This window comes from Phaethon aethereus, assembly GCF_964289735.1.
Source record: "Phaethon aethereus genome assembly, chromosome: 3".
Taxonomy (NCBI): domain Eukaryota; kingdom Metazoa; phylum Chordata; class Aves; order Phaethontiformes; family Phaethontidae; genus Phaethon; species Phaethon aethereus.
The window spans coordinates 66,733,170-66,976,962 of NC_138576.1; the positions used below are offsets into that span (position 1 = coordinate 66,733,170).

General features: G+C 42.3%; 5 protein-coding genes across 6 annotated transcripts in view; 3 read left to right on the forward strand and 2 right to left on the reverse strand.

Annotated features, from left to right (window-relative positions):
- TNFAIP3 (TNF alpha induced protein 3) overlaps window positions 1–5,288 on the forward strand; it is a gene marked incomplete at both ends in the record, with an annotated part of 11,415 nt that extends 6,127 nt beyond the window's left edge. Inside the window, 4 exons of one of the 2 annotated variants that reach the window (XM_081998345.1) lie at window positions 190–370; window positions 1,804–2,714; window positions 4,086–4,318; window positions 5,007–5,288. In XM_081998345.1, coding sequence (XP_081854471.1) covers window positions 190–370; window positions 1,804–2,714; window positions 4,086–4,318; window positions 5,007–5,288 — 1,607 coding nt within the window. Of the gene's footprint in view, window positions 1–189; window positions 371–1,803; window positions 2,719–4,085; window positions 4,319–5,006 lie in introns of both variants that reach the window. The other variant, XM_081998346.1, reaches the window with a different exon arrangement.
- A 51,860-nt stretch (window positions 5,289–57,148) lies between these two features.
- On the reverse strand, window positions 57,149–71,422 carry LOC309403433 (p53 apoptosis effector related to PMP-22-like; the record flags this gene model as incomplete). The annotated part of the gene is made up of 3 exons (XM_081997555.1): window positions 57,149–57,363; window positions 57,599–57,742; window positions 71,212–71,422. The coding sequence occupies 3 exons, from the start codon at window positions 71,420–71,422 to the stop codon at window positions 57,149–57,151; spliced, it is 570 nt and encodes a 189-aa protein (XP_081853681.1).
- A 10,352-nt stretch (window positions 71,423–81,774) lies between these two features.
- On the reverse strand, window positions 81,775–90,559 carry LOC309403654 (p53 apoptosis effector related to PMP-22-like; the record flags this gene model as incomplete). The annotated part of the gene is made up of 3 exons (XM_081997884.1): window positions 90,260–90,559; window positions 82,658–82,801; window positions 81,775–82,010 (listed from the first exon to the last, which is right to left on the reverse strand). The coding sequence occupies exons 1-3, from the start codon at window positions 90,468–90,470 to the stop codon at window positions 81,775–81,777; spliced, it is 591 nt and encodes a 196-aa protein (XP_081854010.1). The 5' UTR covers window positions 90,471–90,559.
- Window positions 90,560–112,843: 22,284 nt separating this feature from the next.
- ARFGEF3 (ARFGEF family member 3) lies at window positions 112,844–206,769 on the forward strand (the record flags this gene model as incomplete). The annotated part of the gene is made up of 36 exons (XM_081998395.1): window positions 112,844–112,928; window positions 114,068–114,119; window positions 131,653–131,734; window positions 134,774–134,905; window positions 152,398–152,466; window positions 155,148–155,279; window positions 157,082–157,204; window positions 158,803–158,845; window positions 159,855–159,933; window positions 163,289–163,393; window positions 166,113–166,437; window positions 167,831–167,943; window positions 170,651–171,561; window positions 175,156–175,239; window positions 176,441–176,607; window positions 177,817–177,982; window positions 179,427–179,534; window positions 179,782–179,997; window positions 180,251–180,361; window positions 181,745–181,895; window positions 182,517–182,831; window positions 184,394–184,527; window positions 186,071–186,216; window positions 187,766–187,945; window positions 188,326–188,470; window positions 189,613–189,735; window positions 191,965–192,068; window positions 193,619–193,763; window positions 196,389–196,517; window positions 197,062–197,238; window positions 197,801–197,915; window positions 198,547–198,649; window positions 199,278–199,409; window positions 200,896–201,026; window positions 204,595–205,825; window positions 206,578–206,769. 36 exons carry the CDS (start codon window positions 112,844–112,846, stop codon window positions 206,767–206,769), a joined length of 6,756 nt encoding a protein of 2,251 aa, XP_081854521.1.
- A 21,967-nt stretch (window positions 206,770–228,736) lies between these two features.
- Window positions 228,737–235,598, forward strand: SMIM28 (small integral membrane protein 28; the record flags this gene model as incomplete). The annotated part of the gene is made up of 2 exons (XM_081997644.1): window positions 228,737–228,847; window positions 235,218–235,598. The coding sequence occupies 2 exons, from the start codon at window positions 228,737–228,739 to the stop codon at window positions 235,596–235,598; spliced, it is 492 nt and encodes a 163-aa protein (XP_081853770.1).
- Window positions 235,599–243,793: the final 8,195 nt, after the last annotated feature.

The following is a 243,793-nucleotide window of genomic DNA, read 5'->3' on the forward strand; positions in this document are numbered from 1 at the left end:
ATGGGGCTAGGTTTGTGGTGCAAACATGTCCTCCCCCAGTGTTACTGTTTAGAAACTGGTTGCTCTTGCCAGCCATTCTCCTCTCTCCAAAATTCAGCAGCAGTGGTGACATCTCCATGTGTTGCATCTTGTGGTTACTCCTGCTTGGTAAAATACATATATATGCTAACCCATCTTGTTTCCCCACAGAAATCCGAGCTGTCCCTCTGGTCACCAGTGAACGAGGCAGATTTGAGGATTTGAGTGTGCACTTTCTGACAGATGCAGAAGAGAGGGAGAAAGAGCAGCTGCTAAAAGACTACTTGATAGTGATAGAAATTCCAGTGCAAGGCTGGGATCATGGTACAACCCATCTAATCAATGCTGCAAAGTGAGTGTCATTCCTGTTTCCTCAAAGTTATCTTGTTTACAGAGGTGGGAGGAGCTGGGCAGCCCAGTGTGTTCCTTCGGTCTTTCCTTCCTTCCACAGTAGCACGTGTGTTTACTGTCTGAAACATGAAATACTGGCGTTACTGTTGACAGGCTTTGAAATGGTATAAGCTCAGACCAGTATCAAATATAAAGGCAAAAATGTCTTCAGACTTAGCAGACTGAAACTAGTATTTTAGAAGAGTAAACCCAGTGGATTAGTTTCACTGACTTTTAGATTACACAGGAGGGTGGCTGAAGAGTAGTTAAACCCAGGAACGAGTTAGACCAAACTCTTGCACTTTATTTAAGGGCACATTGCATAAAGAGTGGCTGGTGTGATTTTGGCTGCCCTAGGGAAAGTACGTGGCGGTATGTTCTTCGCGCAGATGCCTTGACACCCTGGGTTGTTGCGGTGCGGCAGTAGCAGGAAGCTGTGGCCAGTGGAGGAACCGGCGTCTACACTCGTCCCCATGACAGTTAAGCGTCGGCAACATGCAGGGGGAAGCTGGTGGCACCCATCAGCTTCTCGCATTTAGGGAACGCTGGCACCAGTGTCTGCCCAGCCCCTTCACGAGTGTGGGAGGGAAGCGACTCGCTGTGTCCTCTGTCTCTACTTCCATTACCACTCGGGGAGTGGTGGTTTGGGAGCCTTGAAAATTGAAGTCCTCCTGCCCAAAGGGTTTATGCATACTTAAAGAACAGCAATCCATATTCCCTAGTCCCACTGCATGGATGTGTTCTTGAGTGTTACCAGTAACGCTAGCTCCTCATCCTCCCAACTGTGGCATGGTGAAGCCCCCGTGTGGGGTTTTCCCTGCAGGCAGGGGCAGAGTAGGGATGGTGTGATGGATACTAGCGTTTTACACAATGCACTGAAGCCCTGTAGTTTGTCTGAAGAATTCCGCTGGTAGATACAGACCCAACAGGGCAAAACCAAGAGTAGATATCATGATAAACTGTATCATGAAACGCTGAGCCTACTGGGGAAAGGCTTGTTCTTAGTGTGGGCTGGTGAAGAAGAGGGGTCTTCCATTATAAGCTCAGCTAAGCACGGGTCTTCAGAGGAATTCAGGATTGAGAGGGATTTTTCTTTTAGCTTCTGAGAGATTATCCATATTCTTCCTGCAAACAGCTATCAGTCAGAAAACCCGCACCTAGAAAATCTTTTTAAGAATACTTCTTTACATGCGAAAGTCTCAATTTGACATCACTGAACACCTGCTTTTAAAATTATTTCCATTTACAGCAACAGTTTAACATCCTGGATCTTCTAGCTAAGTAATATGGATGGGCATTATATCCACATTTCCTCCCCACATTGCTTGTATTTGCCTCGACCTCCACCATCTGCCCTTTTCAACACTGATGCAATCTTCCTTTTTTGGCTGTCAGGTTAGATGAAGGCAACATACCCAAAGAGATAAACCTTGTGGAAGATTACTTTCAACTGGTACAGCACGAGTACAAGAAGTGGCAGGAGAACACCGAACCTGTTAGGAGAGAAACCTGCTCCAAGAACAGACAGGAACTGTCTTTTTCCCAGCTCTCCCTCTTGCAGGTGAAATGTGAAACACCAAACTGCCCTTTCTACATGTCTGTGAACACCCAGCCCTACTGCCATGAGTGCTTTGAGCGGAGGTCCCAGGGAAGCAAAGGAAGAAAGCAGAGCTCCAAAGCAGCACCTGAGAAACTGAAGGCAGCTGGGTCGGGCTCCTCCCGTGGGGACATTTGTGAACCTGGGGGATGGGTGCCCGAAGAGCCTGTAACAGGGCCTCGCTCCGCACCTCCGACTGCTCCGAGCCTTTTCCTGTACAGCGAGACCACAGCCATGAAATGCAGGACGCCAGACTGCCCCTTTACGTTGAACGTGCAACACAATGGGCTTTGCGAACGCTGCTACAACTCCAGACAGCTCGGTCCTTGCAACAACTCGGATGACCGGGGACATTTAGACTGTGCCACGTGCAAGGTGTGCCATCAGAAGGCCAACAGGACCTTCAATGGCATATGCAGCACTTGCTTCAAAAGGACTACAGAGCTCTCCTCAAATGGCAGCCCTGCCTTCCTGCCCATGTGCCATCAGAGATCAACGTCTGACCCGTCCCAGATCTCGCAGAACCTCCTTCAGCACTCCTGCCATCAGGGTCCCAACAGCCGTGGTGAGGAGCCCCTGCCGCCGGTGCTGCCTCCTGAGGAGAAGAGGGGAGGTAACCGCTGCAGGAAACCTGGCTGCAAGTTTTTTGGGACATCGCAGAATGAGGGCTTTTGCACGCTGTGTTTCTTTGAGTACAGGGAAAACCACGGTAAGTGGAGACGCAATGAGCTCTGGCACACTTTGGCTGCAGATCGGCCTCCTCGATCTATGAAGCTCTGTGTGCACTGGGTGCTGAAAGGGCAGGGAGTGATGGAAACGGTGTGCAGCAGAAGCAGCAGTGTGAGGAGAAGGTGCTCTTTTGGCCGTTATTATCCCATAAAGGGGCATGTGGTAACAGTGTGGGACACCTGTGAAATCTCTTGTAAAACTTCCCGTTGGCTTTCATGGAAGCAAAACTAGCTCAAACGGGGTGGGTTTTGATCCCTCCCCACCATCCATGGCAGTCATGGTTTGGTCACAGCTAGACAAGTTGTAGGAGTTGGTGAGGGAAATGCTATTGTATCGGTGCTACTGAAAACCAGTTATGTTAGCAAGGCTTTTAAAAAGCTTGGGATGAATTTGAAGAGCCATATCCATTCTGGATGTAATAGGTATAATGCTCTGGAGTAACTACTGCAGTCACCTTGATAAGCAGTGCAAGTAGAAGTTGACTGTAAATAATGTGCTTGCATTTTGGAGACACTTAGGAGTGTATTGTTATAATCTACCTTGATAGATATTATATAGGTAGATAGATAGTACCTTTCTTGGTAGTATCATGTGCATGCATGCACAAGTGTGTTTAAAGGCAGGCCTTCAAAAAGATGATAGTCTGTGAATAAATCACAGCATAAAGTCTACATCTTTCATGCTACTGCCCTGTTACACAGGCAACAAGGCCTTGGGTATAGAGAGTGGAAGAATTACTGCATCTCTCTTAAGACTGTTTCATCGCTGACAAGCATGCCAATGCTGTGCTTCCCACATACTTTCAAATTAGGAAACTTCTGTGCCAGCTTGCAATAGCTTATTTTCCAGCGTTGTTCACAATGAAAATATTTTCCTTTTGATTGTGGAGTATATAAGACTGCTTCACGACACTAAAAAGCATACGGCACTTTTTCCCATCAGGCTCTCTGCCCCTGTGCTTCCATTACCCCATGCACGTGAAATGGGGGAGGCCGAAAGGGAAGCGTCAGGGTAGGTCACAGACGACATGCTGAAGCCAAAGGTGAAATTCCTCTTGACTTCAATGGGATCTAATTTTCCCACTGAGGGTAAGATTTTCCCAAATCAGCTGTTTCAACAACAACTGATATGAAAATCAGGCTGTATTAGCTCCCTTATTTATGTAACATGGAGGAAAGTGGATCAACTGAGAGGTCTTGGGATTGTCCAAAACCCATGTTTGAGGCTAGTAGGTTTTTGGGTGGTTTTTTTTATTTTTTATTTTTAAATTGGGGGGCTTTTTGTAGTTGCTTTGGGTCATCAGATCTATTGGGCACATTCAGACTTCTCATGTCCTTACTTTGCATTACAGACAGCACTTTGCTACGCCACCAGAGGAGATCTCAGAGGAAGTCCTCGGCAGCGAGTCAGCCTGGGACCTCCGCTGCCGCCTTCCGTAACACCGTGTCCTGCCAGCGGCGTGAATGTGGCACCCTGGGCAGCATGATGCTCGAAGGGTACTGCCAGAACTGCTTCATTAAAGCCCAGAACCAAAGATTTCAGGAAGCCAGGAGGACGGAAGAACAGCTGGTGAGACAGCCAGAAGTAAGTGTGAACTTCCCAAAATCTTCATCTTGTTTAGCGCGGCATATTTTGCTCTTGTGAGAACAACTCTGGATGCGTACTAGAAAATCCTCAAATGACTGCATCCTAAGTATCATGGAAGGACAAGCATAGAGTGTCTTTTTTTTTTTTTTTTGTTTACTGCTGCAACTGAGCAGCACTCCTAAAAGTCATTCTTAGTTTAGGGTGATCAAGGCCATGTTCAGTTTCACCTCAGCTGGGATTTCACCAGCAATTTCAGTGGAAGCAATTGGACCAACACCTGGTTTCTTTGCTGACCAGGGAGAGATTTTCATTCTTACTCTTAGAGCTATGCAACTCCATCAAGGGATCTCATTCGCTTCATGTTGCCTTTTTCATAGAGCCCATCACAGATTTTCTTTGTTACAGATTTTTTTTCTTTTGGTTAGTTTTGGACCTTTTAGAATTGAGACATTACTTTAGAATTACTAAAGACAAAAAAAAGTTTTTTCTAAGAAATGACAGAATTTGTCATTTTCTTTGGTAAGGCACAACTTGGCTCTTAGTATTGTACTTTTCAGAAGAAGCATGTGTCTGCAACAGCCCCCAGTGGTTACCTATACAAACCATGAGCAGAGTTGAAAGTAAACGAAAAGCCGCTTATGCTGCCAGCACAGCAACTGACAATGTGTTTTAACATTTTTTCAAGAGAACGGGACAGCACAGAGATTTGCAGCGAGCGACGTTGAGCAGCCAGAAGAGACAGTGTGCTGTGGCTTCATGTAGAAACAACCTGGTCTGCAGAAGCGATGACTTGTGCCAGGATTGCCAGCGCCTCGGTCAGCTCGCGCCGTCGGGGTGCGCCAGGGACCCGGCCGCAGAGGAGCCCCCGAAGCAACGCTGCCGAGCCCCTGCTTGTGATCACTATGGCAATGCCAAATGCAATGGCTACTGCAATGAATGCTACCAGTTCAAACAGATCTATGGCTAGCAGAGGGGAGGAGTTGGTAAAGAAGAAGAAAGCGATACCAGCTACTTCCTTCACTGAAACGGTGCTATATCCAAAACACTTAACAGTTCTGGGAGTGGGAGGGCAGGAGGAAATATAAGCTGTCTGCTCGTGTTCATGTTTATTCCCAAGAATGGGAATAAATGTCTACTTCCTCTAAACACTGCATACAAGGACTACTGAGAAGGGCAGGCTGCCTTCTGCACAGAGCTGTCGTTCATGACTAAGCTCCTACAATGCTGTATTTAATTCTTGGACTTCCCAGGAGGAAGTGTGAAGCATTTGACTCCAGAGAACTTCCCAGTTCTGCCTCTTTCTCAATACCTCCCCTGCTCCCGGGCAAGGAGCCGCGGCTACTGTCGGAGATGCAGGAGCTGTTTGTGTTTGTGTACATCAGTCAGAGGCAAGTCTTTCCTGAGAGGGATCCCCAGGATAGGCTGATGCAACTTGCAGTTGATGTCTGAAGAAGCTTGCTTTGGGTTGCCCGTGTCCCTGCTGGCGTTCTTACAGAGCTTGTCAAGGCAGGAGCTCCAGCAGGCGTCCAGGGTGTTAATGGCGAGCGGCTCTGTGTTTCCAGAGCCCTCAGCAAACCGCAACCAGAAACAAGACCAGCAGTGGTCTGCTCCTTTAACATGCTTAACCTAACCAGCGTTTAGATCCTTTCCCAAATCCCAAGACAGCTGGAAAGACAGCTGATTACAGAAACAACTTTCATGAGCATATGCATGTGATGGGAAAACTGAATCCTGCCGTTCCCCACTCGGATGGAAGGAATTGCCTCCAACAGGCAAAAAAACCACGCAAAGCCCTTTGTCTTTGGCTTCAGTTCTGAAACCAGAGCCATTCTCTTCTCTTGCATTGTAACTGTCGGGGATATGTGTGCTGCTGTCCCTACCCTCCCTCCCCATTTCTGTCACACTTCTGTCTGTTATCCTTAATGTGATTCTGTTATCGTGCGAACAGCTTGGAGCTCGGCGATGTAGTGCTTTAGGGTCGAGATTTTACTCCTGGAGTTCATGCATCCACTTCTCAATCTGCAATACTTTCTTTAGCGACTTTGCCTTTACTGTTGTGCCTGGTATCTGCTCTCTTCTCCTTTCACACCTTTTAAGTTTTCGGCATCTGTTTTGCTGCTATGGTTTTGGAGGTGATACCTCTTCTAAGTTGCTTCTCAAGTTTAGAATCTTTTTCTAGTTATCAGAAAACAGTTTTCAAAAAGAAAAAAAGATTAAATAACTCATGACTTATTTCTGTTAAATTTTATATATTTTGTGAACCTTAATGTGAACATATGTTTTATGAAAATATTTATACTATTTGAAACAATGCAACTTGAAATTTGCACAGCTATGATTTTTTTATGTATATTTACTCTTGTGTTGAAAGTTACAGACTTAAATGTATAATTGAAAAACATTTTCTGATATAAAGAAATAAATTATTGAAGGATTAAATTTGTTATTTCATATTGATGAGAGAGAGCACAGTTGAGCATGGGACACCCACTGCCGAAAGCATTTCTTCAGGACAACCACTCAGCATGTTACAAAGTGCTCCCTGGTTCAGATGATGTAGCCAAGTGCTTTGAGGAGGTGATAACTTGCTGTAAGGCTCTGGATACTCTCACCTTACGTTATCATCTTTTCAGGAAGAGCTCTTGGTACCGTGGGAGACCCATGCAGTCAGTGTGCATAAGGACTTGGCTCCTGTGAGTGCAGAGTATCTTCAGTCCCCAGAACTATGGGTGTGGGAAAGTAAGGGTGGTCAGGACCAGGCTGCAAGAGAAGCTAAGCTTAGACTGACTCAACTTTGCTTTCTTCATTCATCCATCAGTTATGCCAGGGATTCCCAACTGATGCTGCTTGAGTGCCACCTCGGGAGGTGGTGATGGCGGCACGTGATCCCCACCTCTGCCCAGCCATGTGTGCAGCCCCAAAGGCAGAAGCCAGCCCTACCACCTCCCCTCACCAGGGGCAGCAAGGAAGCCCCTCACTTTTTGGATCTTGGCATCTGGGTTGCTCGATAGCTCCTGAAAAGCAAGTTGCCAACTGCTACTTGAAAAAGTACTTGAAAGCTGTGTTTTCTTCTCATCCTAAGCTCAGCCTAACCCAGCCCTGCTGCCAGGACATTTCTGCACTGTAGTGCTCCCTCGGTGTGGCGTGAGTATGCCCGTACAGGCGCTCAGGTGTTCCAGACCTCTGCCTAGGCAGGCAATACTGTACGCTACCGTGGCTTCTCAGTGTTGCCCATGACCCGAAGGAAAAGAGTGAGTCGGGGCTGCAAACATTCCTGTGCAGTCAGGAAAGAGGACCCTTTCCTTAGAGTCTGACCTCTCTGGATCAGCTGCTCTCTATCCTGGTTAACTCTAGTTCTTTCCAGCTGTTCAGGAGCACACCTCAGCATATGCTTCAGTGCTATCACAATTGAAACCATGTAGATGTCAAGTTCCTGAGTACTCTTCCCTCACGTCAACTAGTCCTTGTAGTCACTCAGCTCTCTAGCCCATGCTCTTGGATGCCTGTCCACCTTCCTCATGCCCACTGCTTTCCTTACAGTTTAACCCAGCTTCCTCTGGACCCATGTACCCCTCTGTTCAGAGCACACAACCTAGAAGCCAGCTTATACCCCCCAGAGCAGAGCCTTCTGGATCTACCAACCCCATCCACACAGCATACACTTCTTTTTTGAAATCTGACTCTCTGTTTATCTGTACTCTCCTTCCCCTTTCTTTACAACTAATGCAACTCACGTACCCGCCCGGTTCATCGAACTTGTGCTCCAGGTGGACACCTCGGTGCTGAAAGCGTGGGCAAAGACTGGGAGGGACGTCTCCACCAGGAGATGGAGGCAGCTCACGGCATGCAGCCTCCGCAGCCATCAGCCCTGGTGAGCTGAAAAGGCAGCGCCTCCGTCATGACACCTTCAGTGTCGGGAGGCTGGTTAACTCCAATTACTGTTAACTGCGACTTCTGCACAGAGGAAGGATTTCAGATTAAATGCCCCAGATCCCACTGACTTTTCTCTGCTGCTTTCTGGGCCCATTACTCATAACCCTGAAGTCACATGAGGCTTGTCTCATTCTGAAGCTCCTATGTAAATGAGTGCCCAACCCGTCTCTCGTGATTTACTTGTGTGGGAACATTAAAGCTAGTAGGGCCTTCTTTTTTTAAATACTTTGGTATTTCCCTAATGTCCTCAGGGGATTTTGACCCTCTGATGCTTTCTGCTCTTTGCCCAGACACCTCTTCAAGTTCATGTATTTTTTTCCTTCCTGTTCTGCAAGAGAGAACTTTTATTTGGATTCGCCCTTTTTGTGACCACTTCTGGAAGTCTCTTTGCTAAGATGCAAATCATTCATAGCCAGAGATTCTTTTCTTAGTAGAAAGGCAAAACTAATATGAAACAATTGGCTTAATGACTATTTGCATTGTGCTGGAATTCCTTATAATACAGTGCAGAAAGGGATTGCTGCGCAGGCTGCGCTCACACATTCATTTTGTTCGGGGAAGGGACACTTTTATATGATTACAGTAATTCCTGACTGGGAAGACGGATGATCTGAATATTATCCCTATTTCTGGATTTCGCGGGCATCTAACCACTATATTAATAGCTAACATGATACAGAAAAGAAGAAAGCACTTCCTAAATTTTTAATGTAGAGAGAACATCAATTTGTCTTTTGATACTGCAGTGCTCTGCTCAGCGTGCCACTTAACAGGGCTGGGAGCACCAAGCAGCACATACTCTGTTAGATCAAACCACTTACACCAAGCTACTGACCTAAGCGTGTACCCCGGGAGCCCCAGGCAGGACTCAGTGTGGTCGTCGGTTTGCAGGGAAAGCAAGAACGGAGAGTCCCTGCTGTTACAGTCGCAGGCGCAGGCTGCGACGTTCTTCATTTACAGAGAAGGCAAGGCCTGCGAGCCGCCCACCCATCCTTTCTTCCCGTCCTTCTTCCATGAGCTGCTTGCCGTGCAATTTGGTGTGCAGATTCCAGTTGATCTGCCGATGGCCTGGAGCAAGTAGGAGTGCAATAGATGGCAACGAAAAATATTTGTCTGAGTTAGTCTAAATGTAGGAGTGGCTTCAAATCTACTTTTTAGGCGCTTGATTGAATCGCAAGTGATAGCCATTTTGCCAGCTGTCTTTCATCCTGATGACCCTGCACATGCTACAGACTGTCCTGATCTATACCACCCCATTCCTCAGAAGTGTCTAAAGTCAGTTAAATCATCCGTATCTGGCAGCTATGACCTTTACACTGACAGAGATAGGCATAGGAGAAAAGGTGGTTCAGTGATTAGGATACACACAAAAAAAAGACCCCCAAAAAAGACCAAAGCTCTTGGGATATGCTAAGCTGTCTTTCCCACCTGGGACTGGGACTCTAAGCTCCTCTTCTGAACAGGCACAGCAGGGACTTTAAAGCTGCTATGTCAAGGAGGTAGTCCACCCACTGAAAAAAAATCATCTTAACCTGCTCACCCCTAGCTGTGTTTAGGAGGCAATGAGTAGTTCAGACACCCAGGACGATGCTTTGTTTGAGAGTCCTGCTGAGACTTTGGCACCAGGAAGGCCTCTGAGCACCTCCGCAGCATGGGAATGGGGACACAGACCCACCAGAGAGATCCTCAGTACCTGGCAATTTTACTGACAGAGGGGCTGAAGGACCTCAGGCAGTACTTGAGGGGGACTGTGAAGATTTCAGCAGTGTCTAGATGTTGGACATAAGTGTTTTGGATATAAATCTCCAAAAACTCATGCTGAGCATAGGTTTGTGCACTTGGGGCCATGAGGCCACAATGAATGACATTAGCTTATGCCTTCAATTTGTGCAAAAGAAGTGGTTCAGCACAGTGGTATGATGCATATTTTGTTCAGGTGAGAGCCACAGGGGAGCAGCGACTGCATAATTTTGTCCTGCATACTTGAGTAGGACACTGTAGTGCAATATCTACAGCACCGAAATAGGAAAAACAACGCTTAAGAGTTACAATTTCAGTTTATATTAAACTGCCAAGGCAGTTTAAAGGCAGTTAATTCCTTTAAAATCTGGAATTAGAAGTTCAGGTGCCTTTACACTGGAGTGCCCCGTTTCTCAGGTGCCTGCGTTTAACAGGCAGTGCAGCAAACCTGCCGCCGATGGGAGCAGACTCGCTGCGCTAACGTAAACCTGTTCAGTCATTTCTGTGCTGGTGCTTTCTCCGCGTGGGTGATAAACACTGATAGCGTCAACCCCTGCCTGGTTCAGAAGGGTTGTCCCAGCTGCATAAGAAGAAAGACAAAATGCTTGGAAGTGGTTTAATTGAGCTGCTACTTTGTTAACTCTCCTTGCCTTGGCCATCCATGGTTATTTTGGAGAAGACTGCCATTAGCTCTTCCAAGGGTTATTCCTCTAGCTCTTATATTTAGGAGGACATAGCCTAGCTCTTACATTTACTAGGACACATTCTAGCTCTTACATTTATTAGGACAGCCACGGCTCCTGTATGAGCATTATCATTCTCAACCAGTGGCCGAGCCGACTCGGTCAGTTCCCCCGCGGTCTGGCAGCCGACCGCCGCTGCCGGCTGGCCGGAGCCGAGGCTGCCCTCCCGCTGCCGCCCGGGCAGCCCGGCACCCCCTGCAAAGGGCTCTCGCAGCCCTTTTACACCAAACGGCTGTTGTTGGAAACGTAGTGAGCCCAGTGTGATTGCATCTCCATTTGTCAAGATAAATGTCTCTTGAAAAAAACCCTAAATATATATATTTTAAAAAACCCACGTATTTAATGTCTGTCAAATAGAAACCTAAAATAAGAGCAGGTAATTTTGCTTGGGAGTTTTATGATGACTTCTTTTTGTACTAATGTTAATTTTCAAAAAACTCCCTGTGTCTAATATTGAAAGACAGCTTACGGCATGCTATCCAGACTACCCCCTCCTCCAGCCTCACTAAAGTGAATAATACTGCGTATGTAACCTCTCCCGACTCCCACCACCCCAGAGCTCTGACAGCAATGATTCTTTTTGTTATTGATTTGGCTTTTTTTTTTTCTCCCACCCCCCTTTTTTTTGGTTAAGCACTAGTACACATCCGTGGTGCTGGGCAGGAAGTCAGATTTCCCCTGGTGAATTACTGAGGGGGGAAACTTAGGTTTTATTCTCTGGTTATGGCTCCATGTCAAGGGATTCATATGAGCTCATATGAATGCACATCATGAGTTAGTCCAATTCCCAGCCGGTACTGTTTTTTTTTTAAAAGCGACTGTTCGGTGGCACATCACAAGAAGGGGTCAAAATCCCCTTCTCGTTTACAATGCAAAGCAAAAGTGGGTGAGCTGGGGATCTGCGCCGAGGAACGCGGCTCTGTGCTGTGGTTTGTGCTTTGAAACCAATGCTTTTCTTACTGGCCGCTGCGAGATACGCTTCTGAGTACCATGGGGCAGAATTTGGTCACGGCATGCAGCGTTATGTACTGTGAGGTCACCCGGCCAGAATTCCCACTTACGAACATCACTTGTTGCAGGACCCTTTCCCTTCCCTTCCCTTCCCTTCCCTTCCCTTCCCTTCCCTTCCCTTCCCTTTCCTTTCCGCCTGACATTGGCGACAGAAGAGTGCGGGCTGCAGTGACACCTGGTAAACATCTTACTGCCAGCTGCGGCAGTGCTTATGTTGGTGTAAACCTTTAATAATCTGATTGGCTTCAGCAGCTTCACTCCAGGTATGCTGCAGGATAACTAGGATGGGGATTTGGCCAGCTAGCTTATAAAAACCATCTCTTACTTCCTTTTATACGTTCTGGAATGAAAAGATGCACCTTAAATTGCTTCCGTTGCAATCCTCATGCCACGAAGTCATGCTTATCTAAGCAGACCTCGTTGTTAAGACCTCAATTAAATATATGCGTGTCTTGCACTGCTTGCCCATTACAGCTCAATGGGTATTAGGTGTCTCAGCCTTTGCTGTGGTCCTTAACACACAACCACTTAAAAGGCAAGAAAAGTAGCCAAACTGATATGTCAGCATGATAGGTTATAGCTTATTTAGCCTGGAACTTATTACCTGCAATGAGGACAAGACTTATACCTACTGGAGGGAAGAGATCACATTATTTTTCATTTACATATAATTAATGCACAGTCTAACAGAAAAGGATGATGTTGCACGGCTTTTTCACAATCATGTGCATGTCTAGACCAGCCTACATTTGCCTAAAAGAAAAAAGTCATCATTTCCAGAGACTTTTTTGAAAATGGGAAGTTCGTGTGGTGGTGATAGAGCAATGAATGATGACCCCTGGCAGAGCTGTTATCTTTGAAGGGTGGTGCCACATCAGGTGCTTGGAGGCAGGAAAGCCTCTGGTGCTTGCCGGCGCTCCTCTGCGTTTGAGTCATTTCAGTAGTGTGCACCATTAAAGTTCAAAATGCATTACTCAGACCAGACGTGTAGCTCAGGCCCTGTCAGGCCCAGCCAAACCTGAGTCTACATGAATGTCAAATTTAACATATTCATCACCAGAATTTTCCTCCTCTGACTTTTTCTTTTGGGTGTTCAACAGGGAAGACAGAATTTCGTATCATCAGGGTTTCATTATTTAATTAACTGACTTCCAGTTCAGACAGTTTGCGCTTACATCATACCATTAAGATTTGCCCATCTCCCCTGCACCCCGGCTACATCAGATTTCCATTCTGAGCTCCACTATGCACTCAGTCCTCCTCAGAGTGGTAAGATTTTTTCTGAGGATTTGGGTTTTTCATGTGTCTGCACATAGTAAATTGACCACAACCACAACAACATCTACAACGTTGAGTTACCTCACTGTCACGCATCCGTTCTCTGATCCAGGGTCACTCTCCTCTCCCAGAAGAGAAACCTGCCAACAGCTGTGACCAAGAACAAGCTGGTCTTTAACGTGCAGAGCTTTGTTATACTTCTCATTGCGTACCTATATGTTCACTTATAGAAGTGTCACATGTGCTGTAGATGGCACAGCATTTCCAGCTTCAACCAACTCCCCAGGGTACCTGTGGTTTCATTTTGCATTTCAACAAGGCTTCTGCCTCGCTATTCCCCCACCCTCGTGCCGGCTCCTGCGTTGGGCATGTTCCTCCTCTCCCCAAGGCTTTGCAGAAGGCAAGGGTCACAAGCATGACTTGCTGAAAATTTCCAGTGCCTAATACTCCTCTTTTATGCTTGCCGCCTTCATCTTGTAGATGGTTTCACCTGTAGAAAGTCCAGCCATGCCTACAAAGGGCTGGCCTTCCAAATTTCACAGTATTTACTCTTTTGAGTTAGCAACACTTTCTATTTGGAAATAACTTTTAATTAAGCTCTCATCAAAGTCCATCAGGAAATATAGCAGTCGTGGGTAGGTTTTATCTCTTTTTTTCTTCTCTACAATGAAGGTTCAGCCTGTAATAATATCTGCAGTACAGCTGTGGGAGCTGTCTTTGTGCCTAACCTCTTTTTATTAACATGATCTTTCTGTTGTGTTCCAGGGTGTAACTAAATGTTTTCAGTTCTAGGGAATGTGTATCTAGATCATATCAATCGTGACTTATGTTTGCCCAGTTAAAAAGCAATAAGCTATTCAATAATACTTGCTGATATATAAAAGATTGAATAAATGTCTTCTTTAATACTGCAATGATGAAAATATCAACAGCAGGTAAAATTAACCCAGGAAAGCCTAAATGGAAAATAATCACAGGCCATTACAGAGGTCAGCAAAATCAGGAGATGATAACTTTATAGGCATGTGGAGCCAGTACGTGTTTAATCTATAAACTCTGTTGTTCTGAGCTAGGTGAAGCAGAGACAAGTAGACACAAGAAAAAGTACAAACAAGTTCTTTATTCCGAAACTGCATTAGAGCACTCTAAAGATAGCATCAAGGGCTGCGTGGAAATCCCCTGGAAAAGTTTTGTAATTTTTTCCGGTGAATCTCAGGATAGCAAATACGAGAGGCAAGGGTAAGTGGATGACCACAGCTGGTGTAGGCTGCATTTTGGTATTCCGCTTTTGTGGTGCAGACACCCAAGGTGGAATTCATCTCTGTTGTCTTTCCCGCCCTTGACTACAAGGAGTGTCCAGATGACTAGACCAGATGTAGATGTTTACACTGTAAAGGTCACACATTTGATGAGACACCCATTTCTAAGGTGATGTTTCCTCTTGGAGAAAGTTAGAAAACCAGGGCAATACGCAGATTGCCTTTTACTTCATAGCTTACTGACTCATCAGTTTGATGCTGGGCAAACCACAGAGACACTCAAATCTTATGGCAACTAGTGCCTCCTGAAATCAATGGGTGTTAGGCATTCAAATGCCTTGCATATCTGGGGTAATTAACCTCTCATTTGTTCCATTTATATATTCATTCTGCATGAAGCTGGAGAAATAACACTGGCTTAGGTCTCCTCTAGTTATGAGATTAAATTCACTGATGATTACAGTAGGCACCGACATCCTGAGGTGAAAGGTCCGATACGTAAATAACAATACTTAATATTCCCATTTGCATTGAGGACGTACTCACTCCCCGCTAACAGCATAACTTTGGGATCAAGTGAGTCTCACCTTTTGAGGATCCTCTTTCATTTTTCTGAAGTTATTTTGTCTTGTTTTCTTTCAGGTACTCCATGGGATATAAAGGAATCAAAATGAAACTTGGCCAAAGGGAGCATGTGGAACAAGACGCATGTCTCTCCACTAAAGAACAGCTAAATACTAAGCCCACTTCATTACCATTTCCTTGGTTATTTTACCAGTGTTCTAGAAATGTGTTTCAATTCTCCAGTAACTCTCAGTTCAGGCCAAATATGTTCCCAAGTGTAGAAAAACAGAGCAAATGCCGTTATATCAGGACAGGGGTGTTTGGAATAAGTGTTAATGGCATGATACTCGGCATTGTTGCCAAAGACAATATATCCTCCACTTGCATTAATAATGCATTCGAGAAAACAGGGTTTTCCTTTGTAGTCAAGGGAATTGCATCAAAGAACTACCTGGCTCCATCATCGATTTCTCTTTCTAACAAAGCAAAAGATCTGAAATGTTGTCAAACAACAAGGAAAAGTACTGGGCCACAGTTCTCTGTACACCGCTTGCAGTTGGCTGCAGATCAGTATGTTTAGCTTCTTTGAATCACAACACAGTTGTGATGTACCAGGGAATTTGTATCCGGCTTACACAATGATTAATGTTATAAACTGAGGGAAATACATGACACACTTCTTTACTCTGAGGTTTTCAAGGTTATTAAGGGAGATGAGAATAAACCACTGTGGCATGAAGAGGGAAGTTAAGTGAGAAGTTCATCTAGCCGGCTGTTATCTATTTCTGCCATAACCAAGGGATAAACACCCTCTTTGCAGTGGAAAAACATTCATAATAAAGATAAAATTGTGATCTTGGTAAGACCTGGGAAGTACCAGCAAAAAGACTTAGAATTACTAGCACGGAAAAAAATCTCAGCAATGAGAAATACAGAGGCAAGAATCACCTCTTCTCCTAGCTTGCTTATACATCCATGAATTGCAGCATTCCCTTTTACCCCTGTAATGAAACGTGAACTCATATTCTATGAGCTACTTGCCAACTGTGCCCCCCACCCTCTTTGTTGTTCTCAGGATATAACACCCCACCTTGTATTTTCCTGTATTAAAGTGCTTTTCTTTCAGTGGGTCTAGTTTGCTAATCCATCTGTTTTACAGTGTCTGACTACTTTGCATTCCCCATTTTTACTGTTTTGCCAGACTTCCTCTCATCTTTGGTTTTTATCAGTAATGACTGAATATTTTCTTCCTGGCCACAGATGAAAATGTAGAATGAGATCAAATCTGGCACTGATCTCTGCAGAGAATAGCTAGAGAAGTCATGTGCTGAAGATTTCTTATTGCCAACCTATTAGTAACTCTCCCCGGGCATCAGTTCTCAGTTTAATGGGCATGGATTTTTTGCCAGCAAGAGTTGCTGGATTTTTCTGTCCAAATATTGTATAGTACCGAAACAAACAGCTCACAAAAGTCTATGTAATTGCTTTTATCAACCAGGCTAGAAATTCGCATCAGTAGAGCATGGGATGAGGTTTATTTAAGAAGCTTTGTTTCCTAATAATGAACATAGAATGACACTGGTTGTTTTCCTTCAAGCAACTGTTGTAGGATTTGTGGGTGTAAGTTGCATTCAGGAAGAAGTGATGTTATTTACTTGCATCACATAAGAACAATACTTTCCATTACATTAATATTTAAGGGAAATGTTAGATACAGAACCATGATGTTTACTGAACACTTTTTCCCCTTTTTGCTTAGAATTTTATTATCTCCAGAGGAGGTATTTACTACAGCTGAGATTAATTTTATGATAAAAAATACTTTATTGCCTGTAGATTTGGCAACCAAAATCAAAAGATTTTGCCAATCAAAATCAAAGGATTTTCCCTCAATGTGGGTGCAACTCGGACTTGGGATGATGTCCAAAATGTTCCTAAATTTCCTTCTACAGCTGTTTATGTTCTGTTTTGATAAAGTGGAATTCCTTTGAAAAGATCTAATTATTTTACCCACCCCATCAACTGTCCGTTCTGAACTGCAAGAAAATTTTTACTTGAGACAAAAATTGACCTAGGGAGATAACTTACACGATAAAGGCTATGATAAAGGCTCTCCAGTGTCATTAACCCTTAGTAGCCCCTGTGTACCGATCTAATCCACACGAAAAATAAGCAAAGTCAAACACTTGAAAAAGTTTCATACCAGGTAAAATTTTTTACCTACCCTCTGTTCAAAACATGTAAATCACCCTATCTTCTGGCATCTGGTGCTAGACCTTGGGGACTTTCGATCCTTGTATGTGGGAGAGAAGTGTTGTTCATGCTGTAAACACGTCTGATGTCAAAAGAACAAATGGATGACACACCGGGTGCTGGGTTAGAGTTCAGCTGTCAAGTTTTGGCATTATGTGGCAATGCAGAAAGTTCCCTACTCCTACGTGTCTGCACCATCCAGCCAGCTCCACTGCCATATTCTGGCTACTGAGCTGCCCCAGCACAGCTGAGGAAAGGACCTTTTGGTCCCTCAGTCTGGAAAATGTGATGTTCTTTATTCTTAATTCTACTCCATTGCTGTGTTGTACAAGGGCTGAACAAACTGCAAATGCAACCAAAACAAATTTACTTTTTCCTATATTAAATAAGAGAAAACAATGTGCTATTGGTTTCCTCCATCAGGTCACCAAAAACTTTCAAGAGGAAAGTGTTAATTTAAGAAACCGTAATTCACATATTTGTGCCAAGATTTACATAGGGACACAAGTAAAAGAACTTAGAATTATATTTGTTGTCAGAATAAAAAGTGCGATGTAATTGAGAATTAAATAGCTCTCAGATTGGTTTATACTCAGGAAAAAAAAAGATTATGAAGAATTGAGATGTTTTTATTTTTCTAACTAAAAGAAATTAAAAATTACAAACTTACAGTAGACCAACTATCATCAGCATCTACGCTATGGGGTGCTTCATTATGACTAAAGGTCAGCATGACCACACCTACACTTGTCTATGCTCACCAGCTGCTGGGGCAGCTCCAAGCCTCTTTGCAAGCCAGCTCAGCCTGGATTCAGGCTGTGTTCAGCGTCCCATCAGCAGTCCTTCCTGGTGGGACCCCAGGCGTGGTGTTGCCACAGGGCAGGTGAGATACGTGGCAGCTCATCCGGACAAAGCACAGGGTAGCCCATCCCCGAAGGAGAAATGAAAAACCTTGTTGTACAGGGGGTATTTCTTTCTCTGGGGGTCCTGGCCCCAGTCAGTGGTGGGCTGGTGTTGCAGGCGGCTTTGGAGATAACCCAAAGGAGCTTGTTAAGGCCTTTTCTCAAGAGAAAGAAACATCCTTTACCTCAGATTTCCCTGTCCCTCCCAGCTCTAAAGACTCCAGGTTGCAACTTGCAGGACTGAGGACATCTCAGGACCATTTTTCTCCAACAGATTCAAGCCTGGTAGATCTGAAGAGGAAGTGTTCTCTCTGGAGGCTCCGTCTGGGGGAGAGTCTAAACGGCCCTTTTACAAGGCCGTTTGCAAAGAGGGGCTTTCCCATTTGTGACTACAGGAGATTATCCTGTTGCTTCTTTAAAAAGAGTTAATTAGCAAGAAGAATGGCACCAGCTGACGCAGGTGCAGGCTGGTGGGTGCAGTTGGGGTGAACTAGCCGAGGGTTCACACCAATGTCCAGGTGCTTGGGTGGTTTAGGTCATGCTGGGAGAGCGGCAGCACTCGGCTGTGCACCGGCCACCCGGCTGCCCCACCTTTGGCAGAATTTCTATTCCCTTCCTCCTCTCCATGTATTTTGTACGGCAGCAAGCACCAGCGCTGCCGCTTTACCCTGAGGTCCGCGTGTTTGTGAACTGAGGCGGTTCCCGGCAGGGCACTCGTGCGGGTCAGGGCATCCATCCCTGCCCAGCAATAGCCTGCGCGGTCCCCGGGTGCAGGAGCCAGAGCGCTCCCCTTGGGCTCTCCGGCATGACCGAGGCAATGGGGACAGTGGGGGAAGTTGGCTCGCAACAGCTTGTTTTCACCCCAAGCTCAGGGCAGCCTCCACCAGTTCCCCCCGCACCACACAAAATATGGCCCGGGGTCTTTAGGATGTGTGGCAAAACCCCTTGAAATCTGTCTGCTGCTTCCATAAATACAGACTAGCAGAATCTGTTTTTTCAGGTTTTGTCACATCTTCTGTGAATTTTCAAAGCAAAGGTCTCAGAAAGTCCCCAGACAAGCGTTTCCAGCATGGGAGGAAGGAACACCTCAGCCGTGTGTCTCCTGCCCGGCCCGGCCATTCACCCCTACCCAAACTGTGCAGTGAAGCGTGAGCTAGGTGTGAGTTTCTAACCGCTGACACCACCCCAGTCACCCACAAGGACACCACTTTTTTTTGGTTCGTCATCTCAGCTTTTCTTAGAACGATTCTGTAGGGAGCTGGAGACGCGAGCGTGGACGGACGCGTTTATAGCGCAGCAGTCGCTGGGGACAGACCGATGTGCAGAGCGGTGCTTAGCCTTGCTCACAGCAAATGAACCAGGGTATCTGTGCTCTAAACATTTCCAGGCTTTGAAATTTCAAGGGAACTGTAATGACAAATTTAAGAGGAAAAATTTTGTGTAACTAATCTTTCCTGAAAAATTGTGATCAGGGTGAAGAAAGAAAAAGCAGTTTTGTTGCTTTGTGGTTTCTTTTTTTCAAATACTGTAGCTCCTCACTGTACAATTCTCTCTGTCAAAACAACATAAGCTTTTTGCGATATCATTGTACATAACGTCAAAGGCTTAATATTAAGTCCTTACCTGGCACAATACAATATTACTAAAAGGCTGGATAGAAAGGACAGGGTATATTTACACTGTACCTTGCTTTCCTCCATAACTAACGTTAAGTTACTTAACCAAAGAAACCAGTGAGAGGAAAATGAGGTCGTTTACAAAACTATTTATCTTGTCACCAGAACTGTTTATCATGTAAAGATAACAACTGCAATTAAAAAGCCATCTCACAATAACAGTGAGAAACAGGAAAAGATAAGTCACACCACACCCAGAAACTTCTCTTGCACAGTCACAGAATAACCTGAGTTTCCTGAACAAATGACAGGTGATTTTTTCCAATCTTCAAATACTCATTTTTGTCCTCCTACTTCTAGCTTAATCAAAGACCACATGTGAAAATCTTAACAAAAAAAATCAACCTTAGATACTCACCCAGACCGGACAAGTCTGTCCCCTAAGGCCACCGGCAGTGAGGTGCATGGGCTCATCTCAGCAGAGGGTCTCCCCCTGTCCCACCTCCTCCACCCCTCCAGGCATGCAGCGGTGGGTGGGATGCTGTACCACCAGGCCGCCTAGCAGCTCCTCTACTTCTTCTGCTTGGACCATCTCCAGATTCTGCTCTCCAAAGGAATGTGAGTACAAAAGCATATTTGATTTCATTTGATCAATACCCACTTGAGAGTAATTTGAAGGATTACTTCAACAGATGTCCTCTACTTTTTCCCCTGGGTATTAATTACGCATACTCCTCCCCACCCCTTGTCAGTGAGACACAGGGGAAACTAGCCACTGATGATGACTTAGCTGCACAGATTTCATGTGGCTTGTCATCCCAAGACAGGGTTTAGTAGATCGTGCAGCTATTTTGATAAACAAAGTGGTTTATTCTGACTTCTGTCACTTACTTTTTTTTTCTTTGTTCAAAGTATAGGATTTCCAGAGATACGTGTTTTAAAAAAAAAAAATCTGCCAAGTTTTAGATGGTATCTGTCCTCCCTAAAACCTCACTACTGTAAAATCTAAGTTGGACGTATATCATGATTCATGCAACCTCTTCCTTTCCCACGTGAAAATAGTTCTTGTTCCTCAGACACTGTACCTAGGTGATTTTCACACATGTTTATTGTACCCTAGGTGCAAATGCTTGTATATAAGTCTCGGCTTTTCTTTATTGCGGTTCAGGATTAGTTGTTTTAGACACAGCTCTCATCTCCAGCCGCATCTCTCCAAGCGCAATGAAAATATTGTCATAATTTTCCCAAAATGTCACAGGTACTTCCACCCATTTCAGAAGTGATAGCTGCCAGAAGAGGTCGGATGGGACACAGGCCTTTGGCAGGAGCAGCACATCATGCATGCTCGTCTGATGTCCTCAAACCATGCCTTCAGTTCCCACCACTCCACCATCTTCCAGTGGCTGGCGGATCTCCACAGCTCTGCTGCATGCAGGGTCTCCCACCTGCTCTGGCATCCCCGTGTCTCCACCTCCACGGCGGCTCGTCGCTGCCTGCCGGTGCCGGGACGGGGCTGGGTGTGCTGGGGACCCCGCGCCAGCCGGGGCATCGGGGCAGCGCCTGTGGTCGGCACAGCTGCCGTCGTGCAGTGAGAGTGCTGTCGCACTGCCGGCCGAGACAAGTTTCCTTGCGGGTAGATTCTCCTTCCCAGTTCCTCTTTTAGCTATTTTTTGCCTCCCCCTTTCTTGTCACAGCCTCCCTCTGCCTGCTTGGCCAGCGGCTGCCTGCCTGCTGCATTTTGTCTTCCTCTCTGCAAACAAGCATGTCGCTCCACGACCAGAAACCATCCCGGTCCGCCCCAAATGCCTGGCTTTCCCGCATACGATTCCTGTTGCCCCCGCCCCAGCTGCTCTGTGAAGCCCACAGGACTTCGGGGTGGCTGCCGGTCTCTGCTGCCTCTCGGCGCTTCTCTGCCTCTTTAAGAAGGTATCGCATCAAGAGGGAAGAAGTGTTTGTTTTTTTTCTAGGAGGTTATTTAAGGCTGCCTGTTGCATAATTAAGAAATGTTTCCATCAAGTGATTAGCAGCCTACCCAGCTGTGAGTATCTTTTATTCACCCTGCGCTTGGGAGCACATCCAGGCTTTGCGCTCTGTGCTGAGCATTGCGCTTTTTCACTGCAGCGGTTTTCCATGGAAAGGGATAAAGATGCGCTCATCTTCTGGGGAGATCCATGGGAAGGCCTCAGGAATGGCTGGCCCCAGGCGAGCTGCATCCATCCCCTCGCCCCGCACGGGGCAGACCGAAGGGGCTCCACCTCGGCTGGGTAAGGCAGGGCTGGCTCCTGCACCGTCCGACTGCACCGTCTATGTTTCAGAGAACGCGACGTGGGTGTACAACCTCCCCTCGCCTCTTGCTAGCCAGAACAACCAGCACTGCAGCCGCCCTGGCGCGGTGGGGTTTATTTCTAACCATAACATTGGGACAATGCTACCTAATGGGCAATGAAAGAAAAAATGTTCTCTAGACTTCCCAGAGAAACAACCTAGTCATCCGTAATTCCTTACAGACGTCCTCTATACCTACCTTTTCTGAGACATCACCTCCCCAGAGGCATGAAGGTGCCCCCTCTCCCTCCTCACTCAGACCGGCTGGCAGCGTGCCTGCATGTGTCTCATGGAGCCAGAAGCCTGCACATGTCCTTCAAGAGCTGCTGTGCTCTTCTTAGGAGATCAAGGCTAAAAATGGCACAAGAGCTTGGGAGAATTGTTCCCTGAAGAATCATTTCCTGCCGTTAAACTATGGCGGGGGGTGTTTCTTTTCTGTTTTGGTTTGGTTTTTTTTTTGGCTTGAGAAGTCACACAGCTACTATTTGTAAATGTTTCCTCCCCCTTCAATAATCTTCTCCATGTCCCCTCCATTTTATAAAAGGGAATCCAGATGCCTCCTGGTGTTTCCAGTGTCTGTTGAAGATAGATAGATAGGTAGGTAGGTAGGTAGGTAGGTAGGTAGGTAGGTAGATAGATAGATAGATAGATAGATTAAATAAAACACCACAAGCTTCAGTAGCTGACAGTCATGCATTACAGAGTCCAATAAAATATTCAAATACCACAGCAATGAGCAAGATATAGCTATGTGGGCTATGTCACCACTCTCCAGAGCTTCATGAGAAATTCGACCCATGTTTCTTTCTAAAAGCAAAGAGGGGTGATGCAGTTTAGATTAATCAGACAAACAACCTGTACTTGCTTGAGCACTTTTAAGGACTTTTAAGGACTGCCTTGTTGTCAGCTTGAAGGCGGCAGACAGTTGATGACAGCTTTCCCAATGACTGCTGTCACTTGGAGGTTCTCAGGTTCAAACCTATCACTCTGTGGGCTGGGTTACCAGCACAGCAGAGGAAGGTCTGTCTACCTAAGCATACTCATTCATTGATTAAAATTGCAAAAGGAGAAGACCAGAGGAGAATCTCTTTTCTTCTTAAACTTCATGCAAATTTCAATGTTGAGACTGAAAGTGACCCAGACTTCCATAAATACTCTTACCGTCCCCAAGGGGCACCACTGTGATGGATGCACTCCACCCCTTAACCAAACTAGTGGTAGTTTGGTACAGGCTCCAAAGGAGGTCAAGGCTTGAGCTGTAACCAGGCAAAGAACTCCTCTAGTTTTGACCTGTTCTCTGAAAACCCACAAAGGAACAGAGTGACACAGTAAACATCTATACATACGAGTTTGGAACAATGGTTGTGCGATTAACATATAAATAACAGGTGGCTTTTCCAAAACTCATTTATCAAAAACCAAAAAGTTAGTTGTGGGTACAAGGAGTCTCATGCCTATCTTTCCATTGCATGTACTTTGACTATGAGCCAACCACTTTATCCCATAAATATGACGGCCCATGTGAGCCGCCTTTGAGCTCCTGCTGTAAGGCAGAGTGACTGCATGGCGGTGATCCCTCCTTGAGATGGGACACCTCTCAAGGTTGCTTCTCGAGGCAGAGAGACCTCTTATCAACAGCAGATCACTGGACGAGCCCAGTTTGAGCTCCCCCTGAACTGCAGCTTCCTTGCACAAGGTGGAGAGATTCCTTACTCCTCGACCTTGTGAGATCCCTTATTCCTCGAGGCTGAGATTCCTTGCTGCAACACATCCTTGGTAAGTGACTAACAGCTTGTTAAACTTTGTAAGTTTTGCTAACTCTATTTTCCTTTTTATGTTACTTCCATGCAGTAATTAGTAAGGTGAACCTTGCCATCAAACTTATTGAACCTTAGTAAACCACTGCCAAACTTTGTTAAATTCCATCAAATTATTATTTTACCTCAATAAAACATACTGTTACTTCTCTCTTTTGAGTGAGGTGCATTCCCACTCTTCTGTGACAACCACCAGCCAGGCAAGAAGCTGCTCATCAACACACTTCAGGTTTCCCATAAAGAAGGCCCTAGAAAATCCCACTGCTACATGCTGCCTCTCTACCTGTATTTTTACTACTTGATATTGTTTTCCTGAGGAAGGTGCCACCTCCACCTGCTTGGAGAAAACCATACAGAACTGACAAGGCTTTGCTTGAGGCTTGAAATATCCCATTTGAGCCAAAGCTTTCCAGCAAAGCTTCCTGGCAGCTCTTCACTTCAAAATTTTTCTTGTACCTTGACTGTTGGTGGAACAATCTGATACCAAAGATAGAAAATGCTTGAAACTAAAAATACAGAGCAGCCAGGGGTATTGTGTGTGGTTGAATAAGGGGAAGTACTTGACCTTGTGGTGCCCTGGGTTCCAGATGAGCAGTCCTGAGCCTTTTGAATCAGTATCTGGCAGCTTGCTTTTTTGTCAGTGCTCATCCTTGATGTTACGTGTCACATCTTTAACTAATTAATAATAAAAACCTCATATAAACACTTGCTGATGAGCACTCATGACAGCTGCTAAAGGCATGCAGAACAAACAGCACGTACCCGCAAGGAGCAAGGTACAGCTGCTGCAGCACATTTAACATGCACTACTTTCAGCCACGAAGAGAAAGAAGGGAAAGTGAACAAAGTACTCATTGCATGGAGAAAGGCAACAAGAGCATTGGAGTTCAATTTCCACTGCCTAACATTTAGATGAATCCTTTCTAGAGGCCTGTCCGTGAACAAGATAATTTTGTGGGTTTGGGGGGATTCGAGGCAGTTCTCGAGTCTCCTACAATTTTCCTATATACCCTAGACAAATTGTTTAACCTATCAGTGCTTCAGTCTCTGGGGTTTTTTAATAGCATTCCTAGTAATGCTGCTTGGCATAACATTTTCACATACTAGATTAGGTGTTTGAGATATTTTATAAATATGTTTATTATATATACGTACCTAATCCTGCCTCCTACTGCTGGTACAGCAAACAAAAGACACAATCATCTCTTGAAGGTATGATGTTTCTGTAAGCGAAGATGATGGTCAGAGCTAGGTTCATAGCTGGCAAGCTCTAAAGAGAGGTTCATAATCACAACTGACTTTCTGTTTGGCATCACAATGGGCATTTTCATTAAGGACTGACTAAACAGGGATGCAAGATTAGCTTGATGGTCTGTTAAGAAATCCCTCATTTCCTCATTTCAGAAAACTGCAACCATATATTTTCTCCAGATTTGCATGAGTCCTGCTCCTGTTATTAGAAGCAACAGACAGAACTCCGGAGACTTACTGGCAATCGACATAAGTGGACAGAAAGTTAGTGAAGTAAACCACTGCTTGGCATAAGAAAAGTCTCTAGAGTACACTTGTGCTACTCCTTATTTGCATCATCTGACATTTATACTGATTTTTATTGCCATAACATTAATAAAAATTAAAAAAAAATTTGCACAATTTTTATGAAGTCTTGTAGATAAATTTGCAGTTACCAGTTTCATGTGATATACCCTGGAGAAAGAGCCTTCCTGTATCCGCAAGACTAAGATGAAGGTAAAAGTTTTATTAAACTACTTCAACTTCAGCTAAATTTCATCTCAGCTCTCAGCTGACCCCAGTAGTTTCATTCCGAATATAGCAGCTAACAATCTAAATTCCAATCTCACTGCTGGAGCAGTGGAAAAGTGTAGAAAAAACACCTATGCTCTTTGCCTGGGAATTTGCATCAAGATTTTGAAGACAATTGTCATGGTCAACAAGATACACCAATCCCTCCTTGTGGGCCAGTTATCTCGGTAGCTATTGCCTGACCTGCCTGCCATTCCCCATCGCTGCTGCTTCTTAAGCCCTGGCAGTGCATATCAGAGTCCCCACGAGTGACAGTGACCAGGAACTCGGCCTTGTTGGGCAGAGAAGTTTTTTGGTGCCATAGTACTCTTCCTGGCTACCCCAGTGATTAACCCAGTGCTTTATAAAGAGCTTACATTTCACTGGTTGATGTCAAGAAATAGGAATCTATTTAAAAGATTTCATCAGGTACGGACACAGAAGCAAAGATTTCCTATCTCTTGGCACTCACCATAATGCTTGGCTACTGGGATGCCGCCTCGCTTCAGATCAGGCAGAACTGCCTTGAACTTCTGCTCCTTTCTTAAGATGAACCCACAATTTTCACATTTTAAATCTACAAGAAACTGTTAAAACTTTTCTATTTTTAAAAATTACTCTTTCTAATCTGTGTAGAAAGAAAAAAGCTGCTCCACAGGGAAAAAAATTTCCTCAAAACGAGTAATTTAATTGCTTGGCCAAGAATGAGATAGCTCCAGGAACCGCAGGTGGAAAAAACGTGCTGTACTGAAGACAGTGACCAATTTTCCTCTTGCCCATCTGTGAGGCCAGGTTTCCGCATTCTGCCTGTGAAATCAGCCTGGATATCATAATGATTATAAAAAGCAGGTAGTCAGGAAGAAAATGCATTATAAAAATTAGTCACATCCAAAGTGGTTGGAAAAAACCTGACAGAACACCTAAATTTAAAAAAAGCAGTGTTATCAAAGTGATATTTTACAATATCACGTCAGTTCTGCCAAAATACTATTTCAGAGGAAATGAGAAATTCCTGACATAATCAGATGATCTGCTTAAATTTCTCATTTAAAAAACCCCACACTGAAGCTACAGGTCTTCGCTAAAGTGAAATTCCTGTGCAAGTCCAAGTTAGACTAATTGCAGATCAATTTGCTGAATTGTTATCACTTGTCTAGTGTTCTTTGGTGACAAGTTCAACACCCAGGTTTCAAAAATTTCAAAATCCTTTATGAAAGAAAATATTCAGCCCCTTTTAACGATTTTTAATTTGCTTTCTTAAAGATTTTTGACATAGCAGTTTGATTTCTAAATGGTAAAAGAAACAAAAGAACGTTTAATATACAATGTTTCTTACTCCATGAGTGTTATATTTCCTTTACAGATTGGATCAACATTTTCAAATATGGCAGACTAAAGCTAAATACTGATATCCACGCATACACCACCTCTGAAAATGCAAAATTAGCATCGATTTCCCTCAAGGAAGATGACTGCATTTATATAAAAGGGTAAAAGTGGATGTTACAGGGCATGGAAATCCACGTTGGTTAAGACATTGGCACCTCTGCTTTCACACACCCCAGTAGGTATCAGGAGCTGGAAAAGCACTTAAAAGAGAGGAGTACTTTTTCTGTTAATTCCTGACAACGAAAGGGCAGAAGAAAAAACTTTCAGAGGATGCTAGACGGCAGCACCTTGCTGCAGTCGAGTAGAATATTGGGGGCTTTATCCTCACCCTGTTGTCCAGGGCCATTGCGTTACTATTCTGCCTGGTCAGCTGAACGGGACGGTTCTTCCTTAGCGGAGTAAGAACGTATGTGTGGCCTTTTGTTACTGAATACAGCCATCTAGTGGTTAATTCTTGTTTACTCCCTACGGTTTTCAAAACACCGTACCGACAGAATGAGGGTGCACAAGCAAGAAAATTCCTCCCTCCTTGCACAGCACATAAGGATTACCCTTGAGGTCTGACCTGAAGAGGCCACTTGGTCATCTCAACCTGTGGCCATGGGTAGACTTTCTAAAAAGGAAAGGGTACTGAATGCTTACCAGTAACAGATAGGTAATTCCTGACAGAAATGGCAACAGTTCTATCGCTCCTTGTATTAATTCGGTGTTTATGTGATCACAGATTGTGCTGGTTTTGGCTGGGATAGAGTTAGTTTTCTTCACAGTAGCTAGTATGGGGCTATGTTTTGGATTTGGGATGAAAACAGTGTTGAAAATACAGGGATGTTTTCACTATTGCTGAGCAGTGCTTACACAGAGTCAAGGCCTTCTCTGCTTCTCACCCCACCCCACCAGTGAGAAGGCTGGGGGTGCACAAGAAGCTGGGAGGGGACACAGCCGGGACAGTTGACCCCAACTGACCAAAAGGATATCCACACCACATGATGTCATGCTTAGCATACAAAGCTGGGGAAAGAAGAAGAAAGGGGGGTGCATTCGGAGTTACGGCGTCTGTCTTCCCAAGTGACCGTTAGGCATGATGGAGCCCTGCTTTCCTGGGGGTGGCTGAACATCTGCCTGTTGATGGGAAGTGGTGAATGGATTCCTTGTTTTGCTTTGCTTGTGCACACAGCTTTTGCTTTCCCTACTAAAATGTCTTTATCTTAACCCATGAGTTCTGTCACTTTTAACCCTTCCGATTCTCACCCCTGTCCCACTGCAGGTGAGTGAGTGAGCAGCTGTGTGGTGCTCAGTTGCCAGCTGGGACTAAACCATAACAGTCCTTTTTGGTGCCCAACATGGAGATCAAAGGGTTTGAGATAATGACATGCTTGATTGGAATGTGCTAGATAGAATTTATAGCTGTCATTGCTGTTTAGCTATTAATTGGCAGGCTCCTGTGCTTGCCATGGGGCTTGCTTACTTTACTGTATATTAGAGTCTAGTACTCATTAGTGGATGGTTTTTGCTTTTGCTGCTTGCTGTACTGCTGTACTGCTTATCGTCTGACTCTGCTGTGCCTGGGAGGATTTTGATAACAGCAACAGCAATGCACCTGCGCTGGCAGATGGCCGGGGCATCGCTGCTGTTTCTGTGCTGCTGTACTGGACAGGTTGGACCTCCAGTGTGAACTCGAGTCGAAGGGACTGTGACCTGTGGATGAGTCCACCCGGGAGCAAGACAACCCAAAGCATCTGTGGCCAAGGATAAGCCCATGCCAGAGCAGGTACATCTCAAAGCGTCTGTGGCCGTGGCTATGTCTGTGCCACAGCAGGTATACCTCTGAAGGGATTGTGGCACAAGGATAAGGCCATGCTGGAGAAGGTACACCTTGAAGCATCAATGGCTGTGCATAAGGTCATGCTGGAGCACCTCAAAGCATGTGGCCATGGATAAACCCATGACAGAGCAGGTACACCCCTGGAGGGACTGTGGCTGTGGGTAAGGCCATGCTGGAGCAGGTACATCTCTGAAGGCATTGTGGCCCATAGAGAAGTCCACGCTGGAACAGGTGCACCTCTAAGTGACTGTGGCTGTGGATAAGTCTATGCCGCAACAGGTATACCCCTGGAGAGACTGTGGCTCATAGATAAGGCTCCATTTGGAGCAGGTACACCCCTAAGGGACTGCAGGCTGTGGATAAGTCCAAGCTGGAGCAGGGGCATGGGGGAGCTCATTGCAATGTTAAAACTTATGGTCTGGTCCAACAGGGCCAGGGATGGAGATTGTAATGGAAATACCTTTAAATTGTTGTAATGATTTGAGTTGCGTTATAGGAATTGCTATAGCAGGAACCACCTGAACCAATGGAGGACAAGCCTTATAAGGAGCAGTGCAAGTGCAGCAGCGACCCAACACGAGCTGACTTTGGTGCTCAATAATTCCATGCAACACACCACGTCTCCTGTCCTGAGTAACCACCATAACAGACAGAGCCCAAAGTCATGGACTAAATTAACTTAACAGATATTTGTGGACCTTAGTACACTTCCACTGGTGTACTTTTGGTTCTTTTCCTTTACACAAAACAGGTCCATTTTCTAAATAAAATATTTTGTTACTTATTTTCTAAAAATATCCTAGGCTATTTTAGCATTTCTACTTTGGGTCAGAGAAATGCTGATTCAAGAGTCTTAAAGAAATGCATGAAAACTGAAATAAAAGAGAAGAGCACAAGTATGTAACAGGTTTATTTCATATAAATTGGCTCACACATCCTAAACAGGTTGTGTGGGAGTATTTGCTATTTAGCTAATAGTCAAAATAATAAAAAGGAATTGCAGAAGAAACTGCAGAAATGTCTAACGATTGATCTAATTCATATCACAAGCTGAATACTAGAAAAGCTTGCTGGTAGGCCTGAGCTTCTATTTCCTGTTAAATTACTGTCACAAGGTAGCAGAATTCAACTAGTTTCCCATTTCTATTGTATCTTCTCCCTTCTCCTTCCAAGACAATGCCAGCTGATCCCTGGTCTGGGACAGGTACCACCACACACACCTCCCTCTCTCCCCTGCACTCAGGAAGCAGTTGCCCATGGACCATGCAGAGGACGGCAGCACAAGGAATAGGTCTCTTGCAGCAGGAAGAAAGAAAAAACAAGTTTGGGTCATTTAGACCCCGACGTAGGTCCCCAGTGCTATGCTGCCTATGTTCTGCGTGAGTTATTTAGGGGCTCCCTGTAGCTGTACCACCTCATAGCATTGCATGAAAGGAGGCAGGACTTGCCCCTCCATCTCTTGATGGTGCTTGCTTTAACCGGGGACACACTCGCAGTCTAGCCCTTCAACTGTCAAAAATAAAATGAAACAGTATAACCCTCAGCGTCTATGTTTGTATTCTCATACCAATACAGCTTGCTCTACCTTGTGAGGCAACCTGCCTAAGAGAAGCAAAGCAGCATTTTAACACGAAACGCGTAAAAATGAGCCAAATCCTATTTTAGTAGCTTATAGCCACATCATGAAGACAAGTCCTTTCAGGCACACGTTATTAACATAAGAGAACATCTGAATTTATACGTGGTTTTGAGAAAAACATAGAAATCTAGGGCCAGAGGAAGCATTCCAGTTCCCTGGTTTTACCTTCTGTATCACATCAGCAATATATTTCACTGGTAGCCTTTGCTTTGATTGCATTTGAGTGTGTCAGGAAGGCAATGGGGTGCCTGCAAGCCAAGGCCCAGGTTTGCAAGGTACGGGTTGGATGACCCTGGTGCAGCTTTAGTGAGGACACCATGATGAGCTGTGAAGGAGTACTTAAGCTAAAGTCATACAGCATAAGAGAAGTAAAAGCAAAGACAGGAGTAAATTTGTTCAGGCAGGATTAGTTTCTAACAACAGGATTTGGGTGACAAATGCCAATGTGAAACAGTATAAACCCCTAAGAAATAAAGCAGAGAGTCAAAATGGCTCAACAAGACCAAGCACCAGCCTGTTGCGAGGACTGATAGAGGCTGCTGCTTCCCCTCGGCACCGAGAGCTGCCGGGCCAGGAGGGACTCATCGCTGCCTGCATGCCAAAATGCAGTCCAGCAGCACATTAGCCCCAGCTATCTTCTGTGCATTTTAGTCAGTAGATTACTGCTGTATACTCATAAAGTCAAAAGCATATCCTGCTTGCACAACCTTCATGCACAACAAGGGATGCCTGAGCAAAAGCAAACCAGTGAAGGGGATGGTTACAGATCATACTGTGCTGGGAACATCTTACCATCCTACTAAGAACGTAAAATACTGATACAACATGATGTTAACATCATAATTTCCACAGAGAAGAAAGGGTTTCGGGCCCTCCTGTTGCACATTCTTTCATTTTAGTGCTATTTAGTGTCAGTGAGCTTTGTCAGCGAGTGTCAGTCAGCACCCAAAAATAGCTACACCCTAAAGCAGCCAGCTGTGGGTCACAGCCCACAGCTCCTCTGGGGACGAGGTTCAGCTGGAGTGGGCCTGCTGGGTTTCCATTGATCAGGCCGAGCTCTTCCCATGCAGCCAGCCTGTGGCACCTTCCTCCTCTTGGACAGAGGTCACTGATCCGCCTGTCTGTCCCTGTCTGAGGAAGTCCTAGCTTTAAATCCAAGGTACTTCTGGGAGCCTGTGCCAGGTTTCATACGAGTTCTTTTAGCTGTGTGGCACGTTGCAATTGGAGAAGGCAGTTTCCGAGCTGCGTGAGGCAAGAAGGCAGCCTAAGCTGTTGCCTGGCTGCTGCTAATTCCTGCTCTTAGGAAGATGAAGAGTGTGACGCTGGGCTCGCCGACAGTCATTCCAGGGCACCGTGGATGCCACGGAAGAGGACTGCTCCACCTGCGCGCGTTGTACCGCAGGCACAAGAGCTCCTTCTGCACCAGGCGCAGGGAGGCTGACCGCTACCAGGCGCCCCAGCTGCCACAAGGTTCTGCAACAGCAGTTTCCTGGCCTGTACCCTCTTGCGGTTTAACACTTCATGGAAAAATTAAAAGCTCTGCTGACTTGGCCATGAGAAATCCCCAGCCTGGGACAGGTTCTTAAACGACTGATCGCCCAAGGCGAAAAGGTACCTGCCAGCCTTTGTTCTGTGTTTGCCTGCCTTCTGAGACGGCCCCGGCTGGCGCGGCCCTGCCCTGCCCTGCCCTGCCCTGCCCGACCGCGGGGAGCGCCTGGCCCGGCTCCGGTGCCGGCTTCCCTCCGCCTCCCCGGCGCCTGCGGCCCGGCAGCGCCGCCGGACGCCGCCAGGGGGCGGGCGCGGGCAGCGCCGACGCGGCGGCGGCACGTCCCGGCGGGGGGGGGGCAGTCCCGGCCGGGGGGTGGGGAGGGCAGTCCCGGCCGGGGGCGCAGCAGCAGCCCGAGAAGCCGTTTCGGTCTGCCCTGGGTGCCGGTAGGAAAATGCTGCTCCGTCCTCATTGCAGAGAGGGGCAGACACTCTTCTCCCCAGTAAAAACCCCTGGATGGGGCTGCGGTGGCGAGTTAAGCAGGGAGGTGACAGCTCGCAGTTTTTGGGGAGTGGTAACCGTGCACCTCAGATGGACTCCCACTGGGAAAGTCAACGTTTACCAATTTTATTTCACACAGAGAAGGAGGTGGAGCTCCCAGCTGCAGCTGGGTGCAAAGAGCAAGGATGAGCTCCAGGCCTGCCAGTGTCTCCGCGGATCGATAAACCCCGCTCTCCAGAGACACGACAGCACCGCCAGGACCCATGGAATCAGGCTCCTTCCCCTTGGCCACTGAAACATTTTCCCCCAGGCCCTGCCCAGCCCAGCCCTCCTTTCTGGATGGCAGCTTTCCTGTATCTGGAAGTAAACGTTTGCCGTCTGGCTGTCGTGCTTTAGCCCCAGCCGGCAGCTAAGCCCCACGCAGCCGCTCGCTCACTCCCCCACGGTGGGACGGGGGAGAGAATCGGAAGAGTAGAAGTGAGGAAACCCATGGTTTGAGATAAAGACAGTTTAATAGGTAAAGCAAAAGCCGCACACACAAGGAAAGCAAAACAAGGAATTCATTCACTGCTCCCCACGGGCAGGCAGGAGTTCAGCCATCCCAAGGGAAACAGGGCTGCATCACATGTAATGGTTTCTTGGGAAGACAGACGCCATCACTCCGAACATCCCCTCACCCCTTCCTTCTTCTTCGTCCCAACTTTATATATTGAGCATGACGTCATATGGTATGGACTATCCCTTTGGCCAGCCTGGGTCAGCTGTCCTGGCTGTGTCCCCTCCCAGCTCCCCATGCACCCCCAGCCTGCTCGCTGGCAGCCCAGCAGGAGAAGCTGGACTGTCCTTGACTACTTAACAACAACCCAAAACATCAGCACGTTATCAACGGTTTCTCATCCCAAATCCAAAACACATCCTCACGCTAGCTTCTGTGAAGAAAATTAACTCTATCCTGGCTGAAACCAGGACACTGTCATGGCGCTGGCCAGAGTGAAGCAGTCAAATCCTAGGTCTTGAGACAGGAAAAAATTTTACGTCTCTTTGCTATGGCACCATTTAGTATCAAAGACCTCTGGCCAGCTCGGGCATCTTCTGATTTTTGTGCCCAGTCGCTCCTGACTTTTTTGTCCCTAGGGTCTCACTCTTTCAAGAGAAGCACCCTGTCTTTATCACCTAAAAAGAAGCAGGCACAAAACGAGAGTAATTCTCTCACATCAAAAAAAGCGTGTCATTTTGCATGGCAAATCTCCACACTCAGAATTCAGTAACTACTTCAGCAAAGACTGGAAGTGGCACTTGCAGCCTGTGACACCTTCAAAGAGCAGCTCACCACGTAAGTGCCTCACTACGACGGCTTGGGGTCACCATCTGCGTGCCAGCGTGCACATTAAGTTCGCAGCTTTTCAGTACATTTATGCCTGCAGTTTGCTCATAAATATTCTCTGTACTTTTGCGTGAGAACTAACGTCAAGGACTCTGAGCTGGGACCCCAAAGTAGTTATTTCTCTAGCAAACATAACCATCAGAATTAAGGCTGGCAAAGACATTCTCCTAAAGTAGACAAGACCTTGCATGGGGAAAAGTAATTCAGATTACTTTGGTGAACGACTGATTTTACCATATTAGGGACACCATGCTTTTTCATGCAGTGTAAGCCCTTAGGGTCTCCATCATATGCTTCTTAAGGTAAAGGAAATAAAGCAGATGTTTTGCCAAACACCAATCTGGGTGGCTCCATCCAGCCTACTGGAGGTTCCCCGGCAGGTTGACCCGAATGTTGCTATTACCGCCAGTGCACCATATAGGCTCTTTCCCAGTAGTTGTCCGCTGCTGTAGTATGCTGTTAATCAGCTCCTTTATTAGGACCTGGGCAGGATGGAGAGGTGAGAAATAACTTAACTGTACAAAGTGGTGGTATCAGATTCTTTTTGAAAGAAAGCTGCTGCAGTGGACACATTTCTGCAAGTCTTTTTCCAAAAGATGTGGAGGTACAAAATTACCCCCCAGTGCCAAATGCAGGCCGCCCTGTCTGGTCTAACTCCAGAATTAGGGCAGTGGAGTGTGACTGACAGAAAAGCAGGTAAGGAAGCAGTATTTCAGTGCAGAGTTGCAACTTTTTGTAATAATCCCTTTGATCCCGTTCTCCCTCCTGCCCGGGCCGGATGCCGTGCGCCATGAATATGGCTCCAACAAAAGGAGGCAGAAACTGATCTCAAATGGTTCAGCCGCTTTATCTTTTCTTCAGTGCGTGAATGTGCCTCACCAATTTGAGGAGACAGCAGCTTCCATCAAGGATATAACCACAGGCCATTCCCTCGGTGCAGAGGAGCTTGGGAGTTGGAGAGTTGTGCCTGACTTCTGCTTTCCCGTGCACGTGGGGAGGCAGGACGGGCAGATGGGCAGGCGCTTTCTGGTTGAAACCACCCCAGTTTGGGTGGAGCAGGCTTCACACAGCCCCAGCTGATGGTTTCACTCTGTCACTAGGCCAAGGGAAGCAAATTAAACTGCCTGGAATTGCTACAATTAGACAATAATCTCTGCCTCGCTGCTGATTAACTCCTTAATGCCACACTGCCTACCCAGCCGTTTGCTACTCAGCCGTAAACGTGGATCTCTAACAGCTTACAGCCCCTCCTGCAAGCACGCAAGCAGTGACTCTTCCTCCCAAATCGACGGCTTTTGGTGTGGACTCGGCAGAAATGGTACCATCTCCTCGTCCCAAGACTAGCACAGAGCTGGCCACGGCAGAGGCAGCAGCTGGAGAAGACGCCTGCTCCGGGAGAAAGGATGCATCCAAGAGAGATGGAGATCTCTGCCGTGGTTCTTAAAGTGCTTTTTGGAAGAAAGGTGGTGCCTGCCAGGACACTGACAGTGTTCGTTCATGTTTCCTTAGTGCCTTCGGGAGGCCTGAAGCTGGTTCCCTAACCAACAGATAATCAAAATGCAGTTATAACGCGGTTAAGCTTTTCAGTAGCTGGACGGGAGCCAGAATGTATCTGTTCAAGCTAAAATTATATGGTTAGACATGATTAATGTTGGTCTTGCATCGGTTGGAAAGGAATCATTTAGGTAATTACTTTATCCCTAACTCAGAAGGCATGACTTGTCAAGTATTTTTGCTCATTATTCTAATGTCTATGATTTTGCAACTTTTCAGTATATTTATGTCTGCAGTTTGCTCATAAATATTGTCCTCTCGCTCTTCAATATTGGGCAGAAAGATGGAGATCTTGAAAAGGCATAGGTAATGAAATGTTGCACTGTCAGAATGAAGTGTGCAGATTCAGATCAGCAAACTCCTGTTTGGCTGCTGTCTATTCCTGAAGGTTTCTAAATATCACAGGTGCCTGGCTTTTTGACAGGCACCCGCAGGTAGAGTAGTCACAAGGCCATGGGAGCTGAGGGTTCAGCTGCTTCCCATAAAAACATGGCTATAGCCCCTTCTCTCACGTCGAGTCTCATGGCTTCACATCCCACCTACAGAGGTAGCTACAGAGGTAGCACAGTTCTGCAGCGCAGTGATGAAGATGCTCATGTGGCAGAGAGCAGAGAAGGTGTGGGAACTGGATTATAGCCACCTCTGTCCATGAGCATAAACATACGTGCATATTCATGACTATATAACAGTTCTTAAATGTATAACTAGTACTTTGAGAAAAGGCAGCATCTTAGTTCTGATCTCAGGGCAGTCATCCCTTCCAGTTTTGCTTTGCTTTCATTTACTTTTTCCTCGGCCATGTCCCCACCTCAGGAGGGAGCACGAGTGCCATGTGGTGGGGGGAACAGTGGGTTTGAGCTGCCCCGGGCAACAGGGGCAATTGCGCGTGACTTCCCACCTTGGGAGCCAGGAGCACTTCTCCCTGCTGAACCAGTAAATGTAAGGGGGTTACCAGCTCCTTCAGTGTCAGAATGACCACTACTTAGCTTGGAAGCTCTTCGTGCCTTTGTCAATGGAAATGCTAAATTATAGGTCTCACATGGAGAAAAACACATTTCTCAGCCCTGAAGAGTGTCTAACTCCAACTAAGGTGGTTTTTAAGAACTGCTCTTGCCTTCAAACATTTCCTGTCTTGCATCCTTAAAAGCATAGCTGTCGTTTACTGATTTACCCGAAGTGACTTTCCAAAGTGACACAGGGCATGAATGGCAGGCAAAACAATGAACTTTTCTTTGTTGAGGTCTCCTGAGGCCTAGGCTGCCTGACGGACTACATTTCTCTTCTCATAATTTTCTGAGGAGAGGGAGAGGAGAGGAGAGGAGAGGAGAGGAGAGGAGAGGAGAGGAGAGGAGAGGAGAGGAGAGGAGAGGAGAGGAGAGGAGAGGAGAGGAGAGGAGAGGAGAGGAGAGGAGAGGAGAGGAGAGGAGAGGAGAGGAGAGGAGAGGAGAGGAGAGGAGAGGAGAGGAGAGGAGAGGAGAGGAGAGGAGAGGAGAGGAGAGGAGAGGAGAGGAGAGGAGAGGAGAGGAGAGGAGAGGAGAGGAGAGGAGAGGAGAGGAGAGGAGAGGAGAGGAGAGGAGAGGAGAGGAGAGGAGAGGAGAGGAGAGGAGAGGAGAGGAGAGGAGAGGAGAGGAGAGGAGAGGAGAGTTGAGTTCAGCTGCAAGGGACCTGCAATGATCAGCTGGTCCAACTCTCTGACCACTGCAGGGCTGACCTGAAGTTAAAGGCTACTACTAAGGGCATTGTCCAAATGCCTCTCACACAATACTGTCTAAGACAATAAGTATTTCAAGACCAGGAGACTTCTTGCTCAGGGCATTGCTGCAGGTTTGGGATGGTGCTGCGCTGCAGTCAGGAAGCATCAGGCGCTAAAGAGCAAGTACAGGGAGCACCTTGTTGTCCACGTGCCTGGCAAGGAGCTCGGCTGCGCCGGGAAGCTTGTTCTCTTTGGATTGTGCTCTCTTCTAGACTAAGTATTTTGATTTTTACTTTAGTGACACTGAGTCACATAAGCCACTTTTCTTCCTCTGCTAATTAGTGCAGCCTATTAGTCCTATCGAGCACGACACCCTGCCAGCACCTAATGCCACCCTGCTCATTAGCAGCAGCAGTCTGGCTCCATCACTATTTGTGTGTTTGTTCCCATACGAGTCACTCTGTGCCACACACTCACATGCAGCATGCTCTGCATCAGCAAGTTTGGAAAATTGAAGCTTCCCTTTTCTAATCTGCTGAATAAAAGTGGGTTGTTGAATGGCTCCGTAGCTTCCCCTAACCCCAAGAGCTTAATAGCTCTAAATGTGCAGCTCTTAGTTTAATAGCTCTGAATGTCATTGTAATGTGACATGAAAGAGGGAAACAATGCTCTCACCTGTTGCAGACGTGCAAACTTTGTAAGTGCCATGGACACATGCCCACCAAGTGGCATATGATGACGGGACTTGGCGAGTCCATTAAATGATTCACTGTCAACAACCGGAAACCAGAATTGAGAAACTGAGCTTTGGTTTCAATCTGAGGGTCTAGCACTTTTGAGCAGGACACTGGAAAATGTGTCAGAGAAGAGGGAAATTTCTGTACATTTCTCTGTCTAAATGGTCAGCCTACATATCAAGGCTCTGTATGTGTGGTCTGCTTCTGGCTGAATTAGCTGAGGTTTTGCCTTGGGGTTGACTGTGGACAACATGAGACTTAATTTAGACATATTACTCACAATAGCTCTGTTTGCAGTTTTTAGCCCTCTGGGAACTTTCAGCCTTCTCGCTCACCATGTTCACATTCAAAAAATCCTCAGGTCATGGGACCTGCAACCTGGGCACGGAGAGCAAAAACCACCTGCAACTGCAGGAGGCAGAGAAGCCAATACTATGGCTGCAATATTTTCTCCCTCTCTTCCTATATAGGGGAAGAAGTGATTTTGTTTACATACAAGGAATCAGTTCTGCCTTATAGAGCTATGAAATCTGAACTATTTACCACACTTACTTCTTAAGTTCAAATTCATCGTACCATTGAGTCTTCTAGGTCCCTTATTAAAATCTCAGTGTAAGCTGTTTTGGGCATATGTCCATGGGAAAAGCATAAAACTTTCTACTAGAGTAGATGAATGTAGTATTTAGAGCTTCCGAGACCATAAAAGTGCGGTTGGCCCTTATTTTATATATACAAGGTCTACATAGATTGTAACAATGGAGCTGGGTTTCTCAGAAGATCTGAAGGGAACCGGGTGCTCAGTTGTCATAAAAATGAATAAGAATGGAGATCCTTACAAATATCTGCTTTAAAAATCCACCTTTTCTCTCTTATTATCAAATAAACAACTTGTTAATATTATGCGAAGTGGTAAATTAGATCGGTGCCAAAATAAACAAATGAACAAGAGACATACAAATATCTGTGAGACTGAATTTCAGCATTATCCATGTGAAATGCTGTGCCTCCACTTCAAATTCTTGAGCCAACATTGCTTTGATTTAATGCCAAAAGGGAGATGGGACAGTTTGATAATGACTGGCTACTGGAAACTTCTCAGACATTTCCCAGATTTTCAACCAAATTTAGTAATTACTGGGGCAGGGGGGTGTTAAAAGGCTCCCTGAGACCATCTGTACTGATGTTGACAGCTATTCCTTCTGAACACACCTTTATAGCCACAAGGTTCATTCAGCTCTGCCCACTGAGGAAACTAACTGAGGGCATGTGCTTATAATTTGCCAGGTAATCCCTAGCAGGGATTACAAACTTCTTACTCCAAGAACTAAGTCTCTGGAAATGAAATAAAGAGACATCAATGTAGCTACTAATAATACAGAAAGCTAAGCTGCTTTCTAAGTCAAACAACTGAGAAAAGCATAGCTTCAAAAACTAACCAGACACCACATCAAAAACTAGGTTGTGGTCAGCAACTAGGTTTTACGTGGGAGGACTCACTGATCAATTTTTAAATTAGTTATTATAGCCTTACATATCAAATTATTATTTTTCCTACATGATAACTTCTTACTTGCAAAAAGCTGTTAAAACAGTGAAGTCCTCCCTCCTCACCACAGACACAGACAGGCTCGAGCTCCTCCCATGATTAGAACGAGCAAATCAAGATGTAAAAAAACCTGAGTGAAATGCCCAAAGCAGATCATCAATACCTAAAGGTTTACGTTAGAAGCTACTATTCTGGCTGTTGTATTCAATCTGAGAAAGCAGACGGCCTTTTCTAGAGTACTTTGAAAGGGGTAACATACTTGAGATTCTTGTGAGTTATTTTTAATAGAGCCATTGAAGGTCCTAACACTTTTCTGCCTGGGAGATAAACTTGCCTGGTACAAGAGGATTAATAAATATGAATCCTTTGTGCCTTCTGATTAAGACTTACACCCATCCACAGCTAATTATTGTTTACTTGGATTTGCTTAGGATAAACTTCAAAGAACTCCAGGGCATGACAAGCTGCCGCTGAACTTGTGACAGTCTTCCTGGTGAAAAGGCATTGCTCCTAAAGACCAGCTTTTGGCTATTATTCTGCGCATAAAAGGAAAATCCACACAAAGGGGAATAGGCATGTAGATACTCCATTAGAGCTGCAGCAGGTTCGCTTGTAAGCCTGTTTAATAACAAATTTGCACATGAAGGTTGTTTATACAGATATCGGGCAGCAACAGTGGCAATATGTACCGGTAGCCTTTCTGAATGCTGCAGTTAATTCTTCCTCCCGTGTCCACTGTCCCCTACTTACTGCAATCTGCGTAGCAGATTGGACTGAGGGTTTTTTTCTTTTCTGGGAGGTGGATGGAAAACTCCAGCCATATGACTAGATTGAATCTTTTCTCTAAGAGATCTGCATGGTAAAGGTCAAGCTCGGTGGGGTGTAAAGCAAAGAACTGAGATAAAAACTCCTGTGCTCCAGCCTGCACTGAGACTGTGGCTGTAGGTTTAACCTCACTTAAATTATGGGTCTTTGACTGCAGAAGGCAGGATCTCATCATCTCTGGAGAGGGAGATGTTAATGAACCTCTTCACAGACTCATTGGGCTAGCAAAGCAGATACAAACCCAGCACTTGAATTGCCTTCCGTAAAATGTAGTCGGAGGGGATTTTGCCATTCACTTTCACAAGGAGCAGTCTTACAGGAAGCTGCAGGAGCCACAAATATAGAAAAAATTTGCATGCTATCACACAGTAGTTAGCACCCCTGTGCTTCCTGGCAGCCTGGTTGAAGTAGGTTTCCTCAGACCGGCTGATGGGGAGCACTGTAGAGGTGGCTCTGCTGGCTTCCAGCAACATCACCAGCTCCGAGTGATTCAAACTTAGGGCTTCAAGCAGGGAGACTAATCTCACCTAATTGTAATGGGCAGGGAAAAAAAAAAGCAAGGAACATAGGTAACTAGGGTGTAATTAAAGTTGGTAGTTTCTCAATATAATTTGATTTATTTATTTTATAGCAACCCCTTCTTTTTTTTTTTTTTTTTTTTAAATTAAGTCAGTTAGGATATTTTATATCAGTAATTCCAGAAAACATTATCTGGGAAGACTGGGAAAGGAAGAGACCAAAAGGAATTATCAAAGTTTAGAGCCTGATTTGCCCCTGCTTTATGCCTAGTGTCCTGAGTTGACCAAGAGCAAAATGAGTGTTAAATGTATACTTGAATTACAATAGAAAATGTCAATACTACCAGTGTCAGTATCAGTAAAGCCTCATATTTTAACTCACAAAGCACTTGTGACTTTGAGTAATCCAGGACAGGTCTGTGACTTGTAAAAATTCTCCCAACCAGGCCACAAAAAACAAATCTTTTGAGTTCTTGCTTTATTTTACAGACCTTCTGTGCCTGAGACCTGCCAGAGGCTAATGACAAGAGGCCTCTGGCCCCTTCCCCACAGAGTGAGTGGAAAGTCGTCCCTCCTTCCTGGCAGTCCCATGTCCCCAGAAGGTGACCCCCAGCTTGTTCCAGGAGAGCAGATCCTTGGCCCACGCAGGCTTCTCTGGGTCAGGAGGTCTCTCACAGGTGCCCAGTCACAATGGCAAAGTATTGGGTCCTACAGGCCCAGATTTATATGACAGCTTAGTCTCATGCTGACCACAACTCTGTAGTATGGAAAATATGCACAAAAACTGTCAGTTCTGAGCAGTGTTTTCTTCCCACCTTAAGGTGATCCAGGGATTAGAACAGGAAACGGGGGTTTGCTTAGATGTTTGGGTTTTTTTCTATTAATCCATTAAAAGAGCAAGCATTAAAAAGCTGGAAAAGTGACCTCACTATTCTGGCAGATAAACTGTAAAGGCTGAGTTTGGCAGTATTGACATTTTATTCAGTAGAAAGTAACACTTATGGTTGTGTCATGCAAGAGGCAAGACTGTAGTGACAAGTCCCTCACAGCCTTAAAAACTGAGATTATTGAAATTGATACATAAAGCAAGACAAAGTGAGATAGACGTATAGGTAGGTTAACCACTCTTAGATGTCTACACCAAAGTTGCTCAGGCTGGGCTCACCCTCTCCTCAGCAGAGGAGTGCATGAGAGGACTTTCCTCATAGACTCTGCTGGCTATAGAAGTATTGACTGTCAAAGGATGCTGCCCTGCAGCTGTCTAAATTTTTGTCTCAGATCCATTTCAAAGTTCTGTTTTTATCTTTCCTTATTTTCATGTTTTCTGCACACTTATTCCACATGAAATGCCCCCAGTTGTCATTTGTGGTGGAAGATGCAATCCTGCCTTCATTTACCAACAGCTGCAGCTTAAGAAGCAGCAGTGCAAGCTTCCCCAACACTGCCTTATTAATGTGTTTCAACTCTTGATTTAAGAAAGGAGAAAGGGTAGTTCAGTTCAATCAATCCTTCCTGCTGATGGTGCCAATCAGCTAACTCCATTTGCTTTCTGAAACTAGTAGAAAATAATTTTAACTTTGGCTCTCTGCTTCAAGGGATAATTTTTATTAAAATGTTAGAATTCCAAAACCAAATACAGATTTGTTGCACTCAACGTATGACTCGGAATATTAATGTACACAAATGGTCTTAGTTTTGCTTGATTAGTTTGGGTTATCTGTTGTGCGTGCTGAGAAAGCCAGAAGATCATGAGCTCCTGTAGAAATTTTACATGTCCACTTGAAAATATCTTGACCTTTTATGTGCTGTTGTATCTTTATTTTTCCCCAGGGTGCAATGGATATTTCCTTTGAAACCAGAGAAAACATTGATAGAGAATTAGCTGTACATTTGGGTTACACCGAAGTGCTTCATATTGTTGCTTTATATGGATGTTTCTAAAGGAGGTCTGTAGGATTTTGAAGGAAGCAAACAGAGAATTAAGCATAGTTTGAAAAAATAATTCGCATCCACATACTTCTAAAGAAGGGCCTGCTAAAGACCTTGATGAAAACATGGTTGGACCCCGCTAGAAAAGCTGTCAGAGATGCACTTCATATTGCAATGACAGAGGCTCTTTTCTGGGTCCTGTGAGAGCAGAAAAAGTGATTCCCAGCTACTTATTTCTTCCACAGCTCTTCCGTCGACACTACAATTGCAGAGGCATTTTCTAATTCATGTCAGTGTTAATCAACAAGGCTAAATAAGGTAAATCAGAGGAAAGTAGAGCCTTGGTCTAAAAAGGGTTTGAAATAATCCAACTGACTGTGCCTGAAACAAGTTAGGGAGCATTAACACAAGTCACTCTGCAGGTAGATCAGCAAGGTATAACCTATAGCAGGAGGCTGTACAACTAACAAAGGGAGTGGTAAGAAATCAAGATGGAAGAGGATCCTTCTCCGCATCTTTGAAAAACTGGCACAGCCACTGACACGTCTTGGGAAAGCAAGAGCTCTAGTTACATCTCATTTTTATGAGACACAATTGATCTTTCCAATATTGACAAATGAGAAGACTTGAGAATCAGACAGCTTCTCATATGGACAAAAATCCTTATGGCTCAAACAAGCTCAGTTTAGAACAGGGATTTCTAAACGTCCGGGCTGAAACTCAATCAAGGTTGATTTATGTTTAAAAATAAACAACAGAAAATTAGCGGCTCAAGATATAGCCCCATGCTACCTGGCAAAAAAGGACAATCTTCCAGTTGGTTACCTTTATATTCCCACCTGGAGGCTCCCTGATGAGGGCGTTTGCCTTCTGAGGTAAAGACTAATCTGTGCCATAGCTCACACACAACCTAAACCAAATATAACACATTAATGAAATTATAGATTTACACACATACTAACTCAAGAACTGCATTTCATGGGTTGTTTTGCTTGTTTATTTACCAGCCTTATCAAACCGTGTAATCGATACAGCCCCACCATCCATTATTTCCTGTTTTAATAGCAGGAAATAGGAAAATTTGCATAATGCTCGCTATGGGATATTAAACTCTCATAAATCTGTTCAAAGTTAAAAGAAAAATTGATTAAGAGAATCCATTCCTTAAGTCTGCATATGTTTCTAAAATTGGTACCAAATTTCAAGGCTTCTAATTCTGCCAGAAGCCCTAAAATCCGTTAAAGCCACTGTTCTTCCAAAAGCTGTTGCCTGGATGCTGTTAATCTCTGTTTTCACCTTCACACACACACAAACATCAGAGTTAAATGCAGAGCAATCCCTGAGGGGAGAAAACCCAGGGTAAATATAATTTGTTTTCTGGTCACTTGACGAGGCTGCCTCTGCTACCCGGCACTTCTGGCTGCGAAGCCGGCGATGTTTTCTGTGCGCACCCGGCTACCTGTCGCACCGGCCAGTCCCTCTCCTGGACAAGGACAGCCCGAGTGTTTTCCTGGCTTTGTACAAGATTTGTTGGGCTCCTTTGTTTAGCTCTTTCTCCAAGCCGAACCCTGCCGAGCCTGAACCAACACCCTCGTGATTCACCGTCCCCCCGCCCCGTGCAACAGCGACCTGCTGCTCAGTTACGAGAACAAACCAACTTCCAAGGCGCCCGCGGCAATCACGGCCGTGCCGCCCAACGGCAGCGCTCGCGCAGCTCGTGCAACGACGACAGTCGCCCGGGTGTCCCCGGTGCACCGCGGGAAGCCCAGCGCCGCTGCCGTTCACAGCCGGGTGGGCTTCAGCCTCTCTAGCCTGCAAAGCTTGAGCTGTCAGCCCGGCCTGCGAAAACAAACAAAAAAAAAAACCCAAACAGGCAAAAGACAGGCTGATTTCTGCTAGAACATACACAACTCCCAAACAGTTTGCGGGCCGCTCTGAATCAGCAACAGCGGTTACTGAAAATATCCTGAGTGTTTTGCACGTGCTTCTAATGAAGCTATTTTGTGCTGCCACGGTTGCCCTCTCTCTGAAATGTGGGAAAGGACAGAGCGGGCAGTATTGCTTCACCTGCTTCAATCACCACGGCCTCTGACGTGAGCAAATCGGGATTTTGGGACACAGAGGAGTAAGAGGAAGGACAGCAGCTTCTTCATTTCTTTTCAGGTCGGGGGGGTGGTGGTGTTGCTTTGGGTGTTGCCTTTGAGGAGTGGCTGCACTGGCATCCTGAGGAACAACAGGCCCAGATTGTTTGCCAGCTTTAGCAATCAGTTACAGCTAAATGCAAAAACATCCACAGTTTCAGTGTACTTCCAAATATGCGTGCTCCCAACAACTCTGCAAGACGCTGTTACGCCTATTTTACATGGAAACAGAGGCTCAGGGGATGAGCGGCACTGGAGGATTACAGCGCTCTAGTTCCTGCTCGCACTGGATTATTTGCCGTGCTTTTCTGTTCATCCTTCGTATCCACACCTGTAGGCAAATGCAAGTTTCCACTCCATAAACCACAGCTAAGCTACAGCTACACAGCTAAAAACCCCCTGTAGGATCCCTTTCCTCCCAAACCCTCACACACAAGAAACTGCTGAAAGATGACGACTTTCCTGAAGCAAATTATCACACTGAAAGCCCAGTTTGTACATGCAGCTCACTAAAATCTTTCCCCACAGTGCTCCCATATGGATCGCTAGCTGCAGCAGTAACAAGATGTAATTGGAAAATAACATTGAGAGCAATCCGCTGCGGTACTTGGAAAAGCTGGTGTTTCACATCAGGATTAGCAGCCATTTCAACCTCTCCTTGAGCTGCTTCCTCATTGTCACACCTTCTTTAAGAAAGGCTTTCAGCATGGCCCCCTCCTCCTCCACACCACTCGCTCCTTCTGTAGTTCACTTACTGCCCCGGCCAGTCATGTCACTCTGCATTTCCTGAGAAAAAAGGAAAAAAAAAAGGTAACCTCCAATCCTTCCTATCATTTCGTGGATTCAGGGTTTTCCTTCCCTAGGGTACTTAGGGAAGCCTTCCTTGGGCTATGGAAAGACAAGCTGTCCGGAATTTCTGTTATCAGAAAGTCTCCAACTGTAATAGACAAGAGTAGATAAAAATGTGGGATGATATTAACTCATTGACCTGAAATGCAGATTCTTGTCTTGAACATGTGCATTTGTCCTTTGCCCCTGCCTCGTCCTTGATTGATGGCTGAAAGATTTCCAGTTCCTGCAGCTGCTGATCACTCAGTCAACCTTTTAGTCCAGGCTAGCTTGGAAAAGCTTTAACACTAATAACTCCTGAAGAGGTATGAGAAAAAGCTTTGTGTATTTTATGTGAGACGTGGCTGCTTGTTTGTGCTGCAATAAAAGCTCTTACTAAATCAGCAACATTTAATTTGCTAATTATACAATTAATACTCTTCCCTTTGCTTGTAATCCATCTTGTACTACACAGGGAGCAAAGGAAATGTCACGGATGCCACCTTGGACTGAAGCAGAAGCCAATACTTTACAACACATTACCCTCAGCAATAACAACCACATTGGTCATAAGCTGGTCGTGTTACAACTTCTCCCGACGTGAAGAAAGAGGCGAGCTCTTATTCAGCTCTGTCTCCGGGTCTGGCTGTGCTTCCCCTGCAGCCTTGTCCCAAGATTTTTCCTTGGGTAAGTCTAAGGAGACCGATGTGCCAGTCGCTCGATGGCTCGAGGCGAGCAGTGTGGCCAGCACTGGGGTGTCAGTTTGAACGTGGCTTCGCTTTGAGGCAGCATCTGACCTGGCCAAATAGGCTGAAGCCTCAGTTACAGAGTTTGAGGTTTGGGACTCACTCTTCAAGTGGGCAAGGCACTCACCATTCCCACCAGAACAGACATTTCTTCTACCTTTTCATTTCATGACATCTAACTGCAGGAGTATTTCTCTTTTCCACATTTATTCACATTTCTTTTTTCCTGTAAAGAAGCTCCTTAATGAAAAATAACTCCTGGTTGATACCACCTGTCCCAATCATTTCACCAGAATCAAAACTTTCATAAAACTATCCCCAAAAACTCCATTTATTGACAGAGGTCAATGAAGAAATTTCTTTTCTGCAATTTATGTTTTAATACTTTGGTATTTCCACAGGTTGTGAGATAGATTTTAAAAATCTAAAGGAAAAGTTATTTAAAAACATAAACTAAGGATTTCCTAAGGTTATTTTCATAAAGTCAAAGTACTTTTGTTTTAATAAGATTAAAAAATGCATCTCGTTAAGCACTGGTTTCGTTGTTTCACATGAATAAAAATATCAAAAATAAAGTGCCTAAGTCTGCAAATGAAGTGTTATAGTCTGTTCTAATAATTTTTGGGTGAAATCTGTATTGATCCAAACTGGCTCATAAAAGTTGCTTTGATTTTTTTACCCAAATCTGCTTTTTTCCAGCGGGAAAGGTTTCTACATGAAAATTTTTCACAATTTCCATTTTAATGGCCACCCAGGCTCTTACCAGGTGCAAAAACAAAGAAGAAAACTGTGATGTGTAGAAACAGAAACAGGCTGGTAAAAGGTTCAATGTAAGTCCATAAATCTCTAATTATTTAAATTATATTTGTTGCTAATAATACATTCTGCTAGTCACAGATGATAGAACAAGGACTATTAAAGTTAAAAAGAAACTCTTTGTTACGCAGATGAAGGGAGAAACATCCTTTTAACATCCTATTGGAGATACTCAATTATTACCATTACGATGGGCAAAGTTGCTGCTTTAAATTACAGACCCTCGTGGGGTTATGGTCTTTCTTTAATTTATACCCACATGAAAAGAGTGGACGGCTGCAGAGTTGTGAAACCCTCCTCCTCCCACCAGCGAACGAGGAGAAGGAAAGAGCGTCAGAGGAGGGTCTCTGTGATGGCCAAGCGGTGTTGCCTTCACGGATGCAACCTACTGACCAAGTAACGTAACCCAGCAGGGCAGGACTACCTGTTCAGGTGTGGTAAACCAGAGCATTTTCAGCAGTTACCTACACCTTTCTTCCTCGTTAAAGTCGGTGCTGCTGGCCTCCGTCAGAAATCAAATATCCTGGTTTCGTCAGTGCTGTTTGGCATTCAGAGCGCTTTACCGGCCATGTAAAGGCCACCAGGAAATTTCAATTTGCGAACTTTTGGAGGTGAAAACGTGGGTCTTACACATTTTGAATTTGCATCGGCAGTTGCAAACACCTTAAAAATCTGGCCATTTTTCCCTGTGCCTTTACATATACCGTCAGCGAGTCCACAAGGGCCAATTAATCAGGCAACAGGACTGAGAAGCTGCTGGCGGTGACATGAAGTAATTTCTCCAGATTGCAGCCTGCTGCTGACCTACGCAGAGCGGTCCTTCCTGGCCCCTCTTTGCAATCGCTCTTGGGAAGGGTACGACTGTTAATTGGAAATTAAGGCAAGAGGGCGGAGGCTCCTAAAGCATAATTACAAAGCACCGTGCTGTGTCCCAGCACTGCCATGGGAAAGCAGCTTGTAACTTTAATTTCGGTGCGGGGATGGCTTCTCTGCCAACTGTCTCACCGCCCTCGGGCGAGTGCCGAGGAGCTGCTGCTCCCCAGCACCAAGGGTGAGATGCCGGCACCGCCTGTGCCTCCTGCCTCTGCCGAGGAGGTTTGGAGCAGCCCAGCCCTGCCCCAGGGGCATTTTCTGCCCAAGAACTGATACCGAGTGTCTCATCACCCAATGTCTCAGCCCAGGGTTTTCTGCCGATTCAGCTCCTCGGGACTGCACAGTGGATTTCTTCATCTGTTGTGACAGTAGAAATACGCTGGGTGCCCCAAAGCTGGGACAGAGGCTTTCTTTTTCGTGTCCAGATCAACTGATTCATGCTGAGCTTAATTTTCATATGAGTAGATATTCTAGATCCCTAGTATTTGCACCCATACGGTATTTTAGCAGTCCCAAAGCCTGATGGCACTTGGTATTTGAGAGATATCGATTCATATTTTTTTGCTTACAAGAGGTGGATTATCGCACTACTTAGAGCCATGAGGGAAGAAGGAAACACGATGGTAAAGCTCTGCAAGGAGGACACAAGCACTCCCTTTTCAAGCAGCCCCTGCACATTAGTTCATTAATTTTTTTTATCGCCACATCAGCCGACATCTTCACTTTATTAACACAGACTAAATGAAGCTTCCTAATGTAAAGAAATGAAAACATCTGTAGAGCTGCAGCGAGGCAGAGATCACATTTTTAGCGGCAAGTGCGTACAGCAGCAGGACTGTAATTATTTGGCATTTGTCTGCAGTGCCTCCCTGCCTTCAAAATGCTTTTCACAGGCTGTCAACACGTCTTTATGTTTGTGTTTGGCTTGGCAGGGACTTTCAAAACTGGGCGAGTAAGTGAGGAGGAGCCCACGTACAAGCCCAGTCATCTGTTCCTTGGCTTAGTCGTCTGCGATCTCCCACCCGATAGCCAGCGAAGCTGTGCCTTTCTCTGCATTGCACTCACTGTTTGTATGTTATCGCTAGCGACTTGAAAGAAAGAGTCTCTTTAGATGACTTTAGCTTTACAGTAGCTATACTACTGTTTTTACTAGCAAAACAGCTACTGTATTTACAACAGCAGAACCAGGCCAGTTCTGGCACAAATAGATTGTTCACTGAAAAGCAAATCAGATCTCAGCTTGACTTCAAACTCTCAGATCTGTCATTTGTGAATATTTTCATGCACTATAAAATAGAAATGAAACAACTAAAATGTCATACCTGCATACTTTTAAAATACAGTTTAAATATTTCATTTCAAATTTTTATTATTATAAAATCTGGAAAAAAATATACTGGGAAAAGGAAGCTGAAATAAATATTTTGTCTTGGACTGAAGTTCATGGAAGTAGCCAAATAAAAAGAAACCAAAAAATGCCCTAAAGAATCAATCATTTAGACAAACTTAATACCAAACTTCTGGATATTTTTGCACAGTAAGATACAAATAAACACAGCTCAGATTGAAGCTGTTTTGACGACATGAGGTTGCTGAATATCAATCTCCATTTCCAATATTAATCCAAGCTAGTACCCCACCTATAGCAATGTTCAATACATTAGAACAAAGCGTAATTTCCCAAAACAAGCAATGTATATGATCTGTGTAATGTTCTACGTAAACTAATATCATATATAGGAGGTGATAACCCACTACAATGCCTGAAGCCATCTTTCCTCCTCGGAGGTATTTTGGTTTGATGCTTCGTGTTAGTTACACTCCCAATGCAGGTTCCAGAGCGATCTTTGAGTTTTACCACTAGGAGGAGGTGGAAATGTATGTGGAGAAGAAACCCTCCCGCTTTCTTTGAAGCTTTAGAGGACTCGTTCCCATGAGCACCACGGTTCCCAAGTGTACTCAGGAGCTCGGGAGGTGAAGGCAGAACATGTCATTTCAAGTCCACCGCTGCGAAAAGTGTTTTAGCAAACAGTTCTTGTGTCTGTATTTGTCTTAACTGTGCAGATGGAGAACTGAAGTTTGCTGAAGTTTGCTAAAGTTTGCTTTTAACTTAGTTCTTCACTTTTTTTTTGCAATGCTGGCCTAGATGCCATTTAAGCATGCAGTGCCACAGGGATGAGCAAGGCTCTGCTCCAGCCTGCTCACACGGAGTGAGGTGTGACCCCCATCTGGCTGCTGTGTGGCCAGCTCAGAATAAATGTGCTCTAGGCTGGGCAAGGGAAGGGACCTGAAGGATGCCCAGGGCACTACTGGGGGTGACAGTAGTTATCCAGAGTGATAGTCATGGGAAGTGAGACAGCAGTCGGGACAGGAGCACGGATTTGGAAGGCAGTGTGCTGCTTGGGGGAGGATGTGTTCAAGGGGATGGAGCAGACAGAATGCAAGTTCTTGCGGCTGAAGCAAGTAGTTGTGTTGAAGGAAAGCTCAGAGGCAGCGAAGCTGCCCTAAAGTGAGGTCTGGGTATCACCATAGGCATCGACGGAGGGAGAGGTACTCTTGTCATCTGGCTAGTGATACGTGTTGGATGGAATTCAAAGGCCAACCCTCAGATGATATTTCAGATCAGCCTCCTATGGAAGATGGATGGCAAAGCAGATCTGGGATCAGATAATAAACAAGATGATAAGAAATATTCTCTGATAGCCACGGACAGCATTCAGTGACTCAGGAGGCCCTTACCTGTGCTGTGACTCAGGGCAAAGTGTAAAGTTTCAACTCTTTGTGCTCATCCTCCTGTTACTAATCCAAAGAGTATTTCTCAGTGTCAAAGCACCAGGCATAACAATGATGAAGATAGATAGGTGTGTCTGTTCCCTCCCTTTTTCTGTGTATTATACATGGGAGTATCTTAAGGACGGTTGTAAATCTTGACACAGTGAATTTTTTATTTTACAAGAATACTTTTCTGTCTTGGGCTAACCAAGGGTCGCCAAGTCTCTAACCTCCATCTGCCCACACACACACAACCCTCTCAGCTGAATAAAATCGCAATTCCAACTTGCTAGTAACTTGTTTGGGACTGTAGGTTAAAACCGAGGGAAACTTTCTGCCCAGGTGGGTCACCATCCCACCCTGCCACGAAGGCGCCAGCCACATCACACAAGGGCCACGTGAGTCCTTCGGGCTTTCCCCAAACACCCTTCGCTGGGCACTGTAGGAGGCAGAGGTGATGGGCAGCTCCTCCTCCTGCGTAATGGAGGACTCAAACCAGTGCCCGGAAGATTTGGTGGTGTTAATGAGCAACTGCAAGACAGCAGCACGTACAAGTTCATGTGTAGGGGAGGAGCTGCAAAGGTTAATTTGGCTGCTAATCACCCCAAACCATTTTACCATCAGGGCTGCAAGCAGATTTTGGGATACCGTTTTTGCACTAGCCTGAGTTTTTCTCTTGAACCTCTGTTCTTGCTTCTTTCTTCGAGGGTTAATTCTAAAGCAGCCTGAGAAAATCTTCCATTCTTCCGATTTACCTAATATCAGCAAGTTTTTATTACTTCAAACACTTTTTATTTAAGAAGCAAAGAGGGAGGGTTAAGGGATAAAAAGCTTAGTTGTATTAATACTCTGTATAAGCTTCAGATGAGTGTGGCAAGCATGGGTATGCTTGTCAGGACAGGGTGTGGTAAAATTGGGACAGCTTACCAAGGAGCAGTAATGCTTTACAGAAGTGAGGTGAGAAAATTTCCATATGGGAGAAAAAAAGAATGAAAATCTGGAAATAACAGTGCAAACCCAAGTGTGTTTTACATAACTTTGGCCCATCCTCATTCACACTGGGATCAACTATATACTAATTGGTGGTACAAAGTGTGTGTATGCCTTTGTGTAACATTTTCCTTTAATTGTTTTTCTGCTTTGCATTTTACTTATTTGTTTGATGTTTTGCTAAGGACAAGGCTCTAGGGCACTAGTTCCTTTGTAAGAAATGGGGAGCTGGGCATGTGACCCAGACCTACAGTCAATAGTTGAGTGAATCTGCTTCTCCTGGGTTTACACTACTCTGTGGAAAAATCCTGCAGGAAACACCTTGCTCTCTTTGAACTGCATGTGAACAATCAAGGGCTATTCAAAGTGCCTTATGATGGGTTGTCCATGGATAACTAATATAATTTCTTTTCCGTATGATACGATCGTTAGAGTAGGTTTTCACAAAACTATTTTTACAGAAAAGCAGATGGCTTAGGCAAACAGTGGCACAAGTAAAAAGATGTGTCATAAAAGCTATCCAAGAGAGGGCAGCTTGGTCTACTCTCACCACATTTATCATAAACAGTAAAACTATTTTGAAAGTTGTTCCTGTAAATTCTCCTTGCACCCAACAGTTACATGCAAAATTCCATGATGCATCCACATTTTCACTCTGATCATAAAAAAATGAAAAGCAAAATTGAAAAAATTTACTACATCACTTCATATGTAGGAAATCTGTGGAACTAACCAGTGTGTGTAGATGGGCATATGAGCCATAATGTATTAGGTCACTTAAGCAACCATCTATGTAACAGCTCTGATGACCCCATCAGAACCATATGCAACCTTAAGGTTACCCAGGTGCTGTTCTAGATTTTGGCACTTAGCACTGAGAAACTTTGCAGGTAAAATTGAGGCCTAGACATCATTATGCAGCTGCACCAGAGTAACAATTTTTTCTTGAAACCAAAATTTCTAGCAAAAGCAATATTTTGACAGTGAGGAAAAAGGTAATGGAAGATCCATGTGACTTCATCTCTCTTTCCCCATTATTAACTATATAGCAAGCAGTCTTTCAGTTCTCAGTTTTGAATTTCCAATATGACTCCGAAGTAACTCTTTGGTTGTTCAGTTCACTACCCTTCTAGGAAGACAGTTTGATTCCCGCGTTCCGACAGAGTGTACAAATGGGCCAATGCTGTTCTCCCTTATCACAAACTTGATGTTTCATTCTTTTCTTAAATCTACTCATCTTCAGAGCACACAGAAATCCACAGAATATAGAAATGTGCAAGGAATTCTTCCAAGAAACTGAATTATAAGTAATAACTGTGGCACAACTGAGATGTGTCAGAAGCAAAAATGAATCTTTTTACAGTGACCATGTTGTGTATCTAACAAAATGTGATTTAATTATGACCCAGATTCTGCTAATCTTATACACATCGAATTGCCCTTTATTCTGGGAATGATCTTGTCTGATTGAATTCTTGTTCCTTATCTCGTATGGACAAGTGTCCTGCTCCAGAAGCAAACAGAGCTGCTGAAATCAATGGAGCATCCCATAGAGATGCTATTGATTCTGAGCACGTGTAAAAAAGGGGTTTGTGCTTCAAGGATGAAATGTCAGCCTCAAGAAAATCAATAAATGTTTTGCAAGTTATGTCAATGGGGTCAAAACTTCCCTCATAGCATTAGTTCATACAACAAAATATGCACAACTTTAACACAGTTGCGAACTAGATTACATTTGAATTATTGATTAAGCAGGCTGTATTTTAAGATGAAATGGCAGGTGCCTGGAAATTGTATAGTGAAATATGGACATATTTGCAGAGAAAATTGAAAAGACCAAGATGCCCACAGGTTATATAAGCTCTGACAGAAACACCAGAAATTAAATTGAACATACTGAACCAGTAGAAAGTTCTAATTATTTCTTTTGCTTCAGTTTGTACCTGTAGGGCTGCTTGACATTCCACTTGTTTTCAGCACAATTTTTCCTTTCCTTTTCAGTAGTATAGTTGAATTAGATAAAATGGTTGTTGGAGGATGTTTCCCTAATTCTTAATCTGACAGGTACAGCAGCAATGCCTTTGGCAGTCAAGTCTTTAGTTCTGTTGTTGTAGCGGACCTAATGTTCTGGAAAGCCAAATCTTGCAGACATCTGTTCTTTCCTGATTGGGCACAATGAAACTTTTAAGTCTTTCGTTGTGCTGCTCTTAGTGGTTAAGTGCCCTTTTCTCTTACAGGCAAGACTTCCAGCAAGAACCCTGCCAAACGGGGATGCAGAACTAAAGGGGTGTCTTCTCTTCCTCTAATTCCTCCTTTGCTTGAAAATCCAAACTTTCTGATGCTGACTTAGCTCAAATTAATCTAACAATTTGGTTAGTTAATAATCTACTTGACCTGGCTGTAGACTAATTTAACAATGTAGCTGATAACCTAACTAGTTAGTTAATAATCTAGTTAAGGCACATCCTTGGCTTCTGGATTCAGCTTGCTTGTCTGTCAGAACTGACTTCATTTTGCACACTGCTTTTGCTGTGCTCCCCTTGTCGCAGCAATCGCAGGCAACAGCACCGGGACCTGTACAACAGTTTTGTACCTTTTCTCACTGTTCTTCTGCTGTGGGGTTTAGGATGTGTTTTTCTAGGGATCTGTGGTGAACTGGCCTGGCATGACTGCAAGCAAACTACCCTAAAGGCAGGCACTTGAGCTCTAGCCCCTGTGATGCTTCTGTTTGTTGGATACCCACCTGACCCCCTCCTTTTTTTGGAGAAAGCCTTCCCTGTGGGGGCCTGGGGCAGCGAGCCAGGCTGAGGGTGCCTGCTGCTGTGCGGGGGTCAGCAAAGGTGCTCCACTCCCCCCCTCTCCCAGGAAGGGGAAAGTGGCAGTGGGGAATGGAGACAGGGGCTGCGTCCTGCAGAGCCACAGCCACCAGCTCTGACACTGCTCTGTCACCCTTAGGGAGGAGGAAGAGGAGGAGGATGAGGAGAGAGAGGCGGAGGCGGTGGTGAAGCTGCTGAGAGCAGCAAGAGGAGGGGAGGGGAGGGAGAATGGAGGATGATCTGTCACTGGAGATTTTCTTTGCCTTTTAATTATGCTCTGCTCTCTCATCCAGGTTGGAGTCACACTCCTAAACCTTGATTTGGGCACCTTCCCCCACCTCCAGGTGTTGGGTCAATGTCCAGCTAATGTTAAAGAAACTGTAAGTTGTGTTTGCCAACCAACAATCAGTGGTTGCTCAAGTTCCCTTTTGCTTCCTCACGGGATTGCCACATCTGTTGGAGGAAAAACATCGCGTGGGACCACACTGGCTTCCTATTCGGTGAACAGGAGCGTGTTGCCCCCCATGCCAAAACAAGCTGTAGCACACCATAGCACCAAATTGTGCGTATAGCTACTTGACTCCACATAGCCCATAATCAAACTGAGCAAGTCCAGTCTTCTCACGCACTTGTGAACAAGGCCTTAGAGACAGCCAGAATAGGATTGAAGAATAATAGAAGCTGTTGTGATGCTAGATTTGGAAGTTACTCTCCCCTCTCAAATCCAGGCAGCGTAGCCAGGTGCTCCAAGGTGATGCCTGAGAAGAGGCTTTGGGGGCTTCCACACTCCTCGCTCTTAGTAGAGAACAAAAGCTAAGACTCACTTTTGAAACAATACATAGATACCATCATTTATTAGGTATAATAAGCATAATGAAAAGATTTATGAAAATTTTTTCCTGAACAGATAGCTTTACAAAAAGAATTGCAAGTCATTTTATACAAACTGCTTTCTCAATTCTATTTCATTTTAATTTCTGTCCAGCTAGGAAACATCTTCTTAATGTATTTGCAAGTTCTTGTCTAGCTATTCCCTGTTGCATATACTCTCCCCATTGGTCTGATACACCTCTCATGTTTATTGATCAAAATTAAAAGTCACTCCATAAAAGTGAATGGAGTTAATTGCTTAAAAAAAAAAAAGGTTAAGTCCTTTATTAATGTTAGCTACCCAGAGGTTTTACTAAAAAATATTTCTACCTCTCATTCTTTGCAGTAAAGAACATTTAGCAGGGCACTTTTCATAAAGCATAGATAGTTACAAAACTGCAGATGTGTTACAAGCTGATAATCCTCTAGCTAAGGATTTTGATGAGATGTCTTTTTCCACATAGCAGAAGTATCCATTTTTTCACTTAGGAGAAGAAATGGAACATTATAAAGTTAGGATTAATAAGGCAGAAACCAGCAGTGTCTTGAGTACACTTCACTGCTTGCAGTATATCCGGGTTTGCAGCACTGTGGAGTATAAGATACTGAAAGGTGGATTATGATGTCATTTTCTCTATGAGAGCCTAACTATGAGATGGTAAGGGCCATTTATGCATTTTACACTATGTATGACAGTATACACTTTCCACTTTTAAAATACTTAGGAACAGCAAACCAGTGCAAAAGGGGCCTTTTAACAAATGTTTGATACCTACATTCACACTACTCCAGATCCGTTCCTGATGTGTAGGGGAATCATACCTCTGCTTAAGTCCTTCCTGACCCTTTTACGCTGGATAAAAGAGCTGGACCAGTATAACAGAACTCCTTAAAGCCATAGATTTTGATACAGCAGATAAAAGAGGCAGATGCCCATGAAGAAAGCCACACCAGCAGCCTCTTCAAACCAGGTCTGTAGGTTGCAGGAGTGGCTCGAAATCTCCTCCACCTCTGCCTGCTCTGTGCTGGCCCAGCAACGGCGTGCCAGGATTTTTAAGCATTTACTGATGGCTTTTGATTACTCTTACAAATATTCAGAAATAAATATTTACATTCCACATGGATGGGTAAAAGTCAAGGTGCTGGCTTTGGCAGGGGGCTTTCTCTTGTCCTTTTCTTACCCTGTCCCTATGGCTTAAGTGAATGAATGAAAAATGGGAGCAAAGCTATGGAGTGCTGGCTGACTAATTTACTACTTTGGCAGTCAGTGGATAAAGGCATTTGGCTTCTTGAAAAATGTGGAAAATCTTCAGGTTAAAAATGATACGTACAAAATGGGATTGTTGTGAGCTGCTTTCCTTCAGGAAGATGATATATGTTGTTTTGTTTACTGGAAAAAGCTTTTCTGAATTTAGTTAGAAATATGAATGCATTTCAGATGCAATGGAATCCACATACACCCCACTCATGGGAACGAATGAGGAAAACCAAGGTTTTTTAATGTTTAGACTTTATCTAACCAACCCACATCAGATATGGAGGTTCAAAATAGAGTAGATGATAACTTTATTGCAGAATGCCAGTACCATTTTTCTACACACATTTGAAGAGTTTCCAGCCTTTTCTACCAACATCTGATGACGATATTTTGGAAAACGTAGCTAGTCTGTCAGATATCTCTGGAATACGAACGCATTTTTCCTGGTGCTTACGGGGAAGAGTAAAAATATGTGGGCTTCACATTACCCAAGATCTGATCTTCATAGTTAGGAAGGCAGCAGAAGAAGAATCCCAAGCATATTTCCATAATGGCGGTGGTCCAGCCAAAGCCGTAGGCCCAGCTGAACATATTGATCCCTGTCATTTCAATTTCAGTTGAGAACTTTACTGGATAAATGACCAGGCCCATGATGGAGAACACAGCTGAAGAAACAGGAGAAAACAAAAAATGTTTACGCAAACACCCGTCACATTGCCTGCCTCCATAACACCTGTAGCTAAACCCACCCATGTTTAGGAGGATTTGAAAGTCGATCCACTGCCTTGACAGACTTTATGTTGTTTTTCATTGAGAGTTCAAGTGCACTCAGGCACAGACCTGGGTGTAGAATCAGCGGATACCCGCACAAGCTAAACTTGACTTCATATACTGCCTTACCAGCGACAAAAAGCAAGCCTCCAATCCCTCGTATGAAATTGAACCGAAGCGTGTCAATGGCAAATGCTATGATGGCCAGAGCAAAACAGATGACTAGAAGTATAAAGCCGACCAGGTATGTGGCAGCAGCAGCTCTTCCCCAAGCTGAAATCAGAAGGAAGATACATTAGAATTGAACAAAAAAATCCCTTGCAGTATTTTTCTCTGGTCTATAATGAAATACTTGTTTTAAACAAATGTGAAAAGAAAGTCAGCTCCCAAGAAGGAAAGCTTTCTGTCCTCCCGGAGGTGAGCGTTTTAGTTCCACAAGGAATCATTCACTAAGTGCAGATTGCATAAAAACACCAGCTTTGACCTCTTGTAGAAAATGCAACAGGGCTTGCGGGCAAGCTTCCTCTTTAGATTTAACAATTAAGAATTGAGATAAAAATTACTGTAAAGATGGAATGTAAAGAATGGACACTCTCCTTCAGTAACAAATGTCGTTGCCTCAGCAGCTGCTATAAAACCAGCAGCATTTTGCCTGGACAAGCAGAATTAGACCGTCCCTGAAACTAATTCAATTCTTCCTTTAAAAAAAAGTGTTTATAGAAGCACTACCACTCTGGCATGCAAATTTAAAGGTATGGCAATAATCCATAAATGTCAAAATCTGGTGGTTTCTGCCTTTTCAGCTCTGTGTCCTAAATGAAGCTAAAGATTTGGAACCTGTTTTGTAGGGAAATTGGACTTCTGCTTTTAATTCAAACTCAGAAGCATTTATCTTTGAAAAACTTGTTCAGGATATTAATACTTTCATTTTCAAATTATATAACTTTATGTTATAACATGTCAGATCTTAGCATATTGTGTTGGCGTAACAACTGAAAAAAAGGTATTATTTATTCAATATTTTAAGTCTTGAGGGGCAACTACTGCTCAAAGAGCTCGAAGTGTCTCCTCTTCTGCATGTAGAAAGCCCACTTTGACACATTTAAAATTGCATTATGTAGATGTAGTAGGCAGTTAAAGTCTGCTGGGCATCTACAGACTTCACCCCCTCACCTACACCATGTGTTTGTAAGGTGTCGGCTTCTAACCAAATATATACAGCAGCAGTGCTGAAAAGTTATCACAGCCCAAACAACCCTGATAATTACAACTCAACTGAAACGTAGAGCATGCTGTTGAGTAAAAGTTCCCAATGGAACTGTGTAAGTTAAGATTTTTGATATCCAATACCCTGACAATTTGTTTGCTTCAAGCATGCAAGTAATAAAATGCAAAGTACCTTCCCTCTGGCCAATGTCGGGCAGGCACGAAAGCCACCATCCTGTCCCTGGTGAGTGACACCTTGGTGCTCAACCTCTCTTCCCCCAGGCCCCAAACGGCCTCTGCTAGTAGACTAGAAAAATGGATCAGGATTTTCCAGCTCTACTTTTCCTCCTATCAGCCCATCAAAAACAATTTCCCTTTTTGTTTGCTTTTCACCAACTCCCCCGCTTTATGATTCCTGGTCTGTTCTAGCTATTGGACTACGTTTTCAGTTTTATGTCATGTCTTTTTTCTCCCATATACCAAAAAGCTTCTGTCTGCTCAAAGGGCTTTTCAGCTGTATTATTTTTCCTTTAAATAGGCAGCTGCCTGAGAAGACTCAAAGGGATAGCAAAGACATGTCTACATCTCAGCTTCTCAGCCCAGCATTTTAGCCCAAAGTCTTCTCTTGGGGAGTTTACAGGAGGCTTGGAGGTAGAGCATGCAACGCAGAGACACGGGTGGGAGGGCAGCACCTCAGGCAGAGTATGAAAGGAAACAGCCAGGAACAGGAATTTCTTGTACTGCCACAGCTCAGTTTACCCTGTTGAGGATGCTCCTGCCACCCCTCTAAAACGGCAAAAAAAGGGGCACCTGACCATAAAAGAAGTTGCTCAGCATCAGTGACCTCACTGCTCTTGGATATGAGTGTTTTAACTTCCGGCAGAAGAGTGAAATGACAAGAACATCTAGATGTGATGTTTTTTGTTAGGTTCACAACCAGTTGTGGTTAGGTGCAAAACTCCTGGGCAAAAGGGTGTCGCTGCCCAGAGCAGACTCAGAGCGCAGCCGCCCACCCCGAGAGTGCTGAAGCACCACAAGTCCTGGGGGTTTCATCTCACCCACTGCCACCGCCGCTGCTGCGAGCAGCAGACAGTCTGCCAAAGCTCAGCCTTGCTTCCCAAAATGAGCTGATGGCACAGCACTGTCCCCAAGGTGGGAGCATCGCCTGGGCTGGGGTCTCAGGGGGCAGTGCCTGGTGGCCACAGCCATGTGTGGTGGCACCTTGCCCATGCCACCACCTCCCTCCTCCGTCAGGCTCGCCCAGGTGTTTTTCCTGAAGTGGTGTTACAAACGCTGTGGCTGTATGAAAGCAGTTTGGGTGCACACCCAGCCCGCCGGGCACTGGCTACATGGCAAGAAGAGACATGCGTGTTGCAGGGTGCTTACAACTTTAGGAGGCATTGCTTAATCACCTAACAGCCAACTTTGTGTCTCCTGCTTTCGCAAAAGAGAAAAAAAATTAACTCAACATTGTAAGAAAAGCAATACGCAGCTCCAGGTAAGGCAACAGCATTGCATGGAAGAGTCACTGCGGGGTTATTTTGAGGAACGGTACCCTGACTTTATCTGTCATTTACAAAAAGTAGCAGTTAGCAGCAGCCTAAGACCACACTGTGCAAACACCTTACCTTTCTAGGGTAGAAGGTAGGAAAAGCTATGTGTAGGAATAATTGCAACTGTTTCTATATCTGAGATAATTATTTCTCCTTGTGTCAGACAGGAGGACATAAACATAAACCAAAAGCATAATTAAATTATTCTAACTGCAAAGCTTTTTCCTAAAAATGTGAATCTAGGCTGAAGAATGATCACAGGTGGAACACTAACTCAAAATACGCTTGACTCTAGAGAGAAGACAGTTGAAAGCTGGCAGGATCTAGCCCACTTGTCAAAAAATCAATAGAAACAGAGGGAGCAGCGGATTACAGGACATCAGTCTGAGTCTGTGAAAATATTCAGCAATTTGTGAGACCTGTTTTCTCAGCCCCCCAAAATGGGAGTGATGTTTTGGCTGCTTACGGGTTAAAATGTGCTTACGAGAAAAAAACCACATGTATTGACGTGAGAGTGTCCTTGAATACCAGCAGGACCCTGTAACACACTAGTGTCAGTCCTATTTCTTCCTTTTTCAGCTCCTCTAGCAGTTGAAAGAACACCAATGAACACTATGAAAGGGTTTGTAGGAAGATACACACCGTCCGTTCTTGAAAAGTCCTTCTAGCTGGCAATTTTCTGAGCAATTTTGTCTTAAAACAAGACCTTGCTACCCTAAAGAGGCAAAAGGAACCCACGTTTTCATGCCTATCTAAAGCAGAGCAAGGACAGTGCTTCTAGTTACAGGGTTTTGTACATCAATTTGTGAGAGTCCAGACTTCCCACAGTGAATGCAGTAATATGTGACTACTGGAAAGTGAAAATAAGTGCCTGCCTTCTAAGATTCCCTGCTGTGCCAGGAGAACCTTGAGCTACTTTAGAGACCAAAAAGAGTCTACCCGTGCTAGTACAGAGCTCACTGTAGCTTATGAGCAAAATAATTAGCTGAGACAGTGTACAATAACAACGCAGCTTTATTACCCTGCTATTAAAGCTAACACAGTTTAGAGGTTGCATGACTACCTCTTGTATTGCACCATCTGAACACACTCTGAATATCCTATTGCTAACTGCAGCCATAGGGAAGCTGACGGACTTCATTAGAGATCCAGTATCAGGAATGTCTCCAGTTTCCTGCCTTCCTGATTTTATTCCCTCATGCATTTTCCAGTTTGCAAAAGTGTAAACACTGTTTGTACTCCACACATAAGGCAATAAGCTTCCTCGCTCAGCAGTAAGTTGAGCCAAGATCGAGTCTTTCCTTATTTCCTTGCCATATTTCATGCTCCACACAGTGCCTTCAAAAAAGAGCTGTCATGCCTTGAAGATAGCATGTGAAGTCTACTTCCCTATGATAAATACAAATTTCTGTGTTTCTCGTGTATGTGGTTCAAAACATGGTAAAACATTCACAATGACGTTCTCACACCTTGCTTGATCTGGTACTCTCAAAGAACACAAACTACTGAATCTCTCTCTTTGGGTGACATTTTCTGAAAGAAACCCCAGAGAGTTCAGAAGGACTTCTCCTGATCTGATCAATAAGAACATGCTTCTCCAGATTTTCCTCCTGGCTCGAAGCTAAATACACAGCTAGCACTGGAAAGAAAAATAAATGTTTATTGCCACCTCACAGACACCAACAATTATCTACAGGTTCTTGCTGACTGATCGTTTTAACACATCAGGCACTGCAACGAATTGTGCAGCGATTTTAGGAAGGATAGTTTTAATTCAAAAGAAACAGGGAGGCAGGGGAAGAAAGTGTAACAGACTAATATTTTGCTCTCTTATCCTTCATACCACCAAGGGAAAGAAACACAAACCCTGCAGTTCTAGTTCCAGTCTTACAAAGCGATTTTTACAAGAACAAAAATCTGCCGTGGTGGTGATTCATCCCTGAGTTGTACATAATGAGAATGTTTCTAGGCTGAGTTTGCAGAGCTCAACCTGTTTTACGTCTTTCTGATTAAAGGGAAAGAGCATTATTTTGGAAACAAAGCTGAACTCAGGTTTCTCAACCTGACGTTCTTCATCAGGGTGTGGTGAACTCTGCAGAGGACATATTTCACTTTGAAAAGGAACAGTTTGGCCTGGTTTTATCCATTTCATTTTGGTTTGTTCCCCTTGAGAAAGTTTCCATGTGAAAGTGAGCATGTCTGCAGAAGAACATGTGTCCTCCTTAGCTTGAATCCTAAAATGGCCCATCAAACTCAGTAATCCACATCTCAATTTACCAGCTGAAGGGTTATGAGCTGTTGCTGTATACTCAAGCCACTGTCGTCCAGGACTCTGAATTCCCCATGTTACCTGTGCGACACTGGACAGTGCAAAATCCTGTCTGCTGGAAATCAGGACTCTGTATCATACCAACTATTTTTTGAAAAAAAATAAGTGAACATTGAAATCTTTGCAAGTGTTTGCTGATCACGTGAGCTGACATTGAATTACCAGTGTGCATGTGTTTGTACACAGCCAAGATAAATTAGAAACTATTAAAAGCAGCTTCTTATGAATAAATTGTATGTGCAGACTGAAAGCTATTGACTGAAAATAATTTCAAAGGAAGGCTATACAAATGAAGAAAATCACATGCTAGTCATAGATAATTTATGAACAGAATAAAATGAGGAAAAAAAATCAAAGGCATGATTGGGTGTGTATTATTCTCTGAGCTTCTACATTGCATCTGGATCATACTTAAAACAAAGCAACTGCATTCTCTGAATATCTTTCCCTTGGGAAGTCAATACTGGATGTTTTTCTCTGGGGTTTCTTTGTGTGATGAGTTTATATCATTTGAAGTCTTTCACCATTTTGGTCCTTCTCTTTGGCATCCATTTTGGTAACTCCATTCTTTTTCCCCTAGTATTACTCCTTTAGAATTCATTGGCAGTTAATACGTATTTCTCATTTAATAACAGAGTATTATCTCATAACATGCAAGCTGTTTTTCTGTGATCAGGAACCAACTTTTAGCTTGCCACTACTTAAGAGACAACCATGGAAGCAGAGAATGACCTATTTAGGTTCAAAGTAAGACAATGTCATTGCAAAAGTTTCTTGGTGATTAGTAGTGGGTCCCACATAAATGAGAAAGAATTAGGACTTCCAATTAGCCCATAATAATGATTTTAGATTACAGCAGTAGGGGAAAGAACCTTTTCATAGGTCATAGGCCGTCTATCAGGAAAACACAGTATGTATTAACAGAAAGCAGTCTGGTCTTGACCAGGATATGGTCTTGGCCATAGCTTAGTGTTAAGGTGATAGCTTAGCTTGGCTTGGTGGACTTTAACTCCTTTAACGCAAAAACCTGTTAATTCCCCACCACTGACCTCACTCACAAACACATACAGGCAAAGTCTGCATCCAGGGCGTTACATACGTCTGCAAACCTCTTCTCTTACTGAGGTAAGCAATTCAACTTAGAAGCTATTCCAACTTGAATTTGAGGGGAGGAGCAGTTACATCTTGAGGGAGTGGTTCAAATTCATCTCATCATAAGCCCAGGCATGTACAAGCTTGACTTAGAAACTGGCTTCTGCAAATCTTGTATTAATGAGGGCTGCTCCCTGATGCTTACTTAGCGCTAGGGAGGTAGAAGTGGCAGAGGGCGTAGAGCCATCATCAAAGGCAGTACCAAGGGAGTAAGTTAGCTATTAAAATAACGTGCACACAGTGCCTCAAAATTAAAGGTTTGCTCATGAGAGAGTACCCCTATCTCGCATTATCTTCAGAAGCAGTTGCATACATTGAGAACATCTCGGGATTAAAGCTCAGTCTTATACACTTTCATGCTATAACATTTTTTCCTCCTATTTTTTCCTATTTATTTTAAATTAAAGCAGGATTACTTACACTTGGATGTGTATATGGGGGTTGCGAAGGTCAGGTAAATAAAACACGTAAGTTATTGAGGAATTAGTTCATGTACATAAGCTCAGTTAATCAGAGCAGTAAGATGTACCTGTTCCCTAAACTACCTCTGAGTTAAAGGTAGGTTAAAATATTTAACGTGAATTAAACAGAATCAACTTCCATGATAACACAGGTTATGAACTAGGGCTTTTAATCAAACCGGAGGAGTGGAACCTTTCCAAAAAGCTTGTTTAAATTTTTATTTTCCCAGGGCCATTTGAGGCTGAAGAACACTGAATTTATAACCCATTTCCATATGCACCAAGTATTGTTCTCACCCTTGATCCAAAGTTTTCATGCTGTGAGCAAACTTTGTTCTGAAACCTTGGTGAAAGTTGCCTTTGCACTAGGGAGTTTCTTTCTGATAGAGAGCAGCTGTGAATCTAGATCTAATTTTCTGCTAGAAGCAAATTTTACCGTTTGCAAAAATACCCAACCACCCAACATATAAGCAGAAATGGTACTGATTTGGGCACAGTGTGCATATTCAACATAATAGGTGACATTAGAGGTATCCAGTTGCAGATCAGTACTTCAGCAGGACTGTGTGTGATCTGAAGTGTTATTTAGTACCAGTAGAAGGAAGCCAGAAACCTCTGAGACATAGGCTACCATCGTCACTTCACAACCAGCTTGAGTTCCTGGGAATTTTTGACCGATGAGAGATCTTGTAATGGTGCTTGACAAAGAAGAAACACAGCATTACAATACTCACTGACTCAAACTTTTCAATGTTGCTCAGAACAATACAAGCTGTCAGTGAGAAGTGATACGGAAATGTAAAAAATCCAGTGTTTTGAGAGTTTTGGTTCTTTTCCTGCATAACTGCTTTCCTGCTTAAGTAACCTGACTGTTTAACCCTACAGTGGAATTCAAAATCCGTCTTGCAGTCCTTATCACCGTTCAGACTATGGAGAGGCTATTATAGCCCTGCTGTATCAGATTACCTCAATAAGCTAGAGGAAGAGATGAGGTGAAGAGAAATGAGAGTTTAGCCACAAGTTTCCATACATTTCCAGCAGAGATGCCTCCTGTGTGTGAGTGAACGGTATCCGCTCAAGGACTTAAGGTCCTGATGACACAAAGTGTTGAGGATCTTCACGAAGTCCTCAACACCAGCAGATAATATCTCCTGATGGGGAGATGAGAGCCCTCTACACGATTGCTATTTTTCCATCCAATTTAATTGTAATTCTTAAAGGGAGGTTGGATAATAAACAGTGGGATGCCATCTGCAATTGCTCTCTGTAGAGTTAATTGCTGAAGAGCATAACTATTATTTAGAAAATATCCTGATTAAATGAATCTGCCACTAAACATATAAAAGGACAAATGCTAAAATTACAACGGAAAGCATGTTAGCGATTGCAGATGAGGAATGGAAATTGCCATGGCAATTAAATGCTCTGGGCTTGATTCCCTTCTCTTATACCTCTTTAGTAACAAGGGAATGTCTCCCACAAGCTGGGGGAAAATCAAATTCGTTCTTTCTTTCTTGCATCAGAGTTCCTTAAATATACTGTTGTGATATTTTCATTACTATATACATTAAATTGAGCCTGTATTTTCTAGCATTCTGAATTTTGAATAATGATTGAATATTCCATGTTATTAGGTAACTGATGTTGTAATCCCATTTCTCACTGGTTAGTCTCAGGTAACATTACACTTTCAGGAGACTGATGACTTCGGAAATTATGTCCTTCTCTTTACACTGTCATTAAAACTACCAGCAATCACTGTATATAAATATAATTGTTTCATGCTACAAAGCAGCAGGAACAGCAACAAGCTTTCATTTTCAGTTCATCCTGTGTCAATGGAGTCAAGGTTTACCCTCTAATCCAGGCAATGCACAGAGCATAGAGCTGGGCTCCATCCTGGACTCTGCCATGGGCTGCCTTGGGCTGGTCAGAGACCTCCCCAGCCTTTGTTTCCCAGCTGCAAGGACACTTTTCCAAACCTACTTGAATTTCACCAAATTCTGAAAGCCTTTAGGTGCAGAACCTTGACTTCAGAGGAAGTCTGCAATAAAAGCCCCATGACTTGAGCTGGTCCCTGCTCCAAAAGCACAGTTACTTGTTCGCTTCATTTCTATTCCTAGGTGCAGACACCCTGGGAAGCCACAGAGCCGCCAGGACAGCCTGCTTCTCCTCCCAGGCCCCGCTGAGAGGGGCTGTCTCCCAGCCCGTCCCTCTGGACATCCCATCTCACTCTGCTCAGGGCACTTGCTTCGACTTGAGGCAAGTGAGGGCTTCCCCACGCCTGGGATTAGGTGCCGGCTGTCAGATGCGATGGGAACGCAGGGGAAGGCAAAACAGCTTTACGTAGGCAGCGCGGCAATGGGGAAACTTGGTGTCTGGTCTGTCCTGTGCCCCAGGAGTGCTGAGTCACCGGTCTGCTGGAGAAGTTAGTTTTCCAGAGGGAGAAAATTAGCTGTGGGGCCAGCAGTGCGAAGGCAGCGGTAGGTGTAGTACCAAGAGGAGTCCTTTGCTGCGAGGAGACTGATCCTGACCACACCGTGTACCTTGCCATGGTATCATTAGCTGGGGATTTTTAGCAAGTGATTTCTGTTTTGTTATTCCTCCAGAATAATAAACAATACTTCATCATAGCAAAAGATTCCCTGGATCCCAGAGCCTGATATAGGCAAAACAGGGAAGAAAATCTGCTCATCAAGAGAGTTCTTATGAGACTAAAGCAGAATATTTATTTTCTCAAGAGGATATTACCTTTTGCAGCTTTCACTTATCCTGTAGACATACTATCTGCTGCCGTATTTGAAGTAATTTTTGTTCGTTATAATCATACTATATTAACCATCCTATCTTTCAGTATTGCATTAATATTCATGGACCAAAATAAAACTGGAATGAGCTAGAACATAGTTACCCATTATTTGCTTGGAAGACAAGATGCAGGAAGGTGTCCTTTCCAGATGGCAAAATTATTCATCCCTGCACTGATCTCCACAGCCACTAAACCCTCCACACATCCTAGGAAAAAGCTGTAATTCGATACTATGGTGTGAAAATAACTGAAGATCTGGATTCCACTTGTCAGGTGGAAATGCTTTTTCCTGATTTTTTTTTCACCCAAGATCCCTGTTTGCACCATGCAAACGAGCCGACCACTTCAACCTAAATTTGGAGCTTTAAGCTTGCAGTTATTTTGATGGCAGCATCTGCACGTGGAAGAGCTGCAGGGCTGGGTGGAACACAAGGTGGGACAAGCGTAGCCACGAATTTTTCATCTTATTGTACATCATGTTGGGACTAATAAAATAAAATCTGTTATTTTCCCCCAACCAATGTCACACATGTTTAAACACCTTCGAAGCCTGCAGTGGAATAAATTACATACTGAAAAAGTGTCTCAGGTCCGCGAGGCACACCTTCTTCAAGCGAGGTTATATATCCAAAATTCAAGAAAAACAAAGGAGTGCTGTGCTAGCTTCATGAAGGGATTTAACCGCTCCATTTTCTTTACAAGCTCAGCCATGTCGCAGCCAGATACATTCCACACTGTGCTCATTATCTATCCAAAAAGTTGTTGTCTCTGTCTTTGTAAAGGTTTAAGCACATTATAAGCCTGAGACCCTTATTTATGCCAAGTGCCAGGACTTTGCAGAGCTACAGTTTGCATCTCTCAATCCATCATCTTAAACTCCATTTGTTTCTAGTAAGCATCCTAATGCATGAGATATTTTTCCCTAGAAAACACTATTTATTTGAGCTAAATATGCTTGAAAAGCAAAAGACTTCTGATAAAGTCTAGATCACTGTCATATGGTTAAAGCAGAAGATCTGAACTCTTGGAGAAGATAGAGTGAATTAACTCTGCATATTCTTACTCTACAGAGTTCATAAACTTTGCAGAAGGCCTAGAGTGTGTAGATGCTTTCACAGGAGATAACTGCACCAGTGGATTTATTCTCCTGGCTTTCAAAAAAAAAATTGTGCAGGCATCTTGTCTTCCCTGTGAGGTTTTGAATTCTGCCAGCTTAAGCAACTATTCAGAGACACCAAACTCCACTGGTGCGACCAACAAAACATTCAACCTGCTTCCCTTTCAAACTGACTGACGTCAATGATGTTGGCTTTTTGTCTTCTGTATGTGTATATACATATGTTAAGCCAAACAGCAGAGATTCAAGGGGAATTACAAATAATGCAGGTGGACAATTTAATTTTAATTTGCACATTATATTGAACAACTTGCAAGAACATTACAATTATATCTAATTATGATAGGATGAAGATGTCTGTAGTGGATTAAGATAGCTACACTGTCCAAGTCGTGTTGAGAATATTTGCTGGCAGCTGCTGGGGTACACATGCGTATCAGGTATGTCAATGAAACCATCCCTGCAGGAAGACTGAATTTCAGAAACTACCGAGCCTGCGGCAGATTAGGCAGGGAAACTGGGAGTAAAGCCCAGAGGAAAGGAGATGGGAACTGTGGAATAGAAAGGGAAGAGAAAGAGTTCATCTCCAGAAAGATGTAAAACACTTCTGTCCTTTCTGTTTACATCACATCTTTTGTCTCTCTGCTCAGGAAGGCGTGTAACTACGCTTTGTTTACCCAGCACTGTTTAGCTTGGCACAAGACAAAGTCAAACATCCCACAGAACATGATGCTGAATTCTTGTTTTCTATGACCTTTCTGGAGCAGTGTGGTTAAATGTAATTCCAGAATTATTAAAATCCTGCGTTTCAGCACTGGGGCAGGTAGAATCAGGCTCAACACGAGACCTGGATGCTCACAAGTGAGATGCTGTCTCATGGTCTGGTCTTTTGGGAGGAATCCAAGACCATCATCAGGCACCTGCGCCCTGTGTGAGGAAAGGCAGGAGCCCCAGAAGAAAAATCCCAATGCCACACCAACTAAGCAAAGACAGAATGATAGGAAAACCAAAGGACAGTATTGGATCTGAACACATCCCACCTCTGGAGAGGTGTCTGAAGGAAGGAGCTGGAAAGGATCAGGACAGTGACATGAGTTTGAATCCTTAATGGTCAGACCTACAGCTCTCCTATGGGTCAGGGGTAACCCACCTCTGTAATGGCCAGGATCTACATTGTAGTGGCATAATCTTGTAGACGCAGAAGCCTGGCAGCGTAATCCACTGTCACTTGGCCTATGTACACATTTTTTACATACAGGCTTTACATATTCTCCCACTGGCTAAATGACTCCATTGTCCCAGATGGATCTTCCTTTTCCATCTGGAAATTTTGTCCAGGAGGATTTTGAGAATTTGCTTAGGTTTTCTGGGTATTTAGTAAGCTTGAAAAGGTCAAATGATAGAAGTGTGTCCATTGAGAGCGTAATGCAACCATGCAGCACATGAAGAGCGTTTCTAATGCTTTCAGCAGCATCAGCTGACTCTCCAATGTACGCGCTGGAGAATATTCTTCATGTCTGTACTAAGTCCAACATTTCTAACATGTTAGAAGTGCTGGACTTATTGTGGATGTGATTCATGGTAACCCCAAACATTGCAGGATAGTCCACATAGAGGATGACCTCTCTGGTTTGTCTGTAGATGCAGTCCTGTGGGAAACTGCATACAACTGCAAAATTTAAGCATTTAAGAGTGAGGCAGGGTAAGGAAGGAAGTGAAATGCCAACCAACCATGTAGGACCTGGAAGCAAGGTGATACTTCTCTTGCATTATCAAGAGAAGCAAGGTGAAACTTCTAAATATTTTCTGTCCAGTTAAAGCTGGCATTCATGACACGGGTAGTGCCTAACCTGGCGATCAAGACGAGGGCTCACTTTTCATGGAAACTTCTCTAAAGAAGCCCCTTGCTAAGCATCACGGTCTCTCTCCTGCTCTCCAGCACCATGTACCAGCGGCAGCAAACTGGCTTGGTCTATGCCCAGCCACACAGCTGACGCAGGAGCTCTGAGGGCAGGACTGGGCGTGATGCTGGATGGAGCCAGTCTTGTCCTGGAGCCCTGCACTCAGAGAGGCCTGAATTTTGTGCATAGAAGGTAGAGTTTGGCCATAGATAATAAACTTTCAGGAACAATTTGGAAAAGTTTTAATAAATGATCCCTGAGACTGCTTCTGCAAGTGTTTTTACGCTCATTTTCAACAAGAGCAGCTGAGATTCTGAGCCTTAGAGAAAATGCTCTTACTTTTCATTTTAATTAGCATAAACTGTAAGAACACTTGAACTTTCCTCCTGGCTCAGGCTAACAGCTCATCACTCACAATAATTTGTTTCAGACTGTGGCCAATAGCAGATACACAGGAGAAAAAAAAAAAAGAAAAAGAAAAAGGGCACATCTAGAGTGAACCTTCTGTTGGCCTATTCTCCCAGACTCCGTGGTTTACATCTTTTGAAGCTGAAGGTTGCACCTGGGTCAACATGTTTAATAGCATACTTAACAAAAAACTCAGTACAAACAAGAAATCCTTTCATCTTTTAAAGCTTTCTTTCAGAATCACAAGGAGAGTCTTTCACATGACCCACCTACCGGAGCAGTTTCAGGGCAGCATTCTGCAGCCTGACACTCCCTGGGAATATCTTCCTACCATCTTACATTTTGACCTCCCCATGTCTTGCTGGCACTCAGGGCTGGCTTATCACACCAATGCTGGGCTTACCCATGCAACTTGCTGTTTGGACATTAGATCAGCAGTAGCTCTTAAGTTTTGGAAAGCAGCGATTAGTGAGAAGAGGTTACTAGCTTCTTCTAAGAGAGGAAGAAAACCTTAAATACTGTAATATTTTCTGCACTGGTACATTACCATGTGTGGTTTTTTGCACTGTGCAACCCACCATCTAAAGCAACCAGGTTTCTTTCTGCATAGGGGTGAGGACATTTTTCTTCTTCATCCTGTTAGTCAAAAGCCTTGATGTATTTCACTGGCAGTCCCTACTGCCCATAACTTCATATAAAAATGCCAGATATTAGGCGATATGGTTAGGAAGGCTGATGGAAGATGAGCTCGGAGGTTTGACCCACTGCTTCAGAGACTGCTCCCCACCACCCTTGCAGGCGCTTACCGTAACCCATGAGGGACTCGCAGGTCCATTCCCCACCCTGCTCAGACCTCTTGCAGCTCTCCCATAACGACGCTTGGTGCACGTAGGGCAAGGTCTGCGACTCCAGCCAGCCCCTGCCTGCCAGCGCAATGATACCAAAGATGACGCCTATGCCCAGGAGCAGGGGCAGGATCCATCTGCACCGCGTGTAGTCCAGGCCGTACTTCACCATCTTCCAGGGCAGGGGGAGGCTGACGGGACGAGGGTGGCCGTCTCTGCCACGGACTCAAGGACGCGAAGCGAAGGGTGCTTCTGCAAAGCCCCTGGAAAGCGAGCGCCGGGACCTGCGAGCGCGTGTGCAGATGGTTGAGAAAAGCTTTTTAATGAGGAGGGACACGGCAGGGAGGGAGGGGTGGAGGGAGGGAGGGAGCTCCACCTAGATTCAGGTGAGTAAGAGCTGCCGCCGAGCAATAACCAGTTGAGCTGGGGAAAAGCTTCGAGGCTGGGTTTATCTGTGGGATCCTCTCTGCCCTGCTGACTAGGTAACAAATCGGGTGCTGTTCACCCTCAGCGTTTAACGCTTTCCTTCCTGCCTCTCCCCAGCAGCTGGAGCATCTCACAGCTGTGTTTACACCTTTCTGCCTCCTAAGGGATTTGCATTACGGCAGGCGAATCCAGGAGACAAGCCAGGAAACCATTTGCATTAGAGAGTGGTTGCTTCTGAAACTTGCCACCCGGAGGTTGTAAGTCTCTTTTCTTGACTCCATTTAAAAATAAAATTATGCCTTATTTTTTACAATTAAAAAAAAATTCCTCTAGCTGCTATAAAGCTAAGGCAGTACAGAGCGTGTGACTGCCCTGCCTCCCCCTTTTGGGACACAGCTGCAGGGGAAAATAAACAACATTTACCCTTAAAAATATGGTACGGCCTGTGTATAGCCTTAGAGGGAGAACAAAAACTAAGCTCTGATCTGACCGTGCCTTACGAACGCTCCCTGCGCGCGGCTCTGTCTGCCCGGGGCCTGTCAGGGCCTGTCTGCAACATGCTGTGAGAGCAACGTCGAGATGAACCACCATCTTGCCGTGCCGTCTGAGCCCACCCAGCCGAGGGCGGGCAGAGTTTTCTGCCTGTCAGCTCAGGAGTGGTATAGCCGCGTTTGGAGCCCTCTCGCTTTGAACCCACACGTGCTACCACCTAGTATTTTGGTAGGGCTCGGATGTGTTTACATGGGGAAGCAGCTGCATCCCTTGCAGATCGAAGCTGGTTTCTGTGAAACAGGGTTAAGCACAGAGGAGGCAAAGTGTCGCTCAGTCCCGTGGTGGATTTTGTCGGGGGGGAGGGGGTCTGCACCCAAGTACAGACCTCATTTACTCACAGACACATGCTACTATATTGCACCTTTCACGGCGAAAAGTGACATCCATGCTGAACTACAAACTCCACAGCATTTTGCTGAATTCATATTCATAAGTCAGTAACGGACTAAATAAAATAAATTAATAATCTGCGTGCGATTTGCACACTGTGCAGGGGATGGCACGAGAAGGCGCTGAGCGTGCACAGACCCAGGCTGGAACACCCACCGCGATGAGATGCAGCACTGCGAAGAGGTAGTGGCTCCATCATGGAAGAAATTTGAACGGGCTAACGTGACACCGTGCCTTACCTATAATCCGAGATTGCTCATTAGCCTGCTGGTAGATTAGCAGTGGCGTGGCTGCTTTGCCTCTCATGCTCCAGCCGGTGCAATTCTGGCTGGCTGAAGCATCCTGCCAGCGGCTCCCCGTGGTACCGACACGGCCCAATATCCCTGCCATCGCGAGAGGTCCCATCAGGGACCCGATCGTCCCCCCCAACATTGAGTTGCTGTTCGAGCAGGAGACATTTTTACAGATTTGGCCTTGGAATTTGAATGTCACTTAAAGGAAAAGTCGACTCTGAAGACACCACGGCTGCTATTTTCAGTTGGAAATAAAAGACAAGCCAAGTATTTTTTGTAAAGGACACCTTAGGTAACGACCATTTCCTTAGGATATTATATATCTTCCTGTGTAGTCCACATTTATACTACCCACAAATTCAGCTATCGTTCAGCTAAATATAATGTTTAAAATGCCATTTACCAGTCTTATAACACTGCAATATGTAATTTTTATGCATGATTTTTTTAAAATATTCACATTAAAACAAATATCGTTTGAAGCTCACCCTTAGTGCAATATGCTGGTACCTGCAAGCTGTCAAGGTCTGTTTACACATGTTCTTTCTGCTGCCACACCTGGGGTAGAAATGGGCATAATAAGCTCCAAATGACTGGAAGGACATGGATTTGGATATTGAATGTTTTTTAAAAGATGGCTTCAGAAACACTCATGCATGTGGCAGTAGACTGTAGCTGAGACCTCACTCAGCTATCTACACCCAGTTTCTTGCCAGGTTTCAATACATCAAGAACAGTTACAGTTTTCTAAAAACTCAGCCTTTTTTTTTTCCTCAGAGAAAATAGCCAAATCACGTTAAAGCAATTTTGTAGCTGAAATCCAGTATGAAGTCAGGCACTGTGAAGTATTTGAGAGCCAGGGCTTGTTGAGGAATAAAATCCTCTCCCCTGCTTTTTGAATGCTCAGCCATGTTTCAGGTAGGCATTTATGACTGAAGGGTTTGTCATCAGTTTTTATTATAACTCACCTATGGATGAATGCATATTGTCACAAATGTTAACATTTGCGAGATGATACCACAGAACGCGTTATCATCCTGTGACAGAAAAATGAGTAGTGTTCAGTCATCGCGGGTGTTTCTGCATCTTGTCCGTCTTTGTCATCCTTAAACTTAAAACTACAAGCAATCATCGCATTCAGTACAAGGGTAATTTGTGATATCTGGAAGAGCAGAGAGGTAGATGTATTCAAAAGTGACAAAATGAAGTATCTCGTGTAATTCTGATACTCCTATGGCAAATAGGGAAAAGTGATTGAAAACTTCTGTTAAGGAGTGATTTGAAGTGATGACTCACATGCAACATGCTTTGTATTTTGCAGCATATAAGCTGGGTGTTTATGTGAAAGCAAATGCTTTTTCTTTTCTACTACCTGTGGATAGTCCCCCTGGTTAACACCAGCATCATCTGTTGAAAATTAAGATACACTATCAATGTTTAATCTGTTAGACTGTAGTGTACTTTCTGCATCTGAAAATATTCCTAATGAATCTTCATTGCTACTTGAAGTAATCAAATAAGAAGTAGAATATTGATAAAACAAACAATTCTACATTAGAGCTAAAAATAAAAATATGTCCTTTTCAGCCAAGACACAAATAGTATTCTTAGTGGAAGTTGAAGCTAACAAATGATTGGCAGCACATTTTCATCCACCTTTCATCTGCCGACCTGGTCAGCTGATCTATATGAATGACTACATTGACATGGGCTGACCAGCTATAGTGCATGTTCATGACACCTGCAGCAAGCACACTTTCATTCTCTAATATTTGCACCGCTTACAAACAAGAAGTCCCCAGAGTTTGGTTTTTAAAAGTTTTTGATTTTTAAAAGCTTTGCTAAAATTAGTTCTCTTGTGTGCTATCTTATATCTAACAAGTCACCCCGAGTAACTGAGAAACATTTTCTGCAAGAGCTATCATAAATTTATTACTATTATTATTTTTATTAATCCATTTACAACCATTCATCCTTTTTTGCCAATAATGCCGATCTACCGTTTCCCGTTTCCCTTTGGAGAGGCCCGCACCTTGCCTTGTGTCGTGGTTTAGATGGAATATTGCACTGCATATATATGAATATTATAACAAAAATATTATTATAACCACAGCCTATAGAGCGATGCAGCTCAGTCAGCTAAATCCTACTCGGGCTAAATTGTACCATCTGGTCAGTCTCTGCACCCTGCATCACCTGGGCACCAAGGCAATAGTGTTCTCAATATGGCCAATATTACATCCATAGTAAGCACATGTAGAAAAATATCTTTAGACACCAAAAGTGTTCACAGCGTAATCCAAGCTGCAATTCCTTTACGTTCATTAGAAGGATACTAGAAATGCATTTTGAGCAGGACTTGACTTTACTTCATTGTAAAGTAAGAACACCCTCCTAAAAAAAATTAACCCAGTTGAGATCTTGTCGTTTCCCACACACTGGGCCTCTCTGAGGGACTCTCCCACAGCAGCGTGTGGAGACCTGGGAGCGCTCGGCGCTCAGTCCTGCAGCCGCCCAGCTGGGAACGCCTTCCACTGCTGCCTCGTGCCGCGCAGGAAAGCTCTGCAGAGGTTTGAGACCTCCTCTGGTCGCTGGCCGCTGAGCGTGGAGGAGAATTTCCACGGGGTCTTGGCAAGCCCATTTAGCTAGAGCCGTCCAGGACCAGGCTGCTGTCGGTCCTCCAGAGCCTGCCCCACAACGCAGCACCCGCTGATTCTTGTCAGGAAAGCAGGCCTGCCGCGACGAGACCAATGCTTCAGCTTAAAAGGCGCTTTCTTCCTTTCCTGAGTGAGGTTACATGTGCAAAACCAGGTTATCACAAGAGCAGGTTTCAACAACCAAGTCACAAACATGAGGCTGCATCCAGATTGCTGTTTCTGTGATCAGTTCAGGGCTGTATCAGGAACACACAAATCAGGAGAACACAAAATTAGGAGAACACAAAATTAGGAAAACACAAGTGTCTTTGTGTGCCTGAGCGTGGATTTCATTTTCAGCTTGTTTTCGCGAAAGAACATGGCTTCTTCAGGGTGGACTTCAGGCAAATGGCTGACGCCAAGGGTGGCCCGTAAACCCACTACGCTGCTACCAGCTGAGATGGCTCCTGGCCGTTTGTAACCATTATGGGGGTCCGCATCTTCCTCGGCGGCTCTCAGGAGCACAAGCTCTCTGATGGGCGTACATGAAGCACGTTCCAAACAGGGTTTCTATGAAATTGTGTATAAGCCGTTAGAGTGGCACGGTGCAGCCCATATATTCTACATATATTCTACACATGGGATAATTTTACGTAAGCTACTTGCTTTGGGCCCCACAACCTCTCTGTGGCCTAGTTAGGCTAACTAAATAGTTGTCCCATTGTAGCGGATGATAACAGTAACTCCTTTGAAAACATATAGCTCAGCTGCCTTAGGAGAGGCATAAAACCAGCCGTATGTAGGTAATTCCTGGGTGCCACACCTTTGCTGCTTATATTTCTCTGTCAAAGAAATCGCTTTCATTTATTGTGCCTTATGGGTCAGTTGGGAACAACACCAGCTACTTCTTTAAGCACTTTGCGATTTACAGATAAGATGCATACCAAGCATACCTTTAAGAGTTTCGACCATGAATTTTCACTTTGAGATTCTCCAGCCAAAAGTAGGGTTTCACTGAAATCAAAATGTTCTATGGAAACAACTGCTCCAGTTTTAAATATTTGATATGGAATTGACTTTGGAAGTGGGGTGAAATTAAAGCAGTGGTCTCCTATCAACATTTTTAACTTCTATTGTCTTGATACAAAATGTCAGCGTCGATTTTCCCAGGTTTTGTTTTGCAAGTTTTTTTGTCTTTCCATTGCAAATCAGAACAGAAATTAATTTTCAACTATCATGATTCATCTAAATTCTTTTTTCGCAACAAGCTCTGCTTATTTCTTGTTCTATGGGGTCGCTCACGCAAAGAGAGTTTAAAAATAGGCTGTCTACTGAAAAGGGATCCTAATGGCCACGCTCAGCTCCTGCCCCAATTATATGCCTCCCTGTGTATTCAAGACCATGACAGCCAACTAATGTACTTTAACCCCTGATCATTTCCCAGGGCAGCACAGCAGAGAACAGGAGTTAGCTGGCTTTTAGGCTCACAGTTTCGCACGTGAGTGCTCACTCCGAACCTTTCTGGGCCCTCCCAGACTCGGTGGACTCTGATTTCTGATGTGTCCCCTTGATGCTTAGCAGTTTTTAATACTTATAAAATATTTCCATATTCACAAAGATACCTGTGGAAAATAGTATGTGTTGCCCACAATCCCATAAACAAATAAAAAGCAACAGTCATGCCAATACTTCTAGTAAATATTATCCAATCCTGCAAAGATATACCCATGAGGAATATAATTCATGGAAACATTTATATTTATTATTTATATTATACAATGCATATTGCTTATCATACATTATTATTTATTTATATTATTTATAGTTACAATATTTGCATTATAAAACTCTAGATATGCCTGCGTGTTTTCTACTACAGTCTTTATTATAAATTCCGTTCATTAAATTTAGGTATTCAAAAATCATCATTAAAAAAAACCCTTTGGATTATTCTGACAACTCCCAACAATTTTATAGAAGCAAAATTTGAGGGCACTGGAATTTCTGGATGCTGAGCTCCATAGCTGGAGTAGCTTGTCCCACACCTCTGGATGCCAGGAAAGCCCTGACAAAAGGCTGCCTACTGTACCAGCGCCGTGGGTGCATCGGACCTCTCCACATGCACAGCAAAAGTGACACATTCTTGGTCAATGGGTTCTACACAGATAAACTGCTGTGCCTGTGCAGTAATGCTGACATATCCCAGGTGGTGCGGAGTCATTGCAGATGGATTTCACTACTGTGCATGTGCTTGTTACAGGAATCGCATTCAGAAACTCAGCATCCCTACTTTTGGCAAACATATCCTCCTGATTTGATCAGACTTCATTCTGGTTTTGAGTATCACCTCCAAAGTCAGTTTTAAAATCTGTGCAGCTTCACCTACAAGCACTGAAAACCCTGGTTTTTGAAGGTGCTGTTCCGTATTGCCAGTAACCTCCATTGCTCTACGTTGTGGGAGCGGTACCTCCGCTCCCTCGGCTGTTGTGCATCTCCTAAAGCATTTTGGTTTCCATTGATGTATGTGCTTGGTTCATTGTTAATAAGTGCTCAATGATCTCAGCAACTGTTTTTTGTGTGTGTGTGTAACCTTTCCTTTATGTGGGTGTTTTTGTTTCTATAGCGCTTATCACCATAACAATACCCACCCCCCCCAAAATTGCCTTGAATGATCTGTTACTACACTGTCTTGATTTTTGTATGTATTCTAGGTCCAAAAGTCCTTAGATGCAGGATGTAAAGCTCAGGTGAATACTTCTTAAGAATTCTACCCTGTCAAGGAATTGTCTAGAAAATGAGTAATTTGTTACATCAACTAAAAATACAAAATCCCAGTGGAGTGTGGCAGCCATTTCCCATATCCATGAAATTTAATAATTAATCATCCCATTCAGGTCATTTAGCCTTCCCCAGCACCCTGTCATATACGTTTTTGATTCCTTATAATTCCCCCTGAGACAAGAGCCAAGTGTGCTCCAATTCTCCCAAACTGCTCTCACCTCTCCAGGGCTGGGTTAGAAAGAGCTACCCTGCAGCTGAAGCTCACAGGAGCTGTGCAGGGGATTTTAGTGAGCACAGAATTAGGCTGCAGCCGAATACAGACTAGTAGGTAAACAACAGTACAAATGTTCTTCATGTCAAAAAAATGGGCATTATACAAACCCTCTAATTATCTTCGAAACATTTAGGAAAATCTAAAAGGAACAAAAATATTTTTCCTAATTGTGTATTTAAAATTAAGAGTAATTAAAGGGGGAAGGGGGGAGGAAAAAACAAAAGAAACTCATGGAAGCCACCAGAATCCAGGGTGGTAAACGTGTTTTAAAACTAAGGCATTTAAGGAAGAGGACAGCTAAAAAAATCAGGAGAATGGTGAACCTGTCTTTCCAGAAATCAGAAGCCGCAGGCTGGTTTAAGACAGCAGTGGCTGACAGGAGATTTGCTCTCTGTGAAAACAGAGAGGGAGAAAGAGTTGTTCAGGATACAGAATGCCACTAGCACCGGGCTGTATGGGGGCCATGCATAATCTGAGGTTACAAATGGGAAGATTTCTAATCACAGGAGAAGTGCACTCTTCCACTGAAAATAGCAAGTACTTCATCTTTTTCTCCATATTTTAAGTTCTTGATCAGTATATGAAAGCTATTTGGAACAGTCTTGATAAAAAAAGAACAGGCTTCCCAGATCTGAGACCTCCTGTAGACCGCAATGTTCTTACAACGTTTAGGTTTCCCCCTGAAGTTGTGATGCATTTAAGAGTTTTTGGCTTAGCAAAGAGTTTTCTGTGCCTGGCACTTCTGATGAAAGCACACAGCCCTGTTTTGCAGTGTATACCCAAGCTTATTTGACTAGAAAATGAAGTTGTTGCTTCCCAGACATATGACACCTTTAACTTCATTTTATTAACCTGACACTTCATGGATACTGATACTCACGTTAAGAGAAGTAAAGAATGGCTATTTGCTTGAGTTTATGAAATGAATCAGTGAACCACAAACACCACCAAGTTTCTACAACCGTCAGTTAAAACAATTTTAATTAAGCCACCACATTTGAAAGGAGTGCCACATACATTAGTATCACTTGAGAGTAATTAATGACTATTTGCAATAGCTTTCTCCCGAACATCTTAATTGTGTAACATGCTGGTTATGCTTCCACCCCTCCCAGTATATTCAGAGCCAAGTTTACATGTATGCTTTTTTGACAAGTTATGACAATGCTTATAAAAAACATACAAAAGACTTAAGTTATGCTAAATCCTATTACCATACCATCCTCCCTCTCATGAGGAAGGGCATCCATTTTCTTACACCTTTTCTCCTTCTCATCTTTAGCTGTGCAAGGATTTTCCAGACCTGGGATTCTCTGCTGTGTTTTAAATTCACTAGAAAGTTAGGTACTAACATCACTCACAATACAGAGAAGTCTACACAGTATTCCCCACCCACCAGTACTGTACAGAAAAGGAAAAAAAGAAAAAGAGTAAAGACACATTTGTCACAGGATTCTCTTCTTCAGCAAGAGTCATAAATACAGTTGATTGTATATGTCACAACTGAGTTTGTAACACAGTTCTCAAGTCTGCAGATGTTTACCCTCTATAAAGTTATAAAATACAGGCCTGGAAGGGACCTTCAGAAGTCACCTGGACTTTCCAAAATAGGATCACATGCAGTACACAGAATTACCAAATTAAAAAAGGTGTTACAACAGAAAGCTATACAATATATAATACAAGAAATATGGGGCATTGGAAAAGCTTAGTTCTAAATGGCTTTAGCTTTACAGTATGCTGGTTAATGCTTTATAAGTCCTATTCTGTACACATGCATCAATACATGTACCCGCTCCTAAGTACTGGGTTCATGATAGTAAGAAATAAGTCCCCAGCTCGTTACACAGAATAACGCACGGCATTTGCTTTCCACCCTACCTGTACCCCTCTACAGAAATCTGTCTCTGCTAGAGCTACTTCCCCCCTAGCTGGAAGAGGAGCTACACAATTGAGCCTCTTCCTTCTTCTTCTCCAGCTGCAGAAAACTCTGATGAAGATTATAGACCATAATTAAATCTGCTGTAAGCTGCTGCAGGTCCGTGACCAACACAGACATGGTTCTGCCTCACTTGAATACTTATTTGGAATCACTGGCTCCAGAAACAGAAGCTAGGAGCCAGCCAGATTACTCCCTGTGACGGGTGTCTGTATGAAGTTTGCATACGTAAATCGCTCACAGAACTGCTTTTCTATTTTTACCTGTTATCCCTAGTGACTCACAAAGCATCCCCAAGTTTACTAAACTCTGGAGTACCTATGGTATGCTTTAGAATCTTTTGGAGGTTTTCAACACCTTATGCTAAGATTTCCCTCCAAAGCACAGCTGATAATTAAAACACTGCAGTTTCAAATAGGTAAACATAAAGAACGGTGTATATTTCTACCCAACCTAAAATACCATGTAAAAATGTATGTAGTTCAACATCTGAAGGTTTATTGATTCTTTCTGTGACAATCTATATTAAGTTATATGTGGCTCCATCACAAGTCCAGCAGTGGCCACAAAAACACCAATAAGTGTTATATTAGCCACTGTTATACACACTAGCTCCGTGCTTTAGAGGAAATCTCCATCCAACAGCACCAATTGGTGGAAAATAAATTTTAATTTTATTTTCCCCTTAATTCAAATAGCTAATAGTAAACAATAGTCCAGTAACAGGAATGGGAAGAGATTCTTAGGCAGCAGGTGATTGCAATAGTCTCAGGGAAGTTCCTTCCTTGGGACTTTGGTGGAAGAAAAAGCATTCTTTGGAAGGTCATTTTTTTTCTAGTTCCATTTAAGGCAATTTTTTCAGAGGTGAAAACAAAATAACTTGCAGGTCCCTCTAATGGGTTGTTTAAAATCCTTCCTCTTCCTTTCTACACTTAAAACACTACATCTTTATTCATAAGCAAATGTTTGAATAAAATAAGGATGACTCAGTTGGGAGGGGAAGGAGCAAGTAAACCACCCAAACAGAATCGACATGAGAATATGTAAATAATACTTTAGGTAAAAGCTATTTGCTTATATATGCCAATGTTTTTACTAATTTATTGCCAGGGCTACTAGGAAATACTCTGGAAAAATAAGGTGGTTTTTTTCAGTCTCCTATAATTGCACCAAATTTACAGCAGACGTGCTCCTCTGTTATTTTGACAGTTGATTGTACTTGCATTTAATCTTTCAATTTAAGTATGGTGCTCTCTCTGGGGAGGAGTAATAATAGGTAGGCTTGATGTTTCCCAGGACTTCATCTTCCCAGTTGGGGAGGCAGCAGAAGAAGAAGGCACAGCCTATTACAACAACAGTGCTGGCCCAACCAAAGCCATAGGCCCAGCTGAACATATTATCTCCCGTCAGTGGAATTTCTTCTGTGAATTTCACTGGGTAGATGACCAAGCCTATGATCTGGAATGCAGCTAGAGAGAGAAAGAAAGAAAGAAAAGCAGGAGTAAATAATAATGAATGATACTACTTTTCCCACTAAAAATAAGGTACCTGGAGATAACTGTATATCCTTTTAAGATATGTAAGGATTAGCTTCAGTCCTGATCCGATTGAGATCTGCATTCTTACAGACGTACATGACTCCTGGCCAAGGCAGACCCCCACGCCAGCTGGCTGCAGCAGCTACAGCTGACACTGCCAAGTTGCTAAGGCACTCACCTGCATGCCACGACCAGCCCTGTCCTACAGCCAGGCACTGTGATCTCTACGAAGCCAGTTACCTCTTGCTTGTACCATAGCGCCATTGCTCCTCCTCCCATCGGGAATGTAGGAAGCACCTGGGGCTCTCAGCTCCTAAGTCTTAGCATGTGGCATTGCAGGGTCAAAGGTGCTGGTTGCGCCCGTACGCTGCTTTTGGGAAAGGGCTGATGAAGGCCTTTGGAGCTTCCCTAACCATTATCATCTCAGAGCATAAATCAACCTTCCCTTGTTCCCCATGAAAATGAGTCATGAACCAGACAAAGACAGCTTATTTCATCAGGGAGGCTCCATCTAGCATGTTTTTCTGCTGATGCCTGTTTTACACCTAAAATAACCTTGTCTTTGTGCCCAGCCTTACCAACAACAAAGAGCAAGCCTCCAATTCCTCGCACAAAGTTGAAGCGGAGTATCTCAATCGAGAACGCAATGACTGCAAGGGCAAAACAGATGACCAGGATCACAAAGCCAACGAGGTATGTGGCAGCAGCTGCTCTCCCCCATCCTTGAAGAGAAAACAAGAAAGATGTTACATACAGCAGTGCACTGAAGTGTGGGTCATTGCAGGTCTTTGGTTTACCTTAATCATTTTTTGTTGAAATCCTTTACTGTAAGAAGCCTGCCCGATGTCAAAGCAATACTGGGTGCCTCCAAAGCACACAGCTGCAGAGCAGAGAGGCACCAATCGTTGGTGGAGCAGCACAGAACTCCCTGCCTGCTAGCTTGTCCTGCTGAAAAGAAGGATGTAGTGCAGCATGGTAATGGAGATAAGACCTCCAAACTCTGTATCTGTAAGAGACCCACAGACATCTAAGCAGATAGGGCACACAACCGCTGGGAATGTGCTTTATCATTACCGTTCCTGTTTGACATGCAAGTTTACAAAACCACTTCCACGCACAGGGAAGTATAAGAGCAGACAAGAGGGTATCACCGCAGGAGATAACTGCTGGGAAATAATAGAGCTGTCAGCATACAGCTTCTTGCCTGTTTATTTATGGCAAGAATAATGCATGTGGAGCAAAATGAGCATGACCAAAAAGAAATCGATTTGGAATAGCTGAAGTGAGAGATGACAAAGAGAAACCTCTCCAAGGTAAACATCTATTGCAGCTGAAAAACTTAGAAACAGCTACAATGTAGCAGGTGGAGGAGAAACAGCAGAATTTGAGATAAAGTGGAAGAGTCCTCTTTGAATCATTACTTCGACATTTGGTGGGACGGAGTAGTGCAGATTCTTATGATCAAGCAGCTGCAGGCTGGAGAAGCTCAAGCACAAAGCAAGTGGCCTTATCCCAGCAGAGCAGCACCAGCACCCAGAACTCACCCACCACAGGCCAGGACGGGGCAACAAAGGTAAGAAAACCTCCCAGAAAAACAGCCGGCAATTCCCCTTTTGCAGTAACAAGAGCTTGTGAAAAGGTCCATGTTACGGCCAGACCCTGTCTTCTTTAGAAATCAAGCAGGAATTCAGGTGAGCCCAATGCAAACAACAACATGCAAAGGTGTTCCTGCCCTGGAGGCAGAATAGCTGCCCACATGGGCTAAACCATACTGGCTAGCGGCTAGCGTTTGCTTTCCAGTGAGCTGTCACCACAGCTCACTTCCCCACACCTGCATAACGTTGGTTTCTACTTTCACACGTTCAGACAGAGGTAGGGCCAGATCCCCAGCACCCTCTAACGTAGGAATAGAGTGGTGAGATCTATGTCAGAACATTTTTCAAAAAAAATCTCTCTTTCAGAGCTGTCTGTTCCAACACAGCTGAAGCGACTCTGGAGATGCCCTGCTTTCAACATAGCCTCCATTTTTTCTGTGCAAAAACTGAGAGGAAAGAGACAGTGAGACAGAGAACCTGTTCCTAAAGGGTTAAAATCCTCCACCTTAACTCACGTAGTCTACTAGTTGCATAAAATGAGGAAAAACTAGTAATTTGAGACAGAGAATGCAGTAAAACTATCTCAGACACCTCTACTACGCACATCAATTTATTCTCTGAAAGCAAAGCATTGTTTTACAGATATTTCATCAGCTCAGTCTGAACTAGTTTCTTTCCCCCCATTCCAATAGCAAAAGTGCAGAGCTATCTGTCAGGCAGATGTCAGCCCAAAACCCCGAGCCACCACTGCTGTCACCTGAAGACAGTCATGCTGGCATAGAAAGGGTAAGGAAAAGGGGTTTCTTTCCCCTCTCCCTTCTTGGAGCCACTCAAGACAGCAAAAACTTTTCAAATTAGTTCTCCTTCAGCAGTTGTGCATGTTTCATACCCTTTCCCTAAGGGAGTGCTGCGGGGTGAGGAGGGAGGGAGGACACCCGATGAGTGTCTGGAGATTAAGCTACGTCAGTGGTCTGATAAAATCTTTTCATACAAAATATTCTCTGACGTACTTAACACAGGTACTGGATATTGTCTCCACAATAGGATTTATTTAGGGATAACTAATACAGATATTTAACCATTACACACAGCCAGCCCAGGAAAAGTAGTTCAGACTAAATGACCTAGGAATGCTATTTATCGCTATTTGCCCTATTAAGAAAAAAGAGCACAACAAGAAGAAGGAACACTTAGTCATCAAAGCACATTCCCTTTCAGATGCATTACATATGCTGGCACAGTGTGGGAAGCCAAGTCTAGCATCTGCGTGATAACATTTAAGTTGCAAATTCAAACAGACCTGCAGGTTAGACACCTTGAGGTTTGATGCAACACAAACATGACTGGAGGAGATACGAGCCAGAAAGCCCCCAGTGCTCATTCTGCTATTTCCATATTGTCTGTGCTTACTTTACAAGCGTAACGAGCTTTTGGATGCAGGTCAGTCCCGGCTCCACTCACAGTGATTTATTTTCTCATCTCTGGCGATATGAAAACGACAACACATATAGCTGTAGGAGATGTCCCGCCAGGGAGATTAATATCAAGCCTAGCTTTGTCTCAGGTCTTCAGAAACAGGGCAGTAGTAGGTACCACCATTATGAAATTCAGTGGGTTTTGTGTTCATGTGTGACAGAGCTCGGTGCTGGTGATCCCATACCTTCCTCTCCTTCTCCTGAGGGATTATCTTCTCCAGCAGCAGTTATCAGTGGGTTGATACTGATAAGACTGAGTCATAAGTGCTGGCCACAGAGCTGGATGGGTCTACTGTGGGCAGGACTAGACAGTATCCATCAAACAGCCAGCCTGCCACGTGAGCACCGGTGGGAGTCACAGGAAGAGCAGTGAAAAGCTCTGGACTTGTATATATACATGGTTTAAGAGAAACCTCAAAAAATTAACTGGAAGTCTTTCAAGAAGTGACTTATTAATAAAAGAGATTGGGGTAGGAAACTGCACCCTTACTGAGCGTAGGATGCAGCCCTGGCACACTCCTTTCCCCCACAAACCATTGCTACCCCCACCAACAGGGAGAGCTTTCAGCAGAGGGGTTGCTGCAGGGGTCTGACTGAAACTGATATTTCTCTGTGAAGGAACCCCCTCATCCCCATACCTATCAAGTCAGGCTTTCCTGGCTCCTGTTCCTCACAGAGGCTCCTGAGAGCTGACTGAGCCCCTGCAGGCACCCAGCTCTCCATCTCTGCCTGCAAGATCCTCTGCCTACGGCTCCTGGCTGCCAGGAGGGGAGAGGTGCAGGTTTATACTCTCACTGCTGCCTTAAGAGCTGGAGAGACCTGCTCACACTCGGAGAAAGACAGATCAGTCCCAGTTTCTAGTTGGTTTGTGCTCAGAAAAACCTTGTAATCATGAAACATTTAGAATTTAAGTTTTTCATAAAAATAGAAAATTCTCAGGTCTCTTCATTTGGCAGAAAGAGTATTTCTTACTCAGAATAGGCATAAATATGGTGTGTGTTTATGAAATCCAACAATAATGCCACAGTAATTTGGGGCTGCATAAATAGGACAGCAGAAGAACAGTTGGAGGTATTAGCATTCTCCAGGTCAGCTTTGCCTCAAAGAAGAGTCAAGTTCTTTGCATTTAATCAGCAGACAAGTATTTATCAATTAGGTGATGTTGAAGGAACATTAAAAAAAAAACAAAAACCTGTTTGGGGGCTGAAGTTCTATAATTATTAAGGAGGATTAAGTTTCATTATATAGCTTGATTAATGATGACTATGGAAAGGAACTAAGCTGCAAATGTTATCGTGCAAATAACTAGCAGGGGTCAGGATTATTTAAAGTTAGTGATGAGCACAAGTAATATGATGAAATTAAAAAAAAAAAACAAACCACAGAGCCTTAGTGTTAGGTGTATTTCCTGATTCTATTCAGCCATGCCTCAGCCTCACCAAGGAGGATATGGAAGCTCTACAGGGTAGGATACTTAAATCTAGATTTCCCTTTAGAAATGAATAAAAGGACTTGGAAAATAGTCTAGCAGGAAGATGAACTGCTATAGCATTTGAAGTAACAAGCCCTTCTCATCTTTGTTCACTTATTTACAAAAGCAGAAGTTAGTTTGTTAGCTTGTGAATAACTAGAATCTTAGGGGTAGAAGTTTTTACCATGACATGCATAGATGGGTTTTCACACTGTAATTATAATACTTTTCTGTAGATAAATGACAATAGCAATTCTTGTTTGGCCTTGAGACCCCATTGCATAGAATGCCCCCAGATATCTGCTTTTGTTGATGAAACAAAAGACTAGTGAACCGCAAGCAAGAGAGCACTGTCAATAATACTTTCTTGCTCACATAATGTGCAAACTTCCATGGTAGTGTTACTGGTGAAGGGAAGGTGTGTGCATAGCCAGCACGAGCACAGGACAGCCCAGAATCGAAGGGTTGCCAGGCGGGCTGGTTGGGAATTAATATTGGGAATCACAGCTCTGTTCTGTTTTTAGGAGTGCAGGAAAAGCAATTGCTATACTACCAAACTATTAAATAAAAGCCTACTAGCATAAACTTGGCTCCAGCCACTTGGCTCTGCCAGGAGCTCAGGAGAGGCACAATCCTACAGATTTCTAGCTTTTAATGTCTCCAGGTTGCCAGCAGTGGAAGTGTGCCTGCCTGGGGCCAGCAAACCCCACTGGCAGGGTCGCCAGCTTCACCTGCTCACTGGGATCTTTTACTGGGGAGTTTCAGTAAATGTTTTCTGGGTACAGACAGGGACGCCAACTGCTACAACCTCTTCCATTAGCATTTTCCGAGTGCCTGCACTCGACTGACACTATAAACTACGTTAGTTTGTCTCGAATACATGCTGGCATCGTAAATCAGACAGAAGCATGCTTGAAAAGAGGCTTACTGTAAAGATAAGCATAGCTGTAACATTCCTCCTTTATTTACCCTGCCCCTCAGTGAAGTGGCCACATGCACTCAGCTTCACCAATAATCTCTGGTATCAAAGTCCATGCCTCTAGGGACACAGGTACAGTGGCACAGCCGCAGTGAAACATGATTCACAAAGGCTGGGCTCCTACTTCTGGGTTCCACCTTTTTTTTTTTTTTTAACTTAGTAAGGATCCACATGAATGCTTCCCTTTTTCTAGGTCAGCTGTTGTGTACTTAATGAGCACCAACTGGCTGTTAGGAATATAAGAAAGAGCTAACCTCCATGGGATCACCTTTACCACACACATACACGCCCATCTTTTACAGTGATAATTCAAAGCAAAGTTGCTGGGAGCAGCCGTTCAGAACCAGGACACAGCCACCCACAAATATTGCTCCTTAAACTTAACAGCCTCATCACTATAAAGACAACCACTCTCTCCAAGTAACCACGTTACAAAGAAGCCTTGCCATATCTGACGCTTACTGGTATGTTTTAAACACACAGTCAACAGTTTAATCCTGCAATGGTCCAGACTAAGTCACCTTGAGTCATATTATAGTGCAGTACAGCAGCTCTGCATTGCAACATTTTGATAATACACAGACGCTGCCAGCCAGGTACTTCTCAGACGCAAACCAGTATAGAGCTCTAAACAAAATCCTTCCCTGCTTCCCTACCAAATGACATCCCACTCTTTTTCCCTTTCCACTCTTCCCTCTTTTGTGGCATTTGCAAATGTGCATTAAGCAGCTATGCAGTTTAGGAGACATTCCTATTTGCAAATCTTTGTTTGTCTGTTCCTGCCCCTTTTTTCCCCATTTAAAATAAGTGACTTGCCTGCTTTTTCTCTTCCTCTTCTCAGCACACATGCCGCAGCTCAATTAAGAAACTGTATAATGGAGCTTTCTATTAGTGGGGATCCACTCTGAAGTTTTCATTTCATCAGGAGAGGCACAGGATGGTTAGTGCATAGTAGTTATTGTATGCAAAACACAAGTTATGCATCTCAATTAATTAACTTTTCTTTTCCTGCAGCAGTGCTGTAAATGCCTGCTAGGCATTTTTTCCTTTGTAAATGCCCTCACCTATTTTGAGACTAATTGGATTAGCATAGAAAAAAGGAAACAAAATAAATCAAACCTGAACTCAAATGTTACATCCTGTCTCTAGATGTAAATAGTATTTGAGTAGACAGTAGCATTGATGTCATGAAAATTAGAGAAGACGCAAAGTCAATCCTTGGTCTAAATAAGTCAAGAATTTAAATAAATTTTGGTTTAAATAAGCCGAGGCTTAAATAAGTGAAGCCAAGGATACTATTCCTCTTTGACAGCTTGTTAACTACAAAAAAACAGCAGAAAGTTGGCCTTTTGCCGCACAACGCTCAGGACGGACACAAAGCACACACCCATCGGTACTCAGGGATGTGAGAAGCAGCGTCATTACAGGAGAAAGCAAATTTCAGTAGCTCTACTGTATTAGCTCTTCTTCCCTGTGCAATGCAAATTTCAGAAACTCTACTGCACTAGCTTTTCTCCTCTGTCTAATGGGGGAGAAGGGCATTTTTGTCACAGTCAGATTTCTTCCACCTACAGTAAGACCTGCAGTCATCACCTAGCTGAGAAATGAAGCTACTGCTCTTGCAATATATTCAAGATATGTTGCTTATGCATGAGTGTTACAATGGAAAGCTTCTGGCAGTCAGTCCGCTGTGCTTGGGCGGCAGTGGATCTGCACGGGGCAGCAGTCCCGGCTCTCCCGGCTGAAAAACGCCCTTCCAGCTTCCCAGTCCCCAAAGTATCCTCGTCCAGGATCTTAAGGCGGGTCTGCTTATTTGTCCAGAAGTATTTTGTTTGAAGCAAAAGCAGATGTAATCAGCCTCACATGTTCTAGGAAAAAAAAAACAAAGTCCCCCGAAAACCCAGAAACTGGGAGTGTGCAGTAAGAATACAATGCTGGCAATGCCAGATATAAAAGCAGCTCAACAAGTTAAAACAGAGACACAATTATCCCCTGATTTAGGCCCCAGTGCAATAGAGAGGTATATTCAGGAAACCATCTGCAAACCCATCAGGCCATTTTAAGTTCAGGAGGCACCTGAATATCTGAGTTTGCTTGGCCAGGCAGGGTTAAATTAAGGTGCTCTCTCCTTCTGGAGGGCTGGGGGAAGGCAGGCAGCTTTGCTATCATCCAGGTGTGGCTCTGCGTAGGACACCCTGCATGAAGGATTCCATGCCCACCACCCGAGCAGTGAGGCCGGCGCGGGGAGCAGGAGCTGGCCAGGGCTTGGCCAGGTTGCCGGGACCACAGCCTGCGGGTTGCTGTCAGGAAGCGAACTGGAGAGCCAAGGGGACTGGTGGCCAGTTGGCTCTCTTTCTTTGGTTGTAAAATAACTTTAAAAAAAAACCCCAAACTCTAAACACCCTGGTTTCTCAGTGTTGTCCTGATAGAAAAAACTGCTGTGAAGCAGTCCAGACCTGTATTTCTTTGCTGGTTTCAGCCCTGAAAGAGCGTTAGTACCGGTTCTGCAAGGGAAACCCCATCCCGGAAAGCAGCTGCTCCACAACAGAGGCGAGGAGACCCTTCATGGCGCTGCCCCCCACGGCTGCCCAACCGCTGCCCCCGGGTGCGGCTGGGGGCCAGGGTCCCACGGAGGGGAGGGCAGGGGGCTCCCCGCTTACCGTAGTCCATGAGGGATTCGCAGCTCCAGTTGAGGTCCTCCTGGCCCCGCGTGCAGCTCTCCCACAGCGACGCTTGCTGCACGTAGGGCTCGGACTCCGACTCCAGCCATCCCCGGCCCGCCAAGGCTATGATGCCCATGATGATGGCCAGGCCCAGCAGCAGGGGCAGGAGCCACCTGCACCTCCAGCAGGCCAGGCCGCAGACCACCATCCTGCCCGGCCGGCGGGGGCACCCAAGTGAGCCCGAGTGTCGTGGGTGGGGTGTGGCGTGGACGCTCCGCCGGGACGGGAGACTGCGTGTGTGTCGGTCCGAGCGGGTTTTTAAGGCGCCGAGGGAGGAGGGAGTCCCACCCACATTCCTCTGACTAAGCCTGGCTGCGTCCGCGACTGGCGGGGCCGGCGGAGAGGAGAGGCGGGAGCGCAGGGCTGGGCCCCGCTCCGCGCTCTGGCCCGGCTGCCCCCCTGTCCCGCGAACCCTCGTCCCTTCATGCGTCCTCCCCGGACTCGGCCTTGCGTTTTACCCCTTGCTGGCTGCCCCCCTCCCGCCCCTGGAGCCGCTTCGCCACCGCAAAATGTAACCGCAGCGAGAACTTCAGGTTCTTCCCAAGCGCTGAAGCTCATCTTCCTCCTCTCTGTCCACTAGACAGACAGACAGACAGAGCAGCACTACCCAGCACAGCCAATGCTAGTGACGCTAGCTGCTTCAGGTACCAAAGGCTTGTCGGAAGTAGCTTTGCAGTTGAAACGGTCAACTTCTCGCCCAGTTTTTAGACAATTCTAATGCAAATGAGAAGAAGAAAGAAAGGTATTATTTGAGGATGGGAGTGTGACCTTATTAACAAGCAAGCCATCACTCGTCTGGCATCAAGCTCAGCATTAAACAAGTGTATGCTTCCTAATGGCCGTCTAATGAGTGCTTGATTGCAATGGTGCTGTGGCTTCCAAACCAGGCTGTGCCGGGCACAGTCCAGGAGTAGAACTCAGGACCCATATGCCCTGATCTTTCCCCACCCCGTGTCCAGAAATGCACCCCCAAGGTGACAAAAATGAAGGCTGCCCCATCACATGGCATGAATGAATACCCAAAATATCGGTCAGGGAGAAACGCTTCTCCACAACAAGATCTACACACATCCCATCACATCATCCCATTGCCCAGCACGAATGCAAACTCTCATCATATGAGCAGACACATGCCTATCACAGGACTAGGGGTGCATGCATTTTGGGCATGTAATTCACATGAATTTGGTCGAGTTTTGGAGCAGCTTCAAGGCCTCAGCAAAGAGGTCAGTAGGAAGACAAATCTTTGAGGTCTGAAGGGCTGAAAAAGAATTCATGGGGGGGATTACATGGGTTTCATGGAGGATGGGGGCATATGAGTTCTTACTGGACTGCATCAAATGGGATTTTGTCACAGCCAAGTCAAACATGATCAAACTGTGCTCAATGTCAACTCCTCAAAAGATGCTCGGGGAGGTATCTTGTGAGGAGGGATGGTCAGCCTCATTTGAGTACCGATTGCTGGCAAATGCCGGGGAATGGATTGTGGTGCTACAATCAGAATGGTAAGTTGATGTCACCATAGGCAAGTTGCAAAAATCTCAGGCAGGTTACCTCAAACCAATGTAGAGTTTCACCAGCCCTCTCAATATCCTCCTCAAAGTTCCCTACAGAAAAATCTAGAAAGATGCTATAAGTATCTTGAACATATGTACTTCTATGTACTTGTTAATACAATGTGAGTGAAAAATGGGATTGTGAGAAGTATTAATTCTGTTAATAATAATTAAAGTATATAATATCTGTTAAAAAGTAGCTTTAAAAGATTATTTGCATTTTTGTTGCATAGCATGTGGCTTTTCAAAGACTGCAAATGAAAAGCTATAGCTAGGAATTATTGTAACATTTCTTGAAAACTGAAAAAAAGGGTAGTTTTAAGTTGATGCTTTTAAGAATTTCCATTTTTGAATACTGTTGAGGGACTACTTGCCATTTAACTGTCTCAAGGGCTTTTGCCGGCAAGTGCATATTGACTGGCAAAATAATGAATGAAGAGCTGGGTTTAAGACCTAATCTAGCTTTAAATCACCTATCCGGAAAAACTAATGGCCTGCATGTTCCTGCCCAGTAAGTTGTATTGTGACAAGGTATCAATTTACTGTTTAATTATACACACACAAACACACACATGTTTTACACACAAATACTTTTTATTCATAACTCCTCTTCTACTCTTTACTTCCTGCCACTGTTTCCTTACAATATCAGTTCAAATCATATCTATGTTTGTATTATTCCTGAAGCCTTGATTACCACAACTTTGTCCTTCTCAAATACAACAAATCATAAATACCACACTACAACCAAAATAATCTTCCTCCTTCACGCCTGATGGTCATTCCTACCGTTCAGATTTCATTCCAAATTCATAATAAATTAGAGCTGTAAATAAATTTTGCCTGAACTACTTGCAAGCATAATTCATCAGCACACAATTTTTGCATAGAGGTGAACTAAGGGCAGAATTTGGCACCATGGTCACCTCCTTTTGTCTCTGTAGCAGAACTTCATTTGTGCAGTGCCGAGAGGTGATTGTCCAGCAGTATCACTGTCAGCACCCACATTACCTCAGAAGGAGATGCAGAAGGTTGTTTTCTTCAGCACAAAAAGTGAGAGCTGTTGGGAGAGAAGGGAGGTTAAATTTAATCCATTTTGTGAGAAATAGAGTAGGAAGGCACTGTTCAGGAAAGTGCTTGCTTCATTACAAAGGTCAAAAGCTATAGAGTTCCCCCAGTTCAGACAAGAGGGTAGAGCTGGCTGCCATTTTTAGTCATTGCAATCCCTCCAAGACCACTTCTGGCATTAGTGGCTCTCGTGGCCTACCCTACTGCTCTCAGTGACCCCATGAAGAGAGAAATGTTGTCTTCCCCTTTCCTTTTAAACATCTGGCTTTTAAACAACTGGGAAATCATGCTGATGTTAAACGATAATATACCAAAGATTTCATTCTGCGTGACCAAGGGCCTACAACACAGTCAATGAAGTTATCTGCCTTCAGTCCCAATGTTGCTTGGATTTAGTAGTGTGGACATCTAGCAAACTAATAAACCAGTGCCTCCTGCAGCAAAATAGGCAGCTCCAGCAGCATATGTAGTTTTTCTCACCTCTAGGCTGTGTAGCTCCCATCTTCACAGAGACCAGATGGTAGGAGTCAGCTCTGTGGGGCTGCAACGATACACGCGTGAAAAACATGTAGTGCTATGATCATGAGGAAGAGATGCCCTAATACGTAACAAAGTAAACTGGAGGTTTGCTTTACCAAATAACCAAAAACGCCTGAATCATTCTGAGCATTCTGGATCAAGCTGCTCTATCAAAAGTACATTATCTTCAGCTATGAACACAGCTATGTGTTCTGCAGTTGTTATGAAAATCTAGAGCCTTTTCCCAAATTTTTCTTTTACCATGGAAAAAAGTAATCATAAGCTTCTTTCACCACCACTACCTTTACCTTAATTTCTTTATTATGTAAGTAATCAGACCATTTCATAATCTTTGGGGCTCTATGGCAGTATTTTTTCTCTGCAACGTAACAAGGGATATGTCCCTTGAGTAGAGGGTGATTTACGTGGAGTAAATAATTTATCACTGCTGGCAATCATTCACCCAACTATCAGAGAAAACCAAGCGGCACTGAGTGAAGGTCAGGGATCAGCCCCAGCCCAGACAGGCACAGCTGGGCTCTCACGGGGACGGCTTTGAGATGGGCCAGTGGGAATCTGCAGGCTGGTTCCCAAGAGCGCATTTTGGTGGGGGACATGGTGGGCAGCATAGTGCCAAGGGCACCCCTCCACCCTGCAGCCAGCAGCCATCGGGCAGGGTGGGGGTCCCCTTAGGGCTGGGGTTCCTTTCCTTTTTCCATTTGATCTGAATATATTTTTCTAGCCTCAATTTATCTTTTCTAGCCTTATTTACCTCTCAGCTAAAACCATTAAGAAACAAGCAATGTCCACAAACTGAATACCTATTGTAAATCCAATTATTTCATAATTCATGGGTGTTGTCCTTCAGCAGCGTCTTATGCTCACTTTCCTCCATGTCCAAGTGCCCTAATTCTACTTAATCTCTCTTCAGGCATCACAGCCATATTACCTAATTAGCATCACCAAAACAAGGTAGTCATTCAACCCATAAAACAGGATGGGGATGGGAGGCACTTGGAATAACCCGCAACAACCGCTCCAGCAGTATTTCCCAATCAAACTTCAATTTCCTCAAGTGTGCCGAAAAGCTGCCATTATCTGAGTTTAAAACAAAGAAATTTTTCTGACCAGCTCTTGTCAGTAGCCCTTGGTTGAACTCAGCTTACATTAGAGACTCATATGGGGCTGGCACAGCTGAAATAAGCTGGCTCTGTGCAATTGATGTGCTGTTGAGCCTTCTTCAAACGCCTTGTGAAAATACTAGGACATCAGCATGGCCCGCAGAGGGGTGACTAACCCTTTCTCATTCCAGCAAGAGACACCTTATGTGACTCCATCAGCCTGAGATGACCTAAAATCTTAGAAATAAAAGGATGGTAAGGAGCCCTTCTCCTTCTGTGGACACTGTGCCTATGATTGCCACATAGGTAGTCATCAAGGTGCATATCAGCTCACTAACTCAGCAACTCCAGTCTCCTACACTTGGGTTGTGCAGAGGCCTCTGTATTGTCCCAGAGTTGCACTGGATGAAAACCCGTCTCTATTGAAGGAAATGGCACAATTGCTGGTGGCTGGGGTTTTACCCCACAGCTCCCAGAGACCTCAGGCTCACTTAGATCATGCCCACACAATATCCAGGGTCTTCAGACAATTAAGGTCTACAGACCTGTTGCTGCAACTTTTCCTCTTTTACCTTATTCTCTTTGTGTTTTCAAAATGTAAAGAAAGGAAAGCATCAAATAAAGAACTGTGTCATCCTTGACCTCTGTATTAATTTTGGTTTTGTCCATAAGTCCCTTTCCAAGGCTGCAAACTGACAATCTTTGTACATGATGTTAAAGAGTGGTACCAAAGTGCTAGCAGTTGCCTAGCTAACCCTGAAACTATTCCTGCAGGAATGGGAGCTTGGTGCAGCATGTGAACATTATCTCCTAGACTCACTAATATTTCTTTTTGAACCACCCCTCCAAGAAAACCCAAGGTATAGTGTATACTTATGCAGGAGGGTCTGGAGGTTTTCACTGTTTTTTTGGCCTTGATTTCTTTTAAACATCAACTTGTATTTACTCAGAAGTACGAGGAAGACTTACTAATTCTTGCAGAGCTGCGTGCTTATATTTATTCCAAATTGTGTATTCACATGGAGTAAGTTGAGAGAAGGTGTGTTTTTGAAAATATCCTATTTGTGCATTTCAGATACAAAGCTGGAAGTGCAATTGTTGTAACTCTAACCTGCAGGAATGCTGTTAGCTTTTCATACCATTCTGAGCATGGGCATCAGATTTGAAACTCTTCTTGAGAGCTGAGATTTCTCCTAGGATGACAACATTTTTAAGAGAGCATGGGATGCGTAACATAGAATCACAGAATCATTAAGGTTGGGAAAGACCTTTAGGATCATCAAGTCCAACCACCAACCCAACACCACCATGCCCAATAAACCATGTCCTGAAGTGCCACGTCTACACGTTTTTTGAACACCTCCAGTGATGGTTACTCCACCACCTCCATGGGCAGCGTGTTCCAATGTTTGACCACTCTCTCCATAAAGAAATTTTTCCGAATATCCAATCTAAACCTCCCCTGGCGCAATTTGAGGCCATTTCCTCTTGTCCTATTGCTAGTTACTTGGGAGAAGAGACCAACACGCACCTCACTACAACCTCCTTTCAGGTAGTTGTAGAGAGCGATGAGGTCTCCCCTCAGCCTCCTCTTCTCCAGACTGAACAACCCCAGTTCCCTCAGCTACACCTCATAAGACTTGTGCTCCAGACCCCTCACCAGCTTCGTTGCCCTTCTCTGGACATGCTCCAGCACCTCAACTTCCTTCTTGTAGTGAGGGGCCCAAAACTGAACACAGGATTCAAGGTGCGGCCTCACCAGTGCCGAGTACAGGGGCACGATCACTTCCCTACTCCTGCTGGCCACACTATTCCTGATACAGGCCAGGACGCTGTTGGCCTTCTTGGCTACCTGGGCACACTGCCGGCTCATGTTCAGCCGGCTGTTGACCAGCACCCCCAAGTCCTTTTCCGCCGGGCAGCTCTCCAGCCACAATACATACTCCGTACCGGCTGCTTACGCAGCGAGTAGCCTGGAGGTTTGGGGGTCGACGCTGCAGGTGTCCGGGCGCGGGGGCGCGGGGGGCGCGGGGGCGCGCCGCGGGGGCGGGCCGCGGCCAGCGGCAAGGCCTTACCAGCAGGGGGCAGGAAACACCGCTAAACCGGGGGACGTGACCCGCGAGGGCAGCGGGGGCCCCCCCGCCAAAATCGCCTCCCCGCGAAGGGGCTTGTCGCGCCCCGGGACCCTCGGCCTGGCACGGCGGAGCCTCCCGAGCAGCTCGGGAAGCTCGGCGGGGCCCTTTCGTGGGCAGAGAGTCAGCTCTCCCGGGTTCTGCTCCCGCAGCGGCCGGCGCTTCAGCGCTTGGCTCCCCGAAACGGCAGGCCAGGATCCCAAAGTGGAATCCCTCTCACTCAGCTGTTTTAGACTGAGGGCTGAGGTGAAGAGAAATGTCTGGTTTCCTCCCCACTGATGATGGAGGGTCACCCAGTCTATGGGGTCAGCCCCCACCCAGAGACCCGCACCACAGACGTGCGTAAGGTAGAGACGCACGGGTTTATGCCTTCCAGTGGGAGTTTGGCACTTCCTTCCATCTGTGGGTACGAGTTCTTTTAGGGAGCTGGAAGCTGCTGTCCTGCTGTCCCTTCTTAGCACTGAGATTTTTTTAAATTATTTTTTTTTACTCAGTATTTTTGAGGAAAGAGTAAAATCTAGGAGTTTTTCATTCAAATATCCTGAGGAAAAACTGGCTTGACAGATATACAGAAGCTTTCCTGTCCACCAATATTTGCCTCAGTTCGTGCTTCCCATCTCAGTTCCTCCTTCCCCTCTGTAAAGCTATGCACATCTCAAACCTGCCCACACAGCGCTGCAGAAGACCATCACCTTATTTGTCCTTTCCAGCCTCAGCACAGGTAGCTCTTGTAAAACAATGTCTTGGTTCCCAGCAACGGCATCAGGAGCTTTTGGGATAAATTTAATCTCCACCTGCACATCCAGAAGCAGGCAGGGTACATTCCATTGCACAGCTCCACATTAAAGACCCCGTTTAGCTTTTATAAATGACTCAATAGCTCATTCCGCCGAGGCCTGATTTCTAAGAGATAGTCTGGTCTCGAATGAGGGATCATAACACCAAATTAGCAGCGTATGTGGACGTGACACTGGACTCATGCAGCGTGCATGAACGTCAATGGTTTGAGTCATTATTTTCAGGGGCAAATCGGGGGTGCTGATTCTTACACAATCTCTCCCAAGCCTTGTTACAGCAGGAGCTGCTTCCATGTTCCTCCCCAGCAATGACCCACTTTGCTCTATTATTATGAAAAGCAATAGTTATAAATAGTTTTAATGCTGAGTCTTCTCTCCCACAGTGCTGGACAGATAGGAGAAATTTCCATCCTTCTTCAAATCAGCTTGATCACACTTACGGGGTTAGCTTCCCCTTGCAGAAACAGTACTGTGCCTCTCATTTTAAAAGCATGTTTTCTTGAGCACCTTGCTGTGATAGACAGAGCTGCGTGCAGGAAGATGAAAGAGGACTTTGCAGTGTCCGTAAATGCATTAAAAAATGGGAGAAAAAGTCATTTTAAAACTACACACACAGGCAGAGTTAACACAGCCATGCATGACCAAGAGTAAGTGTTGAGAGGAGTAGGAAGAGGCTGGGAGATGGAGGAGGTAGAACAGGGAAACACTGTGCTTGGGGGGAGAAGTTTCCATTTTGGCAAGGGTGCTGCAGGGAAGTGTTGCTTCAGCTCATGAAGTGTGACAGTACCTATCCATTTCCCTCAAGTGTTGGTGAGCTTATTCTGTATATACTTTTGTGCTTTAAAGTAGTAATCACTGAGATGGAAGCATCAGATTCGTGTAGAAGAGTGGAGATGAGGGATTTAGTTTAAACACTATCACTGAAGATATGTGCTTACACAGAAAGACAGGAATGATAGGCAGGGGAAAAATATCCTCATCTTTTTGCTGCCCTCTTTCTAGTTTACACATCATACAGTAGATAGCAATTAAATTGAAATATAACCTGTGGTACAGTGTGATCAGTTAGAAAAGTGAGATCACGAGAGACTTCAATTGATCACACAATAACAGATGGGGTAATAAAACCTGGGACAATAAGGAATATTTGCGGAACAAATGAAAGATCAACTTCCCTTCTGTTGCAGAAGCAAGAAAATAGGCAAGTGTTAAAGAACAATCTAAAAGGCAAATTGATGAGGGAAAGAACATATGGCAAAGATGGAAACTGTTAAATACACACAGAGGAAAATGTATGTTTTTAAGCTGTCTTTACAGCACGCCTGCTTCTAGCCTTTGCGTGCTTTTATTTGCTACCATTTCTGACGAAGTAATTCCTTGGATCTCTGTAGTACAAAGCATGAAGGGACTAGGTACAAAATATAGGATCAGCAAAAGTTTAAAGAAAAGCACTATAGGCAGAGGAAAGAGGAGGCTTTATCACAGGTGATCTGAACAAAAATGCTACCAAGATTTTTGTTCCCACACATATTAAAGGAGATTATGCCATGTTTGGAAAGTGAATGCAGTTAGAAATGGGATAGGAACCAGCTCTGTCCAGGCATTGATGTTATATTTTTCGGTGCAGTATCTAAACAGCAACATCCAGTGTACCCCATACTCCATTCTGCTGGGAAAAGAAGAAACACAATAAATATGGGAAGCATCAATAAACTACTCAAATACTGGCATTTCTTGCAACTACTCAGAGTCTGTTGGCACAGTCTGCTGTAGGGCTGGAGGAGCCCGATGGGTGATATGCAGTGCCCGTGCAGAGATTCAGCCTACAAGGGCAGCTCCAGGCAGAGACAGAGCTTGCCCGCTCTCTGTGGGACATGCAGGACCTCATATGCCTGGCACCTCAGCAGCCTCAAATGGTCTTCAGCTTCCAGGTGAGGCAGATGTGAGGAGGAGAGGTACCCAGATCAGTGCTCGCTGCCAGCGCCAGTGTGGATGCGGCCAGTGGTCCTCATCCAGCAGGGACTGCTCCAGGGCCCTTCTGTGAGAAGTTCATGGCAGACTCAGCACCGAGCAGCCTCGCCCCTAATGTGGGCAGGAAGGCTGCCTTTAAACACGTGCTTGAACCGCAGATTTCAGTGAGAACACCAGGCCCTCTGGTTCTCTCACTCTATGCCCAGCTCCTAGGTAGGAAGGTCCCACAGACTTCACTGGGACTGTCCTATATTTAAAAGAAAGATCTGCCAGCTATCTGCCAGTTGCAGGGGTGACAGAGGGTGACAGGGCTGTGGCTCACACATGGGCACTGTCCACTCGTGTAGTGGGATAAGCAGCAGAGATGTATAAACCCGCCCTGGGCCCTATAGCTGGATCTAGCCTTGTGCAATTCTTTGCAAGATCAAAAGTACAGTTGAACAGAATTGAGGTCAAACCCCTGGATTTAGAAGTAACACCTTTTTTTCTATATTTCTATGTTTGTTCTAAACAAGTAGCTATTTTCCTTTATGCTGCATTTTCTCTTTCTGTCGGTAGTATGAAAAAGACAAATATAAGAAAATGAAATTAGGAAGTCGCCACCTATCCCTACCTACAGCCCCATTTGAATACATCATAGTGAATCTTGTAATTCATAGTAATATGAGACCGACAACATGGAGACAACAGCAACACTGATGCTTATCACCCAGGCTACGCTGCAGAGCAGTGTGAGCTGTATTCTCTCAGCAGAGCTTTTTCTGGCTTATGACTCATGCAGAGCCCTGCTTTGTGCTCCTCTCCCACCTACTTTGATAAACAAGAGAGTTACAGGTAAACAAATAAATAACCAGCTATTATTATCAACCAGAAGTCAATATAGAAATTCAATAAACCACATGCAGGTACATCTGGATCCAGAATCCAACATCACACTTGTGCAATGACCTGTGCTTTGCCCTTTCCCACCCTGAAGCCTCAGCTGAAGATCTCCTGTTTCAGGCCTTCTTCTCATTTACTGTCATTTACCTATAGCAGCAAAAAAGGGAGGTTTCTGAGGACTCTACAGCCAGGGAAGAGTAGGTGGAGAGGTTGGGAGGAAGAGATGAAAAGGCTAGAGGATGCAAGCAGTAGGGTGATGCAGAAGCAAGTCTAGGTGGTGGGTGAGAGCTTACTGACAGCATCTGTCACCCTGTTTAAGATCTTTCCAATGGTGTTGGTAGGGTTTGGGGTTGTAAAGGTTTAATTTTCTCTTTTTTAAGGATGCGTATGTCTATGTGTCTCAGCACAGTTAAGGGTAACCAGATGGAAGTTACAAGAGTGAGCCAGTGTTTATCTGAGGTTGGTGGAGAGTCCTCTTCACCCTGCCCACAGTAGCAAAGTTGAGCCTGCAGAGATTTCACAAGCTGAACTTGTGGGCCCAGCAATCTTGTACCACCTGGTTAACTTTGGCAGTGACTTAACCTGGGAGGCATCCGCACATCTGGATGGAAGAGGGTATGAGCCTGGTTTGCCTGTGCTGCGTTTCTTCTTTTTGCCAACTTAATGAAAGGGCAAAATCTTGACATAATCTTGACTACCTGAAAATAGGGACTGCCTTTATAAGGCCGACCAAAGAAAAGGACCTCAGTGTCTGTTTCAGATAGCTAGGCACAACCAGAATTTAAACAGTAATAATACCACGAGTGTTCATGTATGACACATTAGGACACAATCAGGATGCACAGCCAAGCGACTTAATCTTCTATGAAGATACTTTTATTGGGAGCCCATTAAAAAGCTGCTATAAATTCATTCTTTTGGCTGAACGGGCATAAGCACTTCAAAACATAGCAACAGCTTTCCAGTTCCTCGAGTGTTAGGCTTTTGGGCTCATCTTTTTGAAACACTTAGTGGTTTCCTCTCCTCCAGTCATTTTAAGTTATTTTCTTTGGCGGTGGGGGGAGGAGATTATTTTTTTGTGTGCTCATACTGCAGCCGTGAAGCTGTTCCCTCAGGCTGGTTTTATTTTGTGGACATCTGAAACATTTGGGATCAGATTACATACTGGCAAATAGGACAATGGCATTGCCATAATGAGCTGGAGGCTAATTTATAGGCTTTGCAGATGCGAATGCATTAGCATGCAGATCATGAGCAGCCCCTGCCTATAAATAAAAGAATGTACCTTGCCAAGAGATGGCTGTCCCAAAAATATAATGAGTATTATAAATTACAGGCAGGTGTCAGACTTCAGCTTGCTTTGTGTTCTTGTTTGTGCTTCTCTAAGGGAGCATTTAAAGATAAAATGTATAATACAATGCATGGCACAGGCAGTTATAATCTTTGCTGCCCAGTGCTATTATTACCTTTTGCCAACAGCCACTCCTTCATTTGTTAGAAAAAGAGCTATTCAGACTTGTCAGCAACTTTGAATAATATGCTGCTGCATGGAAGTACTCTGAAAAGGAAGGATGAACTGTGCTTGATGCGCTGAACTGTGGCTCAGGAGAAATTTTCTGTTCACAGCTCTGCCTCAGACATAGCTCACTTTGTGCATGGCCTTGGGTAAATCATTTAAGCAGTCCATGTCATCCTTTCTTTAGCTAAGAAATCAGCAAAATTAAAGCTCGTTTTACCTGTGTTTTCTGTTTAGATAGCGTTTTGGGGTAAAGCCTGTTTTTACTGTCTATCTGTAGAGGGTTGTATATGTTGGCACACGCTGGGCACTCCTGGCAGCAGAAATAACAGCAGAAACAGCTTCTGAAGCTACAACTTCAGAATATATTTAGGAATTAACTCAAACCCTATGGGAGCAAAAGTCTAAGTTTTTTTTTTCTTTTGGAACTTGATGAGAAGAACTTAATGAGACTGCACTTACTGATGTGAATGGCTCTATCAAGCTATGAACACATACAGTGCTGATGGCTCTATGACTTTGCCAGCTTCCTTGACACTCCCTTCTTCCCCCAAACACCTTTTAATGACAGAAGAGCGGAAGTAGCAAAACTGAGGAATTCCTATGAGTTTCATCAAAACACATTGCCTTTTTGAAGAGAGAATCCCAAACAACCACCTTCCTCCCCTAAGGGAGAAGCTCTACAGTGAGCTCACAGAGAACCACAGAACCATTAATTTTTGCTGTTCATAGAGCTACTGGCTCCTTCCTAAAGTCATATTTTTTTGAGGCTCATTCCAGTAGAAGAAAAATCCTTCTGAAAGTGGAATAGGCCTGCTAGAGAGAAGGCTCACTGACAGCTTTGCTTATTTTGTGGACATGTTACATCAAGCTAAGCCTTTGCCATCTGCTCTGCCCCCGATTGTAAATGGAAAACAACTCCAACCAAACAAAAAGAACAAATCACAAGAGCATCAAGGAGATAAAAGTGATTTAACTGCCTGTATAGGCTCCGCCAGCAATGCAGCTTGCACTGAAGATGTTCTTTCTCATGATTCAGACACAAATTACAAGGAAAACAGTTCACACACGATGCAGTAAATTTCCTGCTGAGCTGGAGTTTTCTTGAAGTAAATCTGACTCCACAAGAGGGTTCAACTGTACTTACATAAAATTATGTGAACTTTATGTAAAGACTGTCCTTACATATTTTTTGTACTGTTTGCAGCTCAGGCAGTAAGTCACAAAGGGGTGTAAATTATTTAAATTTAAATTTAATGCCCATAGTGGAGGAATGCGTGAGGCAATAAATGGCTTTTGTAGGTAACTGAACACCATAGTAAGGCTGTGAGATATCTGAGAAGCACAGAAGGCATTCACTGAAAATATGTCCCAGTGCCATGTTCAACAAGGAAAAAGTTAAACAAACAGAAATGTGAAGATTGTGGTTTTCTGGCCATGTGAGAATTTGGGAAATCTGTGCAGCTAGTTTGCTAGAGAACAACCTTCAGAAAGCATTGAGGGAAATAGATTAATGGGGCAAATAATTAGGAAAGGGGAAAAATGATGAGATTCAGCACACACAGGTGTCAGTAAAGATGCATCATCCGTGAGAAGCTTACATTTTGCACTCAGTGATAAATCCTCGTATTGACGTGCAGCTTGTTGTATGGTATTCTTGCTGCGTTGTTAAGCACAAAGACAAAAGACCTGAACCATCCATACAACATATCATAAATCACTGTAATGCCCATTTAAGGGTTTTCCCTTAAGAAATGAAATTATAATCTAATGTGTTGTATTCATCTGTGGAATGCAAATTCCTGTAGAACTGGATTCATTGTGAACATAACAGGGAAAGATCATTCACGAAAAGATTAACAAGCGGTATATCTATTCTTTGAATTTCTCTTTTAAGTTAATTAAGTTAATAAAATTTAATTAGCATTCAGACATTTGATTTTCTGTTTGGATTATTAAACTAGAGACTCTAAATTGTGGTGTGTATATATATGCTTCAGCATAAAAAACTACAGGCCTACCTCTTCTGCTGGTGTAACTCCACTGGGCCATCTTCTGTGACTTTGAAGGACCTCTGTCAGTTCACAGTCTTCCAAATACCTACAGTGGCTAACCTCTGTTTACAGCAACAGTCTTTGTGAATGAAGGCAGAGACCACAGGAATTGCTGCTGCCCTCCACAGAGGGTAGAGTGCATGCACATACACTGAAGCATCTGGCAACTGCATGAAATATGTGAGGTATGTTAACTTGTGTTGTTGGGAGGACTGTGGTAGCTACAGGACTTGCTCCTACTTCTGAAGGGAAATCCTATAGCAATGATTGACCCTTGCTGCAGGAAGGTGTGTCTTTGTTCAGTGGTCAGTAATAGTAAACTAGTTTACAACATTTTGCACAAGGCTAACCAGAAACAAATGGAACTTCAGAGCTTAATTTAAAAAAGAGACAATTATTTATATTTCATATACGTTGTATTTATATATCTTTAGGCAACACAACTGACTCCTCTTGTCCTGTTATCTACATCGCTATTTGTTGGTGAGTCAATGATGCTCTGTTCTTCTGCACCATAAAGAGCAGCTTACCCTTGACATGAGCAGCTTTTGAACTAACTTGTTCCCAGATGAAGAATTTATTTAAGTTAGACCCTTGGTATTTAAGGAGATGATGTTTTCATTTTCCACACAGATCAGAAAAGGCACAGTAAATTAAATGATCAGTATTCTCATTACTAATGACATATGACTGCATGAAATAAATATTGCATCTGTAATATATATGTAATTTACAAAGTTGGCTGGCATTATAGCTGAGACTACCTTAAGGTTACCTGGCAACTGCCACAGTACAATCTCATTTTCACTCATTTTGCCAAATACTAACTGGGGCTGAAATCTTCCATCTGGCTCAGAGCAGGGGTCATTGCTTTGCATTTTGATCAGATTAGTTTCTCTATTTCCAGACAAAAGAGAGAAAATAATGTTTTGCCAATGTTAATACAATCTGATAACCTTTCTTTGAGAAGATGTACTGTCCTTATGTGCTGTCATGAAGAATTAAATCAAAATGTATGAGTGTCTTATGTATCAGGGTTATGCTTTTTGCTGCATTGTTGAAAACTTGTCCAAATCTGTCCAAATTTCAGAAAATCAGTCTACACATGTTCTGTAAGGTCACTAGTTTTTATCAGCTAAAATCTCTGAAGAGTGTTTTTATAATTATATGCTAATACTCTATACTGCAAGGCACTCAAACCAAGCTTTCCTGTATTTGTAGACCCACACACCTGTAGGCAGTCATTAGCGTGGGACGCAGGAGCTGAGAGCAAGCAGACTTGCTTGTCTTGTATCATAATGGTGTCCCTGTAACTTAGCAGTGCCCAACCTAGACATAAACTGGTTACTCATGTCCTAAACAGAGTACTGCAGTAACACATTGCTCATTCCAAGTTACTCTAAGTTAATTCAGACTAGAACTGTCCTACATACAGGAATATGTCATCTAACTCTAAAGATCTACGAAGGGATAGATTTCATTTTTTTTAAAAAGAAAATAGCCATAGACAGAAGGGCTGACTGAGGTTAGGCGTTGGCAACGGGCAAGGCAGGCTGATGCTCGTACAAGGCTAGCTGGCCTGGCAAGAAGTACGGGACAGGAAGGCAATGAGAATAGCTGAAAGCACCTGCAGAAAGAGGGGAGATGTGGTGACAGACAGAGGAGCTAGGGCAGAACTGGCAGCGTGCACAAGGAGCCTGGGACTGTGAGGAGGCATGAAGCTGGATGAGCATCTAGACTTTACCACAATGCACAGGCTGCACCTTCATGTTCTTCTAATAGTTGTGCTTTTGTATGTACATTCCAACTAAACATGAGAATGTATGAGACAGAATAGCAGAGACAGATGAAAAAGAAATGACAACAGAGTCATCACCTCTTGTAAACTAGCTGTCAGGAAATCATAGCAATATTAATTTAGAAAATCTTTAATTTAAGCTAAATGTCAAATGTTATTGTATATGTCTGAACATTCATTGGTGTTTAAATTTTACACAGAACTTCTGTGTTAAGTTCTAATGTCTTTTCGTAAAATATGCCATATACACAAAATTATTCAGAGAAATTAAGTACCTCAAAAGGTAAAAAGATACCCTATCCTCCAATAAAAGAACAACCCTCTTCAGTCCAGTGGTCTGGCTTCTTATTATTCCTATTTCCCTATTCCTTACAGGCCCAGAAAACAACAAAAAAAAAAAGCAAACCATTGCAGCTACAGTGCAGCAACCTAAGCTCTTAAAAATCAAAGGAGAGAGAGCACATTGAAAAGTAAAGGGCTACAGTAGAAAAGCCCCTCTCTTTTCATATCAGTGAGACCTGAAATCAGACAGTTCTGCTGGTTGCAATTGTGGCAATAAAACGCGAGGGAAAACAGTTGCATAGGTCCAATCATGTACCGCTGAAATCAGTGAGGCTTACAGTAATACTGAAAGCAAGGCTTCTGCTGGGTATGTTTAAGATCAAGCCAACGAAATACATTCACACTGTATCCCTATAAATAGCCATTGTTCTTTAAAGAACCATCATTCTAATAATCTCCCAAACATTTTCATCTTTTTTTCTTTCTGCTTACCCTACAGTATACTGCAGATAGCAAGGAATACAGTTTGACTACTAGAAACCAGATGAACCTCTAGCGTTGGTTATTAGATACCCTTTTCCCCAAGTTTTTTCATTTATAGACTGAGTATATTTGATCCGGAAGCTACTGAAAGCCAAACGCAGAACTCCGTAATGACATTCTTTGAAATCCCTTTTCAAAATACGTGTTGGGAAACACTGTGTCTTTCTGCTAGATTTTCCATTTAATGTAAGAGCAATTTCCAAAAGCCTTAAAAAAAGATTTGGATAACAGTGCCCTCCCTGAAGCCTGCAAGGCTATTGCTGTAGTAAGGGCTTTTGTGTGGTTCAATATCCACTTAGCATTGGATTTTCAGATCATGACTTACAGGCAATTACTGTCTACTCTTAGCAAGTTGGAAGCTGAATGCTGTATTTCCTCTGATTATACCTCCAGAAAGCATATGCCAATAACATTCTGAGCATTGATTTCACATTGATTAATACTGGTAATGAAATACAAAAGGGCATCACTCAATGTGCAAGTTCATTGGTTAGTTTATAGCAACCTGCTCTCTTGAAGAACATTCCAAGAAAGCCTCCAAGCATGTGACTATACCACAGGTCTACTTACAGGTCAACTTTACTGTTAATTTGCAATTTAAGTGTCAAATTCAGGAACTCGGTCCTGTGCCCAGTCAGACGGCAGAGAGAGATGTGTAAGTAATTTATAGTCTCCTAATTCATGTTGGAAGTATTGAACATGCTCTGCCTTTGAGATGATGAGAAGTAGTGTCTGCAGGAACAAGATCATATGGCGAGTAACAGATCCTTATACCCTTTGGAAGAGCTTTTGAAATCTGGGTCTTACTGTCCTTGAAATAAGCTCTCACTTATTATTGTGGAGAAAAAAGCATACTAAACAAGAACAAAACTGTGTTCTGGAGCTAACTTGCTCCCTTAATTCAGAACATTTTATCTTCTGAATTTTCTAAGTTGGTTTTAAAGTTGGCTAAATAAGCACCATTGACTAACAGAGTCAAACCGCATCTTGGAGAGTTTGAGGGCAGCATAGAGAAGAAAAGGAAGAAATTTTCTCATGTTTAGTCTTTATATGTGAATATTATATGAATGCATAAAAAGAAGGCTCTGACTTTAATTTTGCCACTACTGCATTGTAAGACTGACAATATTCCCCTGAAACCAGGGAATTAATTTCAGATTCATCTATCTGTGGCAGAACAGAATCTGCTAATCAACACTATTAAATAAACTTCTGCTTAACCTGTCCCTTTGCACTATACTTAACAAATGTAGGGATCTGTCACAGAGGAGCCATACATTAAAATTTGAAATAGTGGCATGAAAATCTATTTATCTGTTTTAAAAAGAGCATATAACTTACACAATTTCAGCTTTTCTAGGAACACTTCTAGTACTTCAACTGATTTATTTACATGCTTAACACCAAACAGGGTATGTAAATCACAACCCATTTCCCAGCCAGCAGAGATGTAGTTAGGTCTTGCTGACCTTTCCTGACTTTGCATCACAAGCATATGACAGCTGTAGATGCCATGATGTCCTTGTTTCCTCATAATGAGAGACATCTTTTTCTCAGTCAAAGGCCACAACAGATTTCAAAGCAGTTTATGGCCCCAAATATGTATAATGCATTTGTAAACTTGAGTGACCTCCATTTCATACAGCTATATGACATGTTGTAAGTTCAGTCTTGTTCTAGACACAGCTTGATAGAGTTTGGTTTTGCCCTTTTTGCATATTCCAAATATATGATGGCCAGGTGGTACAACCCTGACTCTTGTATTCAAGCCTTTGAATGTACTGCTGTTACACTTTGAAACTCTCTTTCTATGGAGTAAGACTATGGGAATCCTCTGGATTACAGGAAGAAAGGTGGGACACGAGTCCTCTGAAGTTTAGCTGTCTGGCCAACTTGGAACTCTTGTGATATCAAGTTTAACTCCACAGTTACTTGTAATTTCCTTTCCCCTTGAAAGTCTGATGGAAGAAAGATAGCTTTTATAGTTCAAATCTTCATGTTGCCTTTTCCTATTTATTCACTCTTCTTACCAAACTCTCCTATTTCAGGATACAGCAGAACTGGAAATGGTACAGAGAAGGACAATCAGTATGACCAAAGTTCATATGTGAAGATTAAATAGAATAGTCCACTGTAGACTGGAATAAAAGCAGCTGTGGGAAGACACACTCAGTGCATAAGGAATCACGAATGGTGGGGAGAAGGTGAATAGGGAAAACTTATGCAGTGTTTCTCACAGTACAAAAGCTTAGGTGGTATCAAAAACCTAAGCAAAAAGAAGCTAAAACTGTATGAAAAAGTATTTTCTTAAGTTTGTGTGCAACTCAGCTGTGGGACTTCTGCCAGAGGATGGCTTTGAAGATCCAAATAAAAAAGTTCAAAAGGAGTTAGATACATTCACAGAAGAAAAATCTGTCAGGTACTACAGAATACATAAAGACAAAACCACTGTCTCAGGAAGTACGTAGTCTGCAAATTAACAGAAACTGGGAGAGTTTACCACAGGAAGGGTCACTATACTCTTTCTACCCTTTTTTTAAGAATCTCCAACTAATTTTTGTCACAAATAAACTACCTGGTGAAAAGGGCCTTGATCTGACCCAGAATAGCTGTTCTGTGTTCCTGATACCCTCTTCAATTGCATTTGCAATTCCACTGGGATGTAAAAAGATTATGGTAGACTGAAGACAGTTAAGGGGATTTTTGCTTTTCCTCTGTCTTTGCAGAAAGTAGAACGTGTCAATAGGGCCAGAGAGTCTTGTGTCTTATTTCTGTCTTGGCATGGATCTCAAGACTTTACTTTTGCTTCAACTGCTCTTTACAGAATAAACAATGTAAGGTTATGTTGAACAGACAGCACTTAATATATGCTAGTTTTATTCACAGCTCCTGCTTCCTGAGGAAAACTGAGCCCAAGCTTCTTTGGCAAGTCTGGTCAGTCCAGTCATGGGGGTACTTCCAGGAAAAGAGTAATTTTGAAAAATCTGGCTAAGCACCATCTTCGAACTATGGAATCAGGTGTTTTTCCTGTCATTAGAGGGCATTTCTTAGTTTGTTGTTATTAAAAAAGCCCATCTCTTTGGTCCACACTATCCAGGATCTGCAGTGTACAAGGAGATGCTGACCAAGCGTATTGTTAAAATGACCAAAACACAGGTAACACATGAGTAATATGACCAATAGCAAATATATGTGATTATCTCACATTCTAACATGCCTTTGTCTCATATTTTTCCACTGTGCATTTAGTTCTTTTTTAGGATCTCAAAGACTAGAGGGACAGGCAGGTGTGTGCATGGGCAATATGGCAATATGCTATGGGAAAAGACTTAAACTAGCACCGTGTTGCCTTCCTTGGCTACTGGAAAGACCAGAGCCATAGAAGCATGGAGATCTCTGAAGGCAAGCACATGCTGCTCCTTACCTCTGCTTACTAGCCAAGACAGAGAATTGTACTAACACAAGTCTATTACTCGGGGTATCTTGAGTAGCTTGGCTTTGCTTTACACACTTCTTGGCAGTGTTCATAGCCGTGGATATATCCTGGGATATAATCTGCATTCACGTAATGCAAAAGATCAGTAGTACTGCCAGGTGAGAGTCACAAAAGCACGCTGCGTATCTGCCACTGCATCTTAGTGATATATAACCACTGCATCCGATACCAGATCTGCATAGGATCCTTCTGACTTCCAGCTGGACAAGGCTTGAGCTGTTCATTTGGAGATGGAGTGCCTCACATGAAAAATATGAGCAAGGTGACTCATGGTAGTCTGACATACATTTGCTCAGGAAGATTCATCATGGCTTACTTCTTTTTCCAGCCGCATAATCTTATAGGCAGACCTTAAGATGATCTAGAGAGCCTGAACATGACCTCTGTTTCACTCTGCTGACTAACTACTGGGAAAAAGTGTTTAGCAGCACAGAATCCATTTTGCCTGAAGACATAGGACAGTGAGTGAAACACAAATAAATGCAAGTCTTGATTCAGTGACATCAGCAGCTATGAAAACACTGTAACTCTGGTGAAGATTACAGTTGCAAAGGGCTTCCTGTAGAGACCGCAGAGAAATTAACTAGTGAGTTTATGATACATATAGCTAGAAAATAATCTAAAATTCAAAATTAATTCAGTTTCATCAGTGAAAATAAGCAATTAATTTTTTACTATGAATAGATACATATTTATCTTCTGGCGTTCCACAGGTCCAAATGATTGTTTCTATAATAAAAATACCTCAAACACCAACACAGTTCTTTTTCTTGTTCCCCCCAGGAAAAATAATCAAAGACTTGAAAAGACAAAAACTGACCCCCATGCTCATTTCCACTGAGCACATCACAGAATAAAGAGGAAGCACATAGGTGGGGAACAATTCATCATCACTTCAACTTGAGCCTTGACTTACAGCATCATGGTTCACTGACAACCCTGGCCACTAGCTATTACCAGGTTTTCATTCCAAGGAAGGTGGTAGAGCATGGTCAGAAATAAGAAACTTTGGGGAACTGCTTCCAGTTTCTTAGAGGTTGGTTTTACACACTGGAATCTGAAGCTTAATGATATTTTCTTTAGAGGTTTGTTGTGGTTTTTTTTTTAAATCCTTAGTATTGTAGCTCTAGGCATTCCCTATCCACCTCCAAACCTTTCTGGCATCATTCTAAATCCTTTTCTTCAGACATGAGTTTTACACACTGGCCTTAAAATGCAACTATGGATTATGCATTCATTATACTTCCGAACAGAAGCAGGATCAGCCCTTGTAAGTATTTGGATAAGGGACAGCCTTTGAAAGCCCAATATCCTATGGGAAATGCTATCGCTGATTCACCAGGTGCCAATATTCTGTCTGGTAATTCACTATTGGTACTCTTCCAATTAGCAGTAGGAGACATAACCGCTAATACTGCCAGCTGGTACCTGGACTGCCTTTCTTATCTGTTGCCTTTTTCTTTTGGTATGGTGTTTGTCCTCTTGTATCTTTTGAGAGATATTCTGTAACAAGACAATGATGTTGAACTATTCAATTAACATTAACTGAAGCAGTCGCAAAGGGCAAGTAGCCTATGCTAGAGATAAGGTAGGGAAACAACAAACTGAAGAAGGCAGGAGTTTTGCCGGGTAGAAAGCCTTTGGGGTGTGAGGAGGAAGGCCTAAGCTAGTGGAGTGGCTGTTCTCTCTCCTGGGGGCTGGCTTGCTGGGAACACAGAGGGATGTGCATGCTTCTCAAGGCACAGGCAAATAGGTTGGGCCTTGACCTTCAGCACACACTAGCTGGGAAGGGTGTAGATCCTGCAGGGCACACTGCCGTTTATCTGATCCCACTGATTTCAGAAGATGACCAGCACCTGCACACACGTTGGTGTGCAGGCCTGACTCCCTGTGTGGCTCTGCAGGACGCGGAGAGAAGGGCTGTCCTGCGGCAGGGCTGCCGGGAGAGGAGCGCCGGGATGGTGGGGCTGGGGGACAGGAACCCATCCCTGCACGCCCAGGCCGCGCTCAGCAGCGGGGCGGTGGGGAGGCTGGACGGACCCCGGAGCAGGCTCCCACCTGAGCCCCGCAAAGCCCAGAAAGCGTCTCCCGGCCGCGGGCACGCCGCCCGACCCCGCGAGTTCACCGGCTGGAACCGCTGAACCTCAGCCGCAGGCAGGCACCAAGCCTACCCTTCCCGCTTTCTGGGGCCAGGCGGGGGCTGCCGGCACTCGCCGCCCAGGCCGCCGGTCGCCATGGCAACCGGCCAGGCCGCAGCCCGCCCGCCCGCCGCCTGCCCGCGCCGTGTTCCTCCCCCGGGGGCGGCTGCCGCCGCGGGGTCCGGGTCCGGTGGCGCCGTCCTCGCTCCGCTTCCCCGGAGAGCGGGGGGGAGAGCTCCGCTTCCCCCGGAGAGCTGCCGCCGCCTCTCCCCCCAGCGCCGGGAGGGGACTCCCCCGCGTTCCCGGAGCAGGAGGAAGCCGCAGCCTCGGGGCTGTGCCTGCGGCGGGCGGGGCCAGGCCCGGCCCCAGCCCGGCTGCGCCACCGGGGCCTGCCCGGGGTGGGAGAGGAGGGGGAGGAGGAGGGACTCTGCAGCGGCAACAACTGACGTGTCCCTGCCATGGAGCTCGGCGTGATTCATCAGCGGCGGCGGGGCGGCAGCGGGGTGCCGCGCACCGTCCCCGCGTAGGTACGGCCGCGGCGGGGGCAGCCCCGGCACCGCTTTGCGGCCCGCAACGCCCTACCCTCCTCCTCCTCCTCGCCTCCTGCTCTCTGCCCTGCGGCCACGCGAGGATCCCGGGGGCGGCAAGATGGAAGAAATCCTGCGAAAGCTGCAGAAGGAGGCGTCAGGGAGCAAGCACAGGGCCATCAAGGAGAGCTGCACCTGGGCCATCGGTAAGGGGCGTCGGGCACGGGCAGCGGCGCCGGGCTGACCCCGCCGCGGCCGCGGCTGCCCGCGGGGGAACGGAGCGGAGCCCGGCCCTGCCCATCGCTGTGCCGGGCAGGAGCGTCCGATGGAGAGGTTTTGTGGCGGTGCGGGCAAGGAGACCTCAACAAACTTGTGTCCGCGCTGGCCGATGAGCCTCCGGCGGGCTGGGAGGGCGCGGAGCGCCTCGGGCGGTTCAAAATGCCCGGGAGCTCCGCGCTTCTGGAAGGGGCTGTGGCACCTGCCGGCAGTCCCGGGGAGCATCCGAGTCCCGCGCCACCCGGGTCTGCTTCGGAGGTCTTGCAAGGCAGATACGGGTATCGGTAGCTATCAGTGTCTGTGTATGCTGGGGGGTGTGTCTGTTCTCTAAAAGCCCCCTCCCACCCCAAATCATCGTAAAAAACCTTCCAGTACAGTTTTCACTGCTGGCTTCTGTTTGGGCATCTATTTTAAAAGCTGTATTTTTTGGACTGGATTCCATGTCCTTGCTGTATAATGGAAATAATGATCAATAAAATGAGTTCCTCTTTTAAAAGAGTATGAGCTTACGTGCATTTCAGCATGCACCCATTTTCAGAGATTGGCTGTGACTTCCAGTGCTTTTGACGCTAACTACCTGGAGTACTAGTCATCAGGACCCTTAACTTACATCAGCGTAACTGTGATACTTAAAATTACTTTACATTTTTATTCTTCATCCATGTGTAGTTACAGCAATCTGTGGTAGTTCATACCTGTTGCTGTCTTATTACTGGCCTTTCAGCTTCCATGTGTTGCTTCATTAATTGTGTGTTATCCTTGCACAGCAGCCATGCTAATATCCTCTACACTGTTACAGTTTCAGTATATGTGCTGCTGAAGTGCTGATACGTGAAAGGGAGTTCACAGAGGAAAAGATGGTACTCAGTGCCTTTGCATTGGGCACCCAGTGTCCTGATAAGTTGATGCAAATCTTGTGACACTTGGAGCAGCAGTGATTGTTGTTCTGTTAGCTGGAGTGGCTACAAAACTTTGGATCATTGGATCAGAGATTATAGCCAGATGTATCACTGTGGTTGAATTCAAAAGTTTCTTTTAAAAGCCCTATTTGTTTCCTTTGGTTATACAGAAACCTTGGATTCTCCTGATGCTGCTATCAAGATACTTCCATATCAGCTAAGGTAAGAACATTTAATATTGAATCCTGTGGAGTTGTGAGTATTTGTACAATTGAAGTAAAAATTTGGATTCGAAGTGAAGTAGACAGAGGAGGGGGATGAATCTACGTGATTTCTTTAGTTTGTAGATACACATCTCTAGGCTTGCAGTAGTGGATGATTTTGCTGATGAGCCCTTGGCGTCTAGCCATGAATGAAATGTAAGGAAACATGTAAAAATGGGCAGGGGTATGTATAATGGTGATACTTGGTTAGAAAGAAGGGCTGTCTCATGATCTAAAGAGTGTTTCTTCTAAAATTACAGCCTTCAGTACAAGTGGTGATGGTTCTCAGTCTTCTCAGTGTGCTTGTTTGCTTTTAAATCTAGATCAGTTTTTGTTTACTGAAAATAAATATTCTAGAAACTGAAAAGTTATATCATCCTATAGCTAGGACAGTGGGTAGGAACTAAAATAATACAGTCTTTATGCCTACTTCCTCCTTTTGCCTGCTAGATTATCTTGAGTAAGCCTTCTCCCTTCTTCCTGCCTCACTTTATACACCTATAAAACGGACGGATAGCAGTGCCCTATTTGTAGAGCTATTGAAGATCTCATTTTGGAAATTCTGATTGCTATGGAGAAAGTATTTACTTTCAAATTATTCACAAATTATTCACTGTCCCTTCTGACAGAACCACTAGGAAGCATCAAAACAAACTAGCAAGTGCGCTGTTCAAAACAGGAGGATACTACTTCACACAGTTTATAGTTAAGATGTGAAATGAAATGCCTTGTTATAGAATGTAATGGATGCTAAAAGCTTCCATGGATTCAAAAAGCAGCTCAGCAAATCCACGCAAGAAATTGATTGATGTCTATCAGGTGCAAAGGTACCACTTCTTATTCAGAAGTACTTTAGTCAGACGTGATTGAGTTTATAAAAGAGTATGGAGGAATGTTACTATGAATTTGGCCTGTCTGTAGTCCTGGATACCCACTGTTAGCTGCTGACAGAAGTGACACTTGTCTACCACAACATTACTCTCCTGAGAGTGTTTTTACCGCCTCATTACTCCTCACTGCTCCTTTCAGATATGCTTGGTGCAGCTTTGTGCAAGGAAAATTAGGGGTTGAAGAGCTAGTTATTCCAGAGCAGTCACCAAATAGGAAAGGAATAAGAGCAGTTCTTTTGCTGCTCTAAACTCGCATCAGCTACAGTCCACGAGGGACCTCAAGTCAATGGGGAATGGATGTAGCACAGGTCTGACATGACCAGTGCCAGACACATGCATTTCCAACACACGTTGGGCAGCTGAGGACAGCTGGATGAATAATTCCCAGTAGCTCCATTAAAATTAGATTGTGTTTACTTGGCACTTTAGTTGGAGAAAACTTGGCTTTTCATCTTCCCATTTGTCACCCTTCATCTTCAATACAGTGTATGGTATCCCTGTTTCTAAGTACTATTCTCATTCCTTATGAATTAGTTAGCCGGCTGTTACCATGTTTTTTCCTTTTCCACTTGCCTACTGCCTCTTTATGGATATGCCTACCTTTTTTTCTTCTTCCCCCAAGGTTCTTAGTGTTGTATTTGTTTAGTTGGTTTTTTTTCCCCACTGTAAATCCTAATCTTTTTAAATAAAGCTAATACCTTCACAAGTGTTGCTATGATGAAATAAGCTCTTAATGTTAGACTTGTCAGTAACAATGCACTCAATATTTTTGGATGTTTTACAAAATGAAGGCTGCACTAGAGAATTTGAATAAAAGCTTTGGTCTGGGGTCCTTGGTATGGTTCTGTCACATCACACAACCTCAGACAGTGTGGGAGATGTTGCTGTCAGCAGTACTCTGAGCTTACTCTTCATTCTCTGCTAACAAGCTACTGCCAGGCTCCAGCTCAGCATACTGGGCCACATCTTGGGCTGGAGTTCACCTGCGTGATGTACCAGTGCAAATTAGACAAAGGTTCATCTTTGCTTGCTATTTGTTAAACAGCAGCACTGTGACGGCTTGGTTCCCAAGACTGTAAAAGAACAGCCTTGATAATAGAGCAGTGGCAATGACCAGAAATACAGCCAAGATGCATGCAGTGTGGAAAATCCTGACCATGCCCCTTTCCTGCTTTCATCTTGATCAGGTGCAGGTTGCATCATCTGCTGTAACACAGATCAGCCCCTGGCTGCTCATCCACTTTGAATCTGCCATTCACCCTTTCTGGAGCAATGTTTTGGGGTATAGTAGCAGAGCCTGGGGATATGGTCTGGAATATTCCGTAATAGTAGAGTTAGAGTGAAGGTATGTATCATCTTTCCACCAAGTGACCCTAGTCCACAACTCGGATCTGAGATCCATAGTGGTAACATATTGGAAGTGTTAAAGGCAGTGTGCCAAATAGTTCAGGAGAAAAACATGTATTAGTGAGGCCCCTTACAAGAGCAGCAGCTGAATGAGTATTTAGAGTACTGCATGACAGGGAAAATGTTCCAGCTTGCTTAGTAGGAAAGTTTGGTGTGTGCTTAGAACATACTGAATACAAGGGAAGTATATCAGCAGTTCTCTACAGTATATTTGGGGAAGTTTGTGATGTAGGGCACATCTGTACTACATAAGAATGGAGGACAGAGATTCATAATCTGCCATGTCCAGTTGAGATAGATGCCGGCTCGGTTTCAGAAATAGTGAATCTAGTAAGTATCCCAATCAGTATTGTTTCGGTTTCTCCACACAGCAGGCTCTGGCTTCCATTAGCAAGTTGAGGTGATATTACTACTGTTTAACAGGATGGCCATGCCCTTACTTAAATCCTTCTGGAACTGAGAATGAAGTCTGCTAACAAGAAAGAGAAGGTGTAAACTGTATACTCCCTTTTTTTCCCCTTAATAAGTAGAAGGCCATTTGCTGGTTTTGAAACCACAGTCCTAGATGAATAGAGGTTCTTCATAATGTTTCCTTCTAAGACAGGGATCCTAGCATGAGAATGGGGAGGACAAGTTATCTCTCTGCATTTCCTCGGACCATGACTAGTTGAGTTCAGGGTTTTTTACAGTGTTATATCAGCTATGTATTTCTCTCCACCATACTGTTGGGGTAGATTACTTCTATAACATAGTTCTGGCTTGCTCCTGACCTTTCCATAACTTCCTCTCTTATGTTGGCCTTCTGTTGCTGGACACTGGGCAAGCCACATGATAATTTCCTGAAGTCTGTGCAATTAGTTAGGGCGTTCAACTGTAGCATTTGTATGGGAGCTGTTTCCGGCACTTGTCTGGTAGCAGTTTAGATAGTACATGTCTGCTGTGTTTGGGAGCATCTGGGGTACTTTTGCCTCAAGGGAGTGCAGTGACTGGACATTCAGCCTGGAATGTCATTCTTTAATTAGTTTGATAGAGATCTGTTGTGTATATCTTCAGGGAGCTAAATGAGACTATTTTGCTGTTCAGCTTCCTTTGATGGTAATTGGACTTATGAATCCAAATCCCAGTTAATGACTTTGCATATTAATTCTAGTGAGGGGCATTAGTTAAATGCCTCACTTCCTAAAGAAATACAAATCTCCAATAAATATGGAGTTCCCCACAGAATCCTGTCAGCTCTGCCTTGAGATAGAAATATGTGTGTGCTTTTTCAGTACTTTAAGTTGTGATCAGAGTATGAAATAGTAAAGAAGATTAAAGTGGACTGTGATGGAAATGACCTTAAGTGAGTTCAAGGCTTTGCCATAGATGTCCTGTGAATTCTTGAGAAGGGGAAGTCATGGAACCCATTGGTAAGTCATCCGTTGGTGGCTGCCTGTTATGATGTTTGTCTCTGATGAACAGGTGTTGTGAAGATTAGATATATACTAAGTGCTTGAGGAAGCTGGATGGATGACTTATAAATAATTAATTAGATAACAGGAATTGATGCATTGATGTTTTAATTGGTGAATTGATCACATGGAAATTAGCTTAAGAGAGCTTAATGTTGTCTGCCAGCAAACAATTGTTTGCTACTAAGTTGGGCTGCATTCACCAGTATTTTCAAGATGACAAATTCTGCCCTAAGGTAAACCACCTACACTGAGCAAGTCTCTCTTCTTGGCTAATTCCTGGCCCGTTTCTCCATTGTGATTTCAGAGGCTGAAACATGGTCCATTAAAGGTAACTGAAGAGACACGAGAAAATAAGCCTTGAAAGAGAATGTTTGATCAGAGCAGTTAAATACTCATGAGGATTATATACATACCAGAGAATAAAATAAGAGGCTAGACAGTGCTTGCCAGTCACATAGTGCTTTGAAAAAACTTGTATACTAGAGTTTCTTGGAATGCTTTATGCACGTGTGGATGTGGTGCTTCAGGACATGGTTTAGAGGACATGGTGGCGCTGGATTAATGGTTGGACTTGATGATCTTGAAGGTCCTTTCCAACCTAGTGATTCTGTGATTCTGTGAATTAAGTCACACCTTACAGGCTATATAAAACTTAGTGACTTTCTGTCAGCACGGACTTGGTGCTGTAAAGAGGAGGTTGATTGGGACTTTTGAGGGAGACTGTGGCTTGGTGGGTAGTTTAGCTGTTGTGTTTTGGTGTTTCTGTCCTTATTGGAACCTGGAATCTTATATACAGAATTTCTTACTACATCCCTGCCATTCTTCATTAGGAAATTTTTTTTTATTATCCTAAACAGACTTTCTCATAGTTCTAAGACATTTCCTGTAATTTCCAGGTCTTTCTACTATCCTGTCCCTACTTATCTTTTCTTCTGACCAGAAGAATGGCAAAATATTTTTTTGCCCTTTTGTCAGTGTAGCAAAAGCATCACTGCAGACTTGAGTTTGAGTTCTTCCGACCTTGTGTGGCTATTGTCTCTTTACTCCCAGAGAAATGTGGCTGAGTGCAAAAGATGTGTAGGCAAGACTCTCGATAGTATAAATTGTTCTTCATGCCGTCTTACAGCTTCCTCTGTGGACTTGAAAGTAATGGCTGTGAGATATGTTGATGAGTGAAACATTCTGGTATAGTAACTGATGTAATTACATTTCTTCTTCAAAGAAGAACCAGAAATGCTTTCTAGATGCTTACTTACCTCTTCAGCATATCTGTACATTGCACATCTCTGTGCCTAGTAGTTGAAATCAAATGGAGCTACAGGCTCAAGCCTTCAAGGCACCAATTCTAGGTGCCTAATCAGAAAGATACCGGTCTTGGTTTTCAGAGATGCTAAGCATTTCCAAATTCTCTTTGTGTTGGTAGCAGTTCTTATGTTCATTACTGCAAAAGCTTGCATCCCTCTGGTATTTCACATTGGCCTTTCAAAAATAGCCAGTATTTCTGGGGATTAGAGCTGGAAAGTCAGCAGTCAGTGGTGAGCAGGATCCTTTGTAATAACCTCCTTGTGTCCAGTTCTGTCTTCCCTCTTTGTGTTCCAGTGCTATTTGTCTTGGTGCTTATTTTTGAGGGCAGTTTGTGAACTTTGTGAAGGCAGTGCAATGAAGAGCAGTCAGGAAAAGAATTAAGCCTTAAACTTAGCTGAACTCTGAAATATCTATCCTCCTTGCATATTTTTTTTTTTCCCCTCTATGGTCATGGGAATTTGGGGATGAAATTGGTAGTTCTACTCTGCCATTTATTTTTGCACCTCTAGCTTTGCATCTGGCATGCTTCTTGAGAAGTAGATGCAGCTTACAAACTCTTAAATAGAACATGCTCACACGTTTTAGCTTGCATGTGCTCAACAACTAAGAAAAGCAGTGTGGTGTGATCATCACCAAACATCCAATGCCGTGGAGACTTCCAATCCTCTTAGCTTTGCAGGTAATTAATCCACTGAGAGAATCTTGAGGCATGGAATGTGTTTTGGCTTCTCCATTGTGAAGAAATGAGGTGGGTGTTGGTCTCTTCTCCCAAGTAACTAGCGATAGAATGAGAGGAAATGGTCTCAAATCACACCAGGGGAGGTTTAGATTAGATATTAGGAAAAATTTCTTTACTGAGTGATCAAACATTGGAACGGGCTGCCCAGGGAGGTGGTGGAGTCACCATCACTGGAAGTGTTCAAAAAACGTGTAGACATGGCACTTCAAGACATGGTTTAGTGGGCACGGTGGTGTTGGGTTGATGGTTGGACTTGATGATCTTAAAGGTCTTTCCCAACCTTAATAATTCTGTGATTCTGTGAAATATTTGTGATTTCATCATTTCATTCTTCTCCCACGTACTTGATTTTGTTCATAATTTCTGCTAGTTTCTTTCTACTGGGAGGGAGTGGATAGAGAAGCTGATTGATCAATGGATGGATGGATCTGTCTGTCTCTCTCAGATCCTCTGACCAGAAAAAAGGAGCAGGGAGGGAGGAATGATGGTCTTTGAGGTTTTTTTGGGTGGTATTTTTAGCATACCTCTCTTTATTTTACTCTTTCTTATTTTTAAAACACTTTGCTTCCTGCTTTTGCTGCCACAGCCACCTGGCATTAAGGCTTCTGTGCTTTCCTCCTGAATCTGACTGCTGGATATGTGACTCATGCTGCTCAACCATTACACATTACACAGTCACTATCTGGCATTCAGCAAGTGGGTGATGAGTTCTCTGGCAGGCATCTGTCCAAGAAGAGATTCTAGTGGCAGTGTGGATTGCTGAGCTCTATCTTCTGTGCTGGCAGTTCACAGGCTGGATCCAGATTTTTGGAAGATTTATGTAACCCATTTGGTGTTTTGAATGTTGTATATGCTTTGGTCTTGATTTAAAATGTTGCATTCCTAGTTCTAATGTTGGGGAGGTGGGTAGGGGGAGGAGATCAGTGTTTAGAAAGGCATTGTGGCACTGTCATATTAGTCATTGGGTCAATCTGCATATTTAATCTGGTATATATAACTGGCCCTATTTCTTGTCTGATGAGCAGGTATTTTTATCTCAGCAGAACTTTGCATCTGTTCTGGGACCCCAAAAGACAGCAGTGTTGGAGCGGAAAGGGGTGTATAGGGTCAGTTTCCATCATGTCTGAACTCTTGCTGTCAAGACAAGATTCCAAAAGTGTTGGAAGGCCTCTAGATCTAGGAGACCCTAAAAACCTGTCAGCCAGGGTTATGGCTCTTAAAGGTATCACAGAAGGTTTGGTATTGTCATGGGAAAAGGTGCATGGTTTCTGAAAGATTATTTCTATCACTTTTACTTGTGGGTTTGTGTTACTCTTTTTTTTTTAAAAAGGGCAGTGCTTGCTGTTTCTGAAACTAACTTTCTGCCCTTCCTGACATTCTTTATAGTAGTGAACCTTAATATTCACCAACTGCTTTGGGTCTTTGTTCCTTTTATGGATTCTTCTGAAAGTCCTTTCAAGATTTGTGACAAAAGTCCACAGTGTACTGCTTTTGGCTGGGCTGGAGTTGATTTTCTTCATAGGAGGTGGGAGTGCAGAGCAGCTGGGTGCGGCAGAGCTGCCTGTTGGGGTGAATCCCCAACATCACAGAATCACTAAGGTTGGAAAGGACCTTCAAGATCATCAAGTCCAACCATTAATCCAGCGCCACCATGTTCCCTAAACCATGTCTTGAAGTGCCACATCCACACGTTTTTTGAACACTTCCAGAGATGATGACTCCACCACCTCCCTGGGCAGCCTGTTCCAATGCCTGACCACCCTCTCAGTGAAGAAATCTTTCCTAATATCCAATCTAAACCTCCCCTGGCGCAACTTGAGGCCATTTCCTCTTGTCCTATCGCTGGTTACGTGGGAGAAGAGACCAGCGCCCTCGTTGCCACAACTCCCTTTCAGGTAGTTTTAGAGAGCGATAAGGTCTCCCCTCAGCCTCCTCTTCTTCAGACTAAACAACCCCAGTTCCCTCAGCCGCTCCCCATAAGACTTGTGCTCCAGACCCCTCACCAGCTTCATTGCCCTTCTCTGGACATGCTCCAGCACCTCAGCATCCTTCTTGTAGTGAGGGGCCCAAAACTGAACACAGTATTCAAGGTGCGGCCTCACCAGTGCCGAGTACAGGGGCACGATCACTTCCCTACTCCTGCTGGCCACACTATTCCTGATACAGGCCAGGATGCTGTTGGCCTTCTTGGCCACCTGGGCACACTGCCGGCTCATATTTGGCCGGCTGTCGATCAGCACCCCCAGGTCCCTTTCCACTGGGCAGCTCTCCAGCCACTCCTCCCCAAGCCATACAGGTACTGTGGGATGTACATAGTTCATTCAGTACAGGAATAGCACCAACAGAAGATGAGAGCAGACATAGTTGTGTTTGTCTAATTTCTAACTACAAATACAACTGAAATATTGCCCTAAGGGTCTAAGGATGATAATGGGATAGCAGTGTGTGTGTTTCTTTTAGACGTCTGATCACTTTTAGTGCTTGCAAAGATGAGAACAGCAGCCTTCCAGTACTTACAGGGGGCTTATAAGAAAGATGGGGACAGACTTTTTAGCAGGGCCTATAGTGATAGGACAAGGGGTAATGGTTTTAAACTAAAAGAAGGTAGATTAAGACTAGATAGAAGGAAGAAGTTTTTCACAGTGGGGGTGGTGAAACCCTGGAACAGGTTGCCTAGGGAGGTGGTAGGTGCCCCATCCCTGGAAGCATTCAAGGTCAGGTTGGACGGGGCTCTGAGCAACCTGATCAAGTTGAAGATGTCCCTGCTCACTGCAGAGGCATTGGACTAGATGACCTTTAACAATCCGTTCCAACCCAGACTATTTTATATTCTAACATCAGGAGGTTGTTGATAATTGCCTTAGCGAATGAAATATGGTTGGGTGGGGGAACCGGGGAATAGAAGAAGAGGCACTAAAACTGAGAACTGTTTCCCGACTAAATGAGGCTTGACTCTGCTGTGGTCTTTGTTTGATGCTGTGCAAGTCATTACTTTTCTTTGTTTTGAAAATGAAGGGGTGAGTGGGAATAATAAAAGTCTTTTCTCACAGTTCTTTTATTTACATTCCATGAAAAGTAACAAAGCTGCAGGAAATACTCTACCTTTGGTTTCCTTGGATGTTTGTTTGCTTAAGAAATTGAATATATTAAGGTGCAGTGGGTATAAAATTACATAATGCACTGCAAATATGAGGATATTTTTAACAATGATCCCTTAGGTCTGTCAAGATTTAGCATTGCACTGCTGTGAAAGTTGAATGGAGTTGCAGATTGCAGCATTAATCTGCAAAATGTAACTAGTAATGACCAGAAATATACCTCATCCTCCCACTTCTTTGTCAAAGTGTTTTGTAACTAACTGTAGGCCATCCAGCTGTAATGGCAAAAATAAGGTCATTTGCAGGATGTCTGTGCTATGCTCAGTGTCTTTTTCTGTCCCCTCAATCCTATCCTGTCCAAGAATTGTAGAACTTCTGATGGAAGTTTACTTCTCATGAGATGCTTTATTTATTGTTTTCAGTGTACTGAAATTTTGAAACAAAAATGTTTTCACTGGAAAAATCCTCAGCTTCCCTTCCAGTTTTACCAAATATAGGGAAGAGAGGTTTCATGGAACAGCTTGATAAGCTTTCAAAATTGTAGGCTGAGCAAGTCCAACATGTGCTCTACCTCTGGCCAGGAGGCGTACACTAAGGATGGATACTCTGCTCCTCATCTCATCTTCATACTGTGCTTCAAATGATAATCGATAAAATCACCTAAAGGATACAGATTGCTTTATAATGAAGACCTTGTGAGGTTTACGTGTGTCGTCAGATTCCGTAAGAGCAGGGTTAGTAAGTGACTGTCGTACCTTGTTCATAAAGGGCAAAAATGTAGTGGGGTGGGTGTTCTAGGGAGAGTGATAATAACACATCACAGAGAGATTACACTACAGCTTTGGAGACTGGAAGTATCCTGATTATTGTCATAGAATCATAGAATAGTTTGGGTTGGAAGGGAACTTTAAAGGCCTTGCCCACTTAAATATTTAATTTTGGCCTTGTTCACTTTAATATTGTGTAGAATCTTTTGTTGTCTCTCATCTTCTCCTATCAAGCAAAGGTACATGGTGTGCTTATGTTTTTTGTTTTGTTCTGTCTGGGTTTCATCTTGACAACAGTAGCAGGCTCCTATCTAGGAACTTTGTGTTTGTGTTGAAATCAAGATGTTATTAGTGAGTATAGCAAGGAAGCAAATGACCTTAGAAGTGCTTTCTAGCTGAGTGACTGTGCTGAGCTATTTAATTATGATTTTATGAATTCTGTGGTCTCGGCTGCATTAGACTGGATGGAAGATTAGATTATTCACATTTGCCTTTCCCATGAGTAGAGCTATACTTCTGCCACTATGGCAAATCCATATTTGGATTATTAAATTGCAATCTCATTCAACATTCCACTATCAAATTGCAATCTCATTCAGCATTCCAGGTTGGAAAATTGTTAAAGTTCTAGCTAACATACTGTATGAAGTTGCATTTAGACATTATTCCTCACTTCCTTTTCCCTATGTCATTAAGTGTCCTCTGATAAGCAACTCATATACTTCCCTTCAGAGGCAGGTTCATTTAAGTGTTGGGTGAAGTGATTACTTTGTGTCTTGGTTTGAAAAGCAAAAGGATTGAAGGGAAGAGGGAATACATGAAACAGAGAGGGAGGAAAAATGAAATGCTGAGCTGGAGGAGGGACCCAGAGGGAACTCTGAGAGAGCAGAGTTCTGTCAGCAGCTGAGGCAAGAGAGAATCAGATACAGAAAGAAAAGGAGCGTTAAACCTCCAGTCAGATGAAAAGAAGCCTTTCTGCTGTAACTGGAGAAGAGTGAAGAGTTTTGTACTGTGTGGGGAGAAAAAGAATTTTTTTTTTTTTTTTTAAGAAGCTGGAAGTGATGAGGAAGAAAAATTAAAATGCTTTCAGCCAGAAATTATAAAGTTATTAGTAAAGGTGGAACCTCACCTGGTTATGTGAGAGGCAAATCTCTTGACATGTGAAACATGCTCTATGCTTGTGAGTAACTGTCATAAAATCCTGGCCCTTTTGAAGCAAGTCAGAAATTATATTAACACAGTACGACAGCAGTCTCTCAACTGTTTGGTTTTTTTTCAGGACATGTCAACTGCAGCACTAACTGCTTGTTCGTTCTTAAGTAGCACTGTAATACCAAAGTTGTCTAACACTGCATGATCATCTTGTAGTGGTACAGCATCATAAAGATAATTTATTGTTGGTTTTTTGTTGTTGGTGGTTTTTTTTTTCTTGAAAAGGAGTGTTCTAACCGGAAGGCTTCCAATTTTGTCTTTTATCCTATTGCTCTAAGAAGTCTATAAGTACTATCAATAAATTTGTATTTGCATAAGGGTACAAACTTTAGTGCTGGAGGGGTCTGTTGTAGTCGTATGGTCTGACTTCCTGCATTGGTGGGGTGGGCATGAGAACTTGCCCTATGTTTATAAGCTGCAAGCTCCAAACTTCTGTCTGAGCTCGACTGTAATGTTTTTTGGAAGTGGGACAGTCATATTTCTGCTGTAGATAAAATGGGTTGTTTCTCTAGAATGTGAGCAAGGACTTAAAATCTCCTTTCTTCTTGAAGAGATGTTGCTTGAAAAAGGATGTATTAATTTTCTGTTCCTCCTCCAGGTTTTAAATGCTTCCATTATGAACCATAAAGTTGTTGATGGAGTCTTATCAATTCTCTCCAAGCTAGCACAGGAAAAGAGGCATTATGGGTGTTTCTACTTTTATATGTACGTGTGTACGTATATACGCTGCTAGAATTTGTTTTACACAAACTAAATAATCCCCATTTGTGTAGGGATAATTTCTTCTGTTTTGTTTATTTAAGGGTAACAGCTCCAGAATTTTGAGAATGCATCCTTACCATTTTCTCATGGTGGGCCAACCTTCTGCTTGAGGAAGTGAGGCTAATGGAGTTAGACACTGTGATACTTTGTTCATTTTAAGCAGCCAAGACTGAGACATTCTTCTCAATTGTCAGTGTTACTCTGACTGAAAAATGTCAGACTCTAGCTATGACCGTTACCCTTCCTAACAAACAGTGTTTCAGAAAATGGCAACAGCCACGAATCAAATTCCTATCTGTTTTTTGACTGGGCTGTGAGTTATGCTATGGAATGCAAATTACATGCTGATAAGGCCCTGAGGTTCTGAGTTTTGCTTCTGCTGTGCAGTTTTAAGGGTGAAGATAATGATGAGAGATGTCTTATTTTTAATCTCTCTTTATTTTTAATCCCACTTCTGAAAATTAATATGGTTATCACCATATGAAGGGAAATTACCTTTACAGTGGTGACAAATATTTCATTTATAATACCCTCTTCCCTAAGTCAGTGTCGTGGAGGTGAAGGTGGGCCATGACACTGTGTTCCAGGCACTAACAAAGAGTTAAGATTGGGCCATTTACTATCTTCATTAGAATTTTTATCATGAGAGTGAATTAATGAACCCTTATTCTCCTCTCACTAAAGGCTTTTTCCACTACAATGAGGACAGAAAGGTTTTTATGATCTCTTACTTACAGTAGTAATCTGTCTTGCTCTGACCTTTTTGGCAGTCTGTTTTGACTGGTCTGTCACAGCATCCTGTGTGACAGACCTGCAGGTTGATGAGCCATGGCAAACTTGGACGACTAGAAAGGTCGTCGTAACCCAGTGCGCTGAATATAAAGGCTATTTACGTTCTCATGACTCATTCTGCAGTTTACAAAGCTGACAGTCATGGAATGGGGTAACTCAGGAAGGACAACCTGTGCTCCTGGAGGTACTGGTCCCAGATTACGCACTTAGTTCTGTCTCTGACCTTTTTGCTTGACCTTGGGCAGGTCACTTGGGATTCAGTCCAGATACCATGGTCGTCCAGTGACAAAACTCCAGGTAGCCTCAGCAGGAACAGGACTGAATCTTTATCCTTGGCATTTTCTCATTGCTCTGTTTTGTATGTAACAAGGTCCACACTTACCAAATGCTGTTTTCTCTAAGGGAGTGCCCATTAGTGCAAGTGGATACTGGTTTCTAGTGACCTTAGAGTTTTCGTTGTTTTTTTTCAATTGGTCTTCTGAGTGAGGACAGGAGGGTGGTTGGCGCTCTTTGTTTTGAAGGGAGGGGGCTGCTGTCATGTTACACTCATTTGTTCAGTATTTATGTGTTATACCAGATTTGAATAGAAACACTGTGATTAAGAAAGCTGTTTCATGTCTCTGCAATTACTTTCTGTGCTGCAAAATCATTCTTCCAGACCTTTGTTCTGCAGTGACTCTCACCATATCCTTTGCACAGGTGACCTTAGACAACAGCAGCAGGTAAAGAGTGATCCCTGTCTTCTCTTCCGCTATCAGGGAAAGAACACTTCAGCCAGGATCTGTTATTGGTGCCTCTCTTCATTCTTTTTTTTTTCTCTTTTTTTGTTTTTTCTCCTTTCCCCTCTTTGTCTTTTTTTGGGTGGGGGAGGGTGTGTTTGTTTTCTTTTGTTTTTTAAAGGGAGCTGTCTTTTGAGAGCACCGCTGTGTGGACACATGCAAACAATGCAATTAGTGTGGATTTCAGCATAGTACACCACTAACATCTGAGCACATCCTTTTTCTTTACTGTCGTTCCTTTACACCATCTTGACTTCTTCCCTCTACTTTCTGTTTTCATTTCTTTATTTCATCTGTCAATGCCCAGGATACCTTACCCTGAAGCTTTTGGTAGCTTCCCCTCCTCTGAGTCAAAGGTGCTCCCTTCCTTTCATGCTCCCTCTATGTTGTGTTTGACTCATGTCATTGAAGGTTAAGTTGTCTTTGTGCCTAAAACTCCATGTATATATATGCCCACACCTGCATGCATCAGTATGGAAACTTAGGAGTTCCAGTGTGAAACTAGTTTCTGTACAGCAATGTAAATGGAAAACATTCTTAAATGTGTTCTGAAATATATTGATGTGCACCACCTTATTCTGAGAACTTAATATATGTAAAATGTCTTACATGTGGAACACCAGAAAACCTGAATGAATTGTCACTTGACAGTGTAGAATTGTAGACAAGTGGAGTAAGCAATGAGATCCCATAGCATGGGGTCGCTCAAACCAGGGTGGAATTATAAAAGGACTGTAAGGTATAAGAGGAAACCTCAATCCCTTTCTTCATTGCACCCTTATCTCTTGTGCAGCCTTATTGAACCCAGTTCTTAAGTGGTAGACCTTAGTAGGGACCAACAGTGTTAATTTACATCATCCTCTCCCATTCTGCCTGAGGATTATCTGCTGTGTCCTTCTACGTTCTCATCCTAGCTGATGATGCATTTAAATGGCAGATCGAACTAAGTGTGGAAGATGCTCAAGCTAATCAAACATTGTGAGGTATCTCTGCAGGTGTTTTATAGCTGTAGCATGGAAATGCTAAAGATTTAATTGACCGAGTGTGTGACAAGAACAGGAAATGACACAATGGCAGTTCATTTTCTCTGAGAATACAGTGGGGATACAGGCTGCAGCAACCTTAATTAGATTTTCAGTTAAACATTTTTAGCAAGGATGGGAAGTTCAGCTAATTGAATCTGTTCTAATTTCCATCCTCCTGTTTGTCATTTTTTGCTCTTCATTTTGGGAGGTATCTCAAGAAACAGCTCACATTGTTCTCTGCTCGTTGCAGTATGTGATGACAGATGGTAGGCAACATGCTGATGTGCAGGGTAGCTACACAGAAGCCATAGGAGCTCCCACCTGTCTTCATTTTAATGAAACTGAACTGGATCCACTCCAGTGACTTATGACTGCTTTCTCTTTCCCCTCTCCTCCCAGTCTCCATCCATTTTAATGTGAGAATAAGTTTGTTCCGTATTAATAATGCCTTAAACATTTATAAGCTGTTGTAGTGAACTGTAGAAAGTCTAAAAGAAATGTGGTGTTCTGCTCTGAGAGATATGCAAGTCTAAATAATCATCAGTTTTTAGCATCCTGCAGTTAGTACTATACACTACTGTGATTTCCGCGCCCCCCCCCCCCCCCCCCCCCCCGTGTGTGTGTGTCTGGCTGATTTGAGTACCAGTTAATGCACAGGTACCTTGTTTTGGCACCTGTTTATCTACTCATTTCAAAGTGAGTTCTCCCCCAGAGGGTGATAGTGACAACTTCTTTTAAAAGATAGAGTATGTTGAAGTCACAATTTAGAAGTACTTACAGGTGCTTTGTGGGCTAGAGATGTATTGCTGTGGCACATCTCTAAACTAGAAAGTCCTGTTACAATTTACGTTCATGCTACATGTGTTCCCAGATCCAGGCAAAGCTGACAGTGGGTACATAGGCTGTAGCCAGTTCTGTACTGGCTAGAGGATTACTGTTTGAACCATGGAGTAGATGTTTTGGCAGTTTCTGTAGATCTGGATGATACGACGCTCTGTGAGGAAATATCTCCTAGATGTTCTGTAGTTCAAGCTGTTTTGGGTGCTAAACTCACAGGTTTTAAGAATCCATCTAGTTAAATTGATTCCAGAAACATTCAAGAAAGGAGCTTCTGAGAAAATAAGGCTTGGTGCTTACCTGTTTCTCAGAATATCCTAAATGAAGCAAATGGTTTACTTAGAAACCTATTTTAAGATACACATGTAGTCTGCTTCAAGTTCTTTAGAAATCTGTGTAATTCATGTTTCATTAAAAAACTTCTTGTGGTGTTATGCCAAATGGCCTTTACAGATTCCCATAACCTGGGAAGAAGGTACAAATCTGCAGGTTCTTAAGAGGTCTTTGCGAAGTACAGAAGCCTGCTAGATTGCTGAGCCATGCTTGTGACTTTCAAGTCTTTAATTTATCATTAAAGGAACAGGTTGTATTTCAAAGGGCAAACAGCAGATTTGTGCCCCTTGGGGTAGCTTGTGATTTGTGCTTTTTTGGGAAAGGTGGAGAGAAAGGAATACCAACTGAACACAAGCAAAATAGAGTTGACTTTTCAGAGTGGACGTTCAGTCCCGTCTGCAAGCAGGATCCCCTGAAGGAGTTACAAGCTAGGTTCCCCAAAGCTGAGATGGCCAGTGTTTGGTAACCTCCATTTAAATTTTTTAACAAGCAAGTTCAGGTTGTAGACTGCCAGTTTTGGAGGCAGGTTAGTAGGTTATGGGCAGACTGTGGCAAAGCATGATTTTAGGTAGCTTTGACAATATGTCTGAAACTGCAGTAATCACTATTGCTCTAACCTAGGGCTTCTCCTTAGCTATTTATGAAAGGATGATTTGCAAGAGGAGCAGGTATGCATGCTAGTCTACTGCATGTGTTTCATTCATGTCAGAACTTGAACCTTTAGATTTGTAGGAGTTAGTCAATACTTTTATATACTTTTGAGCAAATAAACTATTTATTATTGGGTCAGCTGAAACTAAGCAAATTCAGGTCAAAGGCAGCTCACAGGAGCAAAAGAGGAAAACCTCTTCATTTTGGTATTTTTAGAAATTAAACGTCTTTGCTTTGAAAAGACAGGGATTTGGGGTGTGTGTTTGAATGCATTGAGACTTGACAAAGAAGAGTACTTTAAATGGAATGAATCAGGGCTTTTTGGTTTCCAATTGGGTAAGAAAAGACTCAACTAGTTGTTTTCTGTTCCATCTTACCTTGCACACGCTTGTCTCCATGGGGAGGAAATTAATGCAAAAGGGCTCCTTGGGGTGCAATGCAGACAGTTGGAGAACTAAGACTCTTAAGGGCTGGCACAGAATGGTTTGCCATAAGCAAGTATGTCTAAACAAATGGAAAAATAGACTGTATGTACAGATAAGTGCCTCTTACGATATGTGACCTAATGAAGTCTTGCAAACCTTCAAGGAGACTGCAGTTGGACATTGGCTGAGTATCTCTGGTAAGGAATGAGTTTCCTGCCAACTAACAGGATTTCCTTAAAGGGCTTGTAGTTACTAGGTGTTCTTCAGATGCTGCAGCCCAATCTCTGATAAAGGAGCAAGGAGTAAAGGGAGAAGTCACAGCTCCAGGCACTGTTTGGTTTGGTCACCAAATACAAAAACCCATCAGTACTGAGCACTGAGTCAAAAGCATCTAAAATACTGTCCTAATTAGTGATTTATTTTAATATTCAAAAAAAAGGTGTTATAGTGTAATCAAAGTACAGCTTAGTTGTAGTTCTAGCACATGCTAATTCAAGTGTAAACCAAACTTGTTAGTGTACATTTGCTTTTGTCTACACCATTTATAGCTGAAGGGAGCTAACATAACAGGGCACACTGGACTGTAGAGGAGGCCATAGACCAAAACCTGACTGATAGAAAGTGGATTACAAAACCACTTTTCTAGCAACCTGAATATTAAACAGAAGGTAAGTAACTGAAGTGTAACGTTTATCATGCTGAGTTGAATGACTGCTAGTGATCTGTGAATTCCTTCTTTATGCTTTGCAAATTGATGCATGCACACAGAGGGCTAACAGTTGGGAAGTATTTTGTGAAATTTCAATTAAAAGGCTGTTCTTGACAGTATATGAAGAAATAAGCCAGCTTTCTTTAGAGGGTAAAAGTGCTTCAGAGAGTTGCAAAATTCTTCTTGATTACTGTATGCAAGTGTTATCTTACTGAAAGCGATACAGCCCTTCTGGAACATTACTCCTTTGAATACCAATTTTAGTTCCATTGTTCTCTCTTTTTTTTTTTTTTTAAATTTTCCTCAGGGAGAAGTGTCTCCTTCCTCTCCAACTTGCTCTGGAATCAAAGAGCATGAAGCTGGCCCAACAGGCTCTAGCAGGGATGCAGGTATGGCTTTGGAGTGGGAGTGTGTTAGCAGGCAGTGGGTGTTAAGGAAATCTAGGCTTTTCTTTTGAAAAATACTAGAGAAAAAGTGTCTGTCCTTAGGTGGACCTAATAATAACGTTGATGTTTCTGTGACAGTGTTCAGAAGTTAGAATGCAAGTAAAGGCTGGTGATTCTATAGAAACTAAAAATGTTCTGCAGCTGGGTGGGAGTTCCTGACTTTCAATGTTGAAATGGAGATGGACCTTGTGGCCCTCTGCTACTCTCACTAAGCCTTGCCACTGCTAAATGTCTAAAAAACTAAACTGAGTCAACTTTTTCTATTTTCTTTGATTAGAAAAGAGGACTGCAGTGCTCGAAAGATGGAGAGGTTAATAAAGGATCTGGGAACTGCATTCTATATGTGTGGGCACTTTCCAGGATTTTTTGTACGCTGAAAACAGTAGGAGTAGCATCTGATTTGGTAGTTTATGAAATTGCAAAAGAAAACAGCAGTACAGCACAAGCAACAAAAACACTCAGGTTTGACAGTATAAAAACTAAAGCAGTTTACCTTTCTTTTATGTGGACAAATGAGTACATGTCAGTAAATACTTATCACCAGGGGGGTGGTAGTTGTGAAAAAGGCTGGTACACTACTGGGATGTAAAATGCATGCCACTATTTTCCAGAAAGATATTTCTCCCTCAAAGGGCAAGCATGAAGTTGTTTTGGGAGTATAAGGATGTGAGTACATCATTCAAATTTACTTAATTCAGCATGAGAGGTGTCAGGCATTTGGTTAGAGGATGCCTCATATTGGGGCACAACATGGTTGTAGGAGGCTCTAGTTAAGGAAAAAAGGGTTACTGTAATTATTGGGCTCTGCTAGAAGACATGTATCACCTTCTTGTGGTGTAGTACTCTGGTCCCACCCCAAGATCCTGTTCCCTGTGTTTCAGATATATGAGAGGTGCAGGGGGTGTGTGTGTGTGTGCTTTTAAAGTGAAAACAACAGTAGACTAGTGGGACTTGAACATATATCTGCTCTTGTACCAGTGCAAGTATGCCTGTTACAAGAACATTATAGGGTGATGATCAACCAAAAATAGTGGAGGAATTATGAATGATCCACTGTCCAGTGTAGTATAACTTCCTTGGGAACACTCAGTAGATAAAATTTATCTTTTTACTTTCTAACTTGCTGCACATACACTTGAGTTCTGTAAGAACTGGAATTGCAAAGTTGTGGATTTACAGCATGGTACCTTAGAGTGTTACTTCCTATCTAGAAGCTTGAAAAAGTAATGCAGGCAAGAATACAGTCCTTCATCTGCATTTACAATATGTGAAGTTTTATGAAGGACAAAAAAACAAACTACACAGCTGATGCTAAGGAGATAGGTTAAAAAAATAGGATAGAAGACAAAAATGACGTGAAGTACAACTTGGGGGGGGGATAATTGGGACAGTAAAAGTGAGAAAACTCATGGGCTAAGACAAAGTTTAATAAGGGGAGCAAAGCTGCATGCACAAGCAAAAGAATAGAAGGAATTCATTCACTACTTCCCGTTGGCAGGCAAGTGTTCAGCCATCTCCAGGAAAGCAGGTCTCCATCACGTGTAACCATTACTTCAGAAGACAAATGCCTTAACTATGAATGTCCCTGTCCCTCTGCTTCCTCCTGCTTTCCCCAGCATTTGTTGCTGAGCATGGTGTCATGTGGTGTGGGATATCCCTTTGGGCAGTTGGGGTCTGCTGTCCCAGCTGTGCCCCCTCCCAGCCTCTTGCGCACCCCCTGCTACTTGCTGGAGGGGCCAGTATGAGAAACAGAAGGCCTTGATGCTGTGTAAGCTCTGCTCAGCAACAGCCAAAGTGCTGGTGCAGTATCAACACTGTTTTGGTCACAAATCTGAAACATAGCACTCTGTGAGCACCTATCAAGAAAATTAACTCTATTCTAGCCAAAACTAGCACAAGCATAGAAAATAAGAAGTAGGAATGAACACAGTGAAATGTACTACAGAGTTGAAGCTAGGAAAAAGCATCAGTACAAAAATGATGCAGAACACACAGGGTGAAGTGGGCTGCTCAAAGTCTGCACTGGGGCAGAACATCATTGTGTTCCTGGCAACTAAAACAAGGTAGTTTTGCTCTGTCATGGGAGCTTCTAAGAAGATTGGAGCTGGGAAAAGACTTGAGTGGGTACATCTGTTGCAGGATGCCTGCCACTAATAAGAGACACCCATGAAGGTGATTATAGACTAAATGGAAGAGGCATTTATAATAGAACTCTGAGGAAATAGTGCCACTGGCCATGTTGGGAGATACCGGCTTTTTCCAGGCAAAGGAAATCTGATCAGTCTAAAACACTCAGTCTGAAGTTCAGTCAATCTCTATTGAATGCAGTCCTATGTGTGTTTGTGGTCCTCATGCCAGCCAGATGCTAACAGTACTCTTTCTCCTGAGGACTTGATTGCATCCATTATTAGTCAACTCCTGAATGACACAAAACACATCTGTCAGTGGTCAGAAGTGCCTCCTCCACAGTGCTTGTTCTCTGTGCCCTGTCAGACTGGGTGGAATGATAGCTGACACTCAGCTGCTGGACAGGGTATCTGCTAGCACTAGTTTGAGGCCAGGATCTTAGCCTGAGTGGGGGTTTTTCTGTTGTTGTTTTTTGGGTTGGGGGGCTGAGGGTTCCATCCTCTCCCTGCTTCTAAAATGTTGAGAGATTTTGCTGAGGGCATTACTTTGAGTGACTTGTGGTCTCTCGCATCAATTACTGATGTCTGCTTTCTTCTGGACGCTGGAGAAGTGGGATGGGGAAAGATGATACTGAAATGGCAGCTGTTACAGATGTTAAATGTCCCTTCATCATGGCACAGAACTCCCTGTTTTGCTGTACTTTCTATTATATTATTGGAGCAATTTGAAATTTGTACATAGAAAACATAGCCACCATAGTACCAAACACTACTAGGTTTAGGTGTGGTGGTTTATGGCAGAATTGGGCAGAGGCAGTTTTGTCTCAACCTGTACATTGCCATTTTCTCTCTGCAGAAGCTGCTGTCTGATGAGAGGTTTGTATCCGTGGAAACAGACTCAGATGAGAAACAGTTGCTTAATCAGATGCTGAATGCCGTCAAAGTGACTCCTTCGCTCAACGAAGACCTGCAGGTTGAAGTGATGAAGGTTAGTGTTTCACACACATCAGTGCTTGCAACAGAGGCTGCATAACTGAATGCTGGGGTTAGCAAACAAATTAGCTGTTGCCTTGGAAATCTTCACCTTAGGACAGTATTTGATTCCCTGCTTCCTGCTGGCAGATGTCAGTTGTTTTCATTTGTACTTGGTTTGTGTTTCCCTGGGTTAAAATAGGAGATAGTTTATATTAAGAGTCAGTGCACTGGTGGTCCCAGTTTTAGCAAACTGAAACAGGACCATCAATTCACTCATGGGAGTTCACTACTAAATAACGTGTAGATTTGGAAGTTTGTGTTTGGTATTGAGCTTTAGTGCTCATGAGGTGGGCTGTGCAGATTTGTAATTTTGAATTGTGTGTGCACAGGTGCTTTCTAGTTAGCTGTATGTTCTTTTTGCTAGTGATGGAGCATGATTTGTTTAGGCACCAAAATTAGTCCCTGGACTAGGGAAATTACTGTTTTTTATCTCAGTGAGAACTTCAATTTCTAGAAATGCTTTAGCATTCCTTTATGTGTGTGTTGGGAAGCTCAGCTGTGAAGAGGTACTGTTTTGAGGGGAGGTGCTGTCAAATGTCATTGCACTGTTGTTGGGTTAGGTGTATGACGTGCCAGTACTGACATAAAAAAGTGACTTCCAATACCTGTATTATTTGTGTGAAAGCAATACAGTGGTGGATAGTTCTCAGATGTTTGGGTGTAAACTTCGTACTACAGAGTTTGTTGTGCTACAGCTGATCATTGGTTGAAACCATTTTGGAACAAACCTGGTGGTTCTTTTTGCATGTGCACTATGCCTAGTGCTGGTTGATACATTTGGATCTACTTACTTGACTGTCTTTTGCTTCTAAGTGCATAGGTTAGGTATTTTCTTTCTCTCTTACATGTGACATCTGTGTTCTATGTTACCCACTCTGAAACAGCTCTGTAGCAGCTGTACTCTTTGCCACTGAAGATGTCTGCCTGGGTGCAATATGCAGTCAGCGTCGGAACATGCAGAAGGGGGAGCCTAGCAGCACTAAAAAAGAGAGCAGTGTTTGTGTGGACTGTTACCCGGTTTATGGGAGCAGGCTTCTGCCCACGTACAGGGTTAACTGGTGACACCCAGCTCTGCAGTGCTAACCCAGCATGCCTCTTTCGTGTCTCTCTTGTCTCTACAGAGGGAGAAGGGAAGAGTTAGGAAGTAGCACTACTGAACCAGCAGGTCTCTCTTGGAATGCAGTAATTTTTTGCAAGTTGCTTTGTTACCTTCTTGAGTGTTGCAGATTCTGAATCTGCATGCATACTGTTTCTTTGAAAACCATGACACGCCTCTGTGATGCATTGCTTGCACACTGAGAAGAATGGGAGCACTGTATTTTACTACAGTTATGAGTATCTTCTCAAGTTGTCTTGGTATGCGAGAAGGAGGAAAAAAACCCCCAAACAAACCCCCAAAAACCCAAACCAAAACACCAAACAACATAAAACCCAAGCTAAAACCTAAGATTATACCTATGTACACTTTTTTTGTTTGTTGGGTTTTTTTAAAAAACAAACATTCAATTCCAGTTTAAGTGCAAAAGAGAAAGGGGAACATCATTCATGCCACTGAGAGAAATTTTGATGTACAAATCCTTTTCTGGCTAAAGCACAGCGAAATGCATGTATGGTGAAGATCAGACTACATCTTTATGTCCTGAGAACAAAGCAAAACTTCTATTTTGATTTAAATATTTCAAGAGACCGGAGAGCCAACACATAATGTAATCAGGGCAGTTAAAACTCAGGGGCATTAAGTCTAAGCCTTGCCTAAAAGTCAAATGAAGTAGAGAACTTTTTACATTGTAACCTGAAGGTTACAGATGCTATTGCAACACTTGAAAAATGTTGTAGCTAACCCAGGTATGAGGGAACTGCTAAAGCCTTCAGGGGTTTTTCAAGCAGCTGTTCTCAGCAATGCATTTATATCCCTGGGTCTGCTGAAATGTGTCCTCAAGGCAGCATATGATTGTACATTAGACAGTGTTATTCCATCCAGAGGAGATTAAATACATCTTTACCAGTGCAGATATTAGGCACTGCTGAGTGTGAGCTGGTTTGCGTGAAACTGGATCAGCAGTGATACTGGCCTGGTTCTTTGTGACTTGCTGCACAGTTGCACCAGTCTTGCAGGTGTTAAAAATGCAACCATCAAAGATTCAACAAAAGCTTTTGGTCATGCAAAATAGATGTGAAAATAGAAGTGCGGGAGTACAGACTTCACTGTAAGCTGCTGGCATGTAAGCTCCTAAATCACTTAAATGTTTTTCTTTTTTAATTCCTATCCAGAATATCTCCTGTTGTTCCCAATAAGTGAACACCAGAAATTCACACTCAGCATGTTATCAAACAAATGTTTTGAATAGCTATTTTAATGGTTTGTTATCATCCACCTGTATTGCAGATGTGAGTGTGAAGGGATTTGATCAGCTGAGGAGAGCATTCTGTAAAGCTTTTTACATTCAGGTGACTGCAAGTTGGAATTAGCAGCAAAAGGAAGAACACAGGAGAGAGGCGTAAGTGCAGTTAGTTGCCTTGCTTGATAGGCTTTTGGAACCTGTCAAATATTATTGTAAAGGGGCAGCATTAGACAGGAAAGGAATAGAGTAACTGTAACGGTTGCTGTAAATACATGGAGAGGAGTGCTAGCTGAACCTCTTCTGGCACTGAAAAAACAAGAAGTTGGGGGTACTGTTGTAATAGTGGAACAGCACTCACTAATTTATGGCTAGGTACCAAATTCTCCTTATTTTTAAGAGTGTCATGGCATGCTCTACAGACTCCCAGACTGGAGGATCACAAAACCAGCATGCTGGCAGCATTCAGGCTTAAGGGACAGGGCTGGAGACTGTACTGGAGTGCATCCTGGGCAGCCAGGGAAGATTTATATGGCCCAAATGGAGCTGTGAAGATTAATTCAAAGCCTTCATTTCTCACAATACCTCCGTCCTCAGTGCGAGGTGAGGTACCTCTTATGCTTTTTATAAGCTCTTATTTAAAGTGGAATTTTACTTTTTGTAACAAGCAAATATTAAACTAAACTCCATGTTCAGTAATGCTGCCGGTATCTCTGGTTCTTCTGAATACCAGTTGTGGATTGCACCTTTCTCTTGATGTTTCATATAGAGTGATTATGGAGGGAAATTCCCCCCTTGAGTTTCCAGACCAGAAGCAATACTCTGAAGTCTTTGTTTGTCTTTTTGCAGGACACCCTTAGTAATTATAAGGACTGGGTAATTCTTACATCAACAGCAGCTTTGTGCCCAAAAGGCGGCAGTAGTCTTTTCAGTGAGGAAGGGGAAAAGAGTATGATTTCTCTGTGATGTGAATGGGTATCTATAACAAACACAGGTGTGCTAACTGCATTTGATTTTCCACACAGTAAAGCAAGTTTTCTGGGGTGTATAAATTTTGCATTGACTTGCATGTTATTTAACTGCTGAACCTAATATTTCTTTATAATATCTCAATGACCGTGCTGTCTGTGTATTTTCTGTACTTCTGATACAGTTTATAACAGAGATTTATTAGTTATTTTCACTAATAACTGAGGGACTAAACTGAGGTTATTTAGGTGCTTTAAATCGTATTAAATGATACTGAGAAACCAGGTAATCCAGAAAGTGTGACCAGAGGGAGCAGCATATCTGACACAAGGCCACTTTAGCATTCACCTTTGCTGTTGCCAAGATACTTCACTATCACACTGAAAAATGTTCTAATATATGTAATATCAGTTTGTATTTTTACTCTGCTCAGCTGACTGTATCAAGGGAATGGAAGATCATACAATCATACAGTGCTGTGTTGTTGATCTTGTAATAATACATCAATAGCTTAATTGCAGTTTCAAATGGAATAATTTAAATATTTTACCTGTGTATTTTTTTTACAATATTGATGTGAGTTGGGAAGGAATAGATCTATTGATCACTAATCAAATTCAGTGTTTTATCAGTGAGACACCAAAGTAACTCACTACTCTATCTATACTGTTGCAGATGTATAGAAGCAATAGGGGAAGCAGTAAGTCAACACTTAGCTTAGACGAACATGGTCATGCAATATGGCTGGCCCAGAAGTGGGAAGAATACTGCGGCCATGTTATGATTGAGTGAAATGCAAGGGTGTGTCTCATGTTGAGGATTAGGCTCATTTTGTTGACCAGAAGCACTAGGCTAACAAGCAAATAGTCTGCAGCAAGAAAGAGGACATGTTCTGGATTGAAGAAGGATATCATGGGTTTGGGTTTAGTTGTGGAGTACGGGGATCCTGATCTCTTTCCTGGTCTGATGCTTTTCAATTCTGGCTTCAGATGTTTTTAAAATGGCTGAAGTACTTCTGCTTCATGCAGTTAGGCCTTTGCTTGCAGGAGCACATATACTATTGACAAAAGCACTGTCAGGTATGGTTAGATCAACAGTGGAAAAGGAAACTAATCTACACCTGAGCCTCTGGATTGAGATCCCTTCCAGCCTCAACAATTCGGCGATTTTTACTTTCTCTCTTTTTTTTTTGTTGGTAATTTTTCATCTGTAACCCTGACCCTAAAATCTAGTTCCTCCAGTAAAGGCTCCTGGAAGAGCTGAAATTCATCTTTGCACATAACTGTGATGTCAAAGCAGGTGAAACCAAATACAAAGGAGGTTGGTAGGGTGAAAAGAACCCAAAACAGTAAGGACTTCTTTCTTTTTTTCCTTTCTTTTTTTTCCCCTTTTCCCCCCTTTTTCCCCCTTTTTTCCTTCTTTTTATTTTGCTGGTTTTTCTTATTTTCCTGCTTTTTTCATTTTTCTTTTTTCTCTTTTTTCTCTTTTTTTTTTCTTCTCACTAATGTTACTTTCATTTATAAGTTGACAACCTTCTTAATAATGCAGTACCTCTCTTTATAACTGTGATATCGTTATTCTCAAACAGAGTTTAAAGAATAATTGCAAATTAGTAGATGAGTCCTGACCCAGAAGTAAGCTCTCTGGATAAACTGAGTACACTGTAATGTAATGGGTACTGACTATAAACAAGTCATTTTTAAAAAGAAAGGCATGACTGATCATTTAAAATTTCCCTTTCTCCTGCCTCCTCTTGTTTTCTTCAGTCACAGACAAAGTTGTGTCATGTAATCCAGTTTATGTCAGTTCAGTTTGTGCCTGGATTTCCCAAGAAATTTACAGCAGGCAAGACAGAAATTTTCAAGCAAGAATGAGAATAATTACCTTTTATGAAAGAAACTTTTCTGGTTTGATGTCTTTTTAAATATTTAGTCTTTATTTCACTATTCTAATTAATGCTGTTGTGATATGCTGGACATGTTACGAATATGTATTACATTTCTGTCAGTGGAGCTTCCAAGCTTTCTTTCTTATTACCTCTGAGAAGACTTCACACAGTATTTGTGGCTACTTTACTTGTGGTGTTTTTTGAAATAGACTTGAGGATTTTCTGGAACCAAAAAATATTTTTCCAAAGTGGCTTGAGAGAGAGAAGACTCTTCTAATTCTCATTATTTACCTATCGTCCATGGGGAACAGCTGTTCCATTTAGGAAAGATTAATTTATGTCCAATGACTCCAACTTGCATTTGTTAGTTGATAAGGTGTACTGCTTGCTGATGGGCAAAATTTTTATGGTTTTCTTCTGTAGGCTTTCAGTAAGGAGTCAGCAAGCAGTCTTTTTAATCTGTGAATAAGGTTTAATGAACCCTTGCTAAATCAGCTGTGTTAAGGCAATCTTTTCTCTTTGTCTCTTTGCTGATCCATTAATACAGCATTTGGGAACTCTTTAGTAATAATACTATACAGCTCTTTCTGTGATCTCAGTTTTCATTTTGGACGTGTTCAGAACTGAAATGTGAATTAGAGTTCTGTGGTAAAACTTAGCTTGTGTAAAGGACAGGCAGAATGGAGCAAATAGCTCTGACTCCAAAATGCTGTCTTTAGGTTGGGTATTTGTATTTGTTCTTTCCCAGATTGCTACCATAATGCTTTAAAGATGCAAAGTGATTCTTTGAGTACTAAGAGCCATCTCCTAGACTTCATTAATTTTTTCTGGAATAGCTAATTTAATTAATAGGGCTCCATTTACGGTGTCAAATTAGTCAGCACTTGAGAAGGTCACTATTGAAAATCTACCAGGAGTAGTAGAAAGTTTGGGGACAATTTTTTGTTTGTTCTTAGGTTTTTAACATTCATAGTTGACCTGGTTTAGGTTCTGCACAACCATGTTGTTACAAGTTCAGGGACATAGTCCTGATCTAATGCAAATATTGGATTAAGCTGGACTGTGCTCAAGCAACTGACCAAAAGTTATTGTTAATTTTTTCAGGAAACTTGTCAGGAACTTTGTCACCGTTGAACAGGAAGCCTAACTTTTTTCTTTTTCCAACATGTGGAGGGTTTGATATGGGGCTAGTTAATTTTTTCTTTGGCCCTCCATGACAGAGAACAAATTATATTACATATTTGAAAAGTGGTTCTAAACTATTTGATGAAAAATGTGGACAGAACACAACTGTAAAATCCCAGCCTCCATAAATGATTATATTCTGTACCTCTTTCTTGGATACTGGTAAATGAGCTGATCACTGCAATAAACTCTCATGTATATCTTCTCATCATTTTAAGGTTAATGTTTATGAAATGCATCTTTCCACATACAATTTGGTTATGCTTGATAGAATATCATTTGCAACTGTTCTGCTTTGTCTTGAACTGTAAAATTAAATGGAGGAGGAAGCTGGGCTGAAACCATTTGGATGTAAAGGTATATGTAAACTATGTTATTCCCTATGCTGCCTCTTTGAGGCAATGCATATGTAATAGTTCTACATAGGAGTGAAAAGAGTGATTTCACTGCCATTAAAAATAAGATTTCATTGCTGCAACAGTGAAAATGTGACTGGTAAATGGAGATAGAGAAGAGATGTTGTCGTCAGGATAAGAATTGGCAACCCAATTGCTGATACTTGCTGTTAATCTACGTATTTTAATTAATACATAATTTTGGAGTAACAGAACTTTTTTTTTGCCCTCAATATATTTTATGCACTAAATTATTACAGACATTTTTCAACATCACTTGCAATATAAATTGCAGTCTAGTCTCTTTCAGAGCAGAGAAGGACTACGTTTCAAATAAAGTAAAAAATAAAAATCATTATCCAACTTTATTTGTATGCTTTAATCCAGAACTGGTTTAAAATTTGTATTAACAAGAAAAAACATCAATAAAATGCTGAAAATTTGTAGAAGAAAGTTTCACCTGAATGTGTTCCTTAGTTCTTGTAACAGCGGTGCCTGATGTGAGCTGTCATAAGCAATAAATAATTTTTATGCAGTCTATAATCCAGAGATTTATTAGCAGTCTGCACTGTCAAAACAGGAGTCTGTAAAGACTTGCATATCATGCAAATAACTTTCTTTTCTAAGATCAGTCCTGCCCAGGAGTGCTAGCTAGCCATTTCCTAAGTTAAATTGCTGTAATATAGGCCAACTAAAAATCCAGACTCTCTTGGGTTTACTTTTTTTTTTTCCCTGGTTACTTTTTAAAGTCATTGTATGTGTGTTCTTAGTTATAAGTAACCAGGTTAATTCCAATGGATTGAGTGACCTACCTTGCATATTTCAAGATAAGATCATCCTTTCCCAAATTAATTAGAACTATGGTAAATGCCTAGTACTCATAATTAAGATTGTGATTAAAGAACTCCCCTGCTCTTAGGCTGTTGTACCAGAAACTGCGGTCTTGAATTAAATTCCTAAGCTTACTTTTTAATGAGTGCAAAAGAATGGGAATGGTAGTGGCTTGAATATGGCCAAATGGATGCTGCTTGGGAGCTGCCTAAGCCAGCAAGTAATGAATACAGTATCTCAAAAATCCATCCTCTTTCCAGGATCTGTGACTCTTCCTCAGCACCTTTCTGCGCTTGAATTCATAGCCCTGAACAACCTCTGTGGGTCTGGGCAGCTGTGTGGCTTTAAAAATATAAGCAGAGGGTTGGTCCTGTCTCTTAAAAGGTTTGCAGGATAGAAAAGTAGGCTTGGTTTCTTGCCTGGAGAAATTCTAATGCAAAAATTTTAGCTTTCTCAGTGCTCCTTCAGCTGAGAGGTTATGAAGTGTTTTGGGACAGAGAACATGCTCATTCTGTTGTGTTGGAACTGTCTCACTCAGTGTGGCATAATCAAAATCGTTGGGGTTGGGCACAAAAAGTAATTAGAGGAATGCTCTACCCTGGAGCTGAGGCAATCATGGGAAAGGTAAGAAGGTAGGATTCCTGTCTTCTGTCCTCTGTGGTCATCCCTCCTGCAATCATGGATGCATGGATGGATGGCAGAAGGGTCCCTTACTCCCATGTACTTCAGCAGTGGGCTTTTTTCCAGGTTCCCTGACGCATGACTTGTCTGTGAGGAGAAAAAAAAAATAATTGCTTGTGATACGCTGTGATCAAATACTGTATTACAGTATACATGCTCAGGAGTAGAGTTAACAGTGCACAGATTTTGCTGTTGATGTAGGGTTTTTTATTATTTTGGAGTGCTTGTGGCTGGCATTCTTTGCAACAGTGCAGATTTTGCATAAAGAAAGAAGCTTAAGCAGTGTTGGAGTTTTATCACTGAGCTGTTCCGTGCTGTGCGGCATATGCAAGCAGTGAGTCATTGGGTCATACCTGCAGGTTTCCCAGTGCCAACGTGGAAAGCAGGAAGCTCTGAAAAGTGTAATTTAACACCTCTTGGATGTGGAAGTACAAGTTCCTACAGACTTTCTTTATTCTTAAATACATACCAAGAACATGGAGGTTGCTTAACCATTAAGAAAGTCAACTGGAAAGACATCGTATGATCACAAAAAAAAATATAGAAACCCTTTAACTTTCATATATTGCCATTTAATCTTTTCCTTGCTGCCAGACGTTATTGCTTACTGGAGGTGACAGTGCCAAGTTCTGCTGGCCATGCTGGACATAGAACAGTGGCATGGAAGGGTCACTTACCATAGCTTTTACATGCAGTTATACACATAATCCAGATATACCACATACACCCAGCTTAGACCTTCTTTGCTTATGAGCTTCCTATGGTGAGGGCTGCTGTCACCATAGCTGTTAACACCATTTGGTTCTGGGGGCAGCTGAGGCAAGAATATGTCCCAGTAGCCTGTTCTCACACTGCCAGACAGCTCCTGGGGGTCCTCTTCTCTAGAGGTCCTCACGTATATGTCCTGTGAGAGAGAAAGAGATGGTAACTTCAGGTGACATAGTGGATGATGTTGCAATCACAAAAACAGCTTATCTGGCTTTTTAGTATCCCTTTCCTGGATTCAGGTCAGGAGACAGAGTGAAATTCTTTGGCAGGGCGGACAGCTTGTGGGATGCTACTACTTAGGTTGTCTTTAGGCTATCCTGACAATTAATCTAGTGACTTTAAACATTAATCTTAAATTAGCTGTTGTAAAGTATATTGCCACACATAAAGTTCCCCTGATGTAGTTTTGGTAGAACCTTGCATGTATCTGAGGGTATGGAAGTTGTCTTTCCTCTCCACTGTCAAAAAAAATTCCCTTGGTGTCAAGAATAAACATCAACATTTTCCATCCAGGCGATACACTAGTTCGTGTTTCCTTGACAACTCTGGGTTTACTCACACCCATGTGTTGACATCCTTTCTGATAATTTTGGTAGTGAATGCATGTAACTTCAGTTTTATTTGAGAATTGAGTTCAAAGGGAAGGGGCTGCAGATTAGAAGCAGGTGCTTTAATATATTTATTTTATTTGCCCAAGTAACACTTTGGGCAATTGGTGTAATTTACTGAGTGGTTGAACAAACTAATCTGGTGCAGAAAGAAAAGATTCAGCATGTGTCAAGAAAAATACTAAAAACCTATCATGTATGCATGCTGTTTGAGTTAGTAAGTATGAATGAGTGGGTGTTCAATTCCTTCCTTACCTGGCCTTTCCCCTCTTTTATAGTTTCTTCTCTGTTATACTGTCTTTTTTCCCCCCTTTTTAAACCAGCATAATTTGTAGCATGGAAAAAAAAAAGAATTACTAATGTTTATCGGTATGTAAAATGATTGTCTTCAAAATACTTTTTATTATTTTTGCATGCTCATTAAGTAGATCAAGGGGTTTTAGTTTGTGTTTATTTTAAAGATGCCCCACTTAAAATTTCCTTTGTATAATTTTCTTTCCTTCGTGTTTTACTACTTTCCTACTGAAGTTTATTTTGTGATGGTCTTTCTCTTCTCTGCATTTTTGTTTCTTTGCCTCATACATCATTCTACTTTAGTACTATATAAATACATCAGTCCTATTTTAGGGGAGGTTCCAAGCGCTCTGAGCAGACCAAATAGCACTTTATTTCATGATTGATCTACTTGAATCTCTCATTGAAAAATGTAATTTTTCTTTAATGAGAAAAGGAGTATTAGCCATTTAATCGTTATTTTAAACTCTTTAATCTTTTTGTTGGTATTTTTCAGTTTTGTGTTTCTCCTTTTTCAGTTTTGTTTTGCTCGCATATACATCTTCTAACTTGTAAAGTAATACAGTATACCTAAATAGCCTGTAACCTATGAAGTGGGAAATGCCATCCTAGCAGTGCTAGTCAACCTTTTTTTTTAATCTTCCCTGCCTTTAAGTGTTGCAATTCTAAAGATAAAAGCCCCTGTCAGAGCTGTTAAGAAAACCTGTTAAATACCTCTTAAGCAATTGCTTTAAATCATTTCTTTCCCTGCTACAACTATACTACATAAGCAGAAGTTTTACTTGGTTTCATACCACCATAAATAGTGTTCAGCGATAGTTCTGTTTTAGTCTAGCAAACTAATGAGCATGGTCTTCTGGGAGCATCCAGCATGTCAGCGCTGATACTGTGTGAGGCTCTTCCATACCAGATACAGGTCTTTTGTTTGAAGCCCTGGTGCATTCATAATGCTGAGCCTCAGTTGCTGGTGATAGCAAGGCATCTTATAGGTTTACCGATTCATGGAAGACACTGTCTCCTCTCTCTCCATAATTAAAATCTGCTGGTTTGTATGGTGATACATGGTGACACAATGCACATGAGTTCATTAATGCACTTTGTTTCTTTTGCTCTTGTTTTCCTTCAAGGCCAAGGAATGGGACATGAGCAGATTACTAGTTATTCTACCAAATAGGAGGACAACTCCTGTCCAAACTATTTTGCAGAAATACTGGATGACTGCTTTAAATGTCAAATTACTGAATGAGGTAAAGGGTTGTCCTGCCTTGTATTCTGTCCCTTGCCTGGTGGGGAGGATTTGAGAATCATCTGAGCATACATTATATCCAAGTTTACAAGCCTGCAAGTAAAGTCAGTCAGGAAAGGCTTCTTTTATGAATCCCACAAAGGAATTAGAGGTGGCTGCAAAATGCAGCACTCTAAGGACTAAAGTGGCTATGTGCATCCCAACTAGGAGAAATATGAACGTTCAGAGGATTTTGTCAATGGGACTTTGAGGGCTGGAATAGAAAAAGGGTAGCAGTAGCATATGGATGTTGAACTTGGCATTTAAATGCATTGAAGTGCTGAAGCATCCTCAGGTGATGAAAGATTACAGTTGCTTTTAAGTTTTGTACCTTTTCCCTTTTTGTCCATCTTGGGGATACTACTTGCTTACTTACACACCTTGTTTATTTGATGTGACTTCACCATACACTCTTCAATGTGAGAATTGTCTTTTACTACAAATATGTGCTAAGCACTTGAGGAACTTGGCTAGGAACACTTAGCAGTCTTACAATCTAAAAATTTTCCGTCTTTTTTCCCCTCTTTAAGAGACCTCTCTTAAAATATGGGATAGACATTGTAATGTCAGTTTAATTACATTGAAGTTCAAATATTGTACATTTTCTGTCAATTGACCTTCATTATATCAGCAGAAGCAAGTTTTGTTGGTTTGTTTTGTTTCTACTTATTGTGAAAACTATCCATGCCTGCACTCTTACACTACAGTTGGTACCCTGGGACCCCAGGGAGTAGGAATTTTATTTCTTGTTCCATGGCAGTTCAGGGCTTCAACAGTAAAATTAATACTTTCATTATGCATAAGCCATTTATGGAAATGCAATCTCATCCAAGCATTTGCAAGATAATGCAAGCCAATTAAAACATCGTGGAGGTTCTGTGACTTTGAAACTCTCTACAGTCATGTAAATTCCTTCTTTTAAAAAATAATTTTAAAAAAAAGGTGTTTTAGAGTCCATACCAATTAAGATCTCATCACAGTAACACACAGTAAAAGCTGATTTTCAATTTTGTTTTGTACTGAAGGTGTTGCTAGGAATTGTTTTGTAATTTTGTTTCTTCTTCCACTACCAGTGGTTGTGAAAACAAAATGTCATTGCACAAGAAAACGTATCTTTCTTTTCTTCTTTAATTTTTTAAAATACAGTCTACTTCAGTTAGTGTCATGGGTAGTTAGGCAGCCTATGGGATATACTGTCTGGAGACTCAGTGTTTTTAGTGGATCTGAATGATTACATTTTTGTTTGTTTGTTTTTAATCCCGTTTTTAATCCAGTAATCTCAAAGAGAAGCCTGCTGTCTTCCTGTTTGTTCTGCACAAATGGGAAGACACACAAGTTGAGTGTCTGGAGCATTGCCAAGACTGTAAATGAGCCCTGCAGTGGCACTGATGGAAATCATAGCTGAGAGCAATCTTGTGCGTTGGTCAGAGCCCATCTTTCAGATCTCATAAATGATTTGTGAGGGAAGATGGTAGTGAGTGGAGTAAACCAAGAATATGCTGGCTGATAACTTCTTATGCTTCTGTGATTTGACCACATCCAGTCATATGCCCTTTCTCTAGCTAGTAGGTTCACAGATCTCATTTTATAAAAGGAGTAGCAGTCAAAATTTAGCAGTCTTTTTGCTGAAATTCCTTGCTTCATAGCAAGGTTTTGATCATCCCTTCCTTATTGTGCTCAATGTCTGACTTTTCTGTCATTCACCTGTTACAAGCAGGTTATTAGCACTTGTGACAGAAAAGATTAGGCATATAATAGCTAACTTTTCATGGTTCAGCCCTATAAAGGTAGGAAATTTAGAAAAACGGAGAAGAGGAGAATTCAAAGAGCAAGGGCTTATAAGAATGCCTAAACTGGTGAACTGGTGTGTACTTCCATGTATTGTAGTATATGGCTTCCAGTTTTTGATCGGTAGAAAGCATTAGGTATTAACAAATGGTACAAAGCCAAGATGGTACAAGAGAGCAGAAAGTGACATGAAGGAAATGAGATTTTACAAGTAGGAAAAATCACAGAATCACAGAATCACTAGGTTGGAAAGGACCTTTAAGATCATCAAGTCCAACCATTAATCCAGAACCACCATGTCCCCTAAACCATGTCCTGAAGCGCCACATCCACATGTTTTTTGAACACTTCCAGGGATGGCGACTCCACCACCTCCCTGGGCAGCCTGTTCCAATGCCTGACCACCCTCTCAGTGAAGAAATTTTTCCTAATATCCAATCTAAACCTCCCCTGGCGCAACTTGAGGCCATTTCCTCTTGTCCTATCACTAGTTACTTGGGAGAAGAGACCAACACCCTCATCGCCACAACCCCCTTTCAGGTAGTTGTAGAGAGCGATAAGGTCTCCCCTCAGCCTCCTCTTCTCCAGACTAAACAACCCCAGTTCCCTCAGCCGCTCCTCATAAGACATGTGCTCCAGACCCCTCACCAGCTTCGTTGCCCTTCTCTGGACACGCTCCAGCACCTCAACGTCCTTCTTGTAGTGAGGGGCCCAAAACTGAACACAGTATTCAAGGTGCGGCCTCACCAGTGCCAAGTACAGGGGCACAATCACTTCCCTACTCCTGCTGGCCACACTATTCCTGATACAGGCCAGGATGCTGTTGGCCTTCTTGGCCACCTGGGCACACTGCCGGCTCATATTCAGCCGGCTGTCAACCAGCACCCCCAGGTCCCTTTCCGCCGGGCTGCTCTCCAGCCACTCCTCCCCAAGCCTGTAGCATTGCATGGGGTTGTTGTGGCCAAAGTGCAGGACCCGGCACTTGGCCTTATTAAACCTCATACAGTTGGCCTCTGCCCATCGATCCAGCCTGTCCAGATCCCTCTGCAGAGCCCTCCTACCCTCCAGCAGATCAACACTCCCACCCAGCTTGGTGTCATCTGCAAACTTACTGAGGGAGCACTCAATTCCCTCATCCAGATCATCTATAAAGATATTGAACAAGACTGGTCCCAGAACCGAGCCCTGGGGAACACCACTCGTGACCGGCCGCCAGCCGGATTTAACGCCATTCACCACAACTCTCTGGGCTCGGCCATCCAGCCGGTTCCTCACCCAGCGAAGAGTAAACCCGTCTAAGCCACGAGCCGCCAGTTTCTCCAGGAGAATGCTGTGGGAGACGCTGTCAAAGGCTTTACTAAAGTCCAGGTAGACAACGTCCACAGCCTTTCCCTCATCCACTAGGCGGGTCACCTGGTCATAGAAGGAGATCAGGTTGGTCAAATCAGGACACATAAACTGCTGAACAAGATTAATCATGTGCCTGGCTGTCCATCTTGGCTCTTAGCACGATAAGAAGAGATTTATCAGTGGGAGGTGACAGGAGTCTGTCTCTGGGTTTATGAACTGCACTACTCTGTGTTTTGCACAGCAGTGTATGGAGACTACAAATCACAGTTTTTCCTTAAATACTGAATATATTTTTTTAGCCAGCTGCTGAACTCTCACAACTGTTAGAAATGTCAATAAAATTTCAGAGTAGTTAACAACTGAGAAGGTGAGGCCTCAGCTGTGAGGCTGGCCAGTAGTTTAGAATTCACTTGGTGACAAACAAATTTGGTTGGTTTTGAAGTTTTAAATTTTGCAGGTATTGACTGAGCAGTAGACGGAAATTGCAGCCCTTATAAACTTATGTACTTATAAATCAAATGAGATTATTGAGAGTCTTTATAAGTGATGACTTACTTTTCAGCTATTCTGTAGGATTTGCTCTGGGGTCAGGAAAAAAGGTATCACTGGTCCTCATCACTGACCCTTGTCTATGTGCCAGCAAATGTGACGGATTGCAGAGAAATTTGCAGAGTTCATATCAAGAAATACAAAGTACAGCATTCTTAATAATTTGTAATTAGAAGCATATTTCCTTCTCTGGCAAGTTCAAGTGCTCTGTAGCTTGTGTCCCTCCTTGTAATACTGAGGTAGGCTGTGTAACACTTTTAAGATGAGACAATCCATTTTGCCCATTTTACAGAAAGGGGAAACTATGAAGAAGAAACTTGGCTAGAAACTTTGCTGTGCTGTAAAGGTAAATGCTAAGTATCGAAGAAGGAGATTATAGTCCAAGACTATTGTACTTCAGAAGAGTAGCATGTCCTTTTCTGTTCTCATTACCTCTAGTATTTATCCCCATTACTCAGCTTCTATTTATGTAGGACTGAGTGAGAGTCAAGGTAAGGTAACATATATAGACAAATGTAAAATTGCCATTACATAATGATTTTCTTGGAACACCTTTTTGTAGTAAAATCATCTTCTGTAAGAATAGGATTGAACTCCTGACTGGTATTTTATATAGAAAACAAAGCAGCAAACAAAAAACCCCCAACCTTGGAGTAAGGTGTGACATCCCGTAGTGAAATATAGCTTTTCTGCTGAGAAGAATGTGTGTAAAGGTGCAGTGCATTTCAGTGCATAGAAACTTTTCAGTCTGACTCTCAAAATGCAAAGAAAGTTATTTATGTCCTTCTGTAGAAAAATGGCACACTCGTCCATGGACAGGCTCTTCTGTCTGTACCTGTAAGCGCAAGTAGCTAACGCTCAAAGCTTCTATTGTACAAAGAATTCAAATTCCCCTACAGTTATTAAATGCCTGCTTTCCAGTAATGGATTTTTTTCCCCCTCCATGGCACAAAATAACTGCGGAGAGGAGTATTGTCCCAAGCAGCAACTCAGTAGTAATGATGGGTGTTCAGTGGCTCCAGCATGCTAAGCGATGCTATATTAGAGCTGCCTGCTTCTCTTTAACCCACAGATCAGCATTTTTTTTGTTCTTTATGAAAGCTCTGAGGTGGTTCTAGAGATCATCACTACCTAGAGAGAAGATACAGCTTGCACCTGAGGTGATCTGGTTTCCTGCTTCAAGTTGTTACATTATAAGTTTTTTGCTGTTCCAACATAATGTGGAAACTGCGCAGCACAATAAAAGGTCAGAAAAATGATGCTTTACAGGAACCACGGGGCAATAACCTTTCCAAACATGCATCCCTTTGTCTCCTTTTTTAGTTTAACTTGCAAGCTCTGATCAGACACACTGTGGCAAAGTTGTTTGTTTGTTCTGCATTCTAGGCTAAGGAGGTCACCCCAGGGTGTTCTGCATTAGTAGCTTTCGCAGAACCTATCCATAAAATAAAAACCTAGTACCACTGAAAAGCATGTAATAAATAAAAAAAATGGCTAACGGTCACTAATGCTAACATATCTGGTGCCCTGAATTTCCTTGTGAAGCAGAGAACAGTAGTTCTTAGGGGCTGAGAAGTTGTATGGACCAATACGTTAGTGTTAAGGTGATTGATATTTGCTGATACACTTATCCCAAGAAACTCATGCTATTTCAGGCCAAGCAAAGCATAAATTCTTGCACTGCGGGAATTTTATGCTTTGAAGGAGAAGACAGTAGCTCAGACTCTCTCAGTCTTCTGTGGGGCAGGAGGGATTGAAAAGGAAGATGGGGAGTGAGGGAGGACATCTCCAGACAGTAAAGGCATCACCACCACGTTGCCTCTCACCACGTTCCCCCAGTCACCCACCACGCTATCTCTGGCAGATCACATCACGTTCCCACTCCCCTTCTCTTCAAAGTAAGGTGTTGGATGGGGCTTATTCCTTCTGCTCAGTTCAAGACAGGACAAGCCTTCCCTCATGAATTGGGGCTTTTGATTTGGTTTTTTGATAACGAGCAGCTAAAATGACTATAATACATTTACTGGAAATAGCCTAGGCTGGGAAATCCTTATGTCAAGCAGTAATTAATGGTTTGTTTCACATAATACATGTGTATCCGGGTCACCTAAGTAATAACTTGTGTTGTATGTGGTTTTTTCCTTCCTCCTTTGTTATACTGATAGAAATAAATGGAAGGACTGATTAGAAATCTTGCAAAGCTTGTGGTTAAAATGTGAATGGATTCTGGCTATTGAGTCCAAGGCCAGAGTTGATCACTGGATTGTCTTTCCTTCCATGGTCAGACATAGGAGACAGCGATAAGTAATCCATTGAGCGGTACCTCTGGGGCCAACAGTTGCAACTTCTCAGGAAGAAGCAACTTGATTGTGCCCATTAACACATGGTGCTAAGCAGCTTCTGTTGTCTGCTCTAAAAATGGATGGAGCTGCTGCTAAAAGCACATGGGTGGGGAGGGGAGACAATAACAGATGCAACTCAATTTTTTTCCTTCCTCTCTCTCTTTTGATTCAAGGTTTTGCTCTGTATAACATACACCTCCACATTTGAGCTGAATGGGAGTTCAGTGTTGAAGATTGCTGAAGTAAGTGCCTCTGTCATACTACTGCTTGTGTCACTTAATGTTCCTTTACTGCCTAGAGTGTGTCTTCTGTACATACCCTGAAACTGAACTAGTCCAAATCACAGTTACCATCTTAAGGACTGGTATTACCTTATGTTTAGTGTGAAGAAATAGTTGCAAGTTGGCAGGATTGATGGGCTTGCATGGGAAGGCACTTCTGGAAATTGATTGACAATTTTATATTACAGCATTGCACATTTACTACTCCTGGTACTTACTCTGCCTTTTGCAGTGGAAAAATTTCCTTGAGTTCTTTATAACACAGCACTGTGCTGATTCCTTACCTGGTGCAAGTCTAAAACTAATGAAGTTTTCTCAAGAGAGGTGTGCAGGCCATAATGTGCCATGTTGGCACAAGTACCCCAATGTGCCTTGTTAGTCTTGGGTGTATTTTTTTTTCCTAATACATCTGAGTAACAGATACATGGTGTTGTCCTGGTGCTATTAGTCACTCTCCTCCCTTTATTCCATTAGGTTTTAGTCTGAATTAAATTGTAAAGGAGCTTTGGCATAGAAAAACATACCTGCTGGTCTATTAAGCGAGCCTTTGTAGATGGGTGATATTTTTAGTACAGTGTGTAGCAAGCCACAGAGCTGTTTGTTCAGGTTAGAGAAGATGCACAGGAACACTTAATCCTCCTGCACAGCACACGCTGTTGTGTGCAGAACATATTATAAAATCATATTGTTAATGTGATATGGGGAAAGCTAACGTCCGTGAAGTAATGTAAAGGTTATATACATGTCCTACACTCCCAAGTGTATGTAAACATTTAGAGATGCATTCCTTCTCAGGTTTTGGTATTTTGGGTGGTTTTTTTGTTGTTTTTTTTAAAAGAAAAATCTCATGTGAAAATATCTCACTTTACCTGGAAGTTACAGTACTTTCTAAGTTTAGGAATAAAATTGACCTTGCACTGTCCTATTGGAAGCTGAGAATGGGGTTGTAGGGATAACAGGGAGACAAAGAAAAGAGCTGCAAGTTTGTATTCCTGTCTTTAAAAGGCAGGGATACAACGTGAACAGTTAGTGTATATAATATACACAGGATAAAAAATAGTAATCATTCCGGATGTCCTGCACAGCTTAGACTTTGGTTTCTCTTGTGCTATATGAGACCATAAGGTATGGCTATTTTTGGAGGTCTTTGTAAGCCCCACCTGTAGATGTTGCAGCAAGGATGAACTGAATTGATATTCAGAGCAAGCCACAACTTTTAGAGTTTTACTAAACCCTCTTTATGTCAGTGTCCCAAACTGAAGAAAATACAGATAGTTTCCCTTGATGTTTTTCTCAGCAGACTTTCTAACATGCAAGGCAAAAGCTGATGAATTCAGCTTAAGTGCACCTCTTTGCTGTAGGTAAAGAGCGCTAGCTTAAACAAAATATTTGCTGGGAAAAGTGTTTAATGGCTCTAAACCCTTCAGATTTCAATCTTCAAGAGCACTACCTAAGACTGGGGGGAAAACGGTCAATTAGTCATGCTCTGTGTGCTATAAGCTGTATCAGAACACATATTTTCTGTTCTGTCCATAAATTTGGATAACAGCATTGTTATTCATTTAAAGCATCCTGAAAAATGGCAGTTTTCGTTCAGAGATTGGAGTTAAACTCTGCTGGTTTTGGTAGTTGCACTTCACTTTCATTCCCAAAAGGCTAGCCTGGCTCTTAAAAACTTTGCTAGTATAGTGGTACAAATTAGCACAATGATAGTTTGTCCTTTTTCTGTTAAAGTGAACAGCAGCTCTGATGCAGGCAGATGAGATGTGCCAGCAAAGCAAACAAAACTTTTATTTCCTTCAGGGAATTGGAACAAGCTGTAATACAGAGCACACATGTTTCTATTTGGAGTGTTTGGAGGTATAGCAATTTTCCCCACACTCCTTGAGAAAATACTGCCTCAGTGAATGCCCTAGTCTTTCTAATTAGCAAGTCCCGCCAGGCACGTACATGCTTCCTCAGGTTCCTCCTGGCTAGGTTTTAGGTAAGGCAGAAACTTTAACAGTTGGACTCGATATGCCTTTGTATCTGAATTCTACAATGTATAAGCAGTAGGAAACAGAAGATTATTTCCGAGTTCAGCGTTTGCTTAGCCTCAGCATTTGTAGTTCTGACTTGCTCTAAGGGAAAGATGGCAGAGAGGAGCTTTCTGCTCCAGTGCCCTTGCTATTTGGCATTTCTTTCCAAGTCACTCCCTTAGTTTTCATAGCCTGCCCTCTGTAGCACAGTGGAGCCACTGCAGAATTGGAAAGGTGCTGCCTGTGTTACTGGTAGAACTCTGAGGGCGCTCTCTGACAAACAAGGCTACAGTCTGGCCATTTTGCACTACCCGATTGTTCTCAATTCATGTGTACAAGATAATGGCACCCCAAATCTTTCTGAATATTATCAGCTTCAAATTAAGGAAGCATCCAACGTGAAGGGTACTGTATTTTGTGGCTTAAGTATTAATAGTATTGAAAACAGACTAAAACTTGCTGTTTGCACCTTCCCATGCTTGCCTACACCCCTTCAAGAAAGTTTTGTTCATACTGTTGCTTGTTTTTATGTGTGTGTCTGTTACTCCCATCTACCTTTTGGAGGTTTGTTTTGTTTTAACCTGTTGTGTTTCACTGGCTAACCCTTCTGTGTTTTGCTCTTAGTTGTGTTTTGCATGCCATAGAGCTGGAAGTCCCCGAATGCATGAAATGATCAAAATGTCCATTGCACAGCTCCTTGGGGCCCTGAGCTCTCGCATTTTTACCGATGCTTCTTCATCAATGGCTTTTCAAAAGGTACCTTGCCCAGCCATTTTAGAACACAGGCCTTACGTAAGATTGGAGCTCAGGTGGACAATACTGTTGCTCATTAGCTGACATGGGGAGGGAAGAAGGAGATATCAACCATGCTCTTTCCAGATAGTCAGCCTACCTCTAAGAATGGTATTTCATTCATAATTAATATTTCATATTAATTCAGGTGTCTAGAAAAAGACTTACAGCCCAAGAGAATGGTTTCAGCAGCACTGGAATGGTTTGGCCTCTGCGAGGAGTTGTACATGATTAACAGGCTTTAGGATTTTTTTTGTCCACTGGAGTTCAAGTGATAGCTGAATGATGGGCAGAGTTGGTCCAGGCCTTCTTTTAACTTACAAGACCATCTTCATCACTGACTGCTTGATCTCAAGCTAAATAAAATCCCTTATTTGTTTGGGGGGATCTTGGAGCCTTGAAAAAGGGCAACAAGAATGAGATATGCTGTCAATTTGGTCCCTTATACCCTTGCAGATGCATAAACTGTAACCTGTTCTAGTGTATTGTCAAAGGAGATAATCAGTCTCAGCTTGTCATTTGCATAGTGTTTCTAGCATGAAATAATGAGCGAGATATATATATATACACACACACGCACACACACACTTGAAAGGCTCTGGAATGCTATCTCTCAGTGTAGTTGGGGAAATAAGGGAAAATAAGACAAGAGCCATAATTAAGTAGCTTCCATGTGTGATGTCTTAGACCACTCACTTAAAATACAGTTTGTATCCAAGAAACTCAGCTATATTTTCTTCTGCTTGTGGCTTTATTGAAATGCTGAGATGTGAGGTCGCCCAAAGTGAGGAGATCAAAAGGGTCTTAGGAACATATCTGTATTGTTTTCCACTCCACTCTAACAAATCCAGAAGTGTGCCAGCAACATCTTCGTCTTAAATTTTATAGCCTTGAGCCCTCAGTGATAACTGCACAGGAGTTACAGTTATAGCAGCTTTTACAGGGACCAAGACCCCCAACAGAAAATCTGATCAAGGATAGAAACTGGATTTTGCAGAGTTCTGTCCCCAGGATCCTAGCTGCATTATGCTTTGGCAACTGATTGTATCACATCGACTAGAGGCAAAAGTCAAGCACAACTCGTCACAGCAGAGTGTCAAAAAACAGCGAGCAGCTGGGCATGGAGCTGGGAACTGAGTGATCCATCAGTGTTCTTTCATTGCTACCTGGGCTCCCGTGGGATCTCTGAGCTGAGGAGCCCTTTGGTTGACTGTCAGGGCTTAAAAGGCAATCATTTGTGTTATTTATGGTAAAACACTATTGTATTTTCTGTATTAGGCAAGGTCTTCAAAGGCTTTCAGATGTACTGCAGCATATGATAATGAATAGTGGAAGAAGTGGCGGATACCTATAGAACAGAAGCAACAACCTTAAAGAATTGGAGAGTACTTACATTGCAGATACAGACTTGCAGAGTCATAGTTACAAATAAGTGTCTAGAAATGAACAATCAAAGCAGCATTTAGGGAATTATCTACAGAGCAAGGCAAGTGCCAAAATCACCTGGCTTTGACACAAAGGAAAGGCTTGACCAATTTTGCCTTGCCATTCCTGCAGCTGTGAGGCTAACTGATGAATTGCAGGCTGCTCCTAGATGCTTACTGAGTTTTCCATATTGCCAAAAACTTCTAATGTGCTAATAAAGCAATATGGACTAGTAAGGACAGCTGACTATCTGTATGGAAGAGACCTTGGTATCCTCCTAAAATGTATTACTGGGAACTTAAAGTTCATATCTATGTACTGCTATCTTGTTTCCTCATCAGGTTTGCATTGAGACATATATATCTAGCTGTCACCAGCGGAGCATTAACACCGCTGTGCGGGCAACTCTCAGCCAAATGTTGAGTGACTTGACTTTACAGTTACGACAAAAGCAAGAAAATATGGTGAGCCTTCTGGCATCAACAAATGGTTCCATGTCCATGACTGCGTACCTTTTTGTTTCTCTGAATGCAATGTATTGTATGGCTTGTTGTGCCTTATGGCTTTTATTTGATACTTCCACAATTAATCCTGTTTAAAAGCTTTTCTGGGCTCTGACTCTGTGCCTGCCTCAGAGCAGTCTATTGGAAATGCAGCTCTCACATTGTCAGCTCTACTTGACTGATTATTTTTTTTTCCTCCTTCCATTAAACAAAAGAGGCTTTGTTCTGATGTCAGACTGCCTTGGCCTTTTCCTTTTCCGTTCTTTGTTTTGTTTGCTTGTTTTCCTAAGGTTCGTTGAAATCCTTTTGCCAAAAGTTTTTGCATGACAAATACATACATAAACAAAACAAATTCTCAACTAAGGTTAAGAATTGAGGTTTTTCTTTTACTTTTTTTGTAGAAGATAGTTTAAGCTTATGAAATTCTTTGCTTGGTTGTTATCAAAAAAATAAATTATATTTATTGCATTATTAAAATCTATGAGAGCTGTTTGGGTGAAATCCGAGCACATTGTCATCAAAACTGTAAATGTTCTGGGCACATGTGATATTACACTGACTTCTTACATTCATTCATGCTTCTTTGTATATTATCATATTATTGAAAAAGTACTATTTGTAAAAGTCAGATTCTATTTATTAGAAAATTTTAAGGACTGTAGTTGTACAGATTATTTTCCTAACATCTGTTTTGGGTTAAGATTATAAATTCTATTTTGGATTATTAGACTAGATTACGTTTATCATAATGAGCAACTGCAGGACAGAAATAATCGGTTTATTTAAACTTACCTTCTGTCTGTGCTAAGTAGGTTCATTTTACTAGCCAAAACACTTACTAAAAAAACTCCCCAAAAAACCCACCACCAAAAAAAACCCCACAACCCAAACTAAAAACAGTAGTTTTGACATTTCAGCTTGGGTCTGAAAGTTGAATTTTATTAGTTCTGTTCCTAGCTGAGGAGAAAGTATACGTGAAAGTATGAGAGCTGTATTTAGTTCCTGGCAGTTTGTTGTTGCTGCCTGAGAGGAGAATTTGGCTTGACCCCTTTGTGCACTGATAAGAAGAATCCCATACTACAGCTGAACCGAATGATGTAAAAGGCCGTTTCCATTTCCTGACGGACATTAATTGTGGTGGCACTGTAACATTAATGATGACGATGTGATAAACGCTCTAATACTCAATTGATTTTTGGTTTCTAAGCGATTTGTGAAATCTAGACTATGCTTTCTTCTCATTTATTTTCAATGTGACTTACATGCCTAGTTAGTATTGAGATTTTTTAGGTGTAGGAAATCCCTTAAGGACTTAGAAATCCTAGTTGAGCTCAATGAAATGTGAGTTCCTTCAATCTAAATGACTGTTAAAACAGATCTTAAGGATTTTTTGAAAATGTTATGCAAAAGCTTGACTTAAAAAAACCCCTAAGAAACAAAAAAACGAAAACAGATAGCAGACATGGATTTGTTTAGAAAGCTCTGCTGTTAAAGTATTGCTTTTACAGTGTTTTTCTACCACTTCCACTGATTACACCACCTTTGTCTTTCCTCAACAGACAATTGAAAACCATGACGCCTTGCAGAAATCCAAGACTCAAGGTATTTGTACCGCTTTTTTAGTGAGTTCTTCCAATCCAGCTTTTTTATTCTTCGCTTTCATCAGCACAGTACTGTTTGATGTCACAAGAATTGCATCTTCAGGATTTCTTACCTTCTCCGTAGCTTGACGTTACCTGTGGTAAGAACTGAGACAGCCCTGTTAGTTCCTGGTGTTTTCAGTTGTGTCTTCATTTGGACCATGGTAACAGCATTGCACTCAACATAGTAATAAATTATAATTTCCAGGTTTTAACTTCTGTAATTAAGGAGTGTGCTCTGGAGAAAGTTTTAGTAAGTGGCTTTACTTCCTAAATTGAAACAGATTCATAGAGTAGGACATGGAATCTGGAAATGACCATGTTATTGTATTTCAGGACAGAGATGTGGTTTGTATAGCAGCACCTTTTGAAAGTGCATCACTAGCAAAGGTGTGTTCACACTTGCCAAATGATTATTTTACAAGAGAATTCTTTCTACTCCTATTCTGGGTTAATTTCCACCATCTTCCCTGATTGGTAAAAATAATCCCTGCTTTTGATCTTCTCATTGGATTTCGGCAGAACTTGTGTTGATGGAAGCTAAAATCTTTGAAGTGCAGAAGCATCTCCTTGTAAGATCAGGACCTGATCAGACATCAGAAGCTGTGTAGCAGAGACAAACTACAGGGAGAGATGCAGAAATTTTAGCTGCCATGTAGAAGTACTGAAGCCAGTCCCTTTTTTTTTTTGTTATTTATGTACTTATTTCATTATCTGAATTGGAGTTCAGCTAATGTTCTGTAAATGCATGTAAGCAATCAATGGTCTCTCAGGGTCTAATGCTACTGCTTTTTCACTGTATGGACGTCACTTTCCAATCTAGGACTTTTCCTACTGCATCTTCTCTATGAATTTTGGCAACCCTGCTCATTGTTTAGAAGCTCCGACCAACTCTGCAAGTCTATGCGGTGAATTGAGGTTGTAATCCAGATGCACATATGTAATGCCTCTGATCTTTGTCCTTTTTGGAGGTACTTCAGCTGAGTCTCTTTGTGATGATGTTGTATCTGTCCTCACTGTGCTCTGTGAGAAGCTCCAGGCTGTCATAAAGTGAGTTATTTCAGTTTATAATTTGAATTCGTTACCTGGAGGTTGAGAGTGTCACTGATACATGTGATTGTACTGTTGTAGTTCTGGGATTATGGAGCAAAACTGTGCTTAATTTAAGTGTTTGTTAGAAGAAGTGTTGTTCATGATGCATTAACTTAATCATCACTTCAGATGAGAAGCTAATTCACCTATTCTGCGCACTGTTCATCTTTAAAGAGCTTCCAGTAAATCTAATCTATAAGTAACTCCCATACAGCAGCAGAATACTTGTCAAAGGAGAAGTTTTATTTTCTGGTTTGGAAGCAAGCATTGTAGAGAGAACAACAATTACAGGAGACCTGGAAAAACCTAACAGAAACGTTTAATATGCAGAATGAATTAATATGTCCTTCTTAGAAAGGCAGCATTTACCCAATTGAAAAAAATTGCGTTACCCAAAGCATTCCTTAAATTTAGGAATACCTACTTGAAATGCATGAGCGTGACTTTTAAAATGCATTTACTATGGGCAGTAATAGGTTGTTACACTGCATTAAAATACTAGAGTCTCTTGTTGGCCAGTACTGTAGCAATAAATACTCATTAGTTAAAAATTACTTCCTGTGGCATTCTAGCATAGCTTGACTAACGGTCTATTAAGAAATGAACCAAAAAATGCTTTAAGTGTTGTAGAGGTGACAAACCAACCAAAAGCAATGCAAACATTATACAGCAGTTATTTAAAAAATAGAAGTGTAGCAAGCTGGAAATGCTTCAAAGGTTTAAAGGAAAAACAAGTTCTTACTTGATGACATTGTTTCTGTATCAGTAAAATAATATTTAACTTGCTACTACTGCCAGTTGCAAATCACCTGAGTGGTAGCGAAAAAGCCAGTCTGAAACTATTTTAGTGTGTTATGTAGTAGTAGTTCTGTAGCATAATGTTGTCCCTTTGGTTGGACTGTATGGCTCTGAAAGTAACCTGTGATGAACTTGGGGAAACGGGAGAAATGCAAAAAAAGCCTCCATCGGTACTTCCTTTTATATACTCTACCATTTTCAGCAAGACTATGGCTTAGGAGCTACCAGAGCTGAAGACAGCACAGACATCTTTGTGTGCAGTTCTTCTATAGACTTTCCTCCTGTGCGTGTCTCTAATTACAGCAAGATTTGAATGGGAAGAGTGCCTTACGTAGCATTATTTAATTGGCGTCACCATTTGGGAAAACAAAAGCATGTTTCTGAATCTTCTAAAGAAACATTTATTTTTTTGTTGTGTGCATAGTTACAGGACAATAAGAAGAGATTTTCAAAAGTGTGTATTTAACAACAGCAAACCAGCTGAAAGATTAATTCTTTGTATCACACTTTGCCCACATGTGAAGCTATAAACCGCTATCATCTGATAAGTATTGTCCATCAAATGAGAATTACTTTGAATTACTGGTTATGAAATATGAAAACTAAACTACCTGACAGGATCTCCCAAAATCACTGAAAGTCTTAAAAAATTATCTGGAATCCCAGCTCCTGGTAGAACTGTGCTGAATTAGAAGAGATCGAGGCATGCTGTAGATAAAGTACAATAAGAAATTCAGAGGACTTAAATTATGGCTCAGTGAGTATTTTTACTTCATGCTTGTAATTATGTACCTAGACTGTTAGGGTCTCTAATTATGAGCAAAGCATAGTAAAGAATTCATACTGAATCTGAGGAAAACAAATTTAATTAGGATGACTTGTTAAAGAACTAACTCAATGAATGAAAAGCCATCATTTCTTTCAAGGCCAATTTTGGTGTCTCCTTCAAAACGCTTTGCTGGCAGCAACTTAAATTTCTTGCCTCCAGGTCAGAGAACTGAGGTTTCAGTATGCTATACTGCCTGTTCTAATTTCTTAGTGTGAAGATTACTTTAATTCCTCCTTCTAAATTTCAAGCTTATTAGAATTTGGTTTTGAGGGATGCACAGCTATGACTGATGAGGAAGAGTTTGGGGAGGTGAATTTTTTTCTTGGGACCACTGGTGACTTTGGTGACTTTGGGATTTGTTGCAGCAGTAATATGTACTACGCTGAGGCATCCACGATTGCAATATTTGTTTCTTACCTGCAGGAAAACAAATTGGTAGCGAGAGGCATCAGAGCAATCGAGTGAAGGGATGCCCTGTGCATGCCCATGCAAATGTCAACTGCAAGATGTTGATGATGTGCATTAAGACGCGTTGTAAGAAAAGCTGTCAGGAAAGAAGGCAATTGTATCTGGAATGTGTGCAGGTTTCTGGATAGGTGTGGACTGTTGTGAGGAAAAGGCTATCACCTCTAAAATACATAACCAGCCAGCAGTTTTAAACCCTCTATAGCACAGAGTTAGAAACCTAGCTTCAAGCCTCAGGATTCACAATTTTCTGCATGGCATGTGAAACAGGTACTATTGTACTTGGATAAAAATTCATCTATGTGAACAAAAAGAATTAAGGCAGTGGCAGAAGAGCAGACATTTCTTATTCCTTAATTTCAGTTAAGATAAATCCATTCTTTACAGATTCCTTTACCTACCATCATACATCAGAAAATACATTCCTCCAGCTCTCATCTGGACCAAAAAAGAATGATTAAATCCTAGTCTTACGAATGAAAACCCAAATGTGAGTGCAGCTGGAATAGGGAGCTCCTTTCATAAGGCAGACCTCAGCCTTGCTTCTCTCCTGAATCCTGCAGCTAATTCTGAGAGTAGGTACAAGCACATTGTACATTACAAGTGAATCAATTCCAGGTGTCTACAGGATCTTTCACATTCTTTTTCATGAAGTTCACTTTGTGTTTATGGTTTTGACAGAGTAACTGGCAAGGCCCTGAAAGGTAGCCATGTCATCAAGTTACTTTCAGCCTGTAGACATTGACTTTTGACCATTGTGGCTGTCACAAAGAAAAGAGGAAAAAACAACCAGAGAGCAGCCTAAATGCCCTTCAAATTGCCTGAAGAAACTATCCAATAGTCAAAAATCTTCTGGTTGTCTCCTTTCCTCTGTTTAAGGGTTCCTTCCTCCTCAAGTTTTTAGATAGAGTTTGAATAACTATTTGTTTTCATTTTCTTCTTTTTTCACATAATTTTTTTTTTTAATTCCTCACTCTGAGATTTGATGAATTAAATCTACTTTCTATTACTTACATGAAGTAGCAGATCACCACGTGTGATCAGTACAAAATAAATGGGGTGATAAACGCGATCACACCGTTGTAAATCCATAGGACGAAGCAAAATAAATCACTGCTGTAAATTGTGGTATAGTTTTCAAGTGAACTAATGTAGTTATTTTAGAAAATAAAATAATCTTTCTTTTAATGTGACACAAATGGCATCTTTTCTCTTTGCCAGTGACAATCGGCAGCTTCAGCTGCTTTACTTGGAGTGCATCCTCTCCATGTTAAACAGCTTCTCTCCCAGCATGCACCAGCACAAAGGATTCACTGATCTAATATGGTGAGTACATCTGAAGACTAATGCAAATATTCGGTTTGTAAGTATAAAAGGACCTTCTAGCCCCAGCCATGCAAACAAACCTGCAATAAATCTCCACATGGGAGCAGAGCTTGCTGTTAGCCTACTATCAGTTCATTCTGTGCCTCATACAACATTGGTTAGGACCTCATGTCCAGCTAGCACATTAAAACCCTGTAGTGAATTGTCACTGTAATGAAGTCTAATGTATTTAGCCAGAACAGAAAATCTCTTACACTTTCTGCAATAGTTTGGATTTTTGTGTGGCATTAAATACACAAATATTCTGCTTACCATAGAAGAGTGCTGTAGAGATTCTTAATGGTCTGATGCAGTAGTGCAGGAAGATAAGCAAAATTAATGTCAGATGGTGTGCTGGTGACCAGAAATGCTTATGACCTACACTGTATAAGAGCTGAGGCTAAATCCTCTTCACGGTGCTTCCACTTTATCAAGAAATCCTCTCTTTAATACACTTCACCAGAAAGCTTTGATGTCTTTAGTGTTCATATCTACCTCTAAATTGTTTGATACCATCACCTCGGAGCACCTGAAATAACCGTTTTCCCTCCTTTTGTTTGCAATAGTGGGTTTTTTTTAATAGCATATGGATAATTGAGTCATAGTGATAAAGCAAGAATGTAACTAATATGCAGTTCCTTGCAGTCCATGCCAATCCTGTGACCTTGGTGAGTATTTGTGTTAAGAAAAGATGCATGGGACTGTTAATGGCAAATGTGTTTCTTGTGCTTTTACCCTATATTTTTGAAACGGAAGTGTTTGACTTGGGCCCAATTCTAAGGATGCAACATGTAGAGGCACCCATGACTTCCCTTGTTGTCCCAGGAAAATCAGTGGCTGCTGGACTGAGAGGTCTTCAGGTTCATAACACTTGGCAGTGTTGCACAGAGACCCTATGCTGAGGCCTCTGGGATCTCTAATGTAAGAGCAGAATTCTCTCTTTCATGGCAAACCCATTTCAGAAGTTTCTGCCCTTGAATTTCACCCAATCCTTTCTTCATGCTTATGTGACTGACTGTGGGGCCATTCTATAAGCAAGGTCCCTGAAATTATCTCAGTTAAAAGAAAACACTTCCTGTTTTATTTAAATTTTACATAATTTTGATGATCCAGTTTACACTGCAAATCTACAGGTGTTTGTATTTGTAGCTGTGTATCGTGAGGGCAAGCCATCAGGTGCAGGACTTCTTAACCTGGATTGCTGCTAAAGAATACGCATGCTCCAGCTACATGCTTAAGCTGAAGTGGGAAAAAAAACCCCACAACTCGGAAGACATGAAACAGTTTAAACTGCAAACATAATTTTGAATATATAGCAGTATAAGTGCACATTAATCCATTAGCTCTTTAGTGAAGTTTTGAACCAAACTGATAGTTGTCTTTGTTCTTTAAGGACCTGTTTGCTACATGCATACAACTTTCTCTCTGGCTGGCACTTTTTAGTCAGTTCTCAACAGAAGATAAAGAAGGGACCAGACAGGGAAGATTTAGCTCTGTGTTCTTCTGACAGTGTTATCTGTAGTTTGATATTTTGATGGGACTAAGATGTGTGGGGAATATGTTGCTGTTGCAACCTGTGGTTATGCCTGCTTCGAGGCAGGCACATTTCGTAAGCAATATGCCTGATTGGAGAACGAAATGGAATAAGCAGACTCAAAGGCATTATCTGATGTCTGATTAAAAGCTGTTTTTCATTCTGTGACTTCAGGAAGCCGAGCTGTTTTAGTAAGCACATTAAGAAAAACAATGTTCTGGACTGCATAAAAATCTTGAGAAAATAAGATGCACTTACCTATGAGGATGTGTTACTCTATGCTGAATCATTATTTGTCATTGAGTGCTTGCTCTATGTGCCAGCTTGACCTTCTGAGGCATGTAGGTGAAAATCAAGTTTGGGACTGTATTCTCATGCAGCACTTGGCTTTTTAAATTAGGGTCTTGCAGACTGAAGTAAAATGTCGAGTGCATGGGTGCAAAGCTGAAATAACAGCTAATGGAGGAAAGTGCTGAGTTGGTTTTGGCTCTGGTTCCACAGAAGAGTGATCTACTGGTGTGAAATCACTTAACTTGAATGTTCATGCAGAAAGACAGTTGAAAGAAGGATGGTGGTTTTAGTGTATAGTGGCATATGAGGAGTAACTGCACACTTTGAGTTACTAATAGAGGGCTTTAATTATGTTCTCAAAAGCCAGCAAAATGGAAGCTCACAACTAGGGGTGCTTACTAAAATAGATGCATGTGCAGTTCAATGATGGAAAATCAGACCTTCTAGTTAACATAGATTGGGTTTTGTCTGGTCAGGTTTTTTTAAAGGTCCCAAGCTGGATTGAAGAAGAAACAGTTGGCAATAGAAACCTAGAATTTCTACCTTGCGACAGGTTGCAGCCAATGAAAGAGGCAGGCAAGCTATCCTGTAAAGGGTAGCACTGTGCAACAACATGAACTTGCAAAATCAGTACCATGTTTATAAAGCACACAAAATTATTTCCATATGTACTAGCATGCCTGATGCTTGGGAGACGAAAAAAGCCTGGCGTAATTTGTTATTCTATCTAACCACTGCTGTCGACTGATCATTAAAACAAGAGTGTGTATCTCATTTAACTGTGGGCTATTTTCAATCTGTTCCTCTGAGATTATTTTTTTTCATTTACCATCTGCTGCTTTCTCTTTTTCTCAGGAAGCAACTGTGCCCAGCCCTAGTAGTAATCCTGGGAAATCCAATCCATGACAAAACTATCACCTCTGCCCACAGCAGCATCTGCCTTGAGGCTGACTCACCTTCCTCAGGGGTCTCTGATCATGGCCGGGGTTCAGGTTGTTCCTCCACAGCACCTGCCCTTAGTGGGCCCGTTGCACGGACCATATATTATATTGCAGCAGAACTGGTTCGACTGGTGGGGTCAGTGGAATCCATGAAGCCTGTGCTGCAGTCTCTCTATCACCGGATATTGCTTTACCCACCACCTCAGCACCGAGTGGAAGCCATCAAAATTATGAAAGAGGTAGGATAATCACATGTGCAAATCCAGGCATGTAAAGCAAAATGTTTATTTGACAGTAAATATTGCTGATAGGTGCATACCAGTTCATTCCATACTATAGCACTAGGGATGTTGAAATTGCCCTTTCTGAGCACAGCTGTTACATCAAAGCCATTCTGACAAATATTTTTAGTTTTACGAAGTCGTAGTAGCTATATTTGTCTCCATAAGGCAAGCTGCTATGGCAACTCATCAGTGTTCATGCTGTGGTACTGCGTGGAACAGATCTTATCACTGAGTCATGACTGCTCTTTTGGGTGAGATACAGGATAGCAATCCAGTTCTGAACTTCTTTGGCATCTTTCCCCACTCTTTCCTCTTGCTAGAAGGAGACATTCATTCTCACAGTGTAGTAGTATTCTAGGCATTAACGTGAGTATATACTTTGATTACCTGCCAGTTTTTTGAAATACAGTTTCCTTGAGCTTTATTAGAGTAGCCACAAGGAAGCTGCCAATGGCTTAAGTGGCCATGTCAAGACCAGTCCATTCTGGCCTCTTGCCCAGTGCCTCTGACAGCACTAGAACTGGAGCATTATTAGACTTCTTTGAGCAGCAGCTGAAATCATGGGCTCTTCCATTTTGCATGTGCAGCTTTCTTCTTGTGTTGTGAAACACAAGGCAACTTACATAATTTGTAGGAACAGTGGTATCCTTTAGATGATTTTTGTTCTAGCTTGTGCATACCTCAGCTGTTCTGTGCCTGAAGGTCTGTCCTAACACCACACAGCCACCCACTGGGTTGTTGTCTGAACTGACAGTCACCCGGGTACCTGTCTTCCTCTTATTTTAAACAATAGCAAGACGACAATTGAAGTTTTAGGAAAAGCTCAGTCTAATGTTGTTTCCTGCAGGACATATATGTTGCCTCTTTCTGCTTATCAATATGTGCTTGTTTGTAAAGCCTTCTCCTTGCATTTCCTGGTGGGCATTAACAGGACACCACCCAGCAGGTTGAGTCAGGAGGAATCATTTTGTCTATCTTCGCATGACTCTCTAATTTTGTAACTGGGTGACTGAAGAGAAAGGCCCACTTTGGTATATAATATAGTGCAAGATACTTGCTCTATATTTAGGCATAAAGATTGTCTTGTGTGCAGTATCAGTTGAAACATGTTCAGTGAAAAATGTAAAGCACTGGGGAACATCCTATATGTGATACACGTTGAATATTCTGCTCTTCTTTATCTGCTTTTCTGCTTTTAAAAAGAGGAAAGCTAGCTTTAATAAGAACATCAGCATGCTATTTTCCGTTGCTGTGAGAAATCAGGGCTTTGATAGAACTATGACTCATTTACTTCATTTAAATAATGCTTAGATAATCCTCTAGTAACTTCTGTTTCCTTTCCTTTCAGATACTTGGCAGTCCTCGGCGGCTTTGTGATTTGGCAGGGCCCTGCTCTTCTGAGTCAGAATCCAGGAAGAGGTCTATTTCTAAAAGGAAGTCCCACCTGGATCTTCTCAAGCTGTACGCTTTGTTTCTTCCTTCAGCCTCTGGTCTCTTAAACCTGTGCACCCAGAACACTTAAACAGTCCTGTCTTCAGAAGTATACCCAAATATCAGCCATTGTATCTCCCTGGTTGAATAATCTGTGAAAATGGAAGAGCGGTAAAAGCTTGTACTAGTTTGTCATCAGTCTGGGCCTGTTTGTAAAGGCATAGATAATTACCTTGTGGAGTTTGCCAAAATACACAAATATGTTGGTTTACAGATGGAAATTCTTGGGTTTGGGTCCCTAACCTTGCAATGAAATAACCGTGTCCTTAGTTAGAGGTACATTTCCAAGGTGAAGTCAAAGGAGGTAAACAAAAATTCAAACATTGTCAGATTGAGCAAGAAGGGTTCTCAGTTCTTATAAAGATCATATAGAATCATAAAGTCATTTAGGTTGGAGAAGACCTTTAAAATTGAGTCCAGCCATTAACCTAGCACTGCCAAGTCCACCACTAAACTGTGACCCTGAGCACCACATCTACACATCTTTTAAATACGTTCAGGGATGGTGACTTAACCACATTCCTGGGCAGGCTGTTCCAATGCTTGACAACCCTTTTGGTGAAGAAATTTTTCCTAATATCCAATCTAAACCTCCCCTGATGCAACTTGAGGCCGTTTCCTCTTGTCTTACCACTTGTTACTTGGGAGAAGAGACCAACACCCACTCACTACAACCTCCTTTCAGGTAGTTGTAGAGCGTGATAAGGTCTCCCCTCAGCCTCCTTTTCTCCAGACTGAACAACCCCAGTTACCTCAGCTGCTCCTCGTAAGACTTGTTCTCTACACCCTTCACCAGCTTCATTGCCCTTCTTTGGACATGTTCAAGCATCTCAGTGTCTTTCTTTTAGTGAGGGGCCCAAAACTGAACACAGTATTTGAGGTGCGGCCTCACCAGTGCTGAGTGCAGGGGAAAGATACCTTCCCTACTCCTGTTGGCCACACTATTTCTGATACAGGACAGGATGCTGTTGGCCTTCTTGGCTACCTGGGCACACTGCTGGCTCATGTTCAGCCATCTGTCAACCAACAATGGCTTTCCAGCCATTCTTCCCCAAGCCTGTAGTGTTGCTTGTTGTGACCCAAGTCGCTTGTTGTGACCGAAGTGCAGGACCCAGCCTTGTTGAACCTCATACAGTTGGCCTTGGCACATCAATCCAGTCTGCCAGATCCTTGGTGATGACACCACTTCCTTGGTGTCATCTGCAAACTTATTGAGGGAGCACTCGATCCCCTCGTCGAGATCACTGATAAAGATATTAAACAGAACTGGCCTTAATACTGAGCCCTGGGGAGCACCACTTGTGACCAGCCACCAACTGGATTTAACTCCATTCACCACTGCTCTTTGGGCCTGGCCAGCCAGGCAGTTTTTTACACAGCGAAGTGTACACCTATCCAAGTCATGAGCAGCCAGTTTCTCCAGGAGAATGCTGTGGGAAATAGTATCAAAGGCTTTACTAAAGGCTAGGTAGACAATATCCACAGCCTTTCTCTCATCCACTAGGCAGGTCACCTTGTCATAGAATGAGATCAGGTTAGTCAAGCAGGACCTGCCTTTCATAAACCCATGCTGACTGGGTCTGATCACCTGGTTGTCCTGTATGTGCTGTGTGAGACTCAAGACAATCTGCTCCATAACCTTCCCTGGCACCAAGGTCGGACTGTCAGGCCTGTAATTCCCCATATCCTCCTTCTGGCCCTTCCTGTAGATGGGTGTCACATTTGCTAACCTCCAGTCAACAGGGACCTCCCTGGTTAGCCAGGACTGCCGATAGATGATGGGAAGTGGCTTGCTGAGCACTTCTGTCAGCTCCCTCAGTACCCTTGGGTGGATCCCATCCAGCCTCATAGACTTGTGTGTAGCAGGTTGCTAATCACTTCCCCTTGGATAATGGGGGCTTCATTCTGCTCCCTGTTTTCCACCTCAGGAGCCTGGCTACCTGGAGAACAACTGGTCTTACTATTAAAGACTGAGGCAAAGAAGGCTTTAAGGACCTCAGCCTTTTCCTCATCCTTTGTCACTATGTTTCCGTCCTGCATCCAGTAAAGGATGGAGATTCTCCTTAGCCCTCATTTTGTTGCTAATGCATTTATAGAAATATTTTTAATTTTCTTTCTGGCAGTAGCCAGATTAAGTTCTAGCTGAGCTTTGGCCCTTCTAATTTTCTCCCTGCATAACTTCACGACATCCTTGTAGTCTTCCTGAGTTGCCTGCCCCTTCTTCTAAAGGTCATAAACTCTCCTTTTTTTCCTGAGTTCCAGCCAAAGCTCTCTGTTCAGCCACGCTGGTCATCTTCCCTGCCAGCTCATCTTTTGGCACATTGTGTCATATAAAAAAGATAATTTTCAGGACACAGATGGCTTTAAATTTAGCTTCAATTGGGTGTTGAGGGGTTTTTTTTTTTCAGTGTAAGTGTTTGTCTGTAAGGGAAAACATGTTGTGCATGCTGGTACAAATGCACAGTAACTGTTTCCTTTGTTGGCACTCCCTTTACAGAATAGCCATGTCCACATGGAAGAGTTAATAATATGTTCTAATTCTAGTTATCTTTTTCACAAGAATTTTTACAGGATAATTTCACTTTTTTTTCCTGCTTATGGAGGGATGGTGTTGGATTATAGTGACATATGCTCACTATATGTGCTGCATCACTTAAATAAACTCTTTTTATTGTAGTATCATGGATGGGATGACAGAAGCGTGCATCAAAGGTGGTATTGAAGCATGTTATGCTTCAGTGTCCTGCGTCTTTGCCCTGCTTGGATCATTAGATGAGCTGAGCCAAGGGAGGGGTCTTAGTGAAGAGCAGATCCAGCTGCTGCTCCGGCGCTTAGAAGAACTGAAGGATGGGACCGAGACGAGCAGGGACTCCATGGAGATCAATGATGCCGACTTTAGATGGCAGAGGCGCATCCTGTCCTCAGAAAATCCTGCTTGGGAATCAGGAAATGAGAAGAGTCCTGATATTAGCATTAGTGTTACCACAGACACTGGTCAGACCACTTTGGAAGGGGATATGGGACAGACAACTCCAGAGGATAATCCAGAAAGTCAAAAAAACTCATTGCCATCTCCAGCTGGACACGAAAGCAAAGAGATTCATTATAGAGAACCAGAGTCAGAAACCATCGACCAGCCAGATGTTGTTCAGAGAAGCCACACCATAGTCTATCCAGATATAACTAACTTCTTATCAGTTGATTGCAAGACCCGGTCCTATGGATCTAGATACAGTGAAAGCAACTTCAGTGTAGATGACCAGGACCTTTCTAGGACTGAATTTGATTCATGTGATCAGTATTCCATGGCAGCAGAGAAGGACTCGGGCAGGTCAGATGTCTCAGACATAGGCTCTGACAACTGCTCCCTGGCTGATGAGGAGCAGACACCACGGGATTGTCCAGGTCACAGGTCCTTACGTACTGCTGCTCTCTCTCTGAAGTTGCTGAAAAACCAAGAAGCAGACCAGCACAGTGCACGGCTGTTTATCCAGTCACTTGAAGCTCTTCTACCTCGGCTTATAGCTCTTCCCAGCATAGAGGAGGTGGATGGAGCACTGCAGAGCTTTTCTTCAACCTTCTGCTCAGGTTTGCAAGCAAATAGTTATTGTCTAACCAGGCACATTGTGACAGCACTGTACACAGATTCTCTTGTAGGATTTCGTCTTCAGAGAACATACCCAGAATAAGGAGGTTTCTGCTTTGTAAAGCACATTCCTCCACAGCAGCACACTTCATTTAGGGCACAGCAAATTGAATATGCAGGCACTGATTGAAAGGGAGGTCAATCCATTGACTCTTAACAGGTTCTGGATTACATCCTCAATTAAGAAATCGAATTTTCTGTAGTAAGATACCTCTTCACAGGTTTGTGAAGATGTGTTGAGAAGATTTGCACATGCTGTCATTAAAGTGAGGCTGGGGTTGCTCCTTAGCATGAAAGGGGTGTGGGGAGGACCATCACCTGTTTTGAAAGAGATTTAAGTAGCTTAGTACATCACTGCATTACTATTAGTAATGTCAGCCTTGCAAAGAAGGTGATAAAAATTCCACAGCAGTAAGCTCTTGAAAGGATAAGAAAAGAGGAACAATTCTCTTCACTTTTGTTTTTCTTAATACTGCTGTCTATCATGACAGGAAATGGAAAGATCACAGCCCAGACCAAATGAAAAATAGTTAAAGTTTTATCTCACCTTTTAAGAGATTAAATACCCACAGTTCTTTCAGGGTTAGAACCTCTGGGATCTTGGCTTGGTCAATCAAACAAAAAACCACCATGCAAAGGCTAGTTTGTTCTGTTGATAGTATATTTAAAATGTGTATAAATATATATATATTTTTAGAAGGGTTTCTTTTTCCTGACAGTGTCCAAAGTGAAAATGTTTGTAAAATGTATTTCTCTGTTTCTTTAATTTAATTCACCACAATTGCCTTTCCTATTGCTCCTCTCCTAATCATTGCTTCATTCATTTGTGCTCTGTCACACACATTAAACTCAGAGAGAGTCAAAAGGCATGCCTTCCATCATCACAGAAGATATGAAGCTGGGTGAATAAGATGATATTCCTGATATCCTGTTTAAATGCTGCCCAAATAAGCCCTAACTCAGGAAGATGGTAGATGACATTTTTAAGAAACGTTGGCCATGTTATATCACAGAAAGGAGATATTTTAAGGGGGACATTAATAATAATCACATTCCTAATTGAGGTGCTCAAAAGCATCCTTTCTGGCACAAGGGATTTCTTTTTCCTGAAAACGAGTGATCATGAGGTTATACCAAATACCAAGACTAGACCTCTAGCTCAGACTTCTGTGTACCTCTTCTCTCGTGCTTGAATGAGTATATCACTTTTCTCTTTTGTCTGTCAAATCACTTTAGAACATTTTAAAGCATTGGAAGAGGTAGACCTAGCAGACTTATGGATTTTAAGGCTAAACATGACTTTTGTTGTCATTCCTTATGACTAATACAGTGAGAAAGATGGAAGAATATCTCTCGATTTCTGCATTAAGTCTGTAATTTCTGGTTTGTACATCTCACCTAGACTTGGACTTAGACTGTTGAGTTGAGAAAGATCTTTCACTTTCCTAAGAAAGCCACCCCCCCATGTCTAAATCTATACTTAAATATGTACACCATGGTTCCAGTCTGATTTAGTGAAGTATTTTTAGAAGATGCCACTCAGTAAGGAACCATGGAAAAATAGAGTAGCAAGTTACTGTACTAAAATAGCTTGGAAGAGGTATTCTGGCATTTTCACAGAGCTGTGGCTGTTAAGAGTTGTAATTTTTTGCTGTCACAAGATATGTGCAGTTCATGTTTCACTTGGACACCTTGAATGAGACTCAATCCAGCTGAAACAGTCCCTTAACTTGTACCTCAGATCTTAAGCAAAAGTCCATAAATCCTTCTGAGGTGAGGACTTGCGTTCCTGTATAAGTGAGAGAGGCATGAGTTTGAAGACCTGTACAGAGAGAGACTTACTAAAGTTGAAACATGTCTGTGCATAGGAACTCCCCCTGGAGCTCTTCCAAGACACCCACCATCTGATCCACCTCTATAGGCAATGTTGGAGTCCTTACTTCAGGACTCCTTCCTTAGCACCAACAATTCAAGGCAAATTAGGTGATTAAGAGGAACTGGTCGTACTCCTTGTATGTACAACATCTATTCATGTATAATTCCTGAAGAATACGTTAGGAAATTTGAGTATTGGTTGAGATTCGAGTTGAAAAGAGACAGGTGCAGTTCTGAGACCAGCCAGTACAGAAGCAGTATTTTTATATTTCTGAGAGACCTTATTTAACTGCTTTCTTTCATTTTTCAAATTTTTTTACACTTTTGGGGAAAAATACATTAGCTACAATTTAATAGTCTTTCGTACAAGCTAGGTCTTTACATAGTATTGTAATATTATGTTTTCATAGGATTAAAAAGCAATGAAAGGAGGTAGGAATTTGAGGCACTAGCATGGGAGTATAAGCATGGAAAAAGTGAAGTCAGCTAAGCAGAGTTATAGTGAAATTAAGATTTGGAAGTCAGTTGGTTAAAAGCCTTCTTAATCTACAGTTGTCATCTTTCCTCAGAGAGTTCCTCCTTGTCGCTAGATAAAACCAATGCCAAAAAAATCCTTAATGACACTGGAGTGTGATATCTGTCTTAAAAAATATGGAATTATCTAAAAATTCTCAACATTATCTTGACTTGCACAAAACATTAAATTTGCATTTTTTCAGGACCTCCTTTTACCTGACCAACTTAAATGAACTGTTGTCTCTGTTAAGATGGTGTGCTAACCTCATTGTTTATTATAGCTGGCAGATTTTTATAATGAAAGTTGATGATCGGTATTCTCTTAATTCGGATGTAACTATTCTCATGAAGTGCAGTGTGAAGGCATTCGTTCTAAAGATTGTGTGCCACTGTGAGAATAATCATAGCAAACATTTTTAGCATCTCTTTTCAGTTTTGATTCCATATCTTTTAGCAGCAACATTGTTATGTTGTTAAGCATCATTGCAAGTTTATGCATCAGCTAATCTTCTGCTTTTGAGATCTCAGCATTTCTCAAATGCAGTTGTTTATTTTCCCATATTTTGGAAAAAATTCAGGACATATTTTTTCCAAACACCTTTGGGTGCTCAAATCTATAACCACTATCTAGTAGCTATTTTTATGTGCAGTTAATACACCTTCTTTTTTAATGGTAGTCTTTTGTAGGAGGTTGCACATTTAAAAAATATTTTAATGTAAAATAAAGTGGGCTTTTTTCTTTTACATACCACTCTGCCTTGAGGTTTTTATTACTCTAGCAGATTCTAGTCCCCGAGGTACATATTTAAGAGAGATAAGGTATCAACTCAATGTATTCTAGCTACATCAATATCATGATCCTCCATCCAACAAAGTGTTAATATGCATCTTTGCCTTCAGTGATGGAGTCACTGGAGCTAACTCACAGGCGACTTTCAAGCACATAGTTTTCATGCTAGGTAAAGATTCTTTGTTAACGTTCGCCAGGAGAAATCTACCCCAAGCACACGGCAACCCATGTGGATATGGTGGGTGGCCAGCCCTCTCACCCCTTTCTTCCACAAAGGTTGCTCCCTTGAACAGCTATTCATTTTTTAGACCCACCCTGGAACAGTTACTCTCTTTCTAAATCCGCCCTCAAACAGTTACCCACCTTATCCACGCCCCCAAAGTGACGACAGTGGAAAGTCCGAGAAGGCAGCAGCACAGAGCTTGCAAACCCTCACGAGGCAAGAAAAACATTTGCTTCTTTTCTGTGTGTGGATTTTTTTTTTTTTATGTTAATGGTTTGTTGTATTTTGTCTAAGAGGAGTCATGAGCTTTATGGTGGGAGGAATATATCCACAATAAACCACTGCAACAGTTAACGAATGACACAGATTTGCTTCATCATGTAACTAACGTTGGAAGCTGGTTTTTTTGTTTCATTTCAAATGTTCCTCTAGGATAAAGCTTACTCCTTAATATTCCTTAATTGACATTATATGGATGGATTTCACACCTGATGTGAAAAACATGAAATATTGTGGGTCATGTGGGGAGGGTCTAATATTTCTGGTTTTTTTCATGGCTCAAACTACAGATCACGGGGTATTCAATTAGGTATTGCTCATACTTGACTTATGCTTTTCTACCAGTAGGTCACCTAACTCAGAGGAAAATGTATGTGCTATCCATCCTACATGGGAGGAAGGGATTGTGCCACTGGGCATGGTTGTAGGCTATTGTTTCATAAAAATAGTGTTTTCAGGAGTACTGAGCGCTTACAGGTGGCTTATGCATCTGACAGAGCTGCAAGTGCTCGGCTACCTAGAAAGCAGGTCTTGTGTGAACTAAACAGGGCTTGGAGTTGTAATGAGTTCCAGCCAGCTTGGCCCCAGATATTTGTCCACATACCTCTAGGCCATGGAGAGAATGATAATTAGAGCCTCATCCTGCAAGGTGCCAAACACTCCAGTCCCCATCCAACAACTCACTCACCCAGAGCAGATTTACTCGGGGATTAAAAGGGCTGTCACCCTCATCAGCACCATTTGGTGCAATGTATGCTCAGTTAAGTACACAGGCTTTGCCTCTGCCCTCTCCCACCTCACCTTTCCAGTTAGCGTTGTAGATGTATGCTGCCTTTTGCTCTGTACCTGGCAGTCATCCCAGTGAATGCTCGTGCTCCCCGTGTACTTTAAATTTAGCATGTTGCTTTGCTGGACTGTGACTGGAGTGGTCAGTTTGCCTTGCAGCACTGCATTCTAGATGGACTACTTATTTTTCTATTCCCTATTCTAGTACATTTAGTAGAGTAATTTCTACTGATGATTCATTAACTATTCTAGCAATCTGTTGCTGCTGAAATGCTAGGGTTAGTTTCTGATTTTTTTTTTTTCCAGGCAAAAACTGTGTAAAATGTGAGAGCTCACATGGTGTTTTTGTTAGGTATGATGCACTCACCAGGATTTGAGGGAAACCTAAATTTCAGCTTCCAAACTCTGATGAATGCAGACAGTCTCTACATGGTCTCACATTACACTCTGCTGCTCAACCTAAAATTGGCCAACTCTGATTTCTACAGGAAGAAGCCTGCCCAAGCCCCTGTGTTGCTGGTGAGTTGGGGAATATGGGAAAACTGTTAAAAAAAAAAAAATTTGTTTTGCTTCCTTTCACATAAAACAGCTCACACATAAAGCCTTCAGGCAGCTTGCTAAGTGGAGAAATAATAATTGCAAATGAAGCGTTCTCCAAGTTGCTTATGAATCTTGCATGATAAATGTCATGCATCTGAATTACGCAGCTTCTCTAATTCGGGGAGGAATGAATGCTGCTTACTGATTATCATTAAAGTAGCAATCATTTTGATGGACGCTTTATCTTCAGAACAGATCTTCATTAACATCATGTGATGCAGCAAGCATTGTTTGTGTATGTTATCAAGGAACATACCTTCATCTTGCAACTACTTTTGAGCATAATGACAAATTTCTTGCTTAATACTTGATTTGTATTTATGCAGGTGAAGACATGAGAAGCTAGAGTGAAAAATAATTAGGTTTTAGTAATATGAACTGATGATTTTTTTGGCACCTGGGATTCCTCAGCTTCTTGGGCTTTTTAAAAATTGTTTTGAAGGCTGCAGGAGTTACAAAACTTGAATGTGTTTTTCAACTGAGTTGCCCAAGAAAAGTAATTTCAGAGTTTTTCTGAAAAAAAAAAATCAGTGACATATGGAACAAAAAAATCAAAAACAAATCTGTCAAAATGTGCTATTATTGCTCAGCTCCCCATGTAAGAGAATTTATATTCTTGAAGACCTCAAAACCAAGTGGGTTTTAACATCATCATCAGTTCTGGTATGTTCTTCAGCAAGCTGTGAGAGCAAATCTGTGACTCAGAACCTTCTCTAGGGGCAGTACTGTGCACAGCAGGCCTGAGCATGACCGAAATACTGTTGAAAATAGTTCAGATATCTAATTGGTTCTCAGTTCATCTGTGGTGACTGTTCAGTGCAGAAGGGCCTGATTGCTGGGCAGGCAGCATTAGATGCCACAACTTCTTGCGGAAATAGTGAGAGATCAGCATGTCCCATTGTCACTGTACAAGAGCTGCCATTATGATTTGCATCTTGCATGAGCTACAATAATGCTCCTTGTTCATGTCATTCTCCACCATAGGGATACATTGTGATCCTTGGCTAATTCTTATTTTTGCATAACTTCATTTCTAGTCCTGCATTCTTCAGGAGTATATCTAGGAGCTGAGGGTCATGCTGTAGGGCTTATTGTTGTCTTACGTCTGTCTTTTATGGTTCTCTGCAGAAGGAGTTCATGAAGCAGGTCCAATCCAGTGGAGTGTTGATGGTATTTTCCCAGGCCTGGGTTGAAGAACTGTACCACCAGGTACTAGAAAGGAACATGCTGGGGGAAGCTGGATACTGGGGAAGCCCTGAAGAGCACAGCCTTCCGCTTATCACCATGCTGACCGGTCAGTACTATGTTAATGGTGGCAAGGCTAACTTCCAAACCCATGTCTAAAACAGGCTACAATAACATGCTGCTTCATTGCATTACATACAAAACAGCATATCGTCATGCAACATGTGGTGTTTCACAAAATTACCAGTAGAGAAGGAATCAGACTTAAGTGTGGTAAGTACTTAAGGGTTTGTTTTGGATCAGACAGAAAGCTTTTGAAGCATCGCTTTAAAAACAAACTGTCCCTGGGAGACAGGGAGAGTAGGTTTGTTCACCGAACCAAAACATCTCTTAATTCTGTCAGCTTCAGTTCTGGTAGACTTTGTACTTGTTAATGCTAAGTGGTAAGGCTGCTGTTTTCTTGATGTCATAGCAAAACCATTTCAGTGTGCCTCTGGTGCAGTACAAATATCAATAGTGGTGTCTGATCCTGGGAGCCTTCCACAGATTGGGCTCCTCTTGGTTGAGATTTGTGCTGTGCCAGGGATATGCCAAATGGCACTAGAGAGAAGCTGAAAACCTGGAGCACCTCTAACAAATGTTTAAAAAAAACCCTTTAGCTTCCTTTGAAGGAACAAAAATCAAATGGTATCAGCTGAAAGGCAGCAGGATGTCTATGATATCATATTGATATTAAATGCACTGTCTGCTGGAATGTGTATGCTGTATGATTACAAAGGGGTAATAAAAACAGTGTATGCAGGGAGAATGCTGGCTTCAGCAGAGCCATTAGCTGGTAATCAAAGGGCACTGCTCTGAAAGTTTTTTGCTGATTGTATTGAGCTCAGTGTTGCTTTTAGCTATTGAGCTAGGAAGCTGAAAGAAACACTTTGGAAAAACAACAGCCATGAATTATGTGGAGAAGAGACAGAGAGAGGCTGCTAGAAAGGAAATCAACCTGACATGCCTAATGTTAAACTCTCTGTGAGAAACCGGTCTGTTGTGTTCGAGAAAGGGTTGTATTTCTTTTGTTGAGATTGAACCTACATGGGTCTACTAAAAATCACATTTAAGATGTAGGATCCCAGTGCATCTTGAGGACTCAGACTAAGGTCTGGGAACATCTAGATACAGGATTTAGCAAGATTTGAAAGGTTATACTAAGAAATGTGGAGATTTAATGGTGTGAGAAGGTCTGAACTGTAAGAAATACCATTAAAACTTTGCCAAGAGTTCTGTTGACTGTGTAATGTCGGGGGGGTGGGGTGTGTGCTTTTGAGAGTGCGATATTTTCCCTCTTCAAGAAAACATTTGTTATACGGGGCAAAGTGTAAGATGCCATAGCTCATGTTTATGTCAAGACTTCACAAGGCTGCCAGAAAAGAGCAACTAAAAAGCATACCTGAGAAGTCAGGAGTGCTGGTATGTACTTGAACAAAGAGCCAGTAGGAGATGCTTTTCTTATACCATCTGTGTGTCAAATAGTAATCTTCTGTTTTTTAATGTTCTGGCAGACATCGATGGCTTGGGAAGTAGTGCAATTGGTGGCCAATTGATGGCATCTGCTTCAGCTCAGTCTCCTCTTTCCCAAAACCGGAAGACAGATGATTCTGTTGTTGCAGGTATTAAGACTGTATTTATAAGCACAAGTGTAGCTACCAGCAGTGGGTTGTTATAAACCATAAACGTATTCAGATAAATTGTGGTTTAGAACAATTTAAGAGTTGAAAGAAGTATATCAGTATGTCCTACATGTGAATTGGTAGTCCAGCATGCAGAGGACTAGTATGACTTAGTTTTTTACCGCTGATGATAAAGCTGCTGTTGTGTCATGTTCCAGTAGTAGTAGTAATGCATTTCTCACTCCAGGAGTTGCTTTTGCCCGATACCTTTTAATTGGCTGTTGGAAGAACTTGATTGACACTTTGTCCACACCACTGACTGGCCGCATGGCAGGCAGCTCCAAGGGGCTGGCCTTCATCTTGGGAGCAGAAGGAGCCAAGGAGCAGAACCAAAAGGAAAAGGACTCCATCTGCGTGAGCCTGGATGGACTGAGGAGGGCAGCCCGGCTGAGCTGTGCTCTAGGTACTGCTGCATGTGGGATATTATGACAAACTCATAAAACAGGATGGTAACTTTCCACAAAGGAATTTGGGAGAGAGAAAAGCAGCATCCCGTTCCAGTCTTGGATAGAACCTGGACTGTAGGACTCCCCATAGAGCCCACCTGCCCTACAGCATAGACATGTCCGGCCAACTTCCCTTGGCACAGCCTGTTGTTGAGATTGCATTGGATTGGGGAGGAAATGCTGGTTAAACAGTGTGTTATTGCTTTCCAGGAGTTGCTGCTAACTGTGCATCTGCTCTTGCCCAAATGGCTGCTGCCTCCTGTGTCCAAGAAGAGAAAGAGGAAAAAGAAATCCAAGAGCCCAGTGATACTATAGCTCAAGGTAACTATGTGATTAATATGTCTACCTTACCTCATATTGCCTGCTAAGATGCAACTGGAAAGTACTTTGCTACACATAGAAGAAGGACAGAGGGGAATGCTGCTGCTGTGCACCACTCAATTGTAGGCATATGGGATGTATGTCTAGAGGCTTCAGTACATGTCTTGCTGTCTTAGGTTCTTAACATTATATCACACTAATTATGTTTTATGTGGAACTGAAATCAGTGGAGCAACAGATAAGCCGACAGTATTTTTGAAATTTGCACTTCTTAAGCCTTGTGATACTACTACAACCAGCAGGAATCAGAGAAACAATATTTTTTTTAATGTGTCGGGTGGTAATATAAGGTGAGTTTTCATCCCTTTCCTTGTCTTTTGTATGTATCCTTGGTTGTCTTTTGTCATCATCAGATATTTAAAACTGTTTCTGAATCATGTTAAATGAAGCTGTAATAAAAAAAATTACATACATATAATAGGTAAAAAGTTCAGCAACTTCATACCACTACTCCAAACCCAGCGGAAGTCAGTAAAGTCAATTGCTGTCTCCAGTGGTTGGTTGGAGAAGCACGTAAAATGTGTTTATGACATCTGATTTCTAATGGCAAGAAGTTCATAACAAAACACAGCATTGCACAAATGACTTAAATTTGATGTCTCAGTAGAGAAAACAAAACTGAATAGGCCTGAGCACAAACTAGCTTTTGACCACTCTGCTAGATATGACTGAGGCAAGTTGGACAGGCCACAATGAAGTGAAGAAGAGGCAGTAGCGGTGGCCAGAGGCCAACAGATCTGTTCTATGAAAGCTTGCAAAGCTTCAACATTTGTTTCCATTCCTATGCAGCACGAAAACTAAGCTTTTCAGAGATTCTCAGGAAAAAGAATGAGGTTCAAATGCTTATAGTTCAGATCAGGATTAGTTATGCTTTGACAACAGTATCCATTAACAAAAGCTCTTTGATGAAACTTTTGTATGGAAATAGGTGTGAAATCCAAACACTCTTTTTTTTCCATAGCAAAGGAGATTTTGGTAATAATAAACAAATATCCAGCCAGCTCCAAAGAGAAACATGTAGTATCACTGACAATCTACATCTGTTCTGTGGGCAACAAGATGTGAGTTTGAGGGTGGAGGGTGTCAATCTGGCACTGATTTTTTTTCATGCATATAAGACTAACCAAAAGGGATTTTAATTTTAAAACTACCTCATGTTTATTAGGAAGAAATGGGTTTCTCTGATTTGTTTTTTTGTCTAAAATCCACATTCTTTCATAGCTTTCAGACTGCTTACCTTTGCCATCAGCCTATATACAAACCAGTGTTTGCTTAAAAGCTAGAGAAGCTAATGGGGTTTTTTTATTATTTTTCATGCTGCAGTGAAACAGAAAGTGGAGCAGAAACTGGAGCAGATGGGAAAAGTGCAGGGAGTCTGCCTGCACACTGCTCATGTTCTGTGTATGGATGCAGTCCTTAATGTGGGCCTGGAGATGGGAAGTCACAATCAGGACTGTTGGCCTCATGTGTTCAGGTACTCACCAGCTTTCCCAAAAAAACCAGAATTTATACCATGTTGCCTGACAGTAACAGACTGAGAAAAAGGACTTTACACGCTCTGGGAGTGTTCTGTATAAACAGTGTCAGAGTGACTTAACTGCCAGTATCTGTAAGAGAAAAGATGGTGCCGTTTCCCACCACTATTCAGGGACAAAAATCAACGCTTAGAAACGTCAAAGTTACCAGAAGACTGTGGCAGACCCAGGAACCTAAATGGGCTTTTTGGGCACCTCCACTAAACTATTTGCTATCTAGGCACATGGGAGGCCAAAGGATGTAAGAAGACAAGTTATATCTACATGCAGTCTGAGAGATAGTGATCGTCTGTTTACGTTTTGAGGAGGATGTCCTGTGCGTTGTATCTGGTTCAGATGTAGAAATCGGTGCCTGCGAATTGGCAGCAGGTTTCCATGTAAGCTGGCTTCTCACAGTGATGGGGCTGTGAGGCAGCCGAGAGCTGTACTTGCACTGTCCTTCTGACTCACCTCTGGAGTACAGACCCAAGCATTTCTTCATTGACCCTGGTGATTAGCAGGGGGAGGAGTTGTGGTTTTGGGGGTTTTATTCATCTTTTGCTTCTCCTGTTTGTTCTCAGGGTGTGTGAGTACATCAGCACACTGGAGCACACCCACTTCAGCGATGGTGCTTCCCAGCCCTCCCTTACCATCACCCAGTCACAGCAGACACCTGGAGGGCTGCACCCAGACTCCAAGCCTGGGGAATCTCCCCAGGCAGTGATCCCCGAGCAGGAGACCACCCTCAGCAGCAATCCTGTCATTCAGCCGGTTTCTATCCAGGAACTCATCAAGGAGAGCAGTAAGGGCAGAGCTTTTGACTTCCGTGGAGGCAGCCTGCTGTGTGGGACCAGTGCTGCCAAGGCGGTTCTCACACTCTCCACGCAAGCTGACAGGTAAAAGCAGCACTGTCAGGAACCATAATCCCTGTTCCCAAAATAGGACCAGAACGGATCTCTCTGTGGTGCAGTGGGGCCTGATCTTTGTTGCAGCCACTTGCTTCAGTTGAGTGTCACAAGAGAGCTGCGTGTGCATCACAACCAGCAGTTCCTAAAAGACCTGGTTTTCTGCATCTCTGCAGTACCTGCACTGCAGGCTGAGTATATCTGCACAGCAGTGAATATGCCAAGTAAATCAAATGCATCCTGAGACTGGTGGATTTATTGCTTGCATGTAAATTAATCTGTTGTGTTCATTAAAGTAGGCAAAATAAGTGGGTGTCTTGTCCTGACAGGAAGGGACTGAGTGACAAGATCAGTGTCAGTTAGAAAGCAGCTGCTTCTGTCACGACTGTGTGGACAGCTTGTCAGCCTGCCCCAATGGGTCCGGACGAGGAAGGGCCACCCAGCATGGTCACAGAATGGCTAGGTTAAGTGTTCCTACAACACAGTCTGCAGACTGGTATGTCGCAGACTTTTTCACTATTTCTGTGATTCTTTTGGCAGCCCAGGCTAGAGTTGAAAATTTCCTGGGTTTGCATGCTTCTAATGCCCTTTTTTTTTCCTCCAGCTGACATTTTGCATTTGTAATCTCTGCCCATAGGACGGCATTATTTGTAAATTCAGAGGAGAAAGTAGTGCATACTGACGTTGCTTGTAGGAGTTTGACTCTGTGCATGGAAAGTACCTTTTATTCAGGAAGCTCACAATCCAACTTGGTTTCAAGGATTAGAAAATAGCAGTACTGCAATTTTAACAATGCAGGTTTGATTTCCACACTGTTACTTCAGTGCGGACATTATTAGGACTCAGGCCCCAGTTTCCCAGGACTATGAACAGTTTTTCATGAAAAGCAATGTCAGAAAATCGTATTTGTGTCAACTTGTGGCTGCACCATGTGAAATTTCATTGTGATCTCTGTGGAACCCACCTCCTATGTAAGCATAATTTTACTGCTTTAACGGTACAGATTTAACTCTTAAATCTTAAGAGCTCATTGCAGCTGAAAATAACAACTCTTGTTTATATTCCTAAATAGCAATTTGGGTACAGCAACTTTAGGTCTAAGACTTGAATAAATTTAGTTTTCATGTAAGGGGCTGTAACTTCAGATGGAGCAAACCGGTGTAACTAAAGTCAGTGAAGCTATGATGATCTGTGTTGTGAGGACTGGGCATATTCTCACTGGTTTTTTGATTACTGGTTCATGAACTGCTTATAGCATTAAGATCAAATAATGGGGAACTGTTGATTCCTTGAAAAAGTGACTTTTTGTTACAGTACTGCAGTTGAATCTTGGAAGGGTTCTGGTTGGTCCTACAGTATTCAACTTTCTACCCACCAATTAATAAAGATTCTGGATCTAAGTCTTCCTGTAGCACTGTATAAATGAAAAAGTCCTCAGTAACCCAATGTGTCACCAAAGGCAACACATACAGATAAGGGTTTTCCACTTACATTACACATTTAAGTCTGCATCTCAGGAATTTTTCAGCTAGGTTCTGTTCTTTTACTCACAGGCTCTTTGAAGATGCTGCTGACAAGTTAAACTTGATGGCACTGGCAGGCTTCCTTTACCAGCTCAAGAAGGCTTCTCAGGCCCAGCTTTTCCATTCAGTCACAGATACAGTTGATTACTCCCTAGCAATGCCAGGTAAATCACCTGAAGATCCCTTACAGAGTTCTGTGTTTCCTATACAACTGTATTGCTTACAAGAATTGCTTTGTATTCTTACAGTTTTAATTTTTCCAATTGAATTTCCACACATAAATAAAACACAGTATTTAATCTAATAAGATCTTTCTGTAGATGAAATTCAAAGTCTTTGGAAAAGGTTAAGCACTTTTTTTGGACAGGGACCACATCCACACCTGCAATGAGACACTTCAAAGGACATTCATTTGATTTTTGGACTTTGGGGGTGTTATTTAGCCACAGATACTTAATCACAGCTCCGTTTTGAAGCCTGATCCAGTAAGGAGACTCAGATGAACATAGACCTAAGACAGTGGATTTAGGTTAGATATTTAGTGGGATAACCTCAGAAGTGTTCAGAAAATGGGCGATAGCAAACAAAGCACACAACTGAAGAATGTTAAATAAAGCTGTGTCCTGCATGCTTTTCCCCAGCAGAGTGGAGCATCTACCTTATACAAAGCCTGTAAATTGTCCTTTCCATCACTGTCTCAAATCCAGTAGAAGGATTGGACCCAAAGGAAGATATTTCACTTAAATTTGTACTGTGCCTTTAGAAGTTACATTAGTCATATGGGTTTTGTTCTGTCCTGTGGCAGACGTGGATTTTATCTGGCATATGTCACAAATTTAATCTGTTTCACCTCTCCCTGAAGTCACATTGAGAAAATGACAAGTGGCACACTTCAAGTTGTTCAGTTTTTGCTCTTGCTTGTCTCAAGGCCTCAACATTCATCACTTTATTTTTAATACATGGTGACCCTCTTATCCTGTATTTAGCAGTCAATCAGCAGTAGTTAGTAATAATGAAATTAAACTTAGTATAGAGCAATTGCCTTTTTTTTAATATTAAAAGTGGTATGCCCGTGATTACGTCTTTCGTTAAAGATAAAAGCACCAGTGTAATTTAAATGAGAGAATGAAGTGTCTTTCCAAATGTAAGAGCAACAGAAGATTAATCCCTTTCAATAGGAAATAAGCAGTATTACTGGCTGGGGAACAGAAAAGCATTTTCTCACATTCTTTGCTCCACATCCTTTGCCTGATAAGAAATACAAGAGGACAAACCAAAACTAAATAATTTTGAGTTTATTTTCTTTCCTATAGATGTCACCAAAGGTTTCTGCAAGTACTATTTTGCGTCTTTACATGAATTATTTAACTGTTTGCTTAATATTTATGACCTACTTCTCCAAGCCTTTGTCTTTAAAATGTCTCAAAAAAAAAAATTGATCACTTAAATCAAAATAAAGTGTGTTTAATAAGTTGGTCTTAAAACTTGGGTCCATCTCTTGTTCTTTTACCTACACAGGCATAGGCTGTGTTTTACATTGATTTTTTTTTCTTTTTTTTTCCTTTTTTTCCTGCACCACCCCCCCTTTCCACCTCCCCAACTTAATACTAATAATTTCTAACATGATTTAAATTCCAATTTAGACATCTAGAAATGGAAGAGCTGCTGTTGCTTAGCTTCCTTTTCTTTTCTTATACTTTCTTGTAGGTGAAGTAAAATCTACCCAGGACAGGAGAAGTGCACTTCACTTGTTCCGACTTGGTGATGTCATGCTCAGAATTGTAAGGAGTAAATCTCGCCCGTTGCTCCACCTCATGCGTTGCTGGAGCCTGGTGGCACCTCACCTTGTAGAGGTAGGAGTGGGAGAGAAAATGGGAATGTGTGCAAGAGATGGCAAAGCTGAAAAAGGTGATGGCTTGATAGCTCTTAAAATGTATTGTTGACCCTCAACATTGCCAAATCTGGTTACATTCCTGTTGGAGTATTATATATACCATGTCATATATTGTGATACTGCCACTGAGTGTGCTCTTTCATTAAATAACTGGAATGGGCAGGTCCAGGGACAGTGTGTTGGATTTTTGCAATATGATATTTCCTGTGTGCCTGTAGTGAAAAAACTGAAACCACTCTAAGAGATTACAAGTAACTTCTCCATCTAGGACTGCATCCTTGCAAGCCTTCCCATAAAAGGATGCAGGCTTTCTTTTCTGGGAAGATGGTGACATTCTTCCCTTTCCTTCTCCTTACTTGTGAATGCTCGTCAGTGACATGCCAGTAGCAGCCACATAATGGATGTCAATCATAACAAATGACCTTTCCCCAACCAAACTTCAGTCTTATATGGTGAAATGCTGGTGTCTTGACTTCTCAGAGCTTTTTGATTTGTATCACTGATATGAATAAACATGCAGTAGTTCCTTCCTTTCTGTTGGTGAGGTATGTGGTGTTATGTGCCCAGGTCTAATTGGGAGCATGCTTCTGCAGAGTTTTAAGATGAGCTGTTCAGTAAATTGCCACAGCGCTTCACTTCATTGACTCAAGAAAATGTGTGGACTGTCTTACAGCAGAGTTCAGACATGGGGGAGTCTCAGCGGAATACCTCTAAGTGAAGTAAAATAGCAGAGAATACTTCTGTTGTATGTTTTGACAGCCCTTTATCTTGAAAACTAGTGTCTTGCTTGCCTTTGGATGCCAGTCTGAGACAGCTTTAAATACTTTTCATGTTTTGAACACTTTTAAGCCTTTTAAGATCCCAAGCCAGTTTAAACTCAAGTACTTTCCATGTTTTTAGAATGCAGGTTTGGTTAAGTGGTTTTGGTTAACTTCAGTGCAGTTGAGGGCATTACTGAGAAGGAGCAACATCAGGGAAAGGAGAGAATTCAGCATAACAGGCATAGTTGCTCAAAACAGTAACTTCATATCCAGATTCACTGGTGCTTAATTTTTTAACAGCTCTTCCAAAGTGAGAAAGTTCTCATCACTTTTAAGTTCCATAAATAGCCAAATAAAGAGTGATATTTGGTCATACATAGATAGGTATGGTGAATATACGCAGAAACTTTTTTGAAGGGGAAAATGGTCACGCGATAGAAACAGAAGACATTTCACACGAGTTCTGTTCTGTAGGGTTTATTATTTAATTAATTTATTTTTAGCTCTGTGCTTTTTGAATTGTCAGCAAACCTTCATGCATCTGTGGGACTTCAAGCAGCTCAGAGTCTGTCATCTGTTTCCATGGCAGTACTCCCCCATTTTCATTGCAGTGGGGTCCCTAGTCACATTAGTGGTGAAGCCATTTTTAGGGTTCAGCAACATGAAGTGCTTACCTCCCTTAAAATTGTCTCACTAAAAGCAAATTTTTTGCTTGGACAAACTTTAATACTTCTCCTTTCCTTGCAGGCTGCCTGTCATAAGGAGAGACATGTGTCTCGGAAGGCTGTCTCCTTCATCCATGACATCCTTACTGAAGTGCTGACTGACTGGAATGAGCCTTCTCATTTTCATTTTAATGAGGCGCTTTTCCGCCCCTTTGAGCGTATCATGCAGCTAGAGCTGTGTGATGAGGATGTCCAAGACCAGGCAAGTCATCCCGGATCAGGGTATCTGTATCTGGCCTACCATGCCCATAAGAAGGATGGTCTCCAGTGTGCACTTGGTCCACTTGAGGGTGTTTCCCAGATTCCCTTCAAATGGTGCCCCTTAATCATCTTCAAGGAATCAGGAGGCCTCTGCCTACTTAAGCCAGCATTGTGGTAGAGCACAAAGACAGTACACCTAGCTTTAAAGCAATTAAATAAACTTTACTGTTATCTAAAAAAACCCATAATAAATTAGTCTGGACTGACATAGTGAAATCTAGGAATGTGTTTAAAGCCATCCTCATTCCTTCTGAAGGTCCATCTATGTATCAGTTATGGTTTTTTGTTTTATTATTTTAACCTCTCCTACACTGTATGCAGGTGGTCACCTCTATAGGAGAGTTGGTGGAAATGTGTTCTATCCAGATCCAGTCAGGATGGAGACCGCTGTTCAGTGCCCTGGAAACAGTTCACAGCAGCAGCAAGTCAGAGGTTAAAGAGTACCTTGTAGGAGAATACTCTATGGGTAAGAACTTATTGCACTGGCTGTTTCATATATGCTTTTGTTTCCCTGTCTTACTCCTTGGGGATGCAATAACTAACTCAATATTAAATGCTCTACCTGAACAGTGGCACATAGCAGTGGCACTGCAATACTCTGTGACTGTACTGAAATATCTAGTTTATTAGTTGGGGTGGGAGGGAAAGCAGAGGTACTGTTTTGACTTTTTATCCTCTAGAGTCTGGTAGATGAGTAGAATGAGACAGAAATGCTTCAAAAGATGAGTAGAATGAGACAGAAAAACTTACTTGAATGTTTTGAGCAAAACAGTAGTGCAAGAGTACTGAGCTTGGCTGTGCCCTTGTCACTGCCTGCTAGAGGAAGGAAAGCATACTGCATACAACCACCACGACTCATGTTGACTGTTGGGTTTTTTTTTTTTATTACGTGAAACCTATTGCTCTTATGCATCAGGGTAAGCTGGTGTGATAATCTAGGCGAGTGCTTGTCCAGGCACTTAATCACAATGCTTCAAATTGCTATCACTATTACAAATCATGTTTGCTGTAGGAATGATTCTACATCCCTCCCAAAGTTTGCTTGTATGGAAGTGGGGTAATACAGGACAATCACTTGAATCTGTCCTTTTGCCCCATTAGAAGGTTTTTTGAAATGTTACAAATCATGTGTAAGGGTTTTCCTCCTAAATTTTGTCTTGCAGATCTGTTATGATCGATGGCAAAATGCAAGCTTTTGAAGACTGATAATCTATTTAGGAAAAGCAAGGCAATTTTGTTACTCTGTAGTCTGAATGGTTTTCCGCATGACTGCTGTCATCTTGACAGTTATCAAGAACTAAACCAGAAACCACCAAACAGAAGCGTTATCTACTGAGCTGAGTTCAAGAGCTCAAACCTGCTCTTACCATTTTGGCAGGCAAAAGCTGGTATTTTTCATAGATAAGGCAAAGGAGGGAGTCTGTATTACTTCCTATGAAGGGCTACACGAGTTGCCTCAGGAGCAAGAGAATGTTTTGCTTCTAAGATAATTTCTGTTACTGCACAGAATAGAAGAGATTCTATAGATTCAGTTAAATTGTTGAAAAACTGTTGGAAAACCACCTTTATGGGGAATGGGGAAGAGTGCTTATCTTGTTATTTTGACAGGGAAACGCCAGGCTCCGGTGTTTGATGTCTTTGAAGCATTTCTAAACACAGACAACATCCAGGTCTTTGCCAATGCTGCCACCAGTTATATTATGTGCCTTATGAAGTTTGTCAAAGGACTGGGTAAATATTTTTATTTTCCTTTTATCCTATTAAGTCATGATATGTCAGAGTTGATTGTGCGGAAGAGAATTCAGTTATGTAATACATAGCGCGGTAGGGAAGAGAGAGGCGGTGAAGAAATTGAGTCCAGAATGCTTTAAAAAACTAAAATTAAGACCAATGGATTATTTCAGAAACATCTTAATGCTAGAAATTTTTCAAGTTGTTATAGCAGCAAAGATGCATCTCACAATTAAATGTCTGCTTCATTTGATCTTAATTTGCATCAGAACTTGCTTGTATTCATTTAAATAAAAAAAAAAAATAAACAACCAACCAACAGAATATTGCAGAAATGGTGTGACATTGTGCAGTGACACCACACATTGTCTGCAACAGAACAGGGTATGTTTTACATTCAGTGGTCAAAACCACAAGGCTGCTTTCTACCCTCGCCCACCTCAGCAGCAGCAGTTTGGCATATGCAGTGCTGAAAACCGGCTGAACCTTCAGTGAGATCATGAGCATTGTAACTAACAACTCTGTCCCCATGATTAGTTTTTTCCTTGTGTTACTGAAGGCAGTGGAGACCAGGCGTGTCAAGTCAAGGTGACCCTGCAGAGTAATTGTGGTACTTCAGCAAACTTCAGAACAAAGGCAAATGGTGTTGGGTCATTCTGCCCCCATGTTTGTGTTCCCTGGCTTGCCTTGATCATTAGAATTTGATACTTTTCATTGAACTGTGGCAATCATTTTTTTTTTTCTTATGTAAATTGCAAGATTTATAATAAGTGGCAAAATGGGGCTTTTTTAATAGATGTATATTAGTTCAGAAAGGTATCGAGGTCTGTAAGCAAATCCCTTTGATTTAAATGAAGTGCCTAACTGCAGCAGATCTAGTCTTTTAATGTTACTCTCGCCTTATTAAGCCATTTCACCACAGATTTCAACGAGGGCAGAATTCAGCTTGTGATGCATCTGCAGTACCAGCAGAGGGAACTGATGTTCCTTCTGGAGAACTTAAAAATCTGCCTTCTATTTCTTTAGATTTCCTTCTTTCATGAGATAAGTTTGTCCCCTTTATGGCTGCATGTCAAAAAGCAAGATCCCTTTTTGTCTTAAAGGTAGTAGGACTATGGGACACCTTAGTACTGACCAATAGCAAATATACTACCATTTATGTGCATTTTAACATAGAACTAAAGGATTCACATTTCACTGGCTGACTTGGCTGATCTCAATAGTAGGCAAGACTTTAAAATACATTATGAAGGGAATAGTTAAGGGCATAGAAAAAGCAAATAAATATAGTGAAAGGAGAATAAAGGAAGATTTAATAAAAAGGATTTCATATTTATCTTGTGTTTTTTATGAAAGGAGTAGCTTTTAAGGCAATAAAATGTTAATGTATATAAGCGTTTAGTAAAGCTTCAGTTATGGCACTGAATGGGAAGTATTTGGCAAAACGGGAAAAATGGTTATGAGCCAAGTATTCTAGGATGGGCAGAACATTGGCTGAGAGCGGAGGAAAACAGACCGTGCGGACAGGGAAAATGCTGGAGTGAACGGAGTTACTGAGGGAGGAGCTCTGCAACAGGACGCCCTGGAGCTGATCTGCTTATTTAATGCACTTGGTGAAGCGGAACTAAAAGTAGGAGTCTGCTGATGCCACAGAGTTAGTAATACCTGTGAATTGAGACACTAGGGCCTGAGGATATCATATAGTTGAAACTGTGAGACCTTAACACCTGAATTAAACAGCCGAAGGAAATATTGTAGCACAAAATACAAAACTGTGTATTTAAGGAGTTAATAAACTAAAAGGAAGAACTTGTGGTAGAAGAATGTTCCAGGGCAGTGGGGTGCAATGAACAGGAAAAAAAATAGTATATTAATTGAGCAAAGGGTGAATAGGAGGAAGAAATTTATACACCCATGGAAAAAAGTGGAGTGGAGTCAATATGACAGGTGACTATATGGTATGATTATAAGAACTTCCAAAGGCTCTACTAAAGAGTTATTAAATAGGCTTGTATTTATTAAAGCATTTATTCATACAAAAGTCTGTGTATACACTGTGACCAATATTACTGTATTGTTTGTATGAGAATCATCTGGTTGTCTGTAAGATGAAACAAAGGATGTTTTCTGGATTCTATTCAGACATTAGGGTACAACTGAATGAAAAAGGAAAACTAATGCTATGTTTGTTTCTCCTGTCGTTCCTGATGCTGCCTTTCCTATCCCCAGGGGAAATAGATTGTAAGGAGATGGGTGACTGTTTGCCAGGATCAGGATCTGCATCAACAGACTTGTGCCTTCCCGCGCTTGATTACCTCAGGAGATGTTCTCAGGTATTATGTATAATCTTAGACAGGTACTAACCTGGACTAGGAAATGGTTCTAAGCTCCAAGCTTTGCATCAATGGTTAAATGGTTTGCATGAACACAACAGAATCTGTGGTAATCCTGATGGTAATAATCTGCACTGCCAGATGGAGAGTGGCGATCTGAAGGAATCTCATACCTTCTAGGCCAGCTAACAGTGGGAAAACTGAGGAGATGAAAACTCAGACCCAAGGAGCATGTGGGAAAATGTGAATGTTCAAAACCTAGTAATAACATATTCATAGCTACATTCATTCTTATTTAAACAGTTAATGTAAACAGTGTTGGGAATGGAGGAGAAAAAAAACAAAACACAAACCAAACCCCCTGAGAATTCTCAGATCTTAAGAAGAGCAACAGGTTACGCCCTCTAAAACGCAGCAGCATCTTATCTCTACCATGAAAGTGTATCTGAAGCTCAGGGCAAATCTCTAACAATTAGAATGCTGGCATCTTTCCTGTAATCTCCTTGCACACGGCACAGATTATTACCCAGGGTTATTAGGATGGATTTTGTCCAATTTTACAATGTTGTTTGTATTTCTGTAGTACCTGCAGGTCTTTTTGTTGGACCCAGGCCATGTTTTTTTCTGGGTACAATACAAATGCACAACAAAGGATATTACCATAGCTAAAAGGACTTAATGTCTAAATTGAGAGATAATAGGTGGATTCAGTACACAGACTGAGGTGAGAAGGAAAGAATAAGGCAGCTCAGAGTAATAAACAGCAGACATTATCAAACTGTACTTGCTATCTCGTTTGCCTCAAAAAAATTAGTGAATATCTGTGTGTATATCTAATATATGTTCTGTCTATCCACTATGTGCATCACATCACTCTTCCTCATCCTTACAAACACCAGCCCACCATGAGGCAGAAATACTTTCTCCTCTTTAAAAGAAGCAGCCATTTTTATCTTGTTATACCCTTTAACTTGCCAATAGAAGAAGAACAGGAATGACTAAAAAGAAATCCCATCTGTATCTTGCAAATACATGGTTTACTTTAGAAAGGTTTGGTAAAATACTGGTAGCATGCCAGCTATAGCACAATTCTCCAAAGTTTGTATTTGTTGTGTAATGGACAGCTCAGGCAATGAAGCTCTGAAGTAGATATGTACAGGTTTTTTTATCAGTATTTACTTAGCCCTTCAGAGCTCCAAATTATTCTGTGTACAGCTAATGGAGCTTCTTAGGCCAGAGGTGCAATCAGTAACATTTGTCTTTCACCAATGAGGAGGGAGCACAGTCTCTTCCAAAAAATGTGTTCTTTAAATTGCTTTTCTCCCTCTTTTTCTCCCCTCTACTTTGTCAATTTATAGAATACTTCTGGCCTCTAGTTGTGTTTTTCATTTACACTATTGCTGGATGAACAGAACAGATGCTGTCATTATGCTGCTTTCATAGTTTTTATTTTATTTTATATTCTGTGTTGTATGTGATGGCTTTTAGAAACATTCCCATATATATTTATCTTTTCCTTCTCTTTTTCTTTCTCTCTCCCCCTCCCCCAGTTGTTAGCCAAAATCTATAAAATGCCCTTGAAACCCATCTTCCTCAGCAGCCGGCTGGTCAACTTGCCCCGAAGAGTGCAGGAACAGTCAGCCAGCAGTGAGGATGGTATTGAGTGCATCCTTTCTGACTTCGATGACGACACTGGTAAGTGCATCGAAAGCAGTCAATTAATCAATTGCTTCTTCCGCATGTCACTGTAAATGCCAACTGCTGAAAGCAAGAAGGAGGAGAAAAACTTCATAGTTTATTGTGTCCTTGTTGTCTACACACGCATGTGTGCACACAGAGCTTGGAAGTTCAGGTCATGTCACTTTCTTTATGTTAAAAGATACAGCTCACATATGAAAAAAATATAACCCCTCTCTTGGGACAAGATAATACTATTTTAATTGTCCTCATATTCATTATACGACCAGTATATGTTTCTAAGGGCTAACAGAAAATTACTTTCTAGACCACAGCTGAAGTAAAGGAGTGAAAACCTTTTAAGGTTAGTATTGGTAGGCCTGCCTTTAACAGAAAAAATACTACAGTTAAGAGTTTAGAAAGATAAAGAATACTTTTTTAAATATGTTTCCAGACTGATGTCTTGTGGTCTGTTGGACTGAATGGTGTATTTCTAAAGTCCGTAAAACGCACCATGACCTCCAGAGAAACAAGCCGCATTTATCTTCCGATTATTTGTGTGGCTTATACAGGCTGTGGATTAATCAGGTGTTTGATGAACTAGATCTGTGTGGAGCCAAGCAGTAGAGGAATGGACTTACTGCTTCTGGGCTCATGATGGCCCTTTGAAAGCAGTTCAGTCGCTTTTGAGTATCTGAACTACTGAGCTGTTCTGACCTGGATGCCTCTGTGAAGAGCCAGCTCCAACCAGGCAGAAAGCAGGCTGACTCCAATGCAATTCATTCACATGCCTCACCAAGAATGACTCTTGGTACCTACTTACAGCTAGGCTCTTCTACCACATGGATTGTCCTGTTCCACTGCTACCCTGGATAAAGGAGAGAAAAGCTGCTCTCTCAAGAAAGCAAACCACATGTCCTAGGTTTTGAGGTGGTTTTTTTTTAAACTTTTACTTTCCTCTATGTTTGGTTTGTGTTTTTTTCTCACTGGAAATTTTAAGATGTTAACCTGGGATGTGGGAGACCCCAGTCATGGAAGTCTCTGCTTTGAGTCAGGCTTGGGACTTGATGTAGGGTCTCCCCATCTTAGGTGAGCACCACTTGCCTACTGTTCTGAAGTGGCTCTACCTATCAATGTCTTGCTTGCTGTGAACAGAAATGCTACCCTACAGCAAAGAAACCTTCTGATCTGGTTCTTGTCAGCGCTGAAACTTTCACCCGACTTCTGTTTAGCTGGTAACAGTATTAGAACATCGCTAGGCAAACTGACTTTACAAAGACAGAGGGCAGTGCTTCACCTGGCACTCTAGTGCTGAAAGTCAGTACCAAGATGGGGCAAAATGCGTTAGCTTACTTTGGTGTATGGTGGTGCAGTGTATTTTCATAGTGTATTTCATTCCATGCCAAACTCTTCAAGAGGGTGTTTCTAAAAGATACTCAGATCTTCCAGATTTGAAGCTACCCAGGTTTCGTGCTGAGTGATTTGTGCTGTTTCCTTATCTAGAAACATCGTTAAAGTCTATATGACTCCGAACAATGTCACCATACATACTGCCCTGTGGAAGTGGTGTGAATAAATAATGATCAGCCCAGTTACTAAGTAATGATAGCACTATGTTTTCCTTGATTCTCAGGAAGACTCTTGCAGTCAGCAAACTCAGTGCATCTTAAACAAATTTCCCTTGCAGCCTTTTTTATTGCTTTTGGAATATAATTAGACAGCAAGCATCATGCAGACACAGACTACATCAGTATGGCTACCAGTGGCAGAGAAGGGTTTATTAGTGAAACAAAGTAAAATCCATTTTAGCCTAATAAACCCATAGCCTTTTAAGGAGACTTAACTCAAGAATAACACTATATATTGCAGGAGCATTGTGAGTGTAATATGCAAGATCCTTCTATTCATTCATAATATAATGAGGAACTAGCAAGTACTTAAGTGATCTGTGAGAAATTAAAGGGCAGCAATTCCTAACCATCTTCAGAATGGTACTGAAAACTACTTGTAACCCATAATCTTTAAGGGATACATGTTTGTTAATGTAGGTATGAACTCACAGTACTACCTGTATCCTAACTGCTGTTGTGGTAGTTATGCAGCTCTGCCATATTCACATATAATACTCTTCTATCTCTGACCTCTTAACATCTAAAGATGACACGTGAGGCATTATTACTGTTCAATTCTGCGTACCAAGTAGAGACAGTTAAATTATGGCTAGTGACCTTGGGATCCTTACCTAAAAGCGCAACATAAATGGGTACAAAACCACTCTGGGCAGCATTTGCAATGGTAATGAGATGTATGAAATGTCCCATTACAAAATTTTTACAAAACCCCAAGGTTAAAGAGACTGGACTAGTGGGAATAGTAAACTAAGAAAGGAGACCAGAACAAGATGTACGTGGAGGAGGAAGTATGGGACAAAACACAAACTTAATAAAAAGGGAAGGAAAATGAAACTATCATTTCAAAAACTGATACTGCCCACAACCATTACACAGCAACAGTGAACATGCAAGAAGCCATGATCTTTACGTTAATCAATTTCTTAGCCTCCATCACGTTCTGAGGGCAAGTTCCACCTGTGGTCAATGCTGTATCTCACTCATGGCTTGTAATGTTTGTCTTTACTTGTAGGCCTTATCAATGTCTGGATTATTCTGCTGGAAGAATTAACAACTGCCATATCCAACTGTCCCCGCCAGCACCAGCCTCCTACTTTGGATCTGCTCTTTGAATTGCTGAGGGATATTGCCAAGACACCTGGTAATGAAAAGGCTTGATAAAATGTGAGCTGGTAGAGCTGTGACCCAAACCTCTAGGAATCCTAAACCATTTCTGTGAAGTGTGTTACTCGTGCTAGAGCTGCACAGAGACATTCTCAGGAAAGGGATTTTCTCAGAGCGTGATCTGTTGGTCCAGTTAGTGCATTGTTCTGTGTTGACAAAGGCATCTTGTAAGAGTATGTTGAACATACTCTTACATTTATTGCACAAATGAAGAGGTGCAGTATTCTATCGATGTCCTAGTCACAGAAAACGTTTGTCTGGTCTCCAGGAAATGAAAACAGAAAATCATATAGTCCTGTAGACCTGCTGGGAAGACAGCAAGTAAACGGTTGGCTAAATGTTCACATACTACCTCACAACTAGATCCAAAACTGCTTACCCTTCTCATCCCTCAAAAAAGTTTCAGAACCTGCTTTCTTTACCACTGCCACTGGCCTCAAGCTTGGAAAAACTTAGCAAATTTACTGTGCGTGTACGCTTTGTAAGCAAAAATATACAACTATCACTGTGTTTATTTCAAGGCCCAGGATTTGGCATTTATGCAGTTGTACATCTTCTTCTTCCCACGATGTCTCTTTGGCTCCATCGCAGCCATGGTGACCATTCTTACTGGGATGTGGCATCTGCTAATTTCAAGCATGCCATTGGCCTCTCCTGTGAACTTGTAGTGGAGCACATTCAAAATTTCATACACTCAGGTATGTCATTGCACTGTCACATGTACTGACAGCTATCGGTGGCATGTTACTAAATAGCTTCTTGGGGAGATGGTTTCATGGCTTTTTGGTTACGCAAGCATAAGAGGAAGAGGGTTGAAAATTTCTGTTTGTTGGGGAGGTGGGGTTCCTTTATAGGGTTGAGAATTATGGAAAAAATTAACTTGTAAGGGACCTAGGGAAGTTGTTAGTCCAGCCTCCACTCAGAGCATGGCTATCTTCAAAATTAAATCATCACAGTCTATATTATACTTTCCAAAAGAAGATACTAAGACTTTGATCATAAAGACCTAGAATATTCAGAAACAGGATCGAACAGAATTTCTCCAGTACCACTTGAGCGCAGGCTTTTTATATTGCTAACATAAAAAGGACTGTTCTTATGTGTTTGATGTGATGCATGTTTCAAAATTGAACTCTGGTGATAGCTGCATAAAAAGATTTAGTTTTGCAAAGTCTTTGAATAGCAGTAAGTGTGGCAAGACTGTTTCATTATAATGAAGAGGCAATGATGTTAAAACCAGTCTGTGTCTTTTCCTTATAGATATTGGTTATGAAAATATGATCAATACTATGCTGAAAGATCTTTTCAAGTTGCTGGTAGCCTGTGTAGCAGAACCAACAGAAATTATTTCCAGAGTTGGCTGCTCTTGTATCAGGTAACGCAGTCTATTCACTCTGTTAGCATATTAAAAAAAAAAAGATGTCTTTATATCGTTGAAGAACTTGTGGACTGATTAAGTTGGCTAACATCTCAAAAGAAGTCTACAATATATCTCTCTCTTGTTATCTGAATAATGAATTTTAGACTTACTAACCTTTTTCTGTCTGCTTCTGAACCTGTGATTTTAGCCATTGCTACATGTATCACTCCCATAAAAAGCACCTGTACATTACTTATATGCAGTTAGTCAATAATTAATCCTTAGGAAAAATAATCAAAGGTCTTTCTGTTGGAATTCACAGGTCTTTAAAGGTAATTAATACCTTTCACAGTCTTCAGGTTATTACAGTCATAATCAAAATAAGCACTGCACTGTATACTTACACAATGTGTGGTTCTTGTCCTGGCAAGATGACTACTTAAAGAGAAAAAGCAAAGGGGAGGAAAAAAGAAGTCAAAACTACAGTGTAATCACAAAAATAGGTCTGGGTAACAACTGAGGAGATTCGGTATCACTGACTAGCTACTGAGTAGGCCTTTTGTTCTGTTTTCAACCTTCTCCCATTACAAGTAAGAGTTGTCTAGTTCCTTCTTGAACACGGTAATATTTTCCTATGTCCTTGCAGGTATGTGTTGGTGACAGCAGGGCCTGTTTTTACTGAAGAGATGTGGAGGCTTGCGTGTTGTGCCTTGCAGGATGCATTCTCTGCCACTCTGGAGCCAGTAAAGGTAAACTGCCTTTTTCCTGACAGTCAAAAAGTAATCACACTAGTTATAGCCTCACTAACTTTTGGCAAGTTGCTTTTTCAGAAAAAATTTTGCATACAGAGCCAAGAAAAAAAGTGTTAAGGATTATGTGGTAGCTTTTGTTATTTTGTCAATTCACTCACAATGAAAGGTGTTAGATCAACAATGGAGATTGAAATCAGTTTTTCTAAACATGTGCAGACAACACTAGTCACTAATAGTCCAAACTTATTTTAAATTGCCCTGCCCGTATGCAATTAGAAGAGTTTAAAAGGCAAAAACTTGCCTTTTGATCTATTTCTTCCCCTGGATTGGCTAAAACTTAGAAGACAAAGTTGCTTACTTGATTCTGTAGCTGCATGCTCCACATAGATTATTTTTTCAACTCTTTCTTGTAACAAAAAAATCCTGTTAAGTCATCACAGGCTAGACTACCTAAGTAGTTGTAATGCCTTTGCATCAAAAACATCAAATTCTAAATAGCAGGTGACTGATGGTAATGGGACAGAGCACTCTGAATCTTGTATTAGACATGAACAGTCTGGACAATGCTACAGTCACTGACTTCATTTAACACACAGTGAAAGTCTGATGTTGTGTCTCTCTGTAGAACCTGTTGGGCTATTTCCACAGTGGTTCTGAAAGCTTTAGTGGAGATGCCTGTGAAGTGAAGGTGGCAGCCCCCTCCCTCTCACCAAGCGCTGAAGCTGAATACTGGAGAATCAGAGCCATGGCACAACAGGTACTGACTGACGTTTCAGGGGAAGTCAGAGAACCTTTCAGACTTGGGGCTTTTCTTTTCTTTATGAAAGTACATCTTTACCACCACCTTCCTCACAAACCCTACAGGCAAAGAATTCCTCATTGCCAGACGAACACTTACTTGTCTAAGAGTAGTATAGAGAAAAAGTAATAAAAACTAGGAAAAAAAAACTTTTAAAAGGCAACCCTAGTATACATCAGTGGAAATGTTTCTGATTGATAGAGAAAAGGAAATAGCAGTGGCACTATAAATTCTCATCTAGAATGTCATACACATTTTTAATTGCTCTGTTAAATAATAATAATTTCAAAATGCACTACAACAGAGACTGTGATGTGAAACTAGAAAAACAAGATTTCTTCAACCTATCAAAGCAGTGTTTGAAGAGGAATGCAGATTTTTTTCCTCTATAAATACCTGGGTATAGATTGCAGAGAAGAAAAATTGTTACTGAGACCTAGAGGATAATGTTGACATTTAACAAATTACTTAAAAGCCTAACTCCTAATCAGCATAGCAAGCTTGGAAGCAACCTTCTCAGCGTCCTTTAGACTACAGCAGAGGTTGTTCATTTTATGAAAGTGGTTATATGAAACAAGTTCCTTGAAATACAGCAGACTTAATGACCTGCAGGGTACCATAAAACTGTAAATACTACATGACAGTTTCAGCATGGGAAAGCAACTGGATTAAGAGAGCCAACAGATGTTTGGTGTCAATTTCTGACCTGATTAATCATACCCTGATGCTGCTTGAAAAATCTGAGACGCACAGACCAGGATTTGTGATCACAAAAAATGTGGCAGTGGCAGACTTTGTCTGAATAGAGAAAATGTTTTAAATTAGGTTTTAAAGATGCAGAACTCAAGAAGGCCAGGAATGTGGCACTTCACTTTACTTTTCTTGTAGAAGCTATCAGTGGCACTCCCTAAGTCCTTCTTAGTGGGGGTTTGACACAACTACTAAGTAACAAAAAAAAGCTGCAGCAACTGAGAGTTGTTTCCCCATTTCCCACCCAAAGAATTACAAGTGAGGTGTCTGTTGTTTCTTCATGACTGAAAATAATCCTTCCAACAGCCAACCTTTCTAGGTACAACAGGCTAACTATGCAAACAGGCCCTTGTCTCCACTATACATTATATTTGCTGATAGAAGTATACAGACATCAGAAAGCGTGTTTTAGTGTTTGGTATTATGCCTTATACAAGTTCAAAGAAAAAGATATCTGTCTTTTGCCCTGTACTCTGCTGTGTGTCTGGAGGTAGCCCATGGCTCTCTGAGGCTGTTTCACCAAAGCAGCATGCTCCAGGGAAGCTCTGCCTGGGGGTATACCTTGTGTTTTCTCAGTCACTGTAAAATAAGTCATCATAACAGATCTTTCACAATGCAGGAAATCCTATTCTCAGGGCTCCCAAGGACCCAGTGCAAGTGCTAAACTGATTGTTTTATGTAACTTGTTTTCTAGGTCTTCATGCTGGAGACTCAGTGCTCCCCGAAGACCCCTAGCAACAAGGAAGGGTTTGAACATGCCCAGTCATGTGTGCTCATCATTGACCTGCCACCAGATAAGAAACCAAACGGGCATACCCAGAGAAGGTAAAATACCCTCTCAGGAAAATATTGTGTCATTAAAAGCAAGATAAAAATATTGTCAGGCTGGCAGAGATGTGAATAGAGCCTGGCAAACCATGCCTCTCCCTCCATAGGTCCCGTCAAAAAAATGAAATATATCTATCAAATAAAAATTAGGTTTTGAGACACAGGAGACAATAGTTTACTATTATCTGCTGTCCAAATATCATACACTGGTGAACAGACACATGCAAGAGCTGTTACAATTATAGACAAGCCTGTGTCAGGCTCTATATTTGGCCCTTAGAAAGCTAAATAAGGAAAGCGCTTCTAATAGATAGTAAAAATTGGTAGGTTACAAATACCTGAAGGATACATAAGGTCACACAAAGCCTTCAAGTAGAGGAAATGCAGATTAAATTAAGAAAAGAATTCTCATAGGAAAATCTTTCCAATATTGAGATTCTTTTCTTTAAGAAGTAGAGTTAATATCAGTTTGAAGAAAGCTTTGGAAGTACTGTTATGTTTGTAATGGTAACTTGCCAATGAAATATTGTCTGTTTTACTAATGGTCTTTTAAATTCAGGATTACTGGATTAAGAAGGTAGAAAAGGTTAATGGATAAACTGGATCAGTATAAATTGAAGAGACCACATCCAAAGCTGTGAAATTGTCAACATACTGATCTAGGGAACATTGGTTTTGCTTGGCACTTTATTTTAATGGAAGTCCTTCTATATGTTACCATCTCAGAAACTCACGCATTTGCATGACACAACTGATCTGATGCTGTCAAAGAATATTTCTTTTTGCTTGCACTCAGTTGTTTAAACAACTGCTGTAACACCAATAGGGCCAAGAATTAGAATTCTGCATTCAGGGTTTGTGTTTGTATTGCAAGGTAATTATTGTTTGTATTACAAGGTAATTGTAATACATGGCACGAAATTGTCTTTTAATAGATACCAAGCCTGCTTCTGTACCACTCCAGGCATTCTCATTCAAAACTAAACTATTGCTTGCAACAAGAACGTGGTGGTCCTTCTTTGGATGGACAGGAAGAAAGACCATGCAAAACGTCTCTATTCTTACACAGCTGTACAGAAGTTTCCCCCAAGAGCAGGTGCTCTGTTGCCTCGCCTTCAGAGAACAGGGCCCTGCACAGTGATGAAGAAAGGTTGAGATCACAGTCTAAACCCTCCCTTCATGGTGGGAAACTATCTGCTTTATCCCATGGTTTGCAGATCATTCTTCTTGTTATAATGGACGCAAAGCAAAAGACTGGAGTACTCCCCTCTCATAGCACATAAGGCCATGCAATCTAACAGGCTGCATTCGTAAAGGTAGTGTAGGTCTTGCTTGTCTTTAAACAGGTAAGTAAATAAAGCTTGCAATTAATACAAACCCTGACTGCTCTTGCCCTGTGCTTTGTCTAAACAACTGCAAAAAGTTTATATACTGATAGGCGAATGTTACCCCAGCAATGCTCATTTTTCACCAAACGGGGCTCAGATGTTGACTGTGCCATTGTTTTTCATTTTATTTGCTCCAGCAGTGCAGTAATATGCCAGTCTTGCATGCTAGTAACTGTGGCCTTTCAAAAATTTTACTTTAACCTTCATGGGGTTTCTCTTTTCCCTTTTTGCTTTTGTTTCCTTAATGCTGCATCGTTTCACAGGAAGCTGGGGTAAGGGAGCTTTTCTTCTTCCTAAAAAGTAATAATATATTTCAGTTTGAAACTTGGGCAGAATAAGAAAATACTATCCTTAACCAGCTTTGGCATTGTGTGTTTTCACCTATAGTTCTGTACTAGTTTCTTTTCTTTTGGAATTGAGCAGTACTTTAAACTGTCCTTGTAAATTGCCTTTCTGGCTATTATAAGGAAAGCAGGTCTCCCGCAGTCTGATCCTGCTTTTGGAACAGGATTAGCCTCTTGAAATCAATGCAAGCACTCATTTACCTTTATACATGCTCTTAAGAGCTTTTCTGAGTCAGAGCCTCTAATGATTTTTACAGCAGAAAACTACTTCCCCATAAAGAGCTCCAGTGTATGTATTAATCATCAAGATTTTAGCACTGTCAGATAAGACGACTACTAAATTTTACTGATCTATCAGCATAGCAGCTGTGTCATGGTACGCAAGCTGGCATAGGTAAATTAACCTGAGAAGCACAGTTTTGTCTGACTTTTTTTTAACATGTTGCATTCTCAAAACTGACTTTCGATATGATTTCTCAAAAAAACCCCAAACTTTTTGCTTTAGTATTTTGAAAACACTTTTGAAAGTTGTTTAATGAAAATTGAATAATTTTTGCAACAAAAAAATTCAAGGTCTACAACTGAACGTCTCATGTTACATGAAGATTTACTGTCAGTTAGACCTAAAACTTCAGTATTGCAAGCGAACTGAAATCTCTTATGCGCTTGATAGCATTGCTAATTAAAATGCAACCCATCATAGTTCCCTAAATCAAAACAAGTATGTGTCCCAGAGCATCAACTCCATTTAAAACATCACCACTGTAATCTTATGCAAAGATTACAAACCAAAGATAGGTTTCACAGTTTATAATTTAAAATCCATGAGATACCAAATGACAATCCTGTCCACCCTTTCTTCCTAGCCTCTCAATGTTATTTATTTACTGGTGAATGATGTGAAAACTTTGGTGGGAGGAATTTGCCATTCCTGTGCAAATCAAAAATCAGTGAGATCTAAAACAACTCACAGCATCTCTCTAACAAACAGGAGAACAGCTAAGAATCACCCAGCATTGTATGTGAGAAACAGGGTTAGGAATAGGTATTTCCATGCTGGGCTCTCAGTGTTTAAGCTGAAGTCTTAAAAGCAAACAGTGAAATGTGCCTTCAGCAAGACTTAAGCTGCTTTGCATGTTCCATTGCACTGCTGATGTTTCTGTAGATGGGGTTTTTTATTGGTTGGTTGGCTCTTTGTGTTTTATTTAAGTACTCCCAGCATTAGTGAAAATGGAAACAGAGTAGTAAACTAGTTTTGGCCTCAATTTGTCATGGCAAAGTTAAAGTTGGCTGAAATGCCCGTGGAAGAATTTTACGGATATTTCAACTTAGCCAAAGTTCAGCAACAAAAATGGAAAATACAGTCACGGACTGACGGCAGAAGCGCTGCGTAACTTGTGTGTTAACAAATTGCTCAGTTATAGCAGGCTGAAACAGTGAGAGTACTTGCAGCTGCGATGAAATTGAAACACAGAATATCTAATCCCTCAGTGTTAAGACATCTCTGGGGAAAAGAACAAAAATTATAATAGAGCTTTGTTTTAATAACACTTCTGCACAAGTGCCATTAGTGTGCTTGCTGTGGACAGTTATTTTTCTTAACCAAAGTAAGTATCTTCCTTTCTAGGAAAGTATTTGAAAGAGTAGCTGCAACTAGACAACTTTATCTTCCTCAACTTTTTTGTAAGAAGGCTGTGAAAAAATTTGGCCTTTCATTTGCATCGTTCATGTTAGATTCTAAAATATGAAGTATTCCTGTACTTCTAGTAAAAGCACAATGCACCTTTTTTTTTTTTTTTTTTTTTTTTCCCTTCCCATGCTTGGTTTACCAAGTATTCCTTTCAGGACAATAGTAGTGAGCTTGCTGTCCCACCAAGTATTGCTCCAGAATTTATATGACATCCTACTGGAAGAATTTGTGAAAGGTCCTTCTAACTTGGAAGAGAAAATGACAATACAAGTACCAGAAAACAAGTTGGCTGGTTTTCTCAGGTACATCTCCATGCAAAACCTGGCTGTCATCTTTGACTTACTGCTAGACTCCTATAGAACAGCCAGAGAGTTTGACACTAGACCTGGTTTGAAGTGTTTGCTGAAAAAAGTGTCTGGCATTAGTGGAGCTGCCAACTTGTATCGCCAGTCAGCAATGAGCTTCAACATCTACTTCCATGCTTTGGTTTGTGCAATCCTGACAAACCAGGAGAACATCACTGCAGAGCAAGTGAAAAAGATCCTCTTTGAAGATGATGAGAGAAGCACAGACTCATCACAGCAGTGTTCTTCAGAAGATGAAGACATTTTTGAAGAAACTGCCCAGGTCAGTCCCCCACGAGGGAAGGAGAAGAGACAGTGGAGGGCTCGAATACCATCTCTGAGTGTACAGCCAGTTAGCAATGCAGACTGGGGATGGCTAATCAAGCGGCTTCATAAACTCTGTATGGAACTCTGCAACAACTATATTCAGATGCATCTGGACATAGAGAATAATGTAGAGGAGCCTCCATTGTTCAAAGGCGACCCTTTCTTCATTTTACCATCCTTTCACTCAGAAACCTCCACCCCCTCGACCGGAGGGCAATCTGGGAAGGACACACCGTCGGAAGATGACCGGAGTCAAATCAGGGACCAACTGGGAGACAGCCTGACACCCCGAGGAGGGAGTGGAGAAATGTTGCTGCTACCCCCACCCCTAAGTCCTAAACCAGAGAAAAAGGAGCAAACCAAGAAAAAAGAATGGTGGGAGAGCGCTGGCAACAAGATCTACACCATAGCCACTGACAAAACTATCTCCAAGCTCATGACAGAATACAAGAAAAGAAAGCAGCAACAGGCCATGACATCCTTCACCAAAGAGGTCAAAGTAGAAAAGAAAGGGGAGCTCCTGGGTTCAAGAGGGCCAGACTCACCCATACTCCAGCGGCCACAACATCTTATAGATCAAGGTCAAATGAGGCATTCATTCAGTGCTGGTCCAGAGATCCTGAGACAAGAGAAGAGACCACGCTCAGGATCCACAGTCAGCTCCCTGAATATATCTGTTAGGGATGCCGAGGCCCAGATACAGGTAGGACATACTTGTAAAATGCTAGTAACAATAGCAATAATATAAATATTTTTTCTATTGCTTTTATTATAATCATTATAATCTCTTCATTAAATGTCTTAGTTACATAAAGAATTCATCATGATGACAACTGAATATTTCAGCAGCTGGCACTGAAAAAAGCCTTATTCTGTCCTATCAAAGGAAATCAGTCTTCAGGGAAGTGTTAGCAGGCATATAGTAGTACAGCTTTCAAGAGTGTTTCTGTGACTGGGGCCAAAGCTGCACTTAGTCCTAAGAACTAACAATCTAGAATGAACCCATTGCTTACTGCTAAGGGCTCTAGCCCACTTAAGGCTTTTGAAAATGTCATGCTGCTTGTCACAATGCTTTTGTACTTAAGAAGGTTTTTTTGTTAACAACTCCACAGCAGTACTGGTGGGCTCTGTTGCTAAACAGAAACTTCGCTGCTTGCATGTCCAAGTGAACAAATCAGTGAAAGCATCAAACTTGAAAGTCTTTGTTCACTGTAGGATGAAATAAAAGGTGATGAAGGGTGAACATGATACCTGCAATACAGAGTCAAACAATGACTTACACTACTGAATGTGAATTTGGAAAACACAGTGAACATTAAATGAATATGCTGGCGTACTCAGTCCTCTTCAGGAGGCTACAACCACCAGATGTCTTATTTTCTGCCTCAACCAATGGGCTCATCTATTTAGAAAGGTCTTCTACAGAGTCTTTCTTTGTATCCAATTTGTTTGTAGGCATGGACCAACATGGTGCTGACAGTTCTCAACCAGATTCAGGCCCTGCCAGACCAAACTTTCACAGCCCTGCAGCCAGCAGTGTTCCCCTGCATCAGCCAGCTGACTTGCCACGTGACAGACATCCGCGTCCGCCAGGCAGTACGGGAATGGCTGGGAAGAGTGGGCCGAGTTTATGATATTATCATTTAAACCTAGCTGTGTTCTGTTGCAAAAAGGAGAAGACATTCAAGGTATACGGCAAAGAAGTATTTGGGGTTCATTAATTGCCTATTTATTGGTGATAAATTGAGAAACAATGAGCTTGTCGATGTATATCCTCTATCCACTTGAGACTGCGTGTCCCTCCCTCACACTAGCAAAGGAAGCAAAGCATGTGTGTCCAGGGGGGCTCTGGAATGGCCCCCGAACCTGCCAGTAAATCAGGCTGGTACCTCAAGGATGATGCATTTCAGTAGCCTTCATTTTAATTCAAATTTGTAACAGTGGGAGCCCCATGAAACTGCAGCTGAACTTCCACACTTGCAATTAGCTGTGAATATAACTGTCATCTAGATGTCAAACTGGGACAGTAAGCCTATTTAACTTATATAAATAAATAGAAGTCAGGAAAAAGGTGGGGCTGTAGGGCAAGTAAAGAGGTGATACTTGTTTAGGGTAACTTTTTTCCCTTCTGAAATTAGCATGAGAGAGGAAAGCTGAATAAAGATTATTGTAGTAACTATCTGCCTCCCTCACTAGAGAAAGTGGAAATTTATTTTGCTCTGAGAAGAGCCTTTGAAGTCTGGTCACGTTTGGGGTAGCTAATAAGTGACTATTAAAGTACCCCAGGTCTAAAACTGGTGAACTAAGCACAGACTATTCATCCTTTCATTGCTCTTGTGGAGTACTGCTTGAAGTGAAATGGCACTGTCAAGCTGCCCTTTCTACACCACTACTCTGGCTGCCTTGTCAGCTATGCCTACAGCTCGTCATCTTTCCATATGTCGAATTCCTCCTAAGGGCAACAGAGAAGTTTGTTTTGCTGTTTCCAGTGAAGCTGGGGGGGAAGACACACCACAGAGCAAATACCAGCATGTGCTAATATCCAGCATTCAACTAAACAGAGTAGACAAAGTGTTCCAGTTTAAGCAACACTGCAGCTGAGTTGAGTTAGCTTATGCTTCTACTGGAAACTTATATGTGTTCACTTACAGAGCTGCTGTAGCCAGGAGCACCCTTATCACCTATGTTAAACTTAGCCTATAACTCCACGTTGAGCTGAATCAAGATGGAAAATAGTCTGAAAGGAAGGTATCTCTTTCCTGTTTCTCTCCCATTTCTGGTCTGCTGCTGTAAATAGAAGGGAATGGATCCTCATGGAGATACAGCCCCCTCTGTGCAGCATTCCTGTAGGGACTACTACAATTTGCTGATATTATTAAGGGGGAGGAGAAGGGGAAGGATTGACTACTGTATTGTCAAATACATTTGTGAGGTGGTTCACACTAGACACAGCAAAGGGTTACCTTGCTGTCACAAGCGATGTCACAGCCCCTGGGACATTCCGTCTCATACTCCCATACTACACATAATTTGTTGATTAGAGCTTGAAATCATTGTTGAAAAGAAGTTGATTTTAATCTTGGGTGACCCATTATTGATGTTCTCCCAAGGCTTTTAAAATGTGCACACCAACTAAATATACAGCTTCAGTCCCTGCTCCAAAGCATCTTCAAAAAGGCATCTATCAGGCCTGGATTTTGCACAACTAACTGCTTTTTGCATCTTAAACCTAGAAAAACAGAGGAAGCTAAGAGGCTCCACTAAACAGCCATCACCCAAGCCAATGTGTTTACAAAGAGTCTGCCACTATCCTCCTGCCTCTTCCCTGCATTGCCCACTTCCCATTTGTCACCTGCTAGACTTGGGCAGGGAATATTTGTCCCATAGCTTTCTGTGGCATTTGTCACACTGTCTCCCTTTCTTTCCTAAACTTGCCTTTGATTAATTGTTTCAAGGACATAAAAATTCCTTAAAAACAACTTTCTTATCACCTATGTTGACTTTATAAATGAGTAATTTAACAATTTTATCAATTGTCAATTTTCCCCTAGGAGTTTTAATACTTCCTTGGGGACGGGTGAGATTAGCCCCTTATAATATGGGAGAGTAGTGGCATGGTTTGATTTCTGTTGCCATGGCTTTCTTATATACCTTTAGGTAAAGGGTGGTTATATTTTTGTTAAAGTTTCTATTCGGCACGTCTACACAGAACTACTTTTAAAGCAGGACATTAATTAGGCAACAACAGAAATTGGAATAATAAACTGTATGGGTAACACCCAGCTGCTGTTTTTCATTATACATGCATTGAATGGATGCAGATCCTTCCTGTACTAATCTAAAACTAAATCCCTAAATTACATTGGAGAAGTAAAACTGATAGCAGTACCAATGGAATCACTCAGCACTCCAGAAGAGATACCTAGGACATGCCATGGTTATGTGTTGTGGTTGTAATGCAAAAATTCTTCTGTAAAACATGAAGAGAAGTTCTAGGAGTGACAATACCAGCCCATCTCCCCAAGCCCATGAACACAGCATAGCCTAGTGTTACTTGATTAGCCACCATCTTGACCTAAAATACCATTTCATTTCAACATTTTATACTACAAATAGAATACTAGAAGTGACTAGGAAGAAATTTGCTATACTACTGTTGCCCTATTTTAAACTTTGCCCTCCAACTTCTGCACTAAGTGCCCATTGTCACCCTCAGTGCCTCTGCTCATTAACACCCCTCCATAAGAGGTCATGAGTAACTTTGAAGCAGCAGGGTTCACCTAAGCAATGATTCCTTCACCCCCAGCCCCATCCTTTTAAATTACATTTCCAGAATTCCTCAAAGTTTAGCATGTCCTGCTCTTCCTTTTCCTTATGTGTAAAATGGTAAGCAGGTGATGAGGGCAGCCCATGGCCACTTCTGGAACCATTAATCTGAGATGCAGAAGCTTTCTGATGCACCTCCAAAATAAAAAATGCAGTTGGTTCATCTGAGTCTCAGCAATTTTTTTGCTAGTTTAGCCATAGACATCAGCAAGCCCTAAAGAAGTACAACACTAAACATGTGAAGATACTATTTCATAGACCTGTGCAGGTCCTTCTCATATAATCCATTCAAATCCTTCCTTATAGCACCATAATGTAATGCATGAGGTAACAGCTTTATTGTTGAATCAGAACATTTGAGCCTCGGAAAAAACAGAGTCTGTATGATAGCCTGAGCTTGCTCTTTCTCTTTGTTCTGGTTAATGACCACATTCTTCCCTTTCCTTGCATGCACTTACTTTTTTTGTCACATAAATTTCTGTAAGAGTTAGGTTTGACTTTAATTGAACTGGCCAGTTATTTTTATTTAACTGAACTGCTTAAGAAAAAAAGGCATGGCAGTTTGGCATCCTTCTCTGGTACCAGAGCTGCACCTCTGCTGCCTTTGCTTAGTTCACACCACCCTCCTCAGGGCCACCACAGCAATCAGAGGCAACGACACCTTGTTTTTAAAAACCCACAGGCAGCCACTAACAGAGAAAGTTGCTGCTGCCCAGCATCAACTACCATAACTCACACGGAATAGCTCATCACTGTGCAAATACTTAAAGCTGAAAAAAAAAGCAGCATACTCATCAGGGAAGTGCTACTTTTCTTGTTTAACAGGAGCAGGGTCTGACCCTAATTGATACGATTTCAGGCTGTTGCATTATGTTTGCACTTTATTCTGTAGTGTGAATATATGCAGATATATGAGATTATGTAATATGATGTATTTATGAGTAGATTCCTGGAGCTCCAGTCCCTATCATACTCTAAGCATTCTGCATATTTACAGAGCAATAGCCACATGTAATCTTACGTTTATCATGCCATCTGAATGTTTGTGTCACATCAGCAACTGTTAATGCAGTTGTTCTGGTTAACTTCCCCACAGTAGTCTTTTCTGAACTATCATCAGCCATAGAATTACCACCACTATCTCTTAGTTAGCATGCTTTCACGTCTTTTAAGATGTCAAGATACAGCTTTAATACTCTCCTAGGGATCAACACTCACTTGAGAATAACTGACAATTCAGCATTTAGAAAGAATCATTAGGGAAAGATTTACACAAACCTGGGCAAAACTTTCCCTGTAAAACTGAGCACAGGCAACACAGCTTTTGCCTTACCACAGATAAAAAATTCCTTTCCTCTGGACTATAGCTTGCTCATGTCAAGGCCAAGCAGAGGTTACACCCGTGACTTGTAAGGTGCTTTACTTTTGCCTCTTAATGCGAGCTTCAATTTTTGCTTAAAACCTAAACCTTACCGTAAAACTCACTGACAAATCCTCACCCACCAAAGATGTAATCCCCACCTTTAAATACCTTGTGTTATGAGTCACCAGCTGTACTTTATATAGTAGCATCTCAGTGCAGGTATCTCCACTGCAGAGCTCGGTGCAGCACCTGTATGAAACGGAATAGCAAATGAGCTAGCAAGTAAAGAGGTCCAGCTCCATGTGCTGTCTCCACTTTGTACCTCTCTCCACGGCTTAGGTCCATGCTCCAAGTGCCTAAGCTGTTGAAATAAACGCGAGTTACATACCTGGGTATCTAACTCGTGACTCAGTCCTTGAATCCTTCAATCCCTACATACAGGTTCACAAGTTCTCAGGAAAGTCCTGTACAGTTCCTGATGTCACAGTCTCTGCTGCTGTCCTCCATACTCCTCCCGTGTAAAAAATTTGCAAGAACCAGCACATGTTCCCACACATCCCAGCACCTCAAAACAAGAACCTTCACTTTTGCACAGATCTAGTCTTAACATGTAGGAGGCTGACCATAGCAAGGCAAATTAATTTATTTCTACCTAGCTCTTCTGTGTAGAAGCTTATTCAGAAACTGAGCATGTGGTTTGACTATTTTTACCTTCAGCAGTCCATTCTAGCAATGCCATTACTCAGTGATAAATAGTTTTTAATTCACAAAAAAAGAAAAAAGTTAAGTCCTTCCTTCCCTTGCCCTTGCTTTTGCTGGAGTGTGCGAAGTTTATGTTTAAGCAAGCTATATACTCATGACTCTGGTTATAGTAATTTCTGGGAAGATCTATGCATAGTGCTAATCATGGCATATGACACAAAATACAGTTAGGTTTTTTCCATTTCTGATCATTCCACAATTGTTTGAAGAAATTATATAATACCATCAATTAAAGTTTCTCTTCTTTTTTAGTATAAAAGGACCAAGTTACCATAGCAGAGAAGCACAAATGCTGGATTTTATGCAATAACAGCATCCAGCAGCTAGAGATTCCCTCTTCACTGAGCCTCCCTTTTGGAGTAAAGCTTCTATAGGGATACAATGTAAGGATCTCTTAGCAGCCCTCACCAGCAACACATCTGGGAGTCCAGGAAGTTGTACAGCTCCAAGGAAGAAGTCACAGCTCCTCTTTCTGTTGTTTCCACTAACCCCCCCTCAGAACATATACTTTATATGTTGCATCATATCATACTAAACAAACAGCTTTGGCCAAACATGGGGGCTGGCTATTTAAAAAATAAAAAAAAATATAAAAGCATGTGGCATAAGTGTGCACCAGTGTTTTCACTTAGTGCTCAGAGGTGTCCAAGCTAAGAGCTAAAAGCAGAGGGAAGAAGTGGTGCCCTAATTCTGTGGATACTGGTAGAGCTACACTGCATGATCCTGGATTAATTCAATAACGAGCTCGCCTGTGGGACCAGATCCCTCAAATCCTCTTTACTTTTGGCAAATTCACAAGTTGAGCTTTGCATTGCCTCCACTGCCACGTTGAATCAGGGAACTGAGTTTATGGAGGGCATTCTTTTGTTAAGAAACATGGCAACAGGATCTGTTTCAATGCTTTTATCCCAACATCCCACTTTTCAAAAGGTAGTTACGTACTTCCATAATTTCATCTAAATATCATGGAGCACCAGGGCCCTACTTCCTATCCATGCATTGGGTTCTTCAGGGCTGCAGTGAAGTGCCCTGCTTCCACAAGAAGCAAGCTGAAACGAGGGAGCTGAGGTCGGAGAGGCACAGGCACACAGGTTCAAGCAAGGGACAAATATCACCTCCACAAGCAGGCTGTGGTCCTGAGCCGCCAGCTCTGAAGCGGAAAGCAGGATTCGATACCAAAGGGAGAACAGCCAGGCAGGGCAGAGCACTGTGGTGACAGAGCCCTGTCCTGCACGCTGTTTGCTGGAGCAGATGGGAGCAAGAGATTGAAAAGTATGCAGTGACAACAGCGAGCACCTTCTTTCCGTTCCCCCAACTTTCCTTCTCTCCCCACCCCGCCCCTTTTTGTCATTATTTGTGAGCCTGCAAGCATGCTTCCACAGGCCCTTCAACCAGAACTGAAAACTGAAAGCAAGCCAAAGGGAGTAGACACTCCATTTTGCCAAAGATCTAATCCTTTCCTGTTCAAAAACTAGAATCAAATTTTATTTCCATGACGATGGCTGCCATAAGAAGCATTCTACCACAAAACATGATTCCTAGTACTTCATCTCTCTAGCTGTATATTCAGGAGGAGCCACTAATGCTTTTTAAGACAGACTGTAAATTGCCTTCTCAAGCAAGTGCTTACATTGGATTTACCTTCTACTGAGTTCATACCTACCTGCAATTGCCCAGTCTCATCCATGTTTCCTCCCTCTACCTTTCCGCTCTTCTTTAGAAAAACACCTCCCCATGTCCGCCACGTCCTGTTGTGCTGCTAGCTTTGTTTGGTCCTTGGGTGTCCAGTGGTCAGGCAGTCACTGTCAGCTGGCTTGCAAATAGTATTTTGTGTATATTTTATTCTGACTGAATTCTGAAATAGAAATATTTTAAAACAAAAATTATAAACTATTTATGTTGCTTGTGTTGTAGAATAAAGAAGTAAACGCAAAATAAATTATGCTTTGGTTTTGTCTAAAGAAAGTTATTTTACAGTTACTGATGAAGCAAAGGAGCAGAACTGAGAAAGGGCCTGAAATACAAACTTGGCATGTACCAGCAGGGACTGCAGTTTTCACATATTACCTGGGGAATTTAACCACTTTCAGCTGCTGGGGTTTTTTTTGGTGGAAGCTGAGATCTAAACACTTTAGCAAATGAGCCCTACACCACTCCTAGCCAGAGTCTGGGCTTGCAGGGGTGGAGAAAGAAGGATGAAGCTAATGAGACAGCTAAGGGTGCAAGTAGGCATTATGCAGAATTTTGAAGCATCTAAACAGGTGAAGCATTTCTGCCATTAAAATGAGGGAAATACTTTTGGCTTTGATTTCACTAGAGGTGGAATTTAAAACAAACAAACAAAAACCCCACACAAACATGGCAGAAAAGGCACCTACTTTCAATCACATAAATAACTTTGAAAACTATCCTAAAAGGTAAAACCTTAGGGATTGAACTCTACAAATTCCATCACACACTGAAGTAACCACTTTACTACCACTGAAATCCAGACAGTGCCCATGCCACCACCACCCAGCCCCCAGCATCAAAGCCACAGCTTGCAAACACCTCCAGGGACAAGCAGCCATCACCGGACAGGGTTCCTCGGAACACTAGTTCACAGCCAAACTTTTGTTGGGTTTTTTAAGCCAGGCATTCCGCAACCACACTCAGATTAGCTAGCACTCGAAAAGTGTTCCCTATCTACAGGTGCATGCAAGCCGCATGGATGCTGCAATGTTTCATCCTCTAAAAAGCTCGGCAAGGGCTCTCCCCTATTGCCTAAACCCCTCTTTTCATTGAAGTTGGATCAATGATTGCCCCTGCTGGAGAAAAACCTTTAATTTAGTGGAAATACTTAATGAAAACAATAAACACCTTCACAGCAGCCACACACACTTCCAAATGCAACCAAAATTTAGGTACAGAAGAAGAAAGGGTTGACCAGTACACCTGTCAAGAGAATTGTTGTGGGGCTCCCTGAAAGCAGGAGTATTTCAGTGACAAGACGTAACAGCATACAGTAAACTTTAGAGTACATCTCTGTGCGCTCAGGGATGCTATCTGCAACCCAAAGGCGAGCATCCCACATAATCTCAAGAGTGAAAATGCAGCCAGCATTCCCACCTGGCCTCACTGGATCTCTGGGCATGGGCTCCCCCACGCTGAAGCAGCACAAGGTCTGTCCTTCAATGTCTGTTACACAACAGCCTCATCAGCATGAAGGTTAAAAGCAGATTACAAAGCAACTGAATGTAGACCATTGAATTGAATGTAGAACACACCATTAAATCTCAAGCATTGTCTCCCATTCAGTGGAGTCACTGAATTCATACTCCAGATTCCAGAACAGGGTGCAGGAAAGGCAGCAGCCATTTAATGCATTGCTTTGCAGACAAAATTTAACAGGTTGCTTTTGGCTTTGTTAATTGACCAGTGATGAAAACTTCCCATAGAAGTTGTTACCAAACATATTTATCACAAAAAAATTGATCATGGTTCAATTTTGAAACGATCACCTTTAGGTCCGGGAAGGTCAGGTCTCTCAAATCCCTCTAGAGCCTACCACAAGTCAGACCCCCAGGAGCCTCAGAGGAGGAACACCACCCACCAAACCACACAAAACCACATGTTCTCTCAACAGCTTTCATAAAGTTCTGCCTTCCTCTGCCATTTACAACAAGTGCCAAAGACTGCTGCGTGGACATCAAGTTACCCTGGTCTCCCTCCATGATATACATTTGTTTATAACAAATAGGATTTCAAAAACTTGCATTTTTTTCACAATGTAGGTTTGCCACTGGTTACACTGTATTCATCTGTATTCATCTGTGGTCAACTAAAAGTTAAATGCTCCCCTGATACCCAGCTGGACATCTTTCCTAATTGTTACTTTTTGACAGGGTGCTAAGAGAATGCCCAGTGTCACCACTACAGATGGGACAAACAACTGAGCAAGTAAAAAGTTTGTCTGTGACCCCAAAAGGCCCAAATTATCCACACCACATGCTCTGGCCTCTTGCTTATCTCAGAGCTGTAGAACTGTGGGATAATTTGGCAAGAGGTAGGAAAAAAAAAAAAAGCCCCCACAACACCAACCAACCAACAGTAAAGACGGTTTATGGGAGGAGTGATAGAAAGGCAAACTAGAGATACTAGCAGATACGTCAGGTACAAGACTAGGGAGAAGGGAAACACACTTTGGATGCAACAGCTAATGCACGATAGGGTTGTATAGGAGACCTCTGGCACATCCGTACACCCAAACACTCAGAAAGTACCACCACGGTAATAATGGGGCAAGGTTTTCAGTAATCCTCCTGGAAGCATGCTCTCTCCAGGACAGATGTTTCTTGATCCATGTTTTACACAGGAGAAACCTTTCTTTTGGTCCACTGAGCAAGCCTGTGACAGAAGTAGAAATAAGAAGTAGAATGAGGCTTGAGTTCTGTCCTCTGAGCCACGTGAAACACAGGATGATCTCCAGTTTCTGAGCTTTTGGCAAACAAGCCTGCATCAGGATAAACCTCTTAACATCTAATATCACTGTAAACAAACACAAGTTGAACTCTTTATCCAAATGCCTGACACTATGTCCTAGAAGAGTGCGCTCAGCATCCAAGTTTCAAAATCTAAGAGAATCCCAAATAAATCAAAACAAGTTAGATGTAAGCATGGGTTAATTAGGTCCTAGTCTTATATTGAAGAAAAAGAAAAAAACCAAACTCCAACACATTATAGCTAGGCTGCATGTGCAATTTTCTGACTCCTGACAGAAATCCATGGTAGTAAATCTGCTTTGGTTTTTTTGTTTTGTTTTTTACAACAGTATTGCACCTTGATCTACACTGTATTTACTGGGAGATCTGTATCCATAAAGTAGAAACAATACTTCTGGTCTGCCAGCTCTGAGGAAGTATGCCCAAGCTGAATAATTTTTGTTTGATGAAGTTAGCACAATCACTTCTAAGGAGGTCTCTCATCATCCTCATTCCCCATCACAATCAAACAAAATTACTTAAGATTAAAATAATTTAAAATACTTCTCCTGCATGGCATGTCTCAATTATTTACTACGGTTTTGAATGTTACATTACATTCCTGGCAGACTGCTTTGTACTTCAAATCAGGTTCTCCTTTGTACCAGAGATAATGAGGAGAGGAACAGATCAAAATAAAACTGGGTAAGATGCTGTGTTGAAATCTATCCCTGTAAGTAAGTATGCCCAGGAAATTAGAAACAGGCAAACCTTCAAGCCTGGGAAACAACAATGTCAAACATAATGAGAAAGTGAAAAATGCTTTTGAAAATGTATTGCAGTAACTCACGTAAGGAGAGGACTGTGACAAGGCTCTTGGTTGGTTTGAAACGCATACCTGCAAGAGCAATTCATCCTCCCTTGAGAAAACACAGGAATTGGCTTCTGGATAGAATTGCAATGGTGGCACCACAAAAGCAAGCACACTGACAAAACCGCAGGGATGGTTGTAAGAGCAGATCTTACGTTTCTCTTGCATACATTACCTTTTCTTTTAAAAGGATGCTAAATAATTGAATATCTCAATGCAGGCTCGTGTGACCAGCCCCAAGCCCAAGAGAATAAAGATTATTAGTTTGCAAAGCCAACCATAAAAAGAAAAAAGAAAGAGGTGAAGGTTTAAATCTAGTTTGCTAATGATTTTTTCCTCCAAGTTTTCAATCAAACCTCGCTTAGCATTTCAGGGGAACAAGAGCAGCAAGAGGGATGGAACAGAAAAGCAGTGTAACAGCCTGCCGTGGAATTTTTTAGGCAGAGCTGTACCAAGAGCAGGACAAGAAGGATGACCACCATTAAGTGTCCCTTGGGATGGGAGGGGGCGGGGGGCAGGTATAGTGTAAGCTGTGCCATCCTAGAATCCTAGGCAACAGCCTGTATCTGCAGTGATTGCTGAAGAAAGAGAGAATGAGAAAGAAGAGCCAAGGACAGGGCACAAGTGCCAAACTACATCACTTTTAGTGTGTCTCAGACGGAGCCATCAAACCAAGCCTGGCTGGCTGAAAGAACATCCCTTTCAAGGAGGCACCATCTTGCACATGGCAAAAAGCAATGTCTGGAGCTAAATAAAGTTTAAAAAAAGCCCTGAAGAGCAACATCAAACCACAAATGCCTCTAACCATCAGGTCTAGCACTGCCCCTACAACCTGGGCCCATTATAACTGCTCACGCATGCAGTCCCCATTGCACCACAGCAGCCACCTGGTTCCTCCTGACACACCAAGTCACTTGACCTTGAGAGATGGAAGCTACACCTAGAAATGGGATGAGAGGATCTCCACCTTGTAGCAGAAATCAAATCAAATAACCACCTCAGCTGTTCTGTTCACAGCTGATTCTCTTTGTATGTCACTGCCCCAAGCAAAATTTAGTTGTTCTTTAAAAAGAAAGTTCACAAATAATCAGCCTGGACCCAAGCCTTCCTCCACTGTGCAACTCTCTTCTCGTAGAGCAGCGCTGGAGCTGCACACAGGAACAACATTTTGCACAGCAGCGTCAATGCAGCCCGTACAGGCTGAATTCGAACGCACAAAAGGGGCATCCCCTCCCCACACGTCAGCTTGGAGGTGGTCCCTGCAGGGGGTATTTTCTCAATACCCTCTCAAATGACAAAAAAAGTCTCCTGGCTTTAGGACATGACAGACTGCACACGTGAAAGAACTGTTCAGATCATCTGTTCAACCTCCCTGAGCCCCAGAGGAGAATTTTCTTTAGGTTTTGCTACTGTTTTGTCCCTTCTACTTGTACAAGCCCCCACCTCAATATCAGCTTTCCGCAGGAGATGCTATCATGTAACTCCATACACCTCAATATCAGAGCATCATTCTTGGGCTGCACCTTAAATTTCCTAGCCGAAAACCTAGCCTGTTATATAGCTGTACACACTGAATAATGGTTCTCAGCAGCTCCACTACCCAGGTATTTCTAACGTAATTATTCACCTCCAATCACTCACCCATCCCTCAGACGTGCGTTTCTTTCATGATTGCCGGTTTTCAATGCCACACCCAGCTGCCTGGATAAGCCTCTCATTTTAGGAAGCCACATTTAAAGCCTTCACCTTTGTACCTGTGATCTCCCTTGAGGGTGTTGTTGAAGGTGCCTTACTTTTTTTTAATACCAAGGGCCTTTAGTTTCCAATCCCGTAGCCTTGGTTTCCACTTGCACCTCTTGTAAGCTCTCATCTCCCCAGCCCGAGGACACTGTGGCAGTGCCTTTACCTGGCTGTCCCAAGTGCTCTTATCCTCATGGCCTTGCACTGGTTGATCCTGAAACATTTTAATATCCCTTATGTCAGAAAAAGTCTGCTTTTTGTGTTTAACTCATCCCTTTTTTCCCCTCTGCCTCCTGACATTTTCGTTTTCAGGCTATAGCTCCATAGTGAAAGCTCTTCAGCTTTCCCTCTAGTTTTTAGTTGGTAACTTCAGCACCTGCTAGGGTAACGGCTCTTTATTTACACAACACACACTACTTGATAACACATACGCACAAAGCCTAGCAACCAATCAGTATGCAGCACATGCACCGCATCAAGTGTGACGCTAACAGCGTCAGAAGCAAAAGCAACCAATGGGGATTTTGAGCAGCTCCCAATGAGAACAATGCAGTCGTGCTCAGCAAATTGTTGTGGGGCACCTGTGGCACCAAGAGGACACCCCAAGGAGGAGGACGACACCTGCCTGGGACTCCCTCACTCCTCAGCTGGCTGGTGGGGAGATGTTTTCCTTTTTTTTTCCTCCCCTTCTGTCCCTTCAGGTAACTTTGCGGTCAATGATTGCCATCAGCCCTGCTAATAAATTTTTGTGCATTTAAGATCATGTCATCTGCCTTTGTGCAAGAAGGGTCATAACCTCAAATCTAGGTTGGATTGCAATTTTGCCGACAAGCTGAACCACTAACAAGTGCACTGGAGAAAATAAAGCTCTTGCCATGCCTGCAGATTTGGGGCCTTTTTATATACAAGATTTTCTTCATGTATTGCATTTCTACAGTAAACTTTATTTTACAGGTTGCAGGAGGCTGTGCATCTTCCCCGTATGGGGGAAGTAGAAATCTTCAGATTCACAACAGGAGATTCAGCTTCAGGACGTGAACTCTGAGTTGCAGCAGTACACAAAAAGCGTGTTATTTCAAGCAAAGGGATGTTCCAGTTCTCCTAAATTAAAACAGCACAAAATTGCCCAAAACCTCTCAGATGATGCGCTGTTAAATAATGCACACTTCAATTCAGGGAGTTTCATATGGATTCAGAAGCCCACTGACAGGAATAATTTTCTCCCTTGTCCTGAAGAAGGGTCTTTCCTTGACAACTAAGCACAACATTGAACAAGTGTCTCCCGATTTACAGCCCCAGTTCTCACACAGATGCACTCTGCAGCTTCAGAGAAGCCACCCAGCCAGTAATAGGCTGGGGTTAAGGACATGCAAATAGCCTGCCTGACCCATGTTACAGGCCAGTCAGTGAGAAGTGGGTAACCTCTGCTGCTTGAGCTTGCCCTCCAGCATACTGCAGCTTTCTCCTCACGGTTTCTCCCTTGGCTCTACGAGAGGCCGCTCAAGGAGCCAGCAGTGCCTAACCTTCAACCCTCCTTTTATAGGGCCTGAAGGGCCCCCACCACCCTGTCTTTGGTCCAGTTTGTCATATCGCTCGTCCTCACACATGTATGGGCAACCGCAACCCACCTCAAGCTTATGTACTACATCAGTTGGTTTAGTTCATACAGATAATTTTCAACTCACTCATTCTTACTGTTATTGCTAAATATGTTTCAGGGCAAGAATGGATTTCAAAAGCTGTATTTCCTCAGGTTTTCAAATGTTTCAAGCATTCTAACAATGACAAATGAAGATTTAAAGTTTCATTGTTAATGACAGGAAAGATATCAGGGCTTCTCTAAATCCGTAATTAGAGACATTAACCTGTAAGAGAGCATGTTTATACCTACAGTTCTCCTGCTCTGGAGCAGTACTTTGTCTTAAAGCAATGACAAAAGGAGTAATAAGTCACTTGCAGCTATTTTTTTTTTTCCAATCTGGTGAAAAGCCGAGCTAGTATTAGTAGCTAGAAGAGCTATTCCTTCTCCAACAGCACTCCCTTGGCCCTGCTGCTTTTAAGCAACAATATCATACTCCAATTCCTTTTGCATCTAGAGTCAATAGATACTTGGCAGCAAATGACATGAACCTAATCAATAACTTCATAGCCCTCAAATCAGGCTATGAAGTTATGATCATGCTTTTGTATAAAATTTACTGTGTTAGCCACAAGTATTGACATGGAGACTGCTGTATTTAGATACAGTCTCAAGGAATTTGAAACAGGGATTCATAACATTCCATCCGAAAATGTATCTCTTTGAACAAAGAATTGCTAAATGGATTGAAATTCAGTTATTACAGGCAAAGCAAAAATTGCATCATCATTGACTGCACTTAGTTGGGCTGAATTGTTTTAGTAGGATCACACAATGGCCAGAATTAGATAGTGTTTTGTCAAACACTTGCCAAAGTGCAAAGCACTAACTAAATCCCTGCACAATACTGAAGAAATATGCAATCAACTGAAAACACATAGAGGAAAAAAACATTCCAACTGCACTAAAAGATTATTGTAACAGGGGTGATTTTTTTTTTTTTAAACTCACTTTTTTAAAGTGAGATTCAACCTGTGTGAATTATAAATCTAACAAAAAAAAACCAAACAACAAAAAACCCACAAAGGGCAGCTGCTAAGGAAAAACCAATGAAAGACATTTGGAGCTCCTGGACTATGGAAAAACAAAGATTAAAAAAACCCACAACAACAAAACAATGCAAAACAGGATGATTAACTTCTATTCCACACCCCAAACAAGAATGCTTGGGAGAAAAGATAATTCGTCAGTGAAGTTTTCCTTTTCTAAGCTTTTTTATGCAATGACGATACTAATAGAGATTGTACATTGCTGTGGGGAGAGCGTTTTATGTTTGGGTTTTTCTGTTGTTGTTTGTTTGGGGATTTTTTAATCTTTCAAACATGCTGCAAAATATGTTGAAATTGGGGCAATCTAAGTTTTCTAGCTTTTCCCACTATTACACATTATTTCACCAATTCCTAACTTGCTGAATAAATGCAGCACAAGACTGCAGATCGCATGCAAGGTCTGTATCTAAGGCCTGCCCAGTGTTACACAAGGTCAACAATCAAGGTAAGCGACATCAAATACAATGAACAATACAATACTATAAAAATAAAGTGCTTCATCAGATGCAGATAAATATTAAATGTTTACTTTTAAAAGACCAGCTGAAGGTTAAGCAGACATTTATATTTTCTCCTTAAAAGTTTATTTCCACATATTGGCACACATTACTGGAAGAAACCAGCAAAAGAATGAAGTGTGGCTAAAGGATACCAAAAATGTATGTGCCACTTATGTCAGTGGTAACACACACATCTGCTCTACTTCCTGAAGCCTTGTAAAAGGAGAGATCTAGCCATCATTGCAGATGCTACAGATATTACAATTTATAATGGTGCCCATAGTTTATAGTTAAATGCAAGCAAGTTTTACAGCTGTGTAAAATCTACTGAGTAGAGGTCTCCCAGACATAGAGGATTTTTTTTTTTTAAGGCAATAAAGCAATAGTTCAGCCTTATTTTTAATCGTTTAACTTAAATTAGGTTGCATTGCTGGCATTAAAATGGTATAAAGCTTTTTAAAAAAAAACAAACATAAGAGAGGAGACATTTTATACCGTTACCGAATTAGCATTTTCTATAAGAAATCTCAATGAGCGCTTTTTTCAGGTATATTTAAGGAATGACTATTTTTTTTACTTAAAATAACTTAATTTATTTTGATATACGGCAAAAAGTAAGCTTTTCCACAATATAGAATGAGCTCTCCTCCTCCTAGCAACATCTGCCTCTTCTTCACAGTCATACACAGACACCCTCCCACAGCTGCCCTGCTCCCTCTCTCCCCATCTTCAGGCTACCTGCTGCCATGGAACTTTTGCCCCCTTCTTGGATGGGGTAGCACTGGGTATTTATCTCTAGTTAGTGTCTTTCCATTTCCTCACTCGCATTGCCTGAAGAATTTCTAATCCTTTTTTTTCCTTTTGGAATATTCTCCTTATAAAGTAGCAAAACACCTAATCTCTCACTAAGCTTATGGCAACGCTTCTAAAAGCGTATGCAGCCAAAACCGTACATGGTCAGCTGGGCTCTTTAGAAATGCTTTGCTTCACCTGCAGGTGCTTAAATGCATGTGCAATTCCAGTCTTCAGTAACATTGGCAGTGTTAGGTTTATGGTTGGACTTGCTGATCTTAGAGGTCTTTTCAAACCTAAATGATTCTACGATTCCCTCAGAAAAGGTGCCTGCAAACTGCTTATAACGGCATTTTGGGAAAGAGGAGAGAGAGAGCCACTTCCACTCCTATGAAACTCAGGTTAAATTAAACAGCTGCAGAAGCCGAGAACTTACAACTCTAAGAAAGATCAAAGGCCATCCACCTTCCTGATGTCTAGCTAACCTTTGCTTCCTCTTGCTTCTTACTGGTACAGGACAACCAGTAGGTCATGACCGGTTTCCAGTTCAAATTCAGGATTCCCAAGAAGAACAGCGGTAATCCTGAATCACTCAAAAGTAAACTGAACTCAGCAACACATTTAGGAAAGTTATGGTAAAATGGTGGAAGTACTATTACATAAATTGAATAGCTCTCTTCTATTCCTATACTTTGTGCATGTATGTTTGTTTTTTTTTTTTAATTCTGACTTTTTTTGGCTAGGTGATGCACTACAAAGTTCACCTTAATTATTGATGAAATAAGTTGCAAAAACGATCCTTTATGTACCTTGGAAAAGCAGAGGATGCTTATTTGCAGGCAACAGACTGAAAGCTAGAATCCCTCACAGAGAAGCAGAATCAGTCAAGGATGTTTTTTTCTTCAAGACCAAAGGCAAAGCACCTGATAAGCCATGCCACAGGCTCCAGGGCAGGAGGCCACACAGTCACCAGGAGGCCACAGCGCCGGGATGAATTAGCCTGCATAAGTGTTCAAGCAACTGGAGTTCAGATACCGGGGGTAACCGAACTGCCGTGGCTGTCTTTACAGTGTATTCCTTATGCCAGGTAAATGCTTTTTCAGTCAGGCTTTACTGAAAGAAAAAAAAACAACTCCCCTCGTTTCCTTTCAATTGCATTGAATAGGAGTAATACAATGCAGTGGGAAAGTGGCCCAGAGCCCACTTCAGCAGTGACAGGTAAGGCGATATACAGAGCTTAACATCTGCCCCTTTGCGTGGAGGCAATGGCAAAATTCCAATGGACTGTGATAAGCAGAGAGCCAGAGCCCAGGGCAGCAGCACAACTTCCACCAACATTAGCAGCAAAAGGAGAGGTGTCTGACAGCATCAGGAAGAGAGAATAAATAAAACAGGCATGTATCAGCCTGAAAATAGAAAACACACCCAAACATTTATTCCCACTTCCCTCATAAACCCCCCCAGTCCAATCTCCCTTTCCCCAAAACCATGACCTAGCACTGAAGTCAATTCCTAAGCACTTTAACCACACACATGCACACACCCAGAGTTTAGGACAGCGAAGAAAAACGTGTCATGCTCTTCAAGGTTAGCTTCCCCTAAAAATAAAAAGTTTGTTTCCAGGAGACCACAGAGGGGCAAAGGCTGGAGAGAGAAGCGTTCTCCAGAGGCACGCTGACAGAGGTCACCATACATCCAGGCCCAAAGGGACGTCATGGATTTCGCCTGCCAGCACTGCTGGGACGGGCACCCGGACGCGTGAGGGGCCCTCACAACATGGCGTTGGGTGCCTTGGCCCCTGCAGCACGGCTCGGGGAAAGCTGCCGCTCCCACTGAGTGCTTAAACCGCTCTACCAGACACCGGCTGCTGTACAAGCCAAAGGGCCACGGCTCGCTTTTGGACACCGCTCTTATACAGCGGGTTGTTCCGGGTCCCAGTGCCCTGAAAGGTTTGCAAAGTATTGACAAGATGGCTATGTGGTAACACAAGGCAACCTGGGATGAAGCAAAAAAAAAAAAACCCTCAAAAAAACTCAACCACAACCGCCACACCAGCCAACAAACAAAAAATAATTTCTGTAGCTTGGTTAAATAGGAACAAAATACCATACAGTGCATATTGGCAGACTTAAGTAAGAGCAAACAAGAATTGACGGTAAGGATGACCATCTGTAAATGAAGGGGATTAAACCTAGATTGACAGAATTAAAAAAAAAAAAAAATAAACAAACCCCCCAAAGCTGTAGACAGTATTGTCAGACGGATGCTGGTCAGTCACCACCACCCTGCCGTGGCCACAGAGCTTTTCAAGTGTTGCTACACTCACAAAACTTTAAGGGATATTCTGCAGGAGGCAATCCTGCTTTGGCAGCAACCTGCGGTCTGTCACTGGCATTCTCTCCAAAGGTTTTGCTTTCAGCTACCCGTCTGCAGCGTCGATCAATACCTCAGCAGTACCTCTTCCTGCTCTCATGGCCGCTGCTGCTCCTACGCCAAGGTACGTAACATCAGCGTGCGTGTATTTTGTAAACAGGTCTCCCTGTCTCCGTTTTTACAGGTCATGAGTGTGTGCAACTTGTTCACAAATGCTGATTTTCAATGGGGCTATGCCAACCTGTATCTAGCCTTTGAAGTGATGGTGGTTTTAGTTTGATAGGGGGAGGAGATTGCTCTTCAGAAGGTGCTTTTTAAAGAAGCACAAATGTATTGATGTTTAACAAAAGAGCAAAGCCAAAATCTCAGTATCATGAAAAATTTACCAAAAGAAGAGCAAATCACTAGGTTAATTACCCAAGTGAAAGGGAATGGACAGGAGCCAACACCACTCCTGCCTGAAGGACACCAAAGCACCTACCAGCTGGTTACAGGCAAAAGTCAGCATCTCCCTCCGTTTCATCCAATGAATCCACACCTGACAACACGGTACCGTTTACAATGGTAACGCCTCTACCACTGTAATCCCTAGTTTTGCATTATTCAGGTTATCCCTCAGACCCTCCCTCACAGCAGCACAGTCCTTCCAGCAGGGAAGGTTCACCACCACCTGTGGAAAGCAGCAAAAGAAACTTGGGAAAGAAAGTAGCAGAAAATTTCAAAGGCATATAGGGCACTCTGGATATTCTGTTCCCTACCAGTATCAGTGGCAGTACAGCCTAGTTTTACACTACTAGCCTCAAACATCAGAAAGATAAATAATTCATGACAGACAGTTTGAACTTCATATTGAGGACAGAAGGTGCCTATTTTCTGCAGTGGCTTCCTCAGAAAGTCTCTCCCTGCTCCCATGCTAGAGCATTGGAAGTGATATTAGCAACACTGCCTCAATTAAAAACATCATGTTGCCATTGTTTTACAAACCTTTGCTAAACTTTAATGAATTTGGTGGTACTGTTCCATGCCAGCTATTTTCTACAGATTATTTGACGGGATGACTGTTAAACTATTCCAAAGAACAAAGCCGGGGTGGTGGGGGGTGGTAAGTTTTGTCCATGTCAAGGTCTGAAGACCTCCAAAGGTCAACCTCCCTCATGCTTCAAAGCAGCAAGCCTGACATCTGGCCATGGGACTTGGAATCAAGGATGTTCCTCCTCCTCCCAGCTTCCACACTACAGCATGCCCAAGCTACGGTGGTATTTAGGAACTCTCTGTGAGAGCCAGAAGTAAGTGTCATGTGCTCTACATAGCGCTGCTAGAAGTTTGCAACAGATTTGTTATCACAAATCCAGTTTCAAATGGTATTGTTTCAGTTCTTCAGATCTTCTCTATGCAGGCAGTATGTCAAATAGGCATCTGACCACTGGCAGCAAAAAGACTGTATCATTTCCACTGCTCTCAGTAATCTTCCTGCTGGGTCCAGTGATTATACCAAAAGCCAGAGAGACAATCATTATTTTAGATCCTAATTACCTGAATGACAAAGGCCACCATATTTGCCCAGATTCCCATTTGGCCTCAGCTCTACAAAATTCAATCATTCTTAAACATTTTCCAGAGGTCAAGAATTCAAACCAATTCTTGGTAAACCAGGTGCGTCTTAAAAGTGCACACCTTATTTTTTGGCTAAAATTCATCTAACTAGAATCCAAGGATTCCAAGCTGGGTGTTTATACTGTAAGCAGAAATAATTTTTTACTTCTCCTCATTATTCATGACACAGTCCCAAAGCAAATTTACAGCAAGCTTCTAAAAATAGCATTGATAATCTTAGGGGCTGTTTTAAGACCCTAATTAAGATAGTCTATGAATGTTTCCTGCTTGCACGTGAGATGACAGATTTAAGCTACACAGTCACAAGACTCCTTAAGGAATTAATTTTCTTAACACCAGTTTGGAAAAGGTGGCTGTCATTCTTACTTCCATACAAGGTGTTGAGGCAACAAGTCAGAAGTATTTTGCTGTCTTGGCATGGTCTGTTGAGCCACATTTAAGACCCGGCTTCTCAGAAGACATTGTAATTCACAGCATAACTTCCACAGGCTCTGGTTGCAGCTACAAGCACTCACCACCTCTGAAAGTGTTTTCCAAGATGAAAAGTGAGGCACCAAGGAAAGGAGGAGTCTACTGACAGGCACGCAAAGGCTTTGCTGAGGTGACCTTTCTTCACGCAGGACCTCCTCAGCAGAAGCAAGAGCAGGGTCCGCTTTCCAATGAATGATGCAGCTGCTTTAGCACCAAGACCAACCCTTCATTCAATATTATTGCTCCCCATCCATTGCTCAGCTGCCAACTTCGGTACAAAATGGGACAGATTTATCAGCCAACCTCCTCTTTTCGCCCACAGCCCAGATTCACCTACAGGCTAAATCCCTCCTGCACACTGCAGTCACCAGGATCACAGCCAGCCTCAGCACAGGCCCTTCCTTCCAGAGCACCCTCACTAGAAATATCAAACACTAGCACTTGCAGGGGCCACTGCTGGAGCTGCGAGAGTTCAGTCTGGTGCCAGTTAGACCTGCAATCTTCTGGGACCAGTGAGCTCAAAAGAAGAGTTGATGAAAGGAAGGCCAAGCAAGAAATAAGAGGTCACAATTCTGGCCCTAATTTTGTACTACTTGTCCTGAACACAACTTTTGCTTGAACAGGTTAGCCTTGAGAAACCATGCAAAATACCCAGTTGAACCATGGTGTATTACCACCAGCCTCTCCCCCTGCTCAGAGCAAAGCAGAAAAAGACACCTCCAGTTTTTCAATAAGTGTTGAACCTCGATTCAACTTTCAACTTAGATCAAATACTCGTCCTTTCAGAGGTTAACATACATCAGTGAGGGGTTTTTTTTCCCCCCTGCTGGATAAACAGCACGAAGGCTTCTCACTGGAAGCAACTGCCATTTAACAACATGTATCCTAGAAAGCTGTAAATGAGTTCTGATTTAACTGAACTGACAACTCGTTATTACTGAAAGCAATTGTACACCCTCAGTAACCAAAGCTTTCCTGGCAGAGCTTGCTCTCTGGATTTATCATTAACATCTACATCCTAACGCTGATAAATAATTCAGCTCAGCATTTAGCCCTGTGTCCTTGCCTCTCTACCCAGAAACCACTCTCACGATTTACTGTATGTTCCAGCAACAGGGAGGAAAAACCTACCTGGATCGTGGTTCCTCCTCGCGCTGCCTAACTGCACGGGAATCTTCACTCTCAACATAGAAGCGTAGGTTCTAGTTATTTTGTCGGAAAAAGTGTTTATTAGATACCTAAATATAGAGCGTTATTTATCCACACGGAGTCATGACCATGTGGGCTCACATTCACATGCAAATTCCCCTTTTAATAATCCTAATGCAGGGAGCGCTCCAATCAGAGCTCTATCAGCCCCGGCTCTGGGATACCTGATGCCAGCTTTGCTGGTAATGTAGGCCACTGAAGCAAATCCAGAGAGATTGAGTTGGAAGTGGAGGGAGGCTCTGAGATCTATTTGCTTGGCTTCCTGATGATGGGGGGGTGGGGTGTCTAACTTCTTTTTTTCTTTCCCACTATAAACGGGATATCATTTAAGAGGGATCACTAGCTGAGAGCAGCCCAGCTGGGTCAAGGCTAGGAGGCGGGGACGCACTTGCAAGCGGCGCAGCAAGGTGGAAGCACGAAGACAGAAGACCAGGTTAATGAAAGCATGAGGTGGCTCTTGGGCAGCAGCTGGAGAAAATTTGGACACGCCGACAGGGGAAACTATGACTGGCTAAACAGTGAACCAGGTGGGCCGCTTCTGGAAACAGAGCTTCAGGTCTGTACCCCCCTGCTCGTCTCTGTGACACGTCCTTTGCCTTTGCATGTGTATGTATGTCTGTGTAATGCCTCCGTGTATAGCACAGAGTAAATACCTGGGTACATATCAAAGCAGTACCACTCAATTACATAGAACCAGAGCATTTATTTATTGCTGTTGTTTTAAACCCATTTGTGGGGAAAGAAAAACATTAGTCTTGCTGGAGCAGCTGGTAAAGAAGTTTAATTATTTCTTTTAAATGTGATGCATTCTGCTATTCCTTGATTTCCTTTCTTTTAAATGCATGTTTACGCTCTGGATCGGGTCCCATGAAGCCTTTCTGCAGATGTTAGAAGCCAGTAGCAGTCAGCAATGAACTCTTGTTCCCTAAGCTGTGTGCTGATTACTTCTGCGAGAGAGAATCACATGCAGGCGAGGGGGAGGGAAGTAGCCCCCGGCAATGAAAACACAGTCTGCCTTTCTGGTTTTGTCTAGGAGATAGCAAAAGGGTTTCTCTGGTCAGAAATAATAATTTAAGGTGTACATATATCCCCAGTAAATGTTTGCATCAACGCAGCACTAGCGAATGAAATGGCCACGGTACTTAGCTGAGACATCAAGAGAATTGTTGTAAAATAAAAGGGAGTAGGAGTGGGCGGTCAAAACAGGAGAAAAAGCAGTTTTTAAATGCCTTTACAATTTTACCAGTGTCTAACTCATCAGTAACATTGCCAGGGACTGGTTTTGTCTAACAGTGAGAAACAAGCAGCATCACCAGTCACATTCTAACAAGTATTTGAAAACTCTGTGTAAATCTAGACTCACTTTAAAATTGTCATAATTAATGTATACAAAACCACATCAAAATGTTTTTCTGTTTGCCGGAGTTATAAATTTTTGCTTTTTACAAGCAATAATGAATCAGCTTTAAGAAGTAGGATGGATCATGGAAAAGCACCTATGCATGCACCTAATGACTTCAAAGCAGACTTTGTTCCAAATCCACTTAGAACATTTCAGAAGTACAGGTTTCCTGATTCAACTTCAAAAGATATTAGTACAAATATGGGCTATATTAATAAAAATAATTTTAATAAAGTTCTAAGTACCCTAGCAAATCATTAACAACATAATAAATCCTAGCACCAATCAAACAATCACTTCAATGGGAATTTAAGCAAGACAAACAAACTTTCATTTTTCTATCCTTACACAAAAGCTTCCTTTAAACTCATGTTTGGCCTTATGAGGTCATTCCCTTCAAAGCCAGGTACGAGGCTTCTTTTGTCTAGACAGAGAGTTCAATTCTAAACCCATTCCATTACTCATCATGGAAATGCCACACAATGGGGCTGCACTCTGCATTTTATTCCTTTACCAAGCGGCACGAGTAAAAGCTCATCTAAGCTGATACGGGTCACGTAATCTGTAAGCTGGCAACTGTACATGCTCAGCATATTAAAAAAATGTAGACAGACAGATTACTAATGAAAGGCTTTAATACTTCTAGTCTGTGCTCAGTGTTTTGGAAAACTGACCCTGTGCTACAGTGCTACAAAGATATAAATTGAAGGAAGAGAATAAACATAAGCCTACAATGGCCAAACCATCCTACTAAAAATCAGTTCTGGGAAAATAGAGGACTTTTTAGAAACATAACCCTTTTTACCCCCATGCTCTTTTCTGCTTTTCTCTTTATAAAGGATGTTTTCCCTGTATTTAGGTGTCTGTAACTTATTTCATGCTGGAAGTCAGAGCTTTAATTTTATCAAGTACAAACCCGACAACAGCTGCTTGTGATGACACAGGCAGAGCACACTGACCTCCAGTGAAGCAGCAGCATCAAAACCAAACCAGTCAAGAACACACTACCAAATAATTCCCTCAGTCACTTCATATGCTTGTTGTAGAAACTTCCAGATGTTAAACAGTAGTGGATTTTACTTTAGGTATGTTCTGCAGTTGGTTTATTTGCCTACACTTTCATTTCAATTACTGAAGATTAGTTTCATTTCTAGATCTTTTTTCTCACAGTTCTGGCAGCTATTTCTGGTACCTATACATACTGGTTCCTTTTCTAGTTTTAGAGCTTCAGTTTTAGAAGTTAGTTTTAGTTCAGTTTAGAACTTTAGTTGTAGTTTAGATCTTCAGAACAAATATTAATTTTTTTCTAAGTGACCTTTGTTTAATTTTATTAAATTTTTTTCAATTTTGAAATAATTGAAATGAAAGCATAAGCAGATAAACCAACTGCAGAATTCTATAATCTTTTTTTAAATGGCTATAAGATCTTCCAAGTCTGACTTTGCAACATTCTTCAGTAGCCTCTTAGCCACTCATCCCAGAAATGGGCACAAAACTACAACAGAAACACAGAGACTAATACTGCTCAATTTTCTCACAATGCATTTCATATACATCTGGATATACCTACAAGAAATTAATCAGCTTTTTGAACTACATCTCAAAGTAAAATCAGTCCATGTAAAGTGTTTGGCATGAGGCAGTATCAAAACGGACATGTAACTCCCTGTGATTTATGCTTCAGATTCTGGGCATCTGTGGGACAGTATTAACTTATTAAAAACAATTTCAACTCAAATAATACACTAAGTACCCTACAGATTATTTCATCCAAATAGGAAAGCTAAGGCTTAACTTCAGCTGTTTTTAAAAAGCTATGGACACTTTGAAGCAGACTGAGGAAAACTGGTCCTTAGTGTCACCTGTTAGCATAAAGAAAAACATATTACCCAATCCTTAATCCTACCTGCTTCACATGCTACTATTTTGCAGATGGTGGTAAGACACACTTATCAATACGCTACTCTCCTCACCTTTCTCAGTCATGCAGCCCAGGGTCTTATTTACTGCACCTTCCTCAAACAACATGGTTCTTACGTCTTGTTTTATGCACATTACTGAATAGATAGTAACCAGACACTTGTGTAGTTATTTTGACTCAAATAGAATAGTTCAGTTGGAAGAGACTTAAAACAATCATCTAGTCCAACTGCCTGACCTCTTCAGGGAGTACAAGAGAATATGAACTGTTTCATAATTACCTATGTCATTTTTGCCCAGATCCCATAGTGTAATAAAGTACTCACAAGGTAACAGGAATACAGCTCCCCAGAAGAGCATTCACTATCCGAAACTAGAATGCAGTCCTCCCTCCCCGCCCCGTCTCCCGACTCATATATCCTGCAACACATTACCCTGAGGTACTGTGGTCATCTTCCCTAAGCAATCTATCACAGCCCTAGAGTAGGCACTTTGTACACAACAACGTAATTAAAAACTATGTTTGTTGTGGGTCAAATTAAGGATTCAGATTTCCAAAACGCTGGCATTTATTCAGTCTTGAGGGCTTGAATTTGCAACTTCAGAAGCAATGTTATAGGTTACTCTGAGGGATTTAAAGAAAAAAAAAAGTTTTCAGCCCAGTAACCACCTGACACCCAAATGAATCTAGATAGTCCTTTTACGCCTACTTCACAGACTGTGGCCATCGGAGCTAGCTCATACTACAAATAGTTTCTCTTCTTCCATTTTCTTACTACTAGATGCAAACTGGTCTCTCCAACAATATATTTTACATATTTCTGTTGATAGATATTTCTTTGCAAGACCCAAGACTGCTGGGTTCCAGTTGAGGCTTTGGAGCAAGTATTCCCCCGAGACCTAAGACCATTTATTAATTCCTTCCATCAAGCTTAACCTTTTCTTCCCCTGCCTCCCAGTTTGTCACTAGCCCTTTCCTTTTTCTTCTTCTGTAAAGAGAATGGGACTGGTGCAGTGGGAGAGTAGCCCCACCGTTTGCTCCCCTGACTTCTCTGTCCTATCCAATCCTACTTCCCTCATTCTTGGTTCCCTTTTGGCTCTCCTTCCCACAGCTTTGCATCTTGTACATTCTCCTCACAAGCCAAGGCTCTCCATCCATGCTGGTGCACAAATCAGATCTGCACCCTTCTCCACTCTGCCCTCACCTGACAAGTCCACAGCTCTTCACTTCAGGAACATCAGTTCTTATCCTGTGCTTCAAATCCACATCCAACCCCCCAGTCCCTCCTTTCTCTCCTTGCCATCCTGTGGATTCTCAAAAACACAGTCTTTGTATGAGACCATGTCAGGCAATGACAACACCAGTCCGTGCTTCCACCAGCACACAAAGGATGTGCCATCCTTGGCCATTATTTAAAACACAAACTTCCTTTCAGTGAAATTCAAAGGGAAGTGGCACTGAGTTTAAAACTAAGAGAACCAGGGCTTTATATACCTTTTACCAGTCCCACGTAAGAAATACTGCCAATCTCCCCCTCTATCCTCACAACCAACCACGACAGTGCAGAACTTTCAGATGCAAAGAACACCACTTAATCTGACTGAAAGCCCACTCTGTGCAAATTAAACCCAAAACTTACACTTGGATCTCAAAAATGATCCATGATCTTCACTGATTACGAATAATGCTGTCCAATATAAGCTCAGCCTTTCTAAACGTTTATTATAAAAGCATCGGTAACATAACAGTATCAGTGAGTCTCAATATACATTGTGCACAAACATAATACTGAATGTTTTTTCTGATTTTCCTGTGAAATGTTTTTATGCACAGGCACAATAAAAAAGCGTTAACATTTTAAAGAAAATTCCCTCTTTTTTTAAAAGATTATTTAACATCTGTGTTAGAAAAATAGCTGAACAATTCCAAGTCCACTGTAGCTACTCCTGTAGCTCATTTAATGGTCAGGCAAGACAACAGCTTGTACTGCCAGAAACTTTTTAATAAAGAAATGATCAGTAAATATAAGAGAGTTCTTTAGTATGCATTTTTGTGGTAGAAACAGCTGGGGGAAAAAAGCTTAATAGCTAATCCACAATAGTTTCAGTGTATTTTAAAATTACTTTAATGGCTTTGGCCTCAGATGCACAATACATCAGGAAAAAAGCAGAAATCTCCTCTATACTATTTGTTAGAAGTTAAAACCTATTTACTTTCTTTTTCTTAGGCACGACCACACACTAAGAATTTCATAGTACAACAACGAAGTGGAGAGGTAACAAATGCCTGGTAGTTAATCAGCTGAACGTAGGTTACAGCATGATTTTGTAGCTAAAAGAATGACCATGATGATTCTCGGAAGAATAAGCAGAGAAAGTTTTGTAGACTAAAAAGGTGGTACGGGAGTTACTGGCCCTTTTCAAAAAGCCATTACTGCAAAGAGCCCGTTTGCATCCCTGCTTCCAAATGCTTTGAGGAAAGAACCACTCGAGTTCCCCCAGTTTGCAAAGCTGCCTTCGTTCAAAATAAAGAAAATCTGATCCATTGACCTGTTTAGTTTCACCATAAAAATGTGAAAAAGCCCTCTGATTAAAGTCTTCAAGTACTTACAAAGGGAATGAGTTGATAATAAACAGTATTTTAGAGTTTGGGTGTTCTCCCCCATCTCTAGATTAGACTCTGAACAAGATACAGTTATTAGAAGCTAGACCTAGCTAGAGTCAGACTGAAAATAAGATACATTAAATTTTAAAAGTGAAACAAATACAATAGAAGAGCACAAATGTGTTTGGTGTTTTTTTTTTTTAAATAGCTTAACTCCTGTAAACTCTACAGCAGAATTCAAAAGCTATGGGACACAGGTCTTTTGTGCTATATTTTGCAGGAGATAAAGCTGACACAGCAGTCACAGCTCTTATTGCTCTTACACCAGAAGTTCTTCTTCCACAGTTTTAAACAGGTAAAATGACTCTTGGATAGCTGGAAGAACAAGCTCAAGAAAGAGCCCCAGTCCAGGCCATCATGACACAATGTTTTATTTGGGGCTGGCCTGTAAGGTTAGAACAGCCCAAAGAACAGGTATTGTAGGCAGTGGGTCCCAGCAAAAGGGATAGTTGTCATAATATTTGTTCTTTAAAGTAAACAGTAGAGTTTTCCAAACAGAAAGAAACAACACTAGACGGTGGATCACCAGCCCTATTCCTCTGCAATTTGGTGTTCTCCCAAGTTTTAAAAGCTTGACTGATCTCCTGCAAAGAGGGCTGGTCCCAATATAATCCAAGAGTAATAAAATCTCATACCAAAATACATACAGTTCCAGGTTGTTGGCATTTTTCCCCTCCTATTGGAAACAGGGTTTCCTAGAAACCCACCACTCTTTGCAACTTCTCCATTTCTTTTGTCTCTAGTTGTCATTTGTTTTAATGGACCAGCAAATAGAATTTGGCAATTCATGAGCCTGGAAAACATGTCTCTTAAATGCCACTAATGCAGACAGAAAGTTGCTACACCGGGGCAGGGGGGTGAGGTAGAGAATGTATCTTTTCCTCTCCAATTAAGAGGTCTCCAAGAATCCAACACACTACCTATTTGTTTTAATTACAGAGCAGACAACAGACGAGTTCAACCAAAGACGACATAGAACCATTTCTGTGCATCATATTGCCTGCCACCATGATGCTCTTCCTCGCATTCCTGCTGCTCTTCCTATACCGCCGTTGCCAGCGCCCCACTCCGCAGGGGCAGATCTTCAGCATCGACCTCCCCGAGGCCCTGCCAGAGCATGATGTGTCCAATTTCCTTTCTGTGCTGCCCTGGAACAGCGAACAGAGTTTCCACTACTCCACTCTGCTCCCTGATGCCACATTCCTCACTGTGTGCTTGCCTCCGTCCTACGAGGAGGCCACCATGAAGACTCCCATGGATGAGGCTCACATTGAGCTCTCTCCAGACCCAGTGCCTCCTTATGAAGGGAGCACGCTGTAGTCCAGCAGCGCCAAATAAACTTCCTACGGAAGCACCTTAGCTGAAGCACACAGCCCCTCAAGGCAGAAACATGGAACTGCTATGGCCTTTAAAATTAGCAAAAATATTCCAAATGAGGCACCAAACCAATGAATTAACGAAGGAAGAAACTTGGAGTAATAGGGAATGAGTCTCTTCACCCCATCCTAGGATTCTCCGCCTTCCATCTGTGGCAAGTGTACACACACAGCATAGCACCAAATCAATCCCAGACTGGTACCATCGGTATTCCAGTTAACAAAGCGTGTCATGCAAGGATTAAACTTAAGGACAAGTAGGAATCTGTCCCTCTGCAATCACTCAGCTACAAGGAAATATGTATTATGCTATAGGTTCACCAGTCACAGAAAAGGCTTTTAGCACATACCTCTTCCAGTCTGGCTTTTTTCTATGTGTTTATTTTTAACTGAGTTTCTGACAAGCTGATTTACTCAACCTGTGTGTGTTAACATCACATTGTTCTGCAGTGCTCTGGAATGACTGCAACAGCTCTCAGGAAAGCAAATAAATTTATAACCTCTACAAAACTTCCAGCAACTGTACCCCGAAGGTTCAAATGTGCACTGTGGCTAAAGGCTGCTTTTTATCACAGTTGAACAATGAGGACAGGCAGAGAAGACCTGGTTGTTCTGGGTGAGGAAGACACCACTAAAGAACACACTCACACTGTTGCTGCAAGCTGCTTGCTAAGGTCTGCAGGGTCCCCACGTTCCAGACCACTGGCTTGACTTGTTTTCCAATTTACAACTCTACAACAACAAACCCTGTGACCTATTTGGTGCAGTGTGTAAAGGAAAAATTTGAGGAAAAATTAATAAAATCAAATACACAAAAAAAATCTGGTCTTCATTTCAAAACAGCATTATACTCCCTCCCGCTTCATCCCTAGGGCGAAGTAAATCTCATTCAAGTGCACTGGTGGCAGTGGTTCAGTGTCTCAGGAGGGCTTACACATTCTTACTCTTAAGCAATGATGTTATCTTTAATTCTTTCTTACATTAGAGATAATTTAAGGATAGCATTTTCTCTATATTGAGAGATGCTCTTGTTTTGGAAGGTGGCTATTACAGATCCTGACAACCTCAAAAATTATGACAGTTTCTTCCTTGCAGGTGTGAGCTATTCCATGACATTACACTTGTCTGTGGCTTGCCAACATAACAACTACTACATATTATAGTGTGCAGTCTTGGTGTAACGCCTAAACCCAAAGGCTGTCCTGACTTGTACCTTGTGATAGCAACTGTCATGAGGTGTCAACATCAGCCAGTTCTGCTTTGTGAACATACCACATTTCTCTAAAAAAAGGGAAACAGTAATTGAGGAATAAATCATCACTGTACAGCAGAAGACAAACTTTTGTGCTACAGGTTATTAAATTTCATGTTATGTCGACAGTGGCACAAATCACATCACCACAGTAACCAAGTAGTCCAGGTCAAAACTGATGATCCCACCGATACAGTTCCCTTAAACTAAAAAAAAGTCTGCCTTATGTAATTTGGAAGTGGGATTATTTTCTTGAACTACACTTTTGAGAGTGTTTCCTTTTCTAATGTTCCCTTTTGGTCACCAAATAGTAAGAACAGCAAAATCCAAATGCAACAACCATTTTTCTTTTCAGACCGCATCTGAGATGAGTTCCTGGTATTCACTGATGCATTTGAAAGTACTGTATTTGACTGTCTCCTTGCATTTTGTTTACCTCCTTAATATTTAGTACATACAGTTCTTGCCAGCTACAACAAAAGCTGGAAAAAACCAAGAGCCCCAAAAAACATATGCTACCTAATCAGCAAGGTACAAAGGTTTGAGGTTCAAAGATAAACCGCTTCTGCCTTTTGTGTCTATATACTACACTGACACTAATTGTACAGGTGTGCTTGGAAAAGATCTGCTGTGTTCTAAATGAGTTGCACTGTTCTTCAGCACAATTTCTTGTTTACCCTTACCAGGGCAGCACCTGAAACCCAGCTCCAGGGCTCATCATTCTAAACCGCTCTGCAGTTACCTTAGTTACAATTAGGGTAACTTCCTGAGTGATATTTTTCGTGACCAAGATTTATACACTTCTTGAACTAGTCAAGAATTGCTATTCTCTCCAAGAATATAGAGAGTGATTGTCTCTGACATAGTATTTATGGGATAACTCTCAAACCCCGCCATTGACAAATTGCTTCTGTTCATTTGCATTACTATAGACAATTAAAAAGATACTTGCTCAAATCCAAATGAACAAGAACACCCCCATGACTTAAATTTTTCTCTCTTATAGACTAATAGCTTTTTATTCCCCTGGCATTGGTATGTCTTACCTCATTCCAACACATATTTGTCTAGTCTTGCATGTTAATTGTCCCTAGTGGGTTTTGGCCTAACCAGCATCTCACTCTTAAACCTCCACTCCAAAATAAACAAAGTAAAACAAAAAAGAGAATGCTTCTTATGCAAACATACTGAAATTAATCTTCATTGCCTAGAAGCTACCTCTCATCGTATCAGCCTGTGGTGACACATATGTCAGTAACCACAGTATTACTACGATTACTGCTACTGGTTGCAGACCAGTTATCAGGTCCCTGGGGCAAATACCTTCCGCATCCCAGCAGAACGCTAATGATTGGAAAGGAACTTGTGTCCAGCGATACAGCAATCAAGTGCAGGGGGAAAACTTTTAGTTTTCTCATCTCCACTAATCTGAAAGATGAAGGTTTAGAGCACAGCATCTTAAAGAAAGATGTTGGAGTTTAGGCCATAGACAAGAAGACTGAGAAGAGACAATAAGTTTTAAAATAAAAAGGTAACTGCAAACAAAGTAAAATAAACATCCTTCATGCCTGCAGCAATCTGGTCTGGTGCTAGTCAGCTTAAAGTGCAGCAAGATTAAGTCAGAAAATAAATTTCTAGAAGTGAAATGCAGTCTGAAAGTGCAGTGAAGCATCACCATCTCTGGACACATTAAGACATTACACAAACATATGTCAGGAGCGATGAAGGATCCTAGTTGGAGCAAGGGATGGATTAGACATCTTCCCTGGGTCCTTTCCTGTTCCTGTGCCCTAAAGCTACATACAAGTAAATTTTGTTCATAATTTCTAAGTTTTGTATGAAATCAGATGTCTGTTTCTTCAAAAATCTGATAATACGAAATTTCATGTGTATCCAGAGATCACTGTAATCCTGGCATTGTACTTTATAACGACAAGGTCCTTACATACACATTTTGTTTAAAACTGATGAAGATTAGGACTTACTAATGTCTACTAATACACATGTAAAGTCTTACAAGTTGTGAACTCACCATGATGTTAAGGGTACTTGTATTTCAGTTTTCCACTGAGAAAATTTTGATAGCCATGATATGATTAATTATGTATATACAACCCCTTGTTTATACTTATTAAGAAACTAAGGCACCCTATTAAAGAGGTTTTCAAAAGCTTAGGAGGGCAATCTCTGCGGTTGTCCTCTCTGTAAGAGCTGCCAGAGTCCCTTACTGACAATGGTCCATTACTCTGTGGACTAAGATGAACATACATCCTACACACATGCGAGCCTCTTGCTCAAAAGACATTTAAAGGAAAACAACACAAGTAGTTTATACAAAATGGTTGTACTAAATGCTGCAAGTATGCAGCACATATCTGCAGTAATAATACAACGGTTTAATATTAATAGAATATCCCATCTCTCTTCTCTTAACTGAAGGAAGAAAAGATGACACAGCTCTTTGCAACCACAGTAGGAGCTCAGAAACTAAAAATCTTGGATGAAATTGAGTCATGCTTATACACAGATTGAGCATCTGGCACCTATTCTTTGCTCTGCTGAAAACTAACTCACAACTCACTGGTTTGTATTTACCAGTGATAAAATGTGTTTCACAGGACAGTAACTGGTTGGTCTTATGACATAACCTCCTTTCCCCATGTTCTAGAAGGTGATCATTTTCACTGGTGTGCAAAGGAAGAACAAACATTTCGGCACACACATTTCACTGAAGAAGGATGATCATTTGTAACAAATACTTTGACTAAAAATTTAGAGTCCTGGCTTCACTGAAGTGGAATAAAATGGAAAAAAACCCCACGCAAACAACAAAACAAACCCACACCCCCAAAAAACCCCAACATCAAGTCAGAATGTCTTTATGGTAGTTAAACAATATCATGGTGGCCAAGAAAGTACTGCCCCAAAAGGAAAACATTTGGCTTAATCTGTGCTTACAAGGATTTTACTTGGGTCCCTATGCCAGCAAAGCCTCCAAGTACACATCCACCCACCCTTATTTTTGCCAGTACAAACTCCACTAGCATGAACTATAGATGCTCTAGTAGTAAAAGAACTCTTATGAATGTAATTTTTATCTATATGGGAAGTTGAGTCAGCAGTCTTATTCTGTCTAGGAGTGCAATTTTACTTTATTTTTTTACAAACTTTTAAGTAGGAAAATTGCACAAAAAACATCAAATGAAGAATGAGCTGAATGCTTATGGCAAATAAATTATTCACTGACTCTTCTCTCAAAAACTGTCCGTAAGTGAAACAGTTAGGAATTTTTTAATCATGAAATTCATTAATTCCAGTCTAATTGTTAGTAAATAATCATGTTATGTCATGACTTTTGCCACAAAGTAGTTCTTTTCCTCAGTTAGATAACCCGGTCTTCTGCAGAACAGCAAAAGGCATGTGAGTGTAGAACATAAGGGCACTATCCTCTGTAATCGACACAGCACACCGTTCTCAATGGTATAGCTACCACACCTGGGTACAGCTAATAAATCACCGCCGCAGAAGCACAGACACCAAAGACGACAGCAAAAATTCCTTAGAAAAAAAATCATATTAAAAATTCTTGGATATTTAGACTAGTCTGACAGCAGTATAAATGTCCATTTGCACTTTTGCAGGCTTTCCATTAAAAAGTTAGGTTAAAAAAATCCCAATGCCTTTCACATTTGTCAAGAGTGTGAAAGAATCAAACTTGTTTATGATTGACTCAGTAGTGTTTACACAAATGTAATGCCTAGGAGAGCTGATTTGCAGAAAATAAGGCAGAAGCAGTAATCAAGACTTTAATATTCAGAATTTCAAACAAGTCATGCCTTTAATACCATGTTCATTTCTCCAGCCCCTTCCATATTCATTTGTCCCTACAAAGTCAGGATGTTTTTTTTTTTTTCTTGAATGCCTATCTTGCAACCTTTCAGACACTTCCATCTGTGGCAAAATAAATACCTGGAAGCAGAAGAGTATGTAGAGGAAATCCTTTCCAATCATGTCAATCCCATTCATAGGATTCAAGGTCTAGGTTTTTGTTTCTTTGGTGGTTTGTTTTGCCCAGGTTCAAACCGAGAGAACTGAAGGCATGATTTTAAGTTCTTGGAGTGCAAATAAATTGAACTCCTTTAGCGGCCTTCCACCACAGAGAGCGTAAGGCAGAGCTGTACTCTTCCTGCCCTACCCTATCAAGCACCCTAAAGGGAATATGCAAAAGAACGCAAACCATGATGAAAAAAACAGTAAGAGAGAACATGCCCATCCAGAAATAAGCCTCTTACAAACTTGCTTTCCCATCCCTTACTTCCCATTCTTCACTTCTCTCTCATTTAGTTTAATTCTACTTTTATGCCAGCTATATCAAAGGCAACACAGAAAGGGAAACTAACTCTATAGACTGACGCACAGCTGTAGAGGTCAAAACTGACTATCACGTTATGTTCTATGCACAATCATAATATACCATATTGATATGTATGACACAACATATCATAAGATACCCATAATGTTTTTCATTATAAAGTGCTTTGCATGAAACAAGTTTCCACTACAGGTTAAACAGACAAATTGAAGCATATTTCTGCAAACCCATTTCATGGCCTGTGTAACAACAGGCCAAATTACTTAAGCAGAGCCAATTAAAACCCAGGATGCGTTTCAGTTCTGCAGCATTTGTCCTTTCTCTTTTTCTTCCACTTTGGAAGAAAATGCAGTGGATGCCACTCTCAGATGTTAGTATGGCCTTGAGCTTCTTCAGAAAGACTGTACATCTACGTTTTAGACACAAAAAAATCAACCTGAAGGGAACTGGCTTGCTTATAAACCCCATCTTCAACTCACACTGACCCCCTTTACTGGCAAGTACACCTTTTCTCCGTTAATGATGAAGCACATAAACATTTCTATAAATAGATAGTTTCTAGTATAATCCACATATCAACAAAACATTGTGGTAGTCAGAAACAAGAAAATGCTACTGTTGTATGAAATGGAAGGAAAATGAAAATGCAGATCCATCACCACAACCCTCATAGTGTTTGGCTCCAGCAGAAGACCAAAGTAAACAGAGGATGTCAGTATGGAGACGAATGAAGCAAAATTAAGTACACTTCTGAGACCTTCATAGCATCCCTTTTCCAAAGCATTACCAGAAGTCATCAACCAGAGGAGCAAAGCACTACACAAGCAGCTAGCAGGGTGTCCCTGTCCCAAGACTGGTGAGACAGTCCTTAGGCATTGACATCAATATGCCTGAGTGGTGCCATGCTCCACCATGAAGTCCTGCACATCTCCCGTGCTTCTGTGCTCCCCTTCAGCAGCTCTGGTCCTGCTACGGCCACCCATAAGGAGGACAGGCTGAGTGGTCTCAGCCTGTTATAGCATAAGATCTCCACTGGAAATAAAAAATAAAATAATCAAAATAAAAATGAGGGGTTTAGACCCTCAGAGAATATTTTTATTGCAAAAGTAGCAGGTTAACACATTGGTACCATCTAGACCTGTGTGCCAGTGGTTATGGTAGACTGTCTATAAACTAGGCACAGCATAAATTTTACTTTCTTTCCCTAAAAACATGACCTGATATAAACTAGAGCACAAGGAAAGAACTGCTGTTTTATACTTATGCTTTGCAGGTCAGCCTGTAAGTCAGAAGGCTTATTTTCCAATATATTATTTTTCTTCCTGTTTTATGCATACCTTATTTTAAATATAGTATCTAATAGAGATTTTAGGGATAGCAGGCAAGGCATACTATAAGCACAAAGTATGCCTGGGTACTGTATCCAAGAGGTCCAAATGAACAACTCTCTTTTGCTAACATCACCTCAAAAATTGTCACCTCCCTTTAGGCTTATGAAGTAATACAAATACTTTGGCAGCTATCTGGACTCCTTCCAAGCACTCCCCCTCCAACCAGCTAATCACACAGTTGTCCGAGACATTTATGATTTTCATGGAATCATAGAAGCATTAGTGTTGGAAAAGACCTCTAAGATCATCAAGTCCAACACCACCACGCCCACTAAACCATGTCCCGAAGTGCCACGTCTACACATTTTTTGAACACTCCAGTGATGGTGACTCCACCACTTCCCTGGGCAGCCTGTTCCAATATTTGAGAATAAAACTGGACAAACCAAAATTTTTTACTACCAGATTTTCAGTTTTGCCTGGGACTGTTACGCAGTATTTACACCAAGTGCATCTATTTCCAATAAATATAATCTAACTTTCTTAGACGATGAAGACTATTGCTAGAACAGCTTGTATTTAGAGTGATCACCCCCATTTTGAAAAGCTGAAAATGCTTTTTCATTACAATGACAATCTCCTTCCCTGGTGCAAGTTGTGCTGCACGCACCTCCCTGTTCCCAGAGGAGGAGTGTGCAGAAAGGCCTTCCGCCCCGTTAGGTAGCTCACCGTCCCATGTAACAGCGCAGACACCGGCACTAAATTCCCACTTTCTCGAAGACTCGGCTTGCTGGGGGAGACCAGACAGCATGGCAGCCGACGGCCAGTCAGCAGAAGTTGGTTTTCGTTGCTGTTGGGCCTCAGGGAGTTTGCGGTACCTCCCGTTGGCCCAGCTTGTGCCCCCAGTGCTGCACCAGTCCTTTTTAGAGTTGTATGCCTTCGTTTAGTAATTTTTATAAGTTACAGTAACGCTATAAAACTACTTCAACTGGTATTTTGCCACTTAACACGGTTTTGAATCATAAATTTTGACAGAATATCTATGTTGTCTGTATCACTACAGCACCCTTGACAAGCCAGAGCCTGCTCGAGGGCAGACCCTGCGCCGAAAAAGCAATGCCTACGCCCCAGGTTGAAATACGCCTTATCCGACGAGCGGGACGTTTACTGGACGGCGGCCGTAC